The 285,833-nt window shown below is 36.1% G+C and overlaps 24 protein-coding genes and 1 pseudogene across 34 annotated transcripts; 16 read left to right on the top strand and 9 right to left on the bottom strand.

Moving 5' to 3' along the window:
- The first annotated feature begins 300 nt into the window (after positions 1–300).
- On the top strand, positions 301–10,927 carry LOC149394852 (plasma membrane ATPase 4). The gene is made up of 16 exons (XM_089615114.1): positions 301–589; positions 3,192–3,311; positions 3,601–3,837; positions 4,783–5,079; positions 5,494–5,958; positions 6,537–6,659; positions 6,734–6,838; positions 6,937–7,081; positions 7,647–7,811; positions 8,348–8,619; positions 8,722–8,803; positions 8,897–9,057; positions 9,327–9,509; positions 9,624–9,806; positions 10,077–10,258; positions 10,368–10,927. The coding sequence occupies exons 1-16, from the start codon at positions 533–535 to the stop codon at positions 10,462–10,464; spliced, it is 2,874 nt and encodes a 957-aa protein (XP_089471240.1). The 5' UTR covers positions 301–532; the 3' UTR covers positions 10,465–10,927.
- Positions 10,928–17,826: 6,899 nt separating this feature from the next.
- LOC149394853 (FKBP-like peptidyl-prolyl cis-trans isomerase family protein) lies at positions 17,827–20,202 on the top strand. 2 transcript variants are annotated; one of them, XM_089615575.1, is made up of 4 exons: positions 17,827–18,170; positions 18,706–18,828; positions 18,950–19,066; positions 19,951–20,202. In XM_089615575.1, the coding sequence occupies exons 1-4, from the start codon at positions 17,910–17,912 to the stop codon at positions 20,071–20,073; spliced, it is 624 nt and encodes a 207-aa protein (XP_089471701.1). In that variant the 5' UTR covers positions 17,827–17,909; the 3' UTR covers positions 20,074–20,202. The 2 variants fall into 2 exon arrangements, with proteins under 2 accessions (XP_089471701.1, XP_089471702.1); XM_089615576.1 differs by lacking the exon at positions 19,951–20,202 and adding an exon at positions 19,306–19,670.
- An 891-nt stretch (positions 20,203–21,093) lies between these two features.
- On the top strand, positions 21,094–22,251 carry LOC149394854 (Galactosyltransferase family protein). The gene has a single exon (XM_089615796.1). The coding sequence runs from the start codon at positions 21,151–21,153 to the stop codon at positions 22,102–22,104; it is 954 nt and encodes a 317-aa protein (XP_089471922.1). The 5' UTR covers positions 21,094–21,150; the 3' UTR covers positions 22,105–22,251.
- A 10,559-nt stretch (positions 22,252–32,810) lies between these two features.
- Positions 32,811–36,915, top strand: VDAC4 (voltage dependent anion channel 4). Of its 2 annotated transcripts, none has more exons than XM_089616089.1 (7): positions 32,811–32,951; positions 33,458–33,521; positions 33,950–34,017; positions 34,567–34,677; positions 34,813–34,899; positions 35,532–35,740; positions 36,356–36,915. In XM_089616089.1, exons 2-7 carry the CDS (start codon positions 33,473–33,475, stop codon positions 36,663–36,665), a joined length of 834 nt encoding a protein of 277 aa, XP_089472215.1. In that variant the 5' UTR covers positions 32,811–32,951; positions 33,458–33,472; the 3' UTR covers positions 36,666–36,915. The 2 variants fall into 2 exon arrangements, with proteins under 2 accessions (XP_089472215.1, XP_089472217.1); XM_089616091.1 differs by having other exon boundaries at positions 32,820–32,951; positions 33,463–33,521.
- Positions 36,916–40,550: 3,635 nt separating this feature from the next.
- Positions 40,551–44,393, top strand: LOC149394856 (protein YIP4b-like). The gene is made up of 3 exons (XM_089615994.1): positions 40,551–41,205; positions 43,059–43,133; positions 43,806–44,393. The coding sequence occupies exons 1-3, from the start codon at positions 40,699–40,701 to the stop codon at positions 44,064–44,066; spliced, it is 843 nt and encodes a 280-aa protein (XP_089472120.1). The 5' UTR covers positions 40,551–40,698; the 3' UTR covers positions 44,067–44,393.
- Positions 44,394–56,880: 12,487 nt separating this feature from the next.
- Positions 56,881–59,859, top strand: LOC149394857 (P-loop containing nucleoside triphosphate hydrolases superfamily protein). Its single transcript, XM_089615491.1, has 2 exons — positions 56,881–57,474; positions 58,327–59,859. Exons 1-2 carry the CDS (start codon positions 56,988–56,990, stop codon positions 59,442–59,444), a joined length of 1,605 nt encoding a protein of 534 aa, XP_089471617.1. The 5' UTR covers positions 56,881–56,987; the 3' UTR covers positions 59,445–59,859.
- An 8,929-nt stretch (positions 59,860–68,788) lies between these two features.
- LOC149394858 (SET domain-containing protein) lies at positions 68,789–75,156 on the top strand. The gene is made up of 12 exons (XM_089615296.1): positions 68,789–68,873; positions 69,801–69,893; positions 70,056–70,184; positions 70,360–70,660; positions 70,844–70,962; positions 71,523–71,655; positions 71,782–71,858; positions 73,268–73,465; positions 73,916–74,105; positions 74,173–74,354; positions 74,504–74,604; positions 74,696–75,156. Exons 1-12 carry the CDS (start codon positions 68,859–68,861, stop codon positions 74,844–74,846), a joined length of 1,689 nt encoding a protein of 562 aa, XP_089471422.1. The 5' UTR covers positions 68,789–68,858; the 3' UTR covers positions 74,847–75,156.
- A 1,020-nt stretch (positions 75,157–76,176) lies between these two features.
- LOC149394859 (Syntaxin/t-SNARE family protein) lies at positions 76,177–79,172 on the bottom strand. Of its 2 annotated transcripts, none has more exons than XR_016297148.1 (6): positions 78,837–79,172; positions 78,306–78,420; positions 77,244–77,829; positions 77,125–77,167; positions 76,511–76,572; positions 76,177–76,437 (listed from the first exon to the last, which is right to left on the bottom strand). XR_016297148.1 is itself a non-coding variant. In XM_089615608.1 (6 exons), the coding sequence occupies exons 1-5, from the start codon at positions 78,917–78,919 to the stop codon at positions 76,520–76,522; spliced, it is 861 nt and encodes a 286-aa protein (XP_089471734.1). In that variant the 5' UTR covers positions 78,920–79,171; the 3' UTR covers positions 76,177–76,437; positions 76,511–76,519. The 2 variants fall into 2 exon arrangements, 1 of the variants encoding a protein (XP_089471734.1); XM_089615608.1 differs by having other exon boundaries at positions 77,263–77,829; positions 78,837–79,171.
- A 3,797-nt stretch (positions 79,173–82,969) lies between these two features.
- Positions 82,970–87,251, bottom strand: LOC149394860 (uncharacterized). Of its 6 annotated transcripts, none has more exons than XR_016297171.1 (16): positions 87,059–87,251; positions 86,947–86,975; positions 86,760–86,871; positions 86,579–86,676; positions 86,401–86,497; positions 86,222–86,311; positions 86,018–86,080; positions 85,865–85,939; positions 85,570–85,635; positions 85,400–85,477; positions 84,688–84,798; positions 84,519–84,596; positions 84,284–84,403; positions 83,845–83,919; positions 83,754–83,781; positions 82,970–83,243 (listed from the first exon to the last, which is right to left on the bottom strand). XR_016297171.1 is itself a non-coding variant. In XM_089615644.1 (16 exons), exons 1-16 carry the CDS (start codon positions 87,089–87,091, stop codon positions 83,235–83,237), a joined length of 1,131 nt encoding a protein of 376 aa, XP_089471770.1. In that variant the 5' UTR covers positions 87,092–87,251; the 3' UTR covers positions 82,970–83,234. The 6 variants fall into 6 exon arrangements, 4 of the variants coding, with proteins under 4 accessions (XP_089471770.1, XP_089471769.1, XP_089471768.1 ...); XR_016297172.1 differs by having other exon boundaries at positions 83,754–83,790; XM_089615644.1 differs by having other exon boundaries at positions 83,876–83,919.
- A 9,324-nt stretch (positions 87,252–96,575) lies between these two features.
- On the top strand, positions 96,576–102,635 carry ATKRS-1 (lysyl-tRNA synthetase 1). 2 transcript variants are annotated; one of them, XM_089614894.1, is made up of 17 exons: positions 96,576–96,740; positions 96,882–96,957; positions 97,604–97,666; positions 97,785–97,950; positions 98,097–98,190; positions 98,500–98,585; positions 98,980–99,098; positions 99,169–99,231; positions 100,029–100,154; positions 100,249–100,531; positions 100,599–100,695; positions 100,784–100,940; positions 101,114–101,257; positions 101,376–101,444; positions 101,943–102,086; positions 102,172–102,214; positions 102,304–102,635. In XM_089614894.1, the coding sequence occupies exons 1-17, from the start codon at positions 96,658–96,660 to the stop codon at positions 102,321–102,323; spliced, it is 1,833 nt and encodes a 610-aa protein (XP_089471020.1). In that variant the 5' UTR covers positions 96,576–96,657; the 3' UTR covers positions 102,324–102,635. The 2 variants fall into 2 exon arrangements, with proteins under 2 accessions (XP_089471020.1, XP_089471021.1); XM_089614895.1 differs by having other exon boundaries at positions 102,310–102,635.
- Positions 102,636–102,939: 304 nt separating this feature from the next.
- On the bottom strand, positions 102,940–104,698 carry YLS8 (mRNA splicing factor, thioredoxin-like U5 snRNP). Its single transcript, XM_089614896.1, has 3 exons — positions 104,567–104,698; positions 104,299–104,446; positions 102,940–103,549 (listed from the first exon to the last, which is right to left on the bottom strand). The coding sequence occupies exons 2-3, from the start codon at positions 104,416–104,418 to the stop codon at positions 103,241–103,243; spliced, it is 429 nt and encodes a 142-aa protein (XP_089471022.1). The 5' UTR covers positions 104,419–104,446; positions 104,567–104,698; the 3' UTR covers positions 102,940–103,240.
- Positions 104,699–109,825: 5,127 nt separating this feature from the next.
- LOC149394863 (metaxin-like protein) lies at positions 109,826–114,280 on the top strand. The gene is made up of 6 exons (XM_089616096.1): positions 109,826–110,120; positions 110,987–111,327; positions 111,765–111,841; positions 111,941–112,001; positions 113,106–113,265; positions 113,903–114,280. The coding sequence occupies exons 1-6, from the start codon at positions 109,964–109,966 to the stop codon at positions 114,082–114,084; spliced, it is 978 nt and encodes a 325-aa protein (XP_089472222.1). The 5' UTR covers positions 109,826–109,963; the 3' UTR covers positions 114,085–114,280.
- A 6,383-nt stretch (positions 114,281–120,663) lies between these two features.
- LOC149394864 (carbon-nitrogen hydrolase family protein) lies at positions 120,664–127,449 on the top strand. Its single transcript, XM_089615675.1, has 14 exons — positions 120,664–120,717; positions 120,903–121,108; positions 121,188–121,493; positions 121,904–122,127; positions 122,592–122,695; positions 123,689–123,823; positions 124,342–124,510; positions 124,688–124,823; positions 124,985–125,123; positions 125,316–125,492; positions 126,405–126,572; positions 126,684–126,779; positions 126,865–126,993; positions 127,091–127,449. Exons 2-14 carry the CDS (start codon positions 120,915–120,917, stop codon positions 127,295–127,297), a joined length of 2,184 nt encoding a protein of 727 aa, XP_089471801.1. The 5' UTR covers positions 120,664–120,717; positions 120,903–120,914; the 3' UTR covers positions 127,298–127,449.
- A 1,703-nt stretch (positions 127,450–129,152) lies between these two features.
- Positions 129,153–130,492, top strand: LOC149394865 (60S acidic ribosomal protein family). Its single transcript, XM_089616102.1, has 2 exons — positions 129,153–129,433; positions 130,195–130,492. Exons 1-2 carry the CDS (start codon positions 129,236–129,238, stop codon positions 130,348–130,350), a joined length of 354 nt encoding a protein of 117 aa, XP_089472228.1. The 5' UTR covers positions 129,153–129,235; the 3' UTR covers positions 130,351–130,492.
- Positions 130,493–131,225: 733 nt separating this feature from the next.
- On the bottom strand, positions 131,226–141,430 carry LOC149394866 (F-box protein CPR1-like). Its single transcript, XM_089614045.1, has 4 exons — positions 140,908–141,430; positions 132,228–132,904; positions 132,075–132,148; positions 131,226–131,452 (listed from the first exon to the last, which is right to left on the bottom strand). The coding sequence occupies exons 1-3, from the start codon at positions 141,364–141,366 to the stop codon at positions 132,106–132,108; spliced, it is 1,179 nt and encodes a 392-aa protein (XP_089470171.1). The 5' UTR covers positions 141,367–141,430; the 3' UTR covers positions 131,226–131,452; positions 132,075–132,105.
- Positions 141,431–145,228: 3,798 nt separating this feature from the next.
- Positions 145,229–147,411, top strand: LOC149394867 (uncharacterized). The gene is made up of 4 exons (XM_089615550.1): positions 145,229–145,921; positions 146,029–146,416; positions 146,554–147,105; positions 147,185–147,411. The coding sequence occupies exons 1-4, from the start codon at positions 145,316–145,318 to the stop codon at positions 147,271–147,273; spliced, it is 1,635 nt and encodes a 544-aa protein (XP_089471676.1). The 5' UTR covers positions 145,229–145,315; the 3' UTR covers positions 147,274–147,411.
- Positions 147,412–148,645: 1,234 nt separating this feature from the next.
- On the bottom strand, positions 148,646–151,063 carry LOC149394868 (uncharacterized). The gene is made up of 3 exons (XM_089614140.1): positions 149,802–151,063; positions 149,404–149,667; positions 148,646–149,315 (listed from the first exon to the last, which is right to left on the bottom strand). The coding sequence occupies exons 1-3, from the start codon at positions 151,061–151,063 to the stop codon at positions 148,646–148,648; spliced, it is 2,196 nt and encodes a 731-aa protein (XP_089470266.1).
- Positions 151,064–152,667: 1,604 nt separating this feature from the next.
- On the bottom strand, positions 152,668–166,614 carry LOC149394869 (F-box protein CPR1-like). Its single transcript, XM_089613990.1, has 4 exons — positions 166,091–166,614; positions 153,104–153,789; positions 152,943–153,016; positions 152,668–152,866 (listed from the first exon to the last, which is right to left on the bottom strand). Exons 1-3 carry the CDS (start codon positions 166,547–166,549, stop codon positions 152,974–152,976), a joined length of 1,188 nt encoding a protein of 395 aa, XP_089470116.1. The 5' UTR covers positions 166,550–166,614; the 3' UTR covers positions 152,668–152,866; positions 152,943–152,973.
- Positions 166,615–174,551: 7,937 nt separating this feature from the next.
- RID2 (S-adenosyl-L-methionine-dependent methyltransferases superfamily protein) lies at positions 174,552–176,831 on the bottom strand. The gene is made up of 8 exons (XM_089616098.1): positions 176,568–176,831; positions 176,386–176,469; positions 176,237–176,292; positions 175,898–175,954; positions 175,485–175,534; positions 175,216–175,368; positions 174,989–175,127; positions 174,552–174,809 (listed from the first exon to the last, which is right to left on the bottom strand). The coding sequence occupies exons 1-8, from the start codon at positions 176,740–176,742 to the stop codon at positions 174,645–174,647; spliced, it is 879 nt and encodes a 292-aa protein (XP_089472224.1). The 5' UTR covers positions 176,743–176,831; the 3' UTR covers positions 174,552–174,644.
- A 962-nt stretch (positions 176,832–177,793) lies between these two features.
- Positions 177,794–180,052, top strand: LOC149394871 (uncharacterized; annotated as a pseudogene).
- Positions 180,053–203,778: 23,726 nt separating this feature from the next.
- Positions 203,779–209,591, top strand: LOC149394872 (uncharacterized). Of its 2 annotated transcripts, XM_089615507.1 has the most exons (6): positions 203,779–203,879; positions 204,602–205,638; positions 205,773–206,112; positions 206,764–206,975; positions 207,123–207,346; positions 208,382–209,591. In XM_089615507.1, exons 2-6 carry the CDS (start codon positions 204,670–204,672, stop codon positions 209,109–209,111), a joined length of 2,475 nt encoding a protein of 824 aa, XP_089471633.1. In that variant the 5' UTR covers positions 203,779–203,879; positions 204,602–204,669; the 3' UTR covers positions 209,112–209,591. The 2 variants fall into 2 exon arrangements, with proteins under 2 accessions (XP_089471633.1, XP_089471634.1); XM_089615508.1 differs by lacking the exon at positions 203,779–203,879 and having other exon boundaries at positions 204,355–205,638.
- Positions 209,592–218,006: 8,415 nt separating this feature from the next.
- Positions 218,007–220,583, bottom strand: LOC149394873 (ras guanine nucleotide exchange factor Q-like protein). The gene is made up of 4 exons (XM_089614056.1): positions 220,354–220,583; positions 220,106–220,167; positions 219,291–219,490; positions 218,007–218,524 (listed from the first exon to the last, which is right to left on the bottom strand). The coding sequence occupies exons 3-4, from the start codon at positions 219,486–219,488 to the stop codon at positions 218,141–218,143; spliced, it is 582 nt and encodes a 193-aa protein (XP_089470182.1). The 5' UTR covers positions 219,489–219,490; positions 220,106–220,167; positions 220,354–220,583; the 3' UTR covers positions 218,007–218,140.
- A 16,618-nt stretch (positions 220,584–237,201) lies between these two features.
- On the top strand, positions 237,202–238,984 carry LOC149394874 (uncharacterized). Its single transcript, XM_089613977.1, has 3 exons — positions 237,202–237,454; positions 237,529–237,705; positions 238,583–238,984. Exons 1-3 carry the CDS (start codon positions 237,321–237,323, stop codon positions 238,809–238,811), a joined length of 540 nt encoding a protein of 179 aa, XP_089470103.1. The 5' UTR covers positions 237,202–237,320; the 3' UTR covers positions 238,812–238,984.
- Positions 238,985–239,827: 843 nt separating this feature from the next.
- On the bottom strand, positions 239,828–246,086 carry LOC149394875 (Galactose mutarotase-like superfamily protein). The gene is made up of 9 exons (XM_089614897.1): positions 245,761–246,086; positions 244,793–244,867; positions 244,400–244,456; positions 244,157–244,317; positions 243,865–244,005; positions 242,833–242,935; positions 242,636–242,735; positions 241,472–241,727; positions 239,828–240,405 (listed from the first exon to the last, which is right to left on the bottom strand). The coding sequence occupies exons 1-8, from the start codon at positions 245,878–245,880 to the stop codon at positions 241,513–241,515; spliced, it is 972 nt and encodes a 323-aa protein (XP_089471023.1). The 5' UTR covers positions 245,881–246,086; the 3' UTR covers positions 239,828–240,405; positions 241,472–241,512.
- A 19,987-nt stretch (positions 246,087–266,073) lies between these two features.
- Positions 266,074–275,688, top strand: VLN5 (actin filament bundling protein P-115-ABP protein). Its single transcript, XM_089614834.1, has 24 exons — positions 266,074–266,289; positions 268,241–268,360; positions 268,505–268,604; positions 268,949–269,017; positions 269,149–269,385; positions 269,519–269,696; positions 269,782–269,914; positions 270,308–270,470; positions 270,556–270,703; positions 270,805–270,905; positions 271,322–271,477; positions 271,974–272,042; positions 272,128–272,196; positions 272,298–272,435; positions 272,555–272,683; positions 272,896–273,043; positions 273,159–273,169; positions 273,261–273,401; positions 273,641–273,766; positions 273,855–273,920; positions 274,087–274,402; positions 274,654–274,856; positions 274,946–275,070; positions 275,201–275,688. Exons 2-23 carry the CDS (start codon positions 268,305–268,307, stop codon positions 275,057–275,059), a joined length of 2,871 nt encoding a protein of 956 aa, XP_089470960.1. The 5' UTR covers positions 266,074–266,289; positions 268,241–268,304; the 3' UTR covers positions 275,060–275,070; positions 275,201–275,688.
- Positions 275,689–285,833: the final 10,145 nt, after the last annotated feature.

Here is a 285,833-nt window from a genome sequence, read left to right on the forward strand (position 1 = left end):
TGTACCTTTAACTAATTTATACAGGTTGACCGGATCGGATCATGCACTGTCAAAGCATAACCCTAAATAAAACAACAGTAGAGAGAGAGAGAGAGAGAGAGAGAGAGAGATTATTATAGTCTCAAAGGATTCCATTTATAAAAAAACAGCAAAAAATTAAAAAAAAAATGAAATAAAAAAGGACAAAAGAAGGTCCACTTGGTGAAGAAATTAAACGGCGGGTCAGTTAATAAATTATTTATAAAAAAAAATAGTAGAGCTTCGTTGAGAGAGAGAGAGAGAGAGAGAGAGAGAGAGAGAGAGAGAACTCAAATAGTAGAAGAGGAGACAAGAGTATATAAAAAGGGTCTCTCGAACACCATTTTTACAAAGCTTTGCTCTGTTCTTTTTACACATATCTCTCTCTCTCTCTCTCAATGGCCTTGACTTTCCATTGAGTTTCTCTTTATCCTCTCTCACCATTCTCGCCGCAGAACTGTTTCTACTCCAAAAAAACGACGTGTCGTTGTGTTTCGATTTGCGTTTCGATTAGATGGCCGGTGATAAGAGCATCTCTCTCGAGGAGATCAAAAACGAGACCGTTGATTTGGTATAACTCACTCTCTCTCTCTCTCTCTCTGCAAAGAAATCATACATATATGTTTTTACTTCTTCGGATCTGAAAAAAAAAAAGTATAGTCTACGTTATGTTAATTTCGCAGTGAAAACTCGAAAGATTATATAGTCTCTTTTTTTTTTTTTTAAGTCAATTCCCATGCAAAAGTTGATATAGTGTCTTGTCGGTTAGTTAAGTTTTCTCTTTCTTCGTTATATTGTTGTATTTGTATACATACAGATTTACGAAAATAATAGAGAGGCACAATCCAAAGGTGTATCTATAGGTGTTTTTTTTTATGTGGATCTATAGCATGTGAGTGTCAGAACAGTTATGTAGTACTTCAAGTGTTCTTATTATTATTATATATACAGGAGTAGATAACTCACCAAAATTTAAAAATTTATTAAATAAATAATTTTTTTTTTACATTTTAAATAAATAGTTATCATAATGATGAATTATTATTTTGATATTTTTAACATTTTATTTGTGTCTTTCAAGTCTGATAATTATTTACAATTATTATTATTAATTTTTTTAATAAAATTTCGTGAATATTTATTTTAAATTTATCAAAAGTTAATTATATGGCAAAATTTTAATTTATTAAAAAGAGCTTTTATATATGCTAAATATATTTTGGTTCCTCCTGGTTGGGCCTATTATATAGCTCAATAATATTATAATAAAGTTGTGTTTGGCTTTGGCTTGTCCGTTGGCTGTTTGTCTTTTTACCGTTCGATTTAAAATACGAACTTTTTATTTGAAGAGGATCAAAAGAACCAATTTTTTTTTTTTTCCTGTGAACCGTTTGTCTGGCTATTGAGGATTCAAGTACGCTCTTCCGTGCACTTAGAGCGAAAGCGACTTTAGTAAATAAATAATTATTTTTTTGCTTAATAGCAGCAGGGACGAAGGGCTATTTTTTTTTTTATTATTATTATATTATTTTATAAAAGGAAAACAGAGGAATCAATCTTTGGAGGAGTTTTGATTTTTTTTTTTTTTAAGCAGAAAACATAACCTACTATTAGAAGAAAGAAAATGAATTCAACTAGTGGATTACTTGATTACTTAAAAAATAATTCTTGAAGACATGTTGATCAGTTTTACCAATTAATTACTAAGTAATTTATAAAATTAGTGAACAATAATATAATTATAAGGTTTATTTGTTTATTTAATTGTTATTAATGCAAAGTTTTTTTTCGTTGTTGACACTGCTTTCAGATGATCTAAAAACTTACATTTGAGAATTTTAATTCAATCTTAAACCTCAGACATTTATTTAAAACTGTTTTATCTGAAAATATAATTGCTATTTGATAAATAAAGATAAAATTTATTTTAAGTTGAAGATACTTACCACTTGATCTACATTAGTTTGTCATAAATGAAATAGAATTTGATTCCTACTTTAAAGCATAATCCTTGAAAATAAATTCATATAGAATTAAAATGTACAGACAAAGATTATAACTGCTATTTTTATTAATTATTGCGTAATCATTATTATCTTACTTCTCGAATTTCTCGTCATCAGTGGTCCTAAATTTTTATTCCCCGCCTGACAATATCCATCAATCTATAATCTCGAATTGATCAAATCTCGGTTAATTCAGTTTCCTAATTTGCCCTTTCAAAAGTTTCAATCTTATCTCACTAAACAAAAACAGTAAAATACTAAATATGCGAGCAGACGCGTAGCGCGTGTAGACCACCTTCGCCTACATGTCATGTGATGCGTAGCGTGAAAAGTGGGACCGGGGTCCACCTGGAAATGGAAAGATTTTAATTTTTATAATCTTTTGTTTTTCTCTTTAAATATTTTTGTTGTTGGGTTGTGCGACAACAGTCAACGCTATCTGATTGGTAGAGTTGTACTGCGAACCTGGACAGTAACTTTTGATTGTCTGATTTAAAAAAAAAAACTTTTGATTGTCTGTCCTTTTTTGTATTATATATTTTCTAAACCTTATAGCATTTTAATCTTAAAACATTAATTTTTATTTTTATAAAGCTCGGCATATCATGTGATGTCGTTTTTGCATAAACGTAAAATAATTACTTATTTAAGGCGTCAGCTTAAGCTACCTTAAAAAGTCTACAATAATAATAATAAATGAATTCTAAAATACATAAATAAAAATAATTATTTGTAAATAAAAACTATCAACAATTTCGAAGTTAATGCTGTAAAATAAATTCATTTCGAATTTAATGACTCATTTTAAATTAAAAAATGCACTAAACTGATTTGATTATCAAATATTAGTTATGCTTTAATTTGATCCACCAATATATTTATGCTCAATGTTACATGTCTGTTGATCTATTCAGTTTTGAATTGCCCTCTTGTTCCTGGCTACTTAAAAAAATTAATTAAGTACTTTTTACTTTATAGCTAGATAGTCTCGATTAATTTGCTATTTCAACATACTAATTTTTGCTATATATATTTATTTTATTTTCAAGGCTATACGTACGGCCATGAAATATCTCCCTATGAAAAATCTAATTTAACCTTCATTTTAAATTTTATTTTACTTATTTTATGAAGAACTCTTAATCTGAAAATTACTTGGTAAAACAGGAGCGGATTCCGATCAACGAAGTGTTCGAGCAGCTGAAATGTACCCCAGAGGGTCTCTCAGCCGAGGAAGGTGCTCACAGGCTCGAAATATTCGGCCCCAACAAGCTAGAGGAGAAAAAGGTAATTACAAAAAAGTTGTTGCAGCTAAATAGCTAATTAAAATTTAATGGATTTGTAAAAATAACTAAAGTTTCAAGTGAAATAGCCAAAACTTACAAAATTGTCGATAATTTTTTTTTCTGACTATGTCAATAAATATGCTTGTATATGGGGCGAGATTCTCTATTTGTATTGACAATGTAAAAAAAAATACTTGGACCACGTGATTTTAACTAATTAAAAAAAAATTAAAAATTTTGACTATTTTGTTAATCAATTTATTTTAACTGGCTATTTGTAAAATCAACAGGAGAGTAAGTTTCTGAAGTTTTTGGGGTTCATGTGGAACCCGTTGTCATGGGTGATGGAAGCGGCGGCTCTGATGGCGATCGTGCTGGCTAATGGGAACGGGAGACCGCCAGATTGGCAGGACTTTGTCGGTATTATATGTTTGCTTGTCATCAACTCGACAATCTCTTTCGTTGAAGAGAACAATGCCGGGAACGCCGCCGCGGCGCTCATGGCCGGTCTCGCTCCAAAGACTAAGGTTTGTCTAACTCAAAAACTACAAGAGCTTAAATTTTTTTTAGAAAATAGTTCTTTGCAATATGTTAAAATGTTAGTGCTTAGTTAAGATTGTGCTTAGAAACTCTCTTTTAGTACGGCTACCTTTTACTAAAAAAAAAGAAGAAACACAATGATATAAAAACTAAAAAAAAAAAAAAAAAAAAGGTTTACTAAAATGCATTTAGAGCAATTTTAATTATTTCATCCAAATTTTTCTACTTATGCGTGACACCAGCCTATTTCTACATTTTATTTTGTGTAGTAAAATCAGCAATTGAAACCTTTTTTTTTCTTTTTTTTTTTTTTACAAATCTTTAAGTAACTAAGTCACTAAAATTTGGAGATTTGCTAAATAGTCAACGTTTTTATAAATTTTAAATAAATAACAATTATTATGGTGACGCGATAGTGTTTGGACGTTTTTAGTATTCCATTTTACGTTATTGGAGTTGATAGTTTATTTACAACTTTTAATGATTATTTACAACTATTAACATCTTTCTGGCTTTGTTAATAAAATCTCGTGATTATTTACTTAAAATAAAAAATTAGACATATGGCAAAACTTGAATTTTCGTATAATTATATATCTAGAGAGCCCATTCTTTTAATTATAAATTTGTCCTTCAATTTTTACATAACTAAATATCACACGAAAACTTTTCTTGAACTTTCTTTTAAATTTCTCTCAAACTTAGTGTTTGTCATTCTTTAAATTTTATTTTGATTTTTACCTCCTAATTTATATTAGAACCCCTTCTGATAACACCATATCTAATTTCCACTTAAATACCACATCACCGACGTAGCTACATAGGGCACATGCCCACCTTAATGTTTTAGAATTTAATTTTCAGTCCAAAATGTCTTGATTTTGTCATATGCGCCCCTAAACAAAAATCCCGGCTCCCCTACTATCGTTCAGGTTCTGAGAGATGGGAAATGGAGCGAACAAGAGGCGTCGATCCTTGTCCCGGGAGACATCGTGAGCATCAAGCTGGGAGACATCGTCCCGGCCGATGCACGGCTCCTCGAAGGTGACCCCTTAAAGATCGACCAATCGGCGCTCACGGGAGAGTCGCTTCCGGTGACCAAGAACCCCGGGGACGAGGTCTTCTCGGGTTCGACATGCAAACAAGGAGAGATCGAGGCGGTGGTGATCGCAACTGGGGTCCACACCTTCTTCGGGAAGGCGGCCCACCTCGTAGACAGCACCAATCAGGTAGACAGAGACGAGACTTAAAACCCTCTCCAAATATCAATTTTAATATTTTTATTTTTTTACAATTTAAGTCCCTCCTTCAAATATAAGTTTTTAATAATTTTTTTTTACTATCATCTGCTATTTAATATTTTTAAAACCCTCTTCAAATATCAATTTTAATATTTTTTTACAATTTAAGTCCCTCCTTCAAATATAAGTTTTTAATATTCTTTTACTATAATCTTTTTAAAATTTTTCAATAGTTTTAAAACCCTCTTCAAATATCAATTTTAAATTTTTTATACAATTTTTTATACAATTTTTTATTTATTTAAGTCCCTCCTACAAATAAAAGTTTTTAATTATTTTTTAATAAAAAATTCATATTAGACCCCATTAAAATACAAAAAATTTATGGCTTCGTCCCTGCAGGTAGGCCACTTCCAAAAGGTCCTCACCTCGATCGGGAACTTTTGCATCTGCTCGATCGCGGTGGGGATGCTGATCGAGGTGGTGGTGATGTACCCGATCCAACACAGGAATTACCGTGACGGGATTGACAACCTTCTCGTGCTCCTCATCGGCGGAATCCCCATCGCGATGCCCACGGTGCTTTCAGTGACGATGGCGATCGGGTCCCACAGGCTGTCGCAGCAGGGCGCGATCACCAAGAGGATGACCGCCATCGAAGAGATGGCGGGAATGGACGTGCTGTGCAGCGACAAGACCGGGACTCTCACTCTCAACAAGCTCAGCGTCGACGTCAACCTCGTCGAGGTTTTCGCAAAAGGGGTCGATAAAGAGCATGTTATACTATTGGCCGCTAGGGCGTCAAGGACCGAGAATCAAGATGCTATCGACGCCGCCATTGTCGGAATGCTTGCTGACCCTAAGGAGGTATCACTTTAATTTTTTTTTTTTAATTTTTATCAATTACCGGGATTTTGAAAGGTTTTTTTTTTTTAATTTATGTTGAAAAACAAAATTTGCAAAGAGGTAAAAAAAAAAAAAAATTGAGCGTTTAAATTTCTCTTAAACAAAAATTTTCATCGGCCGTTGAAATTTATGTGAAATAGAGCAACTGAAATTTCGGTTAAATCGGAATTTTAAATTCGAATTGCATGTCCCATTTTAGTTTCTCCCTCTAATTAAAGAAGACCGTGCTATCATTTTATTTTAAGTAATTTATAAATAGAAAAAAATATAATAATAAAATAAAGTGATAACGTGTCTTATTTGAATTGGAAGGACACAGAAGGAGACACGGAAAATAGATTTTTTTATAAGCTTAGTATTTAAGAACATTAATGTTGCCGAATGTCGATGAATTTTTAATTTCTTTTTTATTTTGCTCGAAAGTTTTGGGATATTCGTGTACAATTTTTGTCGGTAATCGAAATTTCTCTAAATCATGGCAATTTGCTTGAATCTGGAATTTTAAAGCTTGAGATACTAACACACATTTTTGGGAACAGGCAAGAGCTGGAGTAAAAGAGGTCCACTTTTTGCCATTCAATCCTGTGGACAAGAGGACTGCGTTGACTTATATTGACTCTAGTGGGAACTGGCACAGGGCAAGCAAAGGTGCTCCTGAGCAGGTAATTTAAATTTACTCGATTCAAAATCGACCGTGTTTTAGACGAAACTTGTGTAACCAATTCTTGTATTTCAGATTTTGACTCTTTGCAACTGCAAAGAGGATGTCAAAAGAAAGGCTCATAACGTCATCGACAAATTCGCGGAACGCGGACTCCGATCTTTGGCTGTTGGGAGACAGGTATTTCTTTTCGTTACCCTCTGGTTAATTTTTTTTTTCTTAATATTCATACACATAAAATATATGCTTAGCTATTTTATTTTTAAAAAAAATATTAGGAAGTACCCGAAAAAAGCAAGGAAAGTGCCGGTGCAGCATGGCAATTTGTCGGGCTATTGCCGCTTTTTGATCCTCCGCGACACGACAGTGCGGAAACTATCCGAAGAGCTCTTAACCTCGGTGTCAATGTCAAGATGATCACCGGTAATTTTATCGCTTTTGGAATAGTCATGCACATACTAGCTCATGCTTTACTTTTGGTCACAAATTTCATTTGTTGAGACTATTTTATATTCTATGATTATCTACTTGTCGCTATTTTAATCAATTAACAGATAATTAATGATAAAGAAATTATGTAGACAAAAAAAAAATTAGGGTGATTAAGTCAGTAGCCCAATAATTTACACTCTTATTAAAAAAATAACCAAAATTTTATTTTATTAAGAAAATAATCTACCAGATCCGCAGTAAATGAATTAACTAAAGAGTAAATTAAATTACCTTAAAAAATAAATTAAATTTATTATTTAGTTAATTAATTAAATCTAAAGAGAAGTCCGTGATTCTTTTTCCATTTTCTTCATAGCCTATGAAATTAAATATTTATTATGATGTATATCTTATTCGAAGAGAAAAATTGTGAATTTTTTTCCTTTCCTCGGAGACTAGGATATAAAATCTACCCTTGGATTATTTTTTTTTCCCCTATAGCACAGATAATCATGTTTTTAGTATGATAACTATATATTATTTTTATTCGGTGCAGGTGATCAACTTGCTATTGCAAAGGAAACCGGTCGAAGACTCGGAATGGGAACAAACATGTACCCTTCTGCTTCCTTACTCGGCCAAGACAAGGACGCCAGCATCGCTGCCCTTCCCATCGAAGAGCTCATTGAGAAAGCCGACGGCTTCGCCGGAGTCTTTCCAGGTATAATTATTATTATAAATTGATACAAAATTCTACAATTTTTACCGCTAATTGAGTAACTAAGACATCAAAATTTAGAGATTTGCAAAATAGTCAATTTTTTTTTTTTTTGTAAATTTGAAGTAAATAGCGATTATGGTGACGTGGTATTGTTTAAACGTTTTTAATATTTCATTTATGCATTTAGATTCTAATGGTTATTTACAATTATAAACAAATATTTACAATTATTAATGTCTTTTTGTCTTTGTTAATAAATTTCATGGCTATTTACTTCAAATTTATCAAAAATTCGTTATATGACAAAATTTGAGTTTTCAACTATACATCTAGAGAATTTAAACCGTCGATGTAAAACACTTTTACCAAATAGTATCGCACAAAAAAATTGACCTAGAAGGATTAAATAATAAAGTATAGCCTAGTGATCAATCAGGGTAGTTCATTTTGTACTCAACAATTTAGATTGTATATGTAGAAGCTATGTTGTTTAAAAACTCTTTAAACATTTCATTGTTATTTTTTGTTTGTTTTAGAGCACAAGTATGAGATAGTGAAGAAGTTGCAAGAGAGGAAGCACATTTGTGGAATGACCGGAGACGGTGTAAATGACGCTCCCGCCCTCAAGAAGGCTGACATTGGTATCGCAGTCGCCGATGCCACCGATGCTGCGAGAGGAGCTTCGGATATCGTTCTCACAGAGCCCGGTCTGAGTGTCATCATCAGCGCCGTGTTGACCAGCCGAGCAATTTTCCAGAGGATGAAGAATTACACAATTTACGCGGTTTCCATCACCATTCGTATTGTCGTAAGTAAAGAAAAAAAAACAATTAGATCTATATTAATCCTCATATAGAAAAAAAAGGTTTTATCTAATTTTTTGTTGCCCAATTTTTTTTTTTATATATAGTTTGGTTTTATGTTCATCGCGCTCATTTGGAAATTCGACTTCTCTCCTTTCATGGTTTTGATCATCGCCATCTTGAACGACGGTTAGTAGCGCATAAACGTCTGTTTTATTATATTGTCGTATAGATTTTTTTTTTTTATAGTTGATGCTAATAATTTTTATTTTTAAAATTTAGGAACAATTATGACTATCTCGAAAGATAGAGTGGTGCCATCGCCCCTTCCCGACAGCTGGAAATTGAAGGAAATATTTGCAACCGGAGTCGTTCTCGGAGGATACTTGGCAGTCATGACCGTCGTGTTCTTCTGGTTGATGAAGGAGACCGATTTCTTCTCCGTAAGAGATACATATTTTCTTAATTATATCATAAAGTAGCAAAGCCAAAAATCTAAACTTAGGGGGGACCGGACTCATTTGATAAAAATATAAAAATTTTAAAAAAAATCATATAATTTTAGGCTAAAAATATAAATAAAAATTATTAAAATTAAGGATAAAATGTAATTTTTAAAAGTTAAGGAGGGCATAATGTCTCTCTAGTGTCCACCTGACTTCACGAGTGATCTCTAATATAGATTATGTATTTATTTTGATATTAATTTCAGGACAAATTCGGGGTGAAGAATTTGAGGTTGAGTAAGGACGCCGAGTACGAGATGATGGCTGCTTTGTACCTCCAAGTGAGTATTGTAAGCCAAGCCCTCATTTTCGTGACCCGGTCGCGAAGCTGGTCGTACGTTGAACGCCCCGGAATGTTACTCATGGTCGCTTTCGTGATCGCGCAACTTGTAAGGACGATATATATTTATTAGCATTTTATTTCTATATTTAGTTTTACTTTTTTTCTCAAGTATTTTTTATTATCGAAATTTTATTTTACTCATTTATTCAATTGTTCTTAGATCGCGACGGTGATAGCAGTCTATGCCGACTGGAATTTCGCGAGGATTAAAGGTATCGACTGGGGTTGGGCCGGAGTCATCTGGATTTATAGCCTCGTGTTTTACGTTCCTCTCGACTTGTTGAAGTTTGCGATCCGTTACATTTTGAGCGGAAAGGCTTGGTCGAACTTGCTTGACAACAAGGTATATATATATACATACACCACAATTAAGATTCTTACTTATAACATTTTGGGTTTATTTTAGTTCTATTTTTTAAACAAATAAAGGTAAATTTGCCTCGTATAATTATGTTTTAAGAAAAACGAAAAACGTTACTGGTGCGTTTGGTACTGCTTTTAGTGTTTCGCAAAACATTTTCTTTCCAAAGTTGAAAAATGTTTTTTAAGGGGTAGTTTCGCCAATTAGATGTTTTCTAATATTTGACCGTGTTTTTCGTATTATTTCAAAAAGACTGCCTTCACCACCAAGAAAGACTACGGAAAAGAGGAAAGAGAAGCTCAATGGGCTCTCGCTCAACGAACCCTACACGGTCTTCAAACCCCGGAATCCACAAACATTTTCCCCGAAAAGAGCAGCTACAGAGAGCTCTCCGAGATCGCCGAGCAAGCCAAGCGACGAGCCGAGGTCGCAAGGTAAAGCCCATCAAATTCATTACAAGCACTACCCAAATGGAGATTTTTTTTTCTTCTTCATTAAATCATAAAATTTGAATTTATTCGAAACCTATTTCTGTTTTGTAAGGCTTCGCGAGCTTCACACACTCAAGGGACACGTCGAGTCGGTGGTGAAGCTAAAGGGTCTCGACATCGACACGATACAACAACACTACACCGTGTGATATTCATCATCACTGCTCGGAAAACAAACGAGTTGTTCCGAGCTAGAGAGAGAGAGAGACCCAAGACATAAGGATTCAAGACTAAAGGCCTAGTTAGTAGTTTTAAAAGCAAGTATAATGGAGAGGATATTTGTGCTATAAATATAAATAACTCTCCTGAACGGTTTACCTCTTTTTATCTTTATGTTTTTTTTTTTTTTGTTACTTTGCAGGAGAAATAATGATTTGTGTATGTTTCTTCTTGCTCTAATGTTAGGGGCCAAAGAATGTCCCACAGCTTCTTTTTTTTTTTTTTTTTTTTATTTACCGCTCATGTTTAGCTTCTTTTTTTTTTTTTTTTTTGTAATCCTTGTTTCATGTTTGTACTTTGTGTGTCTTATCTCTATTTCGACCACAAACTATTAAACGAATACTTTGGTGTCCAATATTACGGATTTGCTAACGTATACCCAACTCTTCTTCACTCCATTTTTTTTTCTCAGGCTCTTTTACTATTTAAATTTTGAAAAGATGTTATGAACTATCAGTGTACAAAATGATGTCATGAACTACCAGTGTACGAAATGATGTTATGAACACGCTGCTGAGTATATGTATATGTTGGATTTGAAGTCCAACGTGATTTGCCGGAGGCCCAGCCCATTAGATGAGATACGACGTGTAGTAACAATCAGCACATAAACGACACTAGGTCTTTTGAGACAAGTGTGTTATGAGCGAGTTGTTGATTGCCGTTGGATCTGATCTAATCCGACGAATGAGACTCATCCAAGCAATGCTGAGTGTTATAAAAGGAAGCTTTGACCGAGGTCTTCATTTCGATTAGACCTAATCTTTTCTGTGTTTGCTCGGCTAGGGTTTGAGCGATTCTTCTCTTCTTCTCTGAATATTCTGAGTGTGTAATAGAGCCTGTTCGATCGCCTTGATCGTGAGCTCCTTGTGAGAGTTGTTGTAATTGGTTCGTTGTAAACACTGAGTGAATATTGTTTGTGAGAGTGAGAGATTGTTTGTGAGAAGAGATTCGGAGGGTGTAATCGAAGAACTGAAGATAGTGCCTGAGTTTCTCCGATTGGAGCTCAACGGGGATTAGGATTCAGATCAACACGTTGTTGGTTTGAATCTGAACCTCGGTAGTCTGTTGTGTCTTTTACTTTCTTGCACAGTTCTGTTTTGTGTGTGTTTGTTATCTTGATAGTTCGACAATTAGGTTATTAGTTTTAGGGCTAAAGTTGCTACAGTGGTATCAGAGCCTTGTTCTTGGCTGTCTTGCTTACAGATCCTTGCCCTAACCCTAATTCTTTTCTTTTCTTGATAATTGTTTCTCGAACTATTTGATACTCGCACACTTGTTTGTTCTCTTGACAGGATACAATGGGGGTCGGACGAGTCGAAGTTACTGCGTTCGATGGAAAGTCAGATTTTGGTGTTTGGAGTACCAAAATCCGTGCCCTGTTGTCTCACCACAAAGTGCTCATAGCGCTAGAGCCTAAAGACGAGCTCTGGTCCGAGGAGAACAAGAAACGAAAGGCGGAGATCGATGAAGAGGCGCACAATCTCCTCATTCTCAATCTTGCCGATGGGGTAATCCGAAAAGTTTTTGGATGTACTACTCCTCTTACCTTATGGAGTAAACTCGAATCTCTTTACTCTAATCAGTCTGCTCCTAATCTTGCATATCTTAAGGCCTCTCTTTTCTCTTATAAAATGGAGGCTGGCAAATCTGTCGATGAAAACCTTGATGAGTTCCTTAAGCTTACCCTGGTGCTTAAAGGAACTGATCATGCTTTAGATGATGTCAGTACCGTTATGATCTTGATGAACTCTATCCCTGACAATTTTCAAGTTGTCAAAGATGCTTTTCAATATACTGGCACTGTGCCAACTTATGACCTCTTTTGTTCTGCTCTCAAGACTCGAGAACAAGAACTCAAGAATCATAAGTCTAAGTCTGGATCTAACCTGTTTGTTAAGTCTAAGACAGGAAATCAAGATAAGGGAAAGAAGGGAAAGGGGGAGGACAACAAGGCCCAGGCTGAGACCAGAAAATGCTACCATTGTGGAAAGACTGGACATCTGAGAAAGAACTGCTTCAAGTGGCTTGAGAAGAACAAGCCCCGGGAACCCTGAGACAAATCTAGCCTCCAGTTCTGGTGGAGCTCAAGTAACCTCTGAAGTCCTGAATGTGACCACCAAGTCCAGGATTGATCAGTGGATTCTTGACACAGGCTGCTCGTTTCACATGAGCCCTCAGAAAGAATGGTTTACCAATCTTTCTGAGGTCTCTGATGAGATAGTTTACATGGGTAACAATAATGCTTGTGATGTTGCAGGTGTCGGGTCAATCACCCTGAAGATGGCAGATGGTAAGTTGGTCACAATGACCAAGGTAAGGTATATTCCGGGACTCAAGAGAAATCTTATCTCTCTTGGAGTCCTGGATTATGAGGGTTGTACTTACTCTGCTGAGAATGGTAAGCTGAATGTTTACAAGGATGGTAAGACACTAATGACTAGCACCAAGGCTGCTGGCTTGTATGTTTTGGATGGTGTGTCTTGCAGGTTACAAAAAGGGTGTGCTGCTATAGCTCAAATATCTCTGTCAAGCACTCAGAAGTGGCACCTGAGGCTTGGCCACATGAGCCAAAAGGGCTTAACAGCTCTGCACAAACAACGTTTGTTAGGTAATGACTCTATCTCAAATCTCCCTTTCTGTGAGCCCTGTGTTATGGCAAAACAACACAGGCAGAGCTTCCCAACTGGAACTCATCTGTCCAAGGGAATCCTTGATTATGCGCATGCTGATCTGTGGGGCCCTGAGTCACATGAGTCCCATGGTGGGAACAAGTATTTTCTGAGTATTGTTGATGATTTCTCTAGAAGGGTTTGGACTTTTCTGTTAAAAACTAAAGATGAAGCCTTTTCTAAATTTAAAGAGTGGCAAACCCTTGAAGAGAATCAGAACAACAAAACTCTGAAAGTACTCAGAACTGATAATGGCTTGGAATTCTGTAATGCTGAGTTTGACCTTTTCTGTAAGGACCATGGCATCCTTAGACATAGAACCGTTAGGTCAACCCCTCAGCAGAATGGTGTTGCTGAGAGGATGAATAGGACCCTTCTAGAGAGAGTTAGAAGCTTGCTGTTCACCTCAGGTCTCAGTAAATCTTTTTGGGGAGAAGCCTTAGCTACAGCCACATATCTTATCAATAGGAGCCCAAATAGGAACCTTGACCTTAAGTGTCCCATAGAAATCTGGAGTGGCAGAAAACCCCAGTTAGGGCACCTTAGGATCTTTGGCTGTGCTGCTTATGCTCACACTAGGGATGGGAAGTTGGACCCTAGATCTCTAAGATGTGTGTTTCTAGGTTACCAGCAACAGAGTGGTACTAAGGGGTATAGACTTTGGGATAAGAGCTCTCAAGGGGTTAAAATCATAATCAGCAGAGATGTTGTTTTTGATGAGAGTTCTTTCCCATGTAAGATCAATACCGAGCCTAGTGTTCCTATTGAACCAGAAACCTTAGACAACCCTGTTGAGGTGGAGCATACAAACCTAGAGAACCACCTACCTGACCCTCAACCTCAACCTGATCCAATTGAGCAAGGCCACCAGGCCCCACCTGACCAGGAGCCTGATGACCATGCTGAGCACTCTGATCAGGTGGAGCAACTTGAGAGGTCTGCTCAAGAGGATCTAGAAACCTACCAGCTGACTAGAGACCGAACTAGGAGAGATATCAGACCACCCTCTAGATACTCTTATGCTGACCTTGTGTTTACAGCCCTAGTTGCTGCTCATGAAACCCAGAACTCTGAACCTGAAACCTACCTGGATGCCATGAGTTCTAAGGAGAGGGTTAAATGGCATGAAGCCATGGTTGAGGAGATGAATTCTCTGAATGTTAACAAGACCTGGATTCTGGTTGAGAAACCTAGCACTCAGAAACTGGTGGAGTGCAGATGGCTTTTCAAAATCAAAGAGGGTCTATCTGACACAGACCCTCCTAGATTTAAAGCCAGGTTGGTTGCAAAGGGCTATACTCAGAGAGAATGTATAGATTTCACATAAATCTTCTCTCCTGTGGTAAAGTTCAAAACGATCAGGATCATGTTGTCTCTTGTGGCAAGCATGGATCTTGAACTTGAGCAGTTAGATGTGAAAACTGCTTTCTTGCATGGTGACTTGGAAGAAGAGATTTATATGAGACAACCTGAGGGCTTCACTGACAAAACTCACCCTGAAAAGGTTTGCCTTCTAAAAAAATCTCTGTATGGGCTCAAACAAAGCCCAAGGCAATGGTATAAAAAGTTTGATTCTTTCATTCTGAGTGTTGGCTTTACCCGGAGTAATTATGATAGTTGTTTTTATTACTCATCCTTATCTGTTGATCCTGTTTATGTGCTTTTATATGTTGATGATATGCTGATTATAAGCAAGTCTATGGAGAAAATTAACAGGTTAAAACAGGAGCTAAACACTGTCTTTGATATGAAAGACTTGGGTCAAGCCCGGAGGATACTTGGTATGTTGATTGAAAGAAAAAGAAAGAACTTTTGGCTTAAAGTTCATCAGAGATCTTACTTGGAAAAAGTTGTGTCCAAGTTTGGCAGTTTGGACTGTAAGCGTGTACCTATGCCTCTTGCTCCACATTTCATTCTGAGTAAAACTCAGTGTCCAGCCTCCAGAGCTGAGATACTCAGAATGGAAAGTGTTCCTTATGCTAACGCTATTGGTTCTTTGATGTATGCCATGATAAGCACTAGACCTGATTTGTCCTTTGCTATATCCTTGCTTAGCCGTTTTATGTCTAACCCAGGTCCTGAACACTGGCAAGCCCTTAAGTGGGTTATTGCCTATGTCAGTAGCACAGTTGATCTTGGACTGTGTTATTGCAAAAGACCTGGACCTTTTGATCTTATTGGATATGTAGATGCTGATTTTGCAGGTGAAAGGGATTCAAGGAAGTCAACCACTGCTTTCTGTTTTACTTTGGGCAGGAATTGCATTTCTTGGAAATCCAATTTGCAATCTCTAGTTGCTTTGTCAACCACAGAGTCAGAGTACATTGCAGTTTGTGATGCCTTTAAGGAGGCTGTATGGCTCCAAGGCCTTCTGAAAGAGGCTAAGTTGATTGAGGATACTGCTGTGGTGTATTCAGATAGTCAGTCTGCAATACACTTGAGCAAAAATCATGTGTATCATGAAAGAACTAAACATGTGGATGTCAAGTTCCATTTCATCAGGGACTTGATAGCCACTGATGTTGTGAAATTGTGTAAAGTTGATACTGAGGATAATCCAGCTGATATGGGAACTAAAGTGGTGATTGTTGCTAAGTTCAAGCACTGCCTGGACTTACTCTTTATTGAATGATTGTTTTGCAGGTACCGAGTGATGATAATCGTTGAAGAAGCCAGGCACTATATGAAGACTTCGATTGCATGGGTTGTTGGACTTCAAGGTGGAGATTGTTGGATTTGAAGCCCAACGTGATTTGCCGGAGGCCCAGCCCATTAGATGAGATACGACGTGTAGTAACAATCAGCACATAAACGACACTAGGTCTTTTGAGACAAGTGTGTTATGAGCGAGTTGTTGATTGCCGTTGGATCTGATCTAATCCGACGAATGAGACTCATCCAAGCAATGTTGAGTGTTATAAAAGGAAGCTTTGACCGAGGTCTTCATTTCGATTAGACCTAATCTTTTCTGTGTTTGCTCGGCTAGGGTTTGAGCGATTCTTCTCTTCTTCTCTGAATATTCTGAGTGTGTAATAGAGCCTGTTCGATCGCCTTGATCGTGAGCTCCTTGTGAGAGTTGTTGTAATTGGTTCGTTGTAAACACTGAGTGAATATTGTTTGTGAGAGTGAGAGATTGTTTGTGAGAAGAGATTCGGAGGGTGTAATCGAAGAACTGAAGATAGTGCCTGAGTTTCTCCGATTGGAGCTCAACGGGGATTAGGATTCAGATCAACACGTTGTTGGTTTGAATCTGAACCTCGGTAATCTGTTGTGTCTTTTACTTTCTTGCACAGTTCTGTTTTGTGTGTGTTTGTTATCTTGATAGTTCGACAATTAGGTTATTAGTTTTAGGGCTAAAGTTGCTACAGTATACATATTATATATAAGAATTTGAAACTAATTAATTGACAAATGTTGTCATTTTGTTTTACATAGTGATTAAAACGGTGATTTTGTATAAGCAGTTTATCACTTTCAAAATTTTAATCACGGGATCAAAAAATTATTGAAACCAGGTGCTTGCATAATTAGGCTCTTTTACTAATTTTAGATAAATCTTGATTATTTTATAACATCAATAACATATATAATAAATAGCTAAGCCTATTCAAACTTTTATTATCAAGCCATCATGTGGCTTCTTAATACCGTGACACGTGTACGTAATTATTTATCACGCTTGTTTCTCTTTTTTTAATATATTTTTATTTTTTAAACTATTAAGATTTTAATGTGAGAGTCCATGATTCCACTGTTTTTTTTCACTATAATCAAAATCGAGAGTTGTGCTTACGATTCTCTCTTACGCTCTACAAAGTAAATCGGCACTAATTAGAGTATAAATAAAAGAAAAAACTAGGGCCAGAAAATACAAGCCCAACCCTTGACTAAATATCATTATATTATAATCATCTCGTTGATAAATTAGACTCCACAACTCAATATAAATTTGGGGTAAAACGGCATCTTACCTAAATACAATTACAAGAAACACACCTTCATGATCATGTACTATTGCAATGACAAATATACTTTTGGCTATTGTATGGAAACGAAACTTCCGAGGATAACAACGTCTGACCTGATTCCCGACAACGACAATATCAAATTTCAAATTGATGAGATGTCATCGAAAAATTAACCTTACATTCTAGATTGTTCGTCTTGTTGGTTCAATTCATGGTAAATCGATGCACGTTTTGGTGGATTCGAGTAGCACCCACAACTTCATTCGACTACAAACCCGACACTCTCAAGTGAAATGTCATGCCTCACACTTACCTTGCTCATCCATAGTCCATAAATTTTTCCCTCCCCTTCTAATACCCTCCATTTTTGGCGCCGAAAACATATTTGGGGTTGATTAGTTAGGAAGTTTCTATTCAATTGTGAGGATCTTATTTTGTTCTACTAAAATTAATAAGTTGGGAATACATTATAAAATCACGACGAGAATGAACAATATATATATATACTTTAATTAGAAAGCGAAATGAGATTTTTATTTAAATACTTAGAAAGCGAAATGAGATTTTTTTATTTTAATTAAAATTGTCAATATTCCGGTAGAAATTGATCATTTATTTTAAAATGGTGGTAAGCCGGTATTGGGTTGATTTTGTCATTCGTATTTTCCGTGGATACCTCGGAATTATTTTTTTTCTTTCAATAACTTAACAAAACAGCCAACTGAAGAAAAGGAAATGATACTCCGCTGCATCGCGCCTCCACAGTACGCCGTCGTCCCGCTCAGCCTCACCACTCGTGTCGTGCCACGTAAGCCTTCGCGCTCATCCATAACCAGAAGAGAAGCTCTGTCTCTTTCTTTCCTGTCCGCAACGTCACTGCTTACCCTCGCTCCTGCCTCCGCCGTCTCCAACTTCTCTGAGCTCCCGGATTCCGGCGGCGTTAAGGCTTTGGACCTCCGTCTTGGATCCGGAGAATCTCCCTCCGATGGTGACCAGGTTTCTCTCTCTCTCTCTCTTTCTCTCTCTCTCTCTCGAAGCTGTTCAACTTATAGCTTTCCGAGACTCATAATTCTGATAATTTAATTTTTGTTCGCCAAAATGCGACGAATTTCACAGTCCTGCATTAAGTATTATCCTCTCTCTCTCTCTCTCTCTCTCTCTCTCTCTCTCTCTCTAAGCTGTTCAAATTATAACTTTTTGAGACTCATAATTCTGATCATTTGATTCAGTCCTGCAAGTATAATCATCTTTCTCTCTCTCTCGAAGCTGTTCAAATTATGACTTGCGAGACTTATAATTCTGATAATTTAATTTTTGTTCGCCAAAACGCGACGAATATTACTTCTCTGCATCCTAGGTATAATCTTTCTCATTTTATCTTATTTTATTAGCTTGTAAAATTTGATAAAATTCTCGGGAATTTAGGAATTAGCTGTTAATCACCCTCTTAGTTTTCATGTTGCCATGCTTGGAATTTTGAAGGTCTCTCCAATATCTTTGAACCTAATTCGGGGCTTATGATTTTACAAAGATTTCCATTCATTACTATGGGAGGCTCGCAGCGAAACAAGGGTGGCGATTTGACGCAACTTACGATCACAAAGATCAGAACGGCGAACCAATTCCATTCCTGTTCGTGCTCGGTTCTGGAAAAGTAAGTACTACGAATTCGCGACTCTGAGAGAAGAAAGGGTAACATAACCAATGTTGTTTGTATGGAATTCGACACGTTAGATTTGTGCGTTTGTAGTGATACATATGTATAATATATGCAGGTGATTTCTGGGATCGAGGCGGGTGTGAAAACGATGAGAGTCGGTGGTATTCGAAGGCTGATAATTCCACCATCTCAAGGGTATCAGAGTACCTCGCAAGAACCTCTACCACCTGATGTATGTTAATCATTCGTGTTCAAGTTCCGATAATTATTTTTTCTTTGCTAGTTTTATATAGTTGGTACCTAGAAAATCAGATCAAATAAGAAAAAAATGTGGGGTATGTGAAGTAAGTAGGAACCTAAATCACTCTCGCTTACTCAGATTTAAATTAAAAAGGTATGAACTTGAGTTTCAGAAATCGAAAAAAAAAAAAAAAATTGTAGTACTAACTAGAAATCAGTTGAAATTTTCAGGAGTATCGGATTTCGGATGTCTACTTTAAATTCTTACCTGCTTGTCTGAGCTTTCCTGTAAACACTAGGAATCAGTTTGGTATAAACAAGATTTTTCCGTGCTTTCACTTTTCTTCGTAGATTCAGATTATGATACTAAACAGGTCGATTTTATGTTGAAAAATAAGTGTTTGGGCAGATAATAAAAGGTGGGTCTTCACTAGCTAAATATGGATTAGGGTCACCAAGTTAGTAGAATAATATAAGTGAAAACAATAAAAATAAAAACTTGATTCTCTTGGTCCGAGAGAGTGTCTCTTTCGTACCGAACTCTTGAGTTTTGTTTCAGATTTAGTGTATAAAGAACTAGAGGATAGAGGAACACTGGAATATAGAATCTGATAAATAAATAAATAAATAAAACTAACTTTTTTATTAAGTATATCGATTTCCAATAATGGCTATCATGTTGTTAACTTTTCTGTTCTTGATTTCTTCACATGTTTCATAGTTTCAGAAGAAATATTGATCATGATCCCTATATTGAGTCAAAACATAAAGACCTATTTAAACTCATGGATACAAGTCCTTTTGTTTCGGAAAACACAAATGCATTCATCAATTATTATTATTTTTTTCTTATTTTTATCCTCGCTGTTATCCCAGTTTTTCGACAGACAGAGATTATTCACGACCATTTTTAACCCGACTCGCCTTGCCAACGGAGAGGGCTCTACACTCGGGACTCTCATATTTGATATTGAGCTTGTCAGCCTAAGGCATCAGTGAAGCTATTTCTGTGAGTGTGTATATCATAATGATACATAGGAAGTAATATATTTGATGAAATATTGTATATTTTGTACTTGGTATAGAAATATTTGTTCAGAAGGTATAATATTATCATTCTTTTTGTAATCATTATTATTATTTGAGGAAGTGAGATTATAATATTGATCATCATCATCATCACCAAAATCTATGACTCATTTTATAATGAGGTTATTTTTTGAGGCACTAAAAGCAGCGTTAGAGAAGCAAAATTTCAGGGTCAATGGCTTTGCTTTGTAGTCAAGCATGGTGAGCAATTAAGTCCTCTCTCACCATGTTCTATCCTAAGCCCTAATTTGACCACATCATTTTTGCCTGCATCTAGACGGAACGTGTTGCTTTTTTATATTTGGCTCAACTCCACCATTGAAAAAACGTCAACTATTTATAAAAAAAAAACAATTAAATTAAAAACAAAGAAGAAAATAGTATTTGCATCTTTGACTCCAAGCTTGTCAAAAAATTGAACGTTACAGTAGCTGCTGTAGTTTCCCCCCCTGGTATAATAGGTCAATAAATCATCAAATATTGAACAGAATATCACCATCTTTGCGTCATTCAATCCAAATAATAATGCAAGTTTATCCTTTTAATTTTTCTTAATATGAATACATTTTCTGATTTTTTTTATAGCAGTGATTTGGTACTTTTAAGTTTTTTTAGTGGGATCATTCTATCCCAATTTCAAAAGAAAAAAATAACTAGTTAAGGACCAATGTGCAACAATCCAAATCAAACAATGTACTTAGCAATATGCATAAATTCCACGCGTACGGATTCTTTTTTTTTTTAATGTTTCTACCACTTTTCTTGTAGAAGTAAAAGTCAAAATTAGTAGTTCCAATCGCACGAAAACTCACAACACAAAGCGTGAACTATAAGTAAGCACACTATCTTTTAAACACAATTCTTAATTAATTAGCACTCTGGCTCTCATTGCACAAAATCTCTCCTCTCCATTCATTGTACTACCAAACACATTCATAACCCAAAATCTCTCTCTTTCTCTCAAAAACCATATTTCTTTTCTTCATCATGAAACTCGCCGGAAAAACTACGGATCGCCGGAGCTTCATACTCTCCTCCGTCCTATTCCTCGTCTGCCTCTGCGCTCTCGCCTCCATCAACGAGTTCCGCTTCCACGTCGCCCGTTGCAACGTCAAAAACGACGACCAAACGACGATATCCCAAAACGACAACAAAAACGACGAAAAAAACGACGACATCCGAATCCTGATAGGAATCCCAACCCTACCGGACCAGTACCACCGGCGACACTTCCTCCGCATGATCTACGGCACCCAAAACCCTCCCGGGGCCAAAATCGACGTCAAGTTCGTTTTTTGCAACCTGACGAAAGACGACCAGAAAGTCCTCGTCGCGTTGGAGATCATGCGATACGACGACATCATGATCCTCAACTGCAAAGAGAACATGAACAAGGGAAAGACCTACACCTACTTCTCAAGCCTCCCCGAGATCTTCAACGACGATAACACAACAAGAAACGACCGTCCCTACCCTCCGTACCACTACGTCATGAAAACCGACGACGACACTTACTTCCGCTTAGAAAATCTCGTCGCGTCGCTAAGGCCTTTGCCCCGAGAAGACCTCTACTACGGCTATGTGATTCCCTGCCCGAGCATGAACCCGTTTGTGAAGTACATGTCTGGGATGGGATATCTCGTCTCGTGGGACTTGGTGGAGTGGATCGCAGAGTCGGAGATTCCAAGGAACAACGTGGAAGGTCCCGAGGATATGGTGTTCGGAGACTGGCTCAGAGACGGTCACAGAGGGAAGAACAGGTTCAATGCCAAGTGGTCCATGTACAATTTCCCCGAGCCACACACGGGCTGTACTCACGAGCTTTGGCCCGAGACCATCGCGGTTCATTTGCTAAAGAATCAAGAGAAGTGGATTCGGACGCTGAATTACTTCAACGTCACTCAGAATCTCAAGCCCTCCAAGTTGTATCATATACCTTAATTTTTTTTTTTTTCTTTTATACACAGATTTAATTGTTATTCTTTTCATATTTGATTTAACATATACATGTCCAAAAATTTGTTTTTTTTTCTTCTGGCGAATTATTATTAAGTTTTGTATTGGTATAGGCTGGCTATTAAAATTTAAATTTCACACACCAAAGACGTGAGAATCTCTTGCAGGTTTGTCCTTTTATTTTCTTCTTCTTTCAGATCTTAGTTTCCAGTACATATATAGCAGTCATTTGATTTAGTGATCTTTATGGTTACCGGGAATGAGCTTACTCACATTTTTCATATGTACTTTTTATAGTTGACTGAAAAGAGTGTAATGACATTTTACATATTTATTTTTATTAATAAAATTAAATTACCATAGATATCCCTTGTATTTTCTAGTCAATCACAAACATCTTATATTTACAATTATTTTACTGACTTTTCTATATGTTAATTTTTTTTAAGGCTAAATAATTACCCTTATCATAAAAATAAAAACAAATAAAAAAAAAATTCCCAAAAACGCATCACATCGATCACCTGAATTATGCATCTTCCGTCCTTAATTATACTTTTAAATTATTTTATATAGAGGGCGAATTATGCATCACATCGCTCATTTTCTCGGTGGAGAACACACGCTCTTTCCATTTCACATTTTCTTCTCCTACCTATGCTTAGTGAAGCTAATCTCGAGAGCCTTCAAAGTGTTGCGCTCTTCTCAAAAAGCCCGAAGAATTTGTGTTGGTTCATTTGTGACATGTTTTATTGTTTTGTAAGAAAAATGATCATCCTACAATAAATCGTGCTACAACGTTGTTCACCATCACTTGTGAAAATTCAGGGACATGATATTTGTTAATATATAAATATTTAGCAATATTAGTTTTAGTTTCGGATTTGTTGGAGATAATTAGATTTGGTTTCTCGATCTAGTTCGATTCGAGAAAGGTGCTTTTCACTATAGCAATATATTCGTTAAGAGTCAATTGTTTAGTGATTAATCTCGCTGAAGTCATATTTATGCCGAATTTGATACTCTCGACGCTTTTACGTGTTTGTTTTTCATCGACTTCCATAGTAACCAGGGGCGGACCTAGAAATTAGAGATGAGGGGTGGCTGACGATAATTAATTTTTTTTTTTTTTTTGCGAAATAATCGATATATAGATTGTATAAAATATCGTAATAAAAATTTAAATAAAATTCATCAAGAAAAATATTTTTTTTTTAATATTTATCCTTCAATTTAAATCAAAATACAAAATAAATTGATTTCTTGTAAAAAAAAATTCTAAGAAAATTCATAAATAAACATCAAAATTATCCTTAAATCAATCAACATCGACTACTTTTAAGGAATCAATGGCTACAGTGAGATTGTCGATCTTATTTCTTGTAGTGACATCAACTTATTTAAATGTCAGTTGCTGATTTTGTGTCCATCCTTCCAAAAATAGGTAGGCAACGAAAATTACGACAAAAATATTATGAAAATTTGAAAAATATTTCTATGAAAAATGCAATATGTGACGAGAATTATGGTTCTGAATATTATGACAACAAAATTTTGTAAATATAATTTATATATATATATATATATATATATATATATATATTGTTATATATGATCTAAACTCAGATTCAAATTCAACAAAACAAAGGTAATATATATAATTATATATAGGGAAGGTAGACTTTTATTTTTGGCTCTCATGAAAGAGCATTTGAAAATTTGCTAACAAAGAATCTTATATATGTATATAAAGATGATATAAAAGAAATTGAAAAAGAAAAAAAAAAAATATATATATATATATATATATATATATATATATATATATATATGTCAGATGCTTTTCTTTTTTTTTCTTATCTCCTCTCTTCTTTATTCTTTCGGTGACATTTCGAATTTTCTTTATTATGTTTCCAGCTTTATTCATATGTTTTCCAATATCAATAAAAAAAAAAAAAAATTAAGGTACATCATACTCTAAAATCATTTCTAGACACTCTTGAAAATTGTTTCTAATTTAGGAAATCTCTTTTCGAGTCAAACTTTCTATTTTAAGAAAGTTGACTCAAGATCAAAAAGTCAAGATTTAATTTATGATAGCAACTCATGTCATGAGATATTTGATTTCATGTTTCATGAATAAATTTCATTTGATTACTTTTAGATTATTTACTATTGAATTTAATCAAGAATGTGACACATTTTTATACTATGACACATTTACAACTTCTAGCAATAGTACACTTTTCAAATTGTGGCATCAAAAGTCAAATTTTTTACTTATTCCTCTTGGTTTAGCCGTGTAAGATGGTTCTAAGACAAAATTTGTTGTCTTGAAAGTTGCTTTAATGGGTTGTTGTGTGAGAAAGTTTGTTGGTGTGTCATAAGTTTGTCATTTCCAATAACTTGATAAGAACAACTTTATCTCATGCATTACCATGCATAGTCCTAGAAAAGAGCAACCTTATCTCATGCATTACCATGCATAGTCTTAGAATAGAACATCCTTTTAGTGTATGAATGTGTAAGCTTTTGGACGTGTTCCAATAAAGAAAAAAAAAATAGAAGAGTGAGAGAGGTAGATGCACAGTTTCTCCGAGCCATCTAGCACCCAATATTTTCCTATAAATAGACCCCAAGACACTCTCTTTTTTTCATTACAAAACTTTCAAAGTTAAGAGAGAAACAAAGTGAGTTAGATTGTAGAAAAAAATCAAAGAATATAGAGTTCATTAGAATTTCTTCTAGAGATCAAAGTCAAGAATAATTCTTGCCCTTTCCCCAAGTCCAAAAGGTTAGTGCTTTCGTTTCCCATCTTAATCCTTTAGGATTATAGCTTATTAGTATGTTCTTGTTCTAGTCTTGTTTCCATTCAACTTAAGGAATTATGACCTTACAATGCATACATGAAATTTTTTGTTTTTAATTCTGCCTTTTGTTTTATGTAACTTTGGTACTTATTTTTTATTACTTTTAAATATTCAAATTTTTAATGGAATAAATCAAAACGATGTTACATATGTCTCCTTTAATATTATGTTTACATAAGTATTTTATTTTATTCGTAAAAAGCCTCTAAATGCATACTGCTCGGGAGATATCCTTAGTACCCGAGCAGTGATGTCGTGCTATGGAGTATAATTTTTAAACAAGTTGAATTCATGATTTTACTTTGAAAATATTTTTATACTATATCTAGTACGTCTTTTAAATGTTGCAAAAAGAATTTTCAGAAAAGAAGTTATAAAGAATTCTAACAAATACTTGCAAGTTTGTGTGTCGAAACTGTTTTTCTCATCCGGACAGTTCTGTTCAATGAAGTTAAAAATAATTCTGGGAACGTTTTACAGACTATAAAATTAAGTTTAATACGTTTTTTAAAGGTACAGATGTTATTATTGTTTTACAAAAAGAATAACTGAAATCCGAGCCACGAGTTGTCCGTAATTAACAAAAGTGTGACTGTAGGTCATTCTTAATATATTTTTTCAGCAACGTGTTTACAAAATAAAAGGTTGTTTATTTTGAAATGCATCATGTTTTCCCGAGCTCTAGATCCTTCTTAGAGCTTTAATATTCTTATAGGTCTTTTATCCCTTAAGTTTGAAATTGTAAGAATAGATTATAGAAGCTCATAAGTTGAATTTCCTATAGGTTCGAGAAGAGTCAGATCCTCAGCTCGAGTGTTGAGTCTCTTGAAAACGAACAAGGTGAGTTCAACTCACTACAATACGAATTAGTTCAAAATGATATTATGTGCTAGTGTTGATTAATTATATGGATGTGTATGATTTATTACTTTATACATGTTATCTTATATGCTTATGCTTCTAAGTTTATCTAAGATATTTGTGAATTATGGCTTAATATGTAAAAAAAGTACTTTCATATTTTATGACTTTTACCCAAGAATTTTCATGTATGTATTAGACTTATTTTATTTCATGAACTTTACCATAAAAATGATGTAATAAATATGCAAGTGAAAATATTAAGTACGTGACGTATCGGCCTACGCCAGAGTAGGTTCTTGCGACCACCTCGTAGACCTTTATGTCTCGATAAGGTGAGTCGTACATGTTCAGGAAGGGCGGAATCAATGTTTGGCCGCATTGTTTTCCATAAGCCTTAGTGCGCACGATACGATACGATCACTAAGGGTCCTCGAAATCATGAATCAAGTTATAAGATATCATCAATGGGTTCTTTACTTTGATCTCTACAAGAAATTCTAATGAACTCTATATTCTTGGTTTTTTTTTTTCTATACTCTAACTCACTTTGTTTTCTCTCTAAACTTTGGAAATTTTATGATGAAAAGAGAGAGTGTCTTGGGGTCTATTTATAGGAAAATATTGGGTGTTAAATGACTTGGAGAAACCGTGTATCTACCTCTCTCACTCTTCTATTTTTTTTTCTTTATTAGAACACACCAAAAACCTTACACATCCATACACTAAAAGGTTCTATTGTAGGACTATGCATGGTAATGCATGAGATAAGGATGTTATTTTCTAGGACTATGCATGGTAATGCATGAGATAAAGTTGTTCTTGTCAAGCTATTGGAAATGACAAACTTATGACACAACAACTCATTAAAGCAACTTTCAAGACAACAAATTTTGTCTTATTAGAACTATCTTACATGGCTAAACCAAGAGGAAATAAGTCAAAAATTTGACTTGTGATGCCACAAGGTTGTTTGAAAAGTGTACCATTACTAGAAGTTGTAAATATGTCACAACAAACTTATGACACAACAACCCATTAAAGCAACTTTCAAGACAACAAATTTTGTCTTATTAGAACCATCTTACATGGCTAAACTAAACCTGACCTAACGGTAGCGGGACGGGACGGAATCCCCGCTACCGTTAGGAACAGTAACGGGAGCGGGACTCCCGTTACTGGTGACAGACGGGACGGGACTCCCGTTAGCGGGACCAACGGGTGACGGTGATCCCATTAGTCCCGTTAGCCGTTTTTAAATGTTACCGTTGAATATATAGCTGTTACCTTATTTCGGTCACTTTTTTTATTTTTTAATTTTTACCCATTTATTTCTAAAATCTATAAATACCCCTCCAATTCATTCATTTTCTTCACGCATTTCTCTCAAACTCTCTCAAATACTCTCAAAACGCTCTCGATTTTAATCTCTAATACTTTTTACCGCTTTCAATTTTTCATGGCATCTTCATCCCACAACCGGGGAGGTCGAAGGGGAAGAGCTTCCCGAGGTGAACGAATGCACCGTTTTGAAGAAAATTGGTTGCACTTGTCTCAAAACGCCCCCGACCCAACCACCTAATACTCTTTCGATCCAAATTATGTTGCTCCTACTTTCAGCCATTCGGAATTCACCAAAATTCCAAACACCCAAGTGCCATACTACCCTCAAATGGATCCCGAGCAAGCTCAAATTCCGCCATCCGAAGTGGCTTTTCAAGAATTTCAAGTATTCGAGCAACATTATCGTGAATCCCAAAATCCAAATGAAGAAGAAGATGACGATGAAACCTAAAATCCAAATGAAGAAGAGGAGGGGGAGGAAGAAGAAGACCTACCACCACCACCACCTCAACGTCGAAGTCATGTTCAAGTTCCGCGACCTCGACAACGTGAACAACAAGAGGAGACACAACAACGACGACAACGACGAGCACGACAAGAACAACAACAACAACAACAACATGAGGTGCTCAACAACAACAACAACCACCACGACGTCATGCAAGGTCCGTTGTGTGGACTTTCTTTGAAGAGGTGATTGCGAACGGCGAAAAAGCCGGAAAATGTCACAGTTGTGGCAAAATCTTCAGCGCTCACAACACAAGAGTCGGGACGTCGCTATTGTGGAGTCATCACAGGCACTGCCAGAGGACGCAATCTGGAGCCTCGTCAAGCCAGGTAAGTCACATCGTTCATGTAAGCTTTAGACGTGATTTAGTTGAATATTTTATTTCCACCGATCAATCTTTTAGTCATATCGAATCTCAAGACTTCGTTAGATTCATGAGTTCTATAATTCCAAACGTTCAAATAATGTCTAGGAAAGCCTTGAGATCCGATATCCTAAAATGGTTTTTAGGAGAAAAGGAACAAATGAAACAAACAATATCATCTGGTAGGTATAGCGTAGCATTAGCCTCGGATATCTGGACTGGTCAATCTAAGATGGATTTCATGAGCGTTGTAGTGCATAATATAGACGACGATTGGAACTTCAACAAATGTATCATAGCCTTTAGGAGGATAGAAGGTTCTCACACTGGTGAAAACATCTTAGACATCATAGTTAGTGTTATAGCTGAGTGGGGTTTGACCGATAGGATTATATCTGTAACCTTAGATAATGCCACAAGCAACAACGCCATGATTAGAGAGTTAAAGGAGAAACTTAATGTTGACGATACACTTTTGCATCAACGATGTGCTACCCATATCATAAACCTCATAGTTCAAGCCGGAGCCGCTAGTTATGACCCTTCGATCAACAAGATTAGGAATTACATTAGTTGGATAAATAGTTCAACCTCTAGAGTAGATGAGCTTAAGAGACGCCTTAGAGTAAATGGTCTCCAAGAGCGCACCTTTCACCTAGATAACAAAATTAGGTGGAATTCTACATTTCTCATGTTGACCAACTTCTTATCCGAGCATTACGTCGATGTTATTGTTTCTTACATTAACAGCGAACATGGCGAAAACGCTATATCCGAATATGATATTAGGATGGCTGAATTATTTGTTTCTTTTCTCGACATTTTTTACAAAGAAACTTGTTATCTCTCTGCTGTTTACACTCCTACTTCTTTTCTCGGTCTTCATACTATGACCGCAATTGCTGTGCATCTTGATAAATATAAAAACGAAACAATTTTTGAAGATTGTATCAAGCAATGAGAGCCAAGTTTCTAAAATATTGGTGGGCTGGAAAGGTTCCATTACTATACGGTTTTGGAGCCATTCTAGACTGCCGATGTAAAATTGGTGGTTTAAAAAAATTTCTTAAGTACATTAGAAACCATTTTGAGGACCAAGATTACGTTGCACTTGATCTCGCGAGGATCGTGCAAGCTTTTTATGATCTTTTCAGGGTATACGAGGCGAAACTCCTACCGCAATATCGAGCACAAGCATCTCAATCACAGACGCAGTATCCAAGAAGACATCAATACACGAATGTCTTCGTCAACGCGCCCGCTTACAGCCCATCGCCTCAACAACAAGAAGCTGAGACAAGTCAGACGAGGTCGAGCGCAACCGACGCACGGTCCCATCCGGAGATCCAAGAGTACGATCGGAACGAGTGGGTCAAACCGGATGACGAAGCCATCGACCTATTGGTTTGGTGGAGACAGAATGCGAGGAGGTTCCCGGTCTTGTCATCTATGGCACAAGACATCCTCACCATCCATGTTTCAACCATGTCATATGAGGCGGCTTTTAGTAGCGTGGGCCGCATCATCGACGATAGAAGATGTAGCTTGAAACCGGAGATGGTCGAAGCATTGACGTGCGGTAAGGATTGGATTCAACATAGAAATCGAGCACAAGAAACATTCATGTGCTTCGATATTCTTGACGATTTTGAAGTTGATTTCGCAAATGTAAACATCAATGGTTAGAGTACCTTGTATACCTAAGGGATATCCCGGCCCTTGTCCGGGATAATTTTTCAAATAATTAACGAGGAAAGGGGTGCTCTTTTTCCTCGCCGTCGCACCTTTTTAGGGGTCGGTGAGATTTTTTAGGAGGCCCATTTTTAATTTCACATTCTTTTTTATTATTTTTTTCTACCCACTTAGTTTAAAATCCTTTCAATTACATCCTTCTATTTAATTATTTAAAATCATTTAAATCACTAAAGATGTTCACATTCTTCTTTATTATTTTTTTCTACCCATTTACTTCAAAATCTTTTCAATTAAGTCCTTGTATATAATTATTTAAATTCATTTAAATCATTTTTTTAAATATTTTTTCTTTTTTTTTACGCCTAACGGGGTCCGAATCCCGTTAGGCGGGACTCTCGTTACCGTCCCGTTCATTAACGGGACGAGACTCCCGTTTGGCCAAGTAACGGGAGTCCGAGCTTGGCGGGAGCGGGAGTCGCGGTATCTCCCGCCAAGCCAGGTTTAGGCTAAACCAAGAGGAATAAGTCAAAAATTTGACTTGTGATGCCACAAGGTTGTTTGAAAAGTGTACCTCATGCAGGACAAATGGTATTGGCTTAATGGTAGCCGTCCATCTATCCGCGTGTAAGCGGCTTAATGACTACCATTAAGCCATTAAATGTGGTAGTGGCTACCATTAAGCCAATGTCAGCGGAAGGGTACCGATTCACATTTGCCAGTGGTCCCAAATTGTACCGTTATGCAGTAATCAATTGATTTGTAACGTTAAAAAATTGTAAGAATGAATTTCAGCCATTGATTTTGTATACGTTGGTTAATCAAAGGCCGAAATTTTTTGTCCGTTAATTACCGTTATTTGCATTTTTTACCCTATGTTGAAAATTCACTATAAATACATACACTTCTCATTTTGCTCTCAAATTCTCACCGATTCTCACTCAAACATCTCACTCAAACACTCTCTCAAGTATTATATACTCTCTTCTCTCTATAATATATATTATATATACTGTATACTCTCATCGATTATAATTTATCACTATATATTATATACTTTTTATAATTTATATTAGTTTTAAACTGTTATACACGGTATATATACTATACTATATAATATAACATATATTATAGTTTATATTTGTTTTTTCTTATAACATATACTATACTCTAGGTATTATATTATAGTTATAACATATATTATAGTAACTATAGTTTATATTATAGTGTATCATATAATTTATACTATCATATCATATAATTTATAGTGTATCATATAATTTATACTATAGGTATCATATATTATATTGTATCATATAATTTATACTATAGGTATTATACTATAGTTATAACATATATTATAGTAACTATAGTTTATATTATAGAAACTATATTATATTATAGAAACATATTCGTAGATTTCAACGAGAGCAAGAACTTATTATATGATACGAATAAGATACGAATAAGTACTCGTTGAAATCTACGAATATGTTTCTATAATATAATATAGTTTCTATAATATAAACTATAGTTACTATAATATATGTTATAACTATAGTATAATATCTATAGTATAAATTATATGATACACTATAATATATGATACCTATAGTATAAATTATATGATACACTATAAATTATATGATACCTATAGTATAAATTATATGATACACTATAATATAAACTATAGTTACTATAATATATGTTATAACTATAGTATAATACCTAGAGTATAGTATCTGTTATAAGAAAAAACAAATATAAACTATAATATATGTTATATTATATAGTATAGTATATATACCGTGTATAACAGTTTAAAACTAATATAAATTATAAAAAAGTATATAATATATAGTGATAAATTATAATCGGTGAGAGTATACAGTATATATAATATATATTATAGAGAGAAGAGAGTATATAATATTTGAGAGAGTGTTTGAGTGAGATGTTTGAGTGAGAATCGGTGAGAATTTGAGAGCAAAATGAGAAGTGTATGTATTTATAGTGAATTTTCAACATAGGGTAAAAAATGCAAATAACGGTAATTAACGGACAAAAAATTTCGGCCTTTGATTAACCAACGTATACAAAATCAATGGCTGAAATTCATTCTTACAATTTTTTAACGTTACAAGTCAATTGAATACTGCATAACGGTACAATTTGGGACCACTGGCAAATGTGAATCGGTACCCTTCCGCTGACATTGGCTTAATGGTAGCCACTACCGCATTAATGGCTTAATGGTAGCCATTAAGCCGCTTACACGCGGATGGATGGACGGCTACCATTAAGCCAATACCATTTGTCCTGCATGATCCAAACCTAATAAATCATTTCAAACATGATTTCTCTCTCTCTCTGAACATGACTTTTGACACGAGACAAAAATACAATTTTCTCGACATATTAAATTAGACTTGTCATTAATTATGCTTATTATGAAAATATTAACATATAAATCTCATTTAATATGATTGACGTTATAGTCTGGGATATAAATTTGTAAGATCATGTCCAAAAGAAGACACATGAATTCTCGTTAATAATCAATACAACAAAATGATCAATTTTCTCTTTTTATGAAGCTTTTTGCAGAATCTGTTATTCATCTGATCGAAGCGGAAAGTTCGTATTCCCAATTAGAAAGATTAAACTCATCTCAAAATAATAAATCAGATTTTGTTTAAGTAATATCCGTGATTGTTGATCTCGGCAGTTTCCACATCAACAATGATATTCAACGACAACAACTGCTTTTAGATTAATTTCGATTACTTTCAATTACAAATTTGAATCTGATGACTCTCAATGATTCTCTAAAAATGTGCAAAAAACATTAATTCTTGTAAGCTGATAACTATAAGTGTAATCATAATTTTGTTTTTAGAAAATGAAATATTTGAATTTTGAACCAAAGTGGGTAAATCCATTTAAATTTAATCATAATTGGGCGAATACAAGAAAACGACGGTGACACATTTTAAGATCACCTGCATGTGATATTATCATATGATACCCTAGTCGTCGTCGACTCTGCCTCTTTCTCATTTCCTCTGTCACACACACACATTTATATACATTTCTTCTTCTTCTTCTTCTTCTTTTTAGCGTCGCTCATTTCTGCGTTTCTCTACCGATCTGTTCCCTCGTGCTTGGCACTGCGTTCCTTCTGCTTCCTAAGGTTAATCTTTCAACACTTTGTTTTGGAGTTTTAATCGTTTTTTTTTTTGTTTTGTTGAGCTTTTGGTGTTTTGAGTTTTTTTTTGCTGTAATTATCACTCTACGTCACTGCGATAATGTGTTGTATTTTTATTTATTATTATTTGAAAATGACCAATCTGTGCATAATCGCTAAAAAAAGTTGCGAGTTCTATAGTCGGAATTTTCCAATGGCGATTCTCAAGGATTTTATTAGGAAGGTTGTGCTATGAATAAATTCGGATCTTAAGTGTACGATGATCACTTCCACTTTAGCGATTTGATGGTTTTTTTTTTTTTTTTTGGCTAAATCAAATCATAGAACTTTGTTTCATGGACCATTTTCTTAGTGTGGTTTGGTTAATGATAACTTCCATTTTAGTGATTTGAGGAATTTATTGGCTAATTGAGATTGGGGATTGTGTGTAATCTATAGATTTTTGTTCTTAGTTTTGTTTCCCGTCATTAATGAAGCTCATAAATCAACAGAACAGCTGGTTAAGTATGGGAAGCAGTCCGGCACCATTTGCAGATATCGGGAAGAAGGCAAAGGGTAATCTTATTTCCTCTCTAAAATAGACTTTCTACAACAACCTTGATTTGTGTTAAGACTTGTGACTATCGATTAGGGACTAAGAGTAGCTCATAATCTATTGATGATAAGTTATATAACCATTTAGTTATAGGTTCGGATCCTTGGGAAATTGTGAGGAAAAAAAACCATTAAATTCATAAGGTATTTTGAGGAATTTGAGCTGAAGGAATTCAGTTATAGTGTCAATTCCTTGGAAAATTGTAAATGTAAAAACATCAAACATTGAATGTAATTTGAGGAGTTTGAGCTGAAGGAAAGCCCTTGAATGTGTCTTGAAATTACTGCTTCGATTTAACTCTGTGTATTTTTCAGCATTGGTGGTATAAGTTTCTTTGCTTTCGCGTCAGTTGTGAATCTGATTTTTACGTGTATGAATCTACTTGCAGACCTGTTGACCAAAGATTACAACTTTGATCAGAAGTTCTCGCTTTCTGTGGCTGGAGCTACGGGACTGGTAAGTCTGATTTTACCACAGATGGTTTCCATTTTGATTTTCATAGTCTTACCGATTTCAAACTAATGAACTCTTTTGTTTCGAAAATATTTACCTGAATTAGTATATACTTTCATCTCCATATTTCTAAGGCCGGTCTTCGTCATGATTATTAGAATTGACTAGATAAGTTTTGTTATGAAAGCGAAACAATAACATGAATGAATATCCCGTAACAGATATAGGCAAATATATAGGGTAACTAAGAAAAGCAACAACTCAGCTACAAACTTAGATGAGTTGAGTTGATACATTCTTCAAATATGTGGTTTCTCATACATTGTCTAGCGAAACAATAACATGAACGAATATCCCGTAACAGATATAGGCAAATATATAGGGAAACTAAGAACAGCGACAACTCAGCTACTAACTTAGATGAGTTGAGTCGATACATTCTTCAAATATGTGGTTTATCATACATTGTCTAGCTAGATTACATCTTTATATGTATCTTTGGTTCAGAATAAATATGTGGCAATAGTTTTAATCCTCAATTTCATATTGCAGGCGCTTACAGCTACGGGTTTGAAAAGGGATCAGATCTTCGTTGGTGATATCAATACCTCATATAAGAGCGGAAATACCGCCGTGGATGTGAAATTTGATACCTATTCTAATGTATGTTCAATGTACAAAGCTCATTAGATGTAACTCATTGTGGATTTAAATTATTTCTTTATGTTTTACAAGCTAAGTAACTCTAGTCTGTAATGAATTTTCTCAAGTCAACTCTTTATTTTTTTTATTTTTCAGGTAAACACGAAAATTACTGTCACCAATGCTGCACTGAGCACCAAAGCAGCATTTAGCTTCAAAATACCCGATAACAAATCAAGCAAGGTCAGAATATAATGTGCAGTTTGATCTTTGATCTTTGATTAGCTAATTAATATACTTGTTTGTTTTCGCCAAATATTGGCCAAGTTATGCTTGAATTTCGAGATCGCATGCTAGCTTGGGCTAGTTTGGCATCTATGTAAATCTAATCAAATTATTGCTTTCGAGAGCATATTCTAGAAGAAAAAAAATTACACTGCAAACAACAGTAAAATAGTGTCCATTGCTTTTATACATGAACGATGAAAAAGAAATGTATTTCAATGTGATGAGACAGTTCACAGTTAATTACAGATTGCAAAAGCAATACCGAAAACAGTAACTAAAATGTATCTTGCATCTAGATTTAAATGGAAAACTAGAGACTTTTTTTCGTGATATAACGCACAAAATATATTATGTATATGTATACATATATACCGTGTGCATTAAAATCTTGGTGTAATCAAATAGTAAACCTTGAGAAAACCTCCCTGAATTGTTTGTCATAGCGCACTGGATACCCTTTACATGTGACTTGTTATGTCAAATTGAACTGTTCGTTGCTCAAATTTAAGATAGACCTATAACTTTTAAAAAACCGAACGTTTTGACGATTGTAAAAATAAATAGATATGCTGTTCATTCAAGTGCAGTTAGATGTTCAGTACCTCCATCCCCATGCAGCCATTGAATCAAGCATCAGTCTGAACCCGAACCCAGTTTTGGAGCTATCAACTACTATCGGATCACGAGAACTAAATCTCGGTGGTGAAATTGGATTTGATACATCCTCTGGTTCTTTCAGCAAGTACAGTGCAGGGATTTGCTTTAACAAGCCTGATTTCTCCGCTGCTCTCTTACTGTAAGTGCTAAGCAACCAGAATCTCATTTCCTTAGTCTCTAGAATCTAATTCTTCTTTTTCATTCCCCCTTATGATTTTGCGTTTATATCAAGTTGTAGGGAGGTTAAGTCTATAACTTTATTTCTAAGATTTATAAAAATAAAAATTAGCCCGTATCCATGAGAGTATTGAAATCCATGTCGAAAGGCACCTGTAAGTGGTTTCTACCTGAAAGACCATAAACATAAACACCAAGTACATATATCTCGGTAATTCGATAAAATTACCTTAAAAAACTTAAGATTATAAGTTATGTACAAAAACCATAATTCATTTTGTTCAAATTTAGCTGTTCCATGGAGTTTAAAGCTTGAATGCAATTAAAAGTTGTGGCAGTGGGATGACTTTTTTCTTAAAACTGAACCTAAACGAACGATGAGTGACAAAACATAATTTACACGAGGGTTTGACTAATTATTACCCGTTCCGCCTTTTCTTTTTATTATTACTTATCACCTTGCTAGAAGAACTAGAATTAACGTGATGCGCAGATTATAAAACTATATTTTTTTTTTACTTGTAATGCATCTATAATTCCAGTCTTAATTAATCGAAAAAATGGTGTTACTCGGCAGGGCGGAGAAAGGACAAGCATTGAAGGCCTCGTACATTCACCAAGTGGATGCCAAGAATGGAATGACTATCGCCGCGGAGCTCATCCACAGGTTTTCAAGCTATCAGAACAGCTTCACGATCGGAAGCTCTCACTTAGTCGATCGCTTCACCGTCGTCAAAACCCGAGTCACCAATGACGGGAAAGCCGCTATGCTATGGCAACGAGAGTGGAGACCCAGATCGCTGGTTACTTTCTCGGCCGAGTACGATTCAAAGGTCAATAATAATGCGTCCCCGAAGCTAGGTCTTGCTCTCACTTTGAGGCCGTGATACAAAAAAAAAATAAAAAAAAAACAAAACAAAACAAAACAAAAACCGTCCCCTTTTTGCAACTGATATAGCTTTAATGTTTTTTTTTTCTTTTTCGTTTTTTTACTTCACTTCCATGAATTAAGAGCATTGCCTTTTGACAAATTAGGCTTTTTCATCAGTTCATAAAATGTAATTGTTTGGCGTAGTTGGACCCAGTTTTTGGAAAAATGAAAAGTATGTTTACAATTCCACAGGTGTTTTTTATTTATTATTTATTATTTATTTTTTCTATGTTGGTTTTAACTTTTAACATAATTTGGACGGTCAAACAATAAGGATTATTTATTATGTATGAAAATTGTACCACAGAAATTGTGGTGATATATTTATTTTAATTTATTGTTGTTTTTTTTTATTTATTTTTTTGTTGAAAATTGTACCAGAGAAATTGGTTTTGTGGTGATTATTGTATTTTTTCCTCATACTCTATTCTCTTTCTCGCGCTCTACCCTCAGCTCTCCGATCCATCCACCATATTCAAAGAAGATAATCCATGGATTACTAAGAGGAATGAACCGTTGGAGTTCAAAATTATGGTTCAAAATTATGGTCTTATATTCTGCAATTAGATTTTTAAATTATATCTTTTTATTATTCCGAACTTAGATAATTAATTAGGGTTTTATTTATATAATTATATTTATGGTTTTGGGTCCGGCCCATTAGGTTGTAAACCTAGTTCTATTTAAGAGATCTTGAATTGATGAAAAAGGCAGCCAATAATCAATTACCATAAGGCTGAGGGTCGCAAAATACGGGAAATTTCCACGACAAGTGACGACTTCGGAAGAGACGGTAATCAGGAATGGTCCGAGGAAATGGAGGAGTCCCTAGTCATGAGTGAGAATAACAAGCAGGAGGGGGGGCGTGAGAGTGATCCAAAATCACTTGCGGTTCGATGCAGCAAATGGCGTAACAATTAGAGCAGCAACGACGAACGCCCCCTCAATTACCTAATTCGGGGAACTAGCATGGAGGAATCGAGCCGTAACCCATTAACACTCCACACGAATTGCGGAAAAGAAACTCTAATTGGGTATCGAGATCGAGTATGGTCATCCTTTTAGTGGATGGTGTTTGTTGGGATTAAAGCTTGGCCGATAAAGGGAAGCAAAATCGATGGGAATATGTCAAGAAGCGACTGGATGGTGCACATGTGGTACTGCAATCTCTGACGAATGATCAATCAACGTTTCAGTTGTAACGAGGGTGTGAACGAGCTACTCATCAAGGAGGCGTTGTGGAGTTTGAGCTCGAGGACAAGCTCAAGAAGAAGATGAGGGTAATGTTACGTATTTAGTATCTAGAGTTATTAATTAGTGAAATTAGAGGTTTTCAATTACGGAATTAGGGTTTTATATTTTGCAATTAGATTTTTAAATTATACCTTTTTTATTATTCCGAATGAGATAATTAATTGAGAATTTAATGAGATTTGTAAGTAACTAGGCCACTTTAAACATGTGATTTTGGATCTAGCCTATGTTTGACAATTTTTATGGATATAGCCAAATGGCTTATGTGGCAATAATTAAGGTCTGATTTGCCCTTATTTATTAAAAAATTCGTCACTTTCTCTCTCTTATTTTTTTCAAATATTTTTTTTTGCATCAAAACTTCAAAAATTCGTATTTTTCTCATACGAACTCGAAATTGAGTGATTTCAGATCCTACAAATTCGTGGCGTCGAGATCTTCAAAAATAGACCCATTATGTTTGATGAAAAATTATGTTTAATGCATCATAGTTACGTTTCCATTTATTTTTTTGATAATTTTAAAAATTTCCAGTTATTTCCATATTTAAGTAGTAACGTGATTTTTCTACATCTATAGTATTAAACATGATTTTTCATCAAACACAATGGATCTATTTTTGAAGATCTCGGCGACACGAATCCGTAGGATTTGGAATCACTCAATTTCGAGTTCGTGTGAGATAGATATGGTTTTTTGAAGTTTTTATGTAAAAAAAAAGTATATGAAAAAAGTAGGAGAGAGAAAGTGACGAATTTGTTAATAAATAAGGGTAAATCACACCTTAATTATTGACACATAAGTCTGTTGGCTATTTCCCTAAAAGTTGTGAAACATAGGCTAAAAACCAATTTCATAGTTTCATTTTGGCTATTTCCCGAAAATATATAACTAGATTTATGATTTTAGACCTGGCCTATTAGGTTGTAAAGATAGTTCTATTTAAAAGACATTGAATTAATGAAAAAGGCAGTCAATAATCAATCACCAAAATTTTAGTCTCTCTCAAAAGAGGGGAGAGTAAACACGGTGAAAGATTGACAAAGCTTTCGTTTCCGGATCGAATCCCGAGTTGTAACATTGATAGACTTGTTCTTTGTGTTCAAAGGCTGAAGGTGGTTGTTATAATACAGTGTATTGTATTATATGTGTTTATGATTACTGTAATGTATCTGGCTTGTAATTTTATGCAGATGTATTGTAATGAAATCAGCAAATACATTGCATTTGTAACTCGACTCCACATTTTTTTTTTATGTTGTAATGAATAGATTTTAAAAATTAGACTTGATGACACTATACGAGTTTTTAAATAACAGATTTGTTGACAGCAGCAAATCTTGTATTTAATGTCATGTATGTAGTCCAATCATGGACTATATGTCCACAAATTATGTATAATTATATATCAACAAAATAGTAAAAAAAATATATATATATATGTTTTACATTGGGTCCACTAATATATTTTTCCTAATTATAATTTTGGTAAAAAAAAAAAAAAAAAAAACAAACAAATATATAGACTATTAATATTCCTATCCAAATCCCTTATTTCCTCAATTATTAGTCACTTTATTATAGTAAAACCATTCAACTTGGCAAAATTACAAATTTCTACAATTTGTTCTCAAATTTTGAAAGTATGGTATGATAACTTCAGTATCAACACAATCTAAAATATATTTTTCAATAAGAGTAAAGAGATTTACTAAGTATTGTATGATAACTTCATTATCAACATAATCTATAATCTGAATTATATTTTTCAGTAAGAACAAATATTACTAAGTTCACGTCACTTTACTAAAAGAGAAAATATCAACAATATCCTATGTGTTTAATCGAAATCCGTGAATTATTCTCTCAATTTTCAAAAATAGCAGAACATCTCCCCCCAATTTAATATAAATGACATATAACTCCTCTAAAAATATGTTATAAAAAGAGGTTTTGATTTTTTATTCATAAAATAGTAAAAAAATATTTATTTTATTAATGGAATTTTTGGGAGTTCAATTTTTTTTATATAAAATAAAAGAAAATGGTGGTATTTGCGTTATAACATATTTTTAGGAGAGTTATGTGTCATTTATATTTAACTGAGAAGAGATGTCTTATATTTCTAGAAACTGAAAGGATAAGTCGTGCATTTTGATTAAACATATGGGACACTGTTGATATTTTTGCATACTAAAATAACCTAAAACTTAAAATTTGACATTGGAGTTGCTCTTAATCTTATTATATACAAGCAGTATATATCGCGCGTTACTGCTAAATAATTAATATATTTTAGTCTGGATGAAGAAATATATAAGGACATGTTCAAAAATATTTAAGTTTGAAAAAAATAAATTTATAATTTTTAGGTTTGAAAAAAATAAATTTATAATTTTTTTGAGATATTTTTATGTTTCTGATAAAAAAAAATATCGATACGAACAATATTTATATCTAAGGTTCAATCTCTTATTTTTTCTATAATTTAAAAAAATTTATCTAAAAACACTGTTCATTTAAACAGTATTTTTTCTATAAAATTCCTCTTTTATATATATAATATAATATCACGGAGTTTAAAGGACGACGTCGTTTAATCCCACCCGAATCCAACAACCCGATTTGCAAACGGTCTCCTATTTTCCTCACGAAGCCCAAATCCTGTCTCACCAGAGATCCACTGCTCTTCACATTTTCCCGGGAAACAAGCGCACGAGATATTCCGGCCAAAAATGTCCCACGGCGACACCGTTCCGCTACACGCGTCGTCTCAGTCGGACATCGACGAGATCGAGAACCTCATCAACTCCACCGTTCACTCCTCCACAGTCCTCCCAGCCCGACCCCCAAGCCCTCCCAGGGCTTCGATCCCCATTTCCACTTCTCCGTTCATCCAATCGAACCTCCCTCCTCCGTCGGCGCCGCCGAAGACTTCCAAGCCTCCCTTGCCTCCACCCACCGCCGTCCCCTCCGTCGCCGGAGCTTCTTCGATTCCGATCTCCAACAACGGCATCGCGAGCTCCGGATTCGGATCGCCGCCGAACACGCTGACGGAGCCGGTGTGGGACACGGTGAAGCGAGATCTGACGCGGATCGTCAGTAATTTGAAGCTCGTCGTGTTTCCGAACCCGTACCGTGAAGATCCGGGAAAGGCGCTTAGGGATTGGGATCTGTGGGGACCGTTCTTCTTCATTGTGTTCTTAGGTCTCACTCTCTCCTGGTCTGCTTCGGTCAAGAAGGTTAGCGCGTGAATTTCATTTCTCTTCTTTATTACTGTGGATTTTATTTTATTTTTATTGTTTGATCTATTATGTGATCGAGCTGTGGCGTTTTGATTGTTGCTAAGATGTGAGGTTCTTGAGAGTATTGTTTGGAAGCTTGAAACTGATGAGACGGAGCTTATATTTTGCGTTCCTGAGATTTTTTTTTTTGTTTGTTTTTTTATCTGTTTAATGCAGAGAGAAACGTGTTCCTAGAATTTAAGGGAAGATATTCTGAGATTGAGTTCAATTACTCTTCCAGGAATATCTAGAGTTACGTTGAAATGTAGTGTTATAGGATTAAACCTCATGTTGAAATGTATGAGATGAATTTGGAAGATTCTGTAACAGATTACATGACTTGTTTCATGTATTGCATGAGAAAAACCTTCATGAATTCATAAAAAATGATCTGCAGACACTGAAACATGAGAATAAGGTTTCCAAAAGTATGATCTGCTGTGGTCTGAAACACAGCAGATTCTTGTTTCATGTATTGCATGATAAAAACCTTCCTTCGATTGCTTCGAGATCCCAAACAATCCAACATACAACAATTAGGATTAACCCGGGAATCAGAGCCAATCAATTGTATTTCCATTATCAGTACGCCATCGAACATTCTCGTACTCCTCGTGCTTTTGCTTCTGCTTTTCCATCAGCTGGAAATCTAACCACATTGAAATCGACTCCCAATACCATGTACGACCAAAATATTTGTCCAAAACCAGAAATTCCATCCCATAACAGACCTTTCACGTTGAGCTACTAGGTGCTTGAAGCCCGGACTTAATCAATAATCACCATTCTGTTAGCTTGAGATTTAGTTCTCCTTTCGCTCCATGAGAGGGTCAACATTGAATTCACACCTCTCCCCGATTGTTTTCCTTGCCGTCAAACTTCATGTTAATCTGGAGATTTTCCAATTCCCCTTTTAAACCTTTGTACCTCCAAAACTTACCACTTCTTTTCTCGATTTCTGTTCCATATTGATAGAAACTCCTTTGATCAAGACTCATTGCAAAATCATTTGCAAACCTTCATTATATCCAGCTTTTGAATATAAGGTCAGTAATATGTGTAGCTGCCATGAACCCAGGAACGTTGTTTTTGGATAATGAAACTACTTGTTACCGAAAAACATTCGAATAGAAGAGGAATCTTTAATATCTTTAATTGTGTTTACAATTTCATTGATCTATACTAGTGAGGAATTAGGCTGCAGTTGGGTCATGAATTTTTTTTCATTATTTTAGGTTTTGTACACTAATGTCCCTTGAATTATTCAGGTTGAGGCTTTGTCTCCTAACTAATTATAGGCATTTTGCATTGAGAATGTTCACATGCAGTTAACTATCGAAACTTGCACTTATTAACTATCGATCTATATGTTAACAAAATAGGTCATGTGCATTTTAACCATTTTGGCAAACCACATGTTTCAATGAGCTTTTTGGTACTTTCATTCTTTTTGTTATTATTTTACCAAACCAAAGAATTATTTTTGTTATCTAACAATTAATGACAATATTATTAATACTAACATATATTTTCTTACTTTTAATCATAATGATGAAAATAGACAGCAAGTTAATGTTAAATTTCGCAAGAATTTGGTAACATGAAGCCTTATTTTTAATCTCGTCTTTTCCGGTTTTTATTTATTTTAAAAAATAAATTACGATCTTGTGTATGAGCATTATATTCGTATAGCTGCTTTTTGTAGTTTTTGCTGGATGGATTCGTTCATTTCATATCTCGAGTCGTAACCTAACAGACTCAAATTTATATGACTACCCAATTTAATGAAACCTTTCTATATCTTTTGGCAGTCTGAGGTTTTCGCTGTTGCATTCGCTCTACTAGCAGCCGGTGCTGTAATTTTGACGCTGAACGTACTTCTCCTGGTAACGCTCTCTCTATCTCTTGTTCTTTACAGTTGTGCATAAACGCAAAGCTTTTCAGAACATCAATTTGTGGATTACAAGTCTTAGTGTAGAAATTGGCCTACAAAGCTTTATTTTATTCGCAAAGCTTTACTGGTTTTCCCAGAAATTATCAACTAAAATTCTAACGCATTCTGCTTGTGTATGCTGAGGAATCTGGATGAAATATTTTGCATCTGGTATATGCACAAAGTTTTTAAACCCCGTTTTTATGGCCAAATGTCCAATTTAAAAAACTAGGACGTTATAGCAATGAAAAAATTGGACAAAATACCCATTTGAAGCTAAGTTTCAAGTTTTCAGCAAATCGCCAAAACTTACGTTGTAAAAAATTCTTGTGAACTGTGATTAAAATTTTTGACAATTTAATTTATAAAATCAATTCATCACGTAATTATTATTATTATTATTTATTTTTTGAAGTAAAGAGTCAACAAAATTATTCAAACTTGGTACATGCACATTTTATCTAGAGACAAACTTCGCTATTTGAAAGTATTTGCAAACCCACGAATTTCAAAGTACCCTATCGCAATCTAGCTAGTTGAAACTTAAACTTTTGTAAAATGACCAAAGTAGCCCTTTTACTGCGCATTTCTCGTAAAACTATCAACCCTCGTTGGTAAATTTCAGGGCGGGCACATAATATTCTTCCAGAGTCTGAGCCTTTTGGGATATTGTTTGTTCCCACTCGACATCGGAGCCCTAATCTGCATGCTTAAAGACAACGTGATTGTGAAAGTGGTGGTTGTGTGTGTGACTTTGGCTTGGAGTTCTTGGGCAGCGTATCCTTTCATGAGCTCGGCCGTGAACCCGAGAAGAAAAGCCCTCGCACTTTACCCCGTTTTCCTCATGTACGTATCTGTCGGTTTCCTCATAATCGCCATTGATTAGTTGATGGAAAAAAAAAATGCTTGGCCTAATAGGGGATTTCGTTCAAACAGATTAAAAAAAATGCCCTAAACATGTTGCATAGGAATTTCTTCTCAGCTGAGTCGTCTTTTCTTGTTGAACTGTAATTTTTGACAATTCCATTTGTTGGGAACGCAATCTGGCTTTACTATAGAAGAATATGTATACTTACTAGTTGTGTGAAACTTTTACATGTTCCCTTTCTTAATCCTACTCTACTACATAGTCTACATTGCTTGATAAAAGTAAACTGGTGTTTTCATCTTATCTTATATATATATAATTTTATTTATTTTTTTGCCTTGAAAATCATCTCATAACTTTTTCCAAGACTCTTGTGTCACTTTTTCAAGTTACAATGAAGTTCCGTTGAGAATTGATGTTATTTTTTTCCATCATAGCATATTCATTATCCGCATTGGTATAAACGTTATTCGTATCAGAAAAGATAGGAATACGAATAGGCTCCGTTTAATAAAATAAAATACAATTTGGTCTCTTGTTTATTTTTTAGCAAAATGGTCTCAAACTAGTCGTTTTATAATATTTTATTTTATTTTGACAATAAATTAAACACTTGTGAACAAATTAGAACACGTTTACCAACTTAACTGACCTTTTAATTGTATATAAGAAGCAAGGATTGAAATGTTAGTGGTCGATTTCGTGCCGATGGTCTCAAAAATTAGAAATTGCGGTGACCGATAGAAATTACGACGGAAATAATGTGAAATTTTGAAATAATCGTGTCGACGGAAATTGCGGTGGCCGACGGAAACTACGATAAAATACAAAAATTATGACGAAAATAATATTGCATAATTTCAAACATAAAAATAAGTTCCATACACATATAAAAAATTCTAAACATACATAATAATTTCAATTACAAGCATACATAATACACAATCATAATAAGTTCAAACTTTAAAGTCAAACACATATATTAAGCACACATAATAAGTTGAAAATATCAAAGTCGTAAGCAACACACATAATAAGTTATGAACACATCATAATTTCAAGTACTACCCCAAATATAAAATTCACTAACAAGTTATCATTTAAAATATTTTCAAATACTTGTTTACAATTACATATATTAAACTACAGATTCCAAACAATTAACTTCCAATTAACATTAATTTAAAATTTGTAAGCTCTTCAAAAAAAATTAAAACAATTATATGTTCACCATGAAACAAGTATAAACAACATCCAATGCATAAAATTAAAAACCTTAAAAATTACAACTTATAGACTGAAAGACATAAGTGTACACAAATAAACGCAATTTCCATACAATTTTCACGCAATTTATCGAAATATTGTTGAATTTGCACTAGTTTGGATGGCTTTTGTACGACGTGACCGAAATTGCGGCATGGAATGTGACGGAAATTGTAACGAAAATTACACGATATTTTGTGTTTTATACTATGAGTTAAACGACATTAATGGGCGCAACGATATGAAAATCTTCACGCAATTTCGACGCAAAACCCGCGACACAAAATGACGAAAAGCACATATGGTCGTAAACGTGTCGGACTTCTCAAAATATAGCAATTTCGGTGCAATTTTCATGCAATTTCCCGAAATTTTTAACTTTGATAAGAAGCCAACGAAACTTATATTCTTACCCTAAAACAATTTAAGCAAAAAGTATCTATTTTAAATAATTATAAAACATGTGTAAATTTGTGTTTATATAAAAAAAAAACAATTGATTACTTACTTGCCTAGATTTCAATCATCCAAATTGAAGAATAATGTCTTCATTATTTTAAAGGATTTTCTTGTAATTTGTGTTTAAGGATCCGTTTGAAACCAGGCCAAGAAAGTAGGGGGGGAATAAAAATGAGATTCTATCTTTTTTTTTTTTTTGTTATTTGAATGAACAGAAAATATAAGGAAAATGAAAATATGAAAGAAAATAAGCGGGAAAATTTATAACTAATGAGTGGATTTTATTTTTCATGAAAAAATTAGTGAAAAATAGAAATAATCCAAATTGATACATATAGGCACATGTTTGTGTCTATTTTCTCACTTTCTCTTTCTTTCTTTCCCTCTCATTTTCCATGATTTTCAAACAGAGTTTAATGTAATCAATTCATTTTGTGTCATATATAATTTTAATTTTAAAATTTATGTAATATTTCCCTCTCATTTTATGTTATAGAATTTTAATTTTTACTCTTATTTTTTTATTTTTCATATTTTCATTTTTCTGCACATTTTTGGCGATTTCAAATGGAGTTTAAATGTTTAATTTAATCAATTGTTCATAATATATCTGAAAGTAAGAATGTAAATTGTTCAATTTTTTTTTAAATGACTAAAGTGTGCACAAATGTTCAACCGAAATGATATATTGGTGATCACATTTTGCACTAATTTTTCTACTTCGAGAGTTTTTTTTATTGATATATATATATATATATATATATATATATATATTATATATATATATATGTATGTATGTATATATATATATGTATGTATGTATTTGTGCAATTTTTTTTGCTGAGTTTTAAACTCTAAAACCGCTTTCCTTATTATAAAATAATTCAAAAGCCCATTTTTTGCCCAAATACCATCGTTTTTTTAATGGAAATGTTAGTTTTCTGTATCAAGTACGATATTTCTCTACTTGTAAAAAGACATTGTTCTCTTTCCTAAAAAATATTTTTTTGTTGAAATTTTGCTGAAAACTTGTCATTAACAACAAAATTTTTCCGTCTATCATTAACAAATCTAGTTAAAATTTTGGACGATTTTCAACAACATTTTAATCCTTTTTAGAAGGATATCAAGTAATGCAAATATTAAGTTACTCGCGACCTGATAGTACATGTATTTTCAAACTTTTCTACCCAAACTAGGAAATTGGTAATAAAAGTGAATAAAAAAAAAGTAGAAGAAGGAAGTTATGGATCTATCGCTACTCCAACTTCCAAAAATTTCCCCCTTTTTTTCACGAAGTGGAAATAACTTCTCTTCTTTATATAAGTTTGGGGATGTGTAAGATGTCACAATGAACTATAGATATATAAAAAGAAGTCCTTACACCTAGAAGGATCTCGATTGATTTTAGCTCGAGTCTAGAGCGTTCATCGGTTACAGTTAAGGCGTCATGGGAGAATGCAATGTCAAATGAAATACTTGAGATGATGATGATGAGAATTTCACGTACAAATATGAACAAAATAAAAAATTGGCTAGCCTAGTCCTTCCATAGTTGAGGACTTGATGTGATGTCGATAAAGCGAGCTTGAAGATACAAGCTCAGATTGTTTCACTCGAGTGGTGTACTCGAAGCTGATAATTCCCCTTGTATTGAAGGTAAAGCCGTTTGTTGTCTATGAGTGTGAAATAAGATCTAAAAAAAAGTAGATCTACTATTTATCGTGATGTTTTTAAGGATGTTCTAACACGTTATGAAACAACTTAGCAATTTTAGCAAAATATCAAAAGCATATAAACTGTAAGTAAAGAAACACGCAAGTTGGTAATATAGTTCGGCCAATCGTGTCTACTTCTGTAGGGAAAATACTACCGGTAGAAAGAGAACTTCACTAGACGGTAGAATAAGTACAACATCGGACAACCATGGATGATCACCTTCCAGGTTTCCTAAACTTCGAACTACCCTATAGATTTCTAACTTAGACTACCCTTGTGTTTGAGCTCCCCTCACTTTTCACTCACACTCTTCCAGTGTTTCAACAACGTTTATAACAATACATGTTTTACAATATTTTGAATAAACACAAAAACAACTCTATGACAAATCTCTTAACAATGGTTGTCAACTACATAGTATAAATCACACCTACGACCTGTATTCCGGCGATGACGAGAACATGGAAAATACCTAGACGTGTTGTCCTACCAAAGAGGGAAAGCATTTCTTATATATGACACATTCCAACGTAGTGTCCTTGGCAAGAGTTTCCCAATGCACACGGTGAACGCTCATTGGACGATCGACAAAAGTGCAGAAGAAAATCAGACTAAAAGAATGTCTACAATAATCAACGTCACTATACTGATGTGTAAAACAGACGTCTCATGTTGTAGATTGATGTTTTCAATATCATGTAGAACAACAGTTTTGCCAAAACAAAAACAACCGACTCAAAATAACAACAAGATCAATATCTTATTTGTCACTAAAGTTATGCATAACCATTCTTGTTCTACCGATGGTGCTCTAAACTTGAGTTCGTAGTCCATGTACTAAAGAGACGTGTTTTATCGGGCATACACAACCTAACGCTTTTTAGACTTGAAGAGAATTTTGAAATGAGACAATTTTTTAAGAGAGAATGCTTGATATCATTTTAAGTTTTTTTTTGTCGCTTAACTGGTGATATACTAATAGCGAAATAAAATTACTATTTTTATTCATGATGGTAGAGATTTTATCAGAAAACCCGTGTTAACAACTATTAACTTTTATATGAGCTGCGGGATAATAGCGCATATAATATATATATATATATATATATATATATATATATATATAATATACTTATGAAACTGGAAAACGTTGAAAAAAAATTAGAAGGATTTGAAAAATGAAATTAAATAACAATCAACGAAAAATAATGAGAGAAAATGATTTCTATTATTTTGAAAATAACCCGATTAATTGATATTAATTGAATCAATTAAAAAAAAAATTAATTGTGCTCTTAAAGAAGTTAATTAGTAGCTGTAAATAATCGATTCTGTTCGATAAAAAAAAAAATTTTAAATACCAATTATTAACAAAATCATAGCTAATTAAAGATGCTCTAACGGACGTAGGTGTGATTTAAAAAAATTTAAATACCAATTAATTAGTAAGTGATTTAAAAAAAAATTCTCTATTTATTTATTTATTTTAGCTTTTTTTTTTTTTGCATGCACTCGGACGGAGTACGGACTCAGGACTGAGGACTCCTACCACTGCATTTTATGACGAGACATGGAATGAACCCTAAAACGATTCCCTTTCAGACTTAACAAATTAAAACGTCAATAATGACATTCTTTTAACCTTTTTGAATAATTTAATGTCAAACTTAACCAACACACTTTCAGAAATGGTACAAAATATAATAACTTTGACCTAAGTTATAGAAAATTAATAAAAAAAAAAGTACGTAATCAATTGTTAAAGATCATAAACTATTATTTTAGTCTTTTACTTTGTTTTAATTTTAAAATACTAGATATTCTCGGAATGTATTCAAATTCTTCTGTTATAAGTTATAACTATATTTTTAGGTAAAGTACTAATCATCTTGACCAAATTTCTTTTATTATTGTAGACTTTACTCATCAAATACCTTTTTATGTGTATAAATCACTTACTCTACTAACATATCTTATTATAATTCAACATCAAACATATCTTCTTCTTTTTTTTGAGGAATCAAACATATCTTTATTCAACATGAATGTTTATGCACAAATTAAAATAATAATGTAAAGTATAATTATCAAATAATTGTTCTTCTACATTTATTGATAAATCGTCTAAAAAGAGACGTAATTTAACTTTTTTGGAGTTGATTTCAATCAAGTTAAAACCATTTTTAAAAATGAACGAACATGTTTTTTTTTTTTTTTTTTAACCGAAATGCCTCTCAGTTCCCACTTCTAAATGCTTTATCTATTTTTTTTCCCCTAACAAAGAATCACTCTCTTTGTTTTTTTCTGTTCTCCACTGAGGAAAGCTTTAATAAATTCTGTCTACTTTATTAAATTATTTTCTTATTTGTTCTCTCACTCTGTTAGTCACTTCTCAGCATAAACAAACAAAACTGACTGACGATGAAATAGAGATTGATTCTTATCTCTTCTGTAATATTATCACCTGCTATGCGATATCTACAGAGAATAGAGATTACTATCTTTTATTTTCTTTTCCATTTCTTTTGTGCTTTTGAGTTTTAATGTGTGTTCCTCTATTTTTTTCCCCTCTATTATTGCTTAATTGTTCTAATATAATACTAATAATATATTATTCACATGAGACGATCTTCATTCAATCAAAACGCTGTGGATGCCACGTACTTTTCCATAAAATTATTTAGGCATAGGAATGATTAAGTTCTAGAATAAAGCCCTCGTTAAAGAACCAACTTAATTCCAGTTGGAAATTTCAAATTGATAATTTTAAAATGTAGATTTCGGTCATCTCAATGAAAACATCAAAACAAAAAAATTATAAATAGCGTATGAAGAATTAGTACAACAGTTAACAGTATTCATTTAGTAGAAGAATCGCATACATTTTTAATATATATATATCTATATATATTATAGGTTTCTGGATTTTAATTATTAAATAAAAAATTTAGTCAGATTAATGGTCTTAATTCGTTTTTTAATCAAAATAAAATAAATTTCTTAAATATAATATATTTTTAATTTTAGAAATATTGCACGGATTAAACTACCTAAAATGTTGGTATTACAAAATAGCAAAGGCTTTAAGATTTTATACAAAATAGTCAATCTTTAATGATGTATCAATTAATTCAAAAACTATATTTCAATCATATCATTTTGTCTATTTAAACGTTATTCCTTGATCTTGTTCTTCATTTTGGCTATTTTTAAAAGAATATGTCAAATTTGTTTTAGTTGGTCTGATAAGATTTGTTCACATAGTTTTTCTAAATTTCTATATGCTTTTAGACATACTAAACTATTTCACTAACAATTATAACATATATTTTGTATTATAAATAATTATGAACATGTAGATAGGCTATTTAAGAAATAAAAAGAAAGAGGAAGTTTGATAAAATGGAGAAAACTAAAATAAAATTAGATATTCCTAAATAGATCTTGGAGAGAGAGAGAGAGAGAGAGAGAGAGAGAGAGAGAGAGAGATAGTGAAAACAAATAAGTCAATATATATAATAAGAATCAGCAACTAGAAACTTGAGATTTAAATTAAATGTTAAACTCGTTCATTTAGGTTTATTAGTGTTCGTTAATGCTTGTTTCGTACTATTGCAAAAATCAACGTTTCAATTTAGTTGGTTAGCCATATTACTCTAAATTTTAATTATTAATTTAAATAATTAAAAATTAATATATAAGCTATAAATTTTATATAATTTACATAAATTATTCACCATTTCAAATTAGTGATGACATAATAATATTAAATGAATCAACCAAAATAAATGAATATTCATATAGTGCAAAGATAGAGTTGGACCACACTAGTAATCCTTTCATTTGAACTTTGAGTTTATAGTGTTGGTTTCTACTTTTTTTTAGACTCTTGGAGCTTGTGAATCCAGATGAAGAGGATCATCATTGATTTGAATAAATTTCATAAAGGTTGGTAAAATTTGTTTCATCATAAGGCATGTAATCTTGCTTTATTCTTGCATTGTTTTTCTCTTATAGTTTCTTCAAATATGATAGGTAGGAATAAATAAATTGTTTGAAATTTTACCATCTCAACATGTTCTTAAATTGTTCTAAAGCACATATGTATGCTCCAAGACCACTAACATATTTGATATTCTCGGTTATGTTCATATTTATTTCTCATTTAATATGATACCAAATCTTTTCTACTCAATATTCTTATATGACAACTCGGCATAAATCTAGTTTTACTCCGTATATCTCAAATTTCCACCTATAACAAATCCCTTCCAATTTTGACCATCAAGTTCATTTGGATTGATGAGAATTTGTCAAAGAAACAAACCAATTAAATATTAGGGAAAATATCAATAGTCTCCCCTCTATTTAATTTATACTTCCAATTTTCAGAAATATCAGACATATCCCATCAGGTTAACATAAATGACATATATGTCAACTAAAAATATATTATATTGCAAATACTACCCATTTCGTTTATTTTTCACAAAATAAAATTTTGAACTCTCCAAAATACCATTAATTAAATTACTCTTTATTTTTTATTTTATATATAAAAAATTAAATTATAATTTTTTTTACAAAGTTAAGAATTTTTTTATAAAGTGAGGTTTTGGGTTTTTTTTTAATAAAATAGTAAATAAATATTTATTCTATTAAATGTATTTTGGAGAGTTCAAATTATTTGTTTGTAAAAAATAAATGAATATGATGTTATTTGCAATAAAACATATTTTTAAGAGAGATATAATCATTTATATTCATTTGAAAAAATATGTCTCATATATTTAGAAATTGAAAATATTAATCAGGCGTTTTGATTAAACAGAAAAATCTGATTGATATTTTATCTAAATATTACGTTCATCCATTTGAAAAAATGGTCGTGGGTCATTTGGTTGAATGAGAACATGTTAAATTTCTAAAATGATAGCCGTTATATTATAATCTACGGTTGACATTATTTCAATATAGATAGCGTACCACGCCGTGTACTCTACTGGAGAAATGCCTCTGTCAATATATATATATATAAATATAATTATATATATATATATATAGAATCTCTGACTCTGCCAAAACGTGTAAGATAGGCAATATAAGCGAAATTAGTGAATCTTTTGTGCACAGAACCCATCATAACAAACCTACACACGCATTTGATTTTATTTTTTTTGGTTTACACAACAAACAAAACAAAACGGTCAGCTCAATGTACCAGTAATTTCTGAACACATCATCTGATTAGAGATATTTATTTATAATTGTTTAATCCCCCAAAACAGCCTTAAACTGAAGAAATAATGATGGTTATTATTATTATTATTACTATTTTTTTGTCATCAGAAATAATTGTTCTTTCAATTTCGCAGCAGCAGCTTTATTATCATCAAAATAAACCATTGGGAAGAGAAAGATACAATATTCTGGAGATGAAAATCTTCAGGTTTATAATTTGACACATGTGACAAAAAAATAGAAAATAAATAGTAGGACCACAGTGCGTTTCATAAATGCATGGTTTATTTATTTACGTTACGATTTTGCCGTGTAAGACTGTCTTTTATACTTAATGCCAAGTCGATAAATTCAGCTTGCAAAATCCACAACTCATTCACACATCTCTTTCAACCTCATGTTTGGGATTTCTGTGACACATTGTTTGACATTAATGAAGCCAAATTGTGTTTTTTTAACTTGCATCTTTTTTGCCCGTAGTAAATATAAAAAAAAAAAAAAAAACCAGTCCCCATAAAATTATAAATTTGAAAGTAATGTACAGGCAGAGCGGCCCTACAAAACCCCTGTATGTCACTCACATCCTTAACTTCTAACCCCAAAGCCAATCCAAGAGGACCCCATTAAAATCTACACAATAACTGAAATATATATTATATATTTTTATGTTTTTAATTTACTTTTGATGTTAGTACAAATTACGCACAATGCGTTTGTTTTTTTTCCCTACTTTCTCATCAAGTTGATCATACGAAATCCGAAAAATGGGATTTCTGGTCCCGTACGTCTCATATTTTGCATAAAACAAGACTCTTAATACTGAAAGAAAAACTGTTGCAAAAAATATTGAAAAAATTACCCGCACGATTGGAAATTTTCGATTTCTAGAGTCCCATATAGAGTAATTTCATTAAAAATATCTAAATATGGACTTTTTGACACATTTCGGACCAAAACACCCTTGATTCAAAAAACCCATATTTTTTCTCTCATTTTCAAATAATTTGCATCACAATTTTTTTCATTTTCGAATTGGTTGCGCTAGGATTAGAATTTCCGGTGGTCGTTTTTTTTTTAGGAATTTGGTTTGGGTTCAGTTTCGATTTTGAGGGTTTCACATTGTATCTCATCGTACGGCATCGTATCGCATCGTACGACATCGTATGTGTTCAGTTTCGATTTTGAGGGTTTCACATTGTATCTCATCGTACGGCATCGTATCGCATCGTATGACATCGTACAGCATCGTACGACATCGTACACCATCGTATGACATCGTATGTGTTCAGTTTCGATTTTGAGGGTTTCACATTGTATCTCATCGTATCGCATCGTATCGCATCGTACGGCATCGTACGATGTCGTACAATGCTGTACGATGTCGTACGATGCGATACGATGCCGTACGATGAGATACAATGTGAAACCCTCAAAATCGAAACTGAACCTAAACCAAATTCCTAAATAACAAAAAAATATCGGGGCGTTGCCCCGAACCCCACGAGCTCAGCACCGAAAATTCTAATCATATCGCAACCAATTCGAAAATGAAAAGAATTGTGATGCAAATTATTTGAAAATGAGAGCAAAAATATGGGTTTTTTGAATCAAGGGTGTTTTGGTCCGAAATGTGTTCAAAAGTCCATATTTAGATATTTTTAAACATTAGGGTCTAATCTTGATATTTAATGGCTTATTAAGCCCAATTAATGAAATTTCTATATATATATATATATATATATATATATATATATATATATTTCTTTTAGCCTATGATTAATTACTTCAATTTATAGTAATTTACATTGGTTAAAAGCAAATACAACTATTTTTTTTTTTTACTAAAACATTACTAAATGGAATTAAACAGGATCCCGAATCCGTCCTATATCCCAGATGGTATCAGTACATAAATCTTTGTACCAGTTTTCATAATATGATTTTTTTTTTCATTTTCCGGATGATACCAATGATACGATGGGTCATGCAAGATCCCATATGACCTTCTTCACCAAAAGTTCGGAGTGAAAAATTGTTTAGAAACTACGAATTCCCTTAAAAATACCTCCCTTTATTTGACGAGTGACTGCCTATGCACGAGATTATCACTGGTAGAGTTATAAACATTGACTTTGCGTGTCCTAGGTGTCGTTTGTGTGTGGGGACCACTAGCATGTTATTTAGCCCCGTGATCTCGCAAGTTTTGTGGACTACGAGATGGTGGAGTGATGTGAAATCCTCTATTTTGGGATACCATTAGCTTCCTTGTCCGAAGGAAGCACCTTCTCTCCTTGGGAAACTTTGCCGTCTTCGCATCCGTGATGCTGGGTACGGGGGAAACCTACCAAACACTCGATCTATTCCGGACAAGACTGTAACTTGCTTGATTTTATTAATAGGCCACCCATTTCCTTGATGAGTTTTGAAAAAGTCTCGAGACAAGGGTGGGAGAGGGCGCTTAAGTCTGTCTCCCATATTAGGTGGACTAATCCCTTGCCCGATTAGGACAGCATTCTCGTTCTCTTGCTTTCGGTCGTTCTCGCCCCTGTTGGTAGAATTTTTTGCGATTGTCCAGGGGCTCAAGGTGGCATGGGATCTCGGGATCAGAGGTGTATTTTTCAATCAAGTTGTATGGCGACGATCACACTAGTCCAGGGGCGGCGATAGACTTATCACAAAGGTGGTTCTATATGGTGGACGCAATTTGCTCATGTGCGGCTCGGTTTTATAACTCATGTATTATTTCATATTGTCGGAAATGTAATGGTGTGGCTCACGCTTTGGCAAAAAAAAAAAAAAAAAAAAAAAAAAAGACGCTTACCTTAGAATTTGATTTGGTTTGGAGGATGTTCGTCCTCTTGAATGCTTTGATTTGGTTATGGCTAATATGCCCCGGTGGATTCCCTGATTTTCAACAATGTTTGTTTTGAAAATAATACAAATTACAAAAATATTTTAGAATTCCAACATTTTTTTTGGCTTTTAGTGTAAATAGTCTGTGAATTTTTTTTTATTGTACTATTTTAATCCCTAACTTTGTTTTAGAGCTTTTAGTCCTAACTTATTAATTTAGTAGCTCTTTTAGTCCTTTTCGAAAAATATTAATTTTTTTTAATAAAGTTTAACACCTAAACTACTTAAATATATTTAATAACTTAGATTTTTTAAACGATATATTGTGTAAGTCAAAAAGCCGAGGTGCCAAACCTTTCCGTTGATCTGAACTCTTGGGAGGATTAGGATGTTATCTTTTGAGTAATTTTTGTATCTATTGACTGTGGGTCTTCTCACTCCGCACCTCAATGTGGTAGCATCGACATATGTAACGATCAAGACTTGTAAGCTCGCTTGTTAATATAATCGTTTGAGTGTCATTATAAGATTCAGCAGCTACCGCATTTACTTTTTGAATTTAGAAATAAGTTATTTAGGTGATAATTTTATTTTATAAGATTTTTTTTAGGACTAAAAAAGCTAAATCAGAGAGTTCTGATTTAGGATCAAAATGCAAAAAAAAAAAAAATTAATAATAATAATAATAATAATTAAGGGCTAAAAGAGCACACTCATAATAGTTCAGATATTATTTACGCTAAAAGCCTTCAAAAAAAAATTTACATGAGGAATAATATGTAATCTAATTTGCGTTTCCTTACATTTGGTTAGAATTAAACATTATAGCCCCCATAAAACAATAGATTTTGCTATTTGACCATCGTTTTGTATATTTTTGATAAATAACCACAAAAATTTATTTACAAGACTAAATTGTTGTAAATACCCTATAAATTCTCTAAAATTGACAAAATTTACAAGATGCCGTTTCATCAAATTGACCATTTACTTAAAATTTATAAAAGATTGGTTAATTAGTAAATTCTCTATTTTTGGTGATTTAGTTTGTTAATTGTTTGATTTTTCAAGTAAAAAAAAGGGGTAGCCCATTGGGGTCGAGTGAATTAAAAAAAAAAAAAAACCTTGAAAAGTATGTATATATACATATATATATATACACACACATATACATATTTGGAAAAAAAAAATAAAAAGCATGTATAATAAAACATGTTATTGTTTTCCCAGCCCCCACTTTTCTTATTTACATTGTACTTAAATCCCCCTTCTTGGCCAGCCAATCCCATCAAAACTCAAAACCCATCTCTCTCTCTCTCTACAAACTCCTCTAGATAGACTAGAGAAAATTCGTCTCTCCTCTAATCTGTATCAAAACTCAAAACAAAATAAAAGAAAAGAATGAAGGAGTATTGGACATCGGTGGCGTCATTGCTGGGCGTGTTGGCCTTCTGCCAGACGTTACTCCAAACGGTGTTCCCGCCGGAGCTCCGTTTCGCGGTGGCGAAGCTCCTCAACAGAGTGACCCACTACTTCTCCTCCTACTGCTACTTCGACATAACGGAGATCGACGGCGTCAACACCAACGAGCTCTACAACGCCGTCAGCCTCTACCTCTCCTCCTCCGTCTCGTCCACGTCATCGTCCAGCTCCGTCTCGTCGCGTCTCAGCCTCACGCGCGCGCTCAACTCCTCCGCCGTCACGTTCGGCCTCTCCAACAACGACTCCATCGTCGACTCCTTCAGAGGCGTCTCCGTCTCGTGGGAACACGTCGTCACTCAGCGCCAGGCTCAGACCTTCTCGTGGCGCCCACTCCCCGACGAGAAGCGTGGCTTCACGCTCCGCATCAAGAAGCGCCACAAGCCCATCATCCTCAACTCCTACCTAGGCACGTCCTTTGTTTATTTCTTTCGTTTTCGCCCTAAATTTGTTTTGTTTCTCATATTTATCCTCCTCCTCTGTCATTTCCTACAGAACATATTTTATTTATGACATTCCGCCCCCTCTCCTCCTTCCTCGACTCTTTACGTCCTACCTTAGTTAGCACGTTTTAAATTCATTTTTCTTTTGCCCAAGATACATAATTTATGACATTGAACCCCCTCTGTCCCTGTCAAGTCTCCTACCTAGGCACAGTCTTAATCCATTATCTTCACAAATATATTTAGTTTATGGCATTTATCCCCCTCTGTCTCTGTCAAGCCTTTCATCCTCGAATCCTACCTAATTTATGTCTTTTCTTTTGGCCCAATGTACTAATTTATGACATTTCGCCCCCTCTCTCGTCGTCTTCTCAGCGACGGTGCTATGTCGGTCTCTACCACCGTTAAATTTATTTCTCTAGATAAATTTTTACTTTGATACTTGGCTCCCTGACTCCTTCGATCCTTTCCAAAAAGGTATCTTTCGATTTTGGCCACAAAAGTTCTATTTTTGACATGTATCCCCCTGTCTCTGTCAAGCCTTTCATCCTCAAATCCTTACCTAATTTATTTCTTTTATTTTGCCCCAATATATTCAATTCATGACATTTTGCCCCCTCTTTCCCTGTCAAGCCTCTCTCTCATCACCGTTCTCAGCGACGGAGCTATGTCCGTCATCCCTGTACAGCTCAATTCATTTTTCGTCCCTTTTACTTTTTGACATTTAGCTCCCTCTCCTCCCCCGACTCTTTCGATTTTCGCCACAAAGTGTTTAATTCCTGACATTTACATCCTCTTCTCCCCTTTCTCCGCTGCAGATTTCATAATGGACAAAGCTCAGGAGATCAGGAGGAAGAACCAGGACAGGCTTCTGTACACGAACTCCAGAGGCGGTTCTCTGGACTCGAGAGGACATCCATGGGAGTCCGTACCGTTCAAGCACCCGAGCACTTTCGAGACTCTGGCCATGGATCCGGATCGGAAGAGAGAGATAATGGAGGATCTCCGAGACTTCGCCGACGGCCAAGGCTTCTACCAGAAGACCGGCAGGGCCTGGAAGAGAGGCTATCTCCTCTACGGTCCTCCGGGGACCGGAAAATCCAGCATGATCGCCGCCATGGCCAATTTCCTAGGGTACGACATCTACGATCTGGAGCTCACGGAGGTCCACACGAACTCCGAGCTCAGGAAGCTTCTGATGAAGACGAGCTCGAAGTCGATCATCGTGATCGAGGACATCGATTGCTCGATCAGCCTCACGAATCGGAACAAGAAATCCGGAGAGAGCAATGTCGCCGCTCCGCCGAGCAGCTACTACGAGCAGATGCGATCCGGCGATCAGGAGAGCGGAAATTCCGGCGGCGGATCTGGCGGCGGAAGCGGAAACTCGATCACGCTCTCCGGTCTGCTGAACTTCACGGACGGGCTTTGGTCCTGCTGCGGGAGCGAGAGGATCTTCGTGTTCACGACGAACCACATCGAGAAGCTCGACTCGGCTCTGCTCCGGAGCGGAAGAATGGACATGCACGTTTTCATGAGCTACTGCTCGTTCGAGGCTCTGAAGATCCTGCTCGGAAATTACCTAGGGTTCGTCGACGCCGAGAGGGACGTCGACGGCGGAGTTCTCCGGGAGCTCGAGGCCGTCGTCGACGCGGCGGAGATGACTCCGGCTGACGTCAGCGAGGTGCTGATCAAGAACCGGAGGGACGGCGAGAGGGCGGTGAGGGAGTTGCTGGAGGTTTTGAAGGGACGCGCCGAGAGGAATCGCCGGAGCAACAAGAAGAAGAAGAAGAACCAGAAAACCTTGATGAGCGAGGAAGAAGAAGAAGAGGAAGAACAGGAAAAGAGGGCTTTGGAAAGCCCTAAATTAATTAATGGCGAGATTGATCACCAAAAAGAAGAGGTGGTTGAGGAAGATGGTAAAAAGCTCAAGTGAAAAAGAAAAAAAAAAGTTTGACATACATTATTTATTGTCATGTTTATATCTTCTCTTCTGTACTTTGTTTTATTTTTACCTTTTTTTTTTTTTTTTTAGATTTTGGGGAATATTATGTTGGTGGACTTTTTTTTTGGGAATTATGATTAAAGAGGAAGGAAAGATGAAATTTTAGGTGGTAGTCTTGTCTGGTGGTATGGTAATGATGAAATATGGTTAAAAAAAAGAAAATACAATCTTAACATTTTGCCATTATGGAAGCTAGCTAGTTAGTTATATTATTATCATATATGTAATGTATTTTATCAACAGAATTGGTGTGTGTACTATTACGTGGATAAGCTTGTTGCATGTGGTTAGGTTGCCAAATGGAATTTTATTATTATTGTCACTTTATACTGACCTAAATTATTTTGTCTTTAAATATTGAAAGCCTCATTCCAGTTTCGGTGGGCATAAAAAGTTATTGAAGTTTGAGATCATAGATCTCATTAATTCTTTTAGGTGGGCTTTGGTTTTATTATGACTTGCAATACCTTGTGTGGCATATCCAAATTATTGACATGTTACCACAAGAGTTTGTATTTTGTGCATGTGGTTCCGTTCGGTTCGGTTGCCAAATTCGACTTAATTTCTAGTTGGGTTTTTCAATATTTCAGAAAACGTCAATTTATTTCTAAAAAGTAGGAGATTTGTGTGACATTATTGTCCTTCCACGCATTAGTTTTTTTTTAAGGGTAGTTTTGTAGTTTACCAAGTTAACAGCTCTCTCTATTTTGCTTTTTGCTGTGGCGATCACATGGGAAGATTTGTGATTTTGGTGGAGATATTGGAAAATTAGACCAAACAAAACCCAGTTCATTCCATCGTGTCTTTCATTTTGTAGTGCATATATGTGTAAAGGTTGGATAATTTCATGGCTTTTTGGCAAGTAGCCTAATAATATTTCAGCCTCTAGAAATGGTCTTCCGATTTGACAGAAATTAAATTATTTAAAAACATGTTTACAAATCAAATAGCTTCCTCATTGAAATTACAATCTTTATTCAAACAAACCAAGGGGCTGTTTGGTTAACTTTTCCAAAATCGTTTTCTGTTTTCTGATTCTAAATTCTAGAAAACAGTTTTAAAAAACATTTTTTTTTATTTTTTTTTTTCAGACAGCTTTGCTGCAGTGGGGATTGAACCAACGACCTCCACACAAGAGGTGGTGTGGAATTACCACTAGGCTATCCTAGGTACCACGATTCTAAATTCTAGAAAACAGTTTTAGAAAACCTGTTTGGTTATAAATTCAGAAAACAGATTTAGAATCATGTTTCTGTTTTCTTTGAAATTTGTTTAGAAAACAGAAAACAATGAAAAGTTGTTTTCTATTTTATCTCTATACAATTGAATGGAAAACATAACCAAACAACATTTAAAATATTCTGAAACGTAATTTTAAATCTATTTTTTAAATTTAAAAATTAGAATCAGAAAACGGAATTTAAAAACAGAAAACGAGTTTAGAAAACTGAACCAAACGGCCCCCAAGTTATTTTAACATTATTTCCTATTTAGTTAGACTTATATTATAAACTAATTTTATAGAATCAACAAGTTATTTAAGTTGATAAAAATATTTAAGCCTCTAAGATGGTCAAGTCATTAAAAATAATATTTAATTTCCAAAATGACTAAAATACTATAAAATAAACAATTCGATGAAAATTTTAATTAAAAAAATATTGTTCAGAGACAGTGTCACACATCAATAATTTAGGGACTTTTGCACTTAAAAAAAAGGCTAAATTTGGTGCACGTGATATAAAAGAAATGAGTGGTTCAAGATGTCTTATAAGTTATAATTCATGTGGAGGGTTGTTGTTTGTCCCCGTATGAATTGTTGTGTCTCCACACTCGTGTTCGGTTCAACTTTAGTGAATTATTGCGATATTGCGACAATAGGAAAGGAAAGCAACACTATATAAAATAAGTACCTATTTCTCAAAATAACTTTTTGAAGTAAAATATGTAGTGTGACATGTAAAGAGAATAAATCAGAGTGTTGCAATTTATTTGTTCTCATCTCCACCCCGAATATTTTTTCCAACATAATTTTCTTCTTTATCGATTTTGAATAAATAATTATGTATTTAATCCATGATAGTGACTATTTGAAACTTGAAATGTTACTAATAGAGTACATTAATTATTAATTTTTTTAAAAAATAATTAAAAAAAATAGTTTCGTCTATGAAGTTTGAAATCTTAATAATTACGTCTTTAATTTCATTATCCTTATTGGTTTCATTCGTTAATTTAAGAAGAGTGCCCTTTTAAGAATTTCACATCGAAAAAAATGTGAAAAAAAGATGACTCATAAGTCATAACCATATAAACTCAGAAGTTATAAACGATAACATAAAAAGCTACATAAAGAAAAGAAAACAAAGTAGCTGTCACTTGAAAGTGAGATGGTTTAGTTTCAAAAATAAAAAAAAAGTAAGATGGTTTTATTTGCTTAAATTTGAGTGGATGCAATGTCATGTCACGTATGAAGTTAATTGGGGGAACATTTTAATGGATGACATGGAAAAAATGTCGTTTTATTTGTGATCCCTCACTCAGGTTTGCGATGGAAAACGATTTGGCAAAAGCCCTGAGAGGTTGTGTTTTGTTCAGCTTTTTGAGTTTGCTTTGTCTTTTTGTACTTGACTCAAAGATTCTACAATCTATTCTTCCCCTATGGAAATGACTTTCCACCAATGCTATGCTATACGAGCTTGAAAATCCATAGAGAATAAATGAAAAGGACTTTTAGTAGATAGGAATCCAATGGTAAATTAGTAATATAGCTTTTGAGAAAAAGGCTAAACAGTCAGTTTGTTTCAAGGAAACACTAATTTTCACAGATTTGGTGTCGATCCACCACCTATTTATAATTTTGAAGAACTGTCAACTAACGTGGAAGTGGAAGTGGAAGTGGAAGTAGATGGAACTTCTTTAATGAAAATGCATCCTTTATTTAAAAAAAAAACTTACATTAGAATAATTACACAAATAAAATTACGTTTTTCGTCTCGATGTTCATGTTAAAACTTTAGGGATAAGAGACTCTTGAATAATAAGCATTGAAAATTTGTCAGCTAAAAAACGAAAACGCGAAATGGAGTGAAACGTGAAATAGAGTGAGTTTTCGTAAATGACAATCAATTTCAATATGTTTGGTGCGCTAATGAAAGACCGAGTTACGAGCAATCTCACATGTAGTCGTGGTCATAGCGCGATACTCAGATTCGGTGGAAGAGTGACAAATGACATGCTGCTTCTTTCTCTTCCACGAGACGAGTGAATCTCGAAGGAAAACGCATCATCAATTGGTAGACTTGCGATCTATAGGATCGTCAGCCCAATCAGCATTCAAAGTAGGCGCACAACTCTAACGAAGACGAGGAATGAAACGATACTCTAAAACTGAGTACCATGAATATACTTGAGAATGCGAACGGCAACCCAATGAATTGTGGTAGGAGCAGTGATAAACTGACTGACAATGTGAACAACATGCGTAATGTCGTGACGAGTAACCGTGAGATAAACCAAGCTCCCTACTACCGTGCGGTATAGAGTAGGATCGGGAAGATGAGACCCATCAGATGGAGAGTAGCGACCATTAGTTTCAAGTGGAGCGTCAACAGTCATGCTGTCAGTGAGACGAGCACGCTAAAAAAGATCTGCTATATACTTTGACCGGGATAGATGGTAGCCATTCGGAGAGAAAGTCACCTATATACCCAGAAAGTAACGCAACGAACCCATATTTTTCATAGCAAAGCACCGAGCCAAGTCAGAATTTAATGATTCAATCTCATCATAATCATCGTCGGTAATAATCATATCATCAACATACAAGGACAAAATGATACGATCTATACTTGTATGCTTGACAAACAAGGCGGAATCATGCTGACTAGGAAGAAAACCAAGGGAGGTGATCACATTGAGAACTTCTCAAACCAAGCTGGGGGTGCTTGTTTGAGACTGTAGAGAGCTTTGCACAACTTGCACACATGACCGGACTGATGCGTAACACCCGGAACATGTAGAGCTCATCGTGAAGATCACCATACAAGAAAGCATTATTCACATCCATTTGAGATATCTACCACCAATGACCGGAAAACACGGTGATCAGAGTGCGGATGGTCGTCATCTTTGCAACTAGCGTAAAAGTCTCTTCATAATCCATCCATACTCCCGTGAATAGCCTTTAGCAACAAGATGGACTTGGTACCGCTCCACGAACATATCAGATTTGGTCTTGATCTTATAGAACACATGAGAGCCAATGGCTCGCTTATCTGATAGCAACGGTACGAAGTCCCAAGTGTGAGTCTGATGTAGAGCAGTAAGTTCCTCAGACATAGCAGTCTGCCAAAGAGGATCAAGAACAGCCTCTCTATAGGATAAATGCTCAGACAAAGAGTGAAGAGACACGATAAATGAAACAAAAGAGGTAGAGTATGAAGAATAAGAAAATTCAGAAAGTTTAGTGGACTTACGAGGACGAGTGCACTAACGTAGATGAAGATGATCTGCAATCTCAAGTGATGGTTGAGCGGTCGTAGTAGGGGAGGTCGGAGGTGAGTGTGTCACCGTAACCAAAGTATCAGTGCTACGAATAAGGTCATCCTGAGTCATGTGATGAGAACTAGCGTGAACAGAGAAGAAATTAATATACTCTAAAAACACAATATGACGAGAGACATACAATTTTCTGACTAACCGGATCAAAACAACGATATCCCTTTTGATGAATACCATAACCCAAGAAGATACACGAAGCAGACTTAGGGCAATGGACATTTTCGAACAATTTTTCAAAGGGGGACAAACCTGAGTTGTGAGAGCTTGGGATTTTGTTTATAGCATAGGCAGCGATATGGATAGCCTTCCCCTAATTGTTATTGAGGCGTTCGTAGTGGTGACTTCTTATAAACGATGGAGATGGGAGTTTTTGAGATATCTATCCTTTTTGCGTCAGTGACTTTGTAAAATGGGAAGAGGTTAATCATCCCAATGCGACCATCTCTACCAAGAATCGCGTATCAGCGTCTGGATCATAAAATATACTACTTAAATGAGTGTAGAAAATATTTGACAAAATTAAAACTAATTATATATTAAACAAGACACTTTTAATTTTAAGCCCAGCCTATATTAGATAGGGTTATAGCCTGATTGGGAACATGATTATCTAAAAATTATCATGCAAAGTTCGCTCTTGCGAAGCTTGTCCCTGTTTTATGATCCACATGTTAATACATGACTAGTAGTAAAGGTGGTTGCATTAGGGAAAGTAACCTCTTCCCCTTCTACAAAGTCACTGATGCAAATACGACAAATATCTCCAAAATGCCCCTCCCTATCGGGTAAGAATGTCACTACAGTGACAACTTGATCAAGTTGAATTTTTGGATAATTATTAATAATATGCTACTTCAAAATGAATGTTTTTGACAACATTAAAAATGATTATATATTAAATATGGAATTTTTAATTTTAATTCGGGCCTATTTTGAATAGGGCCAGGGCTTGATTGGGAATTGATTTTCTAAAAATGCTTAAGTACGTTTTTGGGAAGCTTATTACACATAGTATTCTATGTGTAATAATATAGCTTATACTACTAATAATATACTACTTAAATGAGTAGAAAATATTTGATTAAATTAAAACTGATTATTTATTACACTCCCGATTGACGGAATAATATACTACACTCCTGATTGACGAAATAATATACTACACTCCCGATTGACGAAATAATATACTACACTCCCTATTGGGAAGCTTATTAAACTTTGATTGGGAATGTATAAGCTTCTCAAAAACGTACTTTGCACGACGACTTTTAGAAAATCAATTCCCAATCAAGCCCTAGTCCTATTCAAAATATGTCTGACTTAAAATAAAAAATTCCATATTTAATATATAATCATTTTTAACGTTGTCAAAAGTTTGATACATTCATTTTTAAGAAGTATATTATTAATAATTATCCAAAAAATCAACTTGATCAAGTTGTCGTTGTAGTGACATTCTTATCCGGTAGGGAGGGGCTTTTGGAGATATTTGTCCTATTTGCATCAGTGACTTTGTAGAAGGGGAAGATGTTACTAATTTCCCTAATGCAACCATCTTTACTACTAGTCATGTATTAACATGTGGATCATAAAATAGGGACAAGCTTCGCAAAAGCGTACTTTGCATGATAATTTTTAGATAATCATGTTTCCAATCAGGCTATGACCCTATCTAATATAGGTCGGGCCTAAAATTAAAAGTGTCTTGTTTAATATATAATTAGTTTTAATTTCGTCAAATATTTTCTACACTCATTTAAGTAGTATATTATTAGTCGTATAAGCTATATTATTACACATATAATACTTTAGTGAAATATAATTTTCTAAATTTACTTTTTAATTATTTTTTTTACTATGTTTACTGGGTGGTTAATGTGGACAAAATTAAGTTTATATAAGGTTACTAGTTTGCCTTAATTTTATAACAACGATTATTGTTACGATAAATTACAATATTCCCCCCTCAACTCATACCGCGGTAACAATGTGCACCCTCAATTCAAATTTGTTGCAAACATTTCTCTGAACTCTTGTTTTGCTGCACTGTTGCCCATTTCGTCAATATTTCTCTGTTATCTCTACACGTTTTCCTCATGCGAGGATAATTTTGTGGTAAATTATCTTTCTACCATTTAGCAACATCATTAATAAGTTTAATAAATACATTTGATAAATGTTCCAAATATTACTAAAAAAAGGGTTATCGGGACGAGAAAAAGCTTCAATCCACGATGGTGCCGACACATGTTGTATCGTCATCGTTATCTACGCCGACACTGCCTCGGAAATCTCACCTCCGGTCGGCACTAAAAACGCTGATCTCGGCCTCGCTGGTGGTGGGATTCAGAGGAATTGTTGCCGAAGGTGAATCCGATGGTCGATGAATTCGTTAAAAAATAAACCTAAATTAATATGGCTTTAACTTCGTGAATCAGTCTTGACCTCGGAGGCGCTCCAACAACTATGCCACCTCCACGACGCGGTTGAAATTCTCAAATAAAAACTGAATATAAAAGCCCTAACTCACCTTACCTTGTCCCGAAACCATCTCGTCGAACAAGTGCAAATCCCACACCTTCGTTGATCCCAAACGAACTCACCGCCACGAGAATCCTCACTATCTAACCTTGTCCCAAAACCACCTTGTTGGAGAAGGAGAGTGACGAAATCACCAATGTGAAGAGTGAAATTCGAGTTGATGGTGCACATTATTATCACATTGTTATTTACTAGAGAAAATATATTGTATGATTACATTGCTGATTTTTTTTTTTATAAGATTAAAATACTTTATTCCAATCATAGAATTCCCAACAGAAAGGGAGGAATACTAGCTATGTAGGTTACATTTGGAAGGTCCATAATGATATTTTTATTATTTTAATGGACACTAGTTTGCGATATAATGTACCTAATGTTTAGATTCTTGGCCTAATAATAATCTCTCAAACATGAAAAAAAAAAATGTTATCTTGATTTGTTAATTCTCTTAGAAATAGTCAGTTCTAGTGGGGTTATCCCATTTTGAATCGGGTAGTTGGAGATGATCATTATTTTGAGCATTCTCAATTTTAATACCGAATTTGTGATCTTCTTTTCATACTTGTTTGAGTATCGCACGTGTCATTTGAGTAGGTTTTTAAATAGCTCACGAATTTAGACTTTTAGATTTTATATTGAGACATTTAGTTCTTCAAACTTCAAATATGCGCGTGTGTATATATATAAACCATATATATAAACCATAGCTTAAAGTTTCTTTGGAAAAGAAAAAAGGGAAAATGAAGAGAATAACACAGGTCACAGAATGGATTAGTTTTTTAACACGTGAAAAGGGACGTGTTTCTTTTTTCTTTTTTTTAAAGAAGAAAAAAATTTGGTCTTGAATCGCCGCCACGCGCAACATAAATCTTCACGACAATGAAAGAAAGAAAAAACTACTTTTAATTTTATTGAAATAAGTATCCCTTATATTTATTTTTTCAAATAGCTCCCTCTAACTTCGTCCATAAGTCAGGATTGAGCCTTGTGTATGGGATTTCCACTTCACAATACTTCTCTAGTTTTACTTGGGTCCCATTTCGTAGTTTAGAACGTATCATAAAAAAAACTTATTGTTGTCCTAAACTTTTCGCAGCTCGTTTAATTATTTATGGATGAAGTTATGTTAATGTATGGAATTTGGGTGACCGTTAAAGACTTAAAGTAAAAACATATCTAGTATAAGTTTCATAAAAAAAAAGTGAAAATAAATAAAATGAACACATTCCCAAACCATATGGCTCGTTGACGGTGATGATGTTGAGTACGGCGATGATGACGAAGACGACGTCGATATTGATAATGATGAAGATGAATACTGATACAACCTATGGAGTTTGACAAAGAGAGGATCAAGGATAAAATCGATGCAAATTTACTCTTTACAAGTTCTATTAGAAAACAGGTTATATTTATGAGAAAATGACATCAATATAGATTTTGAAGGTCAAAACTTATAAAAACTTGACCACTTTTTTTTAAGGTTTGTTAGATATATAGTCTTAGAAATATAATAAAATCGCTATATAGTCACTTTTTCATTTAATTTTAAATGAATAACCACGCTTTTTTATAAACATGGCCAAATTTACGTAAATAATCAAATTGACCTAATACACACAAATGTATATATAGAGAATGTTCAAAAGGTCTACTTAATGACATATTAGCCGAATTACTATTTATTTCTAATTAACGAAAGGTTAGTTATTTAACAATTTAAATATTTTTAGTGACTTAATTATATAGAAATTTGTTTCTTTTTTAATTTCGAAAATAGTGGCTTAACTCATAATTTGGATGGTTTTCTCCTTTATTTAAAAAATCCCAAAAAAGTTGAAATTTTAAAAAAAATTATCATTATATATATTTGAAGGAGGATGAAATATTAGGGAAAGGAGGAAATATGCAATATTCTTGGATTTTTAGTGATCAAGACGACACCCATGACATTAAAGTTGAAAAATCGGTAGCAAAGGTAATTTCGTTCTATATGTTTTTACATGGGCTGATCGAGTCCAGCCCAGAGTATAAACTGCATCGGTAGTTTTCCACCTTTAAGCGCCAAAATTGAGTACTTGAAGGACCTTCTTCGAATTTCCAATACATTTCACTTCCTTCCCAGCTAGTCCTATCTTCTACTTCGACTTCGAAGCTCTCTCTCTCTCTCTCTCTCTCTCTCTCTCTCTCTCGCTCGCTCATCCTTTGGAACAACCATTTCGGTTTCTAGGTTTTTCAATGGAGGTTTCCAGGGTAAATCGTCTCTCTCTCTCTCTCTCTCTCAGTTCATTTAATTTTCCTTCAAATTGATTTTGCGGCTTTATCCAGTGTGCTATTTCCGTGTTTGGATAAAGAGAAACCGACACTGTACGAACGAAATCCAGAATCTTCATTCTTCGTTACTTGCATTTTGTTTCTCGACAGATCTATTTGCGGATTTAGAATTTGTTTAGTTCGTTTTTACTCTGTTGTAATTAGCACAAGCTTTGTAGCAACCAAACAGGACGTGATCAATCGTCTGATTCACTGTCAGATATTCAATGAGTCTTGAATCGTTTGATCAATTTCGAGCTTTAGGAGGATTATCTATTCGTCAATTTTGTTCTAAACTTATGACCAAGAAAACAAGAAAGAATGAAAACTATTATGTTCTTTCTAAAAAGATTAAAATCACTTGATATGCTCAATTGTATTTTGCTAGGTTAAGGTTTTGAATTATCTTTATCCTGTCCTGTGTTAGAATCTTTCGTCTGCTTCTTTTTTCGATCACATCCAGTTACTCGTTTTATTAAATTGTCCATTAATGGCTGAAACTTGAAAAATACTGGCTGTTCTTTTCTATTTAATTTTTATTGTTGATGAAAGGTAAAACTCTTCAGTCCAACTCGGTACAGACATCAAAATTGTATGGATACTCTCATGTATTTCTTGCTGATTTCCATGTTCGCAAAAGTATAAGTTCTGTGTCTACAGTTTGATTCGGATCTTCGTTCCCTATCTGTTTATGATAATAAATGGAGACGATTTTTTTATTATTAATCGAAACAGGTTGCAGTAGCTCAACCATAACAAAAACACAGAACAAGAGAGGGAACAAAATCTCTTGTTTCTTTTCAATTATGTGCCTATACAGTTTCCTTTTGATATGAGGAGTCATGTGTTAGATTTCATATTTTGCAGCCATATTCAGCTTCTGAAACCAACACATCAGAAATTGGTTGCTCATTTGAACCTAAGCTTTCAGAAGCAGACCCATTTTATAACAAAAAGAAGGTGAGACAAGTGCAGATTACAAATATACTTTACTCCGTCTTGTTATGCTGTAATAGTTCCTAGTTCGTAGAGTGAACCTGAAGCACTTTGCAGAAACTAGAATAATTCCTTGCCAAACACAAAATGAAATCTTATTTCTGTTTCTGCCTTGGTATTTCTTAGAACTTGCTGCAATCAAATGGATTCATAACCAAGGAGCATATACTTATCAAGAATTTCTCAAATCCCGATGAGATCTCTGCTTCATTGGACGCACTGCTTCAATTCGAAAGAATAATAAAATTAGATGAGGTAACTTTCTACTTTAGAAATACTCTGATGCCAATCAGAGTATTTTTAAAGTCATTTGTGAATTGGTACTTTGTCTAAGAACTCCGTCATGAACAGATTCTGTGTGAAATCTGCGGGTGAAACAAGAGGTTTTGTCTGGAAGTCCTTATTGTATAATTAAACTCTGGACCTGCAGGTCGAGCTTTATTTTCTGGAAGATGATACGAGCTTACCATCTGACTTCTATAGTCTCAGAAATGAGATTGCCGCTCTCAATTCAATCCTACATCTTGTAGAGAATTCTCTCTGCAATTGCACACGCCCACAGAAGGACATCTTGACAGAATTACGTTCTTCTATTATTTCAAAAATTGGTGTCTTGGGGAATGAGGATAGTATGAGATCTGTGATCGTAGAAGATTGTTTACCTGAGAGAGAGAATCTCTTGGTGAAGTGGGGTGAAGACAACGGCATGGTGTCAAGATTGCAGATTGCTTGTAAGTAATCATGTCTTTGTTTCTGTAGTAACCTTCTCGTTAATCAATCAAAGGTATGTTTCATATTTCAGTCCTTAGACATGCAGTTGGGAAAATATAACGTTTGAAAGACTAATTGACATCTAAAACAAGGATGGGCAATCTCAAGTCGTTCATGCTTTATTGGACTCGTTTATCATGCAGGTGTTGAAGGAGCTGGTAGAGGAGCCATTTCACGAGAAGGTTTGGAAGTTGGAGATACTGCTCTGGAGATACCTACTTCCTTAATAATCTCGGAGGAGCTCCTGAAAATGTCTGACATGGTATGTTTGAATTATACATTTTGATTTTGCTTCTTTTAATACTCATGAGTTATTAACATATATGCGCTATGTTTATTCCTACTGAACTTCAAAATCCTCACCAGTCTTTGTTTACTGCCCAATATCTCTGGTGGATGCTTGTTTTCACATCCATATTTAGGTTTACATGCATGGATATAAGACACCAGCTAAGTACAAAACACTAGAAGTAATGTTTACTGTAAGTTGGTGAATGGGGCTGATAGAACACTATTAATCATGCAGTATGGCTCTTGAAATAATACACAGCTAACAAACTAGAGGGTATGTATCACCACAATCAGGAATAAATAAAACTACTACCTACATCTTATATTAACGAGCAAGAGGATACTATAGATAACCGTAAATATTTCTACTGACCGACCATTCTAATAGGTAGTGTATACTTTATTATATGTTTACATTTTTTTTTATAATTACTGAGTTGTTTATTCAGAAAACCAACTGACATGTCTTAATTTATTAGTGCCGAGAATAGAAGTTGTGCTTTATCATTATTTTTTCTTCTCTCATTGCAGTTTCATATATTAGTTAAGAGGAGCGAAATATCATCTGAGACGATGCTGATGCTGTGGAGCATGAAGGAGAAGTATAATAAGGAATCACAGTTTAGCCTCTACTTCGATACACTGCCAGATGAATTTCATACAGGTACGAACTTGGTATAACATGAAAATGCATTCACATGATCACATTGGAATCTGTTTTATCTTCTCACCTTGCAAGGGATAATGTCCTCCATTTTCTGTAATCCAACCTTTATAATAAATGCTGCAGGGTTGAGTTTGGGGTTAGATGCGATCATGGTGTTGGAAGGCTGTATGCTTTTTGATGAGATCACACAAGCAAAAGAGGTAGTTCCTATTCTTCATTTGTTACTATAGTTTCAGTCTTACATGCCTCGTGATCAGAGTCTTAATGATCTCCCTCTTTCCATGAAAGAAAAGGGTGTGGTCGTTATTCTTCTAAATTGCTTGTAGCAAACCTCTCAACCCCGTGTTCAAGGGGATTGTTCCAGGACATAGATAAATTTCTTGAGGTTACAAACCTTAGTGTCCTTTTGGCATCGTCAAAGCCCAATGTAGACTTACTCGTCATGACCACCTTAAGGAAAGTGTTCTTCACATCCATCTATTGAGTGACCCCGACTATTTTGGCTCACGAAAAGTACAAGAAGACCCGAATGGTGTTGATCTTCACAATACCAATCAAATCGGGGTTTATATGGGTCGAGAGAGCTATCTTCTATACTTGATGTAAGATAGCCATCTACATCGCACTGGAGATTTGTTCGCCAGTTTGTCGAAAATCTCCCAGTCTGATTTGTTTTCAAGAGGTGTTTAATGGCCTCATCGATGCAACTTGGGAGCTAGATCACAGCAAGGACTTCGTGGCTGAGGACAAATGAACCCGAATTTGAAATAAGCACACATTTCTCCTAGATAGGGTGGAAGATATCCTTCCCCCGGGGTTAGGGAGTACGGATGTCATATTCAGGTTTTCAAGGGCTAAAGACATTGGGGACGACCCACTAATCGGAAACCCTAGATCATGAGATTCTCTATCAAGTAGGATGTTATTACACTTCAAGACAATCCCTTCTCAAGGTTGCTAGTCTCATTCAAGTCAATGATCAAGACTATCCAGCGGATTGAATTGGGAAATCCACAAATTTCGCAACATGTGCTTAAAGAGCACTTGATAACTTTTTAACCCAGTTTTGTAACACGGATTCTTCCATCAGATGATATACAATATATAACGTCTCTTCTATTCAAAAACAAAAAAAAAGGACACCAGAGTGTTTATCACACATGCCAGAGCCAGAGGGCGTACTTCCGAACAGTGGAAGAGTACTCGAACATTTTTTTTATTTTCCTTTATCATGTAATGAGTGAGTGTTCTTTTTGTTACAAAGAACGGAGCCTCTTAGCTTGCTCGTTCCTGCGTTATTCCTATTTATCTTACTTGATTTTCATCCTGAGTTTATCAGTTGTGTTATGCGTTCTTGTTTTTCGGTGTTGTGGTATTACAAGTGAGAATTCTTGTTTGTCCATCATATCATCCTTTCTGTGATAAAAACTTGTAATGTCGTAGATGTTCACTGCCACTGTTATTTCAGAAAATATGGCTGTTTTCTTTTGGAATACGATGAAGAGTTAATTATATAGAAGTACCCCTGCTATTAAAAAAAAACATATATGATGATTAAATACTAACCATATAACTTTACTATATCTTTTTTTTTTTTTTTTTGGTGCAGCACTTGCGAACCGAATATGATGAGCTAATTATCCCACTGTGTAATGAGTATCCTGATGTATTTCCGCGACACCTATTCACATGGGAAAATTTCCTATGGGCTTGTGAACTCTGGTACTCAAATAGCATGAAAATAATGTTTCCTGATGGAGAACTTAGGACGTGTTTGGTTCCGGTCGCTGGTTTTCTAAACCATTCGGTATGTGTTTACTTTTTTTTACCTTTGTTTTCCAGTCACAAAAGTTTATTATTCTCATGTGTAGATGCTTTCAAGTTCTCTCAAACATAGTGCATCAATGTGAGCCGAAAAGAAGTCTTGAGAATTTGACTAATAAATCAAAATGACCTGGACAACCCTTATATTGGGTGGTTGATTAAAACAATACAATTATATAAATATCAATTAAAAGCAACCAGTTATAGGTGTTTATCGTGGTTTATCTTCAATCTTTTTACAGTTGCTTTCTAATTTCAAATACTAAGAAAACACGACGAGAAATTTAACAATAAAAGACGAACGTTACAAATATAGAAGTAAAGCTACTCTTTAAATACTCTGGACCACTCTCTATAACAATGTGAAAAAGAACACAAGCCCCGTCTGTTTGACAATCTCATCTTTCTTACCTCGTGTTTCATTCATTCACAGCTAAACCCACACATCACGAACTACGGAAAAGTTGATTCTGCGACAAATACCATAAAATTCTCTCTGTCTAGACCATGTGCCAAAGGAGAAGAATGTTTCCTTAGCTATGGAAACCATCCCTCTTCTCATCTGATCACCTTCTACGGCTTTATACCCAAAGGAGACAATCCCTATGACGTCTTCCTGCTAGGTAACTTTCATGAGAATATTTAGGTCAAAGTATGGTTTTTATTTTTTTTTTATTTTTTTTACCGCAGCTCTTGAATATTTTGACAACGACAACAACGAAAGTGACGAGGGAGAGCTACGCAGTGTGACTCACATGGCAAGGGGTACTTGGTTCTCACGTAACCACAAGATTTTTCACTACGGACTTCCATCGCCATTACTCGCCTACTTTAGGACCTTCGGATATCCAATGTTGCACTCAGAAGTCCTTGTAATTCTCTCTATTTCCTTCTAACTCCATCATGCTCTCGCACTTATATATCTATTGTGCTGATGTGTCGCTTCGTATTACAGTCGGGAGTCCAATTTTTTGTTCAACGCTATGTGTTCTCACGTAGCCTTGCTCTTGTACATTTACAGCTACAGGAAAGCTTGGAGAGTGAAATGGAGATCCTGAAACAACTCTACGACTTGTTTACTGACTTGATGGACCCGGTTGCTGAATCAGATCTTGCCGACAGGTCACACCATTTCGCTAAATCGTTTTTTTTTTTTTTTTCACTAGGAAATTTTACCCACTGAAATTTTTTCATGTTACGATAAAATTTACAGTGAGAATCTTGGCTGGGATGTAAAGCTGGCTTTGGAGTACAAGGACATTCAAAGGAAGATCCTATCTTCGATCGTGAAATCATGCTATTCGGGTCTTCGTTTGGTCAAGTGTAGTTTGTACAAATGCATGGACGAGGACACTCGGGGCTAAGATTAGCGGAGGAATGCTTTCTATGCCGGTAAAATAAATTGTTGACAAATTTCTACCATAAACAGATTGATTTTTTTTTTTCCCCAAGTGACATCAATTGTTTGGCGTGTGAAGGTCAATGATCTTTCACTGTCTCTCAAACAAGTTGTCAAAATTTTGTTTGCCTCCACTGTAGGGAAAGTCATGATAATCTAGTGGTACTCTTGTATTAGTGACCAAACATCCACTTGCTATAGTTGCTAATAGAAAGAAAATAGAAAAAGGCTTAATTCAATGGTAAGATTTTTTTTCTCCCCCCACGAGAGGTGAATGGTTTTTAATTATCTTTTGAAATGTTGCAATTGCATGAACGTTGCTTCTTAATGCGTAGTCATTTTTTCTCATCAGGTTATAAGATTAGTGGCGTGAGAGAAAAACTGTCCAAGTATGACTCTACATCCATATAAAATGGTTTAAGCTTTAAACATCTACGCGATAAGCATGCGTATTATCATTTCTTTAAGATTATTACAGTGCCTTGTCACACCCCACCAATTCTGAGCAATTGGCACAAATATACCATAGTTTTTTTTTTTTTTTTTGTTAAACAAATATACCATTGTTGTGAGGCAAAAGATCATTAATATATCCCTTTTTTATAGTCAAATATTATGCTTTGGTAAGTTATGATAATATTTACCAAATTTCTCTAATTAGATCCAGCGAACTTGTGATACAGGTTCGTGTGACTAAGTTTAGCTACAAAGAATAATATCTGAGTTACGCTGTATAATAGTTACTAAATTAAAATATTTGATTTATTATTATATCATATCTCTGCATGATCATCCTCCTTAAATTCACTGGTTGGTTCAACATGTGCAATCTTTGAAATTTATGCTACACATTTATTTCAAGTTTGTTGGGAGCTTAGGCTAACACTCTATCCGCTATTTTAATCTAGTCACCAACCACAAAAGAACTCTGACGATCTTTATGCATAAGTAACATTAACAATTTAATTGATTTAACTTCTTTTTTTTTTATACATAAATAAAATAATATAGTTGATTAACTACTTTGAGAGGGAGATTCGTTTACACTAACAACTAACATATATTATTTCTGATGTCAACTTTAATCTGACCAACGCTTTAATATATTAATTTCTATATTAATACAAGAATGGATCAGTGCCTTTATCTGGTTGCTTGTTGCTATCAACATAAAATCCTCTTATCTTCCTTCTCCCTGATTAATAACATCACATGTCATATTAATATCATATAATCATAACTGAAATTTTAACAGAAATTGACTATTTACATTTCGAGGAACCCAAGCTTCAAAATCACAAAAGAGAGACATAAAATAACTCATGAGAAACAAATTTTTAGGCCAATATAGCTTCTGTAACAAATCTTTATTCACAAGCCATGTTTATAGTTCAGAGCTCAAAGTCAGAATAAAATAAAATCCATATCAACCCTTTGATTCTTTTATCTTTGTTCTTCTTTTTTCTTTTTTTCGGTAGCATCAGAATTCAATCACGGGACACTCGCGCTCGGAAGCTTCTGAGAGGTCATCATGTAGCCCACCAGAACGAAAGCCTCTGTAAAAACACGGAAGATTAAACGCTAAGCGAATTTAATCTCGTTCTAATAAAGGGCTTGATATTCTCTTACCTTTCCCTGTCATATACCATGCCCTTTATACCATTCACTTGATATGGACACCAGAAATAGCACTGCATATAAAATTTTACAATTAGAACCAGGACTTTGCAAGGAATAAAACAACATATAATATACCGGTTATCGTTCACGATCTAAAGTTTTTTTTTTTTTTTTCGAAAGCTTATTAATCAAAATCAAGTATTTCTTATCTGATTATATATCAAATCAGTTTCTAAAGTTCTGAATCATCAGAACCAAGTCATCAACTATATGACATCAGTCTCATGAGTACGCATAACACAGTTTAGTACAAATTACCCTCTTTCCAAACTTAATCCCTCGAATAATTCTTTTATTTTTTTTATTCCATAGTATTATTTTTTCTCCCTATATTCCTCAAAAATCGTCTTCGAAAATCATAACTACTCTATGAATTACCACCTTTAAAGAGATATTGTGGAGTTTCCCTACCTTTTATGGGATAGATCAAGAGATTACCAATAAAAAAGACGGCTAATTCAAGCAAAAATAAAATAAAAAAAGACGGCTATCATTAATGCAGCTATTCTATGAATTACTTGTGGAATTTTCATGGGATAGTTCATGGAAATAAAAGAGCTTACCAATAAAAAAGAACAATATCATGAATGCAAAAGTCCCTTGAAGCTGCAGATAAGGAAAAAAAAAAAAAAAAAAAGTTTAAAGACCAAAAAAAATATCAAAAGTATTCTCTTTGATTCACCTTGTTGTTAAAAGATTACCGCGTTGGACCGGTTCATCGTTTCAGTAGTTTCTTCCACTCGGCATCTCATCTTCCACAGAGCGAATCTCGAGTCCTTTACTTTGGGCGTATCCTTGAATTCAGACCCCGGTTGATTTCTCGGTTCGTCTTCGCTGGGAATCACAATCCGTAATTCTCCGCTATTCCACGCTCTTCTCGCATTAGTCGCTCTGTCTACGTGACAAGCTATTTCGCCGTTCTTCGTAGTACTAACTTTAACTTCGTCTCTCTTGCTTGAAGCACTGGATCGGAGGCTAGTTTCGAGGAACGGCTTCTTCTTCGGGGTTCCGAGCTCAGTTTCTTCGCGGGCGATTTGGTTAGGAGATGAACCCGATAGAAAGGCGGCGAAATCGTCGCGCTCTTCTTCGTCAAGGTTGACCCATCGAAGAGGCTTATTTCCTTCTTCGCTCAGAGATTCTCTCAGCGCCGATTCCGCGAGAGAGATTTGAGTTTCGATGGCCGAAATAAACTGACTGTGTCGAGCCGCTGACTTGTCCTCGCCACGGTGTCCATAGCTCAATCTCACAGCCCTCTCAAACTCCTCTAGCTAAATTCCATGCCCATAATATAATATATATATATATATATATATATATATATATATATATATATATTATTGTGCAAACCAGAAAACAAAATATGAGATAAAACATTAAATTAACCAGAAAAAAGTAATTGTTTCTTTGCAGAGGAGCTTGGAAAGAATTGACCATATGTGCCATTTGTTAAGGAATCAAAGTAGAATATTTGAGACAATTTAATTAACCAGAATTTAAAATTAAATTAAAAAAAAAAAAAAAAAAAAAAAAAAAAAAAGACTGCTCGGTTTTCTTCTTAGTTGAGCTTGGATAGAATTTGACCATATGAGCCATTTGTTAAGGAATCAAAGTAGAATTGAATACAAAAAGATTTCTACAATATTGGTCTCTTGAGTTGAACTTGAACTTCAATATGTTAAAGTACTTTAAAAATTAAATATTATTCAGCAAAACAAACATGGATTGTTGGTCAAAAACTTTTTACCTGCCATTTTGCAGTACCTAAAGTAGTTTGAAGCTCTCTTGATAGCTCATCAAGGCTCTCTGATGGCACTCTCTCTCTCCTCTCTCTAACCCATCGCCGGTACGCTGATTCCATTCTACAAAGAAAACCCACAAAAATAATTCTTTTTTAGTTTTAATAATAAAAAAATACCATGCCAATTTGTTTACTCAGGTTCGAAAGAGAGCAAATTGCTTCTTTTATTATTATTATTAATCTCGGAGGTGATTAAAGATCATTGATGAAAGAAAACTTAAACAGCAAAGTAACAGGAAAAAAAAATATAGATAACATAGACAAAACAGAACTCAACTAAAATCGGTCAAGAAACGGTTTCACAAACCCTACGAAATCCAATTCAGGATTGAATACAAAAATCGAAACCAGTAATTCGTGACTGATTTGAAAAATCGTCAACAATAACATAGCGCTCGAAAAATTCAGAAACCCACCAAAAAAAAAAAAAAAACTAAACGCGAAAGAAATAATAGAGAAGATGGAAGTTGTACATACATATCGGTAGATTCTTGAACCTCCTCGGCCGCCGAAAAGAAAGTGTCTTTTTGCCATAGATCAAAGCTATTCGCCACCAACATTTTTTTTTCAAGTTCTGTTGGAGCCAAAATAAAAGCGGAAAAAAAGTTGGGAAATAACTTTTCCCGGACTTGGGCGAGCTCGAAGAAGGAGAAGAATATGGGTTTGGCTTGCCACTATTCTCTCTCTCTCTCTCTCTCTCTCTGCCCAAAGAGAGAAGCGAAAGAAAGAGACGAAGGAAAGCTCACAGAGGGAGAGAGACGTATAAGCGATTCTTTATTCTCTCTCTCTCTCTCTCTTCTTTTCTCTCTTTCTTTTGTTTTGATTTGTTTTATACTCCATCTTATTTGCGTTGTAAGCTCTTTTTTAATTTTTTTTTCTTAAATTTTTTTTTTTTGGTAAAAATGTAAAATATGCTAAATAGTCTTTTGAAGATAAAAAAAAATATTTACTGAACCAGGGATCATATAGGATTTTTAGTAGTGACACTAAATCTAAATAATGGACGTTTTTGTTATGATAATGGTAAACATGTGAAATGATTTTGCTATTATGATAAAAGTGAGTAGATGTTGGTGATGGTTCCATTTTCCAAAACAAGTGTAAATAAATTTCGCTTAAAGTGGTGCTTATATTATTTAATGTGTATATCTAATCATAAAATTTTCTCAAAAATAAAAAATTCATAAAAAATAAAAATAAAATCTCCATTATATTTATACTTGATTTTTATTATGCCTTTTGTGTGAAGCTAAAGAATAACATAATGGAAAATTTATCTGAATATTATCATTTCAATATCACTTTACCAAAATCAATAATAATAAAAAATTTACAGATTTATTAATAAATGAGTTGTAAAAAAAATTATAGTACTATTAAAAAAAATTGGTAACAAAAATTAGAGAATTTATGGCTAATTAGTCACAAAATCTTGTATTTTGTGATCAAATTATCACAAATTTTCTAATTTTCATGATCAATTGATCACGAATTACATATAATTTGTGATCGAATTGGTTGTGAATATCGGAATTTCATGATCGATTGATCACGAATTGAGAATTTATGACTAATTGATCACAAAATCTTGAATTTTGTGATCGAATTTATTAAAGATATTATAATATTTAAAACTTATTTATTAATAAATTGTAAATATTTATAATTGATGTTGGTAAAGTGGTGTTAAAATATTAGTATTTATGTAAGAGAATCTACGGTGGCAGCCTCAAGAACCACATTTGTTGCACTTTAGTATTTTTAGAGTGACGTGGTGATTTTAAATTGGATAATTATAATACTAGAGTTTTATGTGGCCACAGTGGATTAGAGCAAAATAGTTGGGGAATCGAAGAAATCAAAAGAAAAAACAAGTAGAGGGAATTCGGCGGTTGTTGTGACTTTCCCACCAAATATATAAAAACAATATTAAAATGTGGCTGTTGGTGCGCTGACCAAATTAGTCATATTTACCACGGACAAAAACAACTCAAAACTAATAATAAATAATGTAGCCACAAGAAGAAAAAAAAAAAAAAAATGGCAAATGTTTGTTGGCTCTTGCCAGCACTGCAACGCACTCTCCCTTGTGGGTCCACGTGTGCACCTCAAATTTCATTATAAGAATTTAACCATATTAATTGTCATGGAACTATTGACACAATTGAAATTAAGCCATTTTAAAACAGCATTATAGTACATTAGTCCAGTTTTCAATTTTTTAAAGTATGGGGTAATCTCGTCACCTGGAGAAGCAAGAAACAAACTGTTGTTCTCGAAGCAGTGCAGAAGCCGAACTCAGGTCGCTAGCTAATGAAGTTTGCGAAGGCTTATGGTTGAATCGGATACTGAACGACCTCAAGATCAAGCTCGAGAGTCCTATTAAGTTCCTGTGTGATAATCAAGCTGCGCTAAGTATTGCAAAGAATCCAGTTCATCATGACTGGACTAAGCATATTGATATCGATCGCCACTTTATCGGTGAAAAGATAGATTCAAATATTACTAAAATGGAGTATATTTCGACTCGTCATCAAGTGGCTGATATCCTCACCGAGCCTTTCCATCGAGCTAGTTTTTCCGAGCTGTGTAACAAGCTTGATCTTCTCAATATTTACCATCAAGCTTGAAGAGGAGTGTTGAAATTTAGCTCGTCTTCCCAACCAGACCGACCACGCTGTCACGACCTCGGAATCACCACCAACGTTTGGACTTTAATATCGAAAGTTGTGTGTATTTATTACTTTGTATTTTCTGATGTAAGTGTTGAGAGTATTCTAATTTAATTCTTCTCTTTTTTCTGTAACTCTATATATACTGGTAAATTCACAATTCATAATAACAAGTAGAATATATTCTCAAATTTCGAAACTCTATATGTCTCTTATGATTATCTCTCTCAATTTTTATAAATAGTCATTCATTAGCAAACAGATTAAGTCCTTATGATCAAGATTGTACAAAACACTAACACTAACATGTTAGCTTAATTGGACACTACTATAAGGTTGAGAGAGTTTGAAAGCAAGGGACTAAGGGACCAAGGTTTTCCTTCGAACGTGTTACTCAACGACTAAGTGACTTTCTAATAGTGGAAAGATCTCTAAGATTAGTGAATGGTCAATTTTAGAGAAAACTAGGATAAAATCTAGTGTTCTTTTGCATCTTGGACATTGGTCAGTTTTAGAACGAATTAGGATAAAATCTAATGTTCTTTTACATCTTCTTGTCACTTGAGAGTTACATGTACTACTTCCATTTTAAGTTATCTCTAATTGGTTTAAGAGAGTAGTGTTACCAATGACAAAATATGGAAGGGACACTAAAATTGGTGTTCTTCGAAATTAGAATTAAATGTTGGAACTGAAATTAGCTTTCCCGCCATGAAAAATGTCCTACAAAATGTGTTAAAAGTAAGGATTGAGATATCACGAAATTTGGTGGGTTTTCGCAAGAAGTCGAGAACTAATTAGTTAGAAACTGTGATTTACCGCAAAAAAACGCGCTAAAATAAATTATAATATCATTCGTGCCTATAGTCCACATTTTAGATAGTAATTATTACTGGTGTCCCAAAATGTGAAAAATTAAGGGTCTAATATATGAGATAGTAATTATTTCTGGTGTCCCAAAATGTGGAAAAATATTCTTATTTGTACTACTTTGAGAAAATAAATAAATTTTGATAGTAATGAATGATGCAATATATGAGATATTATTCATTTGAGTTTTGCATCATAATTAAGGGAATTGGGCAAACTAGCAACGTAACCTTTTCGAAACGTGGTATTTAAGATCTAGCCCACGTTTGGTAAATTTTGTAATCTAGCCATTTACTGAAATTTACGACTATGAAATATCGAATATACCCTTGTGTGGTTTAAATGACTGAAAATAAAATAGTAGCTAACGTTTGAGTCCTACTAATAAGAAAGTCAACAACATCATTAGACTTAGTACACGCTTGGATTCAAATTTGAATATTTAAAAGGAAAATCATTAATGAATATAATATAAGAAACAAATTAAATATTGATTAAAATAAGTAACTTGTGAATCGTTAATTTTTATTTATGCGTGTAATAAATAAACGAAAATAAACCAAAATAAATAGGCGAGATATTCAGCCGACTTTTAAACAAAAATAAACATGTAAATTGTTAAATGACTAATAAAAGCCATGTCATCAATTGTGGCTATGTTTGAAACTTAGCTGAAACGTTGGCTAGATTGCATTTTCCACGTTTGAAGTGGCTTAGTCTATATAATTTTTCTAATCGTAAACAGTATTCTTATTCTTAGCCAGCAAAAATTGCGTCTCGCACATGACTTTATGCTCGATTGAAATACTTTTATTTCTGGTAGAAGCCTTTGATTTACCACAAGTCCATAACTAAATCATAAAAATACCAAAAATGACTATTTGTTAAAGTTATTTTAAGAACTTAATAAGTTTTTTTATAAGCTTATAAAGAGATATTTACCCTTTTTTTAATCATTTCCCTCTTTATGCATGCAACTGGATATAAACTTCTTGATTTTCGTTTCAGAATTTCGACTGTATTTCATAAAGAGAGCATCTGAATGTAATACGTTAGATGTTGTTAATGTAGCAACTAGAAATACAAAACAAATCTTAATCAAAAGGGGCTATAAAGCCTACAAACTAGGAAAAGCTAGATAAATAATTACATTGGCAGTACAGTTAATTGCCTGTTAAATCTCAACATGATATTTCCTCAATCATTCACTACAGAAAAAGTCCACCAAGATTTTTGTGTCTGCAATTCTTCAACATTGCTCTAGAAACCGACTTCAACACATCCTAAAATTGGATGACTTTCCTCATTGTAAATCAGGATTTTGCTAATCTATTTACAGACCCTGAAAATAACAAAAACTTAATCAAACCAGGTAAAACATTGTACAGCATTAGACCCCAGTTTAAAGGCAAAACTATCACAAAGTAGCTATGACAGAAAACACGACAAATAGGCATTAATTTGATCATTCTCGATTTTACCTATCACCATCGATAGACCAATAAACCATTTCGAAATTCAAAACACAAAGAACTAGTATCTTAAGGGGTGATTTTAGAATTATTTGTTAGTATCATTTGAGGATAAATAGATTGAAAGAAAGCTTAGGCTTTTCGGAAATTTCCATGTCCCTCTGATACCACCTGATGAGTAACTTCCATAATTCAATAAAAATTATAAAAATTACAAGATACCCGGAACTCTCACAAAAGCCTAAGCTTCCCGACAATCTATTTTTCCTCCTAAAAAATGAGTATTTCAAGCTTCTATATATAGGCCAACATATTAGTAATTATTCTAAAATCACCCCCTTAACTAAATACTAATTACAAAAAATAAATATGAATTATACCTCAGCTGGTGACGAGACGATGCCATCCCTGTTAGAACTAAAATGGTCATTCAGCCTGCATAAATTCATAATAAGTCTTAAATTTGCTTACAGTGAAAATGAGAACAAGACTGGAGAATCACCCGGGCCTCTCAGATTTAGCAAGATGTTTAGACATAATAGAAGCCTGAAAAAAAAAAAGATAAAAGCAAAAATAAAGCCAAGAGTTTTACTAGGACAAGCCAGAGAAAAACAGCTCAATCCAATGACAAGTTGGATAACAACTTGAGTGCGCGTTCCCCTTCGCAGCAATGCCTATTCAATTTTAAAACTATCGAGAAATTCTAGATACTTATACCCTTGCAGTGTCTATAAAATTAAAAGTGCTAAACAAAGGCTTATCTCAAACTACCGCGTGAGGTATTGATTGCAATCCTCAGCGATTATATCAAAACTTAAGAGCCACCTCGACCATGCACAATTCCAAAAAAAAAAAAAAAAAAAAAAACTCCAATTTTTAATAATAATCACATAAATAAAAAGTTCTAAACCTGTTCTTGAATGATGCTCCTCGCCTCAACAAGCTGAGCTTCAAGCTCAAGTTCCCTTTCGGTTGCTTCAGAAGTAACTTCCGCTCCTTTCTGAGCATCTTGCAACTGACCCATCCGCTCCTTTTTGAAAGTTAACCAGTAAAACAATAAAACGTACCAATACAGAAAAAGTTCATTAGTCAACTACAGAATCCACTAGATAGATGAACATCTTCCTGATGAAAAAACAAACTACCTTAATCGAAGCAATCTTAGTTCGGAGACTTTCTTCTATTTGGTCTCTAGCCATGTGGAAAGGCAGGTCAAGGACATCCTGAAATAGTAAAACTTCATAGTCAAAACTAATAGTAGAGATGCAAGGGCTGAACGATGATATACAATTGAAAAAAAAAATGATAACATACCGTTCTACCACCAAATGGAGAATGTCCAGCATCGGTTTCGAGTCCGTCGTTTGAAGCTGAAGATTGTTTAGACAACCCATTTGGGGCGTTTATGAAATCGCGCATGTCCACCTGAAGGATTACTCAGCCATAAACCACTTGGTTAGAACTCAAAAGAAAACTATCTACTTGCTAATTTTAGACTCTGTAGTTTGTATCTTGCTTCAATCCAACTGAAGCTTTCTTTCCCTTCCTTATTATTGTATTTATTTATTTTCTTCTAAAACAAAGAGATGCACATCACAAAACGACAACAGTAATAAGTTATAGAAGCACAAGGGAATAACCATTCATGAGCGACAGAAACAAGTTTTGAAGAATCTTTTCAGACTGAATCATATAAGTACAGAAAAAGCACAAAGAGACGTGAGAATCCAACTGAATAGCTTTTACGATCAAGCATAGCTACTCTTCTAAATTAATATGGCTAGTTACATAGGAGACCTATCCTCAGCAGATCCATTCATTAGGCTACAGAGCATACAACAAGAACTGAGTTCTCAGGATAGCAATGGAAAATGAAAATTTAATAGTATAGACTAGGAAAATAAAAATTAGTGTTAAAAAAAAAGCCAAAAAAAAAGAAGCCACAAATTGTAAAAGCAGAATTAAAAAAAAAAATGTCATACTGAAATTCAACGAAGGAACAAGCCATTCAATACGGAAGCGTTACCTGCATCGACCGTAACAGTGTCTTTAAGTCGGAATTTTCTTGCTGCAATTCTTGATTTTTGGCTTCATATGCATCCACCTAAGATCAAATACACGGGTCAAGTTAGTCATACAACAATGAACAAGTCAACCTATGATAAAAGCACAGTTATGAAAAAGATTATCTCATACAATTTTTTTATAAAAATCATTGTCAGTCTTCTTTCCATTCCATGTTCCACGCTGACGGCCTTCTTTCTACACACACACACACACCAAGCCAATAAAATAAATCATCTCCAAATGAACTACATGAAATCGAAGTTATAAGACCATTATTTAGGCCTATCTAACGGTAGTAGAGAGCAATCCCAAAAATTTGCGCATCAGAATCCAAGCTAAAGCTTGCAACATGAACTATTTTACCAGAATAATTAAATGTTACAGTCGAATAGATGAAAGTAAATAAACTGAAGGCTAATACTACCTGAAGCAAATTCATAATTTCCATGCCCGATCTAGATTCCTTCTTCTTCTCCATTAATACTTGATTTAACTTCTCCTGCAACACAAACTCTAAATTTAAATCTTCATAGTTATTCTCTCTGAGGGCTTAGCCTACAAATAGCAGATAAACTACCTGCAATTTTATGTATTCTTTTTCCTTTTTCTTCGTCTCATGTATTTGCTGAGTCCTTACTTGCTTCAGAAACATTGGCATCTAATATTAGTATTAAAGTATATATACATATATATATACATATATATACATATATATATATATATATATATATATATAAATCCAACAGAGATCTAAATGAAACATAAACTAAAAGGTCGGCACCTGATTACCAATGACCATTCTTTGAAACTCATCTCTCTCTTGTTGAAGTTTTTCAATCTGGGATTTGAAAGCTGCACTGGACTTGGCTTCCTAAAACACAATCCAAAAACAATTTAGCAGAACATACAAAAGGAATCCCATTTCAAACAGCAAAACTAAAATAAGCAAAGCCTCTTAACCGTTCTCGTAATCGTTGCTATCTCTCTATCTTTTACTTGTAACTGTCCCTCAAGCCTCTCAACTTTAGCTTCTAGTCTTGTAATGTCCGACAACAGTCTATAACATTGAAAGACGAACAATGAAAAAAAAAAAAAAAAACAGTACAACGGAAGAAAAAATATCTGAAAATAACTATACCTTTGTCTCTGATCATTCGCAGAGTCTCGGAATTCAACATCTCGCTGTCTCTGCTGAATCAAAGCGTATATGCAGTTGCAGGTACGCGCAATTGAAACCTAAAAAGAAAAAAAAAAACTCAACACGGTCGAATCGGAATGGAAAGGCGTTGGATCGGAATCAACCAACCAAAAAAACGTACTGGATCGCTGGCAAAGAGATCGAGCGAGGCCGGGAAACCGAAAGTGACGAGCGACTGATTCAAATACTTGAGGCAATGCTCCAAGTTTCCGACATCTGCAAAGGCGTATTCTCTGAAGACAAACAAAAACGGATTAAATCAATCAATGAAAGTGCAAAACCCTAGCTATTAGAGAGAACTAACTCACCCCATCGTGAAGCTAGACTGAGATGAAAGCTGTGAAGAAGAAGAAGAAGAAGAATAAGAAACAGCGGAGAGTCTGAGAGGAAATGTATAGAAGAATAGTAGAATAGGCTTACTCTGAGATCGAAGTCTGCCTCGGTCCCTGCCATTGTCGAGAGTTCTTTATCTTCTTCCTCAAAAGAAGAAAGAAAACAAAAATGCGAGAGAGGCAATGCAATGGTATGAGTGTCCGTACTGTTCTCTCTCTCTCTCTCTCTCTCTTCGCTAACTTACTCACATCACATTCATGCATACAGATCTGAACGAGCGGTGATTATTTTGAAAATTGAATTTCACTTCACTTCTCTTCTTTTTCTTTTTCTTTCTTTTTACTTTTTGCCGGGAGTTTTATTATTTCGTTAATGAAATTGATCTTACTGCGAACCTTTATTTTCACATTCTAGTTGAAATTTCTGTTTTAATGATTATAATTAGGGGTGGTAATGAAAACCGCTAAACCGAATAATCCGATCATCCAAATCAAACCGCACTCTTTTTAAAATCGTCTCATTAAAATTCGATGAAGTTTAGGTTGTAACCAATCAAATCGCAACTGTTTCGGGTTGGTTTGATTTTTTTATAGTCGTGAGATTTGGTTGAACCAAATTACCCGATAGTGTTAATCCTTTAATTTTTTTAAGATTGTAAATATTTTTATATGTACTATTGTTAAAAATATATCATTTTTTAATAATATTATAATTAAATAAAAAAAATACTCAATATTATACTTTATTATTTGCGAATACATGAAGATTTGATAATTAAAAATAGAGCTTTGTAGATTTGTAGTTAAAACTAAACTATAAAATGGGATGTATGCAACATATGCAAACTAATAAGAAAATAGCCAATGAAAATTATATTTGACTTAAATATCACTCCGGCGGAATTCTACAGTAGTAGACAAGATTTTTCATCCAACACAAAGGGATGAAGTTTTGATGAAAATATGGATTTTTGAAGTTTTGATGAAAAAAAAAATTGTATGAGAGAGAAAAAGTGATGAATCACTGTATGAAAAAAAAAACGGTTGGAATGGCAAAATGGAAAATTTAAATGGCTTATTCAAGTGACACCTCATCTGTTTGACTATTTTTTTTATAAGTTTTCAAACGTTGACTATATCTCAAACGTGATATTTGGAATGGCCTAGTAAGTTACAAATTTCTTAAAAATATGCGTATGATTTTCATTCGAGTTATAAAGTCATTTGTCGAGAATTAAAATTCGAAAAAACCAACCCGATTATTTTTTTGTTGGTTTGGTTTGTTTTACCTTTCAATTGGGTTGGTTTGAGTTTTAAAACTAAAAAATTAGTTGTAGCGGTTCGGATTGATAGCGCATGAAAAAACCGATTAACTCAAACCCGATTACACCCCTAATTAGAATTTTGCTATCTAAAAAATGTTGGAATTTCGGCAGGATTGAAACTTAATTAATAATTTATTCGGGTTAATTTACCAATGAAGAAATCAAGAGCATCACCTCACTATAATAATCATTTGTTTTATTTTATTTGTATGTCGTGTAATCCACTCTATTTATTTGGGGTTTTATTTTCATGAATTTAGAGAGTTTATTTTATTTAATTAGTGGATATGTTTTCATTCAATTCTTGGTATTATGACCCATTGAATTAGAATATGTAAGGTTTGTGTCTAGACGTTATTATCTAGACTATATATAACTGTGTGTAAGCTCTAGATGAGCATCTTGGAAAATATATGAAAAAGTGTTTTTGTGTGATTAGAGAGGATTCTCTTAATTTTAGAAGTTATCAAGAATTTGTGCTCGAGTTTTTGTGACGTTCGTCCGATTTATCAACGAAAATTACGCAATTCATTGTGACATCATTCAATCCATCCTAATTCGAAAGCTTCGTCTATACCCGAACTTTTTGATATATTGTCCGCTCAAAATTTGAACTCCGACGAGTTCATATCAAGTGGTATAAGAGTTTAGTTCTATCAAAGTTAACTTTGAGTTCTATTTTTATTTCTTTCATTTTAGTTTTTACTTTTATTTTCTTCTTCTCAGCATTTGGATTTCAGATGTCTTCTCAAAGGCATTGTTGGTTCACTTTTCGTGCCTGTAGATTCATCATCCTCGAAGAAGTCATCATACGACCTCCCGCACCACCAGAACTTCCACCACCACGAACTCCTAACCTGTCAGTCGCGAGAAGACAATCAAAGTATGCGCTCCGCCAATATCTTGATGAGTCTGGGAGCGATGACCAAGGCGAATACCGACTGCATCGACAAGACTATTAACGCTGATACATCGGCGAAGACAATCGCCACACCAAAATGATGACAAGACGATGAGCGGGGGACGGAAAGAAGCTACGGCTGATATCAAAATCAAGACGAACTAACCCATGTCCGAGTGAAGGTGCCTCCATTCCATGGGAAGAATGATCTCGAAGCCTACCTCGATTGGGAGCAAAAATTCGATATGATTTTTGAGGACCGACGTTGTTTCTGAGGTAAGCAAAGCCTACCTTGATGTTGTTTCCGATTGGGAGCAAAGTCGATAATAACGGTTTCATAGTGGAAATAAAGGGTTTGAGTGGAGGTCTCACTTTATTTTGAAAGGATTTTAGAAATATCAGAATTGTGGGATTTTCAAATGGGCATAACGATGCCAGGGTAGTCGAGGAGGACGGTAGAAGCTAGCGCTTCACCGGCTTCTACAGAAATCCAGAAACTCATCTTCGGCGTCACTCTTGGGATCTTCTACGGAGGCTGAATACACCGAGTTTAGAAACGTGGCTGGTTGGAGGAGACTTTAATGAACTCTTGCACGTACATGAGAAGAGATGGGGCATAGAAACAGATGGAGGAGTTTCGGGATTTACGTGGCAAAGAAAGAACAATGATGGGCAAATTTTGTAGCGTTTGGATCGCTGCTTAACTAACCCTAGATGGATGGAGGAGTGGCCACTCGCTCAAGTCACACACCTACCTCTCCGAGGGTACGATCACCGATCCCTTCTTCTTGAGTCCACGGGAGACCAGAACACAAAAGCAAGGCAACGAGGTTCGAAAAGAAGTTTCAGGTTTGATGAAGCTCGGAGCAATGAGGCAAAGTGTGGAGCTATAGTGGAAGAAGCTTTGGAGAAAGATAGAAACAACCTGATTATGTCTCGGCTCGCTCGTTGATGTCACCTACTAAGTCAATGGTGTCAGGGAAGACTAGCAGATCTCCAGCAACGAATTGGTATACAGACACTACTACCAATATAGGCATCGGGTGCGACGAAAGTCGCACCCGATGCCCAGAATGTCGCACCCGAAAGTTTTTCGGGTGCGACTTTAGACATTGTCGCACCCAATAGTCCGTCGCTATAGGTTTCGGGTGCGACATGTCGCACCCGAAGTCGCACTTATTTGGCTTAAGAAAATATCAAAAAACGAGTATTAGGTGCGACATGTCGCACCTAATACTTTATTATAATTTAAAAAAATTACAAATTAGAATATGGAACAGTGAAACTACGATGGTGTCGAGCCGCTCCGCCACCGGGTTCTTCTTCTGGGTCTGCCGTGAAGAGGATGTTGGGGCCGTTTCGCCGCGGCCCAAACGTCCAAATCTTCTTCAGTAGCTTCGGCCATTGTCGCCGGCATTTCTCTGTCCGGTCCTTGTCGTCCTCGTTCTCCGACGTGATGTCGATCTCGATGAGGTCTCCAAGGACGCCGAGCTCGCAAAGCACGTCTAGCGCCGATGCCAAATTAAGAGAAAGAGGCTGAGGCTGAGGCTGAGGTCTCCGCGGAGCAAGGTCGTCGTCAGAGAAAGGGAAAGAGAAAGAGAGTAAGATAGACTGAAATAGAGTGAGATATAGAGAAATAGAGAGTGAGAGTCACTTACAATGGCGGCGAGGAGGAGAGGCGATATCGAGCATGTTTGTCGCGCAGAGGTACAAAGAGAGAGAATGGAGTGGTGAAAATGAAGAAGAAGAAGAAGAAATAGAGTTATTTTATAATTTTAACCTAATACTTTCAGGTGCGACATGTCGCACCTGTTGCTCATATTAGGTGCGACATGTCGCACCGGATACTAAAAAAAAAGAGGGATTTTAAGCCCGCCTAAATTTTTTAAAACTTTTAGGTGCGACATTTGTCGCACCTGATAGTATTAGGTGCGACATTCGTCGCACCTGATATTATCCCGTGCGATATTTTTATATCCGGTGCGACAATGTCGCACCGAATACCACTAAACATTAGCGAAATTTTTAGTCATTTGGAGGACTATCTGGTGCGACATGTCGCACCTAATATGTGTTTAGGTGCGACATGTCGCACCTAATACCTATCCGCACCAAATATGTGAATTTGTAGTAGTGAGAACGGTTTGGTTCAAAGATGGGGACCGTAACCGAAGTAATTCCATAAGAAAGTGCCTCAATGACATAAGAAGCATGCTATCAAATGGTTGTTTGATGAAGCTGGAGGCTGGAAATCGGACACCATCGGAATGACAAGAGTCATTACCGACTAATTCACCGAACTGTTCACGACCACAGATGTCTTGCCCAAGTCCGCCTTGACAACCTCTTGCCCTTCCCCGGATGCCACACTTACTTCAAGACCTCTCGAAGCCTCATCTCGGTCAACGCTCTCGGAAGCACTTCCAACCGGTCACTCAGCATGTTCTCCACCTGGACTCGATATAGTGCCCGGGCCCAATCCCTCGGCAAGTTCTCCACCCGAACCCGACATAGTGCCCGGGGTCCATCGGCATGTTCTTCACCCGGACCTGACATAGTGCCCGGGCTCGGTCTCAAAGGCATGTTCTCCACCCAGTCCTTGTTGTCAATGGTGCCCACAAGAAGAGTTGTAATCTTTATATTCTACATTTGATGTAATAAAGTCTCATGAAGACTCTTGCTTGTAATTGCTTATTCATTAATAAAAAGTTGAAACGTTCATTCAATCTTCCTTGTTTGAAGCTTTATGATAAAACCTTAGTCTTTAGTCCATAAACAAACTAAACAACTTACGAAGAGACAAATGTAGATTTGCATGAACAAACTCTTCGTAGTTTGCTTAAAACGATATATTCGCAATCTAAGGGTCAAAGGACTATTGACCTCCGTATGATTGTTAGAAGAATCTATGATGTCTGGTTATGAGGCATTGAGAGTTGGAGACTCTATAGTTCTTCTAGGTATCTTCCGAAGGTACTGAATTGACCAGTGCACTTCTAGAGACAAGATAAGAACAAACCATTTAACCTCTTATGTCTCGAAGTCACTACGTATGAATTGCATCGTGCTTACCTTAATCCTGAAATGAGACATGTCATTTCACACCTTAGTATTCTCATTTGAGAAAGTCAGAGTTTGGACTCACTATGTGATTCCGAACAAGGCCTATTGGTGAGGTACTAAGTTGTGAGAATGTCATGAGTAACTTTGTGAAGTTCTCATAGATATGGAATTCATGTACAAGATTGCTGAAATGCAATGTATATCACCTCATGCTTTGTTCCTTGGAGTGTGAATAAATGAACTGGCCAGTGTCCAAATTGAGTCTTGACTCTTTTGGATGAAACAATGTGACTTGTTAGCTCCTCGTCAATGCATTGTTTCTAACTTATTCACAAGCGACAAAGGAGTTGAGGAAATAACAGCTAGAAGGGTAAAATGGTAATTTTGTAAATCCCGACTAGCTGATGATATTCATGAAGGGTAAACACTGATAATATTATGTGGATCCACTCATTACAATTAGGTTGAATTCTTGAGTAGAAAATAAATTCATTTGAACCGAGAGATTTTCAGTGTCAACTCTTTAGTGGAGTCAGTTGACATTAAGCTAAACTTGGAAAAGGTTTGTGAACTTTTGAGTCCAAGTATTTTAGCTCAAGCTTTGTTCATTTGGATCCATGAGGTCACTGTCACGAATCACATCGAACATGAATAGTTAAACTGGAAGCTAAGTCAAAACAAGAACGAAAATTGTCAAAATGGTATTTTTGTCTTTTGAGACATAGGATGAAATGAATGTCAATAAATTTTTTGACATTGTCATTTGATGACAAGTAACACTCGGCCATAATATGATTAATTGGGCCTTGTGGATTAATTTCATTTCATAAGAATTATATTGAAAATTCTTAATGAGCCTTTTTCATGTTGTCATGAACAAAATGGAAAAGCTTCTAGAAACCCCTTCTAGATGGTGATAGGCGCCCATAATACCCAAAGAAAGAGAGAATATTTTGTGCATAAATGTATCATGATACTTGCCAAAAGAAAAGAGGAAACAAATTTCCCAATGTGGGAAACTATATGGGCGGCCAAGACAAGCAAAGAAGAGGAAACAAATTAGGAAACAAATCCCTTATGGGAAAGGAAATGTTGGGCGCATATGGAGATAATGGGCAATAAGAGATTGCTCATGAATGCTTGGAAAAAAGAGGAAACTCCCATTTCTAAGGCTAACCCTTCTCCTATAAATAGGGTCCTCATTCTCATTGTTTTCTCATTCCACATAAGTTAGAGATTGAGAGCCTCTCTCTCTAGAACTTGTGGCCGCCCCTCTCCTCTCTCTCTCTAGTCAATTTCGTTTTATTGTTTTGGCACCTAGGTCCTCATTTGACCTAGAGTTTAGCTCTGCGACTTCAAGACTCGTTCTTAAGTCGTAGTGTTTAAAAGTGTCCACTCACTAATTCATTTTATTTCGAGTGATTTAGTGATAGAAACTTTCGTGGTTGCTCGAGGTGCCGAGGAAAGAAAGAGAGACGTGCTGCGAGGGAGACGAGCGTTGCAACTTTCCAAAAGCTTCTCAAAGTTCAAGCTTCAAGAAAGGTTAGTAAACTTATATGCTCATAATAGTTTTTATTTATATGTACTTGCTCTTTGTCTAGGTTAGTAAAAACCGTTTTTACTTGAAATTTTTTTTTTTAAAATTCTGCCGCTTAACGAAGCGTTAAACTTTTTCTTAAACCTTAGATCCATTCCAACAGTCCCAACATAATGCCCTGTTCTGGCATGTAAGTTATCCCCTCGGACCCAGCGTGGTGCCCGAGTCCAGTACCTCGACAAGACCTCCATTCGGACTTGGCGTGACGCCCAGGCCCAGTCTCTGGGAATTTCACCGAGCTAAACTCGCCTCCTTAGTTGGGATGGTCGTTTGGCTCACCACCACTCGTCCCAAGCTCTCCACCAAGCCATTTCATTGCTCTGGAATGAAGACTTCACCAAGCACTCCCATGGACAAGTTTGCATCTTCACCAAGCTCATCCAAATGATCCACATTCAAGTCTACATCCAATATCACCTTCCCACCAAACTAACTTTCACTCAACACAAAATGGTGGGATGGACTCTCACCTTGATAGTTTGAAAGAGCAAAGTTTTGAAGATTTTTCTCTATGCGTAGAGGAACGTCGGCTAAAGAGAGATGATAAAAGAAAAAAAGAAAAGGTATCCTAGCTATCTAGCTCCCTAAGAGCTTGTTTTTGTTGGTGATTATGCACCCATATAACCATGCGGAAAAATAATTACACTAACAAGAGCTAATTAAAATTGGTTATATGTAACAAGATCTAGATTTAATTTTATTAATATAAGCATGAGAGCAATATCAAGCAACCGAATTTAAACAGAAGAGTCATAAGGAAAAACTTACGGGTTTCTCCTTAGCTAAGAATCTTCAATGCGTTCTTTAAGCTTTCGATTCGAGTTCCTCCGACTCCTTCTTCAAGCTTTATCTTCCACGATCAGATCTACGGGAATGGCTTTTGTACTCTCATTGTATGGTACTCAGAAGATGACACTATAGTATTCCGAAGCGTAATCTCCGAGACGAATAAAAAGATAGTGTGGGCATAGTCTGAATCTCACTACGACTCTGATTTATGACTTTAGATCGTACCGTGTTTATGAGAATGAAATCACGGAATTTCCGAGGGAGAGGGAGATAGAGAGAATTTCATCCAACATAGAGTGTGATGGGCGAAATTTTGCTCATGCAATTGTGTCATTTTTGCTTTCTCTTAGACCCCTATTTATAGTAGTAGAAATGAGATATTCTATGAAGATCCTAGAGATATTTAATTCTCATTTATTCTTTCATATTTTGTAGTTAATCATGAACCATTGGATCTTGACTACAAATCCTACTTTTTCCTCTCATCCATCAGATCATAATGTAGGATATTTATTTTCTTATTTTTCTCCTATATTTAAAGAATCTTTGGACCAAAACCGCAACTTTCACGATTAAAATTAATGAGCAATAAGGTCAGTAGCCCAATAATTCACAAAAGAAGTTGTTGCAATTAGTCAATCTCATAAACTCTTAAAGCAATGATTGAAATGCCAACAACCGATTTCGTGTCGATGGCCTCAAAAAAGAAAATTGCGGTGGCCGATGAGAATTACGACGAAAAAAATATGGAAATTTGAAAATATTGTGCCGACGGAAATTTCTAGAAAACACGGAAATGCCAACGGAAATAATGTTGCATAATTTTTAATACAACAAATAAAATCCATACTTCTGACACGTAACAAAATTAGTTTCAAACACACACGTAATAAGTTTAAACTCCAAATTCAAGTCTCCAACACACGTAATAAGTTCACACATCATAAGAAAAACATAAACAAAAGTCCAAAACACGTAATAAGTTCAAAAACAAATATAAGTTCAAAACGCATACTAAGTTCAACATAGATAAAAGACTCAATAGTAGGTTGAGTGACGGTGAAGTTGATATAAACCCCTGGTTAGTGCTTGGAGATCACAGTAGTCAGCCCATTAAAATAAATTCGGATTCTATCAAAATAACAAGAAATTCTAACTTTGAAATCTAAATCTCAAACATGAAATAAATTCGGGTTCTATCAAAAACAACAATAAATTCTAATTTTGAAATCTAAGTCTCAAATATCAAATAAATTTGGATTCTATTAAAAAAATTTGAGAAAAACATATGTGAACCACACAACATAAATACACATCTTCCATTCAGCAAGATTTTTCCAAAAAAATCAAAACAATTCGATTTCGTCACAAACTCAAACTGTCAGCACAAAACATCGTGAATAACACGGGAACGTCGCTGAAATTACCAAGAAATGACGGATGGCGTCGAAATAATGTGGGCACGGTCGAAATGACGAGGATACGTCGCTAATTTGCAAAGATAAGGTTTCCAAATGACATTCAGAGCGAAACGACATGGAAATTGCGACGAATTTCCACGACAAAACGACGACATAAAGTGGTGAAATGACCAAAATGTCATTTTTGTACCGGAATCCAAAAAATAACGCAATTTCGACGAAAATTTCCCGCAATACCTTGAAATTTTAATTCTTGCTTTTAAAATTCTAACTAAAGTTTTATTTCATTAAAAAAAAATAGCTCACCAGATTTGTATCCACACTAAATTAATTTACTAAATAATAAATTTAATCAATTAAAAAATAAATTTAATCATTTTAAAAAATAGTTTAAATTTCATTTAAGTTACTCTTTAGTTAAATTAATTAATATAAGACTATTTTTTTTTAATAAAATAAAACTTTAGTTTATAATCCTAAACATATACGTAGACTAGTTGCAACAAATCTTTAAAAATTAATCCGGAAATAACCCTAAAAACCGGGCCTTCATTTCATTCCCTTACTCGTATTTCAGAAGACCCGGTGACGATGGAGGGTTCCGTGGACGAAGCGGCTAAATCCATATCGGAAATGTCTGTCGATTCTTCCTCCGTCGACGTCAAGAGCAAAAAGTAAGCCACGCCAAACACCATTTCCTTTTTTTTTTTTTTTTTTTTTTTTTCCTGTCGTTTGGTCGCCGAGAAAGGAAGTGAATTTTCGAAGTTTACGATTGCGACTTTACCAACGCCTTCTTTTTAATTCCTCTTCTTCAGTGCGCTCAAGAGAGAAATGAAGATGAAGCAGAAGGAGGAAGAGAGGAAGCGAAAAGAAGAGGAAAAGGCGAAAAAGGTACAACACTATTTTACTGTATTCAGCGAGTAACGTTCTCGGTGTTTTATTCCATCTTTTTTTAGCCCTGAAGCAATAGAAATAGTTTGTTTCGGACCAGAATCGGTGTAATGTGGGAATTGCTTTCGTACAGAGTATATTCAGAAATGGTTTATCTTTGAGCTTCTCGCTTCAGTAAAATGATGAAATATATAGACTTTTTTTTTTTTTTTTTTTTTTTTTTTTGAGAAGGGCACACAGTGAAATATCGAACACCCTACTAACGCACACATATATGATATATTCTCTCTAATTTTTTTTTTTAAGTAAAAACTGTCTAGACTAGTTGTTCTTGTTTGGGGGGATAAACTAAATGAATATTTCACTTCATTCGACTTGAGAAACAGTTGTGGATTTTTTTTACATTAAGGTAAATTAGTGCTGGTAATAGTATATTAGTAACTAAAGGTGATTCATTTATTTTCCTTTCGGAATAGCGAGGAAAATATTAATACCCATCAGCAGCCACATAATGTTCTCTCCTCATTTTCTGACAATTTCACTTGAAATTTCATCAACTTCCTAACAAAATGGAATATAATTATTTGCTCTCAAAGTTTTATAAATTTTCTTCTTATAATTCAAGATCCGTTGTTTTTGTTTTTAGGCTGTCGCCACGGCAAGTAACGAGGGTAAGAAAGCTGTCGATGATGAAGACATGGATCCAACGGTAAGAATGTGATCTTTCTTCTAAACCTTGTTGGCATAAAATGCTTAATAATGCCCTAATTTACCTTATTATAACTAATATTCTCTCTCTCTCTCTCTCTCTCTCTCTCTGGCTATAGCAATACCTTGCAAACAGGAAAAAATATATTGAAGGTCTGAAGGGCAAGAATCTGAATCCGTACCCCCATAAGTTCTTTGTTTCCATGTCGATTCTCGAATACATAAGTGCGTATGAAGGCTTGGGAAATGGCGATCACAAGGAAGATGCCTCGGTGTCTCTGGCTGGTAATGCGAATTCTGAGACATGGATAATATTTTATAATAATTTGAAGTTGTCGAAATATTGCCTCAGTACTCACGAGATCACTTTTACTCCTGAACCAATGTTCTTGGTTTTTATTGATTTAGAAGTTTTTTCTTTCTTATTAAAGGTCGAATAATGAGCAAACGCGCATCATCGTCAATGCTGTTCTTTTACGACTTGCACGGGGGTGGTGCTAAAGTTCAAGTTATGGCTGATGCGAGGTAATTTGTTTCCATTTTTATTTTTATTTTTAATTTTTTTTTTACTCGACTATGGGGAAAATAATTTCTCTACACTCGAGTGAACGCATTTCTGGAATAAAGATGGTGTTTTATTTCTGCAAAATTTAATATTTTTTTATCGGCTCCATTGCGTCTGTTCCTTATAAACGTGTTTTAACTTTTGTTTGAAGAACCTGAATTGCTCCCTGTTTCTTGGAATGGTATTTTTTTTGTTTTTACTTTAAGAATCCTTCTTCCACTTCTTATCTTGTGTAATTTTGTAACTTTTGAAACTTCCCATTAATGTAGCAAGTCAGACTTGGGCGAAGCTGGATTTTCTCAGTTTCATTCCAATGTCAAACGTGGTGACATTGTTGGTATCACTGGATTTCCAGGTTTGTGCTATAGACTCCAGTCATAATCCTTGATTTGATAGAATATTTAATTAATTAATCACATTAATAGAAATAAACTTAAATAATCTGATTTTAGCCTGGTTCGCTTAATCGATAGACTAGTCATCTTAGAGATCTGCTGAGATTTCCAGGTTGATGTACCAAGTAAAATGTGAAGAACTAAGATATGTGGCAAACCTAAAAGAATAAATGCATATGTTAAATTGCTAGGTAATACAGAAATTCCAATATGAAAGGCTCAAACAATCTTAATAGGTAGTGTGGTAGATCAAAGCCAAAATCAGTTACTCAGACATCGAGTTATGACTCAAAATGCTTCGATTTTTTGATGGTTCATGGTATAATTGTTTATATATTCTGAATTGATTTTCAGGGAAAACTAAAAGAGGGGAACTGAGTATTTTTCCTAAATCATTCATTGTGTTGTCCCATTGCCTGCATATGATGCCAAGGCAAAAGTCTGGTCCTGGTTCAGAGAGTAACAATTTGAAGGTAAATAAATGTTGTGTTTCTCTTATTTTATTTTACTTAGGTTCTTTACTCCGATGCTGTAACTGTGCAGAAACCTGAGGCGTGGGTACCTGGAACTACCAGGAATCCCGAGGCATATACTCTTAAAGATCAGGTACGAATTGGCCACTCTTTATGTTATTTTTGCATTTGTAGTTGTGAAATGTTTCTTGTTCCATATTTCTTACCGCCTTTATCATTTCTTCCTCATTATTATAAGATAAATGGGAATATGTGCAAAAAGTTTTAGGGTCCAGTACGTTAGAAATTTTCAAATAGCCAATGTTTCGTTAATTTTTTGTAAATAGCCACGTAAATCTATTTACGCTATCAAAATGATAAAAAAAACACAGAGTAAATTTCTAGTAAATATGTGTAAATAACGTTGGCTACGTCATATTTTTGGCTATTTATGAAACATTTTGACTATTTACGAAAAATTTACAAAATGTTGGCTAAAACGCAAACGCTTATTTTATGTGGCTTATATCGCTAAATTTCTGAAAGTTTAATGGCGATTGTGGGTACGAGTACTTAGTCGGGTCTTAAAACTTAAAGTAAATGAAAGCAGGGCCCTGTTTTTGTTTTGGAGTTTCGAGTCTGCATTGCCTTTTGGGTTTGCGTACTGGATTGGCATTGGATTCAGGGGCTTTGCTTTTCTCGTCTCTCCTTTTTGTGTAATTATGGCTTTTGCCTTCGTCAATATAAGTAGTTATAGTTTCACACAAAAAAAAAAAAAGTGCTCGATGAGTGAGGATCAAACCTGAGATCAGATGTTTGCTGTCAGTTCCATTTTTTTTTTTTGTTCTTTCTGCCACTTTCTATAATTCCTCTCTCAGTTGTAGTTACACTTTCACAGTCACGTCTCTCTCTCTCTCTCTACTAATTTGATTTATATCGCCGCTCTTGTAGGAGACTCGGTACAGACAGCGCTATCTAGACTTGATGTTGAATTCCGAGGTTCGGAATATATTCAAGACTAGATCCAAGGTCATTCAGTATATCAGAAGGTTCCTTGATAACCTTGATTTTTTGGAGGTCAGTTCTGCAAGCTCTATTACTTCCCCGTGTTTATATTATTACTGTGAATATTCTTACAATTTACTGTTTCCTTGACGGACTTTTTCATCAGGTTGAAACTCCGATGATGAACATGATCGCCGGAGGAGCAGCTGCTCGGCCTTTCGTGACTCATCACAACGACCTAAACATGAGACTCTTCATGCGAATCGCCCCAGAGCTCTATCTTAAGGAGCTAGTTGTCGGTGGATTGGATCGTGTCTATGAGATCGGCAAGCAATTTAGGAACGAGGGAATAGATTTGACGCATAACCCCGAATTCACCACCTGCGAATTCTACATGGCTTACGCGGACTACAATGATTTGATGGATTTAACCGAGAAGCTGTTAAGTGGTAAGGCTTGAGATTTTCTTTCAACAATGCAAGAGTAGTGAGCTAACAAATCTTCGTCTTTGTATAGGAATGGTCAAAGAACTTACTGGTGGATATAAAATCAAGTATCATTCGAATGGGCTCGATAACGACCCTATAGAGATAGATTTCACTCCTCCCTTCAGGTTTAGTATAATCTCTCTGCTCTTGAATTGAATGTTTATTACATCTTACTGATCTGCGTAACACGTCTTTTGATTTTCATCACCGCAGAAGGATTGATATGATTGAGGAATTAGAGAAAATGGCAAATCTTAATATACCAAAGGATCTCAATGGAGATGAAGCAAATAAATACCTGAGGGAGGCTTGTAAGAAGTATGAAATCAAATGTCCCCCTCCCGAGACAACAACGCGGTTGTTAGATAAGGTTCACCACTTTTTTTTTTTTTTTTTTACATATATACCCCTTTGTCGAGATTAAATGCCCGAATAAGATCAGGATGATGTTTTTGCATATGAAAAAAGTAATTTCTAGCCTTGATGTGTGATATATGATGATATTGACTTGGGGTTTTATCATCTTCTGTTATCCTGTGTCAGCTCGTGGGTCACTTTTTGGAAGAAACATGCGTAGACCCAGCTTTCATTATTAACCACCCAGAGATAATGAGTCCGTTGGCAAAATATCACAGATCCAGAGAATACCTGACCGAACGCTTTGAATTGTTCATTAACAAGCACGAAGTATGATGCTCTTCCAACCTCATGTTTGTTTTTTTCTCTTGTTAATTCTCCGTTTATTTACGAGCATAGAGTTTGAAACAGTGTTTTACACAGTTACTGATAATCTTCTTCACCGCAGCTCTGCAATGCATACACCGAGTTGAATGACCCTTTGGTACAACGCCTCCGTTTCGCTGAACAATTGAAGGTATGTATAGTATTGTTAAAAAAAAAAAAAAAAAAAAAAATCCAATCAGGTGCCTTTTCTCGTTCGTACAACTTCCAAAGTTCAACTTGATGTCCAAGTTGAAAGCAAAAATAACATTATACTAAATTTGGCACAAGATACATTTATTGATTACCAATGATATAATAGCATGAAAAGTAGAATTCTCAATTTGCGTAAAAAAAAAAAGAAAAAAAAAATAGCCATATGCTTAAAATTTCATATTTTGGTAAAATGTTCCATTGGAGATGCTTTATACCAAACATGGTAAAATGTTCCATTGGAGATGGTTTATACCAAACATGAGATACATATAGCAAATGTTTAGATTTTATATTTGCAACTTTTCAACATATAAAAATTCATTGGAGTGCACTATTTAGAAATGTACGTCAAATTGTACGTACTTTAACCTATGTACGTTGAAGATGCTCGTATATTCTTGTTTGGATTCTCAAGTACTTGTTGGGTTTAATTCAGGATCGGCAATCGGGCGACGATGAAGCTATGGCCTTCGATGAAACATTTTGCACTGCTCTCGAGTACGGATTACCTCCCACTGGTGGCTGGGGACTGGGCATTGACCGACTCGCCATGATATTGACCGATTCTCAGAACATTAAGGTTTGTTTGGTTCTCATGGAATTAACGATTTTAGACGCTCGCTCGCTGTCACTAACTTTTTTATTTTTTCCACTTGTGATCGCAGGAAGTACTACTATTTCCCGCCATGAAACCCGACGAAATTAAAGGTTTTTTTTTTTTTTTTTTTTTAATTTTCTTTGAAACTTTTATAATAATTACATGCTTGGATTGATGATCATGTTTCGTGTTCCGACAGCTGCAGCAGGAGAAGCTTGAAGATTTTTGGAGTTTGCTGAGTTCTGATAAGAAAATTCGGCGTGAAAATTCTTCTGGAAAGACCTCTGTTCGTTTCGCATTGAGTGACCTTGATCGGCTGTTTTTTTTTTTTTTAAATATTGTTAGCTATTTATAATACTGTTTAAATATAATATATTTTGATTAATGAATGTCAAACCGTGCATTTATTGCTTGCTAAAAGTTCCACACACTTCACTGGCATAGCTTATAAGCAATGCTTGCAAAACAAATTTTACAAGCACTAAAAGGTTTTTTTGAAGAATTAGTTAATTTCGAAGTTGATTTACTCTTCCCAAATGTCAACACAAATACACACATTTCCACAGCTATAGAGGTGCTATAGCTTACTTATCGGTAATTTGTGACTTAGAAAACCTCATTGTTAAAATATAATATATTTATATATTGCTTTTTAAAAATAATAAAAAAAAGAGAAAATTAACAGTCAATTTTTCATTTTTGGCTAAGGTATGTGAAATACCTTATTCTAATCGTCAAAACGTCAGTCGACGAAATTCCAAAAATTTCATGGAAAAATCATCGGGATTTCACATAAATTTCCGTTGAAAAATCGGCAAAAATTTCATATCAACTCTTGAAAAAAAAAATTTGGCATTCCATTGCTCGTCAACATCTTCGTAAACCATCGGCCAAATCTACCACAACCAGCATTTTAATCCTTCGGTATTTATTACCGAGCCAAAGCTAAAGTTTCATACACAGTACTATATCACAAGCAGCAATGCATACAAAAAAGTACACAGTTTACACATATCACAAATGTTTTTTTCTTCTTCAAATAATCAGCTACTTCGAATTGATTACTTAAGCAAAGAACCTAGGCTTTTCATCGCTCTCTCTTCTCGAGAAACCAAACCCCACAGGCTCGGAAAAACTCAGTAGCGGTATTTGGTGGAGTAATCCTTGGGAGCGATGACAAGACCGCGACCCTTACGAGCCCCGCGATAGACGGTCTCGACGATGTCGATGAACTCTTGCTTGTCCTTGAGAGCCCAGTTGATCTTGTTGTTGTTTCCGGTGCCGAGATCGATCATTATGTGCTTGTTCCTGAAGAAGAACATCACCGTCGACGGGTCGTAAAGCTCGTACATCGTGTTGAAATCGGGAACCTCACTGATGTCAACGAGGTAAATCACCGCAAAGTTCTTCAGAGTCTCTGCAACCGAAGCCAGAACTTCGTCCATCTGTCGTTCATAATACGAAACCCCATTAAAAAGATTTTCAGCGGATAGCGAAGTTAAACTTAATTCGATTGAAAAACATCACAGAAAATGCCCTTTGAAATGGTGGGAGAAAAGAAAGGCGAAAAAAAATCTCGAATTTTTTTTCCTTTGTCTTAATTTGATTGAGAACTGTATAACTAAAACTACTAACAGGATTTCGTTTTCCTCTCAAAATAATGCAGAAAATAAACAATTACAGGGCGGAAAAAAAATTCACACACGTGAAAGATTTTACATTTCCAAACTATAATGAGTGTGATTTCTTTTCATTCTCGCTTTCAAATTTTCTTCGTACAGATTACTTCTTTCACTCAGATTTTTCTGGAGCCAAACACGCTAAAGGATTTCGATTTCTGTTCAAATTTCAGGTTTTTCTCTTGATAATTTCCAGGTTCCAAACACAGCCTAAGAGTTGGACAAATATCACGACCAAAACACACTGCACAGGCCAGAAAAATTAAATAGAAATATCCAAAAACCAAATCTTGATGAACAGAATTCATCAGACGAATTATCTGGTCCTGTTTACATACTCATATCTTATAACTAAAGGATGATATTAATAAGAGCAAAAAATCAAGCAACACTCATTCCTAGGAGCAGAGATTTTAGGGCAAAACCTTCCTAATTATATCATAAATCCCTATTTTGACAATAAAGATACATAGATATAGATATATATGTGATTGAGAAGAGAAGCGTGAATATACCTGCATACAGGTCTCGTCCCAGTCATGGCCGAATCGGATGACAACGAGACGCTCTTCCTCGGCGAGGATCGATTGATCGACGGCCCATCCAGAGTGAAGATGTGGGAGCAAGTACGACATCGAAATTTACCTTTTGAATTCAACGGACCTGAAAAGGGAAAATCGACAAGATATCATCAACAGCGATTCATTTCACACAGACAAGGTATATCCAATACTCAAATCCCTAATTTCGAATCAGAGAAAATCGACGGAACTGGAATCTTACCTCGGAGAAGAACGGTGGAATCGGAGAAGCTCGACCTTCGTTTACAGAGTAGAAGCTACGGAATTCGCTAACTTTTGGATTCTTGCGTACATAGGCTTGCAAGCCTTTGCAAACTAGTTGGGGTTTTTACTTTCTGACATTAAAAGACATTTGTGCCCTTCTTGAGTTCGCAAAAATGGAGGTTTTTTTTTTTTTTTTTAAATTTTTTTTTAAATTTTTTTTTTAGTTACATGGCATACTTATATATTTATATTATAAAAATGTTAATAATTAACCAAGTGACTCATCTATTCACGTAGATAGAAGAGTCAAACCCCCGCCACGTGGCGCTTCCAATATGTGACACGTGGCGGTCCATTTTTACATCTTTTTTTTTTTGTCTATTCCTTTGCTTTTAACTCTTTTTTTTTTTTACTTTTTGTTATATATTTTTTTCTTTTCTTTCCCCCGGCCTTTATTATTTTTTTCTCGGCTTTTAAATTTTTTTTCCCCTCTCATCAATATATTTTGTATCTTTTTTATTTATATTTTTTTTCTATATATTTTGTATAATTTTTTTATGTATATTATAATCATAATTGCTAATATTATATTATATCGATAACATACATTATCCTTTATTTTTTTCCCTCCGTCTTTAATTTTTTTTTCCCTTTCTCATCAATATATTTTTTATATCTTTTTTTATTTATCCATAACATAGTAATAAGAGGCAATGCCTCTTCAACTTTCATTCTGGTTCCGTCACGTGGTGCTGCCAGGCGGCGATTTAAAATTTTTTTTTTGTCCCCTCTCTCATCAATATATTTTGTATATTTTTTTATTTATATTTTTTTCGCCCTCTTTCATCAATATATTTTGTATAATTTTTTTATGTATATTATAATCATAATTACTAATGCTATATTATACTATATCAATAACATACATTATCCTTTATTTTTTTTTCACGACCTTTAATTTTTTTTTCCCTCTCTCATCAATATATTTTGTATATCTTTTTTATTTATTTTTTTTCTCCCTCTTTCATTAATATATTTTGTATAATTTTTTATGTATATTATAATCATAATTACTAATACTATATGAGATTTGTAAATAACTAGGTCACTTTAAACAGGTAATTTTGGATCTAGCCTATGTTTGACAATTTTTAGGGATATAGCCAAATGGTTTATGTGGCAATAATTAAGGTCTGATTTGCCATTATTTATTAATAAATTCGTCACTTTCTCTCTCCTATTTTTTTTCAAATATTTTTTTTTTGCATCAAAACTTCAAAAATTCGTATCTTTCTCATACGAACTCGAAATTGAGTGATTTCAAATCTTACAAATTCGTGGCGTCGAGATCTTCAAAAATAGACCCAATGTGTTTGATGAAAAATTATGTTTAATGCATCATATTTACATTTCCATTTTTTTTATAATTTCAAAAAATTTCCGTTATTTCCATATTTAAGGTCGATTTTTCTACATTTATGATATTAAACATTATTTTTCATCAAACACAATGGATCTATTTTTGAAGATCTCGGCGTCACGAATCCGTAGGATTTGGAATCACTCAATTTCGAGTTCATATGAGATAGATATGATTTTTTGAAGTTTTTATGTAAAAAAAAAGTGTAGAAAAAAAAAATAGGAGAGAGAAAATGACGAATTTATTAATAAATAAGGGTAAATAAGACCTTAATTATTGCCACATAATCATGTTGGCTATTTCTCTAAAAGTTGTGAAACATAGGCTAAAAACAAATTTCATAGTTTCATTTTGACTATTTCGCTACAATGCCCATACTATATTATACTATACCAATTACATACGTTATTTTGAGTATATGTTATTATATATCTATAACATTGTTAATAAGGAGCAACTTCTTCCCCACATGCATCCTAGGGCCGTCACGTGGCCCCGCCTGACAGCGACACGTGGCTTTTTTTTTTTTTTTTTTTTTTTTTTTTGTTTGTGTGCGCTTCTTCTTCTTCTTTTTTTCAGCTGTCATATTTTTTCCCCTTCTTTCATAAATATATTTTGTATAATTTTTTTTATGTATGTTAATTTTTTTCCTCCCTCTCTTATCAATATATTTTGTATAATTTTTTTTTTGTATATTATAATCATAATTACTAATACTATATTATACTATACCAATAATATATGTTATTTTGAGTATTTTTTTAATATATATTATTATTATTATATATATATTCTTGGAAAAACTATGTGGTATTAATGTTACACGTAGATTTTATATTTTATTGTTTGATGTATAATACACTTTTGCAATTTAACATAACAATATTTATTATTAATATAAATATAAGAATTTTTTTTCTTTCTATTTCTTTATATATATATTTTTTAATTTCTTTTATCAAAATTTAACTTCAACTTTTACTTACCTAAATTTTGTTTGCCCATAATGCTTCTAAGAAATCTGACAGATAAGAAAACATGCAGTATTTTAAAAACTTTTGAATCATAAAAGAGTTTTTTTTCTACTTTTTATTTTTATTTTTTAAACATCATTGACAACGATTTTCTTAGATTTAATTTAATAAAATTAAAAGTCTTCAACTTATTTTATTTTCTTTATTTTTATTTCCCATTTTTTTTTAAGAAAACAATAATAATTTTGCTGACTTGCGGATCGCGCGTTTATTCAACTAGTGTAATGTAAAAGTTGTATATTGTTAATAGTGAGCCAAGTGGCTTAAGAGCGCACGAGGTCTAGGGTTGAATTCTAGATTATCAGTGAGTGAAAATTCTCATACATACACTTCTCGTTCTTATCGAAAAGTGACTTGTGATCCTCCATCACTTGAAAGTTGAAACTTAGCGACGGATCCAAAAAAACTCACCAGAAGAGCATGTGTCGCTCGACCTAAGCCGATCGAGCATGCTGAAAGCGTTGTTGTTGACTGCAAGTGTTATGGGCTTAGCTATAAACAAAGCAAACAAAGTTAATCATGTAATGAAGATATCTACTCAAAAGTATTTTACCATCATAATTCTAAGTGTAGGAATCCAACCTGAATTAATATTGTATATCTGTTGGTGTAGGATCCGACCTACCCACTACAATGCTTTGTTGGCCCAAGTCAAATGCAAATATGATAATGTTGAGTTTAGCTCAGCCCAATTCAACTCGTCCATATAAGCTCACTTCGACACAAGCCCAAGCCTAGCACATTCAAGGTGTCTTCTTTTCTTCAGTCGGATCGAGTCTCAGCCCTCACCACGTCAATTCGGAAGAAACAGTCTTCACTTCGACTTTTCGCCCTCAATAACTCAGTTCAACCAACGAACGAGCTCTAAGATGGTCTCCAGTGCGACCATGCGTCCTCCAGATGGACGATCGGGGCGAGTCGACCTTAGCTATAAATAGACTAGATCTAGACGACGAGACGGGACCTGAATTATCATTATTATTCTCTGTATCCTTAAAACTTGCACTCGCTTCCAGTTGAACTCGTCAATTAGCCGAGCTTAACTCCAGTTGTACTGTTTGATCTCGTGTTCAATAAAATCATCTTTTGCTTACGTTCATTCATTATTTTTTGTTATATTTTAGCTTTGTTCGATTCTTGTACAACGAATTCTTGAGATCCACATAGATATAAATAATACGATACACTAATTATAATCTATAGTTTCGTGATTGTTGAGGGACCAAATCCGACATCAACAATACCCATCACTTATCTTTACCTGGGAGGCTACGCCTACGAGATCACTAGTTTGTTAAGAGGCTTGGCGAGGTAAGAAGAAAGAGGTCGTGTTGGGTATTATTCTCAACATTACACAGTCTGATTAGATCCACAGTTGTAAGCTCGACTCCTTTCTCTTTAGCAAGGACGATGAGTCTGATCACCATCCTCACAAAGTTAGGTCCCATCTGAAAAATGGTAATCGCCAAAACACTCAATAACTTGAGCAAGAGACGGATGAAGGGGAGTCGAATAATCCTGCAATTTTCAAAAACATATTTTATATATACAACAAAAGTCGGGGACTATAGTTGTCACTTTTGAGTTCGACGAGATAGGGCCACACCAACTCCCTAAGGAATATCATACTTTCTAAAAAAACCTTCTAAATCTGATAAATCTATAGGTGAAAGAAGGAGATCGAACACGAAGTACACCATGTTGCTTGGAAGAATTGGTCTTTTCTAGATGACCCAGACTCGTTCATCAAGTTGTCTTTCATCTCTCAGATACATGAAGATACACGTCGTGTCTCCGAGAACGATGCCTATCGACTTCTTATAAATTCATTTCACATTAAAAGAAATGAATATACTTTTTTCTTACGAGAATTTGGTCCTAATATTTCATTTCGATTATTTTCAATCATACAAATGTCGAGATTGACCCAATTATAAATATTTTTATCAAATTATATCCTTATATGACAAATTTTGATACTCATAAATAAATTTAAAACGAAAGCCCATTACTTATTGTTTGTAATTGTAATTGTGAGACATAATTAAACATTAATAAATATCTCAAATTAAAAATTTTCAGACGTGTTTTGCCATTATTCTAAATAAAATTGTATACTAAAAGAAAGAATATACGAACAATAGAAAAATAGTTAAATACAAGGAAATTACTGTAAAAAAAAGTAAATTAAATATAAATATAAATGCAATTTTTTGAGGGATGTACTTTGAAAAGTTACTTCAGGTAATTTCCACTATTTCTTAAAAAAAAGGAAGAAAAAAAGTAATTTTTACTAGGGATGTACACGGTCCGGCCCGGTTTAAAATCGGTCAAAAAATCAAGCCGGATCGATCTAAACTATTTGAAAAAAAAAACGGACTGGACCAAATAAGAAAAATAACTTGACCGGACCAAACTGTTTAAAACGGTCCGATCCAGTTTAAACCGTTTTAGACCGTTTTATTTTAACCTATCCGGTTCACTTTTAGATGATTTTAGATCGTTTTAGACCGGACCGTTGTAGACATTTTTTATTAATTTTTTTTTAATACTAATTGGTCCTGTCCGGTCTAAACTCTTGTTTAAAAATTTTAGACCGGACCGCTTAAAAATACAAATTGGATCAGACCGGAACGGTAAAATTTTAAACCATCTAAAACCGGACCAACGATCTAAAAACCAACGGTCCGATCCACTTTGCGATTTTACCGGTTTTTTGCACTATATTAACATTTAACGTTGAATCAACCCGTTTAGAGTTTGGACCATCCGAAACCCGTCTCCGAAACCCAAATTGACCAATCCTCTCTCTGTCTCTCGTCCACAGTTCAAACTTCAAACCTGTCTCGATAATTCCGATTTGAGAAACCCTACGCCATAGTCGAGGGTTTAAGCAAAAAAAACAACTGAAAAATAAGGAAGAAGCTCGGAGCATCGGAAAATGGAGGGCGAGAGAGAAGAAACCTACACTGTGGTGGTGAGGAAACCTTGCTTCGGTCTCCCAACCGCTTGCCCTTCGTGCTTGCCTCTTTACTTGTACCTCCGATTCGCCAATATCCCCTTTCGCTTGGATTTCAACCTCGTTTATCCTGATTCTGGTATCAAATATATATATATATATATATATATATATATACACATACACACACACTCTCTCTCTCTCTATCTCTCTCTCTCTCTCTCTCTCTATAATCCAGTTTCAATGCTATGTTGTCGAGAATCCGAACTGACCTTTTTTCACCATTTTGTTGAGAGTTTTGAATGCATAGGTTTTGATTAGTGAAGATTTAGCATTTCCACTACTCTCTTAAATTGCTTGTTCTCTTGGTCCTGAAATTGAGTGAAAAATTATAGAATTTGGTAAGGTTCATTTTTCCTCTTTCAGGAGTGTGTGTGGTTATTGAATTTGGATTCAATTCAGGTGAAAATAGAGAACCAGAGAATATATTCATCACGTTTCTGAATGGTTTTCTTGTGCATAATCCTGATATTCACCAGTACTATTTCTCTTCCATTTCTATTTTCCAGTTTCAATGCTCTGCTGTGGAGAATCGGCACTGACCTTCTCTTTCACCATTTTGTTGAGGTTTTTGAGGTTTTGTTATGAATAGGTTTTGATCAGTGAAGATTTACTCTCTTACATTGCTTGTTCTCTTGGTCCTAAAATTGAGTGAAAAATCAAAGAATTTAGTACGGTTCATTTTTCCTCTTTCCGTAGTGTGATGTTGAATTTGGATTCAATTCTGGTGGAAATTGCGTAACAGAGAATATATTTACCACTTTTCCTGATGGTTTGCTTGTAGATAATCCTGATGTTAGCGAATTGAATTTGTGTTCCATGAAATTCTCCGCTTTAACTGGAAATTGAATAGAAGTAGTATCAATATGAACCATACTTTTGTAAACATATTTTTTAAATCTTCGCATTACAGGTCAAATAACATTTCTGTCTTTTTTTATTCAGATCAAATTCCTTACATAGAATCCGGGAACGATGATTACGTGGCCTACGACAACGAAAAGGGTGGAGTAATCGAGACGCTAAAAGACACCGGAGTCGTCGATTTAGACACCGAGATTTGCTCGGTTCCCGAATGGGTGTCCACGAAAGCGATGCTCACGTCGTGGCTCGCTGATGCGATCAAGTACGAGCTTTGGGTCGGAAGTGGCGGTAGCGCTGCTGAGACGATATACTGTTCCGATGTACCTTGGCCGATAGGAAAAGCCCTCTTCGCTAAGAACGTCTATTTCATAAAGCAAAGACTTGGGATTACGAAGGACAATGCTGAGCAAAAAGAAGATGAGGTCTCGAAATTTCCTGACACTGCTTCAATATTGTACATTTTTTTTTTCTGTGTGTATTCTAGGTAAATAGTCAACTGGAACTAATGGGATTTGCAAAACAGCCAAAGTTTGTCTAAAATGAATGAAATAGCAAAAAATTAGGTGTCGATAATTTTGTTGACCTGGCAATAATTTGAGTGGTAAACTGATTATTTCAGTGTCTAAAATTCTTTGGACAACTTTACTTAGGCTATTTTGCTAAAAACTTAAAACCTCGGACATTTTGTTAATCAATTAGCTTCAAACCTTGGACAAAATGATTTTTTTTTTTTTTTGCTTGTGTATGTTTGTATGATGATTTATAATAGTATCAATTTTTTTATTCATCAGTTCTCGCGTATTTGTTTTGGAATGGATTCTAACAGTGTAGGCATAATTTGAATTTTATTGACGAACAGATTTACAAGAAAGCCGGTATTGCATATGGAGCTCTATCTACTAGGCTAGGAGATCAGGATTTTTTATTTGAGAACAGGTCGTGTATTCTTCTTGGTAAATAGTTTGGTGCTATTTAAATGAAGTCAAGTACTGAAATGACTTTCCTTCCCTCATGTTTGAATGCCTTCTTACACAGGCCATCAAGTTTGGATGCTATTTTTCTGGGTCAGGCATTGATTACTCTTAAAGCATTGCCTGTGAGTAATTTTGAACTTTCTTTTATGCATAAATACTGTTTTAAACTCGAATATCATCGGGGACTTGGTGCTAAAGTAATGATGCATTGTCCTTCAATTTGTATAATAATTTAATTGCTCTCTTATAGATCTTGTACTTGCTCGGATTATTACGGTAAATAATTCTTTAATTGTAATTTTAATCAAACACAAAGTCCCGATGTAATTCCAATGTAAGATGTGCACTCTATGTGTTTGTTTCTTCACGCTAATAATTTTTATATGCTATTATTTTTTTTGTTTAGAGTTATGGTATTCAAAGAGAGTGCTGATGCATAGGCTCTGCAGAATATGTGTTCATATATTTCATCTGTGTGGTATTTTTGTTCTTTTCACGTTTAATTTAATGTTCAATTTAGAGAAGCTTAATGATAAAAGCCCCACTCATTTTATTAGTGGAACATGTCATAAACGAAATATAAAGGATAGTTTTTCCGGACTTTATTTATAGACCAAGACATCATCATTTGTTTTAAAACCACCCTTGAACTGGTTTGCTCTATAGATCCCAATTTCAGTGTAGCATAAAAACATGCATTAGGCTATATATTTATTGGTACCTACATGGAGATTATGTTGATAGTGAATGTACACTATGTGACTGGTTTGCTCTATAGAACCCAATTTTAGGATATAAGACCAGCAAAACTAGTCTATTATAGATAGATAGTATATTTTTATGCTCTGCTCTGCTCTGTTCATGCATTTCATCTATAGTGATGTAATGTCCACAAAAAATATTTAGAGATAAAAAGCAGATCTTTGGTCAACATAGAATCTTTATTGGCGTATTTAATCTTAATCCCAATTTTTTTTTTTTATATTAATTTTTTTATAATTGTATTCGATTAATTTTATTGTGTGCTCTTTTGCGCCAACACAGATGTATCTCATAATTGTTCCATAATCCCAAATGTCTGTAAAATATCATTTTCCTCGTTCTATATTTATTTTTGCGTTCGTGGAAGAAATGACATTTCAACACATGCTTGTGTAGTAAAAGTATAGATCAATAATTTGCCGAAGCCTTTCAATTTTATTTATTTATATATCTACTTCATGTAGGAGACATCGGTATTGCGGAGCAAGCTTATAGAACATGAAAATCTTGTAAGATATGCCGAAAGGATTAAGACGGAGATTGTGGATACTGGCCCTTCTTCCTCAATCCCGATTTATTACGCACAGCCATCATCGACTTCTTCGAAAAAGAGTCGTTCTCAGAGTAAGATCGCTTGTATCTTTAATTTTTCAAAATCCCATCATAGCCTCACAAAGTCCTTTTAAGCTGCTTTCGATCAGAAGTTTACTTAATTCCCACCACCAATATCTATGACTAATAGTAGTCTTTTTTTCTACAATTTCTCTACGAAAATACATTCAGAGAAGTGTTTGTCGGAGACTCGGAATTAGTAAATTTATCGTATCTTTAATTTTTTTGAAATTCCATTAGAGCCTCACAAATTTTTTATAAGCTGCTTTCAATCAGTGGTTTGCTTAATAATCACCACTAATATCTGCGACTAATAAGAGTCTTTTCTATATACAATTTCTCAACGAAAATACATCAGTATTTGTCGGATTAATAAATTTATTTATTTAATAGTATAGTAAAATCGACCCGTTAGGTTTTATGAGAAAATTTTCCATGTAAACTAGTCCACTTTTCGTAGTCATAAAATCGTCGATTATGAACTGAGTTCATTAATAATATTATCGATCGAGCCTCGGGTCCTATCAGTTAGTAATATGTTCTTGAGTTCCCTATTATGTAACATATACAAACCGCGTTGGTAACTATATATTGTGTTCTTTGCTTGATTATTTGAAATGATTTTGTCTTCCTAATGTGTGTGGTTTAGGTTCAAAGCCCAAAAGCAAACCGAAAAGAGAGAAAACAAAGGAAGAGTTGACATTTAGAAGAAGAAGCAAGTACTTCTTGGTTACCCAGCTGGTTTCAGTTTTGCTTTTCATCGCTCTAATGGGACGATATGAAGACGGAGAAGTTGAGCTCGACGATGGGGACGATGGCTATCTTGACTGAAAAACCAGCCTCTTGTTAACTCTATCACCATTTGCCACATCAGCATTCTGTTTGATGTATTGTTGGCTTTTTTTTTTTTACTTCTTCTTTAGCAAGGTTCAATGATATTTCATGTTACTTTTTTTTTTTTGGCAACGTGAATGCCAATTTCAGAATTTTGATGAGCTCAAAAATAAAAGTCAGGAAATTTTTTGTTTTTGTTTTTGGTGATGCCGGCTTTGATAACAATTTTACTAAGCTCAATGATACGTTGCTAAAATCAATTAAAATTGAAAATTTGACAATTTTATTACTAAATGAATCGTGCAAGAATTGTAATATCTTATATAATTTGGGATAAGTCGGTAGCGAAATATAGAATTTTATAACGATCCAGTCACAAAAATTTGTATTTCGTAAATGATTTTAAAGTTTCGTGATAATTCAGTTACAAAATTTTATATTTCGTAAACGATTTTAAAGTTTTGTGACAAATCGGTGATGTAATAATATGGTTATAATATTTGTATCAAAATTCTTCTTATTTTTTATTTAAAGTTTCATTTAAAATAAAAATGGTCCATAGTTTCAATTAGAATAAATTTCTAAAAGTCCATATTAAGTTATTAACTTCCTAAAAATATCATATGACTAATAGGCAAGGAAATTTTTTCCGCACTTGCCGCGCGGAAACCGGGCGGGATCTCTCATTCCGCAGGCCCATGGAAGAGAAACGTGATTATTCCGCAATTTCGCGTGCAACACAATTCAAATATCGTGACCCTTTTTTCGACCCGACCCAGTTGAATAAATAATAAAAAGTCGCACATTTCCCTTCGGATAACACGAAGAAGGACGAGAAAGGGGATCTGGAAATCTAGCCTAAACAGTGTCCAAAACTTCAAAAATTTCGCTGTTCACCGTGCGGATTTGTCGGTTCTCGTCTTTCTCCTTCACGTTTCTTTTGAAATTCTGCGCGGGACTTGCCGTTGTCGAGATGAGCTGAGCACTCCCCGTCCGTGCTTATACTTTATGGATTTGAATTATTTTTTGATTTATTTTTTAATTTGATGGATTTTGTCATGGTTTAATGACTTTAATCCAAAAATGTTGTATTATTATGTGATGATTTTGAAATTTATTGAGGTTTATTCTGAAAATTTGATGGATATTTTATTGAGTTTGTTGATAGTGGTTATGCTTTAGAGTAGATATTATTCATGTTGATATGTTTGATTTTGAGTTGATTTTAAATTTAATTGAAATTTAATCCGAATTATACTTGATTAATTTGTTATGATTTTGTTTATAAAGGCTAATTTTGAGTAGATTTGAATAATTTTTAGTTGATTTTGAGTACATTTGAATTATTTGTAGTTGATTTGAATCATGTACTTGAAATGAGTTATCTTATTAGCTAATATGATGCTAATTCAAAATTGTGTTTATTTTCTAGAAGATTGGCGTCGGATCCGACAAGAAAGTATTGCTCAACACTCGAGGGAAAGCCGAATGCACATGTTTGCAATTTTTACAATCGTATCATGAATGGCGGGGGCATTACTAGAGTGAAGAATCACCTAGTCAATACTGACGCACGAAGAAGTGTTAAGACGTGCGGTTAATGTCATGTTGAGGTGAGAGATGAGATGAGAGAGTTGCTTTGTAGTGATAATTCTCAAAAGAAGAAGGAGAAAAAGAGTTTGATGGAAACAGTCCGAGCCGATATCTGAAAAGGTCTTTCCAAAGATGATTCAGAGGGACAAGATGATGAGGCGTTGGTACGTTTAACGATAAGGAGAGTACGAAATGAAGAAGCTTCTCAAGCATGGAGGCATGAACGAGAAAGGCCACGTGAATCTTCATGAGAGCCTCAAATGCGAAGATCAGAATCTCATGCCCCTTCTCTCTATAACACTCATGATTTACGACAAGAGAAAGTTGATGAGATGGTCAATTCTGGGTGGCGGAAGAAGTTGGGAAAAACCGTGAGTATGTTTTTCATTCATGAGCACGTTGCGACGACAAGACTAACTTTCACCGTTTTCAAAACATGATGACAGTTGCTCTAGATTTAAAGATTTTATTTTAAATTTATATTTAAGTTTTTAATTTTATTTTAAATTGATATTTAAGTTTTTTAACTTTATTTTGCAGGACCAAACATTCCGCTGCCAACTCCGTTTGAGATACACAACACGTGTATTTGGATGGAGAAGTTGTAGAGTTGCAGAATTATGTTGACGAACAAATGAAGAGTCGGGAAACTTTTGGATACACCATCTTGGCAGATGGTTGGACGCGTCCAACGAGGTTGAGCATCATCAACATCATTAGTGTTATTACAAAAGAGTGTCATCACTAATAATATTTAATTTGTTTAAGCGAATTGATGGGTACTTTACGGGAACGCAACACCGGCCCTGCAAAAATTGGCCATGCAAATCATATCGCAAACGGCGTCTTCATCTGTTTGTGAGAGGAACTGCATCACGTTTGTATTAGTGCATACGAAACAAAGGAATCGTCTAACTTACAAAAGATTGTAAAAACTCGTGTTTTGTAGCTACAACATGAAGTTAAGCTTGATGGAAAAGAAGAACATGTACGAGAACTTGACAGGGGCGATAGATCCATTGGATTTTATCGAAATCGCTTTCGAAAGATCAGTACATGCAATGAAAGAGACGATGAGTTGTTTCATTGGATTGATCCAATGCACTTAGACGACGCAAATCAGAACCCGGATTCCACACTAGCTTGAGAAGCTGAGAATATGGAAATCGACATCAACTAAGAGGTGAGTGAAGAAGTACAATCCCCACACGTCGAGACCATTCAACAACTTCTTCCGACGATGGTGGTGGTGACCCAAGCGGTATGATAGCCTTATCTTAATTCTTAACGATACCTTTTTTACAATTTGTTATTGATTGTTTTTCATTGACCATGGTAGGAGGCACACATGCTCGTGGACATGCTGAAGGTATTGGTGGATACGACCCTCAATACAGTAGCGGTGGTGGATATGACTCTCAATAAGGTGGCGGTAGTGGATATGGCGTTATATACGTACCACCAACGGATGATGATTACAACTGTTTGCATCCAGCTTTTTTTTTTTTAACTTGGGATATGGAGCCAACACCCGTGGAGGTTTGTTTGATCCAATGTCCATCTCTTCTACTAGAAATGACGTTGATCAGCTGTCACAATATTTTGGTGCGTTCTCGATTACACCGAAGGACTCAGAATCCTCATATTCAGTTGAGCCGTATCGCGGACCTTATTCTTATCCTGAGTATTTGATGATAGTCTCTGTACCCTTCCCCGTCATCCCCATCTCCCCCTTGTCTTGAGGGATTATTTTGAGGGGCCCATCTCAAGGACGACGTCGATATCCGCTACCAACCAGGTTTTCCGAAATACTCCATTTATGTTGGTTTAGATCAGTATAGCTATGACAGTCACATGGAGACTTATATGACTTTATATTATTACATGATGACTTGGTACGAGTATTGTCCGATGTAAGACCAACAACCTCATACATTTAAGTGATCCCGACACTCTAGCTAATGAGTGTGATCTCTTTTTAGTATGCTTTGGTTTGTACGTTCTATTCAGTGTGAATTTGTGTGATTACTCTTTATTATGTGTGTCTTGATTTGTGTGTGGCTTGCTTGATGTGAGATGAGAACTCTATTTTTGTATGGTTAGATATGACTTGTGAGTTAGAATTTAGAACTCTATTATGTAATATATATATATATATATATATATATATATATATATATATATATATATATATATGTGTGTGTGTGTGTTGTTAACTGCATTTATATATGATTGTGATGTGAAATTATCTACTCTATTATATATTGTGATATATAGTGTTTTAAATGCCGGCGAAATTCGCCGAAAATCGGTCACTGTCGGAGTAAAAATGGCCGACGAAAAGCATATTTTCTCTTTTGTCATCGTTTTTCGTCGACATATGTCGTTTTCGCCGAGAAGTCGCTAGCACAATGTGGTTCGTCAGCACGAGGAGCTCATGGCTTCAACCTGATCTTCGTCTAGGCCAGCGATGCTGAGACCTTCGGCGTGAACTCTCTGCGAAGGAATCTTCGGCGCAGGCTTCATGGTGGCTCACCGGCGTGGTGGTCCGTTGGCACGAGGCTTCACTGTTGTTCACCGGCGCGAAGTCGTCGTGCACGGGTCTTCACGGTTGTTCACCGGCACGAGGCTTCGCGTTGGTTTTCCGAGGTCGTTTTCATCTTCTCAGCGTTGTTCTTCTCTTGCTCTTTACTTTTTTGTGGCTTCCGGAGAGAGAGTACTTGAGATATCTTTTTCTCTTTTTTTTTTTTTTGGTTCTTCTCACAATGGAATCGAGAGAGAGAAGTGAGTGTAGTTTTTTTTTTTTTTTTTTTTTTGGTTGTGCTTTGGACGAGATCCTGGAGCGAAAGAGAGAGTTTGAGAGATGTATTTGTTTTTTTCTTTGTCTTGTGTGGCTGCCGTGGGAATGGTTTATCAGGAGGAGAAGATTAAGACTTTTCTTCTTTGTGGTTGTTGGAGAAAAAAATGGGAGAGAGAAGAGGAGAATGCTATTTTTTGAATTTTTGTGGCCGTGGGAATCCATCCATGAGTGAAGAAAAAACCTCAACATTGCATCTTTTTCTTTATATATACTTATGTGTGTATGAGATTAAATCAGGCTTTTGATTTTGTCATTGGCCCATGAGACTCAATTATTTGTTTTTTGGGCTAGAAAAAATCTGACACAACCCATACATAGTATTAAATGTATTATTATTACTATAACTTAAATGTTATATATATTACAATTTTAATAATTGAAAGATATATATATATATATATATATATATATATATATATATATAACATATTTTGCAACATTATTTTCGTTCGATTTTTTATCGACATGTCGGTTTTTCATCGGCGTGTCGATTTTCCGTAAATCAGAGGGTTCGAAATGGAATCGAAAACTTCATTTCGAACCTTGATAATATGTATGTTTGTGGACATTTATTTTTTTTTTTCTAAAAATATTCATTAAATACTTCACAGATTTTTTTTTTGTTTTTGTTTTTTGTTTTTATTTTGCGGTTACCACACGAAAACGATAACGGCCCCGTTTGACATAGCTTTGTTTTAAAAAAAAAGTGCTTTTAGATTTAGTTTTTTTCAAAAACTGTTTTTTTTTTAAAACTGACAAAGTGTTTGGTAAACTGTTTATAAAACAGTTGTTGTTGATAACAAAAATTGATTTAGCGTTTGGTAAAATAAATATATTATAGTAAAAAGACTAAAATAGACATGTTCTTAATAATTAAATAATAATTATTAATATGCTTATTTATATACATATATATGAATAATATTTTGTACGAGGATATTATAGTAATTTATATACCAAACTTAAAAACACTTTTTCTAAAAGCTAAGTATATGTTTGGTTATCCATTCAAAAACTGTTTTTGAGTTTTCAAAAAGTGAAAATAGGAAACAAAACTGGAAAATGTTTTGGTAATGTGTTTTCGGAAAAAAATTTTAAAATTTTTTGAAGTTGTTTTGTATAAAAGTAAAGAAAACTGAAAACAAATAAAATGTGTTTTTGAAATTTTTTTTCTTCTCTTCTCTTCTCCTTCTCCTTCTCCTCATCTTCTCTTTTCATTCTTTCAAAAACAAAAATGAAAACTATACCAAACACTTTTTTCAGTTTTTTCACTTTCTCAAAAAACAAAAATGAAAACTGTACCAAACAGCTTTTTGAAAACAACTGAAAAATAATTTTTCAATACAACTACAAAAATTAGAAAATAGAAAACAAAAACTTTTTGAGTTAACTACCAAACAACCCCTTAAGAATCCTAGCTTTTCTCTCGATTCAAAAAAAAGAATCCTAGCTTTTCCATCTCATATACAAAATCTAAAATCGCTTTTGAAGTTTTTTGTAAAAACAGTTTTGTCAAACACTAAATAAGCAGTTTAGTTTTTTCTAAAAACAAAAACAGAAAAGTACGAGGTAAATCCAAAAAATTAAATCATGGCGTGGAAACAGAAAAGTTTGAACTTTGATCATAGGACATAAAAATAAAAATAAATAAAAAAGTAAAATAAAAAAAACGAACATAATTGTTGGCCATAAAAGCTATCAATGTCTTACAAGTACGCTTGTCGCGTCAAACGGGCAAGACCTGACCCTTCTTTCCTTAAACATGTCAAAAGACCAACAAAAAAAAAAGTAGTTTCTTCCACCACATTTTTTTCTTTCTTTTCTTTGGCTAGCGACTGGACCAATATAAATATTTTATTTTATTTATTTATTTAATTTTTTTTTTTCAGGACTTGTACATGTACATGCCTATACCTCTCAATTATAATCCCATTTTGTTCCATTCAAATATTCAATTTAAATAATAATAAACCACCCCACCCCGAAACCGAAAATCTCACAACTCACAAGACTCAATTTCCATCAACAAAATCACTCTCGCCCTTTTTCTCTTCTTCACTCATACACGAATTCCATTCTCTCTCTCTCTCTCTCTATATATATATCTCTCTCTCTCTCTCTCGATATTACTCTCTGTGCGAGTGCTCGAACGAGCACGACGCTTCGGTCCAAAACATGTAATATAAAATCTTTCTGTTTATTTTACTTTTAGTCCCGACTGAAATGTTTCTCTCTGGTGTTGTAATGATGCTCAATAATGGTGATTTGGTTTCAGTATTTCAGTGAACATCGCTTTCCACAAAAAAAAAAAAAAATTGGTTGCATAAAACTAATAATCGAAATTTTTGTTCTCCCTATTCAGTGAGTACGATAAATGAGGCTGTTGAAAGTCGCGACGTGTAATCTGAACCAATGGGCTATGGACTTCGATTGCAATTTGAAGAACATCAAGGAATCAATATCCAAAGCCAAACAATCCGGCGCTGTGATTCGGCTTGGCCCCGAGCTCGAGATCACCGGTTATGGCTGCGAAGATCACTTCCTGGAGCTCGATACAGTCAACCACGCGTAAGCTTCGAACTTGTAGCTCGAGATTCAATTTATTTTTTTTAAAATTTATTCTGAAATTAAGCACGTAATCTCACAGATGGGAGTGTTTGAAAGATTTGTTGCAAGGCGATTGGACCGATGGGATATTGTGTAGCTTTGGAATGCCTGTGATTAGGGAATCGGAGCGTTACAACTGTCAGGTTCTTTGCATGAACCGGAAGATCATAATGATTCGCCCGAAAATCTGGCTCGCGAACGACGGGAATTACAGAGAGCTCAGGTGGTTCACATGGTGGAACAAGAAGAACCGCCTCGTCGACTTTCTGTTGCCTAAAGAAATCTCCGAGGCTCTGCAGCAAAACACCGCGCCCTTTGGCTACGGTTACATTCAATTCCTCGACACGTAAAAAGTCCTTAATCTCTTTCACATTTCATCGCTTACTTAGAATTGATATCTTTTAACATGTCGGCACCGCGTTGGTACTGATGCGATAGCTAGCTCTGCAAGGACGTGCTTTTCCTTTTCGGACATTGATATAGTAATCAGGCTGGTAGAGACACACATTTGAGTATTACCTAGCTTAAAAAGAAATTATCTTAAAATAATCTTTGTTTCAGTGGTGGGAATATATGGACTAAACCCTAATTTTTTTAAAAAAATGTTAGTTTGTAAATTGAAGCATTCTGGTTCTATATCTGAGTAGATTATATGTGCTTCTGATAAAGACTTTTCCAGATTTGTATCTGCAAAAGGTTAGAATTTCTGAAGGTTAAATTTTATTTATTTATTTATTTATATTTTTTCCTCTCTAGAGCGGTGGCAGCGGAGGTTTGTGAAGAGCTCTTTGTTCCGAATCCACCGCATGCCAAGCTGGCACTGCAAGGGGTTGAAGTATTTATGAATGCAAGTGGAAGTCACCATCAGTTGAGAAAGCTTGATGTTCGTCTCAAAGCGTTCATCGGCGCTACTGAATCTCATGGAGGGGTTTACATGTACAGCAATCACCAAGGATGTGATGGCGGTCGCCTCTACTATGGTATCGAATCAACTCGATTACACCCCTTTTTTGTTTGGTTCATTAGGTATATAGCCATATTTACAGTTTCACGTTGCTATATAGCCAACGTTTCGTAAATCTTAAGTAAATAGCCACGTACCCCACTCTTTTATTTCAATGAAAAGGCAAACCAGGAATGTCACGTCATCTTTATGGCTATTTACCTAAGATTTACGAAACGCTGGCTATATAGCAATCCCAAACGTTTTAGTTGGCTAGTTACCTAATTTTTTGTTAATATAGAAGAAGAAACTAATAAATTATAAATAACAAGGTTTTTGGAAGAGAACCAAAACAGAATTACAGAACTATAGATAATAGTCTTTGAAATCATTACATGACATAATGAGCTTAGTCACACAATTATGAATTTTCTGCTTTAGTATTCTCCTGCATCCTTTTGTTTTTTTGACCTCATCTTTGGTGGGTATCGTATGTTTTAGATGGATGTGCTTGTGTCGTTGTAAATGGAGATTTGGTTGCTCAAGGCTCGCAATTTTCTTTGAAAGACGTTGAGGTTGTGGTTGCGCAAGTTGATCTTGATGCGGTATGTTTGCCTGAATTTCTGTGGAATTTGAAGTTTTTTAATGCAAGATAAATGTCAAAGCACGCAGACAAATGATGTTGGGCAGAGATGAAAGCTATTACAAGTGTCTTGGACTGTTGTAATATCTTATGTCTGAAGCAATATAGATTCCATCAATCCTCCACTTTAAGACAAGTTTTCATATTACTTTATCATGTTTTATTTTATTTTGTGCCATCAAGCTATTTTCCGTGGTTGCGAGTGTCTTGGTGTCAAATACCTGATCTATAATCTCTCTGTAAGTGAATTGGAGGAGATTGAGGTGCTTCTTAGTAGGCTCTGGATACCGTACCATTTAAAAGCTATTTGACTCTTCTCTGTAAAGTCTAAGTCGACTTCTTTGGCATGGAATCAATTAATTACTCTTTCTTCTCTTTGTGAGAGAGTGGACAGCTAAGGTGCTGCTGGTTTTTTTTTTTTTTTTTTTTTTTTTTTAAAAAAAATTGGCAAGTAGCATTTGCTATCTATCCCAGCTGGTGTTGTTTGTGTTAAAAGTAAAAACTACTCTGAAAGTATGGTTCCATAAATTTGGGAGTTAGTAATAACTAAATTATGAGTGGTTTGGGTATTTGGTGAAAGCTCGGGTAGTGTGTTTGATCTTCTCCGCTTTTTCGGATTTGAATGTGACATCCTAGGAAGCTTTTGGAGCATTGGTGTATTGGAACGAGCTGATCTTCGAGGATAATATCGTAATGATGCTCCGGTCAAAGTCTGTTTGAATAACGTACGCTATCCTGCAACGTTGTGGTGGTGTTCTAGTCTATAAGAGTTTTATCTCTGCTTCTTACAGAGTCTGGATGTCTCTAGTAGTTTAAGCTGTAATTAATGTGTCATTGATTAAAGTTATTTTTATAATCTTTGAGATTGTTATATGAAGATAAACATTTTGTATTTCCATTGTTTTAAAAAATTATTTTGCATTAGAATGATTCCTCGTTATTTTCCCTTTTTCAGGTCGTTAGCTTGAGGGGATCTGTAAGTAGCTTTCAACAACAAGCAAGTTGTAAATCCAAGATTTGTTCGGTTATGGCACCATACAATCTATGTCAATCTTTTAGTCTGAAGATACGCCCCTCAAACCCACTCAAGGTATGCTCATACTACACAATCAACAAAATATGGATCGTTAAATGCTTCAAAGATACACTAAGCGTTTGGTAGAGAGGAGGGAAAAAAAAAAGATTGATAGAAAATAGGAAATTTCGTCCTTAGGGATTCGAAAATTTGACTTCATGTAAAAATTGGAAAAAGATGACCTTGTGGCAAAAATACCCTTAATCACTTAGAAAAATACAGCTTCCAGCTGCAGGTATGACAGTTTTTATTGGCTCCAGGCTGCCTCCGGGAGCTAAATTTTCTTCGTTATTAAGGGTATTTTGGTCAAAATGAGTCGTATTTTTCAAATATTTGACACTATCGAATAAAAATCCAATTTCTTAAAGTATGAGTCACATTTTTTCAAATTTCTCAGTTGAAATATGTGGAACTCACCACTTTGATCCTTCCAATTTCGGAATGAAAAAAAAGAGGTAGTGAAATTTTTGCTGTTACCAAGGTTTTTATGATAGGTATCAATCTGAACCAAAGGTTATGTTGTCGTTGCATAGATTAGTTATCATTGTCCCGAGGAGGAAATAGCCTTTGGCCCTAGTTGCTGGCTGTGGGACTATCTGCGAAGGAGCGGGGCTTCTGGTTTTTTGCTTCCTCTTTCTGGTGGAGCCGATAGCTCTTCTGTAGCTGCCATAGTTGGCTGTATGTGCCAGCTAGTTATCAAAGGTATGCTTTTGCTGCGCCCCAGAGAATAATTTAGAATAGTTTTTGAAAATTTGGAATTATCTTGATTCTTTATTATTGAACATCAAATACGTAAGAGAACGATCGTTAAGTATTTCAAGGCATGTTGATGTTTTAATAGGTGTTGTATTTGCAACTCACGAGGTGCATTTTATGCAGAGATTGAAAACGGTGATCAACAAGTTAAGGAGGACGCTATAAGGATCGGAAATTATGCTGATGGGGAGTTTCCAACTGACAGCAGGGAATTTGCGAAACGGATATTTTACACCGTATTTATGGGATCAGAAAACAGGTGGGTTTTACTAAAGAGACTAAGCCTATACTCGCAATCATTTTTAAGCAAGCTTTCCATAAAAAAGAAGGAAATATCCAGATGGAAATCAATACTTTTATTTATTTATTTATCTTTCTTTATCTTTACCAAATTTTATTGGCGAATTTACGTCATTGCAGTTCTGATGCCACGAGATCACGAGCAAAGACGCTAGCGGATGAGATTGGCGCGTGGCATCTTAATGTTTCCATAGACACTGTCGTGTCGGCATTTTTATCATTGTTTGAAACTGTTGTTGGGAAAAGACCACGCTACAAGGTAACTTGAAAAACACAAATCAAAATCGACATTGTCTAAACTATTCTTGCTTTTGTTTTTGTCCTATTGACTTGTCAAACTGATTTTAAGACTTCATTACTACCAGGACTTTAAGTTAGCCATACTAATGCCCAAAACAAAACAAGTTTTTATTTTTTATTTCTTACTTTTTCATGGAGAGTGTTTTCACAGGTAGATGGCGGATCGAACACCGAAAACTTGGCTCTGCAAAACATTCAAGCTCGAATCAGAATGGTGCTAGCTTTTATGTTAGCATCGCTATTGCCTTGGGTTCATAAAAAACGCGGGTTTTATCTCGTATTGGGCAGCTCCAATGTGGATGAAGGTTTGCGTGGTTACCTAACAAAGGTACATATATGAAGAACATATTCGATATCATCATTCTGTTATGATAGCGGTTCGATTTTCCGTGGGAATGTTAAAGACTCCTATTTGAGTTAGGAAGGGTAAATTAGTAAACTAATTTATACTCGAATCAGAATGGTGCTAGCTTTTATGTTAGCATCGCTATTGCCTTGGGTTCATAAAAAACGCGGGTTTTATCTCGTATTGGGCAGCTCCAATGTGGATGAAGGTTTGCGTGGTTACCTAACAAAGGTACATATATGAAGAACATATTCGATATCATCATTCTGTTATGATAGCGGTTCGATTTTCCGTGGGAATGTTAAAGACTCCTATTTGAGTTAGGAAGGGTAAATTAGTAAACTAATTTATACTCGAATCAGAATGGTGCTAGCTTTTATGTTAGCATCGCTATTGCCTTGGGTTCATAAAAAACGCGGGTTTTATCTCGTATTGGGCTGCTCCAATGTGGATGAAGGTTTGCGTGGTTACCTAACAAAGGTACATATATGAAGAACATATTCGATATAATCATGCTGTTATGATAGCGGTTCGATTTTCCGTGGGAATGTTAAAGACTCCTATTTGAGTTAGGAAGGGTAAATTAGTAATTTTATTTATCGGGAGGAGTAAGCTTTTATTTTTTGTATCCTAGTATTAACTAGGTAATTAGGATGGGTCATTAGGGTTCATGAGAACATACAGTGAGCTTAGTTATTTAAGTAAAGTTCTCTTCAGAGAAACTGGTTCGCCTCTCTAATTCTAGGCCAATTTGGACCGTGTAATCATCAAGCTAATAATCGATAAAAGTATCTATTTTCGTGTGCTAAATTTTCATGGGTGTATAAAAACCTCTATGCTGCCTTAGGCTTAAGAACTTCGGTAATTTAGCAATTAATTTTTATTTTCTTTCAGTATGATTGTAGCGCAGCGGATATAAATCCAATTGGGAGTATCAGCAAGCAAGATCTTCGAGGCTTTTTGCGATGGGCTGCGATCCATCTTGGATTCTCTTCATTGGCGGATATCGAAGCCGCTCCACCCACGGCAGAGCTAGAGCCGATTCGTTCTGACTATACTCAGGTACCTTTTTTGGTTCCCGGTAAAAAAAAAAAAAAAACCGTCGACACGAATTTTTTTTTTTTTTTTTTTTTTTTTTTTTGCAATTTTTTCATTATTATTCTTATCAAACAGCTCGACGAAGTAGACATGGGAATGACATACGAAGAACTCTCTATCTACGGAAGATTAAGGAAGATCTTCCGATGTGGCCCAGTATCCATGTTTCAGGTTGAAAAACCGATTGCTTATCTGCTTTTCATTTTCTTATTTTTTTTCGTTTTAATTTCTAATTTCCATGGCTGGTGGTTTGAAGAATCTATGCCACAAGTGGGGTGCGAAGTTGACACCATTAGAGGTCGCGGAGAAAGTGAAGCATTTCTTCAAGTACTACTCTATCAACCGTCACAAAATGACTGTACTCACACCTTCATATCATGCCGAGGTAAAAAAAAAAGTAAAAAAGTAAAAACAGTCTTTTGGTTCAACCAAAGTTTTATAGTTACTATTCAAATCGTGAATTTTTTTTCATTCTCTTGCAGAGCTATTCGCCCGAAGACAACAGGTTCGACCTAAGACAGTTTCTGTACAATTCGAGATGGCCTTACCAGTTCAGGAAGATCGATAAACTTGTGGAAGAATCGAACGGTGACGAAATTCATTTCGAAGAAGAGTTCAATGGCCGCGATATGATTGGAGGAATGGGCGTTCCTGCTGCAGGCTCGGGAAATCCGAGCGTGGGATTATAGATTAGAAATAAAGGAAAAGTTTTTATGATAATTTATATTAAAAAAAAAGGAATAAAAGAGTTCATGGCTTTCCAGATGAATACATTTCTTTCCTCACTGGTTTTGGAAGACATGACTGCATGATATCTCTTTGGCTAGTTGAATTCAGTCCATCCGATTATTGGTTAGAACTATTCATGGGTGAATTTCGTAAACGGTATATATATTTTTAAGAAAATTAAAAAAATCTACAAAATTAACGGTCAAGTATAATTTGCTCGACAAGGAAAGTTAATTCAAGCGAGCGATGAGTTCTAGTAACTAATTATAGTGAACCCCTAATTATAAGTGAATTTCATCAATAATTTTTTTTTATTAATAATAAATATTTTAGTTAATTTTGTATACAATAAAATTATATATGTTTGAAATTCCGAATATGCTAATAACTAATCATGTGCGAGTTTATGAATAGATAAAAACAATATTTATTAGTAAATTTTTTCTCATCGGACTGGTTTTAATCAGTGTTTTAAATGCCGGCGAAAGCCGGAGTAAAAACGTTCGACGAAGACATCTTTTGTCGTTTCGTTGTTGAATGTCGTTCGAAAAAATCGGGAAAACGATGCGCCGTTTCGCTCCGAAACGACCGAGTTTTATCGTTTAGTATGACTCTTTGAAAATGTAAATATTCGTTCGAAAATCGGGAAATCGCATTAAAAGAAAATCGTGATGGGAAAATCGGTGAGAATGATAAGTGTTTTTTTTTTTTTTTTTTTTTACTTAAACTTTGTAAAAAAAAAATGGAGGTGAAAGAAGAAGAATGAGAGAGAGAGAGAGGGAGAGAGAGTGAGCAAAGCTCCACGTTTTCAAAAAAATGTGCAAATATAATTAAACAAATGCACTCTTACGTGTTCAATTCACCAAGACAGAGAGAGCATAGGAAAAAAAAGGAAATTGATTTTCGGTCTGATTCACGAGCCCCGAACGATCCACTCACGTGATGACACGTGGTAACAAACTGCCACGTGTCATCACGTGAGTGGATCGTTCGGGCTCGTGAATCGGGCCGAATAACATTACTAAAAAAAAAAAGAGAAAAGAAGAAGAAAAAAGAAAAATAAGTCGGAGCTTTTGACAAAAAAAAAAAAAAAAGGTTTTTTATATAAAAAAAATTGTACAAGAGTATTAAACTTGGAAGAGTATTAAACTTGAAAGACAAAATTTGTTCTGAAAAGTAAAAGAAAGATCAGTATGATACAAATTACAACTTGTAACTTACAACAATATCAGAATATTAAACCACCATAAGCCAAACAATTGAAGAAACCGTCATTTTCTCAGTTAAACTCATAAACATTATCATAAGTATTATACCAAAAATATTATTATAAGTATTACACCCAAAAGAAAAATAAACACCAATATATATAAATACATATTAAATCTATATATATTTTCATGTTTATGAATTAAAAGTTTAAATATAATATATTTTTCAAGTTTAAAAATTAAAATTTTTAAAATTGAAACACATATATATATCTATTTATGTATTATATTTTTTTTAATATATTTTGCAACATTATTTCCGTTCGATTTTTCATCAGCATGTCGATTTTTTTTATAAAAAACGGTATATTAATTGCTTTTTCATATTTTTTTTTTCCGTTCGATTTTTTATTTTTCATCGACGTGTCGATTTTTCGTAAATCAAGAGGTTTGAAACGGCATTTCGAATCTTTGGTTTTAATTTATTAATATTCAATAAAATTAAAGTAAATTGAGATAGACACCCATGTGGACAAATAAGTCTTTTCACAGAAAGCCGAATCCGATTAGGGTTTCCTCTTCCCCCAACTCCTCGATATATTAAGCTTCCATTGCTGCCTCATAAACCAAACATAAACAAAAAGCTTGAAAAACCACATATCATTCGAAGAGCAAGTAGCGAAGAAGATGGGAGCTTTCACGTTCGTGTGCAGAAACGCCGGAGGCGAGTGGTCGGCGAAGGAGCTCGACGGTGGTTTGGAGGCCTCGGCGGCTTCGACCTACGATCTCCAACAGAAGCTCGTTCAGTGCGCTCTCTCCAGCGGCTCTTCCGGCGGAGTCCAGACCTCTTTCTCCATGGTCACTCCCACTTCCGCCGTTTTCCAGGTATCATCTTCAATCTCTCTCGATTATATGATCGAAATCTAGAGACGTGAATTCAGAATGTCTGTGATCGATTATCTATGCACGTTTTTTGTTTGTCCTTGGTTTGAATTGCGATTGATTTCGTTAGTTAGCTCTGTGCGTACGATTTACATTTTGTGACCTAGAAAAGTATGTGAATTCAGAGAATTTGTGTGACGTGAAATCTGAACATTTTCGATATTATCAGTTATTTGATCGAACATTACAAACCATATCAGTCTTTGAATGGTTTCGCAACCTTGCGAAAGTAAAAAATAATTGAGTACTCTTAGCACTATTGATAATTTGGAATTTATTTAATCAGATAGTACTGATCTTTTGTAGGGGTTTCAGTGTCTTAGCTTACTAGTTGTGTGAGTATATTCTTCGTGCCCAAATCACCATTGACAGTTTGGCTTATATTTTACAATTGTTATCCTGTTCTTAATATATCTAGGTTTAATTAGACAATTTCGACTTTTTGAATGGTTTTTGTATCTCGGAAAAGTTAGTTTAGAGTGTATTTTATTAACCATTGATAAATTGTATGATCATTCAGAATTGTGATATCCTGGATTGAATTGAGCATCACCCAAATACCTAACTTACTGAATAGGATATATCATTGGTCTCTTCGGATGGTTTTAGTGTTCATTCGTTTTTAGTTAAAAATCTTGTAGTTCACCAAAAAAAAGAAAAGAAAAGAAAACGGGGAATCTAAAGATGTTCTCAACTTGTTTCAGGTCATCATTGGCGGTGGTGGTTTCGTCGGAGGAGCCGCGTCCAGTGCCCCGAGCGGCGGTGCTGGACCGGCCGCTGAGGCTGCCCCGGCTGCCGAGGAGAAGGAGGAGAAGGAGGAAGAGAGCGACGACGACATGGGTCTCTCACTTTTCGATTAGAAACCCCCACCCAAATTGTTGCCTTGTTAGATTATATATCTTTTTTTTGGCTTTCTTGGAGTGTTATTAAACTAAGCCCTTTAACAAATTTTGGGAGATTTATTTTTTGTTTTGGAGGATTTATTTACATTGTTGACACAAAGTGCTCTTGAAATGGTTTTTTTACTTGTCTTCCTTAATAGCCATCAGCTCCTGCACTTTTTTTTGGTAATTTGCACCTGAACCATATTAGTTAGTTGACCTTATTGATTGAAATCCTTGGTTCAAGAAAATAGTTTTTAACTAGGAATATAAGACACCAATAATAAACTTGTCCCAATAAACAGATGGTATAATTTCGTCATTTTAGTGAAACAGATGGTATGAACTCGACATTTTTGAAAACCGAGGGTTAAACTCGACATTTCACTAAAACACAGGGTATAAATGTGTTATTTTCCCATAAATAAATAAAATTACAAATTCTAAAATATATGTGTATATATATAAATGTATTTTTAAAATATTTTTAACATTATTTCCGTTCGGTTTTCCGTTGGCACGTAGGTTTTCCATCGAAAACGGCATTTGAAAACGTTATTTCATTTACCCTTTTCCACATTTTTTCCGTTCGGTTTTCCATCGGCATGACGGTCTTCCGTAAATCAGGAGGCTCGAAACGGCAACGAAAACGGCATTTAAAACCTTGATAAAAATCCGTCAGTATTGAACAACGAACTATGATAATTATGTATATTATATTACCTCTAATTCATAACTAACAAATCGTGTGATGAACTTTTTGCTTTCTAACTTTGCTATGCGAGAAAACAACAGAAAAATTCTGCATAAAATTGAATACAAAATTAAAGAAATAAAAATAGACGTCCGTACCTATTACCATACTAGCATGACACTGTAAAACATAAACCCCAAAACAAAATACAGTACGGACCAAAACATACTATATAAACAAGTTAATTCACATTGTTTAATGGTCATTCAAAAACATGAGAAGAGAACTTCCAATAATATATCACAAAAAAGAACACTTGCTATCAGTCTGAAATTGAACCAGCTTAAATCCATTAGACAAGAGCACATCCAAAATCCCAGCTCCAACCTGTAAAAACATGGAAGCCAAGATATAATTATGTTCACTACTCGTCACAAAAGATAAATTTCATTTTCTAGACCTAGAAGCAATGAAAATATCAAGATTAGACCTATTAGTTTAATAATATCTGAAATTGGATTTTTGGACACTTTTCGGACAAAAATGCCCTTGAAATTCAAATAACCCATATTCCTCTCATTTTTAAATACTCTTCATCACAATTCTTGTCAGCTTCGAATTGGTTGCGCTAGGATTAGAACTTTCGGTGGTCGAGCTCACCGCTGACCGAATCCGATGGATTCCGATGGTCTTCATCGGAAATTCCCAGATTAAAAAAAAAAAAAAAAAATTCACTTCCACATCTCATTCAAATCAACCTTAAAAAAAATAAAAAATTCACCTCCAATTCGATTTGGTGTTCTTTGGTGTGGAGAGAAAGTGAGAGTGAGAATGAAAGAGATGGAGAGATAATTTATTTTGAATTAAGGGTATTTTTCTCCAAAATTGGTACAAAAGTCCAATTTTGGATATTTTTTAACTAATTGGTCTAATTGAGATATTTTCATAACTTTTGGGTCTAGAAAATGAAATTTCTCTCACAAAATCTCTAAAACAGTCCTTTACTTACCTCACAAGTCATCATCATCTTTGCACTTAGTTCATAGCTTGAGCTTGAATTCTTTGGATAGAAAATCATCATCCCTACTCAAACCAGCGCACAATTCAGATTCCATACCATACAAAACGAGTATATTTAAGAGACGAAAAAAAGATCAATCACCTCTTTTTCCCACTCTGTTTAGGCCTCTCCTTCTCCGAATCCCCGCCGTCCCAATCCAATCGAACCAAGCTTTCGACGCAAGCGCTCACCTCGGAGTACCCAGCGACCCCCGAAATCTTCACGAACTCCACGCTCTTGCTGCGGATATCGTAGAGGACGAGCACGCCGCCATCTTTTTCGAGCAGAACCCGATTGTCGTCCACGAACGCCACGGGGGACATGTAGACGTACGTGCCTCCCATCTCCGCGGGTCCCACCGAGAGGAGCCTCGTCCACGACTCGCTCGCGCCGTACTCCTTCATCATCCACACGACGTGCCGACCGAGCTCTTCTTGTGGGCACACCACGCACAGAGAACCCCTTAGCTCCACCATCCTCGCCAGGAACCCGCCGGGGCCGTAATCCAGCGGCCGCGCGACCACGCGGAACCGCTCGGCTCCGATGTCGAACGCCACGATTGAGCCGGGATTCTTCTCCGGCGAAGGGTTTTGGATCACGAGCCAGTGGAAGGCGTTGCGGACGAGGGCGTGGCCACCGCAGAAGATTCCCGGGACGCTCAACGTCCCATTCTTCGGGCTCCTCCACTTCTTGGCACCGCTCGGGCTGTAGACCCGGAAAGCCGTTTTGATGCCGTGTGTGTCTCCTTGTTTGCACGAGAACACCACCATCCTCAGCACCTTAAGAGACAGGGGCGGAGCCAGAAAACTAAATTTTTTAGAAAGGAAAAAATGAAACTTATATAAAAAAAATAAATAAAAAAAAAAATAAAATTGTTGTAAATAATTGGTATGCTCAAAAGTTAAAAATATGGGATGAATAATTAATTATCTTATACCTAACTTATTAACTAATGTACACAAATCTACTATTAAATACATATAGATGATGAATGAAAATTTCATCCCGCTCTTTCATTTCTCTCTATCATTTACTCTCTACTTCTCTTTTCTCTCTTCTAAAATTCCTACCTTATATGTGTGTAAAGAATTTTCGATTTAAGTTATTTCTTTGATTTTTCATAACACGTTATCAGCACGATCACTCTCGTCAATATCAACTCGGAGGGATAATACTCTAAACACTAAAACTCGTATAACTATTATTTATTGTATAACACCAGATTACTATACACAGGAGGCTTTGCCACCTTACGGTAATATGATGTGATTTACAATATTTTAACTTCATTAACGTATAACATCATAATATTATATACAGAAAAGCTCTGACACCTAATAGCAAAGTGATGTAAGCTATATCTTATTTTTAATTAATGTCAATTTTCTATATACGAGAGGCTCTGCCACCTTATAGAAAAATATTATTAATTGCGAATTTATTTTAACTGCTCTATTTAATATTTTACTTTGAATAGCTATGTCATTTTAATACTCGTACATTTACATCTTATTTATTACACATTGTTATACTTGATTGTAATTAATTTTGCCACAAAATTAATAAATATTCAACGGTAATATAACGGCTATATTTTACCTCATAAATATATATCTACTCAACTCATTTTAACCATAAAAATAAATCTCAAATTTTCTTCTACCTCATATATTTCTCCTCTCAAACTACTATTTTTTTTTTCAGTTCACACTCGAAATGTCTCATTTAATACTAGTCTTTATTGCCAAAACGTCTCAATACGGATGCAGTCGAGTTGGTTATAATGATAATCTTTCTTACAATATCACGAAAGATTATCATAAAAAGCAACAAGAAGAAAATGACCATAAATATCCCCACAAAAAGAGAAAATACCAAAGTTCTTCCAAGGTTAGTGAAAATGTTTGTCATAGATGTGGTACAAAAGGGCATTGGTCTAGAGTTTTCCGTATCCCTCAACATTTCTGCAATCTATATAAAGAATTCTTGAAGGAGAAAAAAAGGGAGGTTAACTTTATTGACCAGGACCTTTAGATGACTCTACTTATCTTGATTTTTCCGACTTCGATGGTGATCTTGCGCACTGTTGTTGGTTTTGCTATTTTCGCAGAAAACTTCAATGACATGGACTAATGATGCATGTCTGTTTTTCCCATGCTTGTAAATGAAGCAAATTGGTTCGGTGTTTTACATGGCTTCTTAAATATGTATAATGTGTGTAATATGTTTTTCAAAGATTATGTAACAAACTCGTATTGTATAATAAAAGTATGTTTTCCTCATTATCTTTATTTTGTTTTAATTTGAACTTATCAAACGGATAAAGCTAATGTTGAGGCAAACCAAATGGTTGATAGTGGAGAAATTTACATACCGAATAGTGGAACAACGCATACTAATTTGAATGATACAAAGTTTTTCTCAAGGATAAAACCAATGAAAATTTGTGAATACAATATGAGGTCTTGTAGATCTAATTGAAGATATTGGTAAGACAAATTTCACACCGTCAAATAGAACATAATTCATTATAAATGATGCCTTATTTTCATCGAGATCCAAACGAAACTTATTGAATTTTAATGATATATATTCTCATGGATTTAATACTCAATCTATAACTGAAGATACCATGAAATATATGTTTTACGACATCCAAATTTTGAAAGAAGCAAATTTTAGAAAAACTACCTATGCTCTCTACTGGATTGCGCTACACATATATAAATGCAATAAAATCAAATTCGGTAGTTATTGATTCTTCAATTTTAACGACATGGCATAATCGTTTGAGTCATCATGGTTCAATTATGATGCGAAGAATTATTGAAAATACACATGGCATCCATAAAGAGCCAGAAGATCTCTCAAGGTAATACGTTCCCATGTAAAGATTGTTCTCTCGGAAAGCTTATCATAAGGCCTTCACCGGGAAAAATTGAAGCAAAATCACCTATGTTTTTTAACGTATTCAAGGTGACATGTGTATGCCTATTTACCCACCATCTAATCCATTTCGATACTTTATGGTATTGATAGATGCCTCTAGCAAATGGTCATGTGGTTGTCTGTTATCAACTCCAATAAGCTCATTCGGTTCCAAAGATAAAAATCATCGGAAAAGAAAAGGAGCATAGAAACAAAATGACTCCAAAATGGAGGAATGTATTCCAAAAATACAAAACGAGGAAAATCGAGATATTTCAATTAATTATGCCATTACAGGTATACAATGGAACCGAAATGATGAAATCAATGATGTATTCTCATATAGTCTGGCATGTGATGTCATGGACAAAAATGATGGAGATCCCGAACCAATGTCTATTACTGAATGTAAAAATAGACACGATTGAGGTGAATGAAAAAATGCAATTCAAGCCGAACTTGACTCGCTTAACAAGCGCAAGGTTTTTGGGCCTATGGTATCACCATGTAGATGTGAGACATGTTGGATATGAATGGGTATTTGTACGAAAGAGAAATAAGAAAAACGAGATTGTGAGATACAAAACTCGACTTGTTGCCCAAGTTTTTTCACAAAGGCCTGAGATTGATTTTGAAGAAACATATTCCCCTGTAATGGATGGAATTACATTCGGATACTTAATCAACCTAGCATTGCATGAGAAACTAAATATGCATCTCATGGATGTTGTCACAGCTTATTTATAGGGCGGTGCAGAAAAACCGTAAACCGGACCGGACCAGTGGTTTTTAGACCGTCAGTCCGGTTTAAAACAGTTTTTTTTTTTCACCCGGTCCGGTTCGGTCCGATCTACTCAATACAAACGGTCCAGTCCAGTTTTTATTTTTTAATTACGGTCAAACCGGACCAGACCAGTTTATTTATAATTAAAAAAAATGCAACCAAAACCAGCCAAATTAGGTTTTTGTTTGTGCGTTTCCCTCCCTTACATTTATATCATTTCATCTTCTCCAATCTCCAATATCCATCTCATCTTCTCCATCTCCGGCCAAGCCATACCTCCATCTCCGACCAAGCCACACCTCCATCGCCAACCATCTCAGAGTCCAACCAAGAAACACTTCCAACTCTAACCAAGCTGTGCCTCTCGAGCCCCGACGAATACTTGAAAATAAGGTAAAGATTAGCCCCTTTTTTTTTTAATTCTTGCGGACGTATCTTTTGAGAAAAAACGGTTAATAAATTCCATTATACTGTAATCATTGTGGGAATGACTACAAGTGTGATAAGAGCAAAAATGGTACTAGTACCTTGCGTACGCATCTATTAAAGTGCAATAAGAACCCAAAGAATGACATTAAAAGGCAAAAAAATCTAGCCTTTGAGAAGGGCAATGGCACCGATTAGGCTAAGTTGGTAAGTGTGAGCTTTGATCATAAAGCGTGTAGAAGAGCTTGTGCCGGGTACATAATTGGTGGCGAGTTGTCATTTAGGCATGTTGAATGTCTCGCATTCAAGAATTTTTGTTTCACACTACAACCAAACTTTGAACCCCCATCTCGGACAACCGTGGCTCGAGATTGTTACAATCTATACTTGGAGATGAAGGAAAAATTAGCCCGGAGTATAAAGAAGTATGCGATATCGTTGATCATCGACCCTTGGAGGTCTATTTAAAACATCGACTACATGTGTGTCACGGCACATTTTATTAACAAGAATTGGATTTTGCATAAGAGAATTGTCAATTTTTTTTCAAGTACTTTCCTATATGCTCTATTATGTAAAATTACATCTTTGTTTAACATATTTAGGTTCCTAATCACAAGGGGGAAACAATTTGTAGAGAGCTTGAGACGTGCATGTGAGAATGGAAAATTAAACATATATGTTCAATCACAGTTGATAATGCGTCATCAAATGATGCAGCCCTAAACAGCCTGAAGAGGAAGTTGAGTTCTGGTCCACCTTCTATTATCTTAGAACCAAATTTTTTACACTTGAGATGCGGGGCTCATATCATCAACTTGATTGTGAAGGAAGGCTTGAAAGAGATTGAGAGCGCGGTTTCTCGCATAAGGCTCGCTTACAAATATGTTCGGTCTTCAACGACGAGGCAAGTATCGTTTGAAGAATGTTGTCAAAGAGAGGGAATCGAAACGAAGGCTTTGCTATGCTTGGATGTGGCCACTCGATGGAACTCCACGTATCTTATGTTGGAAACGGCAATAAGGTTCCAAAAAGCTTTTGAATGTATGGTCGGTGATGGAAATTATGACAACTATTTTTTTGTAGTTGATCAACAATTGCCTAGCTTTGATGATTGGGAACAAGCAAAACAATACACCGAGTTTCTAAAGACTTTTTACACAGCCACTAAGAAGTTCAGCGGGTCGTCATATACAACGTCAAATTTATTTATTTCCGAAATATTTGCCATCTCACAAAAGATAGAAAAGATGAACTCACAAGCAGGATCGAATCCCATGAAGAAGATGAAGACAAAGTTCGACAAGTATCGGGGGGATGCTGAAAAAATTAGTGATGTTTTGTTTGTTGTTCATGCCATTGATCCAAGGTTCAAGCTTAAGTTACTTAACCAGTTCTACACAAATAAGGAAAGTCAAATGATTACATAGATGTTGTGTGTCATAGGGTTGAGAAGCTACTAAAAGATTTGTTCTCATCGTATGACAACGAAAATCCACAATCTTCAAATGCCAAGTCAAGTGCACAAAGTGCACAATTTGATACGGAGGATCAGGAATCGGATCTATTTGCTGAGTTTAGAGATCCCGATGACTCGTTGAGAGGGCATTAAGTTGATAAGCACTTGAATGATCGTGTTGAGACATACTCTCGGAAGTTCGATATACTAGCATGGTGGAAGTTGAATGGTCAGAAGTACCCGGTGTTGTCTAAGATATCTCGAGACATATTAGCTATTCAAGTTTCTATGGTGTCTTTCGAATATGCTTTCTCTAGTGGTGAGAGGATCATTGACTCATTTAAGAGTTCTTTGCTTCCGAGAATGATTGAGGCTTTAATGTGCTCTCGTGATTGGTTGCTAGCGAACTGGAATTCACCTATTATGGACGAAGAATGTAAAGAAGAAATGGACAACTTAATGAAATGGAACATGGAGAAGAATGAGTACCCACAATCTCCGAACACGATGACAACGAAGATGACTCGGTTTGAATGTATGTTTGTCTTTTTTGTAATTTTTGAAATATGTTCGTGAGGATAGATTATTGATGGTTTAAGATCATCTCTTATTTTTGTTGCTGGAATGTTGTTTATTTTGATATTGTGAGTGTGATATTGGGTTCATGTGAGCGTGAGTTTGATACTGTGAGTGATACTATTTATTTTTTAATGGTCTTCTAGCTGGAATGTGATATTGATTATTGGATTCATGTGAGAATCGCAATCAAGATATTGAAATTTTTTGCCCACCAATGTTCATATCTGAAAGGCTAGAGTTTTGATACACTGTGAGAATTGAATGTGATGCAGTGTAAGTGTAAACTTTATGTTTGTTTTGGTACTACTTTAAATTATGTTTATCAGGTTTGTCTAACCCATAATTATATGTTTTTTTTTTTCTTTTGTAGAAAATTAATGGTTTTTTATTTTTTATTTTTTATTTTATGTAAAACGGTCTTAACGGTCCAAAACGGTCCGGTCTAAACGGTCCAGACGGTCTAAAACTGTCTAAAACGGTCCGGTCTAAACGGTTCAAAACGGTCTAAAACGGTTTAAACCGGACTAGACCGTTTAGAACGGTCCGGTCCGGTCCGGTTTTCACATTTTTTTGGTCCGGTCCGGTTTGGATTTTTCTAGACCGTTTTGAGCGGTCTGGTCTGAATGTTTGGCCGGTTTTGGACCGGACCGGACCGTGCACAGCCCTACTTATTTATACGGATCGCTTGATACTCAAATATATTTATGAAGATCCCTGAAGGATTCATGATGCCTGTAGCATCTAGTGCAAAGCCTAGAGAAAAATATTCCATCAAATTACAAAGATCTTTATATGGGTTAAAGCAATCCGGACGAATGTGATTTATTCGCTCGAGTGAATATTTAATACAAAAAGATATGTCAATAACTCTTTTTGTCCTTGCGTACTCATTAAGAAAACAACATCCGAGTGTGTGATCATCGATATTTATGTTGATGAGTTAATTTTAGACATCATTGGGACTGATGAAGAGATCAAAGAAGTAATCTCTTACTCAAAAAAAGAATTTGAAATGAAAGACCTTGGGACGGCAAAATATTGTCTTGGCTTACAGATTGAACATGTGAAAAATGTAATATTTGTGCATCAATCAAATTACACGAAAAATGATATAACGTTTCCATACGGATAAGTCAAATTCTTCAACTACTCCAATGGTTGTCAGATCCCTAGACGTGGTAAAAGACCAATCTCATCTATGCGGGGAATCTGAACAGATTCTTGGTCCTGAAGTACCATATTTCAGTTTGATTGGAGCTCTTATGTACCTTACTAATTGCACTCGACAAGATATAGTTTTTGAAGTTAATCTATTAGAGGAACGATTGATTTAGGATTATTTTATCCTAACAAAATGAAACCCGTTTTGATTGGTTATGCAGATGCACGTTAGTTATCAGATCCACACAAGGAAATCCCAGACTGGATATGTGTTTACGTATGGAGGAGGGACTACAATTTCTTAGCGTTCTCAAAAGCAAACGCTCGTCGCCACATCATCAAATCATGCGAAGATTTTAGCACTATATGAAGCAAGTCGTGAATGTGTATGGCTGAGATCATTGACGCAACATATTAGAGGCACCAGTGGTCTTCTAACAATCGAGGACCCCACAGACTTTATGAAGCTAATGCCGCATGTGTTGCTCAAATGAAGGAATGATTCATCAAGAGCGACAGAACAAAACACATCCCTCTGAAATTATTTTCGTTTACTCGAGAGATAGATAAGAAGAATATTATCAGCATCCAGTATATTCGTTCTTGTGATAGCACATCTGATCTCCTCACAATGACGCTCCCCACTTCAACTTTCAAAAAACATGTTCATGACATTGGAAAGCTTAAATTGTAAGATTTATAAAAGAACACACCCATCTCTGCATCAGGGGAAGCTTTGCAAGTTGTACTCTTTTTTTTTTTTCCCCCTTACTGAGGTTTTTAACCCACTGGATTTTTCCTAGTAAGGTTTTTAACGAGACAGCATGAGCAAGTAAATGTATTAATGAACATCCCAAATCGAGAATGTTGTAAATAATTGTTATGCTCAAAAAGTAAAAAAAATATGGAGTAAATAATTAATTATCATATACCTAACTTATTGACTAATGTATACAAATCTACCATAAATACATGTAGATGATGAAGTGAAATTTCATCTCGGTTCTACATTTTACTCTTTCATTTCTCTTTATCATTTACTCTCTCTACTTCTCTATTCTCGCTTTTAAAATTCCTACGTCATTAGTGTTTAAAGAGTGTTCGATTTAAGTTATTTATTTGGTTTTCATAACAAAAATTATTAATATTACAAAAAATTAGGTAACTAGTCAAGTAAAACGTTTGGTATTGCTATATAGCCATGTTTCGTAAATCTTAGATAAATAGCCATAAACATGACGTTTTGAAGTTAATTTCTTATTTGTCTGATTTCCATGTCTTTTGGATTCAAAGTAAATGTAACAGCTTGGTCCTTGAGACCTTAAGAACGGTTTAGTTTATGAAAGTTTCATTTTTCGAGTAAGTCAGAGTAAGTATTAGATTTAAATATAAATGAAAAGGGCTAAAATGTAATAAAGTAAAAAGTTGAGGGGGCTAGCCGGTACCTTGTAGTCGTCGTTCACGGGGTCGTGGCCGAAGCCGACCACGCCGTTTAAATAGAGATTAATCAATTCCGGGAACTCCGACGAGGCGCGTGGGATGGGAAACCTCTGGTGCCTCCTCGTGGCGGGGTTCCAGAGCGCCACGTCACCGACGGGGCTCTGGAGGAGCACCAGGCCGTTGCAGGAGCCGATCACCTTGGTGCTTCCGGCGGCGTCGGCGACGGGGTTCGGGAGCTTCGCGGCGGAGGAGGGAGATCGGAGGTAGATCCAGTAGAGCTCGCGGTCTCTGACGATGGCGCCGCGGCGGAGGTGGGAGTGGGTGGCCAGGTGGAGCTTGATGAAATCGGGACCGTCGATCAGGGACCGCCACGGCTTCGACACGGTCCTGAAGCGTAGGAGATCTTTCACCGGAAGTCGGCTTAGAATCTCGGCGACGACGTCCTCCGGCAAGGTCGTTGACATTGTGAGCTTGCTTTCTTGACAAGTTTAGCGTTTCTTATTACTGGGCAAAGTCAAGGTAAGAAGGAAAAGCGAAGTGCCTCATTGGGTTTTGTTGGATAAAATAGCGTTATTTAAGTATTTATTTATTTATTTTTAATTTTAACTTATTCCTTTTTTTTTTTTAAATGTGTTTAATTTGCTCCTTGACTTTGTGCTTGTGCTAGAGAGCATCGAAGAATGATTATGTTCATTATTAGGATGGGCTAAGTATATAGCTTAATTAGCTTCTTTTTTTTTTTAACAAAAATTACCCAATGCTTAACATATTTTCCTTTATTCAATGTGTTTTTTTTTTTTTTTTTATATATAAAGAATCTGAGTGATTTATTAGAATCCAAAAAACTTATTGACAAAATATGTCAATAAAATATATCTTCAAACGAATTCTCAAATTCTTCAAATAAAAAAAATCTCCAAGCGGTTCTATGAGAATGAAAGTTAATGTCGTGAGGATTCAACAACTCAAAAATTAAAAAATCAACCGCATAAGAGAGAGAGAGAGAGAGAGAGAGAGAGAGAGAGAGAGAGAGAGAGAGATAGAGAGAGATAAAAGAGTAAATTTACAAAATGGGCAATCATACTTTTTTTTTTAATTATTAAAATAGACTTATTAGATTTTGGTCCAAAATTATTGAGAATATCATGCTTGTGGTATAATCCTTTTAGTTAAAAATTATTGAGAATATCATACTTATGGTATAATCCCTTTAGTTAAACCACAACATACTTTAGGCCTAAAATAAATTACTCAACAAAATTTATGTAAACGTCAACTAAAATTTAAGAACTATTCAAAAGGTCACGAATCCTAAAAACCCAAATTTGTTACATATTTGTAATGATTAATATTATTATCTGTAAGACCATCTCCAACCCACACCACCAAATTGGTGTAATTTTAACACCAAATTTGGTGCAGCTACAATATTTTCACTCCCACCCACAACACAAAACCTCACACAAAAAGAATATTCTCTTTTTATACTTTTCAATATTACTTCATATCAATTGCATATTAACCTTTCTATTAATTTGTTATGTCAATAATAATTTTATTAAATATTATATTATTTTTCTATATCAACAATATCAAATTAATTTATATTAATATTAAATATTATGTTAATAATACTACAAAATTAATATTTAAAAATCACCCTAAAAATCATAGAATTAAAATCAAATAAACATTGCATTTCATAGGTAAAATTAAATACTTAAAATAAATTGGAGAAAAAAAAACACAGACATGAAAAAATAAAACACACAAAAAAACGTTGATACTCGCTACTCATACCATGCTTTTGTATTTTGTTTTTTCTATTATATCGTGTGTCATAAGTTTAATTTTTATTGAGATTGTATATGTATTATTATTAATTGGAGTGTCTTTTATTTGGTATGTATTGTGCTTAATTAATGTCATGTATTTTATTACTCTCTTTTTTAATTGATGATATGTATTTTTATATATATTATTTAAATTATGGTCAAAATAATAAATTAATTTTTTTGAGGAGTGAACTGCAATTAAATATTGTGTTGCACCAAATTTGATATAGATGAATAGTCTCACACTAAATTTGGTGTGGAACTATTTATCTACAACAAATTTGATGTAAAATTAGGTGTGGGTTGGAGCAAACTCACACCGAATATGTTCCATCTCATACCAAATGGGAAACTTGATAAACCAAGCTTAGTGTAGCATGTGTTTTGAAAACCAAACCATATTTTGGGTCCTTTAGAGAAACCAAGCATTTGTCCATGTAAAATGTCCAAATTACCCTTAAATTAAAATTCTTTTCAAAATCAATCCTTTATTTTCTCTGCACTCCCATTCCTTCCCATTTCATGCGTGCCTTTCCCATTCCCGAACCATTTCAATTCAAAACCCAAAAAAAAAAAACCCCGCTCATCCCGTCCCGCCCCAAATCCCTCGTTCTCTTCTCTTCTCTCCGTCGGTCATCCTCATGCACCCACGCCCATCGTCGTAAACCAGTCCAGCCCTACTATTCATTTCAGTCCTTCGTCGCCAGTCCAGCCGAGTCGCGAACCATCAGAGCCCTCCTCGCCAGTCCAGCCTTACTCGCCATTTCGCTCCGTGGTCGCCAGTCCAGCCGAGTCGCGAACCACCCTAGCCCTCCTCGCGAACCAGCCGAGCCCTCCTCGCCAGTCCAGCCGAGTCGTGAACCAAACGAAAATGGTGAGTTTGTTTTGGGTCCCATTGTTTTAGGGTTTGTTAAATTGAAATGGTTTCATAATTATTTAGATGACATTATTTGAGAATCTTCGATTATGACTTGTTAGGGTTGTTTAGAATATGTTTCGAAGATTTTGGGTATGAGGGTTTGAAGTTTTCGATGAATTTTTGGTGATTAAGATTGTTTTGATATGAAATCTTTGGTATTTTCGGTGTGAAATTTTGGGATGGGATGTAGTTTTGATTAGAGATTTTGGATTTTTTGGCTATGAAGTTCATAGCGGTTTGAAGGGATTTCGAAGATTTAAGTTTGCTTTGTTTATGTAATGGATTTATTTTTTGTAAACGATTTCAAAGTTTTCATTTAGTTTATGTGTTTGATTTCAGACGTTTCAGTTATTTTTTGTAATGAATTTTCAGAGTTTTCAGTTATTTTATGGAATGGATTTCAGAGTTTTCAGTTAGGTTATGTGAAGGATTTCATAGTTTGTAGTTAGTTTTTGTAAATGATTTCAGAGTTTTCAGTTATTTTATGGAATGAATTTCAGAGTTTTCAGTTAGGTTATGTAAAGGATTTCAGAGTTTTCAGGTATTTTTTGTAAATGATTTCAGAGTTTTATGTTATTTTATGGAATGGATTTCAGAGTTTTCAGTTAGGTTATGTAAAGGATTTCAGAGTTTTCAGGTATTTTTTGTAAATGATTTCAGAGTTTTCTGTTATTTTATGGAATGGATTTCAGAGTTTTCAGTTAGGTTATGTGAAGGATTTCAGAGTTTTCAGTTATTTTTTGTAAATGATTTCAGAGTTTTCTGTTATTTTATGGAATGGATTTCAGAGTTTTCAGTTAGGTTATGTGAAGGATTTCAGAGTTTTCAGTTATTTTTTGTAAATGATTTCAGAGTTTTCATTTAGTTTATGTAATGAATTTCAGAGTTTTCAGTTAGGTTATGTAAAGGATTTCAGAGTTTTCAGTTATCTTTTGTAAATGAGTTCAGAGTTTTCTGTTATTTTATGGAATGGATTTCAGAGTTTTCAGTTAGGTTATGTAAAGGATTTCAGAGTTTTCAGTTATGTTTATGTAATGAATTTCAGAGTTTTTAGTTAGGTTATGTAATAAATTTCAGAGTTTTCAGTTATCTTTTGTAAATGATTTCAGAGTTTTCAGTTAATTTTTTTTATGGATTTCAGAGTTTTCAGTTATTTTTTGTAATGGATTTCAGAGTTTTCAGCTAGTTTATATAATGATTTTCAAAGTTTTCAGTTAGTTTATGTAAAAGACTTCAGAGTTTGCAGTTATCTTTTTTTATGTATTTCAGAGTTTTCAGTTAGTTTATGTACAGGATTTCAGAGTTTTCAGTAAGTTTTCTGTGATTGATTCTTTATTTCGAACTTTTCTCATTTTTTTGTAGGCACCGAAGTATGAATTGTTAGTTCCCATCTGTAAGGATTACAGTGGTCAAATAAGTTTCAGAGGCAGCGGGTTCTTGAAGGTAATAAGCACACGATTTATGGTATTCGGATTACATGCTAGGTTGAAGGACACACAATTTAGTTGGATCGATTCCCCTTCCGTTACGGGTTTCAACTTTAATGGTGTGATTATAAACCAACTTCTCCAACGACGCATCCAGCAAAGATGTCAGGATGCAATTTACTTTGGTATCGGTAAGAATCCTATCCGTTTCGGAAGAAACGAGTTTGGTTTGATGACCGGACTAAAGTTTAGTACGCTTCCATCAACGGAAGAATTCAAGAAGCACCTTTCAAGCAACCGTCTGTTGAAGACGTATTTTCCTGACCCCGAACACGTTGATGACAACGACAAAAAACTTCACAAGGCACCGTCTGTTGCTGATTTAGAGGCAGCTTTTAACACGTGCACGAACAAAGAAGACTTGTACAAGCTCGGACTGTGTTTGATTGTGGAAGGCATCATACGAGGAAAGGATAGTTGGCAAGGTATTTGGGAGGAGTTGTTAAGTATGGTCGATGAGCTCCCATACTTTATGGCGTTTCCGTGGGGCCACGTTAGTTGGGCTGCCACTCTCGAGGGGTTGCTAGCGACGGACCCGAAACACCTGCGTACCTTATACGAGAATCGAGGTAAGAAGCAGAAGAAGGTTCAAGACGCAAAGTATGCGGTCCAAGGGTTTCTCCCTGCGGTTCAATTTTGGGCGTACGAGGCCATAGAGTTTGTCGGTGTAGAGTATGGCAAGAAATTGAGCGAGAATAGCATTCCGAGAATGCTCAAATGGGTGAGCATGAAACAAGCAAGACAGAAGGGGTTCACAAAAAAGTTAATCCGACAAAGCGTATGTTTTCTAACTTTTTTTCTTCGGAGATTTTATGTACATTTTCAGCTTCATTTCGACGTTTTCCAACTATTATGTATGATTAATTTCGAAGTTTTGTTTTATAGGTGGAGGCAACACCGACGCTTGAGCCTACCGATGGTGAGAAGAAGTATCTCTCCATACTCGAGAGACACCCATCTACTATACCAGAATATCCGGGTTACAATTCTGTTGTAGCGCACAAGAAGTCGGCGTACGTGAATGAAGAGGACGTTGGCCCACCACGTGGAGATGAGAATTTTTCAATACTTGAACGACGTTTGAGTGATGTGGAGCAGAATGTTAAGAAAATGTGTAGGGAGCAGAAGCGCATGAGGAAGCAAATCATGAGGTGGCAAAAAGACACGACTGAGAAACTCGATTATTTGGTAAGTGTCGTCCCGGGAAGCGCTACACAAGAAGAGAGGTATCCATCGGAGAAGTTTCCACGGCGGAGGTCACCATCGCCACATGGTTATCTCTCTCAACTGTGAATTTCGAAGTTTTTAGTTTTATATTGTTAATGATTTCGGAGTTTTATGGCTTTTTTTATATACTGTTTCGAATATTAGTTATTAATTTTTGGTGTTTTGTGACATAATTTTTGGCAGTGGAGAATGATGAAGGTTTATTTTTTGACCCTGACGAAGCTGTTAATATTCATGATGAAACTTTGGACCCTCCGGATGATGATGGTGAGGAGGAAGAAGAAGAAGATGATGACAACGATGAAGATGATGAAACTTTGGACCCTCCGGATGTCAACGATGGAGATGATGACAACGACGAAGATGAAGACGATGATGACGAAGGGATGGCAGCCCCCGAGACGACAAGCAACGTGGCAGCCCCGGAGACGACAAGCACCGTGGCAGCTCCCGAGACGGCAAGCGAGACGGCAGCCCCCGAGACGGCAAGCGAGACGGCAGCCCCCGAGGCGGAAGCCCCCGTGGCAGCCACCGAGACGGCAACCACCGTGAACGCCCCCGTGACGGCAACCACCGTGGCAGCCCTCGATGACGACGACGACTTCGTCAACCCTCCGACGAAAGAGACGGCAAGAACTGTGGCAGCCCCCACGACGGAAACCTCTGTGGCAGCCCCCGATGACGACGACGACGACTTCGTCAACCCTCCGGCGAAAGAATCTGTCCGTGTCTATGGTAAGTTCTCAATTTTCAAACTGTTGCCTATATTTCATGGTTTATGTTCTTTTTAATTCTTTTATGTTGGATTGTGTAGTTTCGAAGAGAAAGAGCAAGCGGCCCATAAAGTATGATGATTACACTCCGTTGAACACAGCCAAACTGAAAAGCCTGAAAAAGGGGTGATGAACATTACTTTGGATGAAAATTGGGTTTGTAATGTTTGTTGATAATAACTTTGGTAGTTTTGGAGACTAGTTTTTTTGGATGAAAATTGGGTTTGTAATGTTTGTTGATAATAACTTTGGTAGTTTTGGAGACTAGTTTTTTGGATGATATTTTGGTTTGTAATGTATACATGAACCCGAAATGTCTGAAATCCTTGACAAAAAATTACTGAAATGTCTGAAATCATTGACAAAAAATTACTGAAATGTCTGAAATCAAGCACATACACTAACTGAAAACTCCGAAATCAAACACATAAAATAACTGAAATGTCTGAAATCAAGCACATACACTAACTGAAAACTTTGAAATCAAACACAAAAAATTACTGAAATATCTGAAATCCATTATAAAAATTATCTGAAAACTCTGAAATCAAACATACAAAATAACTGAAATATCTGAAATCCATTATAAAAATTATCTGAAAACTCTGAAATCAAACACATAAAATAACTGAAATGTCTGAAATCAAGCACATAAAATAACTGAAAACTCCGAAATCAAACACATAAAATAACTGAAATGTCTGAAATCAAGCAAATAAACTAACTGAAAACTCCGAAATCAAACACATAAAATAACTGAAATGTCTGAAATCAAGCACATAAAATAACTGAAAACTCCGAAATCAAACACATAAAATAACTGAAATGTCTGAAATCAAGCAAATAAACTAACTGAAAACTCCGAAATCAAACACATAAAATAACTGAAATGTCTGAAATCAAGCACATAAAATAACTGAAAACTCCGAAATCAAACACATAAAATAACTGAAATGTCTGAAATCCATTATAAAAATTATCTGAAAACTCTGAAATCAAACACATAAAATAACTGAAATGTCTGAAATCAAGCACATAAAATAACTGAAAACTCCGAAATCAAACACATAAAGTAACTGAAATGTCTGAAATCAAGCAAATAAACTAACTGAAAACTCCGAAATCAAACACATAAAATAACTGAAATGTCTGAAATCAAGCACATAAAATAACTGAAAACTCCGAAATCAAACACATAAAATAACTGAAATGTCTGAAATCCATTATAAAAATTAACTGAAAACTCCGAAATCAAACACATAAAATAACTGAAATGTCTGAAATCCATTATAAAAATTATCTGAAAACTCTGAAATCAAACACATAAAATAACTGAAATGTCTGAAATCAAGCAAATAAACTAACTGAAAACTCCGAAATCAAACACATAAAATAAATGAAATGTCTGAAATTAATCACATAAACTAACTGAAATGTCTGAAAATTAGCTGAAAACCCTGAAATCAAACACATAAAATAACTTAAATGTCTGAAATCCAATACTACTGACGAAAAGTACACGACTTCCTATTATGTCCTCTACCTCCACAAATACTACATTTGCGCTGAACAACAATGACTTCACCTTGAGACGGCAAACGTTTGATCTTGCGCCGTCCTCCTTTGCTCTTCTTCTTCGGCCGACCGGCGGGGTTTTTCGCAACAGGTACCTTGACCTCCATATTCAACAGCTCTTCTGGAGCATTCCACTCGTTTTCAGGACCACAAGGGTACACAGCATCCATGTAGGCTGCTCTCCAACTTTCTACTCGATAGAAAGGGTGACACAATGAATACACATCGATGTTACGCTTTGTTGCGACACACGTCGCATGCATGCAAGGGAGACCAAGAAGTTGAAACAACCCGCATGTGCATTCTTTTGTCAACATGTTTACCGTGCCATCCTCGTCTCCATCAAGTACTAAGAACTCATGTTGCGTAACCCCCGAATATTGCAAATGGCGACCCTTTTGAACTTGAAGTCGTAAGTCCTCATCAAATTTTGGACTCAGTTTGGTCTTCGCATTTCCAGATTTTTCTCTTCGCTTGAAGAACCATTCTTGAAGAGTAAATCGAATGCATTCCACCATGCTACAAATTGGGAATGTTCTAGCGTCCTTTATCCTCTTGTTGAAGCTTTCCGCGTAGTTACTCGTCAATAAATTGTACCTGTTGTTAAAATATTCGAAGTCGCATTGTAAATCTAAGAAACAAACCAAAATCTTCGAAATAAAGTACTACCTGCTTGTGAACTTACCTTTTTCCAGGAAAGTACGACCGAGCAAACCTTTCAATTCCAATGTCTTCCAGATATTTAGCAAGGTTTGGATCTTTACGCCTTAGCTTCTCGAATTGAGCATGGAAAACAGATTTTCTCCAAGCATAACATGCGCCATACATCTCTGGGCCACAAACATCGGTTTTGAACACATGAGCAACATTCATACTTAGATGCTGGTAGCAGATCCCGTGATAACACTCTGGATACACAACCGGTATAGCATGAAGGATACTCGCGTGCCTAAAACAAAGCGTTTGAAACATAAATATTAGATCAACTAAAATATTCGAAATGTACTTCTCAGAAAACCTAAAATCTCTGAAATAACATTCCAAAATTGTCGAAACAAAACTAAAATCTTCGAAATTAAGTACCTGTCTGATATGAAACAAAGATCTGGCGGGGAACCGATGGTCTCTCTCAGTTTCCGAAGGAAGTAGGTCCAAGAGTGATTATTTTCGGTGTCTACAACAGCAAATGCAAGTGGAAACAATTGGTCATTTGCATCTAATGCAATCGCCGATAATATCTGCCCTCCGTACTTTGTCTTCAAGAAACTACCATCGATACATATCACAGGTCGACATGATGCAAATCCCCGTATACAAGCTCCAAGGGCCCAAAAACAGTACCGAAATCGACTGCCGGAGTCAAGAACAAGGTCAGTAACCGAACCTGGATTTTTTTGTTCTAATGCGTAGAAGTAAGCAGGTAACCGCTTGTATGACTCGTCAAGTGTACCCCTTATGTACCCAATTGCCGTCTCCTTGCATCTCCAAGCCTTCTCGTAACTCAAATTTATCCCATACTCCTTTCGTACATCTTCTATGATGTTCCTTGGTGTATATGATGTCGATTGAAGACTATACTTATGCTTGATAACATGTCCTACAATCCATGGTGCAGCTTGAAGTTGGCCACTAGCAGGGGCATCAATCGAACAAGTATGTGTAGAAACATACACACTCACTTCGAACATATCACTGTTTGGTAGTTTATTCCCTCTCAATTTCCAAGTACAATCACCAGCTTTGCACTTGACTACCCATCGACTCCTGCTTGTTTCGAAGACCCTATACTGAAAGCTCTTTCTCATTGCAAGCATGGCAACTTTAGTTTTCAAATCAAACTTATTATCAAAAATTTGCCCAACACATATGTCCGAAGAACTGGCAGTGGATGAAGGCGTACTTACATTTTCCTCCGAATCGGGAATTGAAACATGTGCATCCCATAATTTTGACTTCTTATGAGGCGTCGCCGATACTGGCTCTGACATGGGAATATCATTATCATTCATAACCGGATTATCCTCACAATAGAATCCGCTTGCATCAAAATCTTCCTCATCATCGCCATCTTCATCTTCCTCATCATCACCATCCTTACCTTCCTCATCACCCTCTTCATCGCATGGCGCCTGAAAATCATTCACCTCGACGCTAATACCTAAGCATGCTACCTGAGAATTTGGGGTTGGTGAAACTGCCCTGCTTGGAGTTGTATCAAGAGCTGCATCAACAATGTTTCTTTTCACGGGGGTTACGCATAAGGAAATCCTCAGCTTGGATTGACCAGAATTCTCTAACATAAATGCCGTCACACTAGCGTCCGACGCCAAAATGAGAGGAGGCATTGGTCTTCCAGCCCAAACATACGCAGCTTCAAGTTTCAAATCGTATAACGACTTGTCGACACAAAAAGCTTCGTACATAGCGATTAATAGCTCCGCCCGAGATATGTCTTTCGCGAGTGCACGGAGTTCGAATCGCGATTCATTAGTATATTCCCATTTTGTACCTTTGTTCACCCAAGTACCATCAAATAAACAACATATATTAACGTTTGAACCTGTTAAGAAGTTAAAAATTTGAGTTTAAACGATATCTTTTCTGGGAATCGAAATCTTCGAAATGAAATCAAAATAACAACTATAAACGTCGAAATTACAGACAACAATTTCGGACTTTTTTCTGGATCCAACATGACGAACTCAAACTCTTTTTTTCAGGAAATCAAACAAATCTCTTACAAAATATCATCGAATTAGGGATCGAAACTTACCCATATATCTTCGGGTTTGCCGTGCGTTGGGGTTTGCGACGACCGTGGAGATGGGCGTGCTTGGCTGTGGCTTGGCTGGTTCGCGACTCGGCTGGAGGGCTATGTTGTTCGCGAGATTGCTGGACTGGCGACGACGGCTGAGTGGCGACGACGGCTGAGTGGCGACGACGGCTGCGGGCTAGGGCTCTGAGTGGCTCTGAGGATGGTTTCTTTTTTTCTTTTTTTTTTTGAAAGGGAAACGTGCTTGGCTGTGGGCTGCACGTTTTTTTTTCTTTTGTTTTGGTTTCTGAATTGAAAAAGACAACTGGAGTGAGTGAAGGATTGATTTTGAAAAAAAAATTCATTTAAGGGTAATTTGGACTTTTTACATGGTGATATGCTTGGTTTTCCTAAGGGAACCAAAACATGGTTTGGTTTTCAAATCACATGCTTTATCAAGCTTGCTTTATCAAGTTTCCCTACCAAATTTGGTGTGGGTTGGAGTTGCTCTAATAGTTAGTGTTATCAACCGTAGTTATTAATAGCATATATTTTAATGTTATTAACAGTAATAGTCAGTACGATTAATAGTAAGTAATATAATCAGTTGTTTAGCACATTTTATTTCTGGAAAAATGGCAAATTAATTGGTTACTTAGTGACTATAAAGTTGTTATTAACATTCGTCATAGATTACGTATTATAGGGGATTCGGAATAATGATAAAAAGGTTAATAACATAATGATAAATATTATTAACCGTTATGGTTAATAATATTAAACGTGAAATTTATTGTCACTAGCCCATTTTACACTTCTTATTAGGGGAATAGCCATAACAAATTTTGACCGACGAACTGTGATTATTATGTAATAATTATGTACATTGCATTGTGTCTGATTAGTCCATAACTAACAAATCATGTGTGATAAACTTATTTTCTTTTTAACTTCGCTATGCAAGAAAACGACACCGAATTTCTGCCAAAAAAAAAAATAATAACTCGGCAAAATTATAGCAAAATCAATGCTTCAAAAACAAATCAAGCAAAAAGTGTAAAAAAAATAATTAAAAAAAATACACTTATATTCCGTCTAGGACAAGTAGTTACCTCAAAAAAAAAAAAAAACATTCACGCAGTTTTTTAGAGCATTGTTAGTTGGCCATTCAAAACATTCCGTTGTTACAACAAAAAATGACAGTACACACCAAAAACATATTATATCAAATAGTTACGTCACATTGTTCGTTGGCCATTAAAAACATTAGAAGAGACCTTCCAATATTTCACCCACTTGGGAACTTCCAAAAAAAAAAAAAAACAATAGATATCAGTCTGAAAGTAAACAATCTTAAATCCATTAGACAAGAGGACATTCAAAACCCAGCTCCAACCTGAAAGAAATGAGTAGCCAAGATAGAATTATGTTCACAACTCGTCACAAAATCTATAAAACAGTCCTTTACTTACCTCACAAGTCATCATCATCTATGCACTTAGTTCACAGCTTGAGCTTGAATCCTTTGGATAGAAAATCATCAACCCTACTCAAACCAGCGCACAATTCAGATTCCATACCATACGGACGAGTACATATAAGAGACGAAAAAAAATATATATATATTAATCACCTCTTTTTCCCACTCTGTTTAGGTCTCTCCTTCTCCGAATCTTCGCGGTCCCAATTCAACCGAACCAAGCTTTCGACGCATGCGCTCACCTCGGTGTACCCAGCGACCCCCGAAATCCTCACGAACTCCACGCTCTTGCTGCGGATATCGTAGAGGACGAACACGTCCCCGTCCTTTTCGAGCAGAACCCGATTTTCGTCCACGAACGCCACGGGGACCACGTAGATGTACGGGCCTCCCATCTCCGCGGGTCCCACCGAGAAGAGCTTCGTCCACGACTCGCTCGCGCCGTACTCCTTCATCGTCCACACGACGAGCCGACGCTCTGCGTATACGCACACCACGCACAGAGAACCCTTTAGCTCCACCAGCTTCGCCTCGAACCCGCCGCGGCTGTAATTCGGCGGCGGCGCGACCTCGCGGAACCGCTCGGCTCCGACGTCGAACGCCACGATCGAGCCGGGGTTCTGCGGCGCTGCATGAGGGGCGGCGCAGCGGATCACGAGCCAGTGGAAGGCGTTGCGGACGAGGGCGTGGCCTCTGCGGAAGCATCCCGGGACGCTCGACTTCGTCCCATTCTTCGGGTTCCTCCACTTCTTGGCGCCACTCGTGCTGTAGACCCGGAAAGCCGTGTTGATGCCGCCTGCGCCTCCGTGTTTGCACGAGAACACCACCATCCTCAGCACCTTAAGGGACAGGGGCGGAGCCAGAAAACTAAATTTATTAGAAAGGCAAAAATGAAACTTAAATAAAAAAAGTTAAAATTGTTGTAAATAACTGGTATGTTCAAAAGTAAAAAATATGAGGTAAATAATTAATTACTCTATAACTAACTTATTGACTAATGTATACAAATCTATTATAAATACATGTAGATGATGAAGGGAAATTTCATCCCGGTTCTACATTTTGCTCTTTCATTTCTCTCTATCATTTACTCTATCTACTTCTCCCTTCTCTCTTCTAAAATTCTTACCTTATAAGTGTTTAAAGAGTTTTCGATTTAAGTTATTTCTTTGGTTTTTGTAGAAATAAAGAGAAAATAGTCGGAAATGAGAGAGAGTGTTCCGAGACTTTGAATGTTAATTTATGTTATTGATATACATATGGTGGATACATTAAAATAGACTAGATACATGAGAGTGTAGTAAATAAGGGTAATAATTACGTCTAGGAAATAGAGAATAATAAATAATATACAGAGAACATGACATAGAAAATAGAATGAAAAATAAATGCAACACTTTTCCCAAGTGAGATGAGTTCCAAGAAGTGAGGGTTCCCGAGACACGCCTGTAAGGAGGAAAGGCGAAGTGATGGCGTGACGATGTGAAGCTTAGGCGGGGTGAGGCGAGGTGACAAGCTAGCGAGGTAACGAAGTGAAAAGGGAGAGCGAACTGCCGAGCTAGATTTCAACACTCCCCATCAAGATTGACTGTATATGTTGAGGAGATCAAGCTTGCTACATAGCTCAGAGAATGTCGCTCGAGGAAGGGCTTTGGTGAGAATGTCAGGGAGCTGATGACCTGTCAGAATGTATTCCATGTCGATAATTTTTGCTTCAATATTTTCACTGATGAAGTATCGATCGATATCGATTTGTTTCGTTATGTCGTGGTGGACTGGATTTTTAGCTATGCTGAGAGCGGCGTGATTATCACAAAAAAGCTTGATTGGACCTTCGATGATGATCTTGAGGTCATCGAGAACTCTCTTCAGCCAAATGCCTTCACATACTCCGCTGGCTAAAGACATGAGCTCGGCTTCAGCACTACTTCTTGAGACAACAGACTATTTCTTGCTTCGCCATGTGACAAGATTTCCTTAGACATATGTGCACATGCCTGATGTTGATCGTCTGTCTGTAACATATCCAACCCAGTCCGCATCTGTGAACACTTCGACACCACGACTTCGTCTTTTCTTGAAGGAGAGACCAGTCCCTGGGGCAGCTTTGAGATATTGGAGAATCCTCATAACTGCGTTCATGTGAGTTTTCGAAGGATTACTCATGAATCGACTTACCATACTCACTGCGAATCCAATATTTGGTCTCGTGTAAGTGAGGTAGATGAGTTTTCCTACGAGCTGCTGAAATCTTTCTTTGTCGGTGGCGGCCTCGGTGGTGCGAGCTAGAAGTTTCACGTTGGCATCCATCGGAGTGTCAACTGGTTAACAACCAAGCATGCCAGTTTCTTTGAGGAGATCCAAAGTGTACTTGCGCTGGGAAAAAGAGATGCCCTTTTCAGATCGAGCTACCTCCATGCCGAGGAAGTATCGTAGGCTGCCGAGGTCCTTGACTTCGAACTCAGATGACAAAGTTTGCTTCAGTCTCTTGATCTCTTCTAGATCGTCTTCGGTGATGACTATGTCGTCCATATACACACTAAGGATGATGTGTTTGCCTTGTGTGGAGATCTTTGAGAAGAGTGTCGGATCTGCTTGACTCTGCTCATAGTCGCAATGCTTGAGCACATTGGTGAATTTTCCGAACCACGCTCGAGGGGACTGTTTTAGTCCATATAGAGATTTTTTGAGTTTGCAGACTTTGTTGGCACCTTAATCATTATTGAATCCCGGTGGGAGTTGCATGTAGACTTCCTCTTCTAGTTCGCCATTCAGAAAAGAAATCTTCACATCGAGCTGAATGAGAGGCCAATCTAAGTTGGCTGCTAGTGAAAGCAGGATCCTGATGGTATTGAACTTCGCGGCTGGAGCGAACGTCTCTTGATAGTCGATGTCATATGCCTGAGTGTACCATTTTGCGACAAGACGAGCTTTGAATCTCTCCACTATTCCATCTAGGTTGTGTTTGATGGTGAAAAGCCATCTACATCCAACAGTTCGCTTGCCTGGTGGCAGCTCGATGATGTCCCACGTATCATTCTGTTTGATGGCTTGGATCTCGGCATGACTAGCATCTCGCCACTCTAGAATCTGAAGGGCTTCCTCGATGGATTGTGGCACTTTTACTTCGTCTAGCTTTGACATGTAGGCTTGGTAGCCTGTATTTATGTTCCCATAATACACATAATCCTCCATCCTGTATTGACCACACGACCGAGCAGGTTTTCTCAACGCAATAGGTAAGTCCGGAGATGAAGTGTTACCTTGTTCAGTAGTTTCGCGGTTCAGGTTCAGAGAGACATCCTGTTCGCAAGCTTGTACCGGACTCTGGGAGGTATTCAGTTTGCATGGAGAAGATTCAAAAGTTTGCGAGCTGGGAATCAGAGGCGGACTTGGCGAGGGAAGCAAGATTAGACTTGGGAGAACTGTGTTTGTGGGAAGTGGCGACCTGGGTGGACTATGAGGCGAGGTAAATTCTGGGTTTATGATGAGCCAGTTCGGGAAGTCATTTTCATTATTCTCCCCCTGACGAGCTGAATTGGCGAAGTAAGGACTTAACTCATGAAAATATACATCCATGGATACTATGGATTTTCGTGACCGGGTTCATAGCATTTGTAGCCTTTCTGAGTTGCTGAATAGCTAAGGAAGATGCACTTAAGTGATTTTGGTTCTAGCTTACATTGGTTATAAGAATGGGTAAAGACTGTACAGTCGAATACTTTCGCAGGTAGTGTGGAGATGAGACGAGAATGAGGATATGTCTCGAGAATGACTCGTGCTGGGATTTTGTAGCCAAGGGTGCGAGATGGCATTCTGTTTATGAGGTAGGTGGCTGTGAGGACAGCTTCTTCCAAAAAATGAGATGAGACGTTTGAGGAGAACATGATAGCTCGGGCGACCTCGAGAATGTGTCGATTTTTCCGCTCGGCTACCCCATTTTGTTGCGGGGTGTGAACGCACGAGCTGGAGTGAATTATGCCATGTTTTTTTAAGAAATCGCCGAGCTCAGAGTTAAAGTAATCTCGAGCGTTGTCAGTGTGGACAATTTGAATGGGGGTATCGAACTGTGTTTGGACAATTTTGTGAAAGATTTTGAATAGGTTGCATGTTTCGGATTTTGTTTCATCATGTATATCCAACTGCGTCTCGTGTGGTCGTCAACAAAGAGAAGAAACCATCGAACTCCAGTGATATTGGGAACTTTTGAGGGACCCCATATATCACTGTGAATTATGGCAAATGGGCGAGATGGTTTGTAGAGGTGGGGTGATATGAACTTCGAGTATGTTTAGCGAACTCACACATGTCACACTAAATGGAATTGATATTTTTATTGATAAACAAAGAAGAAAACAGTCTTTTGAGATACATTAAATTTGGATGTCCTAGTCTAAGGTGATTGAGCATGATCTCTTGATACTGGGGTGAATATTGGGTTAGTTGACACATGGCGGGCTGATCTAGCTTGATGACATAAAGTCCGGTACTCAGCTCGGCATTACCAATCTGTCCACCCGTGACCTGTTCCTGAAACACACATGAACTTTCATAAAAAAATAGTACGATACTTAGAGTCTTTGTTGATCTTATGCACAGATAGGAGATTGCACTGTAGTTGAGGAACAAAGAACACCGATTCTAGTCTCATGGACTTCGTCAAGACCACGGTGCCAATACCAATGACTTGAGTTTTGGCTCCGTTGGCGATGATGACTGATATGCTTCTATTACAAACGGAGTAAGTTGTGAATAGACTTCGATTACCAGTCATGTGATCAGAGGCACCGGAGTCGACAATCCATGCTGAGGGATTCTCTGAGCTTACATGGAGGGCTCCAGGGGAGTTACCTAGAGGATCAATGCCTGAGCGTTCTCCACTGAGTTGGACTTGTTGGATAAGCCTCTAGAGAATATGAGTTGGTCGTTGCTGAAGGGAGATGAGTCCGAGGTCGAGGCAACGGACGAGGTAGATACTAACTTTCCAACTGAGTTCTAATCCTTAGTGTCTCGGGTTGACTTCGAGCTTGGTGGTTTCCCATGCAGCTTCCAGCAGGTTTCTCGAAGGTGTACAGGTCGTCTGCAATGATCGCAGTAGGGGCGAGGTTTGCGAGGTCTCTCTGTTGAGATGCGAGCTGCAAGTGCTTCTTCTCCATGCATGGTGAGGGCAGACGAGTCTGAGGATGAGCCCGGAATTGAGCTCGATTGGATAACTCTAAGCATGAGTTTCCTCCTACTTTCCTCATGTCTGACCGCGGAGAAGGCTTCGCGGAGAGACGATAGTGGTTTTGTACTGAGTATCCGACCTCTGACCTCGTCGAGGTCTTGGTTGAGTCCGGATAATAGTTTAAACACACGTTTGGTCTCCACTATCCTGCGGTAGAGTTTTGAGTGTTCGGTGCAGGTCCACTGGTGATGTTCATAGAGGTCGATCTTCTGCCATAGATGCGTGAGCGAGCTGAAGAACTGAGTAACAGACATATCTCCTTGACGTAGGTCGTGGAAAGTGTTCTCAGTCTTAAACAACTCGGACACATCTTCGGAGTTGGAGAAGATTTCTCTAACTACTTGCCAGATTTCCGCTGCCGTTGGGTAAAGGAGGAAGGTTTCCCCGATTTCGGGATGCATAGAGTTTATGAGCCAGGACATCACCATGTTATTTTCTGTCTTCCAACTCTTAAACGTCGGATCTTCGATCTTCAGAGATGTATCCACGCCTGTGAGGTAGTCATCTTTACCTCGCCCCGATATGAACATGAGCACGGATTGAGACCACTGTAGGAAGTTGTGGCCATTGAGTTTGTGGCTCGTGATATGTTGGGAAAAGGATTCAGAGTGAGATTGAGTGGGCGAGGTCTGCGAGGTGGTCGAAGTGGTGTTAAGGGCGGATGATTTTTCGAATGAGTTCATGATGATTGAATTTATGCGCTCTGATACCATGTAGAAATAAAGAGAGAAGAGTCAGAAATGAGAGAGAGTGTTCCGAGACTTTGAATGTTATTTTATGTCATTGATATGAAATTGTATCACCTATTTATACATATGGTGGATACATGAGAATAGACTAGATACATGAGAGTGTAATAAATAAGGGTAATAATTACGTCTAGGAAATAGAGAATAATAAATATTACACAGAGAACAAGACATAGAAAATAGAATGACAAGCAACACTTTTCCCAAGTGAGATGAGTTCCAAGAAGTGAGGGTTCCCGAGACACGCCTGTCAGGAGGAAATGCGAAGTGACGGAGTGACGAGGTGAAGTGGCGAGGTGACGGGCTAAGCGAGGTGACGAAGTGAAAAGGGAGAGCGAACTGTCTAGCTAGATTTCAACAGCTTTCATAACACGTTATCAGCACGATCACTCTCGTCAAGATCAATTCGGATGTATAATACTCTAAACACTAAAACTCGTATAAATAGTATTTATTATATAACACAATATTACTATACACATGAGGCTCTGCCACCTTATTGTAATATGATGTGATTTACAATATTTTAACTTCATTTACGTATAACATCATAATACTTTATACATGAAGGCTCTGTCACCTTACACTAAAGTGATGTGAGTTACATCTTATTTGTAATTAATGTCAATTTCCTATATATAGGAGGCTCTGCCACCTTATAGAAAAATGCTATTAATTATAAATTTATTTTAACTACTCTATTTAATATTTTACTTTGATTAGCTATGTCATTTTAATACTCGTACATTTACATCTTGTTTATTACACATTGTTATACTTACTATAATTAATTTTCCCACAGAATTAATAAATACTCAACGGTAATATAATAGCTATAAAACGGCTATATTTTTACTTTATAAATACATGTTTATTTAATTCAATTTAACATACAAAAATAATCTCAAATTTTCTTCCACCTCATATATATTTTTCTCCTCTCTAAATACTATTTTTTCAGTTCACACTCAAAATGTCTCGTTTAATACTAGTTTTCATTGCAATACTTTTTGTTATATTTAATGTTTATGTTTTTACCAAAGAAATTTCACCGGAGGAATTTTATTTCGTTATAGTAATGTTTAGATTCATATATTACTTTTTATTCCTTACAATTGTTGTAGACTTATATGTCCTTAATCATTAATCTAAGAAATTTTATATTTCATAATAGTTATCATCATGGAAAATCTTGTCAAGCTCGATTTCAGTCCACTAGACATCACATGCCAAAATTACATGCCCTGGAGGGTGGATGTAGAGATGCATCTGAAATCCTTGGGTCTACTAGAAACACTTTCCGAGGAAAATGCCTTGTCAAATATAGACAAGACAAAATCTTTAATTTTTCTTCGTCAACATCTTGACGAGGGACTTAAAAGTGAAGACCTAACCACCAGAGATCCAAGTTTACTATGGAAAGAGCTGAGGAACACGTATTTTCACCAAAAAGAGACAATGCCTCCGGTATACCGTGATCAATGGAACGCTTTACGGTTCTGAGATTTAAAAAAAGGTCAGCGAATATAACTCTGCGATGCTCCGAAGTATATCTCATCTAAGATTTTGTGGAGACCAAGTGATAGATCATGACATGTTGGAAAAGACGTTCACCACTTTCCACACATCGAACGTAACCTTGCAACAAAAATAACGCGTTCGGGGATTTACGAAATATTTTGCGCTGATCATTTTTCTTCTAATTACAGAGAAGAATAATGAGTTGCTGATAAAGAATAACCAATCTCGTCCGGAAGGTTCAAAAGCGTTACCCGAAGTAAAGGCCGTTAGCTCCGAAGAATCTGAACAATGGAACTATATTCCGGGTCGAGGACGAGGTTGAGGTTGAGGTCATGATCGTGGTTGTAGTCGCGAACGTGGATACGGACACGGTCGAGGTGGTTATAATCATAATCATTCTTACAATACCACGAAAAATTATCATAAGAAGCAATAAAATGAAAATGATCACGTTTATCCCCACAAAAAGGAAAAATACCCAAGTTCTTCCAAGGGTAGTAAAGATGTTTGTCATAGATGTGACATAAAAAGGCACTGCTCTAGAGTTTTCCGTGTCCCTCAACATTTGTGCAATCTATGTAAAGCATCTTTGAAGGGGAAAGAAAGGGAGATTAACTTCATTGACCAATAACCTTTAGATGACTCTACTCATCTTGATGCTTCCGACTTCGATGGTGATCTTGCGCACACTATTATTGGTTTTGCTACTTTCACAAAAAGCTTTATTGATATGTGACACCTTCGATGTTGGTCTTGCGCACATAATCATCTATGTTTCTTGAACGTATTCAATGTGACATATGTGGGCCTATTCACCCACCATCTGCTTCATTTCGATACTTCATGGTATTGATAGAAGCCTCTAGCAAATGGTCACATGTTTTTCTGTTATCAACTCGCAATATGGTATTTGCAAAATTACTTGCTCAAATAATCAAATTACGAGCTCAAATTCATGATCATACAATTAAGAAAATCAGGCTCGATAACGCTGGTGAATTTACATCCCAAACATTCGATGATTATTGTATGTCAGTTGGGATTGATTTTGAGCATCTTGTTGCTCATCTACAACACAAAATGGTCTAGCTAAATCGCTAATCAAGCGCATTCAGCTTATTGCTAGACCATTGATAATGAGAATAAAGCTCCCTGCTTCAATATGTGGTCATACAATATTACATGATGCCACATTAATTCACATCCGACCAAATGCATATTATAAATACTCTCCTCCGCAACTTGAATTTGGCCAAGTACAAAATATATCTCATCTGAGAATTTTTGGATGTGCTGTTTATGTGCTTATAGCACCACCTCAAAGAACAAAGATGTGACCTCAAAGAATGCTTGAAATTTATGTAGGTTATGAAAGTCCATCTATTGTTAGGTATCTATAACCTCAAACTGATGATGTTTTTACCACACGTTTTGCTGATTGCCACTTTGATGAAGAAAAATTATCAGTATTAAGGGGAGAAAGAAACCAGCTGAAAAGGGAAATTACTTGGTTTGTACCAACATTATTGCATCTTGATCCTTACACAAAAGACTGTGAAGGAGAAGTGGAAAGGATTGTACATTTGCAAGGTATTGCAAAGTATTCTAGGCAGAAAATGATGAACCCTAAATTTAAGCTTGCTGACAATGTTCCCCTTCCTAATGCATTTACTGACACTAAGAGAGTGACTAAATCATACATTCGAGCTGCAAATGATCCTGCGCAAATTGTTGTCCCAAAAAGACAATTTGAAAATAACTCACTCATGAACTCACAACATGCCTGAAGCGTGGAAGAAAATTCGGTTCCAAAGATAAAAATCCTCGGAAAAGAAAAGGAGCCGAGAAACAAAATGACCCTAATATGGAGGAACGTATTCCAAAAATACACAACGAGGAAAATCGAGAAGTTTCGATTAATTATGCCAATACAGGTATACAATGGATTCGAAATGATGTAATCAATGATGCATGATCTCATATAGTGTTGCATGTGATGTCATGGACGAAAATGATGGAGATCTCGAACCAATGTCTGTAACTGAATGTAAAAAATAGACACGATTGGGATAAATGAAAAAATGCAATTCAAGCCAAACTTGACTCGCTTAACAAGCTCAAGGATTTTAGGCCTATAGTAATCACGCATGTAGATGTAAGACCTGTTGGATACAAATGAGTATTTGTATGAAAGAGAAATGAGAAAAACGAGATTGTGAGGTACAAAGCTCGACTTGCTGCCTAAGGTTTTTCTCAAAGGTCTGGAATCGTTTTGAAGAAACGTATTCCCATGTAATTGATGGAATTACATTTAGATACTTGATTAGCCTAGCATTGCATGAGAAACTAAATATGCATCTCATGAATGTTGTCACAACTTATTTATACGGATCGCTTGATACTCGAATATATATATGAAGATCACCGAAGGATTCAAGATGCCTATATCATCTAGTTTGAAGCCTAGAGAAAAATATTGCATCAAATTACAAAGATCTTTATAGGGGTTAAAGCAATCCGGACGAATGTAGTTTAATCGCTTAAGCGAATATTTAATACAAAAGGGTTATGTCATTAACTCTCTTTGTCATTGCGTATTTATTTAAGAAAACAACATTCGGGTATGTGACCATCACTGTTTATGCTGATGATTTAAACCAATGATCGAAATAGCGTTTTAGATAATATTCATGTTAAAAATTAACTAATTATAGATAAAGTTTAATTCTACAACTAATTTAAAAAAAATCCAAAAACACATTCCAATCTAAACCTTAATTTCGGATGTAATAAAAAAATTGAAAAAAATTGGATACAAACTCCAATTAACACAATAATGTAGAAACTAAAAATTTGAACTAAATCATCAAGAACTAACAATAAATTTCATGAAAAACACTAAATATCATCAAATTTTAAGAATTTTCGGGATTTAACCACTTACCGGTAAGTTTCCGTCGTAATGCAATGAGAATTTGCCTAAACACAACCGAAAAGTGGAAGGATTCCCCGGAAGAAAATTTCTGGTTTTGTACATACCGGTACTGAGACTCTAAAAAAATAGATTCTCAGTTCGTCTTCCGACCGGAATCCGCAGAATTTTAATCGTTGATTTAAACATCATTGGGACTGATGAAGAGATCAAAGAAGTAATCTCTTACTTAAAGAAAGAATTTGAAATGAAAGACCTTGGGAAGATAAAATATTGTCTTGGCTTACAGATTGAGCACGTGAAAAATGGAATATTTGCGCATCAATCAAATTACACGAAAAAAGTGATAAAACGTTTCCATATGGATAAGTCAAATCCTTTAAGTACCCAAATGGTTGTCAGATTCCTAGATGTGGTAAAAGACTCATTTCATCCATGTGAGGAATCTAAACAGATTCTTGGTTCTGAAGTACCATATTTCAGTGCGATTAGAGCTCTTATGTACTTTGCTAATTGCACTCGGCCATATATAGCTTTTGCAGTTAATCTATTAGGAAGATTTAGCTCAACTCCTACAAAGAGACACTGGAATCGGGTCAAATATGTGCTTCGTTACCTTCAAGGAACGATTGATATAAGATTATTTTATCCTAACAAGACGAAACGATTTTATTGGTTATGCGGATGCAGGTTACTTATCAGATCCACACAAAGGGAGATCCTAGACTGGACACGTGTTTACGTAAGGAGGTACTGCAATTTCTTAGCGTTTTCAGAAGCAAACGCTCATCGTCACATCATCAAATCATGCGGAGATTATAGCACTACATGAATCAACTCGGGAATGTTTATGGCTGGGATCGATGACGCAACATATTAGAGCCACTAGTGGTCCTCCAACAATCACGCTCTATGAAGATAATGCCGCATGTGTTGCTCAAATGAAGGAAGAATTCATCAAGAGCGACAGAACAAAACACATCCCTCCGAAGTTCTTTTCGTTCACTCAAGAGCTAGAGAAGAACAATGTTATCAACATCCAGTATATTAGTTCTTGTGATAACTCATCTGATCTCCTCACAAAGGCGCTCCCCACTTCAACTTCCATTAAACATGTTCATGACATTGGAATGCATAAATTGTAGGATTTATAAAAGAACGCACTCATGTCTTCATCAGAGGGAGCTTTGCATGAACACGTAAATGTATTAGTAAGCATCCTAAAGGGAGAATGTTGTAAATAATTGTTATGCTCAAAAGTAAAAAAATATGAGGTAAATAATCAATTACCATATATCTAACATATTGACTAATATACACAAATCTACTATTCTACTATGAATACATGTAGATAATGAAGAGAAATTTCATCCTGGTTTTACATTTTACTCTTTCATTTCTATCTATCATTTACTCTCTCTACCTCTCTCTTCTCTCTTCTAAAATTTCTATCTTATTAGTTTTTAAAGAGTTTTCGATTTAAGTTATTTGTTTGGTTTTCATAACAAAAATTATTATTATTACAAAAAATTAGGTAACTAGCCAATTAAAACGTTTGATACTGCTATAAAGCCAACATTTCGTAAATATTAAGTAAATAGCTACAAATATGACGTGGCATTCATAGTTTGCCCTTTCATTGAGATAAAATAGAGGATTATTTACGTCAATTTACGCGTGTAAATACATGGACGTGTTTATTTATCCAAGATTTACGAAACGTTGACTATTTAATAATTTGAAACTATAAATATAGTTATACACCTAATGGACCCTTATTATTATTATTATTATTAATTTTAATTAAATTTCAGTATAATTTTTAAATGCTTTTTTTTCATTCTTGAGACGAATTATTTTTAAAGTATGACTTGAATCCACGATCTTCAACTGACAAAAGACTTAGGCGGCTTAGGCCTTCAAAAAGGTATTTTAATTGATTTATATGGTTTCTTGCAATGTTTGAGTTATTGGGGTAATCAGTGTGTTACCGTGCGGTATACCGCTTACGTCCAATCTCGGTAACGAAAAGTATAAAATCGTGAAATCCCCTTAAAAATAAGGTTTATCGCGCCGGTACCAATAGAGAATCCCGTAATGAAAAAAAACTCGACCCAATTAAAAACTTCATAAAAATTGGCATTGACCGCAGTTCTTAATAATAATTTAAATAAAAATATAATTAAAATAAAAAAGAAAAGTTATAAAAACTTTTTTTATATTTATTTATAATAAAAAATGATAACAATATAAATGAAATAAATTTAAATAAAAAATAAAAGTTATAAAAACTTATTTTATACTTATTTATTATAGAAAATCTACATTTTTTTTTCCAAGAGGATTAACGGTCTCTTGCGATAAGGGGATACCATGTTAAGGTATATGGAGTTCTATTTTAAAACCAATCGACATTAGGAGGAATAACTCAATGACCTTTATAAGGATTTATAAGGAACAAAAATGATACATCCTTAATCGACGTGGGACTTCATGATAGAAAGTTTAATTTTTCGAGTAAATCAAAATCGATGTGGGAGTTCTATTTATCGATATATCCGTCGGTAGTCGATATCCGTAAAATCAGAATCTCGGTATCGGTACTAATATCGATATTTTAATCTTTGAATCAATATAAGTATTAGATTTAAAATATAAATGAAAAGGGGTAAAATGTAATAAAGTAAAAAGTTGAGGGGGCTAGCTGGCACCTTGTAGTCGTCGTTCACGGGGTCGTGGCCGAGGCCGATCACGCGGTTGAAGAAGAGATTCGTCAATTTCGGGAACTCCGACTCGGCGCGTGGGATGGGAAGCCTCTGGTGCCTCCTCGTGGCGGGGTTCCAGAGCGCCACGTCACCGACGGGGTTCTGGAGGAGCACCAGGCCGTTGCAGGAGCCGATCACCTCGGTGCTTCCGGCGGCGTCGGCGACGGGGTTCGGGAGCTTCGCGGCGGAGGCGGGAGATCGGAGGTCGATCCAGTAGAGCTCGCGGTCTCTGATGATGGCGCCGCGGCGGTGGCGGGAGTGGGTGGCCAGGTGGAGCTTGATGAAATCGGGACCGTCGATCAGAGACCGCCACAGCTTCGACACGGTCCTGAAGCGTAGGAGATCTTTCACCGGAAGTCGGCTTAGAATCCCGGCGATGGCGTCCTCCGGCAAGGTGGTTTTCATGGTGAGCTTGCTTTCTCGACAAGCTTTAGCGTTTCTTATTAAAGAAGGTAAGAAGGAAAAGTGCAGTGCATGATTGGGGTTTTGTTGGCTAAAATAGCGTTATTTAACTATTTACTTTAACTTTAACTATTTACTTTAACTTATTCCTTTTTTTTTTATATATAAAATATGTTTAATTTGTTCCTTACTTTGTGCTTATGCTAGAGAGCATCAAAGAATGATTATGATCAATGATAATTATTAGGATGGGGGCTAAGTATATAGCTTAATTAGCTTTTTATTTTTAAAACAAAAATTACCCAATTATCACCCGGATCGATTTAACACATTTGAGGCCTAAAGTAAAATTTTAAAAATTTGCCTTTATTCAATGTTTTGTTTTAGAAAGATTATGAGTCTACTGAAGATTTATTAGAATCCGAAAAATGGATTAATTACAAGAATTCCCCCTCAACTCTGTGCTCGGTAACAAACTGCCCTCTCAATTCGAAAAAACCACAAAAAATTATCTAAACTTTGGTTTTCATCGAGTTTTGCCTCTTCTGTCAATGTTCGGCAGTTAAATCTATCTCGGAGACACGTTTTAGTCACGTGAGAACTTATTTGAGGTTATAATTGTATTTTTACCATATCTATTTTATTTATGGGATTATTTTTATTTCTAAACAATTTTTTATATAATTTTAAATTATTATTCATATTAATTACAAATTAAATACTATAATATATAAAGCCAAAATGGAACCAAACCCACAATCTCTTGTATCGTCGATCCCAATCGCCCTCATAGCCGACAAAAGCTGACGGTTGAGGAAATCCTCGACGCTGAGATTATCGTCATTTGCTTCCGCTCCGTTGTTCGGTGTCGATTCTTCCGACCGGGCTTCGAGCGATTTGCCCAACTCAAATTCGACATCTGTGAGCAAGGGACTCTTGCTGCAACTTGAAACGGTCACGGCTCGAGAGAGGCTTCGGCGGGACGATCGACGAAGAGCTCGCCCAACTCCACGCTCTCAACCCTCGCCGCCGATTTCTTCACCATCGCCGCCGAACCACACTCTCGTCATTAATCCGACACTCTCGTCCAATCAACCGTCCTCCTCCCCCAATCCGCCACCAAACCCACTCCAAAATCCTAATCTCCGTCCCCAAACAAAAACCCCCAATCAGAACAATTAAATCCCAATCCAACGGCGACAATTCCTCCGCCTCGCCGGGGACTGAGTACTCTCTGCCGTCTGCAACCTTTACCCTATCTTCGATGGAGTCCAGTACGGAAAGTTTCCCTCTCATCGACTTACTCGTCTTCCTCTCTCTGTACTTCGTCGTCGTTCAAAACCCTTGCTTCAGCAAGTACGCCATGTCCAACACGATGCAGGCGATCGTGCTTGATGTTTTGCTCATCTTCCCGGGTATCATCGAGCGGAGCTTCGATCCCCACGGCGCTTGACCTTGTGATGAGCTTGGACAACATCGTGTTTCTTTCCTATTTGTCTGTTCGAGTTACAGATCTTCGCTGTGCTTCCTTGGCCAGCTTCTGGGGCTTCCGATTGTCACCGAAGCCGCTGACAGACAAGTTCTTTGAGTTTTTAATGTTAGTACAGAGACTAGTTCTTTGATTTGGTGTAATTATACTGAAGAAGAAAAAGAAGAAGATAACGATTTTTTTTTATTTATTTATTAAATTTGTGATTGAGAATCATGATTTAACACATTTTTAAATTCAATAATATTAAGAATTCAATTATGAATGGATTTTTGAAATGATTAATTTTTTAATTGATAGAATATCCTATTTATTATGTTGAAATGGAGGGTAAAAAGATAATTTTCCTCATTTTAATTGCTCACGTGCATAAAAAGTACACATTTATTAGACGGTAACTGAGAAATGTTGACGGAAGGGGCAAAAGTCGAAAAAAAATCAAAGTTCAGATAATTTTTTGTGGCTTTTTCGAATTGAGGGGGCAGTTTGTTACCGACCCCAGAGTTGAGGGGAATTTTTTGTAATTAAATTTATTGACAAATATGTCAATAAAATTTATCCTCAAACGAATTCCCAAATTCTTCAAATGAAAAAAAAAAAAAATTCAAGCGGTTTCTATGAGAATGAAAGTGAACGTCGTGAGGATTCAGCAACTAAAAAAAAGAGAAATTGGGCATAAATCATTAAACTCTTTCTCTGGACTCAGTTTGGTACTCAAACTTTTTTTTTACGAGAATAATCACTAAACTGCATTTCTACTACCGACGTTACTCATTTTAACGATACATTTGGACGGAAATCCACGTGTCTCAATCTAACATAAATTCGAGTACCAACTTATTTATTCTATTTATTGAATTCATTTATAAGTCCACCAACTTATTTATTCTATTTATTGAATTCATTTATAAATCCCAAATTGCTTCTTCTTTCTCTCGTCTGCTTAACTTCAAGTCGCGATCTTGCAGTCATGGCAGAGCTTTGCTACTGTGGCATTCCTGTTCGCGAGTGCGCTTCGTGGACAATTTTGAATCCTGGAAGGAGGTTCCACGGTTGCATCACAAAAAAGGTAAGCTCTCAGATCACGATTGTGAATCGCGTCTTTGTTTTCGCCGAAAAGTCACCTCTTTGTGTTTGTTTTCTCTGGAAGATGATGGGTGCGGGTATTTCAAATGGATAGACCCAGAAATGTGCTATAGATCGAAACAGATCATTCTCAATTTGCTGAGGAGGAAGAACATGTTAGAATCCGAGAATGCGGGACTTCGAAGTCAGATTTTCAAGCTGAAGATGGCTTTGTTCGTTGTCATTGTCATTGTTGTTGTTGTAGTTTTTTACGTGCTCTGAACATGTTTGGTTATGTTTGGTTAGTCAGATAATAGACCAAATGCTCTGCTCGAAGTCAGATTTTAAGGTATCTGTTTTAAGGGTTTTGTAGTGATGTAATAAAGAATGATTTCAATGCAATGCAATGACAATTTTTGGTTTGAACTGATACTTTTGCAGTGTTATGGTGGTGATGAATTTACAATGTTATATTGACACTAAATTAGACTGAAATAGGACTGAATTGACACTGAAATTGGGACTGAAATTGGGACTGAAATTAAACAAAACTCTAGACTGAAATTGAGACTAAAATTGCTGAAATTATAAGGCTTCAAAACAAAGCCATACATTAGTCTATTACATTGTCACAAAACAAAGCCATACATAGGCTGATAACAAAATGTTTGGCTGATAACAAAGCCATTTCTTTTCACTATCATAGACTACAAAATATTGGCCTTCACATTGAAATTCACGTTGACTTTACATTGGCCTAAACAACACTGTCTGAGAATCAATCTGAGATGAAGCTGCATGATTAGTAGATTTCTTTTGTTGTCTTTGCCTTCTTTCCCTTCTTTTCACTGTCTCTGGTGCTGGGTTGGATTTGGCAGGTCTTCCCCTCTTTTTCTTTGCTATCACTTGTCAAACAGATTCAATAAATACTGAGAATATTTTTCACATACACACAAAATTTCAATAAATAAAAACTCATAATCAATTTCATACCTCCTCAGTAACAGGATTAGTGCATTTGTTTCTGTGATGGCCTGCTTGGCCACACTTGCTGCAGTGGTTGACTTGACCCTTTCGTGATTGCTTCGTGGCATGATCTGGATAGGGGCCAAAACCAGGAGCTGCTTCATCATTGTTTTTGTTTCTCTTTTTCTTGGGTCTTCTTGGCAGGGTGATATCCGGTGGTGGTAGAATGGGGTTCAGTCCAGTGTCTAGCCATTGATCTGGACTTGTCATTGGTTGTATGACTCCACTGTATGCAGCAGTATAAGCCGCATGCGTGTACCAGCTATCAACAAAGTCAATTACCTCCAAGCCAGAAGACCAAATGCTTGCCAATGCATGATGACAAGGGAGTCATGTTAATTGAAAACTCCTACAAATGCAAGTCCTTCCACGCAGATTAACCACATAAGTTTCAGTACCACGAAAAAGTCACCTGATACCTTGCATTACCAGCCAAAGTTGCTTGACAATACTTTGTCAATTGCTTGTTGGACTCCAAAATCTTCACAATGCGCTTGCCAACTGGATGAATCCATCCCTGAGCATCAAGCCTCTTTGTAGCACATCTCTTCATCAGCCAAAATCTGATTGTCTCTAGCAAAGTAATAATTGGCCGGTCTCTTGCATCTAGTATAGCAGAGTTAAAACTCTCACAAAGGTTGTTGAGAAGCATATCACATTTTACATTGGTTCTGAAATGTGATTTTCTCTACTCCTTTTGATCCTTTTGTGAAAGCCACTCATACGCCTTCACATCCTCTTCCTTAAGCTCACCCATCCTCTTTTTGAAATCAGCCTCTGTAGTTGCTTTAGCAGCCACCCATAACATTTGCTTCAGCAGCATTCCACTGTGCTCCTTCTTCAAATTTGCGTGTAGATGTCTAACACAAAACCTCACTTCAGCCCCCGGGAACACATCTGACACAGCTCTCTCCAATCCTTTTTGTCGATCACTTATCACTGTGAAAGTGCTAGGATTTTCTATTTCTAGATCTTCACTAAGAAGTGACATGAACCATCACCAAGTCTCTGTGTTTTCCTTCTCAACCACTGCATAAGCCACCGGGAATTGAGAATTGTTTGGATCAATTCCAATAGCAGCCAATAACATCCCTTTGTAGTACCCCTTAAGAAAACAACCATCAAATCCAAGCAAAGGTCTACAACCTCTATTGAAGCCCTCCTTGCAAGCATTTAGACAAACATAGACCCTCTCAAACACTCTATTACCATTCACCATCATTGTTTTCAGTAGAGCAGTTGTGCCTGGATTAGTCTTCATCAATTCCTTGCAGTAATCGTCAAGTATCTTGTACCGGTCTTCAACAGATCCCTCTAAGGCTTCCCTTGCCTTTTTCTTTGCCCTGTAGAACATGTTCTTTGTGACATTGGTGAACTTTGTTGCACAACTCATTTCCTTGAAGCTTTGAAAGTCCAAGTTAGGGTTAAACCTAAACTGATCAATGAAATGATGAGCTAGCCAACTACTCGTGACGAGTCTATTATCAAACACAATGTCACAGTCGTGCTTATCTATCAGAGTGTTGATTCTGACCGTTTTATAATCTGTGTTCAAGACCCTAGCATACAACATCAATTTGCAAGCTTTCCCTTTACATCGGACTCGTATCCTAGTTTGATCATTGCTTTCATACTTGAAGTCCCTATCCGACTTGATAAATTCTGCTTTCAAAACCTTTTCTGAGCTCTACAATACTAGGGAAAAGCATCCCTAACCTGAACTTGAAAGATTCACGGTTTGAGCGCAGGTTATACTCTCTTTTCCTTGGCCTTTGTTCGTCATCGTCACTGTGGATGCTCTCGAGTTCGCTATCAGACTCAACCCCATCAAACTCTTCATTTTCTCCATTGACTTCGTTGCAGACCTCGTTCACATCTGCCCACCATGTCTGATTATGGGTCGTGTTTTGTGGATGAACCGCCTCTTCTTGCTCATCTTCGCCGCGGTATTCCTCTTCCATGAGTTCGAAATCTCCTTGGCGATCAGGCTCTTGATCGTGTATCTCGTGTTCATTGTGTATCTCGTGTTCATCGCGAATCTCGTGTTGATCTTCTTCGTCCATCTTCTTCTCTTCGATTTCAAAGATTTTGTGCGCGGGATTTTTTGATTTAGGGATTTAGGCCGATTTAATTAGTTTTTTTTTTTTTTTTCTATTATGTTTATATTTTACTTTAATTGTTTTTAACGTCTGTATTCCGCCGTGTGTAATCTGAGCCGTTAAATTGTTAAAATGAGTAACGTCGGTACTAGAAATGCAGTTTAGTGATTATTCCCGCAAAAAAAAAAAAGTTTGAGTACTAAACTGAGTCCAGAGAAAGAGTTTGATGATTTATGCCGCCAATTTCTCAACAACAAAAAAAAAATCAGCCGAGGGATTCATGATGTCAGTCTATTAAAGAATGAACAACACGTCACAACAATGCAAAGAGTTAATTTTATTATAAATATATTTATTAGATTTGGGTCCAAAATTATTGAGAATATCATACTTGTGGTATAATCCATTTAGTTAAATCACGGCATATTTTAGGCCTAAACTAAATTACTCAACAAAATTTATGTAAACGTCAACTAAAATCTAACAACTATTCAAAATGTCACGAATCCTCACATCCAAATTTATTACAGATTTGTAATGATTAATATTATTACCTATAAGACCATCTGCAACCCACAACACCAAATTGATGTAACTTTAACACCAAATTTGGTACAGCTACAATGTTTTCACTCCAACCCACAACACAAAATCCTACACAAAAAAGACTATTCTCTTTTTATATTTTTCAATATTACTTCATATTAATTGCATATTAACCCCTCTATTAATTTGTTATGTCAATAATAATTTTATTAAATATTATATTATTTTTCTATATCAACAATATCAAATTAATTTATAATAATATTAAATATTATGTTAATAATACTACAAAATTAATTTTAAAAAAAAATCATCCTAAAAATCATAGAATAAAGATTACATAAATATTGTATTTCATAGGTAAAATTAAATATTTAAAATAAATTAGAGAAAATAAACACACACATGAAACACACAAAAAACGTTGATGGTCGCTACTCAAAACCATGCTTTTGTATTTTGTTTTTTCTATTATGTCGTGTGTCGTAAGTTTAATTTTTATTGAGATTGTATCTGTATTATTGTTAGCATAATTGGAGTATATTTTATTTAGTACGTATTTTGCTTAATTAATGTCATGTATTTTATTAATGTTATCTTATTTACTCTCTTTTTTTAATTGATGATATGTATTTTTATATATATTATTTAAATTATGGTCAAAATAATAAATTAATTATTTTGAGGAGTGGACTGCAATTAAAAATTGTATTACACCAAATTTGAATAGAGGAACTCCCGAACATTTGGCGATCTTGATGTAGATGAATAGTCTCACACCAAATTTGGTGTGAAATTATATATCTACGATAAATTTGATGTAAAATTTGGTGTGGGTTGGAGCAAACTCACACTAAATATGTCTCATCCCACACCAAATTTGGTGTGGGTTGGAGTTGCTCTAATGATTAGTGTTATCAAGTAATTTTTAATAGCATATATTTTAATGTTATTAACAGTAATAGTCAGTATGAACTGTATGATTAATAGTAAGTAATGTAATAAGTTGTTTAGCACATTTTATTTCTGAAAAAATGACAAATTAATTGGTTAGTTAGTGACTATAAAGTTGTTATTAACATTTGTCATAGATTATGTATTATAGGGGATTCGCAATAATGATACAAAGGTTAATAACATAATGATAAATATTATTAATAGTTATGGTTAATAATATTAAACGAAATATTTAATAATACTAGTAACAATCTTATCTGACTCATAGATTCACTGAGTTAATATTAAGAATTATCTTTGTTTGGTGTGTACCATTTGTTCATGCAAAGTATATATTGAGTAAAGAAGACAGAAACTTAAGAACCAAAAATAATTATTCAAGGGTATATTGAAAATATATCATACCCTTGGTATTAACTTGATGATAATTTGATTTGAATTTTAACTACCCTTCAAAAGAAACATAACTAATCACGTATAAATATTTAAATACCTTGCTAACTTATTTTAAGTAGTTTTTCAAGAAAATGCGAACTCCAGCAGCAACTGAGAAGAAGCTCGTAAAAAACTATATTAATGCTATTTAAAAGTTGTAAATAAACATTTTTTTACTATCATTTAAACTAGTACACCAAATTACCACCACCACATATAATGAAAATTTTGAACTAAATTTAAAATATATATGCTTATTCAGTATCAGTATCAGGCAAAGGCCAAATATAACCCAATAATGAACCCACATCGTTTTTTTCTTAAGTGCCAAGACCTCCATGGTAAAATAAATAATAATAAATAAATTAAAAAGGTGAAATCAAATCACTGAAAACTACAAATTCACACATTCATTCACTAAATTTTCCGCTCATGTAAGTCTTTATGAAAGAATAAAAATAAAATGAGCATGTTGATCCGTTCAAAACCGAGATTTTCGCTTTCTGGCGGTATATTTGGAATCCCGAGCCACTTCTTGTCCTCTGTCTCTCCTCACTTTCTTCCGCCTCATAACCCATTCCTTTCCCTTCACTTTCTTCCCCGTCTTTTGCTTCTTCCTCGCTCTGTGCCTCTCCGACACGCTAACCTATCGAAAGCCAAAAAATAAAAACAAAATTCGAAATGATTGTATCTGAATCAGCCTTTGTATTCCAAATCAATACTAATGAAAATATATATTGGGGACTAGTATTGGTAGTCCCAATTTTAAGCACGTAACAATCATTCGGAAATAATTTTGGTCTTAAAATTGTTAGCAACACTTACTGTCGAATTTTCTTCATCTTCTTCTCCGTCGCTGCTAAACTCATCGCCATCGCTGTCATTCTCAGTTTTCCCATTCGGAACAGAAGTGTCGATAGACGGGCCACAAGTCAGGACAAGGTATTCCTTTCTTTTCTTGGAACTATTTTTGAAGATTCATCATCACATTAGTAATATTATGTTTTAATTTATTGATTTAATTATTTTACGTTTTCGCTGTGTTTGCTCACCTGTGTGGAAAATCAACAACAACGCCGCCGGAAAAACCGGCGCGCATTGCGCTGTTTAAAATCAAAACGCGCTGGTCGATATTTTCCGGGTACACTTGAAACACCGCTCTAGCTCCTCTGCCGAGGCTTCTGTAAAGTGAGCCAAAGAAAGCCCTGGAATGGGTTTATCATTTACCAGCAATGGCGTTAGAACATCGAAACAGAATTTGAGATAGAAAAATATGTGAAGTAAAATTCTTGATAAGCATACAGGTCGGGTTTCTACTTACTTTAGTCTTAGCCGTGGCTCGTGTGAAGACTTATCAGCATTGCATAACCACTGCAAGAGCCGAAAAAAGAAGAAAATGATTGCTCAGAAAATTATCAAATTATTTTATCTCCAAAACAAGTTGTAGTGTTACATTGAAAGCATATCGAATTCTGGGAAAAAGGAGTTCGATACATGCGATACAATAATGATTTTTTGACAACTAAACAAATTTAATGTCATAACATTCTTAGAGAAAATGTTAACCAGCCAAATGTCAATTTTGTCAATTTATGATGATCAATACCATACTAAATATTGTAACGACGAGAAATTGAGATAACAAAGTAGCAAGTCAAAACAATCGATTTACAATGAAGAAAGCTCCGAGATACTAATCGCCCCATTGATGGTGAAAGCAAATGAAGTACAAACCTGAACAGCCGAGATACTAATCGCCCCATCAATAACTCCCGGACGAAATCCTAATCCCTGAAAGACCACAGAAATATCACTGTTTAACCACCTCGGCCTCGATTCAATTCCAACACTACTTTATTAACTTAAACCGCAAGATAACAAACGTGACTCTTGTCGCTGAATTGCGAACTTCCTCTTTTCGAAGTTCATATCCTAAACTCGGTCATCAATAACAGAAAATTCACAAGAAGTAACTGAACACTAATCATTTAGCTCTCACAAAAGCACATTACTGCCTAATGTTCATGGCTTAAATTTGTATTTAAATTGGAAAAAAAAAATAAAGCTGATTACCTGACCCATGTCACCAAGTAAGAGATCGCCTTCAACCTCTCGTTCCAACGCAACATCTGAAAATAAAAACTAACAAAATTAAGCATAATAGAAACCCTAGTAAAATCGCCGAGGATTCTCCAAATAAATAAATAAATAAAATCAATTACTTAGCATCGACGCCGAAATATCCAAACCAATCCACTCATGGCCGTTCTCCGACAAAGTTTCACCGCTCAGCCCCGAACCACAACCTGCAAAAAAAAAAAAAAAAAAAAAAAAAACCCAGAACTTATCGAAAGGAATTTTTATTTATTTATAAAAAAAACTAAAATTAAAATAAAATTGATACCAATGTCGAGAAGCAGTCTAGGGATTCCATCGTCGGGGAGAGCGAGGAGCTCGAGAGCTCTTTCGGTGAGCTCGGACTGGATTTTGATTATACGAGACGACGAAGTGTATTTCCGAGCCTCCTCTTCGTCGTAGAATATCTCCGGCGGCGCTTGCAGCTCCGGCCTAGACGACATGTCGTTTTTGTTCTGACGAAAACCTGAGAAAAGCTTGGAATTAGTTTGAAGAGGCAGAAGAACCTCTCGTGTCTTAAACCCTAAATTTGAAGCCGTGGCTTATCTTGTTTGTATGTCACACAAAGCCAGCAAGTTAATATTAATATTTATCAGAAGGTCCCTACATTTTGAATCTCTTATTAAAACTTGGTTGCATATATTTTTCTTGCACATATCTCCAACCTCTAAAACGCATTTTGGGATAAATTAGCTATTGCACTTATTTATGTGTATGTATATTTTGGTCCTTTACAAGTTTAAAAATTACATCATTAGCCATAATTTTTTTTTTTTGAATAGTACGGATTTTCCATTAAAATTGGGTAAAAAACCCATCAATACAGGAGAATAACACCTTAGTACATGGATTACCAAGACCTAAGTCGAGGTGAATCTAACACTAAATTCCGGTAAAAGAACGATATGTGCAAACTTCCGGCAACGGGAAGAATTACAAGCACCAATAGAGCACACAAGAGGCTCGTTAAAAAACCCAAAGAATGGCGATGAAAAAATCCAACCAAACTCGGTCCGATAACCACGAATAGGGTGGCTACTCAACCTGCATAGATAAAAACCTAACAGGAAATCCACTACGGGAGACGCGACTACGACTAATCCGAGCCCAAAACAAACCAAAACAAAACAAGCATAATAAAAATTAAAAGGATCCATACTCCAACCAAGAATCCTAAAGCTAAACTGAAAACAAAAACAGCCACCAAACCAGTAGACCAACCACAAAAATCGATCCAATCAGCCCAGATATGCGCACCTTCGTCAGACGCACAACGATCGGAGAGCAAGAGCCCGGCGGCGCACACCGACGGCGGTCGTACTACGGTTGGAGAGCGGTAGCTCGGACGCGGACGCGCACAACGACGGCACGCTGAGAGCCACACTCCGGGGGTCGTACGCGGACGGCGGTCGCACCGTAGGAGTCCGGCGGTGCACAGCGTCAACGAACCCACGAGTCCAGTGAACGACAACAACACCGCTGCACTGGGCGGGGATGGCGATCCTGAGCCTTGCTGGCGGCGGCGCTGGGGGCGGCGGCGGCGAGGCCGGGGCTGGTGGTGGACGCAGTGGAGCTGACCGGAGCTAAGGTGGTGGAAGGGGTGCTCGAGGGCCGGGCGGGGGGCTCTAGGCGGTGGCCAAACTCTGGAGAGTGGTCGGAGTGGCTGAGACCGCCTTCGAGCTCGGCGGTCGACGGATTTGAGCCGCGATAATGACGGCGTGAAGAATCGCCCTCCCCTCCGGACCGGAGCCGCGACAGCGACGGCGTCCGAACCCAGAGGGGCGGCGGCGGCGGCGGTTCAGAAGTAGGGTTTCTTCTGTTCTGAGTTTTCTTAAGGAGAGAGAGAGAGAAGTGTTTTTCTTTCTGCGGAGAGAGAGTAAATGAATGCAAAAATATCATTAGCCATAAAAATAAAAAAAACAATTTAATATTTTTCTTAAAAAAATAAATCAAACTATAAAGCAAATGTCATGTTTCCAGGTTTAGTTACTTATACATTAGAAATTTACTTGGCAAATTTTTTTATCTTAAGTTAGTTATTAAAAATAAGATAATATTATTGTGTATCTTAACTAATTTAAAATATTAAGATGGAATAAAATCAAATATTTTATTCCAAAATTTTATTTATCCTTAATAAAGTCCACATGTATCTCTCTAAGATCAGCAAATATAGGGTGTGATACAGTGTCACACTCTATATTTACAGTGACACTGTATCACACGGTAAACCCTTTTTTTAAATCCTTTTAATAACACATTAAACATTAATTTTATATATATATATATATATATGTATATATTAACCCTATAAATATTTATAAAACACCAAAATTCATAAATTGACTACAAAAAACACATTAAAATAAACTTCAAGTAAAACATAAAAATTTAAATATATAGTACAAAGTTTAAATTAATCACACAAAATAAAATAAAAACTAAAAACAATAACATAATTTTAAAAGACATAGTAAATACTTAAAACACAATTTAATAACCGAAAAAATTATTTCCAGTTCCGTTAAGATAATTATAATACTGAGTAAAATCTTGATCTTGATCTCCTTGAGTTTGATCTCCCTGAGCTTGATCTCATTGATAATTAGATGCTCGATATTGAGATCCATGATATTGGGAACCTTCTCCTTGTTCTTCATATTGGTTCGTCTGTGCTCTTTTTTGCATAATTTTTTCTTTTTCTTTTACTAGAAATTCATGCATATTTGGGTCGGATATAGTATCCAAATTCATGAATAAAATTTTATTCTCTTATTTCATTTGAGCTAGCTCAATCTTTTTCTTTCGAAGTTCTTTTTTTTTTGTCTCGGAACTTCAATTCTATCAATAATAGAATCTTTAATAGTTCGGACAAGACTCTCAGTTTTGTCCATCATTTTTTTAAATTCTTCAGCATCTTTTTGTTGTCTCTTTGCTTTTTTTACACCCATTGGTCTTCCAGATAAATTGCAAGTGCCTTCTTGATCGTTCATGTTAAGATCAAATGAATTCATACCGGAGGTTACAGGTGACTCGGTAGAAAATGATGACGATGAACGATGGTTACGACCCGGGGACTTGGTATTTGAGTTGTTACTAGCAAATTTCTCAATTCCCTTAAGAATGGGTCACACATGGTCGAATTTGAGGCCCTTCTTGTATTTGGCATCCTCTACCAATAACATATTCGTTTGAGTTAACTATTACATATTGATGAAAGAGTAAAAAAAATATATAATGTATACATATTATTGACAAATTAAATATATACTTACAATGTCTTGTTCCGAAGCACCGTTGGGATTCTTATTATCTAGCTGATGGCATATACCCAAAATGGTCGACCCCTGTTCAAACTATTCACGATCCATGTGGTCCAAAAAAAAGTTATTTGCAATGAAACAAGAAGCATGTAGAAAGGATGTGGAGCGTGCATTTGGAGTGTTGAAGTCAAGATTTGCAATTGTGGTCGGACCATCCCGCTTTTGGAGTAATAAGGTGCTACATGATATCATGACATCGTGTATTATTTTGCATAATATGATAATAGAAGATGAACGCGATGTTAATCCAACCATTGAAGAACGAGCCGAAGTTCCAAATGCAGAAGTTGGGATGGCGGGTGATGAAGATGCTCGATTTCAACAATTCTTAGCTCGACACCGACAAATCAAGAATAGAGACGTCCATATTGAACTCCGAAATGCATTAATTGAGCACTTGTGGAATGAATATACTAATTCCGGTAATTAGTGTGATGTAATCTATCTTTCAAATGTGTGTTTTTTTATGTTGAATTATTTAAATGTAATATTTTTTTAGTAATGTAATTTTTATTTCAATTTTTTATTTATTTTAGTTTTTGTTAAATATTGGTAAGTAATAAATAATTTTAATCACTTAATTAAAAAATATAAACATTATAATTATTTATTGAAATATTTATTAATAAAGAGATTGTATAATTTTAATAATACAATAATAGTGAATTATATTTTTCGTGTGAAATTTGGTGTTGTGGTTGGAGTTGGAAAAAAATTTGGTGTTAAATCAACACAAAAGTTGTGTGATTTCAACACCAAATATATAAAATGGGTTGGAGTTCCACTAAACACTATCCCCCTTCTCTATTTGGGCGAGATCTGTGTTGCGGAGGTTTCAGCTTTGTTGTTTGTGTTTTGTGTCTCAGCTTCCATTTCTCATAGATACCAGCGACGTTGCGGCTTTGTATGAATTACAACCTTAATATTTGAATACCAATGACCTTGCGACTTTGTATGAATAAATATATGTTCATGAAGTTGTTTGGATGAAAATGAATTTTGGTTGAAGATATAATCATTTTCGTCTTATTTAACGATGAGTGTCTTAATTATGAAACAATCTTTTTATTTAGAAAAATTACACGAAATAACCCACATGAAACGTTGAAATTCTAAACTAGCCAACGTTTCAAGATTATTTGAAAATAGCCAATAAACATGAGGTGTCAATTCATGTATTATACTATGCCCATTTTCGTAATTAATTTTAATTAATGGATTGATTTTGCATATATAATTATATTTACTCGCACTTTAATATAGAATTCAATTATGGAATGAATTTAATTTTTTTTAATGTAGTTGCTCTCTCTCTCTCTCTCTCTCTCTCTCTCTCTCTCTCTCTCTCTCTCTATATATATATACGTATATATACATATATATATATAATTGTCGTGGATGTTTGTGGTTGTCTACAGGGATTTCATCTTCTCTTTAATATGTAAAAAAATGAATTGATATGATATAATTCTTCATAGGGAGTTGAACCAGCCTATTCTTTCAAACAGTATATGATATGATCAAACAGCTTTGTTTTCTAAAGTATGGTAGTTTTTGTTTATGAGAGAGAGAAGCTTCAGATCCATGACTATTTCGTTGTACTCCTCCCATCGTCGCTCGTGTTAGCAATATTACAGATAATATTGACGTAAATAAATAAATAAAAGACAAGTTGTATAGAAAAGTTATACGTAAAAAGATTACAAAAACCCGGTTACACCTTTGAACTTAGAACCGGAGAAAACAAAAACTGGAAAAAGCCGAGGCTCGTTTGACGGTCTCCTTGAAGCTTTTTATCGCCCTCCCACGGATGCTGAAACACGTGAGCGAAAGCCTCCCAGGATACAACGACTTGCAGAGACAAGCTTAGCACCAAAACCTTGACTCTCTCGGCGAACTAGAACCTGTGAGAAACTATCACCAAGACAAGAGGAAATTTCTGGGGAAAGAGAGTATTCGGGAACAGTGGGGAATCAAAGGATTTTTCCTCTAAAATTCGGTGTACTGAATGAGAGCTTAAACTTCACTTATATAGGCGACCAAGGCTTAGAGGTTATGGATTTGAACCAGTCAAAACCGCTCAGAATTAAAGGCATTTAACCCTCATCACACTACTACAAATGTTGGATTATACAACCCACTTTCTACAACGCTTAACATAAGCGTTGTAGAAACTAGGGATTCTACAACGCTTAACATAAGCGTTGTAGAAACATAGTGTTTCTACAACGCTTATGGCTAAGCGTTGTAGAATCTCGGTGTTTCTACAACGCTTTAAGCTAAGCGTTGTAGAAACTTAGTTATTCTACAACGCTTTTGTTAAGCGTTTTAGAAGTACATAAATTTTAGATTTTCCACAACGTTTACACTATCCGTTGTAGAATCCTCGCCGCGGCACCACGTGATTTATGCCTCGGCGAGAACTTTCTACAACGCATGGTAAAAGCGTTGTAGAAGATGGGCCTCGCCGCGTCACAATTTCAACATCGCCGCGGCGAAACTTTCTACAACGCTTGTTACAAGCGTTGTAGAATCTATTCGCCGCGGCGATAAATATTTCTCGCCGCGGCGACATAATTTCGCCGCGGCTAGAAATATCCTCCGCCGCGGCGAGGTGGATACCGTGGCCAAGCAGTTTTTTTAGAAACTGTCTTGCCGCGGCGAGTGAGGATCCTCGCCGCGGCGAGACTTTCCTACAACGGTCATAGTATCCGTTGTAGGAACACCTCGCCACGGCGAAGACATATTTTTGCCGCGGCGAGGAATTTTAGGTTTTCACTATAAAAGGCCGTTTTCAGTTTTTTTTCTCATTTTTTCCAATACACACACACGAGACAACCATTTTCGGCCGCATCTCTCCAGTTTTTTTCTTTCAAAATCCCTCGCCACGTCCTCGCCGCCCCAAAATCTCGCCGTCGCCTTGTCCTCGCCGCCATCTCTCTCTCGCCTTGTCCTCGCCGTCACTTTTCTCTCGCCGAGTCCTCGCCGTGCTTCCTCTCGCGCCTCTCTCTCTCTCTCTCTTGCCGCCTCATTGTAAGGTATGATTTTAAAAGTTTTTTAAGGTGTATATTGATTTAATTTCGTGTTGTTGATATGGATTTCTTGTTTTTACCCGAATTGCATATAGTTTGATATTTTGAATTCAAAAATTTAGGGTTTTGTTTGATTTTCTCTTTTTAGAACAAGAAATTAGGGTTTAGGTTAGTGGAATTTGAATGAGTGAATTTAGGTTAGTGGAATTTGAATGAGTGAATTTGAATGAGAATTTGAGTTAAATTGAAATGTCCGGATTGTGTTTGACATATTGTTACATAGGTTAGTGGTTAAAATGGTTATGTATATTAATGTTGAGATTGAATTGTTTATGAATTTGTGATTGATCGAATTGTTCATGAATTTGTGATTGGTCGAATTGTTTATGAATTATTTGTGATTGTTGGAATTGTTTTAATTTGTCATGTTTAAATATATATTCTTGGAATTGATATATAATTTGTTATATGTTAATTGTAGAATTGTTTATGATTATGTTTTGTAGGAGCTTGAAAATGCCTCGAACTAAAAACACGGCCTCCAAGGCTCCGAGCTCTTCCAGAGGTCAGAGTAAAGTAAAAAGCAAGCGACCTCGTCAACAGTCTCCCGAAGAGGAATACAACTCGAGTATCTTTACTAGCAAGGTCGCGGAGGAACGCTACGACAAAATCTTGCCGCGTAACATTATCCATGAGAGAGGATTCAATGTAAGCAATACGTCGGATATAGGAAAGCAAATCCGCAACAGCATAGTTGGTCATGATTGGGGGAGGTATTGTGCTGTACCCGAGTTCGATTCGAACGTCAACTTCGTGTACGAATTCTACGCAAACTTGCCGGACTCCCAAGGTGATGTTGTGACGGTCCGTGGGAAACCGGTCGATATGAGTATCGAAGCTATCAACGATCTTCTTGGGACCCCAGATGTGCCTTTCGAGAACGAGGGCTATCGAGAATGGCTAAGAAGTTGCAGCATGAGGAGATGTCGCGGGTGTTGTGCATTCCGGGAGAGGATTGGGTCACTGAAAAAGGAAAAAGGGTACTCAAGCGTGACCAACTCACCAGGATCGCTAAAGCGTGGATTTACTTTGTTTGCGCTCGTCTCTATCCAATCAAGCACTTCACCACTCTCGACGAGGATCGTATCCAGGTGTTGTTCTGCATTGTTAAAGGCTTTTCCATTAACGTCGGTCGATTCATCTATAATTGGATGAAGAAACTCGACTATACTAATGAACGACACGGTTTGCCATATCCGGCGATCATTACCGGCCTTTGTACAAATGCGGGGGTACCACGCTCGAAAAGGGATACGATACACAGTTCAATGGGGCCTATTACGGATTCCATTATCGAGCGGTACAAGATTAGGGAGGATCCACAAGCGGAGGAAGAGGAAGAAGCGGAGGAAGAGGGTGAAGAGGGGGAAGCGGAGCCCTTATTGCGCTTACCAGCGCCTCCGGTAATCGACCCCGCCACCATCGACTACATTGCTCATTGCTCCAACTATCTCGTCGACGGGTTCCAACACACGCAATAGTACATGCACCAACAAGCGGAGTATGGCGCCTCTCACATCAATCAGTTGAACGATCTCTACTCTCGGTGGGACATCAACCAAGAGAATCAGGTGTTATTTCCTCCATATCCTCAGTACTCCGACTATCCGTACGCACCACCACAGTGGCCACCGCATATGGCACCTCCTCAATATCCGGCGAACCCACCACCACCACCACCGAATGACGAGTAAATTTCAAGAACCAACAACACCAACTCTTCCATATAAATTTCAAACTCTTTTTAAATTTAAGTTTCAGTTTAAGACTCGCTTGGTTTATTTATGTTTATGACTAGATTACTGTGTTTTATTTGTGTGTTTGAGACTTCAGTCTTTGTTTGAGACTCGTTTGGTGTGTTTTATTTCATATATGTTTGAAACTTGATGTTATATGTTTAAGACTAGTTTGGTTTGTTTTATTTATTGTAGAAATTTTAATTGAATGATCATTTTTAGTTGGAGAACAGGTTAAATATTGGAAAAAAGTGAATGAGTAGGTGGTAGAGTGCTTCTTCGCCGCGGCTAGGTACATTTCTCGCCGCGGCGTGACTATTCTCGTCGCGGCACAGTATATTCCCCGCCGCGGCGAGTTCTCTACGCCGCGGCTAAAATATTACTTCGCCGCGGCGAGAGTTTGATTTTTTTATACCGAGAGTCTGTGTTTTTTAAGAACTTGTCTTGCCGTGGCGAGTTGATATTCCCGCCGCGGCGTACTGACCTCGCCGCGGCATGGAATATACGTTGCCGCGGCGAGGTTTCTACAACGCTTTTTTAAGCGTTGTAGAAGGTTCCTCGCCGCGGCAGGATTTGTATTTCGCCGCGGCGAGAGTTTGATTTTTTTATACCGAGAGTCTGTGTTTTTTAAGAACTTGTCTCGCCGCGGCGAGGTGATATTCCCGCCGCGGCGTAATGATCTCGCCGCGACATGGAATATACGTTGCCGCGGCGAGGTTTCTACAACGCTTTTTTAAGCGTTGTAGAAGGGTCCTCGCCGCGGCAGGATTTGTATGTCGCCGTGGCGAGATTATCCTGCCACGGTGAGAGTTGTACTCAGCCGCGGTGATGTTGGAGAAATGTAATTTTAATGTAAATGACATTGTATAGAGAAATTTTGAATGAAAAATAACGTTGTCCACAGAGGAATAACATAAAATCCAAAATGAAAATACATTATCTAAATGTTTAATATCAAACAAAAATAGGATCTATATCCTTACGAAGTAGATGTGACACATCGTCATCATTAAAATCATCCACCTCTTGATCAATTGGCGGTAATCCTGATGTGAACGGAGGAATGCTAGACATGTCTTCGTCTTCTTCTTCGTTACCGTTTCTCGCTTTCATATGAACCACTAACGATAACTCAGGATTTGCTGGATCCGAAACATAAAACACTTGACTTGCTTGCGAAGCCAAAATAAATTAATCATTCTCGTAGCCAATCCGTCTAAAGTCGACAATTGTAACTCCTTCATTATCAACTTTAACGTGATTATTGTCTGCCCATTTGCACTTGAATAATGCGACTCGCAACCCGCAATAATCAAGTTCCCAAATATCTTCAATGTATCCGTAATACTTCATAAAAGCATGTTTTGGATTCTTATCTTTTGCCGACGAAACATGTAAAGCTTCAGCAAACAATGTAACACCACTATTTTGTACGGGATGCTTGTTGTCTCGTTCCCTTGTGTAAAATGTAAAACCATTAACAGACCAAGCAGTGTACCTTGTAACCATTGAGGACGGCCCGCCAGATAGTTTACTCAACGTAGATGAATGTCCTGCCTCTATAAATATGCGTTTTCCAAGCCAGTTTTGAAACAAACGGTTGTGCTCTTCTTGCAACCATTTTTCATTTCTACCCTTCTTTGGATTATTCACTCTCAACTCATTCAAATGAATATCCACAAATGGCTTGACCTCGGAAACGTTGTGTAGCACATGGAGACTTGCTTGCTCCCATTCTTTTCGGTTGACGATCGAATAAGTACCTATAATGAAACAAATACTTAAAAATAATGTTCATATATAATTTAAATAAACAAATAAAGTGTTAAAAAAATACCTTTAGATAGAGCTTTTGAATCAAAATTGGTATTCTTGGGTAACCCAATTTCGTCTGTTTTAGCTAAATACTCAGAACAAAACTCAACCGACTCTTCTGCTATGTAATTTTCAACTATGCTTCCTTCCGGCCTATTGTAGTTCTTCACGTAGCTTTTCAACACTTTCATATAACGTTCGATTGGATACATCCACCGTAAAAACACGGGCCCTCCTAATTTCACTTCACGTACCAAGTGGACGGTTAAGTGGATCATTATGTCGAAAAACGAAGGTGGAAAGATCTTTTCGAGCAAGCACAGAGTTTTCACCAATTCTGACTGCATTAAATCCAATCGAGTTGGATCGATGACCTTCGAGCAAATCGAGTTAAAGAATACACATATCTTTGATAATGCAAACCTCACATCTTTTGGCACAATTCCTCGCAAAGCAAGAGGCAACATTTGTTGTAGCAGCACATGACAGTCGTGCGTCTTCATTCCAGTAAGTCTCAAATCTTTCAAAGACACGAACCTCTTATAGTTTGACGAATGACCTTCGGGGACTTTAATAGAAGCAAACCAGTAACACAAGTTCTTTTTCTCCTTTCGATCTATAGTGGACTTTGCCGGTGGTAATTTTGTTTTTTCCCACCCCCCTCCTCGGGATGCAAAATGCTGCTTATATTCATCTCTTTGAGATCCAATCGAGATTGTATTCCGTCTTTCGATTTATTTGGATCATCAAGAAGTATACCAATAAGCGATTCGCAAACATTTTTCTCGATGTGCATAACATCCAGACAATGCCGGACGTAGTGTGTCTTCCAATAAGGAAGGTCGTAGAAAATCGATTTCTTCTTCCAAGAATTCTCTTTGAACGATTCTTTAGTACTAGCACTCCGCTTTCTTTTCCCAAGCACTTCATTGACGTTTTTAACCATCTCATAGACATCTTCACCAGACAAAATTCTAGGAGGGGGTCGTTCTTCTGAATTTCCATCAAACGCTTGTTTCAATCTTCTATACGAGTGATCTCTTGGTAAGAATCTTCTATGACCCATAAAAAAAGTTTTCTTACCATGCTTCAAACGGATGGAAGATGTGTCTTTCATGCAAATCGGACAACCAATCGAGCATTTCACAGAGTATCCTGACAAGTTTCCATAGGCCGGAAAATCGTTAATAGTCCACATTAACATTGCCCTTAAGTTGAACGAATCTCCATGGTAAGTGTCTTTAACTTCCATCCCTCTCTCCCATAACATCTTCAAATCATCGACCAACGGTGCCGAATAGACATCAATATCATTTCCTGGTTGATTCGGTCCTGAAATCAAAAGCATTAACATCAAGAACTTTCTCTTCATACATAGCTTTGGAGGGAGATTGTAGTTCACAAGTATAACCGGCCAAACACTGTATTTACTGCTCATCATGCTGAACGGGTTCATTCCATCAGAAGCTAGACCAAGGCGCAAATTTCGAGTATCAACACTGAAATCCTTATACTCTAAATCGAATGATTTCCACTGTGCAGCATCAGCAGGATGTCTCAACATACCATCATCGATACGCTTTTCGGAGTGCCAAACCATGTTCTTCGCGTGTTTGACACTATTAAACATTCGACGAAAGCGCGGCATGGGAGGAATGTACCATAACGACTGAAATATATTTAACGAAAATCAGTAATAAATAATGAATATGAGCTACATGTATTTCCTAATCAAGTGATGAAAATGTACGTACCTTAACTGGAACTCCTTTAACCCCGTTACATGGAATTTTACCCTTCTTCCACCGTGACTCTTTGCACGTCGGACATTCATCTAGATCTTCATACTCGTGTCTATATAAAACACAATCATTTGGGCACGCATGGAATTTCTCGTACTTCATGCCTAATGTACCCAAAGTCTTCTTTGCTTCATACATACTTAAAGGTACTTTATTGTCTTTCGGAAATGCTTCTTTCAATGTTTCCAACAATAGAGTAAAACTAGTGTTAGTCCAACCCCCCGACGCCTTCAAATGAAATAATGTAACTAAAAATGACAACTTCGAATAGCTTGTACACCCTTCATATAATGGTGTCTCCGCATCATTCATCATGGACTCAAACAATTCCGGTCGCTCAACAAAATCGTCCTCCAAATCATTCATCATTCCGCACATATCATCAATATCATCTTCAACATCATCCTCATTTGCCGTAGAACAAAAACCTCACCATGGTAGAACCATCTTTGATACGAGGTCATTATTCCATATGCAAACAAATGGGTCCGAACGACATCAATCGAAAAATGTCTATGATTTCCACATTTAATACAAGGACAACGAATAGATTTCAAATCTACCATGTTCTCTCTAGAAAAATCACAAAACTCATCTACACCTTTCCGATATATCTCATTCAATCTATTCTCCCACATCCACTTTCTCATATTCATAGAAAAACCCTAATTATACAAAAAAATTGCCAATTCTAATTAGTAAACTATCAAGAGAACAACAATTAGAACAAGTTAAAGAAGAACTTACAAGATTTGAATGTGTAGATGAGACTAGTAAACGAGGACGCTCTAGAATGAGGTTATGAGAATTTTTTCGAGTGAGGTTATGAGAGAGTTCAAAGTGAAAAAGACCAGAAATGAGAATTTATATCACCAGTCTCGTGTCACTCGCCGCGGCGACATTTTTACTTCGCTGCGGCAAGACATTCTACAACGCTTCCTAAGCGTTGTAGAATGTCCTCGCCGCGGCAAAAATATGCGTTCGCCGCGGCGACAAATCACGCCGCGGCGAGGTACAAATCCCGCCGCGGCAGGAGTCCTGCGCCGCGGCGGGAACACGTCGTCGACGCGGCGAAAATCTTACCGAGAGCACCATGTTCCAGACATATAGTCTCGCCGCGACATCATACATTTTACGCCGCGGCGAATGTATTCCTCGCCGCGGCGGGAATTCTCTTTCGCCGCGGCGAGGCTTCTACAACGCTTATTTAAGCGTTGTAGAAAGGTGTCGCCGCGGCGGAAATTGTATACTCCCGCGGCGAGGACATCTAGGGTTACCTCGCCGCGGCGATGGCACATTTTCGCCACGGCGAGACGTTTCTGGGTAACTCTCGCCGCAGCGAGAATTTGGTGTCGCCGCGGCGAGGCTCCTACAACGCTTATTATTAGCATTGTAGAATCATCTCGCCGCGGCGAGGTACAAATCCCGCCGCGGCAGGAGTCCTGCGCCGCGGCGGGAACACGTCGTCGCCGCGGCGAAAATCTTACCGAGAGCACCATGTCCCCAGACATATAGTCTCGCCGCGGCATCATACATTTTACGCCGCGGCGAATGTATTCCTCGCCGCGGTGGGAATTCTCTTTCGCCGCGGCGAGGCTTCTACAACGCTTATTTAAGCGTTGTAGAAAGGTGTCGCCGCGGCGGAAATTGTATACTGCCGCGGCGAGGACATCTAGGGTTACCTCGCCGCGGCGATGGCACATTTTCGCTGCGGCGAGACGTTTCTGGGTAACTCTCGCCGCAGCGAGAATTTGGTGTCGCCGCGGCGAGGCTCCTACAACGCTTATTATAAGCGTTGTAGAATCATCTCGCCGCGGCGAGAAATACACTTCGCCGCGGCGAGCTCCTACAACGCTTAGAATAAGCGTTGTAGGAGCGTCTTAAAATCTGAAAATTTCAAATTTTTTTAACTACCCGCCCATTTCATATCTATACTTAGCGTTTTTTTTCAATTTTCCCTCATTTCTCATTCCTTTCATTTCTTCTCATCTCCACTACTCATCTCTCTCGTCCCTATCTCTCTCTCCGCCACTCTCTTGCCGCCCCGTCCCTCTCTCCCCACCACTCTCTCTCTCTCGGCCCCTCTCTCTCTCCGTCCCTCACCTCGCTGAGCCCCCGCGCCCCCGCGCGCTCTCTCCCTCTCACTCATCTCTCTCGGCGCCCACGCCGCCCTCTCGCTGAGCCCCCTCCCTCACCTCGCCGTGCGCCAAAAACCGCCCTCCGGCCCTCACATTGCCGCGCGCCCTCCGGTCTCACCTCGCTCGCGCCCACCCTCACCGCGCGCCCTCACCCCGCGCGCTCTCACTCATCTCACCACCTTCTCTTCGCCGCCCTTGTGCTCGTCCAACTCCGGGTAATGTTTTTGAACATTTTTACATGGACTTATTCAGTGTGAATTCGATATTGATTTGAAATTAGGATATATTGTATTGGATTTGAGTTTATTGAATTGAAGTTTGATATTGATTTGATTTGAGAAATATATTTGATATTAGATTGAATTGGGATTGAAATTGTGTTTTTGTTTAGAATCGGATTGGATTTGAGTTTATATTGTGATTGGAGTTGAGTTTATATTGGATTTTTGTTACATTTGAGTTGAAATTTTGATTACATTTGAGTTGAAAATTGAAATTATGTTTTGAATTTTGTTTATTAGATTCAACGTCGTCCACTACTACTACTTCTAGCGGTAGTGGTAAAAGAAAAATTAGAAGACAACTAGCGCTTAACTCTGATGAACAAGGAAAACGAAGAAACACTCTTATGGGTCGGGTTAATAAGGCTAAAACACTTGGTAAAAAAATCCCGGTACAATTTGATGATAAAGGGCAACCAATCGGTAAAGAGGGTGATGAGTTGTCGAGTTACTTTGGCGTGTTAGCAAGAGAACACGTTCCACTTTCGATGCGTGATTGGAGATGTAAAGACAACGCCCAAATTAAAGAACGGATTTGGAACGAAATGCAAGAAGGATTTACGATTCCTATCGAACAAAAACACGATTGCCTTATGAGAGTCGGAGAAGCCGCAAGGTTATTTCGTCATGAGATATACAACGATCTACTCAAAGACATAATCAACGAACCAATCGCCTTAAAGAGACCGGCTTGTATTTTGAAATACTATACAAGTATCACCGAAGAAGATTGGATAGCATTTGTTGAGTATAGACGAACCGAAATGTTCAAACAAACATCGGAACATGGGAAATCAAATATCGGAAAAAGTGTGTACAAATCTCGAACGGGCCGAAATGGATATCGAAAGCTTGATCAAGAAAAGGTTAGATTCATTTTTTTCTTTTAGTTATTTCAAATGTTGCAATTATTTTTTAATTTATTATATAATTACTTCTTACTAGCATGACGAAACGGGGGAATGGCCTACGAAAGAGGAACTTTGGATTGACTCGCGAATGAAAGACGTAGATAACTACAAGGATGAGAAAGACAAATTGATGGGAGAAAAAATCGTAAGTTCTTTACCTTTGTTATAACAATTAACCTTGTAATTTTATTTTCAAATAATTTTATGTGTAGAAAACGTTATCACAACAAGCATCGCAAGGGACATGGTTGCCGGAATCGGGAAAGAGTGTTTTGCAAGAAGCTTTGGGAACGTCGCGAGTTTGCGGTCAATCCAAACACACGTCGCGTTTTAAGTACTTTGTTCCTCCAACGCCCAACGAAGAAGTAATGAAGATGCGTCGGGAAATGAGCGAGTTAAAGTCTTTGGTGATGAAGGCATTCGGTGGAAATGGTAGCATTAATGTCGAGTCGCCTAGTGTCGAGCAAGTGGAAGAGAATCTCAACGCGAAGGTTGTTGATGATAAAGAGATGGCAAATGTTGAAGAACACGTCAATGAAGCGGTCTCTTTAGGTATGTTTAATTTTTTTTTATCTATTTATTAAAGATAAATGTTTTGGTATTAAGTTATTGATAAAATTCTTGATTCGCTTAGAACACGACGATGTTGATGATCGTCCGAAGATCGATCCTATCATTGTTGATGATCGTCCGAAGATCGATCCTATTGTTGTGGAAAAACCCAATAGTGTTCGTGCTAGTTGCTCTTTGAATCCAACCACGCCGGTGACACCGAGTTCGGATGAAAGCGTCGAGTGTCTTCTTTTCATTGATGACACCGAGTTCGGAGGCACAATTCATGTTGCAAATGGGCGAGCGTACATGAATGGAGGCGTAGTTCATTTCTCACCTTTGGAGGAAGGAAATTTACGCGTGGCCGTTTTGGGGGTTTTGATTAAAAAAGCAAAATTGCCAATTCCCACCGAAGAAGCTCAAACCATTGAAGATGCTATAGGCGGGTTTGTCTCATGGCCGAAGAGACTCATGGAAATGGACACGGGAATAGAGAGTCGCGGTCCGGTTGTCAAACAACTCTCAAAGCTCGGTTTTGAGAGTGAAGCTAGCATCGATGATGCTAAGAAGATTTCGTACAATGTGATTAATCCCAAGTATCGATTGCTCGCTCAACATGCCAACAAAGTAATGTTACCGGAAGGGGATGTGATTATGGTCAATGTTAGTCCAAGTCTCGCGGCTATCCCGATTCCGGTGTCATTTGAAGACATTTTTGATTTTTTGCAATACTTGGAAATTGGCGCGGGGAGCATAACGGTTTATATGGAGTAAGAGTTTTCTTTATATGCGTTTTTTAATATCAATATTCAATATTTAGTGTTTTGATCAACTAAACATTTGTTTGTCATAGCTATCTACGCTCGAGGCTAGAAAAGGCGAAGAAGACTCGAAATTATTGTTTTATAAATCCGAGCTTAAGTTCGTATATCGAAAATGACGACGAGGAGGCTTATTTGTCAAAACGAGTCAAGGACGTTGGAAACGTGGTACGAGATTGCAAATTTGGTGAATTAGTTTTGATGCCGTATAACAAAGGTGCGCATTGGATGCTCGTTGTCCTCGACCTTTGGAGAAATAGCGCTATGTTCTTTGACCCGTTGAGAAATAAAATCCCAATCGATTTAAATCGATTGATAAAAAGGTAATATTCTGATTTCTTAAATAATTTTCATTATAAATCGTTCTAGATGTTTTTTCTCTTATAATCTCCGTGTTATATAGGGTTCTTGTTGATTTCAAGCTCGAGCATCAAAACGCCCATAGTAATGGGCAATAAACGTACATCAAGGCTTGGGACGCTCCGAGACAAACGGGAAACACGGAATGCGGGTATTTTGTCATTTCTTATATGCGTGATATAGTCGTAGGAGGTGTAGGAAAATTAGAAAATAAGAAATCCTATACAAAAGAGGATTTAGAGAGAGTTAGGGAAGAATGGGTAAGTTATGTACAAACATTTATTAACTGTGATGATTAGCTAGTTTTTTTTATTGAATTATGGATTGGTTGTAGATGTATATATTATTTTGAGTGTTTTGAAAATGAGGATATTTGAAGATGAATGTATATATTAGATATTTTTTGTATTGAAGATTATTTTCAGGTGCTAGTACCGTGTAAAAACTGATTTTGGATTGAAAATAAATGATTGTCGCCGCGGCGAACTATACTTCTCGCCGCGGCAAGTAATTCGAGCCGCGGCGGGAAATATTATTCGCCGCGGCGAGACAAGATACCGAGAGCAGACAAATTAGAAATCCTAGTCTCGCCGCGGCGAGAATTTTTCTTCGCCGCGGCGAGTTTTTAAAAAAAATTCATCGCCTTCCTACAACGCATAATAATCCGTTGTAGAATAATCTCGCCGCGGCTAAGATTTGACTTCGCCGCGGCGAAGTGTAATATTCGCTGCGGCGAGTTAATTCTACAACGCTTCACAATCCGTTGTAGAATGTTATCGCCGCGGCTCGGAACGTACCTCGCCGCGGCAAAAAACTCGCCGCGGCGACGTATATTTCTCGCCGCGGCGACGTGATTCTACAACGGATTGAACATCCGTTGTAGAATATGTCGCCGCGGCGAGAAATATACCTCGCCGCGGCGAGATGTTTGAAAATATTTAAAAATTACACAATGGATTCAAACCGTTGTAGAAGCTTCTACAACGCTTAAAAATCCGTTGTAGAATCTTAGTTTCTACAACGGATAATTAAGCGTTGTAGAAAGCTGTTGGATTCTACAACGGATTTTTCAGCGTTGTAGAAGCTTCTACAACGCAGGATTCTACAACGCTTAAGAAGCGTTGTAGAATCATTCTACAACTTTTTTTAAGCGTTGTAGAATCCTATTTTTGTAGTAGTGTCATGAGGCTGTTATCATTCGGTCATAAACCCAGTTCAACCGTCCAGACGTTCAGCCTTACTGGCATTAAAATGCAAACGCATTTAAAGCTAAAAACCGTAGGTTTTAATTCTCAACCATACAGCTCGCCACTTCGTCTGGTCGAGCTCGTTAAGTCCAGCTCGTCCAGTCCAGCTCGTCTGGTCGAGCTCGTCAAGTCGAGCTCGTCTGGTCGAGCTCGTCAAGTCGAGCTCGTTTGGTCGAGCTCGTCAAGTCGAGCTCGTCTGGTCGAGCTCATCAAGTCGAGCTCGTCCTGTCCAGTTCGTCACGTCCAGGTCGTCAGGTCGAGCTCGCCAAGTTGAGCTCGCCAGTCGAGCTAGAATGACTTCGTTACTTCAAGTACGTTGGCCTCGCCCTCTGTCGAACTGGAATGACTTCGTCAATTCGTCCAAATCGACCTCGCCTAGTCGAGCTGATCCAGTTCGACCTCGTCCAGTCGAGCTGATCCAGTTCGACCTCGCCTAGTCGAGCTGATCCAGTTCGACCTCTCCTAGTCGAGCTGATCCAGTTCGACCTCGCCTAGTCGAGGATCCAGTTCGACCTCGTCCAGTCGAGCTGGTTCAGTTCGACCTCGCCTAGTCGAGCTCGCCCGGTCGAGCTGAAGTGACTTCGTCACTTCGCCCAGCTCGACCTAGCTCGTCAATTTCTCATTCAACTTAGGTCCGATTTTGGCAAACAAAATCAGCCATCCACATGTTAATAAATAAATTTTATTGACTTTATTCCAACAATCCCCCACATGAATGAAATTGAGACGACAATTATAAAGACACGACTCGATGTGGTGATAGATTCTACGGTCAATACCAGTATAGGATAGGTAGGCAAAGCCTTTGAACCTTCCCTCGGAAAGATATGCCATCTTTACTGACTACTCAGTAGACAAGTTGTCCTTGAACTGTTAGCCGTTTTTGTATAAACGATAAACATATCCCCCACTGATATCTCCCTGACACAGGTTCTGTTCTCATGGTTATGTTCATTTTGGCCCTGAACATCAGCCTGGTTCTGCAAGAGTTTCTAAAGAATTAAGCCCAATTAATTCTCCTTCGAAGCGGCCCCACTTCTCTCTCACATAGGTGATTCTTTTGTCAAGAGTAATCCCGCATTACTAGAATCATTAAAAGCTCTAAGCTAAACCTCGTACGGGAGTAACTGTTTAATATATAGGAATAGGACTAGGGGTTTTCCCCCACAGTGACCTCACAAAGCCATTGACAATTAGGTTGTCCCTTTGAACCAAGATCTTGGGATCTCCAGTCATCATGGTTGGGTTTCATTTGCCTTAGCTTTATTTACCATGGGCTTTAGCCCCATTCCTTTGGCTGTCTTCTCTACTTGGTCCCTATTTAACCCTTTGGTTAGCGGATCCGCAATATTCTCTTTGGACCTAACATAGTCAATACTAATGACTCCAGATGAGAGAAGTTGTCTAATGGTATTATGTCGTCGACGGATATGTCTAGACTTACCATTATACATCACATTATGTGTCCTACCAATAGCAGATTGGTTATCACAATATACACATATTGCAGGCATCGGTTTTGTCCAATTAGGAATATCCTCCACAAAGTTCCTTAGCCATTCGGCTTCTTCCCCACATTTATCCAATGCAACAAACTCAGATTCCATCGTGGATCTCGTTATCACAGTTTGTTTGGAGAATTTCCAAGATATGGCTGCACCTCCCAGAGTGAATACATAACCACTCGTGGCTTTTGAATCTTGAATATCAGATATCCAACTTGCATCAGTGTAACCTTCAATTACTTCAGGATATCTAGTGTAGTGTAGACCATAGTCACGAGTGAATCGTAGATATCTCAATACTCTTACGATTGCTTTCCAGTATTCAGCACTTGGATTACTCGTATATCGAGCTAGTCTACTCACGGTGTAGGCTAAATCCGGTCTCGTGCAACTCATCAAGTACATGAGGCTGCCTATCACTCTAGCATATTCAATTTGAGAGATGCTTTCACCTTTATTCTTAGAGAAGTGTTGACTAATGTCTATAGGAGTTCTCGAGACTCCAGAATCGTCCTTTCCAAACTTGTCTAGAATTTTATCAACGTAGTGTGTTTGATCCAGTACAATCCCATTGGGTGTTCGGGTAATCTTGATCCCCAGAATTACATCAGCAATTCCCAGATCTTTCATATCGAACCTTGAGTTCAATATATCTTTTGTGGATTGGACCATACGATCATTACTCCCCACTATGAGCATGTCATCTACATATAAACATAGAATCACATATCCATGTTCAGTGGTTTTAATGTACACAAATTTGTCACACTCGTTGATCTTAAATCCATTTGACATCATGACGTTGTCAAATTTCTCATGCCATTGCTTTGGGGCTTGTTTAAGGCCATAAAGCAACTTGACTAGTTTACAGACTTTCTTTTCTTGTCCAGGTGCGATACAACCCTCAGGTTGATTCATATAGATCTCTTCTTCGAGATATCCATTAAGAAAGGCTGTTTTTACATCCATTTGATGAATTTCAAGATTGCATAATGCAGCAACGGCAATTATCAATCTAATAGAAGTTATTCTCGTCACGGGAGGATAAGTATCAAAGTAATCAACACCCTCTTGTTGTTTATACCCTTTGATTACCAGTCGAGCTTTATACTTATCAATTGAGCCATCGACTTTCATCTTCCTCGTAAAGATCCACCTAGATCCAAGCGTTTTACTTCCAGGAGGAAGATCAACCAACTCCCAAGTGTGGTTTTGCATGATAGAGTCTATTTCATTTCTTATGGCTTTTTTCCATAAGTGACCCTCAACAGAGTTCACGGCCTCTTTATAATTTAGAGGTGGAGCCTCCAGCATATAGGTGAAAAAATCAGAACCAAATGATTTTTCTACCCTCGCTCGCTTGCTTCGTCTAAGTCCCTCAGACTCTATCTCTTCGTCGGACTCTTCATCATTATCTTGAGTTATTTCCTCAATATCCTCAAGAGAATGGTTTGATGAACTCGGTTCATCTTCCTTAGACTTATAAGGAAATACATGTTCAAAGAACGAAGCATTTTTCGATTCCATAATCGAATCGTTGTGTATATCGGGGTTTTTCGAGTCATACACAAGGAATCTATATGCATTACTATGGTGTGCATACCCAATGAAGATACAATCTACAGTTTTTGGTCCTATCTTCATTTTCTTAGGGGCGGGAGCCATTACTTTGGCCAAGCACCCCCACATTCGCAAATATTTATAGGAAGGTTTCTTTCCTATATATAGCTCAGACGGAGACTTAACATCCTTCTTTCGGGGTATCTTGTTCAGAGGATAATTTGCAGACAAGATCGCTTCCCCCCACATTTCTTGGGGTAACCCAGAACTTAACAACATCGCATTCATCATCTCCTTGAGAGTGCGATTCTTACGTTCGGCCACGCCGTTCGATTGAGGAGAATAAGGTGGAGTGACTTCGTGAATAATACCATGTTGTGCACAAAAGGCACCAAAAGGTTCAACATATTCACCTCCTCTATGACTTCGCACTTTCTTAATCTTCTTATTAAGTTGATTCTCAACTTCCAATTTGTATATAACAAATTTCTCAATTGCTTCATCTTTGCTTTTAAGCAAATATACGTAACAATATTTTGTACAATCATCAATAAAAGTCACAAAATATTTATTACCACCTCTCGTGGGCATGAACTTTAAATCACATATATCGGTATGAATTAAGTCGAGAGATTCATTACTTCTTTCAACACTATGAAAGGATGTTCTCGTGAGTTTTGCTTCAACACAAATTTCACATTTATGATTTGAGTCAATATTAAACTTTGGAATACATTCCAAATTAATCAACTTTCTCAGTGTGTCATAATTTACATGACCTAGTCTACCATGCCATAAATTAGACGACTCAATCATATACGTGGAAGAAGAAGCTTTATTAATATCTTTTGCCTTGATGGTCATTACATTCATTTTGACCATGCCATTCTTGACATAGCCCTTGCCCACATAAATGCCATTCTTAGACAATACAAGCTTTTGAGACTCTAAAACCATCCTAAACCCATGGTTATCCAGCACAGTCCCAGAAATAAGATTCTTCCGCATATCAGGCACGTAGAGCACTTTGGTGAGCTTCAATTCCTTCCCAGAGGTCATCTTCAAGAAGACTTCACCTTCCCCCTTGACTTCAGAGGTGGCAGAGTTGCCCATGAACAACTTCTCTCCATCTCCTAGCAGCCCAAGGGTGCAGAAGGAGTTCTTGTCAGCGCAGATGTGGCGGGTTGCTCCAGTATCCAGCCACCACTCCTTCGGGTTAGAGTCAACCATGTTGACCTCGGAGACCATAGCAACGAGGAGGTCATTATCATCCTCCACAACATTGGCCTCCTTGTTCTTCTTCGGCTTTCTACAATCGACAACTCGGTGACCGACCTTGTTGCAATTGTAGCATTTACCAACAATCTTTTGTTGGCCCTTCTTCTTGAACGTCCCACTCTTGACTCCAAGCTTGTGGGCGTGCTTCTTCCCCTTCGAGTTCTCGCCATGTTCGACGACGTTAGCTCGCTCGGAGACAGTTCTTAGTCTTCTATCGGATCCTCGGTTGTCTTCCTCGATTCAGAGGCGAACAACCAAGTCCTCAAGACTCATCTCATTTCGCTTGTGTTTGGGGTAGTTCTTGAACTCCTTCCACCCCGGTGGTAACTTTTCTATCACGGAGGCAACTTGGAAAGACTCGCTAATGGTCATTCCCTCGGCTTGAACCTCATGAAAAATGAGTTGAAGCTCTTGGACTTGACTCACAACGGTCTTTGTGTCCACCATCTTGTACTCAAGGAAGCGACCCACAATATACTTCTTAGAGCCCGCATCCTCGGTTTTGTACTTGCGATCCAACGAATCCCATAGCTCTTTAGAAGAGACTTTAGAGCTATACACGTTGTATAAAGATTCGGCGAGACAATTTAACACGTGGTTTCGACAAAGATAGTCGGATTCGTTCCACCCCACATAGGCCCGAAGCACTTGTGGGTCGGCTTCACCCTCTTGAGGAGTGGCCGGAGGATCTTCGGTCAAAAACCGTGCAAGTCCGATGGTGGTCAAAAAGAAAACCATCTTTTGTTGCCAACGTTTGAAGTTGAGCCCGTCAAACTTCCCAGGCCTTTCGGCCGGCATCACCGTGGGAGGCCCTCGAGCCACACCCATGTTCGGACCGTCTAGGCCCAAACCTGCCATCGGTTGAACGAGACCCGCGAGTCCGTTCCCGGCCGTAGCCGCCATCGAGCCTTGTCCCAAAGTCACAGTGATATTAATCAAGTGGGCCGGGGTGTTCACCAAGGAGGGGTTCTCGGTGAGGCTCCCATCACCAGTCACATTCGTCGTGTCGTTAGGGTTAGACATAATTTTTCTACAAAAGAAATACACACGTCAGTAATCTTCAAAACAATCCGGAAAAATAATGAACAATATCACTTATTTTCCCTTAACTTGCAACCTGTCTAAAAAAGATAAAAAGCTTCAAGATTGTTAGCAATATTACAGATAATATTGACGTAAATAAATAAATAAAAGACAAGTTGTATAGAAAAGTTATACGTAAAAAGATTACAAAAACTCGGTTACACCTTTGAACTTAGAACCGGAGAAAACAAAAACTGGAAAAAGCCGAGGCCCGTTTGACGGTGTCCTTGAAGCTTTTTATCGCCCTCCCACGGATGCTGGAACACGTGAGCAAAAGCCTCCCAGGATACAACGACTTGCAGAGACAAGCTTAGCACCAAAACCTTGCTCTCTCTCGGCGAACTAGAACTTGTGAGAAACTATCACCAAGACAAGAGGAAATTTCTGGGGAAAGAGAGTATTCAGGAACAGTGGGGAATCAAAGGATTTTTCCTCTAAACTTCGGTGTACTGAATGAGAGCTTAAACTTCACTTATATAGGCGACCAAGGCTTAGAGGTTATGGATTTGAACCAGTCAAAACCGCTCAGAATTAAAGGCATTTAACCCTCATCATGAGGCTGTTATCATTCGGTCATATACCCAGTTCAACCGTCCAGACGTTCAGCCTTAATGGCATTAAAATGCAAACGCATTTAAAGCTAAAAACCGTAGGTTTTAATTCTCAACCATACAGCTCGCCACTTCGTCTGGTCGAGCTCGTCAAGTCGAGCTCGTCTGGTCGAGCTCGTCAAGTCGAGCTCGTCTGGTCGAGCTCGTCAAGTCGAGCTCGTCTGGTCGAGCTCATCAAGTCGAGCTCGTCCTGTCCAGTTCGTCCCGTCCAGGTCGTCAGGTCGAGCTCGCCAAGTTGAGCTCGCCAGTCGAGCTGGAATGACTTCATTACTTCAAGTACGTTGGCCTCGCCCTCTGTCGAACTGGAATGACTTCGTCAATTCGTCCAGATCGACCTCGCCTAGTCGAGCTGATCCAGTTCGACCTCGTCCAGTCGAGCTGATCCAGTTCGACCTCGCCTAGTCGAGCTGATCCAGTTCGACCTCTCCTAGTCGAGCTGATCCAGTTCGACCTCGCCTAGTCGAGGATCCAGTTCGACCTCGTCCAGTCGAGCTGGTTCAGTTCGACCTTGCCTAGTCGAGCTCGCCCGGTCGAGCTGAAGTGACTTCGTCACTTCGCCCAGCTCGACCTAGCTCGTCAATTTCTCATTCAACTTAGGTCCGATTTTGGCAAACAAAATCAGCCATCCACATGTTAATAAATAAATTTTATTAACTTTATTCCAACAGCTCGTTCTCGATGACGAAGTCAAATCCATGACTCACCATCGCTTGCCCTTGACCCTCTGCCCTCGCCGCCGCTCGTCCTCGCCAAAAAAGAAGTGAGACTCCTTATATCTTTCCTTCGTTCCCTTTATTTGTTTTTCACTTCGATTTTCATTGCAAAAATTAATTGTGTGTGTGTTTTCTGTTGTAAAATAATGCTCTCGAGAATATTATTTGTTGGCATGGTTTTGGTATCGAACCTTGTTTTTTGAGTTGGACAATGCTCATTAAACGAATAATTTGAGTAATTACTATATATTGTCGTTAATTTTTGTTAATAATAGTTAATTATTATTAATATGCTGTCATGTTCATCTTCGTCTACATATTTTTTATGGGTTTTTTTTGCATTCAATAATCGTTAATTATAGTTTAATATTTATGTTTATTTATGTTAATTTCGGTAAATTTGTTGCAGAAATGCAGCCTGAATAAATATGGGAGACTATGATGCAGCCTTCGAACGCTACAGTAAAGGTTAAAATCAGAACAGAGAGACAAAGTCATCGTTAATGGAGAGAGAGAGAGAGAGAGAGAGATTTAAGGAATGAAGGGTCATTAAACATGGATATGGTCAAATCATTTAGTGACTCATTTTTTAATTTTTTTTTATTCTGAAACGTCTAAATGAAGAGTATTTTGGATATTTGATTATCGTTAATTACTGTTAAAGACTACTTTGTAAAATTAACAAAATCTTGACTATTTAGCAAGAATCAAGTTTGCTATTGGTAGTTAGTTATAGCGCCTTTTTATTTATTTACATTTATGATTGTGTTTATTTAGATTGATTGATACCAAGGATTTAAATGTTGTTTTCGTCGAGCCTCCTGATTTACGGAAAATCGACACGTCGACGGAAAACCGAACGAAAAATGGAAAAAGGTAAAATGAAATGCCGTTTTCGATGGAAAACCGACGTGTTGATGGAAAACCGAACGGAAATAATGTTGCAAAATAAACGAATACATATATATATATATATATGTGTGTGTGTGTGTGTGTGTGTGTGTGTGTGTGTGTGTGTGTGTGTGTGTGTGTAAACATAATCCAAATTTAAAATACTTGAAATCATACTTATCTAGCATAAATGTTCCATACTAAATGACATACCACCAAATCATTCATGAAATAAATATGTTATACACACATATAGTTACTATAGAAAATGAAATGTATCAATAGAATCTCGATGGACGTCTCGGTTAGATAAAACTCGGTTTATTTTCTTGAAGCTCGCAATATACCTACATATTGAATTCAAAATTTCAATCAATTTCATTTCAATATTTCAATCAATTTCATTTAAATTACTTTCAACTCCAACAATTTCATTTCAATTACTTTCAATTCAAACAATTTCATTTTAATATTTCAAACAATTTCATTTCAATTACTTTCAATACCAACAATTTCATTTTAATATTTCAAACAATTTCATTTTAAGTATGTCATTAAATTTCATTACAATTCCAACAACTCCATTTCATTCTAAATCATTTCTAACAATATCAATTCAATCGCTGTCATTCCAAACAATTTCAATTCTAACAACTATTACTCAAACATTAATATATGTATACGTAAAGACAAATGCTTACTCAAAAATACAGAAATAAATGATTGAAAATCTGGTTTTTGAGTCGTCGAAAAAAATGGGTGGTTCGCCGGAAAAATGGTGGTCTGTCGGAAGTCTCCAAAAAATCTGAAAAAAAATATAATGTAGATCATCACAATACAAACAACTTTAATGAATGAGATTATATGAAAAAAAAAATCAAATTTCTCATCAAAACGACGAAATACAGTTTGAATTTCTATGTTTTAAATAGCCGCCGAAAGTCGCTGAGATTCGCCGAATGTCGACGAAAATGTGTGCCTTTTGCTCTCCAAACTCTCGTAACGAAAGGATAGTCGCCGAAATTCGCCAGTATCTTATGGGAAAACGATTTCACAGACGCCGCCGACCGTTTGTGGACCAAAAAACGACGCCGCCGTCGATTTTCGGCGACGTTCGTCGGCAATTGAAACCCTGATTGATATCAAGATTTTAAATTTTGCAAAATTTTGTCGTTTAGATGCGGAAATTGCATTTGTCACTCAAGATTAGACAACATAAATGAATATGATTACCTTAATTTTTTTTTAGCTATAAATATCTATGCTGCATTAGAAGTTTATTTCCAACTCATTATCTATTTTTGGTATAAAAGTTATATGTAAATGTGGTGCATTTCTAAAATGGCATAGAAGCCTAACCTTTTTCAACTTTGATACATTAATATATAATTAGGAATTAGGATCGGGGAACGGAGTAATGTTCATTACTAATGCGACGACGACGAAAGCTGTTGTGTGTGTTACATCGAATTATTGCGACGACATGTCATCTTTTGTGCGTCCAATTGACGCTGTCGTTTTATGGCCGATGGTAAGTTTGACACAATGGCATTCTGGGAATTTTGAAGAACATGCAGGGCAAAGTTTGAAGAGCTGTCATTTTCTCGTCGATCCTCGTCTTGTTCAACTTGAGACTGATAAGCATTTAATGCTCTCTGTTTTCTTTTATGTTTTCCTTTTCTTTTTTCCCGCTTTTGACCGTTGCTTTCTTCTTCTTCTTCTTCTTCTACCTCTCTCTCTCCCCAACTCAACGGCTGTCTCTCTCTCTCTCTCTCTCTCTCTCTCTCTCTCTCTCTCTCTCTCTTCATTCACACACTTTCTCTCTCTCTGATCAAGCTCTCCCGCTTCGCCCACTCAACTGGTACGTATCAATGCTATCTCTTCTCTCTCTCTCTCTCTAGAAACTCTTCTCTAAACAGCGTTACAAGCAATTGGTTGTTTTGAGTTTCTCTTCTTTTCATGTTGTTAATCCAATATCATCAGTTTATTGCTTTACATTTCGTTCTTCAGTCTGACAGGAAAATGATCGGAATGGGTTTGTCGAAAAAAAAAATCTGCTTTTATCTTTCTTCTCCGTCATAATATTTTCTTCAAGAACACTGTTTATTTATATTTATTTATTTATATTATTTTGAGTTCTTTTTTTCATTTTATTTTTTATGTTCATTTCCTTTCAATGATTTGCTTTATCGGCAATGACTTAACCTTTGTCCTTTAACAGTATCATCACAGGGTTATGTTTTCGATGCTATACCTTTATCTCTTTTTTTTCTTCTCAACAAATTACTTTCTCTGCACTTTATTTTTTCATTATCACTTCCATTTGTTGTATGAACCAAAATATTCCTTTTACTAACAAAAAAAAAAAAAAACCCGTGTTGCAAGCTATTTATTCCTTTATTCTAAAGTGCTACGATGCTCGTGATTTTCTTCACCGTTATATAAAAATCTCATGAAGTGTGAACAGAAATTGCCGACATTGGCTCAAAGGAAAGCATATTAAACACCTTTAGTAACACCTTTTTTTTCCCCTTCGATTTCTTAATCAAACAAAGACTAACGTGATAACTTTTCTTTAATCAGCCCTGTGACAAAATCCATATGAATCTGCCGGTCGGAGATCAACAAAAGCGATTCATTGAGACCGGAAAATGGGATGTTCAACGTCGAAGCTCGACGACGAAGAAGCCGTCAAGCTCTGCAAAGACAGAAAGCGGTTCATCGGACAAGCCGTGGAGCACCGAGCCCGCTTCGCCTCGGCCCACTTGGCTTACTTCAACTCCGTGAAGAGAGTCTCATCGGCTCTTCGAGACTACCTCGAAGAAGGCGGCGAAGATCATCGCCGAGTCCTCTCTCTAGATCATCATCATCATCATTCCTTCGCTGCGACGCCACGTCAGATCGTCTCGACGAATGAGAAGAAGCCAAGTCATCGTCCTCGTCCTCGTCCTCGTCGGCCTCGTCCGAATGATAGTAACGGGTTCATCTCGATATCGCCGAGCGAGCCGAGGGATTCGAGGGTCAAAGCGGTGAACTACTTGAGATCGTCGGGTTCGAGCCAGGCTGTCACAGTCGAGGAACTTCCTCCGCGGACTCAGTTCAGAGTCGACGCGATGCAGTACTCGCCGGCGACGGATTCTTCTTCGTATTACTTCTTCGGAGGTGATTATAATTCTCCGGCGAGGCCTAGCAGCGTTTATGTCCCTCCTCCGCCGGGATTTTCGTCGCCGCCTCGGAGCTCGTCTTCGCAGTGGGATTTCTTCTGGAACCCTTTCTCTTCCTTGGACAACTATGGCTACCCGAACGATCATCACCGGATCGAAGAGGAAGAGGAAGAAGAAGAAGAAGAAGAAGAAGAAGAAGAAGAAGAAGGGACGGTCGAGTCGGAGGATCGGGTGAGAGAAGAAGAAGGAATTCCAGACCTTGAAGATGATATCGAACACGACGACGAAGACGATGAGGACGATGATGTCATGGATGCTTGTTCGAATTGCGATTGTGACAGAGAGCGAGTCATCGTCGAGGACGTTGATGAAGACGAAGAAGAAGAACAAGAACAAGAAGAAGAAAAGGCAAAGATTGAGACCGACGAAACTACGCCCGGGCATATAATTCAAAAGGTATAACTAAAACAAAATCTTGGGTGAAAATAACTAGTGCCATCATTTCGCATGAAAAAGTTAGTTCATTGACAAAAACGCAACGTAATAAAGAGAACGCGAATGTTGTGACAAAAGCTATGAATACGGAGCAGGTTTCGTCGTCTTCGACGGTGGGAATGAGCCGAGAAAACCGGCGAGGACCACCGGCGGCGAGCGCGGTGGAGATATCGACTCGGAATCGGACGGCGAAGCAAGTCGAGGTGGATCGGCGCCACCACCGAGGTCGAGAAGTGTGCGATTCGGAGGAGACTCGGAGCGGAGTTAGGTTCACGGCTTATGCGAATCGAAGGCCGACGAGCATGAACGAAGTCATGAAGGAGCTCGAAGATCAGTTCGTGCTCGTTTGCAGCGCCGCCGATGAGGTCGCCGCTCTCTTGGAGGCTCGCAAAGCCAGTCACTACACTACTTCTCAGCCCTCCGCCGAGATCGCAGGTTTCGTTCACAAATAATTACATTTCTTTTCCCAAGCATAAGTAATGCCTCCAAAATATCAAGAAACTTGTACAAAAAAATAGCCATTTGCTTTAATTTTTTAAGCAAAATATTACCATTTATATCAATTTGTTAGTGTCAAAAAATTTATTGACGAACCTCGACTATTTTGCAAATGTATTAGTTTCATATGGATATTTAGCTAGGATGCCCTGATATATCCTCAAACTATTGATTATGTAGCATCTTAAGAAGAAGAAGAAGAAAAAAAAAAGATTTCTTTTTCCAAGCATAAGTAATGCGTCCGAAATATCAAGAAACTTGTACAAAAAATAGCCATTTGCTTAATTTTTTTTTTTTTTTTAGCAAAATAGTACCATTTATGAACAATGTATTAGTGTAAAAAATGTGTCAAAAATATTTATTGACGAACCTCGACTATTTTGCAAATCTATTAGTTTCATATGGATATTTAGCTAGGATTCCCTGAAATATCCTCAAACTAGTGATTATGAAGCATCTTAAGAAGAAGAAGAAGAACAAAAATTATACTGCTTTTTGTTACAGGCTATTGCTGAACAGAGTCAGCGACGATTGATTCGAAGTTCTTCATTTTGTAGGATCCAATTTGTTTCATTTTTTTGGTTGCAGTTAAGAAAATGTTGAATCCGGTTGCTCTGATTCGCTCGGCTTCATCTCGGACCTCCTCTTCGAGATTCGCCATCGTCGACTCTTCAAACCCTGCCGACGAGGAAGAAGAAAAAAGCGGAGACGTAACCGAGGATTGCGTTTTTTCGGGAAGTCACCGATTGACTTTGGAAAGACTATACGCGTGGGAGAAGAAACTCTACGACGAAGTCAGGGTAGGCCCGTCGATGATTTATGATTATTCTCTTTGACTCGAATTACTCATCTCCTCGTTTACCAATAGAGGTTTTTAGTGATGAGTGGGACTGATAATATAGTATAATATATTTTTGCTAAATAATAAAAAATAAAAATAAAAACAGGCTGGCGAAAAAGTTAGGATTGCGTACGAGAAGAAGTGTATGCAACTGAGGAACCACGACATGAGAGGAGACGAGGCATCTTCGGTAGAGAAAACGAGGACGGTGGTTCGAGATTTGCATACTCAGATCAAGGTTTCGATACACTCCGTCGAAGCTATCTCTACACGGATCGAGACTCTGCGTGAACAAGAATTGCAGCCTCAACTACTTGATTTGGTAAAAGGGTACGTCCATTTAATTACTGGTTTTTTATTTTTAAAATCAAATTTAAACGTCGTAGTCCAGCATTACTGTTTTTTTCTCCTCTTATTATTTATTAGAACTCCAGGCAATTATTTAACTGTGAAAGGGTAAAAATTATAGCACATGTATAAGTAAATGTCTATTGAATTCTCACGGCATTTACGCAAATAATTAATTATTGAAACGTTGTTTTTTTTTTGTGTGTGTATATAAGTAGAGGTTGAAATAGTTAATGTGGGAGAAAATGAAACACTAGGTTGAAGTAGTTCTTGTGGGAGAAAATGAAACACTTCTATGGTCTTGTATTTTTTGCAGTTCTGTCAATGAGAAATAGTATGATAAGTCATTCTATGTCTATTGAACTCTACCGGAGTTTACTGGATTAATAAATTTTTGCAGGGTAGATTTGTGTACAAGTAGAGGTTGAAATACTTAAATGTGGGAAAAAAATGAAACGAACTCTTTCTAAGGTTGTGTTTGGTAGTTAACTCAAAAAGTTTTTGTTTTCTATTTTCTAATTTTTGTAGTTGTACTGAAAATTATTTTGCAGTTGTTTTCAAAAAGCTGTTTGGTACAGTTTTCATTTTTGTTTTTGAGAAAGTGAAAAAACTGAAAAAAAGTGTTTAGTATAGTTTTCATTTTTGTTTTTGAAAGAATGAAAAGAGAAGATGAGGAGAAAGAGGAGAGAAGAGAATAAATTTTTTTCAAAAACACATTTTATTTGTTTTCAGTTTTCTTTATTTTTTTCCAAAACAACTTCAAAATTTTTTGAAATTTTTTTCCGAAAACACCTTACCAAACACATTTTCCAGTTTTGTTTCCTATTTTCACTTCTTGAAAACTCAAAAACAGTTTTTGAGTTGATAAACAAACGCTTTTCGTATTTTCTATAATTCTGTCAAAATGAGAAATAGCATGATAAGAAATTTTTAGTATACAACTAAATGTCTATTTAGGAGAAAAATGATATAATTTTTTTTTTTTTTTTTTTAACAATCCAGTTTGATGAACCTCAGGATATCAAGGATGTGGAAATCAATGGCCGAGAGTCACAAGTCACAAAAGCGGACATTGGACGAAGCGAAGCTTCTATTGGCCGGGACTCAATTATCGAAGAAGAACAAGAAGCAGAACCACCGCTCGATCTCGGACCCTCAGAGAGCGGCCCGTTCCGCCGCAGCCCTTGAGTCGGAGCTCAGAAACTGGCGGGCCCGCTTCGCGTCGTGGATCGCCTCCCAGCGATCCTACGCGCGAGCCCTCGCGGGGTGGCTCCTGCGCTGCTGCGGGCGGGCGGGCCCGCCCAAGTCCGACGAAACGGGCCTGCCCGTCTTCGCGGGCCTTTTGATCCAATGGTCGAGAAGCCTCGAGGCCGCGAGGGAAGCCCCGGTGCTCGACGGCCTCGATTTCTTCGCGGCGGGGATGGGCTCGCTCTACTCTTCTTCCCCGGCGGCCCAACAACGCGGGCCCAAAGACGATGACGAGGACGACCGTAGTAATAATAATAATAATAATAATAATAATAATGGCATGGAAGTCGGTTTCGTTGATGACGTCAGCGATGATGATGTCAGCATGACGGCGGAGAAGCTCGCCGAGGTCGGGGTCAGGGTTTTGTGCGCCGGGATGTCGGTGGCCACGGCGTCGCTCGCTGAGTTCTCGCTTTCTTCGGCCGAGGACTACGCTGAGCTTGTCGGCCAATGGGACGGCGCCAAGTGGCGGGAGCTCGGCGATCCGGGGGAATCTTGAGGTGTAAAGTTATTATTTGTATTCTATGAATCATAGACTAATGATGTTAGGACTTTTGTAGGTAGAATAGTTTAGAGAGAAATGAGGATGTCAATCTGTAAAAAAAAAAAAAAAAAAATTACACGAATTGAAATTCATTAGTGTAAGTGTGGCGTTTATAGTTTCAGCAAGGGGCAAAATGGGATTAAATTAGTTTTTTTTTGGGGGAAAATGGGATTAAATTGAAATTCATTTTAGTGTAAGTGTTGCGTTTATGGTTTCAGCAAGGGGCAAAATGGGATTAAATTAGTTTTTTGGGGCAAAATGGGATTAAATTGGATTTTTAGGGGAAAACTAACAAACAAGCTATGCTATTGCTTCCCTCGTGGGTCCTAGTGGTGAAAAAGGAGGTAGATTGCAAAGTAAGATATTCAAAATACAGGAAGTTGGGGGCAAAATGGGATTAAATTGAATTTTAGAGGAAAAGTAACGAACAAGCTCTGCTATTGCTTCCCATCATGGGTCCTAGTGAAAAAAGAGGTTGATTGCAAAGTAAATTCAAAATATAATTGTGGGCCCCACGATTATGGGAGACAGAGAAATTTGGCAAATATGTGTCGCCAACAAATCTAATCATATGGGACCGATGCCATCCATAAACTCGAGATTTCATCAAGATTACCATTTCGGCCTTGCCAGATTTCTGGGACCAGTACCAAAATAAAATGAGAAATCTTATAAGAGAAATTGCTCCACCAATTTCATAACATTTTCTCACTTTCCACCAAAAGATTTTCCCAAAATGTCACCATCTATGTCAACAATGTTGACATCTATTTTTGCCTTTCACTATGAGATGTCAACATTGTTGACATAGATGTCAACAATGTTGACATCTCGGTGGTATTTTGGGAAAAACTAGTTTTTTTTTGTGGAAAGTGGGAAAATGTTATGAAATTTGTGACAAATGGGGCAATTTCTCATTTTATAATGTAGACTTCTTAAAATAAGAACTATTAAGAATGGATAAAATATCTATAAATGAATTTTTTTACTACAAATTGAACTAAAAACTTTTTAAACTTAATTATTTTTTTAAATTCATTTTACACTCTATCATTAAAAAATATTGAATTTCATCGTAGTTTATTGAAATTAATTAAAATTAAGATAAATTGAGAAAACGACTCTTTTTTACAACGATTACAAAAAAAGTCGTCGTTGCTTGTAACTCAAATAAATTCCGATAAATTGCGATGATTTACGATTATATTCAAAGGTCATCAGAATTCATCGTATTTCATAAAAAATTATTTGAATTAAAAGCAACATCAATTCTTTTTGTAGTCGTTATTGCCAAAGGGTCGCTGTTTTCTCAATCTACCTTAATTTTGATTAATTTTGATAAATTACGATAAAATACAATGAAATTTAATATATTTTTTCAATGCTATAGTTTAGTTTTTTTCTTTTAGTTTAGTTTAAATGCATTGAAATGGCATTTTTGTCCGTTTTTGTGTCAAAAGTCTATTTTTGGATACTTTATAAGTAAGAGGTCTAATCTTTATATTTTCTAACTTAGGGAGTCTACATTATTAAATTTCTCAATAGAATTTTGGTATTTTTTTTTTTTTTGGCGGAATAGAATAGCATTTTGATTCTACTCGCCTATATTTAATTACAATAGTCTAAAAGAAAACAATATATTAATGAAATTTAAAAGTATAGTTACAACGCTTGCTCTTTTTGTGCGTTTCATTGCACAATATTTCATTTAAATCTTTATTGGAGATGCAGGTTCCAAACAAGGACTAAAACATATGTTATGTCATGGTGGCTTGGTCTAAATTTCGAGTATGCCTCTCAACATAAGAGAAAAGTGCAACAAATTTCCAGAAGGGACAAGTTTACTTGGAACTTTAAACATTCACAATTTTCTGATTCAATAATAACAATGTGAGATTTCGAAAATTTGACATTATTACTCGTATCAACATCTGCGCGTGGCAAGCATCAAGTGTAATACGGCCTTTGGATCATGCATAAGTGTCAAGTAACTTGGTGTAAAGCTATATGTTGAGTTGAAGCCCATCAGTCCTTTGCCTAAGCCCATAATCTGGCCCATCAAGCTGTAAGTGAACGTAGTGTCGTTTAGAGATGTTGCTCTGTCGTTTAAGTTATACGACATGGAAGTAGCTCTCTAATATGAACCGTTGATTTAAGCTTGATCCAATGGTCATCATCAAAGCAAGAGAAGACTGTCCTTAAATAGGGCTCGTAGACCTTGAGTTGTTTAGTCTGTTCAGTTCTTCGTGTTGTTGGCTTCTGAGTTCTTTCTTCTTCCTCTCTCTGAGTGCGTGTATTCTTGAGCGATCTATTCGATCGTGTTTCCTTGTGAGAAGTTGTGTAAAAGAATCGTCGTATTGAGAGTGGTGTGATTGTTTGTTGAGATAAACTGTTTTGGTGAGGCTGAGGGTGTAACCGGAAACTCATAGTACAGACCGAGCTTCTCCGAACGGAGTTCAACGTGCACGTAGGTCTTTTTGGCCGAAGCACGGAAAAACTTGGTTGTGTTCTCTCTCTTTACTTTTCTGCTTATTTTTCTTTTGTGTGTTGGTGTGTGAATCGATCAGTTTAGGCAACTAGATTTAGGGAAAAATCGCTACAGTGGTATCAGAGCTTTTGTTGTTTATCGATTTGTTTCCCCTAACCCAAGTTTCTTGAAATTAGGGTTTCTCTGTGTTTTTCTGAATCGCTAATTTCTTAATCTGTTGTATTCACGTGTTTCTTGGGTGTTTTTTGTTGTGTGCGAGGAATCATGGGTGTCGGACGAGTTGAAGTCTCAGTGTTCGATGGAAAATCGGATTTCGGCGTGTGGAGTACCAAAATCCGTGCCCTACTCTCTCACCACAAGGTCCTCATTGCCCTAGAGCCAAAAATGGAGCTATGGTCAGAAGAGAACAAGAAGAAGAAGGCAGAGATCGATGAAGAGGCACATAATCTCCTCATCCTCAATCTCATCGACGGGGTAATCGGAAAGGTTTTTTGGATGTACTACTCCTCTTACTTTATGGAGTAAACTCGAATCTCTGTATTCTAACCAGTCTGCACCCAATCTTGCATACCTTAAGGTCTCTCTTTTCTCTTATAAAATGGATACTGGAAAGTCTGTTGATGAAAACCTTGATGAGTTCCTTAAGCTCACCTTGGTGCTCAAAGGAACTGATCATGCGTTATATGATGTCAGTACCGTTATGATCTTGATGAATTTTATCCCAGACAATTTCCAAGTTGTCAAAGATGCTTTTCAATATACTAGTACAGTACCAACTTATGATCTCTTTTGTTCTGCTCTCAAAACTCGAGAAAAATAACTCAATAATCATAAGTCTAAGTCTGGGTCTAACCTGTTTGTTAAGTCTACGACAGGGAATCAAGATAAGGGAAAGAAAAGGAAAGGGGAAGGACAACAAGCCCCAGTCAGAGACCAGGAAATGCTATCACTGTGGAAAAACCGGCCTCCTGAGGAAGAACTGCTTCAAATGGCTTGAGAAGAATAAGTCCCCGGGCAATCTTGAGACCAATCTTGCCTCTAGTTCTGGTGGAGGTCAAGAATCCTCTGAAGTCCTGAATGTGACCACCAAGTCCAGGATTGATCAGTGGATTCTTGACACTGGCTGCTCGTTTCACATGAGCCCTCAGAAAGAATGGTTCACCAATCTATCTGAGGTCTCTAATGAGACAGTTTATATGGGCAACAATAATGCTTGTGGTGTTGCAGGTATTGGATCAATCACCTTGAAGATGGCAGATGGTAAGAAGGTCACTATGACCAAGGTAAGATACATTCCTGGACTCAAGAGAAACCTAATATCTCTTGGAGTCTTGGATGATGAGGGGTGTACCTATTCTGCTCAAAATGGTAAGCTAATGGTTTACAGAGAAGGTAAGAAACTTATGAGCAGCACTAAGGTTGCTGGTCTGTATATTCTGGATGACATTACTCTTGATATGCAGGAAAATTGTGCAGCAGTGGTCCAGAACAACCTGTCAAGCACTCAAAAGTGGCACCTGAGGCTTGGCCAGAAGAGCCAGAAGGGTCTCACTGCCCTACACAAGCAAGGTTTGTTAGGTAATGACTCTATATCTAATCTCCCATTCTGTGAGCCCTGTGTTATGGCAAAACAACACAGGCAGAGCTTCCCAACAGGAACTCATTTGTCTAAGGAAATCCTGGATTATGCTCATGTTGATCTATGGGGTCCTGAGTCACATGTGTCCCATGGTGGGAACAAGTACTTTCTGAGTGTTGTAGAGTTGGGAATATTGCCCACTTGAAGATAATGAACAAATGATTACTAAATTCGATAATAATATTACTTTATTAGCATTATATGATTAGTGGGTTGATTTCTAAACAATTAGAATCAATAACAACTATCTTCCATAGCCTCAGTATTAAACTGAGTCACGTGCTGGGCACCTGAGTTCGGGCGGTGAGCTAAAACGAGGTCGATGACTGATATACGCCTGGAAAGCTATATCTAAAGTCATATATGTGGAACATATAGGTGAAGGCTGATCACTATGTGAGAGCATTCTACACTTGTGGTAAGTGTACGACTTGGACAGGTCTTGGTTGTAGATGTGTCGTTTAAGGACCGTTACGACACACTAACCGAGGCCGCTATGATGGTCACAGTGAGACTTGATATGAATCCTTAAGTGATCATGGACACTGGGTCATGTTACTGAGCTCTTTGACTCATTCGCTAAAAGGCTATCGATGCTAATCACAGCTTATGTCTTGAGAGTCTCTAAGAGCATGATTCGAGTAGGAAGTGATTTACAAATACGGAATCCAACCTTCCTGAAAGAAGGTTAATGTTCACTCACCTAAGGGTTGATTCCAGAACCGATAGATTGCTAGCACTTTCGAAGTAAGTAACGTTCGAAAGAATCTTTCGCTGGGGAAACAACAATGCTTAGGGCTGATATGTATCAAGAGAAGTATAACGGAAAAATTGACTTCTCTTGACACGGGTTGAACCTGGAGGATCTTGATCACGAACTGACTATATCAGTGGACACTCGTCACGATGAGTAAATATAATTCTAGTATTAAATGAGAGTTCATTCTTGGCTTACAAAGTGGAGTATTTGACCAAGATTAGACGAATCGATGGAAAAAGGGAAAGGACTATTTCGTCTTTTTCATCGGATTTGTTAAGCTTCTATTACTAGGTCCATAGTCCCCGATTCGGCTCTGATAAAGGCGGATAAGAACTTTCGTATAATAATGTTTATCATTATTAATCTCACTTGCTGTAATTGTGATTGACAACATTAATTCTAGAAAACGGGTATTCGCAGAATTATATAAATATTTATGGTAGAATTGTTTATTTATTGTTGGATCAAGTAAATAATCAATTATTAATTATTTGTTTGTTGTTGGACCAAGTAAATAAATAATTAATTAGGTTTTAAGCAATTAGGCCTTGCACAAAATATGAAAATCGGATTTTGGAATTTTGGCATGGGAGTTGCGCAAATTTGCCTTGGCCGTGTGCCTAAAATCCGACTTTTATGATATTAGTATTTACCAATATTTTCTGTTTAGTTTAAATAAAGGAGAGAGAATAATATAAGATATTGTCTTTTATTCTCTCCTTATTTAAAGGAAAGTATTTAGGAGAATATATGAGAATATATTTAAAGGGAAATAATATATTCTCCTTCATTATCTCACTAAATAAAATATTCTCTATTTAAATAGAGAATAATATCCCATAGATATTGATATGATGGATGAGAGAAAAAGTAGAATTCACTTGTTGAGATCCAATGGCCTAGATTAAATCCTCTAGTGTGAATACAATAAAAGAAAATAATATATTCTGGAAGGTTCCATGAATATCTCATTTTACTACTATAAATAGGGGTTCATGGGAATGCAAAATTAAGCAATTAATTTGTGAAAAAATTCGTGCATTCTAGCCTCCCTTGGCCGTGCACTTCTGCCTCTCCCTCCCCTAAGAAATTCGTTTCCATTCTTAGTAAAATAAGAGCAAGATCTCGAAACACCTAGTTTCGTGATCTAGTGAGATAAAGACTGTGCCCACTCATCTTTCTTATTCGTCTCGGAGATTACGTTTCGGAAGACTAAGGTGTCATCCTCGAGTCCTTCATCAAGACGACGCAAGGAGTACGCGATTGGTTTAGGAGCGTTCTGTAGCTGAACCGAAAATCAATGTAAGTATTCGTTTTTTCTTCAAATCGGTTGTTTGATAAATATGCTCTCGTGAATTAATTAACTAAACATAACTAGATCTTGTTAATCATAACCATAATTTAATTAGCTTATGATCAGCATAATTAATTATTTTTCCGCTTTAATATGGTTATATGGGAGAATCATCTTCAACTAGTGGTATCAAAGCGATTGTTCGTGTCTGATACGCGCTTGATTCCCCAACATGTAGATGATTTCTCTAGAAGGGTTTGGACTTTTCTTTTTAAAACAAAAGATGAAGCTTTTTCAAAATTCAAAGAGTGGCAAACCCTTGAAGAGAATCAAATGAACAAAACTCTGAAAGTTCTGAGAACTGATAATGGTTTGGAATTTTGTAATGCTGAGTTTGACCTTTTCTGTAAGGACCATGGTATCCTTTGACATAAGACTGTTAAGTCAACCCCTCAGCAAAATGGAGTTGTTGAGAGGATGAACAGAAACCTCCTAGAGAGAGTTAGAAGTTTGTTGTTCACATCTGGTCTTAGTAAATCCTTCTGGGGAGAAGCCCTTGCCACAGCCACATACCTGATCAATAAGAGTCCAAATAGGAACCTGAGTCTTAAGTGTCCTATAGAAGTGTGGAGTGGTAGGAAGCCTGAGTTGAAGCCCATCAGTCATTTTCCTAAGCCCAGAATCTGGCCCATCAACCTGTAAGTGAACGTAGTGTCGTTTAGAAATATTGCTCTGTCGTTTAAGTTAGACGACATGGAAGTAGCTCTCTAATATGAACCGTTGATTTAAGCTTGATCCAATGGTCATCATCAAAGCTAGAGAAGACTGTCCTTAAATAGGGCTCGGAGACCTTGAGTTGTTTAGTCTGTTCAGTTTTTCGTGTTATTGGCTTCTGAGTTCTTTCTTCTTCCTCTCTCTGAGTGCGTGTATTCTTGAGCGATCTATTCGATCGTGTTTCCTTATGAGAAGTTGTGTAAAAGAATCGTCGTATTGAGAGTGGTGTGATTGTTTGTTGAGATAAACTGTTTTGGTGAGGCTGAGGGTGTAACCGGAAACTCATAGTACAAACCAAGCTTCTCCGAACGGAGCTCAACGTGCACGTAGGTCTTTTTGGCCGAAGCACGGAAAAACTTGGTTGTGTTCTCTCTCTTTACTTTTCTGCTTATTTTTCTTTTGTGTGTTGGTGTGTGAATCGATCAGTTTAGGCAACTAGATTTAGGGCAAAATCGCTACACTATAAGTAAGTGTTGCTTTTGGTATCTAAACAATGTATAGTATTCATACACGACTAACGTTTAAGTACACATACCATCAGCATCCTCAACATTATTATTCATTATTATTATTCTCCTTGTAAATATATATAATCAGGCCTAAATCAATCATGTAGCCTGCGTTTTTAGTCGACGTGTTATGTTCAAGTTTTTGCAATCAACAATATTAGTACTAGTTGTGTATCTCTTCTGACTTTTGTAGAAACTCATTTTGATTTACATAGAGTTTTCGTTTATAACTTTTAATAAATCTACAATAGGTATTTAGTTTTTTAGCCCCCAGGTAAATATTACAAGGAAAATTTTGGAATCTATGTGTAGTAGTGGGTGTAATTCAATTTACATGTGTCAAAAATGAAAAATCCAAAATATATGTGTAATTTTACTTAAATGCCTTTGAACACATGGTTTTTAAAAAAATTACCTTAAACCTTTCAAATTTACGGCAATCAACTACAGTGTTGTTGACCGCAGTTAATAGTGGTCAACTTGGTCAAGAGGGAAGAGCTTTAATGGTCAGAATGCACATATTTTCCATCTTTGTGACAGATTTTTTATAAAAATTAAATTTCATGCACTATTACACATACTTTTTCAAAATTCCCTATTATAATCATTTTAATGACATCCGAGTGGATATGTTTATTTAAATATTCATTTGTAATCACCAATGAAGTTAAAGGAGGCCGCCCCCACTAATACATGGGTAGATTCGTGTCTACTTAAACCGTTCTAATATTTAAGAATCTGAAACAGATTGACATGCCTTTTTTTGTTTTAAACCTGTTGATTGGGACATATATTATATGTGTCAACATCGTTAACAAAATAAAATAAGTGAGTTTATTGATGGAAGTGGCGTGTTAATGTAAGAACTAAGAATAGATATAAGAAAAATGATAAATAAAAAATTAAGATAACTCCTTAAAACAATTGCAGGTTCATACATTATCCTAAGATACAAACTAAAACATGTTATATTAATTCGGATGGCACATCTGCAAAATAAATTCATTTAACTATTTATGAAATTATTACTTTGCAAGAGTCGTTGCCATCTCCAAATCATCATACTACTACAAGTACAAGCATATATTTTTATTTATTAATTTATTTACCATATAGAGAATACGTGATTCCCAATATCAGTCCTTGTCAATTCTAGGAACCAACTTTCAACTCATTGTGTGCTCATCTCTATATATAAAGTACAAATCAATGAATTTAGAAATAAATTATTAGCACAATTCAGAGTTAGTCAAGATCATTAGTTTTATTTTTTATTTTTTTAATAATACAAATATCCTTCCAGATTTTAGGGACCAAAAGGGAACCTATACACATTGATCAGAAGTGTCCATTTATTCCAGAGGACCTAATTCACAAATCCGAAAGTGGTCCACTTTGAATCTTTTCTTTTTTTAAAAAAAAAAACATGTTACAAACATACAACACTTCTACAGAGAGTTTTACATGTTTTTGTCAACAAATTATACAATTTACTAAAAAAAAAAAAAATACAATTTTATTTATTTGAGCTTCAAGCCATGGAAAAGCCAATGAGGCTGCTTTCTCTCTCTACTCACCGGAGTGTCGGCTCTGTCCTCGTCTCCGATATTACTCTCCGTCCTCGTCTTGCAACTCCCGATGCTCAGCGTGAGCTCGATATCGCCATCGTCTTCCTCGGGGAATATCAACTTCTTGTTGTTTATTGCGAATAATTCCTCGGGGGCTCTCGTGGCCTCGCCGGAGCAACTCTCGCTACGCTCCTCCGCCGGATGAGACCCGAGAGTGATCATCACCGGCCGAGAGTTTAGGTTCATGGACTCCCAAGCGTTTCTTCGCTTGAGATCTCTCGTTAGATCGTCCATCAACGCCTTTTGAGTGCTGTAGAGTCGGTGCAGCTCCTGCACCTGAATTTTTGAATTTTTTTTTAATTAATTTCGGAGGGAAAATAATTATCGCATAACGTGTTATGTCTATTTCAACCTTTATTCGAAGATTGTAAATTATGTTGATTTTTTTACGCTATAAAAAGTCTAAAACACTAATGGGTCTAAATTTAGTCTAGTGGTAATTCAACACCACCTCTAAAGTGAGGTCGTAGATTCAAACCCACCAGGCCTCATAAAAAAAAAAAAGATAATATCTCGATTTTTAAGTGTATTATTAAAAAAATAATTCTTATATGATATTTTCCCTTTATTAGAAAAAATGTTTTGCAATTTCAGCCTTGTTTGAGACTTGGGATTTTCTTTAGGGGAAAATAAAACCAATGCAAGCTAACTTTCCTGTTCTGGAACCCAAGAAACAGGTCTATGAGAGGAAAGAAAATAATTATAAAAAAATAAAATAAGGAAGATTGTCATTCAAGTATTTATTTCCACTTTCCTAACAAATTGAGAGGCAAAATCAGATTCCTTTCATTTTCTCTATGGCCCTCCCTAAAGTCTAATAGCTTAAAGAATATGCCGGTTTCGGCTTTGATAAGAGTTTCTGTTTTTTTCCAGATATAAATCGGAAACCGACCAAATTTCTTACTTACCATAAATGAAAAAAAAAAAAACCACTGCCAGCATTAGCATTTGATCAGTAACATCAAATTTTAAAGCAATCTAATCATAGATAAGTATGAAAGCAAGAACATAACATAGTATTAATCAGCTCGATTATTAATACCTGTTGTTTAAACACGTCTTCGTGCATCTTCATCGTCTTCTTGATTGAATCCACATTGTAGTTGACCAACACCCTTTTATCATCATCCATGGAGTCTTTCTTCGAGCTTGTTCTCCAAAGAAAACTCCGATCATACAAGCGCTTTCCGTTTCGAGGCGCTTCTAATATATCGACCGGGTATTCAGTTTCGGTTCCCATACCTGATCAATCAAAGACACACAATCCTTCAACATGACACAATACATGACTGATAAAAAAAAAAGAGACACAAATAGAATACTTTTGGAGCTGCAGAGAAAAGCTTTTTATAATCTTTTTTTTTTTTTTTTCTCTTGTTGTTCTTCTTCTTCATCATCATCGTCACAGTCTTTGTGTTGAGATCGATGATGCGAGAAGCCATTAATTTCCTAAAGTGGAGACATGGTTGACCCATTTTCATAGTACTATTTTTTTTTTCTTTTTAAATTATCTAAAAGCACTATCCACTAAGATCTGATCGTGCCAAGCGTGCCGTGAGTGACCAACACAATCCAATTCAGAGGCCTAAAGTGTTTGAATACGAGCATGTGCTAAAATTGGTGTTCAATTTCTGGGTAAATCGCTCTGTGATGAGTGAGTGTGTGTCCACTTCCTTATGTCTTTTTTTTTTCTTCAGAAATTCATAACCAGTCACATCAAGAAAGAGATTAAAAGCTTGCAAAAATCAGTTTTAAAAACATCATCTAATTAAGTCCTCTATTTCATCACTACAAGAATCTGAGTTCAGACACACAAAAAAAGGAAAAAAAAAAAAAGAGCAGAGGCGAGGAATGAACCTGAAAACGAAGGAGAACCAGATTCTGATTCCGAACCGTGAAGCTCATTGAGAATCGCCAAGCTTCATGCCAATATTATTATTATTATCATCCATAAAATAAAATAAAAAGTCTCCGAGAATGAATTTTGAAAATTAAAACTAAAAATTTACAACAAGAGTACTACTACTAAATCCATGACCATGCATGATTCAGAAAATCCTTAATAAAATAAATCTCTCTCTCTCTATCTCGCATTAATTCTGTACTTTTTTGACGGAGCAATCCAAGCACAGCAGTGTGGTGAGTTCGGAGAAGATTCCTTGACACCACTGCACCAGCAAATCTGTTTGGCAGGCTAGATTAAAAATATATATATGTGTGTGTATATAAATATATATATATATATATATATGTATATTAGTCTGTATTTGGTTTTGGTTTATATTTATCTTTTATTAGAAAACACTAACGCAGCCAATAATAAATAATAGAGATGATAAACATGGTCTTAATAATTCAATCCTGACAGGCTGTGAAGTAAGGCAGGCAAAAAAAAAAAAATGTGTGGGTGTTTATGGAAATATATAAAATATTCCTTTTGTTTTTTGAGATGTGTTTGGGTAATATATTATGTAGACGATGTTTTTGTCATATTTTGATTGGATAGTGGATAGTGCTTTTCTCCGCAGATTTTGATAGTTTTTGGGATTTGTAATGCCAGTTTTGCAATTAGATCGTTTTGTCCCTCCAAAGGCGATTCTCTCCCTGGAATTCATTCCATCTTTTGTTTGATTTTTTATTTTTATTTTTTTATTATTTATATTAGTTTCCGATAAATATTCCAACTTTCTTATCAAGATTGGGAGTTGAAAAGAAAACTATGGGTTGCATCATTATTTATTTATTTTTTATAATTTCTTTTGGCGAATTAATATCTTTAAGTTTGCAAGTAGTGGGTGATCAGCTCAGCCCCAGAGAGACATGTGTCGAAGATGGTAATTGTTTATTTCACAAAGCTAAAATAGAAAACTGTTGGCTAAATTAAGTTATTGGGATTAGTCATTTAAAAGAAGTATATATGGTCTTTGTTTATGTTTGTAACTTCGATTAGATACTGATCTGATATATGCATATGATACTTAGATTTTTTTTTTTTAATATAATATGCATGTGATACAAATTCAAATCTATACATAGGAATCAAACTCCCTATCTTATGGGATGCATTGTTATTTTTGTTACGAAATAACAATATCACAAGACTATATGATACTTAGATTTTTTTTTTAATATAATATGCATGTGATACAAATTCTAATCTATACATAGGAATCAAACTCCCTATCTTATTGGATGTATTGTTATTTTTGTTACGAAATAACAATACCACAAGACTAAAAACCGATGGTTTAACAACAAAAATAATGTTCGAAACTCAGAAAAAATCAATAGCTTGACTCAAGCCTAAGTCTTCCGACCAGACCACTTGCCTCACTCCATGCTCGGAAAAGGTTTCGTGTCTCGCCCCTCTTGTCCAACCAAGCATCTCGCCCAACCATATGAGCTTCCATTCATACAGGCCTTCAAGCTTACCCAAGGCATCCACTGACCTATATATCTCTTCAAATATCACTCTAAAGCAAGTCATATTTCACTAGGGAAAATATTTCCCGAAATTCTCTCCTTCACTGCTCATTTCCTTGCTCTACAATCTAAAGGCGAGACAAAATCCCTACCTCACTTAGTTCTTTATACTAATGTTTAGCATTAGAGTGCGCGTCGGAACAAAAAAAATCATTTGTGCCCACTTGTCTCATTTTCTTGTATATCTCAGGTGACAAAGACCAAAAAATTGACTTTCTAGCGAAGAGAAAACCAAGACTATAACGACCACAACCCTTACTCTGGTCGTCGTTCCTAAGAACGCTTGAGGATTGTGGTATTTTGAGTTTTACCCTTCATTGCTACGTTTTTCTCAGGGCCGCCCAAAACGACCCCTCAATCTCGTCATGATTTCGAGAACTCCATAAAGGTCATGAGATTTTAGGCTTACCCTTTGTAATCACGGTGCTCCAAAGACCAACAAAAAAGAGAAGTGATCGACCTCAATAATGTACTTGGTCTCTCGAGTTTGTGTCTTGCCCGCCACGTGTGCCTAACTTGTTGATCCAAAAATTGACATTAATTAATGACTACATAAGTTGCAATTATATGTTAAACATAAAATGGGCACTCAAAGAGTTAACCAACATTTGAAAGAAGTTTAGTAGTTTATGGAGTAAGCGATTGGGCAACTTCTGTCTGCAAGGATTAAAATTACAGGGACTACCGCCAAGCGATCTATTAGCATCTCCCTACTCTCCTTGACTATCGCATCTATGGTTGTCGAGAGATTATCTCCAATCACCGTCTTTGTTGAAGCGTTAACTTTTGTTGAAAACTTCAACGACAGCTCATGCATTTTAGCGGTTGAATAATCCCTCCAAAACTAAAATGGACACATAACTAGGAATGGTTGTGTCAATGTTTAACTCAAGTCTTTCTAGATTTTGAGTTACCCAAGTAGACATCTCTTTATGAATATATTTTTTTAAAGTGATAAATTATTTAATAATCGTCAAAAATTTTAATTTTGGTGTAAAAAAAACATTTGACAATGTAATTTTGGTTACTTTCTTGAAAAAAATTGAAACTTTAGTTATTTTACTAATCAATTCGTTTCAAATAGTTATTTTGTATAATTTTTCCCTCATATATAATATGAGGCTCCATTAAGAAAATATATTGGATGGTTTGCGAAGAATTTTGCACTTGAGGATGTCGATGGTCACCAGAAGGGCGTAGTCCCGTAATAATAAAACATTAAATTTAAGGAAAAGAAAAAAAAAAACATAAAATCACAGGCATAGAAATAAGCTTTGTCTGATAGTACTAATGGATCAATGTGTCAATAAATTTTTGTTTAATAATACATAAAATCTTGTGATTTGTATCAATATATCAATAAATTTTTGTATCAATATCTGTTTGTTTTTTTTTTTTTTACAAGATATAATCTTCAAACGCTAATATTACGTTTTTTTAATGGATTAAACTCTCCATCGCCCTCTCCAAAGATCACCTCACAAACAGGAGATCTTACCACTCAAGCTTAATCATTGAATATCATACTTGTTTTCATATTGTTAAATAAAAATTAGCTAAATATTTTCTGTCTACCATAGTAAATTAGTCCTACTAATATATGTGTTTTGACATGTGCCAGCAAGCGACACATTATGTCTTCTAGCTTGGAACTTTGGATTAGCAATATCTTACTCTAAACATTATTTTCACTAATTTTTCATTTTCACATTACGCTATTACAAATTATTACACTATACATGTAAGCATAAATTTTAATAGAAAAATATGTAAACTTCAATATAAATAAGTACATTTTCTACAAAACTTAGGATTAAAGACACCTCGATACATAAGAATAGACATTATTACGTCAACGAGGTTGACAAATCTTGATAGACTGGCTTGATCCTCTTACTTGATAATGTTATTATATCTATGCAAATTACTTCATGATGTATCCATTAAATTATTGAATTCACAAAATTTAGTTATCAAGTTAATATCGACAATGAGTAACTCAAGACACGTAGTCAACTTTGATAATATCCTTAATCCTACAATTAAATTGATGGGTTAAAAAAGAAAAATAATAGGTGTGATTAAGACCTTGGATTTTTTTAATGGATCTAATGGTTATCTAGCCGTATAAAACGTTAGAAATTTTTAAATAATCAATGTTTCGTTAATTTTTTCTTTTATAAATAACCACGTAAATCTATTTACGCAGAGAATAGTAAATATATGTAAAAACGCTGGTTATATCATATTTTTGACTATTTACGAAACATTTATGATTATATACGAAAAATTTACAAAACGTTGATTAAAATACAAATGCTTATATTTTTGTGGCTTATATCGCTAAATATTTGTTTTTTAATGCTTAAAGATCTTAATGATTCCACTATAAAGACCTTTAAGATTTGATTATATCCGAACTAAAATAATATGATCGATATTGTCATCCAGTCCTCTATCAATGACTAATTTAAAGTCTAGATGAGTGAAATTACCATTTAAACACACACATACATAAGTCCCATCTTAGAAATGTACATTATGAACTTTTTTAAAAGTATGTTCATGTACTTGATCATATAGGAGTGCTCTATCAGTACTATAATTCAAAGCATCCCCTATGAGAGTTATAAGTCACGTCGTGAGAGAAGACAAACGCCAACAAATTTTGGCTATAACAAATTTTGATAGAATCATGGGTTAATTTTTTTTTTTTTTTTTTCCAGAATGATAGCCAACAAACTCTTTATTAAAATTTAAAGTATTATTATTATTTTTTAATCAATTTCTGCCATATAAATGAGAATTTTATCCAACTAAAAATTGATACTATTAATTTCTCTAAGTTTTTCATCAAACAACCGAAATCCTTAAAATCAATATATAGAAATTTCCTTGAATTGAGATTTCGAAACAGGATTCAATATATATTAGAAATAACAATCGGAAGAGTAAGTGAGTAATTCTGGGTAATTAGACGGAATGAAAATTATATTTCTAATAAGATAGAATTTCCATCTTTAATGGAAGAAAGACTTCTGACCATTAAGGATCGAAATTCCAATCAAACCGGAATAGAATATTCTTTTTGATTTGTTATGATACTATTCACGAAATTAAAAATAACAATAATAAAAATCTAAACCTAAAATAGATCCTCCCTATATCCGAAGAAAAAAAAAGTCGACGAACAATGCCGAAAGGGTACTAAAAATTTCACTTTCGTGAACAGTTAAAACATAATTTTAAACAAATTTATAACTAACTAAACCACCTAGATTAAAATATTTGCTAATAGCCAACATTTTATAAATTTTAAGTAAATAGATATAATGACGGTGTGGTATCTTCTTGATCGTTTCTTATTTTCAAATTTGTCTGTGTGTTTCACGTTAATTTCTGTAATTTTTATTGGGTATTTATGTCAATTTGAGCTTGTAAATAACATTTCGTGGCTATTTAATAAAAATTTACAAATGATTGACTAAATGACAAAATTAAATATTTTGTAGAGATATATAACAAACTAAGCCACATGAAACATCCTAATTTCATTTTAGCCGACGTTTCATTTTTTTTTTTACAAATAGCCTTTAGGCTGTTGTGGCAAATGATGTCATTAATTTTGTACCCAATATACCCTTGTAACTGATTAATTTCGTAACTAAAAATTAATTAATATTCAATTTTTCTAAATTTGAGGATCTAATAACCAATTTTATTCTATTATAATTTTGATCTCTCTCTCTCTCTCTCTCTCCGATCGCAATCCCAAATTCAAACAAGCAAAAAATAGCCCGTGAAATCAAAAGCCAAATCTGAAACCCATACACCATTTGAGAACATTCTCCAAAGGAGCTTCAATTTCAAGTTTTAGGTACACTCCTTGATTATGAGAGTCTCACCCGCAAAAATTTCGCGAGGAGCGAGAAAGTTTCGAGTGGCGGTCAGACGGTTACACTCCGTTGCATATCTAGTTTGCTCTAGCATTTTTCTTTGATCATGTGATTCAACTCGTTGTTGTTGGAGACCTATGGAAGCCTCCTCTCTTCTATAACTCTTGAATTGTATCTCTCAACAACATTGCCTTCCGCCGCCTCCACCTTCTCTGCCACCACCAAAGTATGAGTCTTTTTTTTTATTGCTTATGTTGTTTTTGGTTTATATAAGAGAAAGTTATTTGAGCTATCTCTTATTTAAAGAGGGAAGAACACAACCCTTCTTTCATATAAAAAAATAAAAATAAAGGGCTAAGCCCCATATGTTGAAATCTTATCATAGTTATTACTGGGGTTCTATTATTCAAAAAAAAAAAAAATATTACTGGGGTTCTAGGAGATTGGGTTCGAAAGGTTGAATTGTGGCTGTCATTAATGTTGGTCTAGTACTTTTTATTTGATGGTATTGGTCCAATTTTTGTATTCGTTGTTTTAATGGGTCTAAGTTAGGGATAAAGTTCTTTAATTGTTGTTCTTGATATTTCTATGGGTCAATTTATCGGCTGTAATAATCGGTAATATCAGTTAATAGTCAATTTATTGTTGTTAATAATCGGTAATATTTGTTGATAGCCAATTTATTCATGTTAATAATCAATAATAGTATTGTGATTCTCTGTGATTTTTGAAAATTTTCTTGTCAATCATTAATTATCGTTAATAAGTCTATGTGTTTTCCATATTTTGGTGTGATAAAATTTTCTAATTTTTTCCTCGAAAAAAGAGAAAAATGAAGATTAATTTTTTTTTTAATTTCATAAATAATTAATTGCGTGTGTTAGAAAATTAGTTATTTAATTTGTGAGATTTTAATTACTTTTCGTTAATTTGTAAAAATAAACAATTAAGAGTACTTTGGTAAAAAGTAAACATGACATGGCTAGTAAACTAAAACTATCACGTTGGTTATATTAAAATTACATCGTTTCAAAATGATTATTGACTAAAGTGTCTTATTTTATATGGTTATATATATACTTAATCCAATTTTAAATCTTATATATAACGCTGGAATGAAAGGAATCACCAATTCGTTCCATCTCAATAATCCAAGTTTATACGTGAGAGGTTACGAGGGACAAAGAATCGAGATGAATGATAGACAGAAGGGGAAGTGGGGCCTATAACGTGATTAATATTTAATAGAAACTATTAATGTCATATTAAATAAGAAAATCCTAAACATGTGGGCCAGGGAACAAGATATGCATGAATGGTGGGAAAGGTGGTGCTATCTATGCTACTTGAATAAATAAATAATATATATTCTATTAGTATAAGGTTTCAGTAGAAATTCAAAGAATCCAAATTGATTATTCTCTCCGTACAATAAACAACCATATCTAGTCTGGTCTGCTCTTGTGAGTATGATTGGGATTTCAACCTGTGCACAGCGAGAAAAAAAACTCAGGTGTAGGATCTCCCATTATTGAATCATGTTCTTCAATTTCGTACGCCTCCGAAACTAGAAAATTTTTGTTGCGGTAAATGCTCTTTTTTTGGACAATGCATTTATTTTGAGGAAACTATAAAGCTATGTGTGTGTTTTAGTGACAGGTGACAGACAGTTTTTAATTTTAGACTGAATCACAATTACCTACGGCATGTGTTTAACTGACATTTATATCAATATTCACTATAGAGGTAAGTATTCTTGTCAATTTCAACTTCTATATAAATGTAACATCATTGAAACCCATGGAATATGATATTTTTCGTTGTTTTTCTTTGTGCACGTTTTCTTGTAGGTTTTTTGTATTTTTTTATTATTATTTATAAGTATATAGTTATCACTAGAAAATCTACGACACCAATAATGCAGTTTTAAGGACTCTAATTTATCTTATGATTTTGATAATTTATAGATTTATTTAAGGTTTACTAATGTTTTCTCTTTCTTTAATTTTTTCAAGATAGTCAAAATGTACATAAACAATTAAACACTAAAGCTAAGAAAATACATCAAAACATTCATAAATACAATATGTTGTGAAATTCTTCAAAGTTGAAGACGCCTGACTTGAATCATGCATGAGATGCGCTTTTCTTATAATATCTCTTGCACCTCGAAAATATCTTGAAGGTTACAGATAAGAATATAGCAGGATACGACAAACATGAATTCGGATTGCACGAAGACGCAGTAAAATTCGAACGTAGGCAAGAACAAATTTCTAGAGCATGTTTTAGAGAGAGAGAGATAGATATTTGAAAACCAAGTGACGAATTCCAAAAACCCTATGTGGTTTATATATGAATTCGTACCTGTTCGCGAATGGTAACGACGAGCATTTGTACCTGTACGTTTGAACGACAATTATAGTCGCAAACGACACGACCGTTGGCCAAACGACACAACTGTTCGTTCAAACAGAAACTAAAACTAACCATTATACTAGAAGGCGCGACCATTGGTAAGGCATCCGCCACAGCAAGAATCGTCGTGAGAGAGCCCGTATACTGTGCCGTTTCGCCACGATGCATATGTGGCATCGTGTTGAAGTGCCTAAGTGCGCCTATAAAGAGCCACTAAAGCCTTTATGCTCGAGCTCGAACTCGAGCCCGACCTCGACGGTGAGGTCGACGTCGCGCTCGCGCTTGCTTGCGCAAGCAAGCGCAAAAGAGTGACAAGTGACACTCTCTAGGCTCCATAAATAGCAATTAATAAGGGTTATTAATTAGAACATATATACAGTGCTCACCTCCTTAGTATTTGCTCCATGTGGGACTCTTTCCGACATACACATTCTCTCACTCACAACACACTATTTTGTTATTTGGTGAACAATAATCAAAAGCCTTCATTTATTAAAAGAAAATTCTTTTAATAATTAGCTTTTTTTTTCCTAACAACCATCCACTTGTTCAAAATAACAAAATAGAATTCAAAAGAAAGCAAAAAGTGTTAATACATATACATATCTTTCTATTTGGACTTCTCTTTAGTAAAATCAACACAAAATTTTATTAGAATTGTATGTAACTAGGCTTTGAACCTATTATTCCTTGTGATAAAATCAGTGTTACTCTACACACATCTTTTAGGGTTCTTTGCCTACATCACTGGCTTAACACCGTTAATGCTCATGTGCTCATCATGTCTCGTGAATTTTTATGAGAGAAGCTCCAACTTTCAATTTGGAACGAATTCACATAGGTGAAGTTCTTACACTATCTCTATTACTTATAGATACTTGTCTTCAAGATCGAACTTCATTAAGAGTTAAGAAAACTCAAACTCTAATTGTAATAGTCAACATTATTGTATAATGTTGCGAATATTTAAATCAATGGCTTGTTCTAACCCATTACATAATGTCAGTCATTTTCTAACGTTATATTAGGTTGCCATCATCGTCGGATCACAACTCAAGGAGTTCTAAGATCCATACCTCTCGAGGTCGATTTCACCAAATCTCTTGCAAGAGTTTTAGTGAAAGGATCCGTTATCTTATAGCTCGAACGCACATATGTGAGTGAAATGATTCCATCAGTGATCAATTTCTTCAGATAGTCATGTCTTAGACTAATGTGTCTAGACTTCTCATTATACACTTCAAAGTATACTCTCGCTAATGTGGACCGACTATCACAATGTATTGACACAACAGATACATTGTCTTTAGCAAATGAAACTTCTAATAGAAGATCCATCAACCACTCAGCCTCTTGACATGCAGAAGCCAGAGCCACGAACTCTGATTCCATGGTCGGATGAGTAATACACGTTTAATTCTTGTATTTTCAAGAAATTGCAGCACCATCAAGTGTAAATACCCATCCTGTCGTAGATTTGTTATCTTCGACACTCGACATCTAAATCGAGTCGGCATACCCTTCTAATATGGCAGGTAATGTCTGTATTGGAGGCCAAGAGTCTTGGTCTTCAAAAGAAAACCAAGAATTCTTCATATAGCCTTCCAATGGTCGACACTTGGATTGCTTAAATCTGCTCATATTACTAACAGAAAATGTTATATCTGGTCGAGTACATTAAATTAAGTACATAAGACAACCAACAACACTAGCATATTCCAACTGAGCCACGGCCCTTTCATAATTCTTTTCAAGTTTGACACTTAGATCAAAATGGGTGTTCACTTCCTTGAACTTTAAATGTTTGAACTTGTCAAACACTTTCTCAACATAGTGCGATTGACTAAGTTCATAACCTTCACTGGTTCTACGTACCTTGATACCCTAGATAGTATTAACAAGTTAAAGATCTTTCATTTTGAAAGTGGAAGATAGAAACCTCTTTGTTTCTAATATTCCTTTCATCTAATTGCTAATGATCAACATATCATGTACATAGAGACATAAGAAGATCACAATGTTACCTTGCACCTTTGTGTACAAACATTAATCACAAATGTTAGGGACAAATCAATTCGAAAGTATGACCGAGTAATTTTTTTTATGTCATTGTTTGCGTGCTTGTTTTGATCCATATAAGGATTTGACAAGTTTGCAAACTTTTTGTTCATTATCCGGAAGCACGAAACCTTCCGGTTGCTCTATGTAAATCTCCTAATCGAGATCTCCATTTAAGAATGCCATTTTTATATTCATTTGATGAACATTTTAGGTATGCAAAGAAGCCAAGGAAAATAACACTTTGATTGTTGTTGTTCTTTCTACCAGTGCATATGTGTCCAAATAGTGATTTTCTTCCCATTGTTGAAATTGTTTAGCTACCAGTCTATCCTTGTAAGTGTTAAGAGTACCACCATTATGATACTTCTTACGGAACACCCACTTAAACCTAATGAGTCTCGACCCTTTCGGTAAATTGAAAATCTCCCAAGTGTGGTTTAACATAATAGAATCCGTTTAATCTTGGATAGAATTTTTCCAAAAGGTAGAGTCTCGAGAAGCAACGACTTCCTTATAAGTCTTAGGATCGTCTTCAACGAGAAGAACTATATGAATCTTTCGAGCAAAATTCTCTCTATTTCCCTCTACTAGGTAAAAGGAAATAAGTTGAGAATCTATTTCGTCAGGTCCTAGATCCTTAGTCTTACAAACTCTCTTACTTATCCGAACTTTGGGTTGTTCGTCAATAACCCTAGAAGAACTCTCCTCTCGAGATTCTTCATTCGTGGAACTTTGGGTTGTTCGTCAATAACCCTAGAAGACTCGAAATTTAGAAGTCTATATGCATTGCTATTCATAGCATAGCCAACAAAAGCACTTTGTATCCCTCGATGACCTAGCTTAGGATTCATGTTTTTGTAGAAGTCTACACTCAAACACCTTGAAATATTCAATATCCGACTTTCGCCCTTTTCATACCTCGTGCATAGATAATTGGATTTTCTTTCATTGAATTCGGTTTAAAATATAACATGCAGAAAGTAAAGCTTCACCCCCAAAAACTAAAAGGCAATTCAAAATGCATTAGCATAGCATTTATCACATCTTGAAGTGTCCTATTTTTTACGTTCGGCTAAACCGTTTTGTTGTGGTGTACGTGGTGTAGAGCATTCATGAACAGTATCATTTTCTTTACAAAACGCATTAAAATCACTAGAAAAATATTCTCCAACCTTATATTATATCTTGATTAATTTTCTACTTCTGCCTTATACACTTTAAAAGCAATACAAGCTTTGTCTTTATGTTTCAATAAATAAACATATGTAAATCTAGAGCAATCATAAAAAAGGTAATAAAGTACCTATTTCTTCCACGGGACATGTCATTGAATTCACATATGTCCGAGTGTATAATATCTAGCAACATAAAATTTCTCTGTACAATATAAAAATGTTTTTTTTAATCATTTTAGATTTCACACAAATTTCACATTTATTAAACTTATCAAATTTGCACGAAATTAAACCAAATTTAATTAATTTTTCATAGTGCTAATTCTAATATGTGTTAGTCTATTATGCCATAAAGAAACATAATAAAGCATATAACAGAAAGGGAAATTTCATAAGTAACATTGCCAATGATACAAAGTTTGAGCTCTGATACCATTTGTTGGAATTGATCTAGGGTTTAAGAAAAAGTTTAACGCTTCGGTAAGCGGCGGAATTTTAAAAAATTTTCTTTTGACAAGTAAAACGATTTTACTAAGCTAGAAAAAGAGCAAGCACATGTAAATAAAAACTAATATGAGCGTTAAAGATTACTAACCTTTTTAGAAGCTTGAACGTTGAGAAGCTTTTGGAAAGTTGCAACGTTCGTCTCCCTCGCAGCACGTCTCTCTTTCTTTCCTCGCCAACTCGAGCAACCACGAAAGTTTCTATCACTAAATCACTCGAGAGAAAAAGGAATTAGTGTGTGGGCACTTTTAAACACGACGACTCAAGAACAAGTCTTAGAGTCGAAGAGCTAAAATGCTAGGTCAAGTGAGGACCTAGGTGCCAAAACAAAAACGAAAAGAACTTAGAGAGAGAAGGGGAGAGGGGCGGCCAAGCTAGAGAGAGAAGCTCTCAATCTCTAAAACTTGGGATGAATGAAATGTGAAGAATAAGGCTCCTATTTATAGGAGAGGTCTCACCTTCAATAAGGTAGTTTCCTCTTCTATAGAATATCACATATTCATGAGCAAATATTGCCCATTACCCTCTTATTCCACACGGCCAAGACTTGCCAAGCAAGTCCTTGGATTTGTTTCCTCTTTTATTTGCTTCTCCCTTGACCCATTTGGCCGATTTCCCCTTAATCCTCTTAGAGGAAATTTGTTTCCTCTTTTTCTTTTGGCAAGTATCTTGATACATTCATGCACAAAATATTCTCTCTTTTCCTTTGGATAGTAGGCGCCCAACATCCTCTAGAAAGGCCTTCTAGAAGCTTTTCCATTTGTTCATTGATCCTTGGTTTTTTTAAGAGATCGCCACTAACAAGGTTCTTACTCATTTTCGGGACATATAGAACATTGGTCAAAGTGACCTTCTTCCCGGAGGTAAAGTTGGGATCCCTATTTTCGATGATGACGACCTTAGAGCGATGCTCGTTTCCCATATGAACTTCTTGTCCCGCATTGACTTTAGAAGAACTTGGGGGCTCTCGCTGCCTCGCCGGAGCAACTTGTGCTACTCTCATCCGCAGGATGATCACCGGCCGAGAATTCAGGTTCATGGGCTCCTAATAATACGTCTATTGTCGGCTTATGTTTTACTTAAATTTTTTTGGAAAGATGTCATGCACCTTGTTGCACTTTGTGCTAAGACATCTTGTCCCAATATACTGACATGTATTTCTGGAAAGTTTTCCGTTTTGCCAAAATGTTTCGCGAAGGACTTTCTACATTGGTTCTATGCGCGTGTATGAGTAAGAAAACCCTAGATTGATTTCCAGAGACGTTTGCTACTAAAAAAGTTGTTCGCTTCTCCCTTAGTAGCTCTGACACATTCATTCATACTTTTAGGGTTTCTAGACGTGCACGATCAACGGACTAGAAAGCTAATTGTTTGATGAATGTAGTGTAATTCTCTAGACACATCTTTTGATCTATTTAGTGTTGTAGAATTATTGTGGGTGTTGTAATTGCGTGATTGCTTATTCACGTGCGTTGATATTGAGATCTACCAAACACACATGAAAGTGTTTGAGAGTGGAAGTGATGGGTGATAGGTGCGTTAATCACGCGTAAAACTCCTATTTCCCGAACCAAAAACCGACGAGTCCTCAAGTAATTTAATGGTTTTTAGTAGGTTTTTGAGTAATTTCAGGTTTAGATGAGCAATAGAGCGTCTACAATCAATTTCGTGGAAAAATGACAGGATTTGGAGATAAAACGGTCGAAATAGAGTCAAAAAGCAAAAACAAGGAAATTGGCGAGACAGCGCGCCGCGCAACCACCATCGCGCGCCGCGCCAAGGAAAAGAACGAGACCGCGCGCCGCGCATACCGGGAAACGTGAACATGAAAATCACAGAGTCTTACGCGCGCTCCGCGCATAGCTGAAATTTGGAGCCGCGCGCCGCGCCCTTCTTCGGGTTTTGACGGACTTACTTTCCGTTTTTTATGTTTTTGAGCGAATCAACCCATTCCAAAGGCCCAATATGCTCCGAAAATAACCCCTTGACCTATATGTTAGACTCTAAGCTCTGAAAACAAAAAGCTTCCCTTTTGTTTTAGTTTCTATTTTATTGTTTGGTTGTTCTTGAGAGCTTTTTGAAAGAGGAAACGGCGTTCTTCAACGGAATTGACAACCCGACGAGTTCTCCTTCTCCGAATTCATTCGTTCTTCTTTCTTTCCTTTCTTTTATTTATTTTATTGCTTTGGATTATTGTTGCACATCAATTTTATTTAATATGAATTCTGTTTTGGTTTCAATCTTTATTTTAGTGCTTTTAATTATTCTGTTATGTTTAGCGTTGATTATGAATTCCATTAGAGGCTAAGTTTCTTATGGGGTTGCGATGTAGCCAGGATTGATAATGGTTGGGGGGCTCGTTAGGGTTAGATAATTATTGTTTGCTTCATTATTATGGATTGCTTGATATGAATCGTTCATTATGCTTTCTAGTGATTGATCACCATTAGAATTGTTATCTAGGATTGTTTAGCTACTCGAGAGAGAGAGTAAACAATCGTGCTTTTGTTCATGTCATCATAGTTGATCCTAGGTTATAAACTCTAGGCAATTTATGTAATCGTTTGAACTCTTGTTTCATTGCGTGTGATTGTTTTAATAGGATTAGATGCCGAGAGGATAATAATCCGTCAATTGCATAGGTTTGCTAGAACACTCGAGAGAGGCTAGTGAATAATTTTGATAGAGTGAGATTAGCATCCATAGGAGTAGATTTTGTTGTTCGAGCCTGAAACCCCCGTCCTAGTTAGTTCCGGTGAAATCGTGACTCCTACTTTCTCTTCTTGCAAAACTCGTATTTAACTTTCTGCTTTAGTTTTATTATTTCTTTTGTTACAACCATCTTCTCAACTTTACTTGGAATTAATTAGCATCAAGTTTTAGAAAATCGCTAGAGTAACTAGTCTCTGTGGGTACGATATTCGAATTTACATTCTATATTACTTGGGCGACACACGTACGCTTGCGTGCGCGAGAAATATCGCAACAATGGGAGCTCAGATTCAGGAGGAGCCTGAGTTGAAATTCATAGGTAGTATTAGGTAAAAGGATTGAAGCAAGGATTGTTCATATAAGTCCATCGTTGTACTAGTACTACTTTTCATATAGTGAATTTCCTTTCCACTTGGACACACTGTCCCCCACAGTAGGTGACGTTGCACCGAAATGGGTTATCACATCTTGTATCATTTCGTTTACGCACTGTCTATTTTTCTATCCGTTTATTATATCAGTTCAAGTTGTTGCATATATTGACTCTACATTATGTGTGGCATCTTGACATCCGTATGTTAATATGGTTAATAGTATTAACTGTTGGGTATTAATCTTGTATCATTACTATGAATTTCATGTGATAACGAATTTACAGAGAGAACCGTTGATAACAACATGACCATGCCGTTCACTCATAGAAAAATGTGCTAAACAACAAATTACATTACTATTAGTATTAATCTAGTTAACTATTATAATGAATAATATTAACCATAAAAAAGTGAGAGAATATATACTGATAAAATCTTTGAATTCGAGAATACAAGGACAATTATAAGTATTTTTTTAGAATAATCACACGGACTAGCCAATTTCAAACGTTGAGATTGCATATTAGCCAACATTTATAAATTTTTTGATAAATAGCCAGAATTAATGATGTGGCATTTCAACCCAGACATGTAAACTTGCGTTTAATTTCCAAAAAGAGAAAGTAAACTGATCGTGTAACTTTGCTTCTTGATTTTGGTATTAATGTGGACAGATTTCTTCAGGATTAGACGATGAATTTCCACAATTACGGAGGATTCAAAATTCAAAACAAATTCAGTCGCTTCAACCTCACCACTAAACCTGGGCATATGGACTAGAAGGACACCGGTAATTCCGGTTCCTTCTGGTTGCTACTTACCTGTGGAAGGATTCCTTCCGTCGTTGATGGCGAACGGAAGGAACGACTTCCGTACGTCCAGCGGAAGGAGACGGAATGGCACGAAAGTTCTTCCTTCTGGTTCCTTCAGGTCGTCTCGCAAGTTTTAATTTTTTTAAACCCCTCTTTTTCATCCTCCTATAAATACACACTCATTCATAACATTCTCCTATATTTTTCATATATAATTTTCAAATATATTTTTATTATATAGTTTAAATTAAAAAAAATGTCTGAATCTCAATACATTATTCTTTATTTCTCAATTTTACATTTTAGTCCTTATTTAAAAAATACTACATTTTAATCCTTTGAAATTGTATTGATTTTAATTTTTTTTTTATGTATGGAAGTTGAAATTTCCGCCTATGGAATGGAAATTTCCGTACCATTGCTAGTGGAATTCCGATCAACACTGGATGGAATAATTCCTTCCAGTCAAAATCGGAATTCCGTTCCCAATGGTAATGGATTTTTGTTTCCTACCAAATGCTCATGTTTACTCACCATCACTCTCTTCCATAACCGGAGACTCCCCCCAGGAGAACGCCGATGAGACAGCAAAACCACCGTTCACCGATGAACCCCTCTCAGTGCGCCTCTTTTCTTTTGCTTATGGTTTTGTTTTTGTATCTATATAATTACTTCTTTCTTCAGATCTAAAATTTAGGAAGCTTGAACGCTCGAATCCACCTCATCAAGACCTGGGGATCTCTACGACGATAGTCGGTGAGTTTCAGATCCGTCAACAAGCTTCCTCAATTCCGAGCTTGAGATCCAGGTGGATTTGTATTAATTTCGGTTCTGTTAATTTTGGTTTATTTGTGTTTATTTGTTAATGCGTGTTAATTCATTCAGTGACGAGGGAGGCTATGCGTTTTCGATCTGAAAATCGGCGGCTCAAGACAGACGGCAAGTTGATTCGGCGGTGAAAAGCGGTGAAGATCGACAGTGAAGATCTCGTAATATTTTTAGAGAATTTTTAATCTATTAATGGAAGACTTATTTATTGTAATGTTTTCTATTTATTTATTTTATTTTTAATAATTAATTTATATTTGATAACCTTTCATTAAACTGAAGGGTATTTTTATCTGATCAAGTTAGCTAATGTGATTTATTGGTTAATTTTTCAAAATAAATCAAATATTGACTATTTTGACAAATTTATTTTTTAATTGGCTAATCTATTAAAGCTCTCTATTTTTTATGTTTTAGTTCACATTTGGTGACTTAAGTTTGAGTAATTTAGTTTAAATTTAATTTTGGAAAATAGTATTTTAAGAATATTGAAATATCTGGTCTGAGTTTCTTGTACAAATGATACGTAGCCTATATTCCAAAAAGAAAAAGAAGTAAAAATAACAATAATAAATTAAATTTGTATTATTGTGAGCTCTTGAATCTTCTATCAACCATTCGTAATACGCCACTTGGCAACATGTGGATCAGAGAACAGAAATGAAGAAATTCTATTCTCGTTTTCCTTCCTTAGAAACTGAGAAGCCAAAAACCAAAAACGAACAACTAAAAGTATTCGATAAAAAAAAAGATAATAAAAACATATAAAAGCTCGAATTCATTAGGCTCTGAACAAGCCAAGCCAAGCCATGTCTTCCTTAATGTCGTCCCAACAGAGCTTCCTCGCGAACGCTCTGTTCGTATCAACTCAAAGCAACACCAAGCTGAGGAAGATTCCAATTTTGTGCGGACAAAAACCAGAGGAACTCAAAGACTCAAGCATGTAAGAGTTCATGGATTTTTTTTTTTTTTTTTGGGAGCTGTTGAAGTGTTAATTAAGTATAGTTTTCGCAACAGAAAGAGGAAGAGTGAGAAGTTGGCGAAGTTAGCTCTGGTGAGTTTGGCGGCTGGATTGCTGACCGTTGGATCGGTTTCTGATGCGATGGCGGCGAAGAGTGGCGGTCGGATTGGAGGTCAGGCGTTCCGTTCTCCGGCACCGAGATCGGCCCCGAGGATCAACAACAACAACTCCAGGTGAACTTACTTTAGAATAAGTATTTTTTTTTTTTTTTTTTTTTTTTTTGAGAAAAATTTGGTTGTGGAATTTTTAGTGCCCTATATTTCCACACCCGGAAAATATAGGATGAGAATGTAAATGAAAATTTATAGTATTTTTCTTTTGTTGTTTGGAATCCGGATTGAAGAAAATTTGAGGGAAGAAATAATGCGAGAGAGTAGCATAATTAGAATTCAGAGATTTGATTTTTTTCTTAATAATTTACCTGAAGTTTCTCTCCTCAATTTTTGTTTTTTTTAAGATTTCCAAATTCAATAAAGAATTCTGATTTTCAAGATAATCAATTTTGCGCGTTTAGAATAAGATTTTATTTAATGAAATTTTTACATGAGTTTGTAATGTTTTTTGTTGTCTATGTTTACTTCGTAATAATGAAAAGAATCTATAGATGTATAGCCATATAGAAACTTTGAATTTGCATAAATATAGTCAATTAGCCACTGATTCTATTTACTACATTTAAATTGACAATTTTATCCAAATAATTTGTGTCTATCAATTGAGTTATTTGGACAAATTGTCAATTTGATTACAGTTAAATAGAATTAGTGACTAACTAATTATAGTTAACCAAACGTTGCTATTTAGCAAATGATAAATTTGATGTGGCTTAGTTACTTATAAACAAATTACTAGTTTATTTGAAAAAGACTAAAATACTACGAAATCAATAGTTTGGGTACAATTTGGTCTGTTTTTGTTTTTAAATTAGCTTGAGGACCAAATTGTTATAATTGATTTCCACAGAAAATATAGCTCAAAAAAAAAAAAAAAACGTACAATAAAATGTCGCTAAATCGACGAGTTTTTATTCTTGTTTTGCTTATGGTATAGGACCAACATTTACGTGAACCCTCGGGTCGCCCCTCCTCTAGTCGGGGGTTACGGCTATGGCTACGGCTATGGTTGGTCTCCGTTTTCTTTCTTTGCTCCGGGCCCCGGTGTCGCCGTTGGTGTCGGAGGTGGATTCGATTCCTTGGCTTTCTTTCTCTTTCTCGGTGCAGCCGCGGCCTTTGTGCGTAATTTAGGCAGGTCGAGAAGAGATGACGATGATGACTATTGAGTCAAGAACTTTCTTCTTCTTGATGTAGAATTTCAAAACGCATATGAATTGCCAATGTGATGTATATGAATACCCTAAATTCAATGAGATGGCTCGTGCTTTGTGAGAACTCATATATACGTAGGTTGTGAAATTATAATGCCACTTTAAAGTGTATGATTGTTGGTCAAGCTTCTCATGTGTGTTGGAAAGAAAATCTTATTAGGCTTGAATTCATTAATATGCAATAACTACTCAAAATGGTTTGTCCAAATATGACTTGTATTTCTTATTCATTATTCAAGGTTTCAGGCTCCTTTAGAACCCGAAAAAATGCGAGAAAAAATAAAACCATGAGAGAAAAGAAAAACTCGAATGCAACGAGGATGCTGTGAGAGAAGAGAAAATATTATAAGGAAATAATTTATTGAAATATATTAATTGAGATTAAGAACTATAAAATATTATCGGGTTAAAATTAGTGACTTGATAAATTACAACTAACAAATTTAATTTATTGTGGTTGATTGAAAGTAAATAAAAGGAATTTAAATTGTGTTTCTTAGGCATTTATGTTTTAAAAGAATAGAAAATAGTTTTCCACCTTAGGTGTCCAAAGTCCAAACCAAAACAAATAAACCTCTATTGTTAATAATTAACCGAATAAAACCTCATTTCACCCTTATCCTCAAGTACAATTGTCAACTCTTAATTATTATTTTTTTTTCAAGGAAATCGATTTGTTACGAGTGAGTGAATAATAATTCATAAAATCATACCATACACAAATTGCAATCAAGTATTTGATAGGAGTACGGAGATATGTGATGTTTTACATGGTTTTATTTTCAATTTCACAATACTATTTATTAGAATTATAAGATACGCGAGCTAAAGGTGATATCATTGTGTCCAACTACTATAATTTGAAAAACTACAAATAAAAAAATAGAATACCAATTTATAAAAAGAATTTAAACTACCAAAATATAGGTATGTATGGACATGAAAACACAAGGGATATATATATAAAGAAATAAAAATAAACTTCAAATATTGTTATTCAGATTACCGTGTGAAAAATACACCATCTCATGTATTGCAGCAGCAATACTTCAGTTATAGGATAATTTTAGAATAAAATTTGCCAATACAGTTGAGCACGTCCTGTCATAGAGGAAGTGGGGAACAATACGCGTCAATTATTCAGAAAGCACGCTCTTTTCTTCATATTGTATATCCCGACACTTATTTTATAACAATAATAATAATGTATATTTTTAAAAATGACATTTAATTATTCAAAATGAGAGATTCCATTCAACGAAAAAAACAAGCATGTGATCTTCTCAATCCACAGTAGTAGTAGCGCTGGCCGCTCCCATACACCCTTCTCCATATGTTACGAGTTTGACCGGTCTTAAACTCAAAACGAGGAGACTCATTCAGCGTCCGCCAAAAATATTATTATTAAAAAAACAAGTCTTTTACTGAAGAACCCATCTTTTTAAAACCCGAGATGAGAAATATATTTTTTTACGGGAAACGATATATGATGATCAGCGACTATATCCGCTGAAGCAACTTCGGCGACTGTCCTGATCCATAGGTGTACCTGGAAGGCGAAAAAAAGAAAAGAAAAAGGGATGTAGTTTATCACTAATCTGAGAAGAATTTTCATGCTTTTCTAATAAAACTTCTTAATAAATAACAAACCAATCCATTGTTTGGTCATGACTTTTTTTTTTTTTTTTTTTGTTATGGTGTTTTTCAAAATTCAGTAATATACCTATAAGTTTATTACATTGAATCAAATATATACACGTACTTGATCATTCAAAAATTAATATAAAAAAAAAAAAAAAAAGCCATATCTAAGCCACTACTGACCTGGACCTTGATATCACATTACTTGAAATACAAGTAAACATAAACACAAATAAGAGATTTCGGACCATCAAGTAAGGAATTTCTTCCTTCCACTATAGCTCTCTTATTTTATTTTTTTTCTTTTGCATGAAAATTGTTGTTATTATAATCATTCCCGCATTATATCTGAATCAATTTGACAATATCAGCATTGTTTATTTCTCCTAGACCATAATATAAAAACAAAAAAAATCAGGTAAATAACCAACTAAAACGTTTGGATTGTTATATAGCCAACGTTTCGTAAATCTTACGTAAATAGTCATAAACGTAGCCTAATAAATGAAAGTGACTATTTACTTAAGATTTATATCTGTAAATATATGAAAGTGACTATTTACTTAAGATTTACGAAACGTTGGCTATTTAGCAATGTCAAACTGTAAATGTGACTATCTACCTAATGGACCCATATAAAAATATGCAGAAGAAGAGAATGATAAGCTTGAGCTAACCAACGCCCAGGTGATTCTCGTATAGCCAACGTTTCGTAAATCTTACGTAAATAGTCATAAACGTAGCCTAATAAATGAAAGTGACTATTTACTTAAGATTTATATCTGTAAATATATGAAAGTGACTATTTACTTAAGATTTACGAAACGTTGGCTATTTAGCAATGTCAAACTGTAAATGTGACTATCTACCTAATGGACCCATATAAAAATATGCAGAAGAAGAGAATGATAAGCTTGAGCTAACCAACGCCCAGGTGATTCTCGGAAAGCTAAATTAAGAGACGCTTTGCTTGCCTGTACAATATATGATGATGATGATGTGGCGTAGGGATGTTTCAGCTTGTGAGGAGAACTTTTTGGGGGTCGAGTTGGCCACTGCAGTAACTTGAAGGAACAGCCGAGAGTTCAAGTCTTCCTTTCCACTCCTCGCCCGGTTTCAGTGTGATGGGCTTTTCTATAGCAGCAGCCTCAACACACAGCATATATTTGTACTCCTCGTCTCCAAAATCAGCCAGAGCTTTGGCCTTCTTATCCCAAGGGTTCCAAACCACTGCACTCAAAATGTATATATCACATAATTTAATAACCAAGAGACTCTTCAACGCAACACAATTACAATTGGCTTTTATATATAAACGTCAAGTCTGGGTTAGACCCGAGTCAATGTTTAAATAGGCGTAAACGAGCCTTGAGGCGATTTATGTTTTCAAGGTGAGGCGTAAGCCTCAAGGCGGTACAAGGCGTAAGCCTAAAAAAAAAACATAGAAAATATATAAATCTAGGCAAAAATCCACTTCCATATTTTTTTTCATAAGTTTCAAAACCAAAAATAAGGGAAAACAAAAGAGTTTTAGACTCATAAAGCTTAGTTAAACACTCAAATCATTGTCACGGTCATCATGTTCTTCATTATCCGAAGAATCACCATCATCTTTCGTGTCCTCATTTTCTAGGTAATCAAACAACATCATAATAAACCTAATCATATTAGATTTTCGTTTGTTTTACTAAACTTTCTGATTTAAAAAACCCAAAAAGGTCCAGAAAAAAAAGCCCAAATATTTAAATTGGGCCAATGTTTTTTTTTTAAACCAGCCATTTTCAGGCGGGTTTAGGGCGATTTTCTTCTGGGTGGACGCCTAAAACGGCCAAGCCGTAAAACGCTCAAAAAATTTCCAGGCTTAAGCCTTGAAGAGGTTTCTTTCATAAAAGGCAAAAGGCGGGTCTAAAGGCATGCCTCCAAACCGCCTTTTTAAACATTGGACCCGACTAAAGGTTGGTGTTTTAGAAGGCTGAAAATCCAATATTGACTTTTGAGGGCATTGATTCAATAAAGATATCAAAGCCAGGTTCTTCATATCAAGTAGAGGACGGTTTCATATAGAAAGCTTGAAATAAGTACACACAAAATCTGAGTGCCAGTAGCAGATAAACGGAACACAAGTACAAGTTTCTCACCAGCATCTGGAAGTCCATCTTTGCGTATCACAAACGTTCGTTTCTTCTCATGATCAAGGATCGCAATCTTAGTTGGGGTGCTGAGGTATATCTTGTCCACCTTGTCAATAAAGAATGATATAAAACCACAACCATGTAGAAATTAGAGAAGGAGAAAAAAAAAAGCCTCATGTTAAACTCCACGCGAAGGAGCTTACTTCTGATTCGAATGTTAGTGCATCCCCTTGCTCAGTAAAACGCTCCCTGCTCTTCAGGTTGTCCAAATAATCGAGGGTCTCTAATCCTTCAACACGAACTTCACTGAAAACACACAGATGTACAAAATCAATGACTCTACTCAAAGTTTTGGGCCACATATCATGTACTGAAGGATATGTTGAAATATAAATATATTATCCACTAAAGTCGGAGGACATTTTTTTTACGCACGGATAAAAGGGCTTGAAAAGATACAGGAAACGTAAAAAAAAAAAAATAAAAAAAATAAAAAAAACAGGGGACTGAGTAATCCTAATGGAGCCGTATCACACGTGCCAGCCCAGCTCCAAAGGAAAAGAAAGCAGCCACTTATAGGGCACTAGGCCAGTCTCTTATTAGATCGGAAAAAAAAAATCTTTTGAACTCTTTACTGTTCGTGAAAATCCATAAAGCCGTACAATGGTTGATAGAATCTAGTAACTCGTCTTAACTGATTTTTTTTCCCGTCGAATATACAGTTGTTTCTTTTACTCCGTATGCTCCAGGAGGTTGCAAGCGTTATTGCCTCAGTTGCCACAACCATTTAATGTTTTTTCAATAGGAAGAAAGGATCATGAGGAGAATTTCAAGAGTCGGGTTTTTTTTTTTTTTTTCCTTTCTATGATGATAGTCAGACAACTTTGAAAGTAAATGTAGCCAATTAAACATTAACCAATAATAGTACGAAGAAGCTGAGTTTTTTTTTATTTCCTTTACTTTTTTGGAAAATACATACTATTATAATATAAAGAAAACAAAAAACACAATGGCAACACGCTATCCTAGATCTAGAACTCTCTAAATAAGAGTACATGAACCAGTTCCTTTTAACATTTGAAAATATAACAGCCTTTAAACTCATGTAATCCGAAAAAAAAGTGCTACAGCTGCTAGTTACTTAGACAACCAAAAGGTAATGCGCTATTGCATAATCTAGCCATGGCACAATTTACTGACGATAAGATAAGAAAGAAAAAAATTAGCCCAGTTACCTGATATCAGATACGGAGAAATATGTATGATATGCAAATGTGAATGTAAAAGGCTTTCCATCAGTGTTTGTGTTTCTGATGCGAGATGTCAGCATTAGATCTCCCCCAGGTCCCAAAGCTACCCGTAGACGAAACTCATAGCTTTTCAGTTAAACAGAAGGAAAAGAAAAATGAATATTCATCTTTAACACTAATCCATCTGAAATGAGACTTGTACCATTTAGTGACTGAAAAAAAAAAAAAAAAACCGATGAGTTATATTAAAAAAGATAGACCGATTTCAACTATTTACCTGTGAGGCCAGAGTTTTATATCTTCGTCAGAAGGTTTAAGAAGCAAATCGACAAAAGCTTTGCTGTATGTGGGTGCTCCAAAAGGGGATGGGTCCTTGTCAACCTCCCAAAACCGGTTTCTCGCAAATCCATGTGACTCAAGAGGACCAAAATTTGAGAACTGCAGTAATAGGAAAATTTTCACTGATCAAGACAAAAATAACCAAAGCAAACAACTAAGTGAAAAGAAAAGTAACACGTACTTGAGGAAAACAAATTGGAATCCCACCACGAATTGGTTTCGGAGGTTTGAATATAGCCTGTACGTATAGCAGACAAGCTTTAATTATTTGCTATTGCTCGAAAGCTATTTGTGAACTTGAGGAAAATACATAGCAGTAAATAAGAGGCAGACCAAAGAGTCAAACGACAATAGAATCACACCTGCCACCATAATCATTGTGCAATTTGAATAAAGATACCAGTTAGATCTGGAAACATGATAACATAGGCTAGATAGTAAATAGAGCAACCATATTTTCCTTCATTGGCACCACAGTTCTAGTAATTTCCAAATAAATTCAAAAGGTTAAGGCTGCGAATACTTTTTTATTATTATTATTAACACAAGTTATCATTAAATCACTGCATTGCACCTTGTTGCTGACAAAGAGGAGTTCCTCCGCATGATCATTCTTCCATGATGTCACATGAGCTCCGTACAAATACACCTGGAAAAAAAAAATCAATAAATATAACTGCTATGGTAACTACTACCGAACATTGTATTATATGGGACGATCTTCAGATAACCAAAGAAATCAATAAGTAATGGAATCTGTTAAAACTGCTTGCAACAGCTCAGTTCATATAAGAACTGCTTGGACTTTTTTTCTAATGCTAAATACTTTCTTCTACTCAAACAGTCACACCAGTGACTTCGTGTCTCAAATTACAAACCCAATGTCTTGATTCAGTGAAGTAAAAAACTAAAGTCGTGGATCTTAATTTTAGAAAGCACATTCTCATAACCGTATAAAATTGCAATTAAGGCTCTACCCTGAAATTTCATCAAAGTCATTGCAACAGCACCGGATCAACTAATCTATGAGTTCATTTAAGCTCAGACAAGCAAACACTAGCTAGTTAGTACTTAGTAATAAGTAAAATAAGAAATACACATTTACTAGAATCTTCAATGCTCTCCAACGACTACGCTCTAAAAAGGATATTCATTATTGAAATAAATCTAATGACAAGCCACGCGTTCACACGAGCATAAATGCCAGTCTGACCACAAGCCTAGCAGATCTACTTCAATTCTACTCTCAAAACTTCTTGATTTGCATAATCATCTGTAAAAAGCAATTAATTCGCACAAACCAACACCGAACACAAAGAGATCTAAGATAGAACTGGAAAAGACTAATTCTCTGAGCTAATTTCCCATTTTGATCTGGAAATTAACCATAAATCGAGTAAAACCTAACCGATCGGATCGAATCAAGAAAGCTGAAACCGAATTTATTATCAGAACCGATCAAACGCGACACCAAGCGAAATTCTCTTTTTCGAGTCCGAATTTTCTCGATCAGAGCAAGGAATGACAGAGAGAAGAAATTACCTCAGCGGAGCTGCCACGGGACTCGCGAAGGACGATCTTCTCAAGGCCATTGATGCCCTTGGCCCGCTCGTAGTGAGGAGAAGAAGAAGAACCAGAAGGAAGAACCTTTTCGATACTCATCTCCTTTATTAAGACTGTCAAATTTGTTATGGCTTTTGTTTTTTCGGAGCTTACGAATGTATATATTATTTAATTTGTTTTATTTTTTAATTTTATCTCTTTCTGGCTCCTTAATTTCTGGTTCTTTCCTTTCCTTTCCAAATTGCGGCTAATTGTTCTGTTACTTATCGCCTACTACTGGGACCGAAAGTGGTTGGTTACAGTTGTCTCGTTTTCTCATTGAGAAGTTTCGGAAAAGCACTCAAATTTGAAAAAACATGTATAAGAGAAAAATTATGTGTGAAACAAATACCAAATTCAGAAGTTATGTGTCAAATATTGAAAATTTGGAAATTATATCTGTTTTTTCATTAGATCCCTTTAAAATAATAACTGTTTGCTACTAGACTTCGCTTACACACTGAGCCCACTAAAACTAGGCTCGTCTCAAAGAAATTAAGCCAAATAGTTCGAAAAAAATAAGAGATGTGGCAGCGACAGCTAGAAAATCCGATCATCTAAATCAAACTGCACTATTTTTTAAATCGCCTCATTATAACTCGATGAAGTTTGGGTTGTAACCCACCTAAACCGCAATTGTTTCGAGTTGGTTTGGTTTTTCATAGTCGTGAGATTGGGTTGAACCAAACCAATCCAATAGTGTTAATTTTTTAATTTTTTAAGATTGCAAATATTTTATATGTACTATTGTTAAAAATAATATCATTTTTCTAATAATATTATAATTAAATAAAAAAATACCTAATATTATACTTTATTATTTGTGACTACATGAAAATTTGGTAGTTAAAAATATGAGTAAATTTTATTTTAATATGTAAATTTTCTAAAGATAAGTAAAATTTTGATTTTATTTGAAAAAACTTTTTAGATATAATATACGTATATAATTTTCATTCGAGTTATAAAGTCATTTGTCAAGAATCATAATCCGAAAAAACCAACCCAAACCAACCCGATTATTTTCGGGTTGGTTTGGTTTGGTTTTACATGTCAATCGGGTTGGTTTGGATTTTAAAATTAAAAAATTAGTTATAGCGGTTCAGGTTGATAGCACATGAAAAAACCGACTAAACCAACCCGATTACATCCCTATTTCAAACCATGAAGCCAATGAATTAAATTGGATTTATCATTTATTGCCTTTTAGTTGTGATATTAATGTAAAAATTCTCATTTAATGAGATTACCGTTAATATTTGTAATATATATACCTGAGATCGAGAGGGACACACATGTAATTCCGAAAATATAATGAATACATTACATTTTTAGCAATTATCTCTTCTGACAAAGCTTTTTTGGGAAGTCTCTTGTTCATCTCATTGAACGGAAAGTTCTTAGTCCCGATTAGGAAGATTTACCCCACCTCAAAGCAATGTTCTAAATTCCGACAATTTTCATCGATTTCCAGTGGATCTCGAAAATTCTGACGCCGCTGCCGGTGGATGTCCGACCGACGAAAGTAGTCTTTTTCATTTTGTTGTCGATTTATGTCGTTTTTCGATTTTTGTAGATTTTCGATTTTTGTCATTTTTATTTCGTTTTGTTTTTTCGTTTTATATTTTGTTGTCGTTTTTTTTTTGCTTGTTCGCAACAAAGAAAAATAAATGGGCACTCCCGGATTCGATCACGCGACTATGTTGATCCTAGTCCATAGTGCTAATCACTTGACCTATGATTTGTTTTTTTTATTAATTTAGGTTTTTTTTATTATATCTATTCTATTATAATTAAGACAAAACATAAAAAAAAAAAAAGTATATTTTAAAAATGTATAAGAAGAAAAATAAAATAAGAAAGTTATCTATATATATATATAGAGAGAGAGAGAGAGAAAAAATGTAGCATATGTTAGACATTTTTAAGTTAATCCAAGTCTTCTTCTTATTTTGTGATTATTATAGTTTATGGGTCCGAAAGAATTAAAATGATAATAAGTCTTTTTGTCTACTTATTAAAATTATACATACTATGTGTTAAGTGTATAGATCATATAACATTTTACAAGTTTAAAATATTGAAAACTATATGTATGTATATATGTATATATTTTAAATATATTATGCAACATTATTTATGTTCGGTTTTTCATCGACATGTCGGTTTTTTCCATAAAAAAAACTGCATTTAAAAACGGCAAATCAGTTGTCCTTTTTCACATTTTTTCCTTTCGGCGTATCGATTTTTCGTAAATCATGAGATTCGAAACGACGTTGAAAACGGTATTTTTGAACCTTTTTCAAAGTAATAAATCAAATATTATTTTTATAATATTCGTGATTGTATATCTTGGCGATTTCCACGTCAACTAGAACCAAGTAGTTGTTAATTCAAAATCATTCACTATTTTACTATTGCTAATTTGTAATTTGTATGTCTCTCTTAATATTAGAACCAAGACGATATTAATTCAAAAGAAATCACTATTTTAATATGTGAAATTTGTTGTAACTAGCCAAGTTTGTCATTCTTATTGGGGGAATAGCCCAAGTTTCATTTTATTAAGCAAATAGCCCATATTTTCGGCTCAGACCATAACGCCCTTGGTAAATTCGCGAATAGGTTAATTTAATTAACCTACTGGAGTGAGTTAAGTTAATTAATTAACTTATTGGTTGAATATTATTTTAGGTTCTGATTTTTTTGTGAGTAAAGTTAATTTACTAAATGATTGAATTCGAAATTAGGTTAATTAATTGAATGCTTTGAATATCAATTGACTTAAGTTATGATTTTTGTAAATTTTTTGTGAATTTCAAATCATTCACGAATCAGTTAATTAATTAACCTAAATCACTCCAGTAGGTTAATTCAATTAACTTACCGCGAATTTGGGGGTTCTAGGGTTCGTTCCTGGAAATTTCAACGCAGACCAAGTCAACCATGGCCAGAAAATCCCTAACGACGACGCTACCGTCCCGGAGGAGATCCAGGCAGCAACCGACGACCACCGAGACCTCCGGCGAACTCAGCGGATTTCTCTGCCGGGACACGAGCATTTGGCGGAGCCTATCGATGCCGGCCATCCGCTCCTTCGCGTCCCTCGCACGCGCGAGCTCCACCGCCACCTCCTCCATCGCCGATCCGGCGGAGATTTGCAGATCCGGCGGCGGAATCAGCGCATAAGCGGAGAAAGAGAAACAAGCGCGACTTTGGCAATGGTTGAGGAGAGAGAGAGAGCGTGTCTGTGTGTTCTGTGTGTACAGCTAGAGAGAGAGAGAGAGAGAGAGAGAGAGAGAGAGAGAGAGAGAGAGAGAGTTGTGTGAAAGGGTAATTTAGGTAGTTTAGATTAGTTGGGCTATTCCCTTAATTAAATGAAACTTTGGCTATTCTCTTAATATTAATAGGTTGATTTGGCTAGTTAGCAAAATAGCCCTTTTAATATTACTAATTTGTAATTTGTCTGTCTCTCTTTTTCATGCTTTACTTTATTTATCACCCTTAGTAATCTCATTCATGCATTACTTCATAACGTCACACAAAAATTCTCTTCCAAGCAAGGTTCAAAACGCCGACCAAATCCGGCGAAATTCTCCGACACCTCTTCTCTCGTAGAAAGTCGTTCGACTTTTGGAGAAACGACGTATCGTTTTCCAAAACGAAATTCGTGGATGTCGTTCACTGACTTTAAAACTAAAAAAAATCGCCTGCTTTTAAAGAAATTTGAAGGAAAAGAAAACCTTATTCGAAAATCCATGACTGAGGAGGGGAGTTGGAGACCACATTGACATCGACGACAGTCGACGAATATCGATCTCTTCGATGTCATTTCGGTGAGGTAGAGTGCAAAAACGTGAGAATTTTGACTACTTTTGTTGGCGAATTGTGATGTAAGCGTTTCGTTTGTCTCAAGCTTCATGCGTTTTTTTTAACAGCGGCGCTGTTACGTATCATATGGCAAGAAGATGGTTGTAGGAATAAGGAAGTTAAAGCCCTAACGAGCCAAAATAAAATAAAGCTCAACTGAGTTTAAAAAAAAACCATAATTCAAAAGGCCCAAAATTATTATTTACTTATTTACAAACCATTTTATTTAACAAAACAATAAAATAAAAGACATATATACATAAAATTACAAAACAAATATATAAGGTAATTTTTCTAAGAGATCATACACATAGATAATACATAGATATATTTATAAACACCTATCATATATATGTGTTTATTTATATAAATATGTGTATAGGGTATGAATATATTATGTATGGTATATAAACCGAGTTTTAAGAACATCAATTGAGTTTTATCCAACCAAGTTTTATGTATGATTTGTAGTGTTTGAAGTGTGGTCTATAATTACAAGTATCTTTTATTCATTTATTCTGCAACATTTTTCCATCCGATTTTTTATCGGCATGTCGGATTTTCATCGAAAACGGATTTTACGGTATTTCATTTGCCCTTTTTCACATTTTTTTCCGTTCGATTTTTCGCAGCGTGTCGATAAATGAAAAGGCTCGAAACGACATCAAAAACGAAATTTCGAACCTTGCTTCCAAGTAAGACACAATTTTAAACAGTTAATAAACTTTCATAGTTAAAATGTTATCAATTAGAAGAAGTAACATTTGTCTGTACATTCTCACGATTTGGTCATAAGATTTGTAGGTTTTCGCTTCTTCATTCAAATCTTCAACTTTTAATGACACATCATCACTAATCAACCAATCCTTCAAACAAATTAATGATACTACTAATCTTGGGTTAAGATAACTTCAAAATTTAACAAGAACTCTACAGTTATTGAAAAATGCCAATTCAGAAGTAACAGTTGAAACTCGAGCGGTTAAGAATCATATACTTTGGACTATTTAACTTCCACAAAGAAAGTATACGTCAACGTCACTCCTACTACCATGGTTATAATTATAAGTTTCCATGATGCTATTCAAGGTGCTATAATCAAATAATTATGTGCATGTGGTCAGAGACACTATACTTTTTCAAGATTGATTTCATATTGTTCTTTTCATCCAAATATATTTGAAACACGTCTCTAGCAATCGTATAACTCGGGAAAGAAAAGTAAGTCTCGGTTGAATAGTAAAACAAAGGGTTTGTCAAGAAGATTCTCAATATGCTTCAAAATAACTCAGCATCAATAATGTGCTCAGCACGAACCCTCTTACCTCTTTCCTTATTGAAGATGGAATTTGTCTAATTATTAACAACTTCACCACTCTTGTTTTTGTGTGCCAACACTGTCTACTTTTGATATTTTATCTCTTGCTCTCCTAGAAGATTTTTACATATTTCCATGTGACAATTCAAAGTGCTCGTACCATGAATCCTTCCATGATAAATAAATTCCTCCTGAAAATTACTACAAACAACACAAACCGCTTGAAGTTCGAAAAATATTGTTCCATACCGCAATCTTCTTTTTGTCTCTAAACATGTTTGACTACATTGAGTGTTGACTACTCTAAATATTTTTTAATTATATAAATTTTCCATCATAACCAATCTCTTGTATTAAGTAACAATGATCAAATTGTTTATTCTAAGAAAGAGAGCAAAGCTTTGAACTTGAAGTTATTGGAACAGAGTTACATCTTGAAAAAATACATCCCCTCCCTTCTTTCTTCCTTTACTGGCAAGTGCATATTTTGTTTTAGAACGAAATTTGTATAATTGATGATATTGCATACAAAGTTCGCAATAGAGATAAACTCCTACATAAAGAAGGACTCCTAAAAGACAAACAATAACAGAGATGTCGATATGCATCTAACGAGATTCCTCTCTTGCTCTCCGAAAAAGATAACTTTCGAAGACCATAACGTCAACGAGAACATTTCTAGACTTGAGGTTGTCACATTTTCCATTTATACTTTTATACTTTCTTTGGCTTTGAGTTGGTTTGACTTGACCGAGTTGGTTGCATAACATGGCATCACCCGTCGCTAATCTGCGCTTTTTGTTGGCACGTCGACAAGCAGCGACAATGGCACAAAACCTGTTGGGTTGGGGGACGGTGGTCCACATCCAAAATTGCAGTTTTTTACTGGCAAGTTCATATTGGCACTTTGATGGCTCAAAAATTGTATTTCAAGTCATCACTGTTTACTTTAGCCTACATTAGAATCCTCACGAACATGTTTTAAGATTTTAGTGTTCTCTCGTGATATTTTAGGTATTATTGAAGATTGTTTCAGGGACTTGAGGAGCATATGTGGAAGATCATTGTCGATTCTTAATTCAATTTCATCACAGCTAAAAGCTCAAATTTGTATCCCTTGATCTAATCTCGCCTATTTTTCTCTTATGGTTTCTTCAAATGTGTTTGTTCAATATAAATATATTTTTTTAATTCTGCCATTTTATAAAGAGAAATTGTCATACCTACCACCACTTCAATAACAATTTCCAATAATCCACCAAAACATAATTTTGACAAAAAATACTAGGTTTTGTGTGGAAAACCAGAAATACCTTCACTTTAATATTCTTTACGTTTTAATCTAAAACCAAAACAATTAATATTTAGAATAAATCCCATTTTTGCTCCCTGGACTCGTACCTCGGTTACATTTCACCCCCTTGAATCGGAAATGTTGCAGAACTCAACTCATAACTTAGACACGTGTTACAACTAGCCACTTCCGTCAGTATTTGGACGTTAAGTGGTCACGTGTTTATCACGTGTACTGTTCTGAAAGGGTATAAGCGTATTTTTGCATATAATGAATTCTTTTAATGTTTAAATATTATCAGATATATTAATTATTAGAATAATTATTAAATATTACAAATGTTTCAAAAATTTAAATACTTTTTAAAAAAAATGAAAGAACAAATCATGCGTACACAAATCTAGGGATTTCTCTATCATCGCGAAAATGGTGAAACCTTCGACATCCGAATCTCCGGCGAAATCGAACCCTAGTAGCACTGGATGAGGTTTCAGAATGAAGTCTCCGGTGCAGAAAAAGAAAAAAATCGTACCAGCAAAGTCTCCAATGGCATACTCGAAGAAAAAATCCCAGGCTCGAAGAAAAAAACCCATGTCTCCGACGAAAAGAGGAGCTGGTCGAGAGATAAATTCCTCAGAGAGCGCGTCGGTCAATAATAGACCAGTATATGGTGAGAAACCCTTTTTATGTATGTTTGGATCTGTTTTTAGGGTTTGAAAAGTGTAGGGACCACATTATCTTGTTCTGGTTGGAGTTCTGTTTCGATTTCGTAAAGAATCTGAGTGACCACCATTGTTTTGTTGTTTTCTTAGTTTTGAGCGTTAGAAGCTTTAAATACAAAATAATGGGGGGACCAGTGGTGGTTGTTGTCTGTTATTGATTTTGTGTCCTTTTGTATTTGTCTAGTAGTTGTATTTTAATACTACTTTGGTTGATTTTAATAAAAAATTGTTTGATTATTATTTCAGTTAAAGGGTCTGGTATGTTTACTTTCAAAGTTCACCATGTGGGTAGAGTAGAAGTGGTGAATGATCGTTTGACCTACGTTGGTGGTCGGATTGACTACGTAGATCACGTAGACGTGGACAGACTGTCCTTGTTGGAGCTAGACAAGATTGTAGAGAAAAATCTTGGATACTCAGCGATTCCCATGTACTATCTGGAACCTTATGGGGAGTTCTTTGCCCTGGACTGTGATATGAGCCTGTTTACAGCAGTGTCAAAGCTGTATGAGGAGTCTGAAGAACTGAATTTGTATGTTGATCACCCCATACAAGATGCATCTGTTGTAGAAGAGCCTGGACTATTCCCCCAGTGCCTGCAGTTGCAGAGTTTGAAGCTGAAGAGGAAGAACAAGTTCAAGACTTTGAAGTGGAAGAGCCTGAAGAAGTTGAAGAGGGAGAGCCTGGACAGAGTTAAGTCGTGGATGAGGCACATAGTCAAGTTGAAGACCATGAGCATGATGGAAACGTTGAAGTTCTTATTGAAGACCTGACTGAAGCTCAACCTGAATTGAGTCAGACTCAACCTGAAGACCTTATTCACAATGAAGACCTGACTTACCCTGAACCAGGATTGACTCAGACTCAAACTGAGTTAGGCTAAAATGAAGATGAGTTGGGCCAGACTAGAGTGGATTTGGGCCAACCTGAAGCAGGGAGTGAACAAGATGACTTGAGCCAGAGTCAAGCAGATGACTTGGGCCAGAGTCAAGCAGATGACTTGGGCCAGAGTCAAGCAGAGGAGTTGGGCTAGAGTCAAGCAGATGACTTGGGCCAGAGTGAAACACATGAGTTGGGCCAGAGTCAAGCATATGACTTGGGCCGTAATCAAGAGTTTGAGGAGTGTCAAGACCATCTTGATGACCTTGAGCAAGATAGTGGGTTTGAGAACAGAGAAGACGAAGTTGAAGTCAATGGTGTTGCTGTGGACCATGGTCTAGGATTAAAGGGCAAAGGAAAGCTACCTCTTACTGATGATGAAGCCAATTTTGACGATGACAATGACTATAACGAGGAGGAAAACATTGTGCTGGAAGATGAGTCATCTAGTGAAGATGAGCCTGAGCCTAAGCCTACTAAAGACAGTGACATGGCAGACCCCAAGTTTAAGTTGGGCATGGTATTTTCAAGTGGGGCAGTCTTCAAAAATGCCATAAGGGAGTATTCTGTTGGAATTGATCTAGGGTTAAGAAAAGATTTAACGCTTCGAGCAAGCGGCGGAAAATAAAAATTTTCTTTTAAACAAGTAAAACAATTTTACTAACCTAGAGAAAGAGCAAGCACATGTTTATTATTAAAACTATCTAAAAACAATTACACGTTTACTAACATTTGTGAAGCTTGAACGTTGAGAAGCCTTAGGAAGGTTGAAACGTTTGTCTCCCCACGCAGCTCGTCTTTCTTCATTCTTCGGGAACTTGAGTAACCACGAAAGTTTCTATCACATGAATCACTCGAGAAAAGAAGGAATTAGTGTGTGGGCACTTTTAAACACGATGACTCAAGAACAAGTATAAGAGTTGAAAAGCTAAAACACTAGGTCAAATGTGGACCTAGGTGCCAAAACAAAAACGAAAAGAACTAGAGAGAGAGAAAGAGAGAGTTGGGCAGCCACAAGGTCTAGAGAGAGAAGCTCTAAATCTCTAAATTATGTGGGATGAAAAAACAATGAGAATGAAGCCTCTATTTATAGGGGAGGGATTACCTTCAATAAGGTAGTTTCCTCTTCCATAGAATTTCATATATTCATGAGCAAAATATTTGCTCTCCTATGCCTTATTTCACACGGCCATCACTATGCTTCTAGAAGCAAATTTGTTTCCTCTTTTGATTGCCTTATCCTAGCCTTGGCCACCCATTGTGTTTCCTCTTAGAGGAAATTTGTTTCCTCTTTTTCTTTTGGCAAGTATCTTCATACATTAATACACAAAATAAACTCTCTTTCTCTAGCTATATTGGACGGTTTTTGAGGCTTCTAGAAGGAGCTTCTAGATATTTCTTCATTTGTTAATGACAACACAAGAAAAACCCATTAAGAATTTTCAAGTAAAATTCCATTAAATGAAATTAATCCTCAAGGCCCAAATTCATCAATATAGCCAAGTGGTTTAAATAACTTGTCATCATATGACAATGTCAAAAATTTTATTGACATTCATTTCGTCCTATGTCCAAAAGGACAAGAATACCCTTTAGACAATTTTCGTAAAACTTGTCTCGTTCTTGTTTTGACTTAGCTTCTAGTTTAACTTTTCCTACTCGATATGATTTGTGAAAGTGACCTCATGGATCCAAATGAACAAAGCTTGAGCTAACATACTTGGACTCAAAAGTTCACAAACCTTTTCCAAGTTTAGCTTAATGTCAACTGACTCCACTAAAGAGTTGACACTGAGAATCTCTCGGTTCAAATGAATTTATTTTCTACTCAAGAATTCAACTTAATTGTAATGAGTGGATCCATTGAGTATTATCTATGTTTACCCTTCATGAATATCATCAGCTAGTCGGGATTTACAAAATTACCATTTTACCTTTCTAGTTGTTATTTCCTCAACTTTTGTGTCGCTTGTGAATAAGTTAGAAACAATGTATTGACGAGGAGCTAACAAGTCACATTGATTCATCCAAAAGAGTCACGACTCAATTTGGACACTGGCCAGTTCATTTATTCACATTCCAAGGAACAAAGCATGAGGTGATATACATTGCATTTCAACAATCTTGTACATGAATTCCATATCTATGAGATCTTCACAAAGTTACTCATGACACCTTCATAACTTAGTACTTCAACAATAGGCCCTGTTCAGAATCACATAGTGAATCCTAACTCTGACTTTCTCAAATGAGAATACGTAAGCTATGAAGTGACATGTTTCATTTCAGGATTGAGGTAAGCATGATGCAATTCATATGTAGTGACTTCGAGACATAAGAGGTTAAATGGTTTGTTCTATTCTGTCTCTAGAAGTGCACTGGTCAATTCAGTACCTTCAGAAGATACCTAGAAGAACTATAGAGTCTCCAACTCTCAATGTCCAATAACTAGACATCATAGATTCTCCAAACAATCGTACTGAGATCAATAGTCCTTTGATTCTTAGATTGTGAATATGCAGTTTTAAGCAAACCATGAAGAGTTTGTTCATGCAAATCTACATTTGTCTCTTCATATGTTGTTAGGTTTGTTTAAGAACTAAAGACTATAGATTATCATAAAGCTTCAAACAGACAAGTAAGAATGAATGAACGTTTCAACTTTTATTAATGATTTGACATTTAGACATTTACAAGCAAGAGTCTTCGTGAGACTCTATTACATCAAATGTACATAAATAGACACAACTACTCTTCTTGTGGGCACCATTGACAACAAACTCCCACTTGACTCAAAGAAGATGTGAGTAGTCCTTCATGCCTAATCCCTCTCGATGCTAGTCGAAGACCTTGTTCGCTAGGGCCTTGGTGAATGGATCTGCCAGGTTGTCCACCATTGAGATCTTCTTCACCACCACGTCTCCGCGATGCACGATCTCTCGAATCAAATGGTATTTCCTCTCAATATGTTTAGAGCGCTTATGGCTTCGAGGTTCCTTTGAGTTAGCGATAGCCCCACTGTTATCATAATAACGGGTCATGGGCTCGTCGACGTTTGAAACGACTTCTAAATATTTAAAGAATTTTTTAAGCCATACGGCCTCCTTGGATGCTTAACAAGGAGCCACATATTCTGCTTCCATTGTGGAGTCAGCAATGCAAGATTGCTTAATACTTCTCCATACAACAACTCCACCATTAAGGATGAACACAGATCCCGAAGTGGATTTCCTGAAATCCTTATCCGCTTGAAAATCGGAGTCAGTATATCCCGTCATAGTCAGGTCAGTACCTGAATATGTAAGCATCAAGTTCCTAGTTCTTCGAAGATACTTAAGAACATGCTTAACAGCAATCCAGTGCTCGGGTCCAGGGTTGGATTGAAAACCGCTAACTACGCCAACTGTGAAGCAGATATCAGGCCTAGTACAAAGCATAGCATACATGAGACTTCCTACGGCTGAGGCGTAAGGAATTTTTCTAATGTCTTCAATCTCTTGTGTAGTCTTGGGAGACTGGTCCTTAGAGAGTGAGACTTCATGCCTAAAAGGTGTTTGGCCCTTCTTGGAGTCTTGCATCGAGAAGCGATCCATCACCTTATCAATATAAGATGCTTGAAGGAGAGATAAAGTCCGGTTCTTCCGATCTCGAAAGATTTAGATCCCCAGAATATACGCGGCTTCTCCTAGATCCTTCATATCGAATTGCTTTGCTAGCCAGATCTTAACCTCAGATAACTTACCCATATCATTACCTATGAGTAATATATCATCGACATATAGTACCAGAAACACAACCTTGCCTTCGTGTATTAACTTGTAAACACATGGCTCATCTATCGACTGCTCAAAGTCGAAGTTCTTCACAGTTTCATCGAATCTAATATTCCATGAGCTAGATGCTTGCTTTAATCCATAAATGGACTTAAGCAACTCACAAACCTTGGTCTCTTGACCTTCTTCCACGAAACCGTCTGATTGAGCCATATAAATGCGCTCGTCAAGATTGCCATTCAGGAAGGCAGTCTTGACATCCATTTGCCAGATCTCATAATCGAGAGCTGCAGCTATGGATATAAGTATGCAGATGGATTTAAGCATCGCGACTGGCGAAAAGGTTTCTTCATAGTCAATCCATTCCTTTTGGGTATAACCCTTAGCCACTAGTCGTGCTTTGAACGTCTCGACGTTCCCATCCGGACCCATTTTCTTCTTGTATATCCATTTACACCCTACGGGTTTAATCCCTTCAGGAAGGTCTACAAGCTTCAGACTTTGTTGACATACATCGAGTGCATTTCAACTTTCATGGCGTCAAGCCAAAGGTTTGATTCAGAACAAGCCATCGCTTGGCTATAGGAAACATGATCATCCATGTCAGAGACGGCTACGAGAGTGTCTCCATAAGATATGTATCTGTCAGGCTTTTGGATAGCCCTCTCACTACGTCGAAGTACTACTTGACGAGGTTCTGATGAGTTAGGTTGTGTTTCAGTTGAGGTAAGAACAATTCTTATAGATTAGGTAGAAGCTTCCTCACCCAACTTTTCTTCAAGCACAATTTTGCTTCTAGGTTTTACATCTTTCATAAAGTACTCCTCAAGGAAACGAGCATTCATGCTAACGAAAGTCTTGTCGTCATCGGGACTATAGAATGTGAAACCTTTTATTTCCTTTGGATATCCAACGAACAGACACAATTCTGACCTACTAGCCAACTTGCTAGTCTTTTGCCTCAGCATGTGTGCAGGGCAACCCCAAATTTTGATGCGGCCTAGATTTACTTTACGGCCAGTCCATCGTTCATAAGGAGTACCAGGAACCGTTTTGGATGGAACTTGGTTCAGAAATGTACCTCATCCACCCCTGAATACCGCAACAAATAAGATGAGAATTAACATGAGCACTACACAATCTCAAACATTTTGATAATAAATTAGAGACTTATAACCATGTATTAATCAACAAAATTGATAATGTTCTAATTTTTAGACTTATAACCATACACTTTTAATTTGCGACCAGAAAACCCTTGAACAAAATAGGATAAAGATACCCAAAAATCACAACCAAGAAACTTTATGCGACCATTTACAAATACAAGAACAGTACCACAGAAAATCCAAGCGAGCATGACAAAACCTATCTCCAGCAAAGAAATTAGGGAAATTATGAGCATAACCGTAGAATGATAATGGTAGAATGCTGACAATAGAATTTCATGATAACAATAGAATGCACAAAAGAAAGAGAAAAGCACAATGCACAAAAGAATTTCATGCTCGTACCCATTAAATCGCATAAATGAAAATGCAAACCTTCAGTTCGGTGGTGGGTTTCAGGCCACGGCGGGGCTTCTTCATAGCCTTCTTCGTGTTCACCTTGGGCAAAACGGTCGTTTTCCTTTTCCGGGCCTGTGGATAAGGGTTTGGCGTGGTCGCTCCGGACTCCTCCGATTGTTTGGGCCCTGTCCTAGGACTCTTTCGCGTTGTGGGTTCGAGAATAGGGTTGAGTGGGTCAGACATGGCGACTTGAGGGACTGGTTTCGCGATTCAGAAGGATTTGAGGAGAATGAGAAGGGATCCGTGGTTCCAGGCAAGGGATTCATGGAGAAGAAGAAGAAGGGTTTTGGTCGCGATTCAGAGAAGAAGGAGGGATTCGTGTTCGTCCAAGGGTTTCGGTCGCGATTCAGAGAAGAAGAAAGGTTTCTTCGGTGATTTTGGGTGAGTTTGAATGAGAGAGGGAGAGAGAGATTATGAGTGACGAGATTTGAGAGGATATGAGACTCGGTTAGGGAGAGAGAGAGAGAGAGAGAGAGAGAGAGAGAGAGAGAGAGAGAGAGAGAGAAACAAATTACAAAATAATTAATATTAATTGTTTTGGTTTTAGGTTAAAATGTAAAGAATATTAAAGTGAAGGGTATTTCTGATTTTCCACACAAAGCCAAGTAGTATTTTTGGCCAAAATTATATTTTGGTGGATTATTGGAAATTGTTATTGAAGTGGTGGTAGATATGACAATTTCTCTTTCATAAATGTTCTTAAATGTTTCTAAACACAATTTATGTGTTCTAACATTAGAATAGCAGCAGAGGAACTAAAAATAATATGTGAGTAATTATCTTTCTCCTAGTTCATAGCTTAATATATTTTATCAGTTATTGTCTGTTGTTCCTACTTGATAAAATAATTTGTAGAAACTAGATCATTAATATATTAATATGTAAGTCCTTAAAATTGTATTGTGACAAGCATTTAGTATTATGCACTTTTTGATATGCATTCCCACTAATACTAGTGGACTACTTCGTTCAATATTTGATGCCGCTTTTTTACTTATAATAATTTGGTGTCCAAAATTAGTTAACAACAAGGAATTATAAACAACCACAAGATGATTCAACACAATAAACTAAAAAGGAAAAGGAAGAACAAGATAATTGAGTGCGAACTCTTATGAACAAGTTGATTTATAATCATATTTTTAAAGTCTCTATATTCTTAGAATCATGATTTCAAATGTCGACAAAAATGTCGATTTCCGACGAAAAAGTCACTGTCAGAAGGTCTCCGGCCGACGAAAGCTGTTTTTTTTCGTTTCGTCATCGTTTTCGTCGTTTTTCGTTTTTTGTCGTCTTTCATCGATTTTCGTCGTCTGTCGTTTTGTTTGCTATCATTTTTCCTTTTGTGTCATTTTTTTTTGCTGTCGTTTTTTTATATCGTTTTTTACTGTCGTTTTTAAAAAAATTATATACATCAATAGCACACATTTATAAAATATTATATATATATATACAATTTTCTATTAAAAAAGATTATATACATTATGTATTTTCTTTATATATGTTTAAAAATTGAAAAATATATGTATGTTTTACATGTATATATTTTAAATATATTTTACCACATTTTTTCCGTTCGGTTTTCCATCGGCTTGTCGGTTTTCCATGAAAAACGGCATTTGAAAGCGGCAAATTGAATGCCTTTTTCCACATTTTTTCCGTTCGATTTTCCATCGGCTTGTCGATTTTCCGTAAATTAGGAGGCTCGAAACGGCAACGAAAATGACATTTCGAATCTTGCTTAGAATGCACAATCAGTTACAATAGAGAGAAGAGTTATCTAGTCTTTTTAAAATGAGAATGTATTTTCATTTTCTCTATGTTTTCCCTTATATAGTAATTTTATTCAAATTCAAAACTCATCCAAGCGGTCGATACATCCTAAAAATTTACTAGCTCAGAGACTATATCTTCAGGGTGTGTCACCTTCTAATAAGCTTTGTAAACTCGGGCGTGATCCTCTTACTAAGAAAAAAATTTCAATCATATGAAAACACCTATTAGTTCATCGTGATGATTTAAAAAAAGTAACTATATCAACATGCATGTGTCTTTTATTAATCATACTCAAGCCACCTATGCATTAATTATACGTCCACCTTTGTCAAAAAAATATTGGGCTTATTATGCCATTTTGTGCTAAAAGAAGACCAAAATCATATTTCCCTAAGTTTTCTTTTCATCAACTCTCTTTTTTTGGTCTAGTGTTAAGAACTCATTGACCCGCTGTTGGGATTGGTTTACGCCCTTGTTTTTTAAATGAAAAAAAAAAATGTTATTATGATTTCCCAAATAAAATTCACAAGACACGTGGCGGGATAGGGACTTGACATGAGCGTTTCTTTAAGGTCACAAATCACGTTTCCGGAGGTTTCAAGAGGTTCGTGGATAATTGGGGTAAACCCGAACCATCACTCTCTGTAGAAGAATTAACCTTGGAACTGTGATGAGAAGTGGGGTCATTTCCGGCGAGGTCAAGAAGGTTATATATGGAAATTTGGGGTATAACCTGAAATGCTACACTATCTACGAGTCTTGGGAAAAAAAAGGTTGGTGGTGAATGGCGTTACTGCTCATGACTCATTCTCGTCACAAGTTGAATCTTGGGTCTAATGGTCCTAGAAAAATGAGAAACAATGAAATATCGGGGCACGGGGGTTTTCTCCCGCCGCGCGCTATGATGCTCAACACTAGTCTTGGTGGTAATGTGAGGTGGGGGCCCTTAGTCCTTAGTCTTTTGTGCCTCAAGTAATGAGGAGAGAAAAATAATGTTTGAGCGGTAATTTTGGCAGCGTTTTTGCCTTAGTGATAGGATACTTACCTTCAAATGGATCTTGAGGTGGTGTTTATAAGGGTTTGAGTGTGTTGGGTCCTTGTTTGGACTTTGTGGGACCCACTCGTGCGAGAAGGGCTCGAGCCTCTGGGCGAGGAAAAATTTCCTATGTGCGTGAATGAAAGCGTCTGGGTGAGAATGAGTATAGGCCCGGTCCCCTAGGCAAGAAGAAATGTCTTGTGAGGGAAAATGAGTATTGGCCCTGGCCCTTGGGGATGAAGAAATGTCATCTGGACGAGAAGGGGTACTGGACCGCGCCTCTCGGCATGAAAAAATGTCCTATGTGCGAGAAGAAGTACTGGCCCATGCCCCTGGGTGAGAATAAATGTCTTTTGGGCGAGAAAGGGTACTAGCCTGGGCTCTGGGCAAGAAGAAATGTCATATGGGCGAGAAGGGTTCCTCGTCGGAAAAATGAGTTCTCGTCTGATGACCTTGGCAAGAAGAGGGTTATCGTCAGGAGAAGGTGTTCTCGTCTGATGACTTTGGCGAGAAGAAGGTTATCGTCGGGGGAATGTGTTCTCAGCTGGTGGCCTTTGCCCGAGCTCTTAAGGTCTCGGCTCCAACAAATCAACCTTTGGGCTTATGCCTTGGTCTCGTTGGCCTGATTAGTTGCTTTGGACTGTTATGGTCGCATTCTTGTGTCATTTTATTTTTTATTTTGAGATATCATTTTTACCTCGTGATTAGTCGAATTAAAACATGATTAAAAAATACAAACCTTTCAAATACTTGACAAATGCCTAAAACATTATTAACGAGTTTGAAATGACGGAAATATTGAAGCCACTAGGCGTGTCTATTTAGATCCAAATTAAAAAAAATCCCTAAATGAATTGAGAAGTATAAAAATACTCAGAAACAACCAAATACTCGAATATCTTTCCACAATATTTTCTCTTGTAATTTTGTAGCCCATTCAAAACTTCATGACCTCGCTTCAATCCTAATGTCTAACAAAAAAACTTAGAACATTGCTATGTATAAAGGTTAATAATGACTCTATTAAAAAAAGTACAAAATAAAATATTTTTATTATTAGTTTATAGTTGTAATAAACGTTGATATATTGAAATAATTGAACATCAATTTAATTAGACCTCATGTATATTAAAGCAAATAGGATATCAATAAAAAAACATAGATGTTAATTAATCAAAGGTCTAATTGATCACCACATCTATATTGTAAATACGGAGTTACTAGTAATCCCACAAAAGTAATAAGAATTTGACCTAAGACGATTCCAAATAGAAAAACTTCAATCATTTCAGTTTTCTTGAAAGGTGAAAAAGGGAGGCAATATTTATCATTATAGTTAATAACGACATCAAACATGTATGATTTTTTTATCACAAAAATTTAAAAGAAACATATGAGTTGAAGATTAATGTGAAACAAATCAAAGATTAATAATGAAAAAAAAAACTGAAACCACCCAGACAATTTTTTCTAAAAAATTTGAGTCTTAACTTGGTAAAATTTGGTATCATGTAATCTTAGACATGGAATCTTAATTTTTTGGAAATGAATATTGTTTGAGACTTATTTTTGGAATTTGTACTTATTAGAATTAAGGAATGAAAAAGTCAAGTAATCAATGAGTGATTACTAAAATTGGTCAAAACATTAATGTGATTGTTGAAAAGATATTTTAGGTATAGAATTTTCGATTGAAATTGGTAACCGATGAAAATGTCGACTGAAATAATCTTGCATAGTATAATAATAATAAAAAAGATTCTTTTGCATACATTCAAATAAGGTAGATAAAGTTTAAAATTGAAATACAAAACTAAGCTGGGCGGATATTCCATTGAAATTTTGATGGCCAATGGAAAGTCGATTACCGAGCATAAATTTTTAAAGGAAATGGAAAACAAATTTTTAAAAAACAAAGATAAATTTCAAAGAAAACACGACGTACACAATAAAATCATAAATGGAATTGACCTCATTTTTTTTAAATAAAAAATAGTAACATTTTTAATTATTATTTTTTCTTTCCTTTTTTATTTTAACTAAAATAAATTGATTACTTTATTATTTTGATCAATTCCTAATACCCCCTATTTAACTTTCGTACCTATATTAAATTATTGAATAACTACCCTATACTTTTGAAGTCAATAAGAAGCGTCATCACCTAAATTACAAGATAAATTTGACCATCCATTATCCATATACAGCATGTCCAAATGCATTATTTATAATTTGAAGGTAAGAAAGAGAAAGACCCTCTTTGCCGCCAGACCCACTTTTGCTAGTCTAACATAAGCTTCTGGACGGTGACCGACCCCTATCCCTTTCCGCATCCCCTAGTTTGTTTTTGTTTTTGTTTCTTTCTTTTTCCTATTTATTATTTTAATTAATATATTTTAATCCAGAGGAAAAAATATGGGAAGATATATCCATAAATATTGTGGTTTGAAAAAATTAATGTAAAGTTTTTTGAGGACATTTTTTTCTTTTTGATTAAAAAAAATAACTGTTCATTGAACAGTGATTTGAGTTTAGAGATGTGTATTTATTTGTAAAAATCATATTTATCAAATATGTAATATTTATTGTATGAATCATTAATACGAACACAACGAAATACGGGTATAGAAAGAAAAAAAAAAGAGTTCGAGTAACGGGCACTCTACTAATTTAACTACTTAAAATTTTGCAAAATAATTACTTCAAATTAAAGTTTAAAATATGTAAGGTACTAAATTTGTATATGAATAAATCGACTAGTTTTATTGATGGTAATAATAATTATCTCAGCGGAGACTCGTGTATATGTCAAATAAAATTGATAACGACGATTCGTGCCGAATTGTTCTTTCTCAATACAAAGAAGGGTGAAAATAAAGTAAATGAAGGTGCTGAAAATAGGGGAAGTGAAGATTAGAGAATTCTTAGGTACGCTTGAACTTCGTATGACTGTCCAATAGATTACCGTTGAACTTGTCATGCTTTTCGTAGGGCAGATGAAATTTAGATCGTAGGTCGATAAGTCCCAACGACTGGGCGGTTATTTGGATAAATGTTTGTGTCATATGTGATATGATGATAGTTATTTGATTAGTGAATGGTCTTAGTGGGTCTCAGACGCTTATATACTGTTTATGTCCGTTGTAAACATTAAACTTGATTAGTCTAACTTTTTACTTAACCGATCTTCTTGATTATGATTAAATTTCTTCTTATAGTCTTGTTGTTTCTCATTCACTTTATTTTTGAGTTCTCACTGCTCAATATTTTTGTATCGCAACTCAGGTGTACTTTTGAATCCGATCTGTATATTCCAAAATTTCCCTTTCTAACCATTTTTTGTGTGAAACTTTTCTATTTTATTAAATAAAGTTATACATGATGACACGATTGTATTATTACATGATTAATGGCTAATACTATATTTTCGTTGCACTAAATATTTTTATTATAATACTTTTTACATGGCATCGCAGCTACTCGGCTGTTATTTTTCAAGTCATATATTAATTATAATTAATGCGGCAATGTAATTATGTAATTCATAATTTCATATCCACCTAACCGAATTTTACACCTCCTCTAGATTTGATTGATAGAGAGAGTCACAAAGGTGAATTGTTGTTGTAAACAACTAAATATATGCCTCTACCAACAACACCACAATAAAAAGACGTAATAAAAGTCTGTCCGAAAAGTATTCAAAACTGTTGTTCTTTTTAATAATAATTAATTACTTAATAATGCAACGAAATAGACATAGATTGGAATATATTGCAAATTGTTGTATAAATAACTAATTAATAATAAATTAAAATAATTAAGGAGAGATTTACAGTTCATCTGAGGTTGTGGGTTTTTTTTCTTTCTTTTTTGGTTGCCCTGTTGTTAGTGATAAGCACGCCTGGCAACTCATCATTCCCTCCCTCGGACTTCTCTCTTTCTCTCTCTATACACGACCTATATATATAAATATCTGTTTCTCTCTCTTCAACTTTTCTCTTTCCAACTTTTGTTTTTCTTTTTTTCATATATTTATATTTTTTTTAATTTTCTCTATAATTCTCATTTCTTCGTTCAGCCTCAACTTTACTCTGTTTCTCTGTTCAGCTTTTTTTTTGGCTCTCTTTCTGTCTTTCTTTCCCGTGAAAACGATCGTGTTTATTCATTCTCGCCGAATATATCCGTTGAATTAGATCTGAATATCGGATTTCTCTTCTCCGCCAGCGGCTGGTAAGAAATTTATTTTCATTGAATATATGATCGACGATGTCGCTTATTGAGAATTTTTATTTATTTTATTACATAGATTTTTTTTAATTATAATTTTTGAGGAATTTCGATGATATTTATTTGATCTGGCTGTGTTGTGATAATCGAAATGTTGTTGTTACGTGATGAATTATGTTGTTGTCTCGCTCGATTTCGGCGGAGATTGTGTGAAAGTTTGCGCTTTTGAGACAGTTCAATGCAATGGTATTGAATTCCGGAATCTTCGAAATTCGCCGAGAAATCTTATTGTATCGTTGGAACGTTGAGAATTCCAAGATCGGTTTGATTGTTGTTCATTGTTATTTTTTTTATTCATTTGATATTGGTTGGACATTGTGACGTGTTTATGTGAGCCTTTGTGCTAAAATTGATATCCCTTGTCTGAATCATTAATCTCATGACTTTTTTTTTTCCGCTGTAATTTTGATATGTTTGGCGTCTCTTTTGTCAAATGGCAGCTATAATTTGTTTGCTTATCATAACATTGCTATAGCAAACCCTTACGATGTAATTGTGTTTCTTATTATCGTTTCGATTCTATTACGACCGGCGAAAGTCCTGTCTTTTGCAATGTCAAATTCGCGCTTTGCGTGTTGTTGAAGAAAAGGCAGCACAAAACGGGTGTTTTTCGTCTCCCGCTATAAATTTATTTACATGTAAGGAATGGAATTATCAATTACGTGTAACGCCCGTAACCGTAAGATAATGCAATGAGTTTTTTTTCCCTTTACCGCCATTTGACATATCGGTTTGTAATAGGTAAGTTGGAAAATCGAGGTTACTCTTCGATTTCCTTCCTTATTCTCTTATACTGATTAAAAACTATTTTCCATCCCTAGTAAAAACCATTGCAGATTGGTAATGTGTCCTAGTTGTCATTTTCAGCCTCTCATTAAATCCATAGGTTTCGAATTTTCTTGACATATGATCCCATGATCACGCAGTTGGCGAATAATTCGAATTGGTCACGGAAGATTATTCGAGTATTTCTGATCTTATTTATATTTGTTATAATTTGCGGAAGAACTCTCGCATTTAGCTTTCGTACTGTGTGTATGCAGTTTTATCTAATATACATAGAAACAAGAAGATCATCGAAAGAACAGATTCCAAGTATTGAGAAGTATTTGGATAGATTAGCTATTTTGTAGCCTTAGTTTATTCGTATAAGCTAGGTCTTGTTCTCGATGTTATCAGAGGCTAAAACTGGGCTTGCCTCTTCTTGAAATTGCTTTGTTTTGTAGCCCTATTTTTTCCTATATTCGTGTGAAAGTAGCAGAAGCTTCATTAAGAAAATAAAGTTTTAGCTAAACCGTACAACATTGTGCACAACTTGAGAGAAAGACGAGTTGATTGTAAAAAATTCCATTGTGTTTAGAGCCAGGATCGATAGGGTACAGGATTGATTGAATTTCATGAATGTCCTTTTACTTGCAAAAAAATAAAAATAAAATAAGGATCTCTAAAAAAAATATATAGAAAATATAATTTGATTTTAATTTTACAATTCTTTATATTCCTGAATTTTTCAAAATTTGTGTGGAACAATTATCTTATTGAATTGAAGCTTGGGATCGTTGCAGACTTTGAATATTTATTATTTCTAGTTCAGCCCAAACCCTTAGACTGTTTATTTTATTTTGTTCATGAAGCTAAAGTTGTTTGGGTCATTAGTGACAAGACTTCAATAGAATGCAAGAACTTCTGGTGCACAGGCGATCTTTTTTTCATTGCAGGACTGTTTATTTTGATGTCATACATAATTTAGTTCTTCATAGGTGGTTGTAATGCATATGTTTAATCAACATTTCTAAGTCGGCCTAGTTATTGCATGATTAATATGATTGTGTATTGCTTAAATGGTGTCATTGTGTTTGCTTCTCATTGATGAGTTTCTTCTTTCTTGTTTTAGGATACATATACATCTTCTTCAAGCAACTATTTGGTGACTACATAGACAGAGCTTTTTAAGAGTCATGGCTGTCTCCATGAGAGATTTAGATTCAGCTTTCCATGGAGTTGGACAAAAAGCGTATCTTTTTTTTCCCTTTCTTTTCTGATTAAGTACTTGACATTTTGAAACAATTATTGTCCAAAACAGATTAAACTAGAAATAAAGCTAATATCTATTATACTTCTAATTGGAATGTTACACGTACTTCTTGACGCTGGTTAGTGGACTTGAAATCTGGCGTATTGAAAACTTTCGGCCTGTTCCTATCCCAAAGTCTTCGCATGGAAAGTTCTTTACAGGGGACTCTTATGTGATATTAAAAGTAAGTGATTTGATTTGAATGATCATATATTAATTCTGGCACCTACAGTTCTAAAGAGGTTTATTTCAAATTTTCATTCCCTTTGGTATCCTCAATTTTATATGGACATTTGCTGGAGATTGTTGTAGAAAGCTCCTTCAGCTTGAGATACTAGATCATGTATGGTCTTTATCAGGCTTTTTGTTTATATCATAAATAATAGTATAATGCTCAGGAAGATCAACAAATTTGCTTGTGTATTATATTTTTCAGAAAAAGCAATGGAAATAGAAAATCTGCACTGTTTTATTTGTTTCGTTAAAAAAAACATTATTGAACCGATAGGATTAAAAATTTCTCTGCAGACAACTTCTCTAAAAAATGGAGCCTTGCGGAATGATATCCACTACTGGCTTGGTAAAGATACTTCTCAGGTACAGCGTTTCTTAATTGTATTTTTAGTTGTGAAAATTATATATGTTCTTTTTTTTTCTTTTTTTTTTTTTTTTTTTCTTTTTTTTTTTTTTTTTTCTGTTTTCTGTAACTTGGAGGTGTGTGTGAACAGGATGAAGCAGGAACTGCAGCCATTAAAACCGTTGAACTGGATGCTGCTCTTGGAGGCCGTGCTGTTCAATATCGTGAAGTGCAAGGTCATGAAACTGAGAAGTTCTTATCATACTTTAAACCCTGTATTATACCTCAAGAAGGGGGAATCGCATCTGGCTTTAAACACGCAGAGGCCGAAGAACACAAGACTCGGTTGTTCGTCTGTAGAGGAAAGCATGTAGTCCATGTAAAAGAGGCAAGTCCTTAGAAATATCTTACTAAAGTGGATAATCAATGGCTGTATGCATAAAGTATTTTATCCGAATACATATTTTTGATATTTCATGAAGGGAGTGTCTCATCTGGCAGCTGTTTATTGGTTTTTGCAGGTTGTCTTTGCTCGATCTTCACTGAATCACGATGACATATACATTCTTGACACCAAGTCTAAAATCTTCCAATTTAACGGTGTCAATTCCTCCATTCAAGAGAGAGCTAAGGCGTTAGAAGTTGTCCAGTACATTAAGGATACATATCATGATGGGAAATGTGAAATTGCTGCTGTCGGTGAGTGACACATTGTTTAAAATCGAAGTCAATATTAGTGTATTTCTGTTTCATTTCATGGTGTATTAACATATGTTTTATACAGAGGACGGAAAGCTTATGGCTGATGCAGAAACCGGGGAATTTTGGGGTTTCTTTGGCGGCTTTGCACCACTCCCCAAGAGAGCAACCAGTGACGAGGATAAGATTGCCAATTCTCATACCACTCAGCTACTATGGTAATGTTTTGTTAGTTTTTTCCTACACTTAAATATCATTGTGGGGTTGTCTAGGAAATGCAATTCATTTATCTTCAGAGACAAAAGCCCAGAGTCTGATTTCTTGAATTATTAGACTAGCCTTTAATTCCACATTCAATTTTTTTTCCTACCTTCTATATCGCTGCGGTCGATATATATTTATTTCCACCACCCCAGCATTACGGAAAATAATATGTTTTATATGAAGTAGTCACATTTGTTGAAACAGAACGCATAAGATTGATATAATAGCTGATGTATTGACTAATTTTTTTTTTGGAGAAAGTATAAAAAGAAGGACATGATTGAATGGTAATGTATCACAGGATGATTTGAGACTAATTCTGGCGAAAAATGTATATTCCCTTTCAGTGTGGAAAAGGGGAAGGTTGAGCCTGTGGTGGCCGATTCGTTGACAAGGGAGTTACTTGGCACAAATAACTGCTATCTGCTAGACGGTTGGGTTGAAGTGTTTGTGTGGATGGGTAGAAATACTTCTCTCGATGATAGGAAAACCGCAAGTAGAGCAGCAGACGTAATAGCTTGTTCCTCTGTCTGTTATTTGTGCACGATCAATTCTTTGGAAAATGCTCATCTTATTTGTTATCATAATGAAACAGGAGTTGGTCAGCAAAGATAATCGACCTCAATCCCACATAATTCGTGTGATTGAGGGATTCGAGACAGTGGTGTTTCGCTCCAAATTTGATTCGTGGCCTCAAACAGCTGAAGTTACGGTATCGGAGGATGGCAGGGGCAAGGTAGCAGGTCAGTTGCCAAAATGTTTTGCTGATGTGTTTCTCGTGCTAGGGTTGATTTGTTACCTGTCATTGAAGTAGATGCTGATTTTGTGTTTGCTCATATTACAGCTCTTCTAAAACGCCAAGGTGTTAACGTGAAGGGTTTATTGAAATCCGATCCTGTGAAAGAAGAACCTCAACCATACATTGACTGCACTGGAAACCTTCAGGTGGGTCTAGCTATTGACCACAGTGATAACGGAAACAATATGTTGTACACCTACTCTATACACGATTGTTTTTATAAGGGAACTATAGTTTAGTTAAATGATATTTAAGTTCCCCTTGAGTTCTACAAGCTTTTTATCGAGAATGAGGGTAAAATGATGATGGCATATAGGTTTTCCGGTCTTTGTGCAAAACAATTTTTTTTTTTGGTGGATATTGCAGAAGTAGAAGCAGAATGCCAAACACACAGACACATAACTGTTGAAGCATGTCTAAAAAGATTTCATAGATTCGAAATCAATAAGATGCTATATTTTTATCAAGAAAAGTTCACAAATCATTACAATATGAGCATGATTTCCGTAGACGTGGACACCATAACTGATTGTTTTTTCTTATGGAAACTTTGATTCCACAGGTTTGGCGTGTTAGCGGCCAGGAAAAGATTCTACTTTCCGGTTCGAATCAGTCAAAGCTGTACAGTGGAGATTGTTATGTCTTTCAGTATTCATATCCTGGAGAGGACAAGGAGGATTATCTGATTGGAACATGGTTTGGAAAGCAAAGTGTTGAGGTAAAAGCATTCATGCTTTTTAGTGCTTATTTATTTATATTTACTTATTTTACATAGACATGACCTAGTTGGTGCCAAAATCTTGGAGCTAGCCAAAGTTTTTGTTTTCTTGGTGTGACTATAATAATATATATTGAACTGTAGTTTGTGTTTCCTCTTTGAAAGACCAGAAATCTTTATCATATAAGTCCTTTTTATAAATAAAGCTACATTCACTAGAGTTTTCTCCTGCTCCTTTTCTGCTTCTTACATAGACTGGTCGTCTCTTTTATTTTAAGTTGTATTTCCTTTTTCATCAATATAAAATAACTACTTCAGTAATTTTCCCTTTCTACCTGTAATGGGTGTACACCAGAAGACTGACATGTCACATACTAAACATTAATTTTAAACATATGCATCTATATCTCGCACATGCACATACACATACACATGCACATACACAGTACATAGCATATGATATTGCTTTCTTTATAGCAGTGCTTGTTGTTAACAGGAAGACAGAGCAACGTCTGTTTCATTGGCGAGTAAGATGGTTGAGTCACTGAAGTTTCTGGCTGCCCAGGTAGACGTCCTTCCCTTTTAACTTCTATATAGTTTCCTCATTATTACTTGCTCACAAACTCTTACTTATTTTTTATATTTTCTAGGCCCGTATCTACGAAGGAAATGAACCAATGCTGTTTTACTCGATCTTCCAGAGCATTGTAGTTCATAAGGTTTGTTGTGTATTTTGAAATGGAAAACATTAGAAACTGTCTTCTCTTGCCTGTTGTGATAGTTGATATATGGAAACTTAACATTTGTGAAAATTTATCAGGGCGGTCTTAGTGAGGGCTACAAGAAGCATGTTGAGGAGGCTGAAATTCCAGATGACACATATGACCCAGATGGTGTTGCACTATTTCGAATCCAGGGCTCTGGTCCCGATAACATGCAAGCAATACAAGTTGAAACAGTATGTTGTTATCTCGTCCTTGTTTTTCTAGCCCAATGTATGTGTTTTAGCATCTTGATGATGGTCTTCCATGTACATTGAACTTGTCATCATATATTTTTCGTTTCCGTTTTTTTCAGGCTGCATCGTCTTTGAATTCCTCGTATTGCTACATTTTACATAGCGGCTCGACTGTCTTTACATGGACAGGGAGCCTTACAACTTCAAACAGCCAAGAAATTGTTGAGAGACAGATTGATCTGATCAAGGTTTGACATTCTTGTATAAACTTAAGAAAGAGAGTCAAATTATATCCATGCATAGAAAACCTGTTTAGAATATCAAATAGGCGTTATTTACGCGTGTACAATACCAACTCTGCCAATGAACAGAGTTTTTCTAACTACAACAAGTATCCAGGTCCTGATACAAGAATATATAGTGATGTTTTTTTTATTTATTTAAAATTCCTGGTTTGCAGCCTAATGTTCAGTCAAAACCACAAAAGGAAGGTTCGGAATCTGAACAGTTTTGGGACTTGTTAGGAGGAAAATCAGAATATTCAAGTCAAAAGATTGGAAGGGATGCTGAAAGGGATTCTCACCTATTTTCTTGTACTTTATCCAACGGTATGCTCTGTCCATATGACGTAAACTTTCTTTTTAATGTGTTTTCCTCCACTATTAAAATTATGAAATGGTTAACGTTTTTCCGTTTTTGTTGTTGCTGTTTATTAATTTGCAGGAAATCTCAAGGTAATTCAGTTATTTACACATTTTCCTTTGCTTGTCACTTGCTTTTCTTTTTTTCTTTTTCACTTTATAATTTTTGCCGTCGTTGCTGCAGGTGACAGAGATATACAATTTCACCCAAGATGATTTGATGACTGAAGATGTATTCATATTGGATTCTCACTCAGAGATATTTGTTTGGGTTGGACAACAAGTTGATTCGAAGAATAAAATGCAAGCCTTAACTATTGGGGAGGTACGTGTGATTGAGGCTACTTAAACCAATGTTTTCTTCTACTTGTTCTAGTTCTGAATCGGGGACGTGTTCAGCTTTCTGTGCATAAGAGACGAAACACGGCCTGCTTGCAAAGCCTTGATTGCTATTAAGCTTTATCAAAATTAAACATTGTCTTGTGTCTCTTAAGTCAAGCTCTCGATATATTCTGATGTCATTTCCGATTAATTTTTTTTATACTTATGTTCCCTGAAAAACAGAAATTTCTCGAGCGTGATTTCCTGTTAGAAAAATTGTCTCGTGAGGCCCCCATTTATATCGTCATGGAAGGGAGTGAGCCACAATTTTTCACTCGCTTCTTCACATGGGACTCGGCAAAATCTTCAGTAAGTACTTGCACTAACCGTGTTTTTAATCATGGGGCTGAAGATATATGGCTAATATCCTAAATACTTACGAACCAACCTTGTATAGATGCACGGGAACTCATTCCAGAGGAAACTCATCTTGGTGAAAAGTGGTAGTACACCAATCGCAGAGGTAATACTAACAAAGTCCAAACTCGTTCGTTTTGTTCTTTCTGAACGACCATGCTTATAAATTTAGTAGCTTTGGAATGTTCGCACTTTCTTAAGCACCGCATTTTACTCTTAATGTGCAAGTGACACTTATATATCATTGGTCTGAATCTTTGATGTGTGACCAGAAACCGAAACGAAGGACTCCGGTTTCTTATGGTGGGAGGTCTAGTAGTGTCCCAGATAAATCTCAGCGATCGAGAAGCATGTCTTTCAGCCCCGATCGGGTCCGCGTGAGGGGTCGGTCTCCGGCTTTCAACGCTCTCGCCGCTGCTTTCGAAAACCCCAGCGCGAGGAACTTATCAACTCCGCCACCTGTCGTCAGAAAATTGTACCCGAAATCTGTTACTCCAGATTCCGCAAAATTTGCTCCGAAATCAGCGTCTATAGCAGCTCTCACCGTCGGCTTTGAGAAAACTGTTATGATACCGCGATCCATAAAAGGTAAGAATAAAATCTGCTAATTTTGTTTTCTTCCATGTGACGGAATACAATACATGATAATTATCTTAGAGTTGGTGATCCAAAGAGTGATATTTTTCGTGACTTGGTTGTTCGGGTTTAGGCTGGCCTATTTTTTTGTCAAGGGTTTTACACGTAGAATCTGTATGCTCGATATTCATGCTTTATTCCATTTTTCTCCGTTGATTTGTTAAATAAAACCGTTAAAACGACCCTTTTTTGTTTTGATAAAGCGAGCCCGGAAGCAACTAAACCAAAACTGGAACCAAACAACAGAGAGAACTCTATTGGTAGCAGATTAGGATCTCTCACTATAGAAGAGGACGTGAAAGAGGATGAGGCAGAAGATGAGGAAGGTCTCCCGATATACCCGTACGATCGCCTCAAAACGTCATCAACCGATCCAGTACCCGAGATTGACATTACCAAGAGAGAGGTAAAAATGAGATATCACATATTTGGAACTACCTTTCTTAAACGAAAAAAAAAATGGTGTAATGATTCTGGTTCTGCACTTTTGTGCAGACATATCTCTCTTCGGCGGAATTCAAGGAGAAATTTGGGATGACAAAGGAGGCTTTCTATAAGCTGCCCAAATGGAAACAGAACAAGAATAAGATGGCTCTTCAACTCTTTTGAGTCTCCTAGATGTACAAACAAATCTTTAGACCCCCTCTCTCTAGATTGTTTTGATTTGGCTTCCTTAAACACACTATATAATATTATATATATTGAGTTTTTTAAAATTCTAATTATTGAATTGCTGTTTCTTTTCTGCAGTGGGGAACCGGGAACTATAATTCTCAAAAGTAAAGAAAAGAGGGACATCATCAGTGTTTTTTAGCTGATTCTGCTCCCAAGAGTTTGTTTTCACAACTTGACAGTCTCTTTATTTTTCTTTCCTATTTTCAATTTTTTTTTAATTTATAATTATTATTCATGGGTCATGCGAGTTTGCTCCGAGGTCTAGGCTTGTTTTTAAATATATATTTTTTTGTCCCCAGAGTTAGCTACTGGTTATTCATTCTCAAGTTTGTTGCGAGGTTTTTTTTTTTTTTTTTTTGGTTCTTCTAGGTCCAGTTTTATTTCTTCATTTTTTTATTTGAAAGGAAATTTGAGTTTTGAGTAGATCAATTAGGTGGGGCTTGCAAATGCAGTCTACTATTAGGTTGTGTTGATAACCAAGGATGTAAGAGTGTACAGCAGAGTGTAAAAACCTGTCCTATTTGATTTCAACAATAAAAAAAAAGTGTGGTTTTCTCATTTCATTCTTGTATCCTACAATTTTTTATTTATTCATTAAATGATGATGGATTTTATTTATTTATTTGGGCTTTCTGTTCAATAGCAAATTGACCTTAAATAACATCTAAACTAGAAATAAATGAATAAATAAATAAAGGAACATCGTAATTAGATCAAATAAAAAATTCCAAATTATTCTTGAAGCTGGTTAGTTACAGCAGTATTGAGATTGGAAAAAATTATTAAAATTACATTGACGAATTAGTAATTTACCAAAAAAAATGACTGCATTCACCCTTAAATATTTTCAATTGATGAAGAATATTGGAAAACATATATATTCAATTGATTTTATGAAAAAATGTTTAGAATCATTTTTCGAGTGCTAGCATTTTATAAGTGAACACTTATTCTTGTCTACTATTTATCAAAATAGTAATATTGTACAATTATATCCATATATATATATATATATATATATATATATATATATATATATATATTATTATATTATTCTTTTTTGAAAAATTTGTTGCAAGTAGCCAATTCTTTAGGGTTTTTTTTTTAAGATTCTAGCAAAAATTTCTTTTTATTAGAAAAATAACCTATCAGACCGAAGTAAATTAATTAATTGGTTATGTTATTATTTTACTTCAGTTTGGTGGACTATTTTTCAAAGTAAATTAAATTAATTTAACCAGTTAATTAATTTACTTGGGGTTAGTTGACTGTTTTTTTTTTTTTTTAATAAAGTGAAATTTTGGCTATTTTTTACAAGGAGGGTAAATTATTGGTCTACTAGTCTAATTGTCCATATATTTTTTTTTATGAGTTTCAATGAATTCTAAATACTTCAATTCAATTTCTAAAAAAATGATTTTTTTTTTGTTTAAAAAATGTGACGGGTTCTGATGATATGCTAATGATATACGATAAAAATCATCCAAAACATCAAACTTCGGATTCATATAGCATTACTTTCATTAAACTGGCAAAATAGGGAAGAAATCCCTTACATTACATTCAACAAGCCACGTAGGGCAACCCAGAAACCAAGTATCAGAGAATAGACCAGCTAAACGTTTTTTTAGCTATGAAATTAGCTACTTCATTACAATTTCGTGGAATCCAAGAACAAACAAAGGAAGAGGGGCAAGCTGCCATGGCCCTGCGAATACCGCTGATGATCGCTCCCTGTAAGCCGAGCATGTGGTAGCCGTTGATCAGATGCGTAGCACGGAAACAGTCGAATTCCACCGCCGCCATCTCTCATCCGCAATTTTGGATGAAGCGGAGCCCTTCCTGGATAGCTCTGCATTCCGCCGTCAGAGTAGAATCGACCTCTTCAATCACCATGGCCAAAACACCCACGACTTCCCCATCGTGGTTTCTGGCCACACCTCTAATGGCCGCTCGGCGCAATTCCGAATCACACGCCTTGTTCACATTGAGTTTCAGAAACCCCTGTCTCGGTCTCTCCCAAGTTCGAAGAGTCTTGGGTCCCTCGTCAAGCTTCGTCTCCAGCTTCACCGCCTGATTTTTTAAGCTTGCAAACTAGCTTGTAATGCCGTTAATCTACGTCTCAATCGTCTTCATTGACTGCTCGAAGAGACAAAGGTTCCGTTCAGACCAGATCGCCCAAATCAGTCCACACAAAAATTCCAAGTCTACTCTTGCTAGGCATTCCATGGCGTGGAAGCAGACTTCCTTGAAGAGGATGGGCCCTATTTTCTCCGCCCATCAATGAAGTATCGAGTTCTCCCAGAAGGTCCTTGCACGTTTCAAGTTCCAAAGAGCATGGATGACATCTTCCAGTGGTTCGCCGCAGAAAAGGTAGAAAGGAAGGCGTTGGATTCCCCTCCTTCTCAAATTCCTATTAAGTCGGAAGGGCACCGAACCAGCTGGGCCACACTAAATGCTTGACTTTAGGAGGGATCCCTAAGCTCCACAGTCATTACCACCACGTTGGTTTGTCGTTGGTCGAGCTGGACGGGCCTCTAGCTACACCCATCCTCGCAAGCCGATAGCCGAATCTCACTGTGTAGAGACCATTTTCTTCGTAGTGCCACACCGGCGTATCCAGGTTGCTCGCCTCTCCCAACGGAATACACATAATCGCTTGAGCATCATACGGAGACAAAAACACCTCAATCGGCCTCCGGTTCCAATCACCATTTTCCATGAAGTCCGCAACTCTCCAAGGAAATCCGTCATCCGGTTCCTCCGACACAAGCTTGAAAGCACCCACACGAGGAATCCAAGGGGCTAAGAATGCCCTAAGATTCCCGGTGCCGATTTTCCATCTATCTCTCCGTCGGATCAGCTCCATGCCCCCAACAAAGGCTCTTCCCCAAATAAGAGAAGTGACCTTTGCACATAAGCACAAGGGCCGGGGAGTAGGGAAATGATTTGGCCATTTGGATCCGGATCATTAAGGGGTTGTTTGGTAGTTAACTCAAAAAAATTTTGTTTTTTATTTTCTAATTTTTGTAGTTGTACTGAAAAATTATTTTGCAGTTGTTTTCAAAAAGATGTTTGGTACAGTTTTCATTTTTGTTTTTGAGAAATTGAAAAAACTGAAAAAAGTGTTTGGTATAGTTTTCATTTTTGTTTTTGAAAAAATGAAAAGAGAAGATGAGGAGAAGGATGAGTGAAGAGAATAAATTTTTTTCCAAAAACACCGTTTATTTGTTTTCAGTTTTCTTTACTCTTTTACAAAACAACTGCAATCCGGAAAATTAAACCAAACACATTTTTCGTTTTTTGTTTCCAATTTTTTTAACTCAAAAACTGTTTTTGAGATGAGAACCAAACATGCCCTAAGCAATCCAAAAAGTGGATGACTTGCCATGCTTGGCGACCTACAAGAGCCCGATTAAAGTCCCCAAGATCTTTGAAGTCTAAACCACCTTCTCCTTTCGGCCGCAAGATGAGTTTCCATCTTTTCCATTGCACCTTTCTTTTATCCTTCGTGCCACCCCACAAACCAAGCACTCAAACCATGTAGCTCGTTGATGAGAGTCTCGGGGAGTTTGGATAGGCTCATGGTGTATGTAGGGATTGCTTGAACCACTGCCTTCACGAGGACCTCTCTTCATCCCGCCGAGAAGGTCTTAGCCCTTCAAGATAAAAGTTGCTTCCAAACCCAACTTATGATATTACTAAAAACCGCCAACTTGCTCCTTCCGACATAAACCGGCAGCCCAAGGTAGCTTTCCAATTCTGTGGCATAGGGAATGCCGAGCAGTTGGGAAAAGCTCTCTGCTTCCTCCCCCGAGATGTTACAAGAGAAACAAAAGGCCAATTTTTCCAAGTTCACCATTTGTCTCGAACCTCACTCATAGACCTCCAAGATAACTTGAATCGCTTGACAACAAGAGGCATTGGCGCTACAAAAGAGGAGGCTATCGTCCGCAAAGAAGAGGTGGGACACCGAAGGCGCCGTGTTTCGGCATGAGAATCCTTTTAAGAGACCCAACCGCTCTTGTCTTCTTATGAGAGCGGAGAGTCTCTCCGCACACATGAGGAATATGTATAGAGAGAGAGAGAGAGAGAGAGAGAGAGAGAGATAGGAGATCCTTGTCGAAGACCTCTTTTCAGAGAAATCACGTTTCTCGCCCGCCCATTGATGACTACGGAGAAGGTCGGAGTGGAGATACACTAAATAATCAACGCATGAAGTCTCGACCCGAACCCCCATCCTCTTCATCATAGCCATAATAAACCCTCACTCAACCCGATCATAGGTCTTACTCATATCCAACTTGAGACCCAAGACACCCTACTTCCCTTTGGTTCGCATCTTCAAGAAGTGTAGAAGCTCGTAAGAAATCGTGACATTATCCGATACAAGGCAACCCGAAACAAAGGCACTTTGGGTCTCAGAGATAACGAGAGGAATAATCCATTTGATCCTATTAGCCATTGTTTTTGTCACAATTTTTAGGGCCACATTGCATAAGCTAATGGGGTGAAAGTCGATCGCCCTTCGTGGATTCTTCACCTTCCCTGATAAGAACACGGTTGGACGCGTTCCATTTTCCCACACTCTCGCCGTTCTTCAAGACTCCGAGGCATTCCTCCTAAAAATCCAGCCTAATGGCTTGCCAATTTTTTTTTTTTGGAAGAAAATGACATGGAAACCATCGGGACCCGAAGCCTTTCGGGGCCCCATCGCAAAGAGAGCTCTATCCACATCTTCTCCAAGAAATTTCTCTTCAGCCATGTCATGCTTCGTAATCGAGATAAACTCTGTCTCTGTGGCCCTATTCGAGTTGAAGACACCGGCAAAGTATCTCTTGAAAGCGCCCCGAACTTGAACTTCGGAATCAATCCACATCCATCGCTCATCTTCAACTCCTCGGATAGATTTGCGGCTTTTCCTCCTAGAGGCTCTCGCATGAAACTACGCTGAGTTCTTGTCTCCCCGTTTGAGCCAATCTGAGCGTGCTCATTGTTTCCAATAATATTCGTCGAGGAGAATAAGGGACTCGAGCTCATTCTCGATACGCCATGCTTCCCTACAATTCACCAAAGTACATACCTCATTATTGATTCGTTCAAGGCACACCGAGAGCTCTTTGATCTGTCTTTCCTGGTGGCCAAGGGAAATTCTAGCCCATTCCCGGAGAGCTGCCCGACACTTGTTCAGCCCTTCAACACACTTTCCCGACACATTCCGGATCGCACGTCTTTCACGCCCGTTGAATGATACTACCACATTCCTCCTTGGTAAGCCATCCTGGTTCGAACGCCTACCTTTTCCTCAAAGCCGATCTAGACGGGACGGCCGGGGGGCGTTCCTCCATGTCAATCACCAAGACTCGGTGATCAAATCCCCAAAAGTCTAACACCTCTACGTAGCCAGCCGGGAACATACTACTCCATAACGGATTTGTACATGCCCGATCAAGCCGACATTGGACACTGCCCTCGCCATTTTGTTTGTTATTCCATGTCAAGAGTTCACCTTGGAATCCCAAATCACATAAACCACACTCCTTAAGGGCTTCCCCAAAACTAGCCATGTCACTAGCTCGTCTCTTAGTGGCGCTCACATGCTCGAAGTCAAACAACACTTCATTGAAGTCCCTGACGCACATCAAAGGGTGCAATCTCCGTCATGAAGCCTTTTCATCAGCTCCCACGATCGGTGGTGCAAAGATTCGTCCACCTCGCTTTAGAACCCCGTAAATTGCCACTTTCTACCACCTTACTAAAGCATCTATGTGACCCTTACTAAAGCTTCGGATAGTGACGTCCATCTTCTCATCCCAGAACAAGTACAAACCACCTCTTCGACCCACCGCATGCACACCAAAGTCGTTAGAAAACCCAACTCTCCCATTTTAGTCTTTCTACTCGTACTCTTTTTAATTTCATTTCTGAAAGAAAAAGGAGGTCCGCGCTCCGCGCTCGCAAATCAGTCGCAAGTGGCCCATCACCCGAGGGTTGCACAACCCTCGGACGTTCCAAATTATGATTTTCATTGCTCCCGTTCAGCCCGTCTCTGGCCGACTGCCGATGATTCAAAGTTGGAGAAGAACACCTTTTCTCCATGTTGACCTCTTTCCGGGACTTCCACGATGGTTCTCGCTGCCTTTAGATCCGCTTCCCAAGACTCGTCGAGAATGATAGGCAGCATATAGGCCGCTATGGCAATTGGCTGCTCCACTTCATGACTGACTTGTGTCTCCAGGTCTGCTTCCACTCTCAGGCGCTTGCTCCTCATCTTAGTGGTCGACAATGGGACCCGACCTTTTGTATTTACCTAAGTTATATCTCGGACAATAAGCGGTTTATGAGTAAAATTAGAGTTATGGTGCTATAGCTGTAAGTAGTACATCAATCCTTAGAATAGTGTATATGTTTCCATTGTTCACGTTCGTAAGTATTCGTCAATACTGGATCACTCTATTTTTCTAATTTACTAACAAGTTCCACTATAATTTATTACTAATTTCCTTCAACCAAAGTTGAGTATCGGTTGTTTGAGCACGTGACAACAACTTCTTCTCATAGTTGACAACGTAAAAGAGCTTGTTTATCCCTCTATCATAGATCCTAATTTTTTCCCTTCAAAATTTGCATTTTTTTGTTTTTCGTCCAAAATTTAGGGTTTTCTTGAGATTTGATTTTTTTTCCTTTAAATAATTAGCTAACTAAGCCACTAAAATTAGAAGATTTGCTAATTAGCCAACTTTTTTAAAATTTAGGTAAATAACTAATTTGGTGACATGACATCTTGTAAATTTGGTCAATTGTAGAGGATTAGGGTATTTGCGTCAATTTGGTCTTGTAAATAAATTTCCGTGGTCATTTACTATAAACTAACAAAATGAATGGCTAAATGGTAAAATCCATTATTTTATGTTGTTATATATCTACTGGACCTTTTTTTTTTTTTCTTTTTTTTTAGTTTTTGCATGTTAAAGTTGTTTGTGTGTGACAGTGTAGTGTATGTGTTTTATTGTATTCCTCAATTTTCTCGAATTCTTGTATTCTGTGATGTGTCTTTGCTTCGAATTTGTTAATTTTTAAAAAAATATTTGCATTTCAAAGTTGTTTGTGTGTGGGTAAATTTGGGCGTTCGGACAAAAATAAATTTTTTGTTTTGTACAAACTAGAACTATTTGTTTCGTTTAAAAATAAATTTTTAATGCATTTTTTAGATGTTTAAATTGTATGTAAATTGTGTTAGCTTTAAAGTTTAGCAGCTAAATGAAAATATAAAAAATTGAATAACTCGTAACAGAAAAGAGATGCGTTAAAATCTCTCCGAGCAAACCCTAATAGAGAAATCCTCCTCACAATAATATATATATATATATATATATATATATATATATCATTTAAAAATACAAATACTAGTCATGAATGTTTGAGAAATGATTGTATTTATGAATAAACTTGAGCAAAGTTCTTTTTTATTCTATAAAAAAGACATATCAATAATTATTTTATGACAATGATGTCATAAAACTGTATGTTTTGTGACAACACTTGGTCACAAAACAATCAATTTTGCGACAACATTATCACAACATACATATGTTTTTTTAATAGAAAAATTGGAATTTGCCCATGAAATCAATATCGACGAATGTTTTTGGATCGTCTTGAATGTAGATTCCAATCTTTATCCACTATTAAATCCTTGATCATTTCATGGGAAAAACAAAAATGCCTATCATTGATGATGTGTCATAAGCTATTGAAATTGGCCACACAAAAACAAAAAAAACAAAAAAAAAACAATTTAGACTAGGATCATAAATATATCACGCGCCATAGTTGGCAAGAATAGAAACATGTTTTCGTTTTGTCTTCACCAACTCAAGATGTCAAGGTTGTCATACTTCATGGAACATAATTATTGCACATTGAATAGTGTTTGGACGACTCGTTTGAGAAACTTTCACCTCTCTATCCTAAAGGTTATTTTGGCATGCACTTTCACCAAACACATAGCGATGAAGAGATCAAAAAATCATGCAACTTGTTGATTCATTGCACCGTGGAATCCTCTCGAGAGTTTATATGTGACCTTTGCTTGATAAGTCCTTAAAAGATCATAAAAAGATTCCACAATCCTAAGCTGATCATGTGTAACTTACTCTTGTGAGTAAACTCTTTAAGTATCCTAAAATTTTTAAAATCCCTCAAATTTAATGCGGGGGTCTAAAATGCATGCAAATCTATGCAAATAGAGAATCTTTCCCATACCCCAATATTTCGTAAATTTTTCTTTCATAGGTATGTTGGATTTAGTGTTGCGATTTCATCGCACAAGTAATAAAGCGTACAAAAAGTATGAGTATCTTTCCCATGGAGACTAGTAATATTGACGAGTTAATCTAACTTGATGCGAATTGATTCCATATTAATTAAAAGGTGGTTTTGACGAATAACATAATTAATAATAAATAAAAAAACTAAAAAGCAATAAAATCATGTGATTTCAAATATGAGTAAGCGAGGGTTACAATTTCACCATAACCAACTAGGTTAGAGACTTCGGGCACGAATCAAAACAAGTCTATATCTATGGAATCTAATCTTATTCCATAAAAAAAACAATGATCACTAGCTTCTCTCGAGTGTTCTAGTAAACTTATGTGATTGACATTTTATTGTCTTCTTGGCATCCTATTAAAACAAACATACGCAATTGAGACAAGAGCTCAAATGATTACACAATCACCTAGAATTTTCTACTAATTTAAGTCAACGATGAAGAAACAAATACTTGCGCGACTATCTACTCTTTCTCAAAAAGCATACAATCCAAGAAAAATAATTTCTAGGGTGATCAAGTACTAGAAAGCATTAAGCATATTTTGAGTCAAGCAAACCATATAATTGAAATAAACAAGCAGCATCTAACCTTAACGAATTCTTCAACCATCATTGTGGGGGTATAAAAATAAATTTTCATCATTTATGGGGCTTTAGTTCGGCCAAAGCCCAATAAGTGATCCAGTCCGGCTCCAAGCGAAAAGCCCAAACCCAGTTCACTAAAAGGTGAACAGATTGCCCGCGTTGGTCCAGTCAAGGAACGAAGTCGTAGTCAAGTTGTAACCTCGCCGAGAAGACCGGATCTAAGACCTGACCAGTTTGCGATGTGGCGAGTACGAGCTGATCAACACGTGTCCAAGAGATGATCATTTCTTCGCTTATATGTAACAACTGTTGTATTCATTTTCCCACAAACAAGCTTTCACTCTGTCTCGACACTTCACTCTTTGTAAACGTTCAATATTAATAAAGTTCATTTCTTTTATATTTTGTATCAATATTTCTTTTGAATTAAATCGATATTTTATTTTGTTTCTTATACGAAGTTTTCTGAGACCTATTATTAAATAAAACAAATATATCATATAATATTTTGTGATTGTTGACGATCCCGAAATCGACATCAATAATTCGGCGCCGTCTGTGGGAAGCTTAAGAAAGACCAACATCGAAAGAAGTTGGAAAATCAGGAAGAATTCAAACGAGCTCTCAACGCTCGGCTACACTCCCTCACGACCCCTCTGAACACTCCGGATCCATGATCTGGATCCGGCGAAATGACCACCTCTGACTCGGCTCGAAATGCGGCGTCAGCTGCACAGACGGGCTGAGCTCTTCCTCCAGACATCCAACTGGACTTTACTGAGATTAAGGTCTCCCGAGGGTTAGACCAGACCCCCTGTCCGAGCTTCCAGCTCGGCGGGACTTCAAATAAGGCTGCCCCGGAGGCTCGAAATGATCCGATCGAGCTGCTCCCGCACCCGCCGGCAGGAGCACCCTTCGGGTCCTTCCCAACGAACTCCGGACCTCGTCCCTCGGTGACCTCGCAAACATTCGTCGCCAAAATCTCGGGCGAACTAAATCGGACCACGACAAATCCGGTCGAAGTCATGACCATCACACCACTGCGCACGGGACTTCGCTGTTCTCAGAATGGCGTACCCAGCATGACCGAATTTGAGATTTTTAAAGAGTCTATGGCAGCCGAGCTGAGGGCTGTCCATTCAAAGTTTCATAGTGCGACCAGTTCGGCCCCTGAAATATACCAACTCGTCGCCGAAATAGGAAAGACTTCGTTCGCTAAAAACATTGCCAACGTGTTCATTGGCGACGCCGGAAAAGTTTGCCTCCCACACTACAATGGCACCTCGAACCCGAAGGCCTATATTCTATCCTTTAGAATAGCTATGGGACGAGCCATGCTGACAGAGAGAGAGAGCAAGAGGCAGGTTACTGCCAATTGTTGGCATAAAGTCTATTTGGATCCGCTTTAGAGTGGTTTTCCAGACTAGAGCCCAACTCTATTGATAGTTTCACAAAACTATCCGCATCATTCTCCTTTAGAGTGATTGTTGACGATCCCGAAATCGACATCAACAGTCATCAATTTCAGTTACATCGCAACCCTATAAAAACCTACCATCTCAATGAATTCATGATCACAAGAAAACGTACAAAACAACAATATAGAAAGCAACAAAAGAAACATTGAAATTAAAAATCAACTCATATTATTTAAGATAGATGTGCAACAAGATTCTGGAGTGCACAAAACAAATATAAAAGTAGAAGAAAAACAACAAGGGGTTTAGGAGTCGAACCACTTGTCGAGTTTGCCAATTCCGACGAGAAGTTTCTTTTTTCCTTCTCT

Source organism: Urtica dioica, chromosome 5 (genome assembly GCF_054948205.1).
Source record: "Urtica dioica subsp. dioica isolate 48M chromosome 5, U.dioica_male_clone48M_v1_H2, whole genome shotgun sequence".
NCBI lineage: Eukaryota > Viridiplantae > Streptophyta > Magnoliopsida > Rosales > Urticaceae > Urtica > Urtica dioica.

Coding starts and splice junctions, on each gene's coding strand:
- LOC149394852 (XM_089615114.1), top strand. CDS start 533: ATGGCCGGTGATAAGAGCATCTCTCTCGAGGAGATCAAAAACGAGACC. Junction 6,660..6,733: donor GCAAAGGTGCTCCTGAGCAG/GTAATTTAAATT, acceptor CTTGTATTTCAG/ATTTTGACTCTTTGCAACTG. Junction 8,804..8,896: donor CATCGCCATCTTGAACGACG/GTTAGTAGCGCA, acceptor TTTAAAATTTAG/GAACAATTATGACTATCTCG.
- LOC149394853 (XM_089615575.1), top strand. CDS start 17,910: ATGATACTCCGCTGCATCGCGCCTCCACAGTACGCCGTCGTCCCGCTC. Junction 18,171..18,705: donor CTCCCTCCGATGGTGACCAG/GTTTCTCTCTCT, acceptor GATTTTACAAAG/ATTTCCATTCATTACTATGG. Junction 18,829..18,949: donor TCGTGCTCGGTTCTGGAAAA/GTAAGTACTACG, acceptor TAATATATGCAG/GTGATTTCTGGGATCGAGGC.
- LOC149394854 (XM_089615796.1), top strand. CDS start 21,151: ATGAAACTCGCCGGAAAAACTACGGATCGCCGGAGCTTCATACTCTCC.
- VDAC4 (XM_089616089.1), top strand. CDS start 33,473: ATGGGAAGCAGTCCGGCACCATTTGCAGATATCGGGAAGAAGGCAAAG. Junction 33,522..33,949: donor TATCGGGAAGAAGGCAAAGG/GTAATCTTATTT, acceptor ATCTACTTGCAG/ACCTGTTGACCAAAGATTAC. Junction 34,678..34,812: donor AATTTGATACCTATTCTAAT/GTATGTTCAATG, acceptor TTTATTTTTCAG/GTAAACACGAAAATTACTGT.
- LOC149394856 (XM_089615994.1), top strand. CDS start 40,699: ATGTCCCACGGCGACACCGTTCCGCTACACGCGTCGTCTCAGTCGGAC. Junction 41,206..43,058: donor GGTCTGCTTCGGTCAAGAAG/GTTAGCGCGTGA, acceptor ATCTTTTGGCAG/TCTGAGGTTTTCGCTGTTGC. Junction 43,134..43,805: donor CGCTGAACGTACTTCTCCTG/GTAACGCTCTCT, acceptor GGTAAATTTCAG/GGCGGGCACATAATATTCTT.
- LOC149394857 (XM_089615491.1), top strand. CDS start 56,988: ATGAAGGAGTATTGGACATCGGTGGCGTCATTGCTGGGCGTGTTGGCC. Junction 57,475..58,326: donor CATCCTCAACTCCTACCTAG/GCACGTCCTTTG, acceptor TCTCCGCTGCAG/ATTTCATAATGGACAAAGCT.
- LOC149394858 (XM_089615296.1), top strand. Junction 70,185..70,359: donor GAATAATAAAATTAGATGAG/GTAACTTTCTAC, acceptor CTGGACCTGCAG/GTCGAGCTTTATTTTCTGGA. Junction 70,661..70,843: donor GTCAAGATTGCAGATTGCTT/GTAAGTAATCAT, acceptor TTTATCATGCAG/GTGTTGAAGGAGCTGGTAGA.
- LOC149394859 (XM_089615608.1), bottom strand. CDS start 78,919: ATGTTGGTGGCGAATAGCTTTGATCTATGGCAAAAAGACACTTTCTTT. Junction 77,830..78,305: donor TAGGTACTGCAAAATGGCAG/GTAAAAAGTTTT, acceptor CATGGAATTTAG/CTAGAGGAGTTTGAGAGGGC. Junction 76,573..77,124: donor GATATTGTTCTTTTTTATTG/GTAAGCTCTTTT, acceptor TTTTATATGCAG/TGCTATTTCTGGTGTCCATA.
- LOC149394860 (XM_089615642.1), bottom strand. CDS start 87,091: ATGGCAGGGACCGAGGCAGACTTCGATCTCAGA. Junction 86,498..86,578: donor GCGAATGATCAGAGACAAAG/GTATAGTTATTT, acceptor TCAATGTTATAG/ACTGTTGTCGGACATTACAA. Junction 85,940..86,017: donor AAGAATACATAAAATTGCAG/GTAGTTTATCTG, acceptor TTTGTGTTGCAG/GAGAAGTTAAATCAAGTATT.
- ATKRS-1 (XM_089614894.1), top strand. CDS start 96,658: ATGGAGGGTTCCGTGGACGAAGCGGCTAAATCCATATCGGAAATGTCT. Junction 100,532..100,598: donor AACCGAGAAGCTGTTAAGTG/GTAAGGCTTGAG, acceptor GTCTTTGTATAG/GAATGGTCAAAGAACTTACT. Junction 100,941..101,113: donor CAACGCGGTTGTTAGATAAG/GTTCACCACTTT, acceptor ATCCTGTGTCAG/CTCGTGGGTCACTTTTTGGA.
- YLS8 (XM_089614896.1), bottom strand. CDS start 104,418: ATGTCGTACTTGCTCCCACATCTTCACTCTGGATGGGCCGTCGATCAA. Junction 103,550..104,298: donor GGGACGAGACCTGTATGCAG/GTATATTCACGC, acceptor TATGAACGACAG/ATGGACGAAGTTCTGGCTTC.
- LOC149394863 (XM_089616096.1), top strand. CDS start 109,964: ATGGAGGGCGAGAGAGAAGAAACCTACACTGTGGTGGTGAGGAAACCT. Junction 110,121..110,986: donor CCTCGTTTATCCTGATTCTG/GTATCAAATATA, acceptor TTTTTTATTCAG/ATCAAATTCCTTACATAGAA. Junction 111,328..111,764: donor CTGAGCAAAAAGAAGATGAG/GTCTCGAAATTT, acceptor ATTGACGAACAG/ATTTACAAGAAAGCCGGTAT.
- LOC149394864 (XM_089615675.1), top strand. CDS start 120,915: ATGAGGCTGTTGAAAGTCGCGACGTGTAATCTGAACCAATGGGCTATG. Junction 123,824..124,341: donor GCCCCTCAAACCCACTCAAG/GTATGCTCATAC, acceptor GTCGTTGCATAG/ATTAGTTATCATTGTCCCGA. Junction 126,994..127,090: donor CACCTTCATATCATGCCGAG/GTAAAAAAAAAA, acceptor ATTCTCTTGCAG/AGCTATTCGCCCGAAGACAA.
- LOC149394865 (XM_089616102.1), top strand. CDS start 129,236: ATGGGAGCTTTCACGTTCGTGTGCAGAAACGCCGGAGGCGAGTGGTCG. Junction 129,434..130,194: donor CCACTTCCGCCGTTTTCCAG/GTATCATCTTCA, acceptor AACTTGTTTCAG/GTCATCATTGGCGGTGGTGG.
- LOC149394866 (XM_089614045.1), bottom strand. CDS start 141,366: ATGTCAACGACCTTGCCGGAGGACGTCGTCGCCGAGATTCTAAGCCGA. Junction 132,905..140,907: donor CCGTGAACGACGACTACAAG/GTACCGGCTAGC, acceptor CTGTCTCTTAAG/GTGCTGAGGATGGTGGTGTT. Junction 132,149..132,227: donor AAACAGAGTGGGAAAAAGAG/GTGATTGATCTT, acceptor TGGTTTGAGTAG/GGATGATGATTTTCTATCCA.
- LOC149394867 (XM_089615550.1), top strand. CDS start 145,316: ATGACCGGACTAAAGTTTAGTACGCTTCCATCAACGGAAGAATTCAAG. Junction 145,922..146,028: donor AAAAGTTAATCCGACAAAGC/GTATGTTTTCTA, acceptor TTTGTTTTATAG/GTGGAGGCAACACCGACGCT. Junction 146,417..146,553: donor GAGGTCACCATCGCCACATG/GTTATCTCTCTC, acceptor AATTTTTGGCAG/TGGAGAATGATGAAGGTTTA.
- LOC149394868 (XM_089614140.1), bottom strand. CDS start 151,063: ATGCCTCCTCTCATTTTGGCGTCGGACGCTAGTGTGACGGCATTTATG. Junction 149,668..149,801: donor CTTTGTTTCATATCAGACAG/GTACTTAATTTC, acceptor GCTTTGTTTTAG/GCACGCGAGTATCCTTCATG. Junction 149,316..149,403: donor TCGTACTTTCCTGGAAAAAG/GTAAGTTCACAA, acceptor TTTTAACAACAG/GTACAATTTATTGACGAGTA.
- LOC149394869 (XM_089613990.1), bottom strand. CDS start 166,549: ATGAAAACCACCTTGCCGGAGGACGCCATCGCCGGGATTCTAAGCCGA. Junction 153,790..166,090: donor CCGTGAACGACGACTACAAG/GTGCCAGCTAGC, acceptor CTGTCCCTTAAG/GTGCTGAGGATGGTGGTGTT. Junction 153,017..153,103: donor AAACAGAGTGGGAAAAAGAG/GTGATTAATATA, acceptor TGGTTTGAGTAG/GGTTGATGATTTTCTATCCA.
- RID2 (XM_089616098.1), bottom strand. CDS start 176,742: ATGTCGTCTAGGCCGGAGCTGCAAGCGCCGCCGGAGATATTCTACGAC. Junction 175,955..176,236: donor TACTTGGTGACATGGGTCAG/GTAATCAGCTTT, acceptor GTGGTCTTTCAG/GGATTAGGATTTCGTCCGGG. Junction 175,369..175,484: donor GAGCCACGGCTAAGACTAAA/GTAAGTAGAAAC, acceptor AACCCATTCCAG/GGCTTTCTTTGGCTCACTTT.
- LOC149394872 (XM_089615507.1), top strand. CDS start 204,670: ATGGGATGTTCAACGTCGAAGCTCGACGACGAAGAAGCCGTCAAGCTC. Junction 205,639..205,772: donor CCGGGCATATAATTCAAAAG/GTATAACTAAAA, acceptor AATACGGAGCAG/GTTTCGTCGTCTTCGACGGT. Junction 206,976..207,122: donor AACTCTACGACGAAGTCAGG/GTAGGCCCGTCG, acceptor AAATAAAAACAG/GCTGGCGAAAAAGTTAGGAT.
- LOC149394873 (XM_089614056.1), bottom strand. CDS start 219,488: ATGGGAACCGAAACTGAATACCCGGTCGATATATTAGAAGCGCCTCGA. Junction 218,525..219,290: donor AAGACGTGTTTAAACAACAG/GTATTAATAATC, acceptor TCAAAAATTCAG/GTGCAGGAGCTGCACCGACT.
- LOC149394874 (XM_089613977.1), top strand. CDS start 237,321: ATGTCTTCCTTAATGTCGTCCCAACAGAGCTTCCTCGCGAACGCTCTG. Junction 237,455..237,528: donor GAACTCAAAGACTCAAGCAT/GTAAGAGTTCAT, acceptor TTTTCGCAACAG/AAAGAGGAAGAGTGAGAAGT. Junction 237,706..238,582: donor ATCAACAACAACAACTCCAG/GTGAACTTACTT, acceptor CTTATGGTATAG/GACCAACATTTACGTGAACC.
- LOC149394875 (XM_089614897.1), bottom strand. CDS start 245,880: ATGAGTATCGAAAAGGTTCTTCCTTCTGGTTCTTCTTCTTCTCCTCAC. Junction 244,457..244,792: donor TCCTCTTTGTCAGCAACAAG/GTGCAATGCAGT, acceptor CTATACGTACAG/GCTATATTCAAACCTCCGAA. Junction 244,006..244,156: donor ATAAAACTCTGGCCTCACAG/GTAAATAGTTGA, acceptor TTAACTGAAAAG/CTATGAGTTTCGTCTACGGG.
- VLN5 (XM_089614834.1), top strand. CDS start 268,305: ATGGCTGTCTCCATGAGAGATTTAGATTCAGCTTTCCATGGAGTTGGA. Junction 272,197..272,297: donor AGAGCATTGTAGTTCATAAG/GTTTGTTGTGTA, acceptor AAAATTTATCAG/GGCGGTCTTAGTGAGGGCTA. Junction 272,684..272,895: donor GACAGATTGATCTGATCAAG/GTTTGACATTCT, acceptor CCTGGTTTGCAG/CCTAATGTTCAGTCAAAACC.